Here is a 280587-nt window from a genome sequence, read left to right as displayed (position 1 = left end):
AAGTCAAGTCCGGGGTAGGTATCGAGCATGTCTGGTCGGGTCTCGGTGGCGTCTTGGGTGAGTTCTGATCAAGTCCAAGGCGGGTCCTAGTCAATTCTCAGGCGGGTCATAGTCAAGTCTCGGACGGATATTTTTATATGTTATTTTTTTCAAGTAGTGTGTATTAGTATTTTTATGTTGTGAATATAAAAAATATTTGTGATTTTCCGTGCGCGCGCCAAATGCCGGAAAATGTTTTCATCGTAAATATTTTCTCGTAAAATAACTTTCTTGAAAATATTTTACGACGGCCAAAACAAACAGAGCCTTAATCATTACTTTAAGATTGGTTCATTGCCCTCTCAACAACTTGGGATCCTCCGGCCTCCTAAGTTGTTTTAAGCCGTAACAAATGGGCCTTAAGTTTTCATGTCGATGTTGTGGCAAACGTACATAAAAAGTCCAAACCTCGTGATCTGAGGCTTAAATTGAACTTCCAGTCAATTCATCCGAGGCTTAAATTGTTCCATCCTTCTCTAACTCCTGACTTCTTTTTCTTTGACAAGAGGGAAAAAAATAAAATAAAGGAAGGGGAAGATCTTTGCCACTGGTTTCCAAAATTGATTCTCCGACTCGCCTCAACTGAATATTATGGGCTCTGAGTCCTCTGCCCATAAAAAAGAAAAAAAAAATAAATGAAGATATTGGAATTATATGTCACAGACATGAGACAACTATAATAACAAGGCCATTAGAATGATTCTGACACAGTTTTTGATTACATGGGAAGATTCTTGTCAGCCTAGCTGATTTTCTAGCTAAAACTGATAAATATCTTCATCCAACCAATCAACTTCATCACAACAAATTCTCAATCTAATTGAAAATCCTGACTTTGTATTAGAGTAGTGTCTTTCTACGGAGGATTTTCATAACTGCTATGATTGTTGAGTTTTATGAAGTTTTCTAAAGCTGCCTTACAATTTTAGTGTCTTACCAAATTGGAAAATTTAATGTTGAGTTTTATGAATTATGGTTCTTATTTATAGTGACAAATATATGTCTCATGATGAAGAATACTTGAGATTTTTTTGCTTATATGAGTTTTTTCAATACTTCAATGCTTTTGACTACTTTGCCCCTCCCTCCCCCCGCCACGGGACAAGTCGGTTTCCTTTGTCATTTAAGCTCTTCTTTTCGTCTTCCTTTTCAGTATGGGAGGAGGGCCACATCGTGAGAAATAAGTTTTTTTTTTTTTTTTTGAATTGAAGTGTTGATCGGTCAAAGTTCGCCTTTTCATTGACCAACTCGTCGAATTGCCATTTTTGATCTTACCGTTCACATCAATATTGAAGGAACACAAGCAAATCATAAAAGAGACGTCGTCGAACCGCCATTTTTGATCCTACCGTTCACATCACTATTAAAGGGATACAAACAAAATATAAAAAAGACGTCTAGTCAAGAACGAAGGAGCCGGTAGGGTCAGGGCCCTCAATTAGTTTGGAAAAAAAACTTTCAAGAGGATTTTGCAGGCGTTTGAGCGGTGGCCACTAGCCAATAATCAAATTAACCCTTATTTTGACTAACACCAAAGAATTTTCAAGAAGTACTCATTATTTCGATCACCCAAATCAATACGAGAGCTCCTCTGCCTTTCAGCCACTCGTTCTCTAGGCCAATTGAAGAGAGCTCCTCTGCTTAGATGACTTTGAAGAAACTAAAGTCAAGTTTTTCTAGAAGATTGGGTGAAGAGGTGGGGCCATGCTGAAGAAGGTGAAAACTTTTAGGATATCACTTGTGCTAATGCAAGAATTTAGAGGCAGATATGGTGGACATATTTATTTTTCTGATATGGCTCCGTTACTGTGTCTAGCATTACTCTTTACATGAAAATCAGACTGCCTCAAAGAAGCCTCACATTAAAAAAGTCATCTCCAAAAACCAAGTATTCTCTCATCTTTCTCTAACTCTTTCCATTTCATTCTCTTTCTCAAACAAATTTACTTACTTAAGCATTTGAAACACCTCGGTCCCTCAAAAACGGTTGGTTTTCCAGTGAATTTTTCTCTTGTTTTGTAGGAGCTATGTCGACCAATGCGGTTATGCGAAAATGTTGCACCAACTACTTCCAACTAAAAGTCTTTAGTCAAATTTTGACCATCCCAAATAATTCTAGATTCATGAGGGGGCCTCGTTTAGCAAATATAATAAGTAAAATTTTTCCAATAATAGTTTCTCCATTTTATGGTTGTAATTGAGTTGAGTCGAGCCAAGCAGAGCCAAGCTCGACAATCGACACGTTTGAACTTGACTCGTTGAAAGTGTATATATCTCGATTTGAGCTTCATACCCCATGTTCGAGCTTGACTTTTGTTTTTTTCTTCAAATTGTCTCGAGCTTAATTCAAACTTGGCAAGCATTTTCAAACAAACAAGCTTGAGCCCTTTTTTTTCAAACAAACAAACTTGGCAGGCATTTTAATTTTATTATTATTATTATTATTATTATTCCATGCGCTTTGTCTCTCCATTTTATGGGAACCCAAGCAAAGAGCAAGACTATAAGAGAATCGTACATCTTTGATATTGTTTTTCTTCTTCCCCATTTTATGAGAACCAAAATAGAGAACAAGACTGCAAGAGAGTAAAATAAAAAGAAAAACCTTTCAAAATCGTAGATATATGAGAAAAATGAAGTGTATTTCTTTTTCTTTCTTGTTTTTCTCATGACCCAAAACTTAGCACAAGAGCGATTGCAAGAAAGACTGAAAGAGGTTGATCAAAGAAGAGATAACGCAAACTAAAGGTCTAAGAAGATGAAGGGGAAAGAGAGGTTCACCGAAAAAAATCGCAATGCTAGTAGGATTTTAGGATAAAGAACTCAATAGTACTAGAGCTCAATGCAGACAGTTAAAAACCGTCCGCTAACCGCTAACCGCTTAACCGTATTAACCGTTAACCGCTTAACTGCTATAACCGCCGAGCGGTTAACGGTTATTGGGTTTACTAACTGTAACCGCTAACCGCCTTTTTATATAATATATTTTTATAATTATAATTATAAAAATATTTATACATATAGCATAATCACTTGATCATTAAATCACAATTTTTTTTTTAAAAATAATTAAATCACAATTTGAGTATTAATATATTATCACTATTATTTATATGATTATATCATATAATCACTTGATCATTAAATCACAATTTTTTAAAAAATAATTAAATCACAATTTGAGTATTAATATATTATCACTATAATTTATATGATTATATCATATGATCAATTGATCATTAAATCATTTTATTATATAATAACAAATTATACATATATAATATGATATAACTCATAAGTATACCAATTCATACTAATACAACAATTAAATATCTAGAGACTTATTTTCAATGTATGTTATAAAACTTATAAGTCTGTGTATGTTATAAGTCTATATAAGTCTACATATGCATATAAATAATATAAATGTATAATATCAATACTTAATCATATGATTTAATAACAATTCAAATACTTTATTCAATACTTTAAGTGAATCATATTATTAATGTACAATGATGATATGATTCCTATAATATCAAATTAAGTAATTGACATTGGATTAAACAATGACCAATGTGTTACTTATAAACACAATTTAAGTATTAATGTATTATCATTATATGTTGTGACAGTTGTCTGAATTATGAATTTTTTTTTTATATGTTGTGTTGATTTTTTTTTTTTTTTTTTTTAAAAAAAGTTAACCGGTTATAATTTAATATTTAAGGAAATTTTTTTTAAAGTACAAGTAAATGTAAATTTTGGGTCAAATATTTTTGATTTTTCAATATGGGCTCTTTTTATAGCAATTGGGCCCAAGAAGACACTAAAAATACCAAAAAAAAAAAAAAAAGAGGGTAAAAAAAAAAGCCAAAAAAGGCTAAAAAAACCCAAAAAAAGAAGCCAAAAAAGGCTTGAAAACCCCTAAAAAAAGCCAAAAAAATGCCCTAAAAGTCCAAAAAAAGCCCAATTTTGAAAAAAAGTTAATGGCCAGTTATCTATTTTACTAATCGCTAACCGTTAATCGCTAGGCGGTTAGTGGTTGCGGTTAGTGAAATCTACTAACCGCTAAGGCGGTTACGGTTAGCGGTTATTGCCAATAACCGCTAACCGTAACCGTAACCGCTTTGACACCCCTGCTCAATACTCACTTATAGAAGTTCTTTCTATCTATGTGAAACCGAGTTTTAGAAATGATCGTGAATTTGACTATTAATTTTTACAGTTTATTCATATTTCAATTAAATATTATAGGTGTAAGGCTTTACTTATTAATAATGATTTTAAATCCATATTTGATAAAAGTATTATAACATCATAATATCAATTAAATGACTAAATTTAATATTATTTTATCGGTTTAATTTTTTTTAGTAAATAGTGATTTGTCATTAAAATAATTAAATAACAACAAAACTACATAGGACACAACACATATCAGAACAATGAAGTGGCCTTCGTCATCCTCAATCAATATGTGGCGCCAAATCTTGAGGGTGAGAAAGAACGAGAGAGGCTGAGAGAGACAGAATAGGATCCAGTCCAGTTCATAAAGGATTGAAAAATATTTAATTCATGACTGCAATTTTTTTTTAGAAATTTTAGAGCCACAAATAAGATATCTGCTCTACCACAAAAGAAATAATAAAAAACAATATTTTAGATTAAAAAAAATAAAAAATAAATTAATAAAAAAATAAAGAGTGACTGGCCACCCCATCTTGGCCATATGGGGTGGTCCGGCTAAGGTGTCTAGCCACCCCAATGGCCGGCTAGGGGTGGTCGAACCACCCCCAAGGGCCATGTAGCCAAACCAGACAGGTGGTCTGGAGTGGCCGAAGCCAACCCCAGCCCCAATTGGGGTGGTTCGGCCACTCCCAATGGGGTGGCTAGTCACCTCTTAATTTTTTATAATTTTGTTTTACAATATTTTTAAAAAATATATATAATATATTTTTTTATATTAATAGGACAGATATCTTATTTATATCCTCAAAATTTATTTACTGAGATCCTGACTATTAACCAGAATGAATCCTATTCGATTGAGAGACAACAAGATAGAGAGCCTCAAAGAGTGCAGCGGGAGTGGAAGCCATTGCATTAAAATCGCATTCAATGTGTGTTGTTAAGAGCTAATGAGACAGGAAATAAAAGAGCATTTCGAGGCTTAGGGAGCCCAAGTAGGTAAGCCTCGGGCCCAAGAATCGTCTCTCAAAGCAAAGCGCCAACGCAAGAGAGCGCTGAATACTGTAGTGTTGAGACAGGCGCATCAATGGTAGCAGCAGAGCTACCCCTTCCAATCACGGAAAGCCAGAGAGAAAGATAAGAAAGAGATATAATATTCTCTTCATCCGACGAACTCTCCTCGTTTCGCCCAAACCCAAAAGCGCGAGCTGCCAAACACACACCCTCCCCCCCCCCCCCCCCCCCTACTCAGCCGGTCCTACCCCAGACCCAAAAAAGAGAAAAGAAAAGGACGTTGCCGGCATTTTTGTAAAGCATCCCACACCACCTGGAACCACTTGCTTCGTGCCCTAACCCCAATTTGCAAACCAAAAGTCACACACACGCACTCGGAGACACAGAATTTTTTTTAAAAAAAAACACACGACGAAAGCCAAACCAATCAGAACTCCCAATCAGTCGCCTCGCTCGCCCACACTTACCCCCCACTAATCTCTACAGTGATATCTGTCGCCCTCAATTGCGACTTTCCCACCACTCACATTTCTCTCTCTTACTCTTTCTCTTTCTTATATAAATTAGGGTTTTCGGCTATGAATCAAGTCGTTGCGGGCGCTAAAGACGTGGAGGACGAGCCTGCGCCAGCTCTGTCCGCTGAGGTTTCCAAGGGCGCGGAGTCGACCGAGCCGGCCGGTGTCGCCGAAGAAGAGGCCGTGGAGAAGCCCGACGATCCCATGGAGGAGGACTCGCCGTTGAGTCCCGCCACCGTGTTCTGCATACGGCTCAAGCAGGCCCGCTCCAATTTGCTTCACAAAATGAGCGTTCCCGAGCTTTGTCGCAATTTTAGGTAATTTCCACTGAGAATCGAGCTCTAATCAGCGAATTACGAATTTTTTTTTTCGTTAATTGGATTCTATCTGTGCTTGAATTCGTCACTGTGCTTTTGTATTGGTTAGTGTTTTTGATTATTATTTTCTTAACTTCGCTTCGAAACGTATATTACTTCCGAAGGTCAGAAATGGTTAACTAACTTGGGAATTCTAAGCGATTTGAGACGATTGAAAATGGAGAAGAAAGTGAATTGATATCCTGAAGAGACAGTTAGAATTGGTTTATGCTGACAGTGGAGAAGTCTGTGAATGTGTGTTATTCGTGGATTTCTATGGAACTGTTAAAATTTATTTAGGTTCTTTTCGTCTTGGTGCTACTTATGATATGTTCTAAGTCGCGGATTCTAATTGATAAAGTAATGAACTATATCGTGTCTTCTCTCTGAGGTCTATAATGCATGGCTTTGAATTCTTTCATCTATGCGTTACTAATAAGTTGAGAGAAGAAAGTATCAGTTAAATTTTGTGGAAATTGAACAAATTCCATGGGCAATTGTGTACTCTATTGTCATACAACTAAACTCAACTCAACTAATCTTTAATCCCAACTGAATTTGGTCAGTTCATTGGATCCTCGTCAACTAATCAGGGTTGGCCACATTTATTCTTTTTCGTCATTTTATCCTATCCAAAATCATATTCTTGGTTGCCTCCCTATTTGACATACTCATGGGCAAGTTGTCCTCTATTGTCATGACACCATCAAATTGTTTCTCTTAGGGGATGATAGTTATCGAGAAATTTCCCCTTTTTACATTTGTTATGTCATCTTAATCGGTGACTATCTTCTCTTATTTGGTTCGAATTTCTAATCTGTTAATGATACTATTAACAACTTCATTACAGATTAAACGCTAATTCTCTACTCTCTAGTCGTGAAGATTTATTGTCATTCTTACTACAGAGGATTGAAGCAAAGGTTTATTGCTTAATCTTTGCCTTTTGGGGCATGTCCTCCCATAATTATAACTTGCTTTGATCTAGAGTTTAGAGCTCAAAGGTTTGTGTTATTCCCAAAATTATTAAAAGTTGCATATAAACTAGTTAAATGGTATTAGGGGGAGAAAGGACAGATGAAGTAAATAATTGACTTCCTGACTAATTATTTATATCATCTTGTGCCACAGGTACAGCCAGTGGTCATTCTTACATAATAATATGTAGATAATTTCATAAGAATGTGTACTATTTCTATTTGTTCCAGATACCATGTGATATTATAGTTTGACAAGTAGTGAGATATGGCATTTGATTCTCATCTTATTTGGAGTCTCGTGGGTCATGCCTAGCAATATTGTTGAGCTACTTCAATGTTGGAAGACGCAAGGGTGGAGATAATCCAAAGAGTCCCTATGGAAAGTCATCACTACTTTAATAATGTGGAGCATTCAGAGAGAAAGAAATCGACATCTTTTTGACGACCGCGAATCTAATATGCTTCAACTAAAACCATCCTTGTGCCCTCTTAGATTGGGCTGTAACTTTTGTTCCTAATATCTCTTCCTCTAATCTTGTAGATCTTGTTGACTTTCTAGATTTTCCACCCCAATAGGGTGGTTGCATCTCTTGTATACTTTTCGTGTACGTGAGCTCTTCTTTCTAATTACTTATTATTTATAAAAAAATATTATAGTTTGACACGATGATTTTCTTGGTCTGAAATTCAAGAATTCTCTGTTTTGTCAGTTGACATGCTTGTCTTAAATAGAATAATTTAGTTTATTCATTTTATTGTGTGCATCTCACTATTTGTACCTTTTTAATTGTCAAGTGAAGTTTTTCTTTCATTTCAATAGTACTTCTGTTTGTTTTTCCAGTGGTGTAGCTTGGTGTGGGAAACTGAATGCTATAGCATGTGCATCAGAGACTTGTGCAAGAATTCCAAGGTTTGCATACTTTTTTCATTTTCTCGTGCTCTTTTAGGCTATTATTAAGAGAGAATGTGCTGGGATTCTTATGAAAATTTGAGTCTCCTATGGTATGATAAAATGGTTGAGAATCTGCACCAAATTTCCTTTTATGCTCAGGATAGATTTTGGAATTTCTAAGAAAAAGGGATTAGGAAAGAGCAAGTAAGCATGTTTTAAAAATTTTCTAGCATTTTCATTTACTCTTTCTTCCTTGTCTATTCTGAGATACAAATGAAGCATTGAGGGGAAATCTGTTATGAGAGTTAACTCCTTGCCTACCCCGTTTATTTATGTGTGACAAGAAGACTTGTGTGAAAATTGGACTCCCAATAGAAATATAATGCAGTGTTGCTGCCCATATCAGACTTCTTCTAAGTAGCCCTATTCCCTTGATAACATAATTGGTATCTGCTCATTGCTGCAAAGTTATACAAGTTGAGAGCTTGAGATGCAGTGCCTCAGGAAATCACAACTGCTCAATTTCCTAGAGCAACAGAACTTGAATTTGTAGCTCTATAGCTAGTCATTGCATGTAAATATGCATTTGTCCTGAAGTGTTGATTTGTTGCTGACTAGCTATTCTTTCTTATATTGAAGTTTTGGGACCCATGGAAAATCCCATTGAAGGAGAGCATTTTATTTTGTTGATCACTTGCCAGCTACTAACCATGTTTATAGCTTTCACCATTCTAGTTTCTGAAATTGCATACAACCATTTTCAGAAGAGGTGATGGGAGTTCTTTATTTTGGCATTAGTTCTCTCTCTCTCTCTCTCTCTCTCTCTCTCTCTCTCTCAAAAAAAAAAAATCTAAATGTAGTTTTATCTCTGAAATGAATGCAGCCCTCGTTTTTCTTATTTTTTATTCCTGATACTGCTTGTGAAAGTTGACTACTATATGATTTGAATTTTCCCGGTTTATATTTTGTTTTTGCAGTTCCAATGCAAACCCACCATTTTGGATTCCCATACATATTGTGATCCCAGAGCGACCAACTGAATGTGCAACATTCAATGTCACAGCTGGTATTTTGATGCAAATTACCACTTTTATTGTCTCAGTGCATTGTGACATTTTAGATTAGTTGATGTTGTTTTGATGTACAAACAATATCAGTCAGTTGTTTTTAGTGTTTTGCCTTTGAGGTAGGGAAACTACTTGCTAATATTGTTCCTTATAATTGTGCCGTGTCAAGTGGTTTTAGGCTTCATTTGTATCGGCGTAAAATAATTTTTGGAAAATATTTTTCATATTTTCCGGTGTTTGGTGTGACGGAAAATAATAGTTAACGACAAATATCTTCGGTTTGACCAAAAAAGCTTCTTTAAAAACTGTAAACCATTTTCCGAATTTAAACTTTTCAATCCCAAATCGCCGAACGACCGCCAGAACACTGTTGGACTTTGCCGGATCCCCACTAGGCCTCTGCTGGAACCTAGTTGGGCCATTGCAGTGACCCCATCGAGCCTCCACTAGGACTCTAGCGGGACCCCCCGGCCCTCATCGGGACACCACCCAGACCTCGTCGGGACACTGCACCTTGTTGTAACATTGCCGAAAATTTGCCGGGACTTGTTAGGACCCTGTTGTGACTGCCAGAACCCCACTGTGACACCGCTAGGCCCCCACAGTGCGGAAAACATTTTCTTGAAAAATGATTTTTCTGAAGACATTTTCCGACAAAAAATATTTTATGTCGAAGCAAACGGAGCCTTCATTTGACCTCTATTTTCTTATGAATCCTAAAATTGAGGAGAGTTAATGCTCTTAGATCACCAGTGAAAGGTCTCTGTTGAAGAAGGGAGGGGGGCATTTGAAGGCAAGAGTTGTTGCAAATGCTTCCACGAAAGCCGTATGAATAGAAGAAGAAAAAGTTGGAAATGTTAGACTTAAAAATTGAATTGCAAATAAACACCTTTTAATTATGTATTTGTCCTGGTGCAATTAATCTGAGTAAAGTTCTCCTACGTTATCAAAAAAAAAAAAAAAATTATGTATTTGCCCTAGATTTTGTTTAGTATAGTTTTTTTAACTATGTAGGATAATGAATAAAAACAAAGAAAGATTTTTGTATTGGTCTGATTTTGTCATTTATGATACATTGAGTACCTTTTGCAGATTCTCCTCGTGATTCTGTTCAGTTTATTGAATGGTCTCCCACTTCCTGCCCACGTGCCTTACTAATAGCTAATTTTCATGGGAGGACAACTATTAGGATTCAGCCTTCTCAAGTAAGCTAGACGACCGTATTACTTTCTCCAAATACTTTAGTAGATGCCTTTTTCTCCTGCCAATTAGTTTAATACCTTTTGTTTAGCTTCTTTTCCCTGCCTCTGTGTAGCTAGTAGCCTTTTGTTTATATAATGTTGCAGATTCTCATTCTTATATATGGTCTATTCATCAGGGGTCAGTTAATCTGGTTCGTGATGCTAGCTGTTGGCAGCTTGAGCATGAATGGCGACAGGATATTGCAGTTGTTACAAAGTGGCTATCAGGGGTGTCTCAGGTATGCACGGAATTGCTGTCTTCTGCTTATCTGATAAATTATTTGTGTATCTATTTATTACATATATCATGATTTGGTTTGGTGCTTTAATTGTAATGTTTTAGCTGTCCTGAGTCCTATTAGTTGCCATCAAGCTTTCAGCACATGGACAGAAATAATATCCGACAAATTTAATTGTTTCCATATAGAGTTGAGATATCTTAATTTTGTTTGATTAAATTTCGAAATAATTTATGACAAGGCATGAATTATTCTAAGCTATGATTTGTAGACATTTACACCAGTGTTGAGTGTTAGAATGGACATAGTGTCTGACCAGGGAATTCTGTAAAATTAAGATGTGAGGGGTGCAGTCAGACACATAAGAAGGTCTTTTACTATTATGAACTAGGAATTTCCTTGTAAATGTCTAGCAATGTAAATAAACAAAATGATAGTATTATTAGCCTATTCTCCTCTGTCCTAAAATGTTACATCCACAATCTGAAAAGTCTAGGGTTTGATAGAATAGAGTCAAATGCTTCTGCAACAATAGCAGCCAAACCAGAGGGAAGAATGGCAGTGGAGAAGAAGAAACAGCAGCAGTCTTAGTAACAGAGGAGAAGAACAAGAAGAAGCCAGCATCTATGATGGCAGAAAACAGTTTCTTCGTCAGTACTGTCTGTTTCCCCTGCTGATCTACTTCTTATTCTTAGAACTGATTTCAGTTCTTTTTCATTTTAATAATCAGGAAGTCTTTGGAAATAATGACCATTTCGACCCTTTCTAAATGTTGAGCCTTTCACTTTTGAGTATATTGCTATCCCTCCAAAATTTTTCTTTTCAAGAGCTTTCATCTGTTTCTTCATGACTTATTGTACTGCTTCAATCAAAAAGATATTTTGTAGACATTTTGATGGGCGTGTTCCCCTGTCTTCTACTGCATAGGGTGAAATCCTTTTTTCTAATGTGTAACCATATCATAACTTTTTGGCTTATGAGTAGGTTTGGGTAAGCTTTTCACATCACTGATAGATATTGTCTCGGATCCTAGTTCTTCTGTGTTCTAGCTTTTCCTTTATTGCTTGATTCTTGTACCTTAAGTACGTTTATTTATTTATTTTTATTTATTTATTTATTTATTTATTTATTTTTTATTGTTTTACTTGTGCTAAAAATCAGTACAGGTGGCTTTCCTCCAAAAGCAGTACGCCTACAACCTCAAAGTCGACTTTTGAGGAAAAGTTCCTTTCACAGCAGTCTCAAACTTCAGGTTTGTTTTTCTTTGCAATTTCTCTTTACAATGTGTTTATGACCCTGCCCTGTACAGCAGGAATTTTAATGTCTGATGAGCAATATTTCTAGGCGTGGGAAAGGCAAGGCCCACACATGTTGGCGTTTGAGGGTTTTGGGCTTTGATGTCTTGTGGGTGTTGGGTTTGCGGGTGTTTTGGGTTGGTTGGGTGGTGGGTATTCTTGCTGGTTTTTGGGTTTTGGGCTTGTGGGAGCCCATGTGTATACCGCCTATGTACTTAAAGGCACCTTACACTTCTTCAATAAAGTTATCCATTACTTATTTTTTTTAAAAAAGATTCATATGTAAATTGTAGGTGTTGGTTGTTTACCATATTTGGTAGCAAGCTTAAACTAGGTGATTGAGATCTTGGAAATCAAATAAACCAGATGATTACTGGATTAACTTTGTTCTTCAATAAACTGGAGTGCCTTTTTTGGCCGTTTTGGGTTATCTTGGGTGATGCCTGGTCGGGTTTTTGAGTTGCTAGCCTGTTGGTGGTCTGCAGGAAGAGGGGGGAGTGCTGCAGTTTGGAAGATGGTGCCTATTTGCTTTTTTTGGTGTCTTTGGAGAGAGAGAAATAATAGGTGCTTTGAGGATGTGGAGAGGTCTTTCGAGGACTTTTTATCCTATTGTTTCCATACTCTGTATCTTTGGACTGTAGCGTTTGTTTTCCCGATTTCGGTTAGCTATGATTAGGGGTGGGCAAATTAACCGTTACCGTTTAACCGGCCGTCTACCGGCTTCGACCGAACCGATATAAACCGTAGCCGATATGCTGATATCCTTATCGGTTAAAAAAAGTATACCGGAATTCGGTCCGGTCCGGTCCGGTCCGGTCCGGTTAAGCGGTTCTTATCGGTTAACCGATTTAACCGATAAGAAACTGGAATATATATATATATATATATATATATATATATTTTAAATTTTTAAGTCTAGTCCCAAAATGGCGTCGTTTAGTCTTTTAGAGAGGTTTCCAAATTCCCTCAAGTGACACAGGTTTCCAAATTTGTGTAATGGTGTTGCCCATGACTTATTTTCCTTTTGCTAGGTGACTTTAATTAGTTAATACTTTGTTTATTATTCATTAATGAATTTTATTTTAATTTGGGTTTGGGTAGGTTTGATGTTTTTTTTTTAAGTGATGGCATTTGATGGGATTTCTTTGCCTTTGGTAAAAGCATTTTTCATTAACTAGTTTTGCTAGTCTAATTAGCATTCATTATGTTAATTAGTCCATTTGCTTTGGAAAAATGTATTTTATAATATAAAAAAAAAAAAAAAAGTTGAAGTGGATCAATATAAAAAAGCTTCAATTTTTAGCCCAAAAAACAAATATTTGGGTCCCAACAACAAGTATTTGGTCTCTAAAATAACTCATTTTTAATAAGTTATTTTAGCCCAACAACAAGTATTTGGGCTCTCAAAAGTAAAAAAAACTCATTTTTGGTTTTTAGCCCAACAAAATAAATCAATATAAAGCTCTCGGTTAAATCGGTTAACCGGTTTAACCGGACCGTTTAACCGTGTACCGTTTTAACCGAAATTATCGGTTAAAATTCTTATTGGTTCGGTATCGGTTAATAAACCGTTTAACCGAAAATTATCAGTTAATAACCGATAATGTCCTTAACCGGACCGTTTTGACCGATACCCAGGCCTAGCTATGATGATTTCCTTGTACGTTTTTCCCTTTCTAGTTAGGTGTTCCTCCTTGTATACTTCCAGTATACTTAGGGGCGCCTTGCGCTTTTAATAAAACCAGCTACTTACTTATCAAAAAAAAACTTTGTTCTTCAATAGTAACTTATCAAAAATGAAAAAAAGAACTTTGTTCTTCAATAGTCCTGTGGATATAGTTTCTTAATGTTGAACTCAATTACATTAACTAGTGATGCATGAGATTTAATCCTAGATTGTTGAGAAGGATAAGTGCCCTTATCGTTGTTTTCCTGTTTTTCTGGTGGCAGTTTTTCATGTTTTCGTTATTTATTAATTTACTTATCAAAAAAAGTTTTTCATGCACAAACATAAAATATTATCTTTTGAAAGTTATATGTTGTAAGACTGTGATATAAAAGAAAATGAGTAAATTTAATGTTGCTTATAGAAGAAGTGAGAAATTTATTCCCGTGTATATGGGTTGCGCCCCTCTGCGCTCTTGTTATATAATACTTTTACTTATCAAAAAAAAAGAAGTGAGAAATTTATGTATCCATCCTTTTTCTTTATTACCACTATAATCTGATTCTTTAAAATTAATTGGTTGTCAAAATTATTGATATAATATAATATACAATCTTATATAGATACTACTGCCACTAGTACTATTTACTATGATAATGATGAATAATAATGTATTCCCAAACTTATTTGTTGTCTGCTTTTGTAAACAAATTCAGGTTATAAATCCAAACACCATCAAGAATGTTGTATCTGATGCAATCTTTGGTTTTTGTTTCAGCTCGGTGGCCCAACTTTCTTTGCGTCTGTTCTGTTTTCTCATCTGGTTCTGTTCAACTTCATTGGTCCCAGTGGCCTCCTAGTCAGAATGGTGCAGCGTCAAAGTGGTTTTGCACAAGCAAAGGACTTTTGGGTGCTGGACCTAGTGGGATCATGGCTGCTGATGCTATCATAACAGATAGTGGTGCCATGCATGTGGCAGGTGTTCCTATTGTGAACCCTTCCACTGTTGTTGTTTGGGAGGTCACTCCTGGACCTGGAAATGCATTTCAAGCAACTCCAAAGACAAGTTTGAGCAATGGGTTGCCGCCTTCACTTAATCCTCCCAGTTGGGCAGGTTTTGCCCCTTTGGCTGCATATTTATTTAGTTGGCAAGAATATTTAATATCTGAAGCAGCGCAAGGAAAAAGGACAGATCAAGATCTCAGCGACATTGTACCACTTCATTGCTCGCCAGTTTCAAACTTTTCTGCTTATGTGAGTCCTGAGGCTGCAGCTCAATCTGCAGCAACCACTACATGGGGTTCTGGGGTTACTGCAGTTGCCTTTGATCCAACCCGTGGTGGTTCTGTGATAGCTATTGTGATAGTTGAGGGTACTTTTATTATCCTGACTTGAAATTATTTATTTTCTAAATTCAATTTCATGCTGCTGCTGAAGTGGAGCAATTAGTTTGTTGATGATATTCAGTTTTAGTAATTTAAGCAATTGATGATGCAAACAGAGTTCGCTCTCTCTCTCTCTCTGTTGGCTCTTTTTTTTCCCCTTAGTAACTGTTGCCTGTAATTTACTCAGACATAATCTTGATCCATGCAAAGTATCACTGTTTTTTTCTTTCTTTTTCTCCCTCATTCCTGTAAAATGCACTAGTAAGTTTTGCATATGCATAAGGAAAGTTTTTCATGTGCAACGATACACTTCTGGCTTTCTGTCGATGTCTAGACTTCAGACATTGCTGAGCCTGATGCCTTATGTTCTCACTTTTCAGTTAACGGATTTAGTGGGTTTAAGAAATTGATCAATAACTAGTTTTGCATGTGCAGGACAGTACATGTCTCCTTATGATCCAGATGAGGGTCCTTCAATTACAGGATGGAGAGTGCAGCGCTGGGAATCATCTCTTAAGCCTGTTGTCCTCCATCAAATATTTGGAAATCCCACTTCTAGTTATGGTGGGCTGGCACCCATGCAAACAGTTTGGGTGTCCAAAGTGGATACAAGCATTCCACCAACAGATGATTTTAAATCTCACCAAGCAGCTCCAACAGGACCAGCTTCTGATGTAAGAAAGATATGTGATTTAGGTGTGGACAAGGGGAAAAAAGTCATTTTTGATCCATTTGATCTCCCAAGTGATGTTAGGACTCTTGCTCGAATTGTCTATTCTGCTCATGGTGGTGAGATTGCTATTGCTTTTCTGCGGGGTGGGGTCCATATATTTTCTGGTCCAAACTTTGCACCTGTTGATAAATACCAGATTAACGTTGGATCTGCAATTGCTGCTCCCGCTTTCTCTTCAACAAGCTGCTGTTCAGCTTCTGTTTGGCATGACACTAGCAAGGATCGTACTATGTTGAAGATAATTCGTGTTCTTCCTCCCGCTGTTCCAAGTAGTCAAGTGAAGGCCAACTCAGCAACCTGGGAGCGTGCAATTGCTGAGAGGTAATTTATGAAAGTACTTAGCGATATATTATCTGCAGGGAGTAACTTTGATAGTCCACATATCAGTGCTGATGGATATTTCCATGTCAATTGTCAGAGTTATTTCAATATTTTGTATTCTGATGCTAATTTCTGTTTGTCAGGGCAGATTTTGGTGGAGCCTTTTGGTTGGAGTTGATTGGTGGGATGCTGTTGGCTGTACACAGAGTGCTGCTGAGGATGGCATTGGTAAGAATATTTAAATTTTCTGCAGTATTATTGTGTGACTGATAAGAGCATAGTGCAAGAGAAATTAAAAAACAAATGCAATGTCATTATATGATACCTTCGTTTATGCATTTTCCGAGAGAATATCCATGTGTAATGATGGCAGCACCTCTTTTTGATGACACTGATTCTTGCTTTCTTTCAGTTTCTCTGAACAGTGTCATTGCAGTCTTGGATGCGGATTTTCATTCTCTTCCTTCTACACAGCACAGACAACAGTACGGTCCTGTACGTTTCTCTTGACTATTGCAATCTTAAAATCTATTTATTTTGTTTTTAGATATCATTAACACTTTTTTGTATGTGCTGACTTGATACTTACAATTATGAACATAGGAGTTGCTTGCTATTGTAGGTTCCTCTTACCTTTTTCCTATTCCAAAAATATAATTTTTCTGGATAGTTATGTGCCATCTCAGGGATTGTGGGTAATTAGAAACTTTGTATCTCATTTTGTGGTTCTTTCTTATCTTGTAATTGTGCTGTTCATTACTTCTCCAAATAGTGCTACCACAAAATAAAATAAAGGTACGAATAGTGTATAAATTATAGAAATTTGACAAGAAAATTATTTAATATGATCTAACATGATATGCTCCTCTAATTGCTATGCTACTTATGATGCATTGAGAGGTTATGATAAAGTCACAACAAAGTTTCTGCTGCAGCCGAATGATGTTCCAGTTCTCCAAATTGTATCTATTTGAGGAAGTCTCATAATAGCATTGAAATGACTTTTGATTTAAGTTCTGATAAAGTAACTTGCTTTAAAATTTATATAAAGAGTCCACATAGATGGCCTCCGTTTTTTCATCTTTGTAGCTGACATCCACCTGCCTAACTTGGTTTGGGATGATGCAGAGTCTAGACAGGATAAAATGCAGGTTGCTGGAAGGTACAAATGCTCAAGAAGTTAGGGCAATGGTTCTTGATATGCAAGCAAGGTTGTTGCTAGATATGCTAGGGAAAGGAATTGAATCAGCTTTGATAAATCCTTCGGCTCTAGTACCTGAGCCATGGCTTCAAACTGGTGCATTATCTGGCATTGATCCTGAAGCAATGGCTGTTGAACCAGCACTAGTTTTGAGCATTCAGGTTTCCTTTGGCTCTATTTTGACTTTTCATTTTCATGTGATGTCTTCAATCCTTTTTTTTTTTCTTTTTTTATCCTTTCTGTTTTTTATTTTCTTTTGGCTGTCAATCCTGTCAAAATTTTAAATGCTAAGATCAGCTGATGCCACTGATGGGTTCTTAGTTGTCCCATACATCCAGTAGCTGTAATGTAATGTGGTTATTTCTGTGCGGCATACAACGTATTTTCCTTTTTTTTATTCCTTAGTTGCTAAAGTGAATATATTTCAATAAATACTGCAGAATGTAGTATAATAGATTTGGGCTATGTCTAGGCTATCATAGCTGGAAAGTGAAACTTGAACAAACCAATTAATGTTAGCCAATTTTGGGCTTATAATTTAGCCTTAGCCTAAGAACTGTTATTGAGCTGGCCAGAGGTGTCCCTTTCCTCTGTCAGCTCATATGTTTCTTGATATGGTAGTTTTATTTTGTGCACTTTTCCTTTATTTTTGAGCTTTTTTTAATTGCTAGAATATAATGCAGGCTTACGTTGACGCCGTTCTTGATCTAGCTTCACATTTCATTACACGCTTAAGGCGCTATGCAAGTTTCTGTCGCACATTAGCCAGTCATGCTGTTACAGCTGGCACTGGAAGCAATCGCAATATGGTCACTAGTCCAACCCAAAGTTCTGCTACTCCTGCAACAAGTCAAGGTGAGTATGTGCTGATCTTCCCAAAATTTTGTATGTTGATTTAATCAGAGATGTCAAATTCTATAATGCCTACACAATAAAAATTGAGCACATGCTGATCAGTCACATCATTTTTGACCTACTTAAGAGGCAAGCAAGGTGTAGCTGCAGTAATATTTTTCTTTTTCACATGGTGATCATTGACATGCGTTTTGTGTTTAAGTCACCAGAAACAAGCAGCTCCTATGAATATAATTTTGTACCTCTTTCTCATTGATGTCAATGCTACATTTCTCTTAACACTAATGCCATATTGTCCAGAAGGTCAGACTGGTACTGCAAGCTCCACAGGAAGCACCCAAATGCAAGCTTGGGTACAAGGCGCTATAGCTAAGATCAGTAGCACAAACGATGGAGTGTCCAATTCCACTCCTAACCCTATAAGTGGTCCATCATCTTTCATGCCGATAAGCATTAACACAGGAACTTTTCCAGGAACCCCTGCGGTTAGGCTCATTGGGGATTGTCATTTCCTTCATCGATTATGCCAACTTTTGCTTTTCTGTTTTTTCTTTCGGCGAACACAACTTCCCCGCTTTCTCGGGGCTGCACAGAGAAATGCCGATACCAATATGCAAAAACCTCAGCCAGGTGCTCCTGGCAAGTTGGAGGAGATCAATTCTGTGTCTACGAAACCAACTTCAGCTGTGGCCAGGTCAGATGATGGTCAGGTAGCTCGAGCTAATCAACTCATAGCTGGGGCAAAAGGAATTGAAGACGGAACTGCTGGCCGGTCAAGACTAGGTTCTGGCAATGCTGGTCAAGGATACACTTTTGAAGAGGTGAAAGATGATTCTCTCCTATTACTTCAAACTCCACATAAAATGAAGCACCAAATAAATATTTTTCCCATATGGCAAAACTATTTTTTTTATTCATGAACTAAGAAAATTGTTTGGTTTCATGTTCAATAAGAGCATAAAAAATTTGACATGAAGAACTCTATTTATTGATGTCACGCAGGTGAGGGTCCTTTTCCTTATTCTTATGGATCTTTGTCGGCGAACAGCAAACCTGCCACATCCCTTGCCAGTTTCTCAGGTGGGGAGCAGCAACATCCAGGTGCGGCTCCATTACATTGATGGGAATTATACAGTACTTCCCGAGGTTGTAGAAGCGTCCCTTGGCCCACATATGCAGGTATCTACGTTTATGCTTTAATCTTCTAAAAGACGTACTGATTATAAAGGGAGCTAAATGAGATTCTCTATCACTAGTTATGAATGATCCTGCCAAAGATTAAACTGAATCCTCTATTGCTTTGAAAGCCTGCAATATAGTAAAGTAATAGTGACCCGTAAATAAAATAAACTGTTGTCTTCTCTCTATATGTGTTAGCCAGTGTCGCAAACTATTATACTGATGTAGCATGGTAGAGTTTGCTTTCTGGTAGAGTTGGAAGGGCTTTTGCTGAAGGTCTAATAAAATTACTTGTTTGGGCACTATGGGTTTTGACCTTACCTTTGTTCTGTCTCCGGTTCCTTTGAATTTTTTGAAATCCTAGAGTCATGCCTTCTGTTAACATTTGTTATTGCTACTCCTGAACTTTTGCCTCCTTTAATGGGCCGCGTAGAATATGCCCCGGCCTAGAGGTGCAGATGCTGCTGGTCTCTTACTCCGTGAGCTAGAACTCCACCCTCCTGCTGAAGAGTGGCACAGGCGGAATATGTACGGTGGGCCTTGGTCTGATCTAGATGATATGGGTCCTGTGGATGACTCTGCCAAGCTAAGTTCTGGAGACCCACTTGATTTCAACTCATTGGAAAATTGTGATGTTTATTGTGGTGCCCATAGCCTGTGGCCAAGGAAGCGCAGGATGTCTGAAAGAGATGCAGCTTTTGGCTTGAACACTTCTGTTGGCCTGGGAGGATATCTTGGTATAATGGGTTCTCGCAGAGATGTTGTTACTGCCGTGTGGAAGACTGGCCTTGAAGGTGTTTGGTTCAAGGTTTGATAATCGTCTTATTCAAATATTTGTTGGGTCTTAAAAAATTCAAATATTTCTTATTTGGGTAGTTAGTGTCATTTGCCTTAGGGTGGCTAGTTGATAAAAATCTGCAGACATTTTATATTATTTCGTAGCGTCATTTGGCTTAAGTTACTTGATAAAGATCTGCAGTCATTTGCCTTAAGTTACTTGATCTGCAGACATTTCATATATGTCGTACTGTATATGGATATCGACAGTACTATGGGTTCCATCTAGAAATTCCCTGCGTTAAAAATCTATTTGGTACCTTTTTTTCTTTGTCTAACTTATGGATTTCTTTAATTACCTTGACTGGACAGATCCTGTGGTGATCAGAAAAAAATGTTTATTTCAAGCGTTGTTTTCACTTTTCATCTATTTCTCTTCTGTAACACTTTGTTTGAAGTACCTGACACCTTGAGAAAATACTGAATGCCATCGGCTATGACTAGTGATAATTTACAGAGTTACTTAAGGATTTCTTGCTGTGAGTCTTATCATCTTTTCGTGTGTTTTGTTCCCCCTTGGGCCCCACACCCCTTTTCTACTCTCCTTCCTGTCAGTGAGTTTGCACATGCTTTTCCTTTTTAATCTAACTTTGTAATCTTGACTTCTTGGGATGCAGTGCATAAGATGCTTGCGGCAGACTTCAGCTTTTGCGTCACCAGGTACTTCCATTCCACCTAATCAACATGACCGGGAAACTTGGTGGATCAGCCGCTGGGCTTATGGCTGTCCAATGTGTGGTGGAACATGGGTTCGTGTTGTATAGATATGATTGCATCGACTGTTTTGTTCATAGGCGTGCTTATGCCCTCCCTGTTTATACGGGAACAAGCTCCATGGTGATAGATATGCATATATAGTAGTTGATAATTGGGAGTATACCAAATATGATGCTGACTGGACACTTAGAGAAGAGGTGTTGGTTAGGTGGATGGACTCATTCGAGAATATTTTCTTTCTCAGTAATCAACTTCACTTGGATCTCATGATAGTAGCCATCCTATTTCTCAGTTCGCTGAATTCTATTCATGCCAAAGCAATCTTCTGTAAGATATGCAATTTGGGTTTCAAGGTCAATTGTACCCCCACTATGCTTGTCTTCTCCCCTATTTTATGCAGCTATCCTGCTGCAGAGATTCTAGGACGGATCCCCCTCCTTGTTTGCCCAGTGACAGTACATATTGGCCCATCCCAAGGTGACTCTTCCACCCCTTAAAACATCAGATAAAATTTTACATATTGCAATCTTAAGGACTTGATTTTGCAATTTTTTTGTGGTAAATTTTATTTAAATGCTTAGGCTTTTGCCAATTCTCTTCTCTTTCCACTTGGCAGATTGTAAATCTTCTTGCCTCAACCTTGACGCATCTATTCTGTGTACGAAAACTATTTCTAGATGGAAAAAACATATTTTATCGTTGTCGCTGCTGCTGGCAAACTATTGACAATTTCTTGCGGGGGCAAAAAACTTTGCTCTTGATTGCTGTGAAAGAACGATCGGTTGCTTGAATCATACCAGCGTGCTTCTCTGCATCAGTTGGCAGATGCCTGATAGGTTTATTGTTTATCTTGTGTATTACGTTGACGAAGAGATTACGCAAAAGCTAGCAATTGTACTTTCTGTTACCGAAAAAACAATTACACCCTGTTACCGAAAAAACAATTACACCCTCGTAGATGATGACGTAATGTAAATCTTTTGAACTACAGAAATGTCAATTAGATAGAATCAGATGGCAATTTAAGGTTTGTTTGGTTTAACGGTTTCAAAACATTCTAATTGAAAAAATAGCAATTTTGAAATGCGGTTAATGAATAAGTGATTTTTTTCTGAAGTAGTTAACGTTGGGTAAGATTGTGGTTTGTTCTTTAAAATTATGCGTTTTTTACTTTTTGTGATTTTGTTTAAATGGGTTAAAGACGTGTGAAATCGTAGGGCTAAACGGGCTCTTGGTGGTTTTTCATATCCCCTCCTGATATGCAGACAAATATGTGCAACGTCTGCGAAGCATGTAGGCAAAAGAACCAAAAAACAAGCTGGCGGTAAGTAAGCTTTGTTGAGGTATTGTTAGAAGAGATTATGAATCGCAAAGCTCGTGGTACCTTTTTGTTTGAGTATTAGAGATGGTAGACTGGGACGAGCCATGTTTTTGTGGAGCTGCTGATTTTAGAACCCTATAAATTTGCTATTGAGAAAAACACAGAGTAATTTTATTTGCCTTCTATTCTCTTCCATTTTTTAAAGCCATATGTAGCGTAGTCTTTCAACTAACAAATTAATCTTTATACACAAAATGCTATAAAAATCACGATAAATAAACTTAACTCCAAAAGAATAAGAGGACGATAAGATTTATGAGAGGTGATCTATGGTGGTACTCATAGTTATATTAACAAAAGAACATAATGTGTTTGTCAAATCTTTTTTCCTTAAACACCATAGTTGATGTGGATTGATGTAAAAAAACATAAAAATGTTTAGTATAAAAAAATATTGTTTTGTAATAATTTTTTATTTAAATAATAGTAAAAAAAAAAAAAAAAAAGTGATACGATATAGAAAGTAAAAGAAGAAGTATAAAAAGTGAAAAAAAAAAAAAAAAAAAATTTGAATATTTTGATGTTGGTTTTATTGGAAAAAAGAAAGAAAGAAAGTAAATAGTGTTGCGGGGGAGGGAAAGAGTTTAACGAACGGTGCCAAAACCGAGATCCACTCTTCAATTTGTTCCTCGAAACTAGTTTTGTTCGTTCTTTGGTTCAATTGGACGAACTCTTCCACTCTAGAGAGCTAAATAATCGAACAGTCATCGCCCATTTCCATCTTTAGCGCACTCAGAGAGAGAGAGGGAGAGATGAGCAGCAGTCCAGGGACGCACTCGCTCGCGTTCAGGGTGATGCGGCTGTGCAGGCCGTCGTTCCACGTGGACCCTCCGCTCCGCCTGGACCCGGTTGATCTCATTGCGGGCGAGGATATCCTCGACGACCCCATCGCCGCCTCCCACCTCCCCCGCCTCATCGACTCCCACGTCGCCAACCCCGCCGACTCCTCGGATCTCAGCTACCGCTCCCGATTCCTCCTCCACGACCCCTCCGACCCCATGGGCCTCTCCGGCCTCCTCGTCCTCCCCCAATCCTTTGGGTCTCTCTCTCTTTCTCTCTCTCTCTCTCCCCTAATTAACTCATCGCTAATCACAATTATAACCCTCTAATTACTCTCTTAACAGCGCGATTTACTTGGGAGAGACGTTCTGTAGCTATATCAGCATCAACAACAGCTCCAATTTCGAAGCGAAGGAAATTATAATCAAGGTCAGTGTTTTTCACTTTTCATTCCTCGAACAAAGCTCTTCAATAACTGCACAATGAATGGTTCATCGCAGGCGGAAATGCAAACAGAGAGACAGAGAATCTTGCTTTTGGACACCTCGAAATCCCCCGTCGATACAATACGCGCGGGAGGGCGCTACGATTTCATCGTGGAACACGATGTGAAGGAACTTGGAGCTCACACGTAAGTCGTAATCTCACCCAGCGGTGTCTTTGTTTCAGTGAGTGCATGTGTTTATGCCTTCTGTGTTTGCTTCCCAATCTTTTAGGCTCGTCTGCACTGCGCTGTACAATGATGGTGATGGCGAGCGTAAATATCTTCCGCAGTTCTTCAAGTTCGTTGTTGCCAATCCGCTTTCTGTTAGGACAAAGGTATGCGAAATCCATTTCTTTTGTTTCATCGGCGGCCCAAAATGCTTGAGTTGATTCCAAATGGTGAATGTAATGTAATCATTTACTTATTATTCTAACAATAAGTGGGGTTCAATATGCAGAATTTTTTAAATTTAATTTGAAGTTAGGATCATTTACTGATATCATGATAAATTTCCAATTCTCGACGAAGTTTGAACCGATAGAAAATAGTGAATTTAGTCCTGGCTGGAGGTTCAAACTTTAGCAAAGATAACATCGTTTGGATATTATGTTGTCATAGTTAATACCAGGGGCACCGGGCATTGGTTGCTTCCTGGTATGTTATTCGGCATTTGTGTTTGAATGAGTTACATTATATTCTTTTGCAAAATGTAATATGGGTTAGTTTCTGTTTTGCAGGTTCGCGTTGTTAAGGTATGTTGAGGCTGACTGTTTGTTGAATGTAAGTTTGAGAAATCTTCCTGCTAGCCTTATAGAATTTTCAAAACTGAAGTAGGATTGCTTTTATGTGTCCACTAACTTCAAATAGAAGTACCACGTTAGGATAATTTACGAATGAAGTGATAGGAGTAAATGGCATCAACTCTAATACCTTACTGTTTGATCAGTCATCTTGCTACTCTTGTATTTAATTTCCTTCTTTTGTTTGGTTCTTATTAACTTATCTCTTTCTTTCATCTTTGGTACTTGAAACATTCTAGTGGGTTATGCCAATTTTGTGCTTCATTTTTCTGGGGTGGGGTTTCTTTCATCTTTGGTACTTGAAACATTCTAGTGGGTTATGCCAATTTTGTGCTTCATTTTTCTGGGGTGGGGGTGTTTTCTTATATATATAGACACACACACACACACACACACACACACACACACACATACATACATATACATAAGGGGTGGAAGCTATTGCCAACACCGTGTCTGGTTAGTTAAAAGTTGATCCAGTGAACAGCACCATCAGACGCCCACCCTTTGGATTTCTGTGATTTAACTATTTATAGACCTAAGGAAGCCACATTGGAAATGAGCTCATTATGTGCATTGTATTGCTACAAGTGTTACAAACTACATAGTGGAAATGCAGGTCAACTTAACCTCACCGATTCTTCATGTTTCTGGCTTCTCTGTGTTGATATTGAAATTCTGCCTTCTTCACAGCTTAAGTGATAATATCTCATCATGTGAGATTCTTTGTGCCTGTCATAAGTGATCAAGTTTGTGATATTCATTTGGGTGTTTGTCTGGGTCATTAGCCTCCCTATGATAGCTGCATCCTCTTTCTCAGGAAACTACATTTCTGGAAGCTTGCATTGAGAATCATACAAAATCAAACCTTTTTATGGACCAAGTTGAATTTGAGCCCACTCAGCATTGGAGCGCAACAATATTAAAAGCTAATGAGCATGAGTCAGACAACAATTCTAAGACTAGGTGTGTGGCAATTTTACTATTTTATAGAAAGATTTTTGACAGATGCTGCCTTGCTTATTCTCACAACAATTTTTTTTTGCCTTATTATTTTTTGGCATGTGTCTGTAAGCAGACTTCGAATTATGTAAACTAATTTTATCTCCCTGTATTTCTTAATTATTGATCATACACTAATTTATACTGACAGAGAGAAGACACCAGTCCTTATCAGATCTGGTGGAGGAATTCACAACTATCTTTATCAGTTGAAAGTGTCATCTCATGGTTCTGCACAAATGAAAGTTGAGGGTAGTAATATTCTTGGGAAACTTCAGATTACATGGCGTACAAATCTGGGGGAACCTGGTCGCCTACAGACACAGCAGATTCTGGGCACTGTAAGTGCTTTTTCTTCAATACATGGAAGCTTGAATATATTTGAAGACCTTACCTACTAACCTATCACTCATTAAGAGGAATATTTTCCACTATGTACTCTTTTTTGTATTTATTCCTATTTCTAACTATTCTTTTTATTTGAAAACAAATACTTTTTAATTTTTTTTATTTACGTATTCTGTTTTTTCTCCATTAGAAGTCTGTACTAGGAATTTAGGATCGAGAAGATGGCAGTGTTTTAGGTTCTTGTTGATGTAGAGATGGTCTCTCTTTTTCTTTTCTTTTTTAATCTTTTTATTCTTTTCCTCAGTGGGCATGTCACCATGTATTTATGACATGCATACACTGGGAATAGTAAAGTTGCAACTTTGAGGCATGCAGACAAACTCATGCTTATACATACACGTGTGTACAAACACAAACATATACAATTTTTACGTAAGCAAGTAACTGTTTCACTTATTCTTTGGACTGTTTCTTTGGCAGCCTGTCACACGCAGTGATATTGACTTGCATGTTGTGGAGGTTCCATCGATTATCAACTTGGAAAGACCCTTTTCGGTAATTATGATCATTTGTTACCCCTTTTCTGTGTCTCTCTTTATGCACAATCCGAGTGCAGTTTAACTGACAGAATTTAAAATGGCCATCTGAAGTTATTCACTCATTCTAGTGTTTGTTAGAATTGATTCTCCATCCTTTAGGTTGTCCTTTTCCTTTTCATTCTTCAATGGTTTGCCCCAAGTTTATTTTCAGACAATTAAATATCTAAAATTGTTTGGAAACTGAGTGATAATTGCTTCCTCTCTACAGCTACACTTGAAACTCACAAACCAGACAGAAAGAGAATTGGGACCTTTCGAAGTTTCTTTCCCGCAAAATGAGTTGCGTGAAGAGAAGGTTATTATGATTAATGGTCTCAAAACGATGGTAAAGCATTTAGACTATTAATATTATGTTTAAAGACATTTTAATTGACAGATGGTATGCTTATTGCTCAATTTATGATTTACCATTCTGGATTTTCTCTCTAGTGGGGAACACTCATTTTAGTATCCTAATGATTAGGTGCATAGTTGCTCAATTTGCTTGAAAAATCACTTTCCTCTATTTAACTTGGTATGAACCTTGACCTTGAGATTACGGTAGACCTTGGAAACTTTTTGTACTTTGGGCATAGTTGAGATGAGTTACATGGATTTGACTTGATGACATTCGCATAACTTTTATGCATGTCAGTTTCTTAATCCCTCTCTTCATGCTTATAATTTTTTTTTTTTCTTTTTTTTTTTGTAAGTTACAAAAATCTGGATTGTCTGTTTTTGATTTATGGATTTGATATTGGCGTACAGGTTTTACCTCAAGTTGCAGCGTTTAGTTACACAGACTTCCACCTGGTAAAGAGAAACTGACATGCTCCTTATATTCCAATTTAGCTTGAAACTATGGCTTCAATATACGCCTTCACTTTAAATTTTTGTATAATTTTCATGTAAAATAGTGTAATTGTGAAGATTTTATATATGGAACCATCTAGTAGAAATGATATTTGAATCCAATGGTATCTCCTCCCCCTAGAAGGGTGGAATCACAGGTTCAATCTTGTTTAGGTGCACATGTTTGTGCTATATTTTTATATATGCATTAACCATCTTGTATGTGTAATAAAGGCTCTTCGAGTGTGGATATTAGACTTTTGCAATAGTTACCAAATTATACTGACACAACTTAATTATATTCCATTCCCTACAGTATTAGCCTATCAAGTTACCAAAGGTGGCATAGAGAGTTAACTTGTTAGCTCCGTTACTCCACCATCCTGAAATTGAGTGAAAACCATTTGTAGTTTGCCATAATGACTAAGAAAGCCTCCCTATGGATCTGCTCCCAATCAGAGTTTACTTATATGACACTTGATAAGAATAGAAAGGAGGAATGATGTGCCTATTCAAAGGAATAAATAACTTGACATGCTATCAGACATGATAGTAGGTGCCACGCTCCTAAAACAGTCTTAGGCTCACAAATGTAAAGCCAACCACTTATTTCATACCAAGACTTCGGTCATTTGGACCTGTCAATACTATAAGCGGGTTCGCCATTGTTGGAAGGGTTGTTAGCTCACATAATACTTAAATGGGGTATTTGTATGTCAAACAATCTTTTGTGTAGAAATTACCTTGTTTGATTATAGTTTTTGGCTGGTCATTTGTGTTTTGTTTTAAATTTTTTGGGAGAGAGAGAGAGAGAATAGATTGTGGTTGCTTGTGCCCCATTCCGGTTTTCTGTTTTGACCATAATTAATTGGTGAAATGACTAGTGGTTGTGAGAGTAGATCATGTGATAGACTTGCCGAATTTTTGCTGGCCTACTTACTGCAATATAATTTTACTCATTGACAACCATATCATACTGTTGCTTTATGTCTCCGAAACTCTATAGTAAGGATGTTATCCTGAATAATATTCTCCTCTTTTGGTTATTTTATCTCTAGAGTATTTCCTTAAACCTGCCTTTGCTAATGCAGAACCTCATTGCTACTAAACTTGGAGTTCAGAGAATCACAGGCATTACAGTGTTTGACACAAGAGAGAAGAGATCTTATGAACCTTTCACAGACTTGGAGGTTAGTTAACAATTTTAGTTAGTTTTGTATTTTTCCGGCCACTAGAAGCTAGAAACACCTCGTCAACTATGTTATAAAGGGCTGTTGTGGCCAATGTTGGTCAGACTGTAAGGTCCATTGCTGGAGCCTTAAGCTTGTTTGCTTAAATGGCCCCAAAACGACTAATATTCTAAGAAGGAAGTTGAGCTATATTAGAGGCTTAAGCAGTTCACTTCTCATCCTCATTTATTTCTTAGTTTGGTGAATCAACTCGTTGGTTGTGGTTTAAATTTGTATTCAACTGGCTTGCCCTTTGAACTCTAAAATCCCGAGGTAAAATTTGTTGAATTACTCTTCTGATCTATGACCCTGACATGTTGCAGATTTTCGTGGATTTGGACTAATTTATTGGCTAGTTTTCTTCTGCTGAGCCCGATTTCTTTTCATACTACTTGAGGGGATTAATCCGTCTGTGGGTATATGATGTTATGATCTGCATCGTCAACGGGCTTCAATTATATCAAGCAGATCTGGACAAACAGAAAAACCCAAGTTCATCCAGTTTGATGACTGTTGACGCCAACCCTCCTCAGGCTGGGATGACTTGCTGTGGTATCACATGAATCTTTCCCTTCTCAGCAAGGACCAAAATCTGGTTATCAAAGTTTTTGGTAATTCAATTACTTTGAGATCATAGACAAAGTTGTATGATTGATTTGGAAAAAAATATACCTGCTGTCTTATTTTCTAGTTGTGAAGAAGCGAGTAACTTTCTTATGTTAACTTATGAAACTCAGGTGTACTGAAAAATAAATTTCTTATGAATCTCTGGTGTATTGATGAAATAAATTTCTGATCTATCTCATTGTTTCAAACTATATTCCTATGCATTTGCAGACTTCTCTAATGTCTAGGCATCCAAAATAATCAAATTCTGAATGAATCTTTTTTTAATTTTTTTCTTTAAATGCACAAAAACATTACACTAATAATATTGTGTTGGGTTGAATCATTCCGAGCAGAACTCCATTGCTCAAAGAGAAGGGGGCAAGGGTAATAAAAAAAAATTCTCAATTATAGAGAATTCCGGTCACAACTGGAGTCTATTAAAACAGATAAAACGTAATTATTACCATAACCCAAAATATTAATCGTAACTATGAATTATAAACAGAAAATGTCCACCCACAAATAAATTGGACCGAGCTTGTTTGCCAAAGCCATTTAGGGTCTGTTTAGGATTGCGTTTGAAGAGCTTAAAAGTGCTTTTAACACTCAAAAAGTCAATTTGAAGAATAAAGTATTCATTTGGTAAAAAAATTAATATATCTTTTAAGAGTTCAAAAAGCCTAAAAATAGCCAAAAAGTACTTTTGGCAAAAGCTTAAAAATGAAGCTTTTGTTAAAAAATTCTTTTTTACTTAAAGCTAGATTTTTCAAACGCAAACGCAATCACATACATGCTAGTCTTTTACTATAAATGCGTATGTGTATGTAAGGGCATAACCAAGTTGAAGTGTGGGGGCTTCAACCCACCAAAAAGTATTTTTTTTAGTTTCTTCCCCTACCTAAAATTATAGTTTCACCCCTATATGTAAGCTTACCAATTCTTTGATCTTCTCATTTATTTAAATTCATTTAGTTTGGTAAATGAAATGGCCACCGTCCCTTAAAAGCCTAACAAGAATGGTGTCCTAATCTGATCTCACAATAGATTAGGATACTTTCTTTTTTCTTTTTTTTTATCGGAAAAAAGAGGCGGATTAGAATTAGTGATCTTTATTTTATAAGGCATACTCTACAGTCAATTGAACTACCATTTAGAGACAAGATATTAAGATACTTTAATAGTATTTAGTTGCCCCAATTTTTGTCTTTCTCATTTAATTATTCATTTTGTTTATTTGAGATTTATATTCCTCTTAAAAGTTCATTGAATGAAGAACGAGAAAGAGAAAGAGAAAGAAAAATTGGCATATTGATTGTGACAATTATATAGATCTAGAGACCCTCTTGTTCGAAACTGCTTGAAGTGCCAATCCCATAATTTCACTTGTTTGAAACAGGTGGCCTTGCAATGCCATCCATTCAAGTGGACCAAGTAATAATAATACTTTAAAACAACATTATTTTATTTATATTTATATTTACAAGAACTGCACGTCAATTTAAACTCTCTAAAACCAGAAAAATTAACATAAAATCCAGCCTTTAGGGGGATGGGGGGGTTTCACATAATTGAGTTTAAGAATCTCGATTGAATGGTCAGGATTCTGAGCCCCATAGTGCCCAGTTGGCTTCGCTGCCAACACGTGGCATGCTGTTGATCTTCGATTGGACATCAACCTTGAAGTTGGCCCCACACATGACCCCCTCGCTATCAATCCTAGGCATTGCCTTCATTTTCTTCGTTGGATGCTCAAAGCTCTTCAATCCATGCTCACTGTGAAACATGCACCCTGCATTTGTATCCACCAAATCCAACCTCATCAGATTGGCCTCAAAACAAAACATAATTTACGACCAATTTGGTCATTCCATGGAAATTCTTACATCAACTGGAATAAATATATACATACCACTAGGGAATGGCGCAAATGATTTACCACAACTTGCTTTTACAACCTCCAACTTATCAGAAATTATCACAGAACCATCAGCTGAAATCCCCCAGAACAGCCTGATTTCTTCATTCCCACCCTGCACAACCAAATAACAAAGTGCAACCCGTTTAATTAAATAAGTGGTGTGAAAGTTATTCTATATAATCTTATTATATAAGCACGGCCTAAACCCGACACACAAAAACCAAAAACCCGTATTTATGAATCATTTTAGAGCTGAAAGAGTAATTAATAATTACCAGAGCAGCAAACACAGTTTTTGCATTGTCATCAAAGACCACAAAGCCAAAGCTGCCGTCCAGATCTTTGAGGACCTGATCGGCCGGGTATGGGCCACGGTCACGGAGAGTCCTGTAGGCCTCAATCACGAACATCGCCTCATTGGTGCCCTTTGATAGCCCATACTGCTTGATCAGATGGCACAGATTGTTTAAGCTCCCCCGGAAAATGCAGTATATTCCATCCACAGCACAGAACATACTGCAATATCAATTTATTTATTATATAATCTAAATCAGAACTAAAACCCAATATTATTTCTTTCTTTCTTAACTTATATATATATATATATATATATATTTCACGGAATGGGCAGAGAGAAGAAAATTACCTCTGATGAATGGAAAATGGTTTCTCTGGTGGGAGATAAGAAAAAGAGGTTCCATCTCCAAAGCTGATGGAGACAGCATTACCAGAATCATGAGAAACAAAATCCCTGAGAATCTCTTGTGAAAGCTTGGGCTTCACAGAGGATTTCAATGGCGCCGGGCTATTAAGCTCCTGCGGCGGCTGAACAAACCCTTTGTTGAATATCCCCAACATCTTCTTCTTCTCTTTTTGCTTTCAAAAAAACTTCCTCCACAACACAAATCAACAAACTTCAAGCAGATCTAAAACAGCTCGATGAAGAACAACGTTTGTGATGCATGGTTTTTTATAGGGAGTGAAATAGACAGGGAGAGCTGACGTGGCAATGTTATCCAAAACTCGCTAGATATTTGATAGATATTACATAGATGAGATACATTCGAGGTAAAGCGTAATTGTTGGGGGGATGGGGACGTGGCGACGTGGAAGAATGAAGCCAATCGGGTAGTGGGATTGAGACAGCAAGTGCCCAGATCTGATACGATGGTTGGTGGGAAGTAGGGGTCCTATTTTTGTCCACATGCATACGGTCGTACTAGATTTGGGAAAGTTCGAGGTTACGAGGGATCTTATCCACATCAAATCGCAGTGACATTGTTCCGAGTCAGCAGAATCATTTTGGGTTTGTTCGGTGAGGAAAAAAAAATTTAGTATAATAATTAGTAAAGAAAAGCGATAAAGTAGTATTAAAAAATATAAAAATTTTGTTTTGTAATGATTTTTTTTATTTGAATAATAATAAAAAGTAAATTATATGATATAAAGTGAATATTTTGATGTTGATTTTTTTGTAAAATGAAATAAATCGTATTTAGGAATGTCAGTGTTGTTTAACAAACAAGTCGATGACTTCCGCTCATCTCGTGCCTCATACTTGTTTATATATGTGGATAATAGTTGTCAAATTATTTTTTAAAGATTTTTTTTTTTTGGGGGGGTGTAGGAATTATGATTCACCTTTAAAAGTATTTTATATTTTGAAAAGTATTTTGAGTTTTCAATGAAAATTAAGGTTTATTTGAAAAAAAAAAATTAGAGTGCATTTTTTGTAATTTTGTTTTTTATTGTGATTTCAGATAAATGTAAAAAGAGTTTTAAGTTATTAGTTGAGAAGTGCTATTTGTCGTTATCATATGTGTAGGATACACACACCTTTACTTATGTGGATCCTATAAATTGAATGGGAGAACGACAGAAAAATGACGTTTAGACTTTCTCTTGTTAATACGTTGCATTTTTGTTTTTATTATTATTTTTTTTTCTATAGCTGCCCGTTGATTAAATCACATTGAAAAACCTATTAATCAATGCAAGGAAATAATATCCTGACATATTAAAATAATACATGATCTAATGAAGCAAAAATTGTGTTGTTAATCAGATCTCATGAGGGTTAAGCTTGTTGCATCCGAGTTTTCATATTTATATCCGTGAAAATCAGAAAAAAAACAAACAGAATAAATTAAATTGACTGTAAATAATTCACACACACACACACACACACACACACACACATATATATATATATATATATAGTAGAGAAAGTGAAAAGAGAGCTTCTTATTTTTGTATTCCCTCTTATTATATATTGTCTTCTTACGAATAAGACTGTTTTGAGGCCAACTTGGGCGGTTAGAATATGTAATAACTAATAAGAACTCTAGTGCTGGCCAATAGTACTCTTGCTCTTAATTTTTACTTTAGATTGTCAATTCTATTCAGGTAAAAAAGTACTTAAATTGTAGAAATATGTAAGAAAATGAAGAAAATAATGATAATAATAGAAGCAAGTTATATATATATATATATATATATATATATATATATATTTGAAGTAATTTGACTTTAGAGGCGTACGTCCATCATTCCAGAGCCTGGTAAAACTACATCTTTGTTGAACGAATTTTATTACATAATTGTATTATGTATTCTATTTATAGGGAAAATATGAGGTGAGGTAGTTAGGAAAGGTAATCAAATTTTAAAGATTTGATTAGAGAGAGACAATTATATAAATTCCTATGAGAAAAAATCTATCAAGGCTAATATGGGAATTTACATAATAATTCTAGAATAGGTTGGGCCAGACTTGATCAAGTCCAAATCTGATTATGAAAATGGATTACACATTTAGTAGGCTATGAATCAGCCTATGATGCGACAATAAAGTAATTCATAAAAGTTTATGGGAATAAATTATTCTAGTGCAATAACGTTATTGCCCAGGGAAATAATAACATAAAAAATTATAGTATTGCTATTCCCAATTTAAATTTATTTGTTTATTATTGTAGGAAAAAACCAGGCCACAAAATCCCTGTGCTCCAAGATCTCAGTTTTCAGTTGGATAGATTTTTTTGCCTATCCTAAATTTGGTACCTTTGTCAGCATTTTCATCAGAAGTGAATGTAATAATACAATTATGCCCATCAATTAAAAAATTTAGAGTCCAAGAAAAAGGGCTTTGTTGGCACATCCACTTTTTTTTTTTTTTTGGTACATCTAGTTAATAAAAGAGAAAATTACACTTTACCTCATGAATTATTCACCAATTTATACTTTTAACCTCAATGTTTAAAAAGTAACACTTTATCCACTCCTAAACTTTCAAATTATTGCAATTCGACCATTCTGACTATTTTTTTTTTTTTTTTTTTTTTCAAAATACCCCTATCCCAAATTAGAAAAATATAAAAAAAAATTAAAAGGTAGCCGGTCTGGAGTGGCCGAAGCCACCCTCAGGCCCAACTGGGGTGGCCAACTACCCCTTAATTTTTATTTTTATTTTTATTTTTTTTCAACTTGGGTTTGAGCATTTTGGAAAAAAAAAAAAAAAAAAAAAAATTCAGAATGGTCAAATTGCAACAATTTAGAAATTTGGAGAGGGTAAAATGTCACTTTTTAAACCTTGAAGTTAAAAGTGTAAATGGGTGAATACTTAGAGGTAAAATATATTTTCCCCTTAATTTTTTTTTTTAAAAAAAAGAGGAAATGTCATATTTGCTGATAATTACTACGGAATAAGGTTTTTTTTTTTTTTTTTTTAACTCTATTCGAGTCAAAAGTTAATTGACAAGACCAAAAAAGATATATATTTTTTCAAAAAAAATCATCCAAATTTCCTGAATGCAGTTGTTGGGGCAACAATTTTGCGTCACTTGTTAAGATGTCCTTTTTACCATTGAACTTGTCTTAATAACGCCTGCTAAAGTGTCCGCTACCATAAATGTTACTAAAGCAACTTTATAGATAAATTGAAAGAGATACACAGAAAATAACCAACTTCAGTGAAGGTGCTGATTGAGTGAGTATATATAGGCAAATCTGTATGACATAATTTGTATATATCATGTGTAGGTACAATTTACCAGGAAAGAGAAGAGGCAAAGCACCACTAATACAGGAAAGGCCTGATCCAGACAAGAAGCCGATATAAAAGCAAAAAAGTTAAATATGACATGCTGTCCATACAAAGAGTTAACAGGTACCTAAATGTGGTCAGGGCAACAGCAAACTACCGCACATTTTGATACTTAGGCTCCATAGTCTCTGGTTTTGAACTTATCTTCTGAATAATAAAAGGCATTCACTGCATTGCCTCCAAATTTCCTTCCATTCAGTGCATTCCTTGCATTCGCACAACCGATGATATCGGAATATTCCAGGAACACCTAAAAGTGAAACCATAAGGATCGTATGATAAAAGGTCATTCTAGTAAAAAAAACATTATTAGTAATCAGTTGAAAGAAGGAAACAGTCTAGTTAGGAGAATCTAGCGAAGAATTAACAGAAGATAGCTATTCCCCAATACAAGAATCAAATTCCCACAAGTCTGCTCATATATGTGCTTATTAGTTTCAAGAAGACCAAGATGTTATAAGACAAATATGCATTGCATTACTCAAACGAACCCCAGCCAACATGCATAATTTTCCCATGATGAGGATGTACAATTATGCAACAGCAACACAACAACACTGACAAGAGCCCTTTTTTTTTTGATATCGAGGAACCTCTACAAGGCAGGGCCTTTCGGACCCACCCCTGCAGAGTAAACCCCGGCCCCGTGCACCGCACCCTCGGAAGTTTCCCTACACGGAACAGGGTAAGTCACTGGCTATTCACCAAAGGGGTGTGGCCCCAAGGGGGAGGTAGCACCTGGTGGGTTTCGAACCTGAGACCACTGAGGAGCAAACTCAGAGCCCCAGGCTTTACTCCCTAACCACCAAGCCAACCCCTTGGGGTTAACACTGACAAGAGCCCTAATGTGGATATTTATGGTATTCCATCTATCTTTCTTCTCTCATCCTCCCACCGCATGTTGGTTGACATGTTGATTGCTTCCGGCATGCAATCAACAAAGCTTGTCACCGCTGATGTACCGTACCAACAATTAGAGATGTCCGATTTAGAAATATTTCACAGAGAAATATCTACTGAATTAATAGCACTACTACAATTCTTGATGCTCAAGGAGCAAACAGAAAATAAGCAAATCATATTTCTGACAACAGTACTAACACGTTTATAAAGCAAAGAAATGAAAATAAATATTTAACACAGTAAGGTCAGGCAGAAACCCAACAGCAAACTAAATACCTTTCCAACACCTGGGATCTGCTCTCCATTTTGATTTGGACGGGGAATAATGATGTCCACCAAAGTTCCTATCATTCCAAGGAAAAGAAAGTTTCTAGTTGTAACTTAATGGCAGTAGTAAAAACCGTGATCCGGAAATAAATACATCATTCTACCAAGGTTCCATTTGTCTTGCAACAGAATTAGAGCAGAAGTATATTTTTTGGTGGTAGGAATATAACAAGAATAGTATTGATATGGGTCATTCAATTGTGTGCTTCTGAACCTTGAGCCCCCAGCTCAGGTGGTAAATTGTGGTATAATTGAAAGAGGGAAAAAAAAAAAGGCATCCAATTCTGTTATATAAGTTACAATGTTTGTATCAATTGCTTGTCTTTTCTAAGTGATGATGCTTTTGTTGCTCGATTTCTCTAGTTACTCTAGCCTTGGGTCTAGAGATATCAATTCACAACTCTCTCACAAATTTATTCCTGGGTCAACTCAATTTTTTTTTTACAAATATTTACACACAAGTTTTTAACTAGAAACATAAGTCAGTTATTAGGAGATATGGATTCCGACACGCATACCAAATTTGCTGCATTCATCCTGCATGTCTTCTAATATTTCTTCGTACTCTTGATCATCGCTCAGTTGATCCACACTAATTGCCTTCATCATTAGTGGAAAAAATCAAGTACTTGCAAGTGAATAGTTAAAATCCACAACTGACAAAATCAATCAAACTTGTACAGCTAAAGATGAATGGTCTAACCAAAGTATATAAGCAGAACATGTCTGCATGTACTCCTTATAACTCTTGTGGAAGGATAGTAAATATTGGAAGCCAATAACACAGGAAATATAGCTGGTGATTATTGTTAAATCACCACTTATTCCAAAAGCTTAAACTGGTAGGAAATGATGAATTTAATCATTTAATTTATATTCCAACACCTCCCCTCACATGTGGGCCAAAACTCCCCCTTATAAGGTAAGCCCTAAAATGTGAAATTTATAATTAAAATGGGAGGTAAATGACGGAATCAAAGTTCGAATTCAAGACCTTTGCACTCATACAATGTTAAATCACCATTTATCCAAAAAACTTAAGCTGATAGGAATGTATGAATTCAATCATTTAACTTATATTACAACAATTATTTTATATTAAAAGTTGATACTACCTCAGTCAAGCATAAAACTTTAGTTGGAGTTTCTGCAATAGTTACAGGTGCCATCCCTGCTCCATGAAGATTCACATCACCAGCTAACAAAGCTATTTTCTATAAGACAAAACAATGAATAAGTCAAGAATTTAGATGAACGAGATTAAAATAAATAATCAGGGGGCAAACTAAAGTGAGCTTTACATGCATAGCTATATGCTGTTGTGCCTGTGCTAAGATCATTTCCTGCTCTGTTTTGGAGTGCCCCAAGCTGTAAAAATCCAATGCAACAAAGTTTATGGTAATTTTCATGGGCTCATAATCAAACATGCATATTGCAACTTATATATTTGATGGTTTAACACTCGAGTTAAAACCATAAAGCAAGATATGCACATCAATAATATATTTGGTAAATATTAAACAACACTTCACATATAGAACAGAAAACCTAATGCTTCTAGAATCAAAGAAACTTCTACTAGATGTATTGTCACTTCACTGTTGGAATAGAAGAATTTCATCAGGTTTCAGTCTTTTGAATCTCACTTAATTATATTTACATCCATGAAAATCAGACACAAAATAGAATAAACTGACTCTAAATAATTCATAATACAAATACCAGCAGAATATATACAGATTTAACAATAAAATACAATTTCTCAAACGCTGGAGAAAGTGCCAACTTCCCCAATAATTTTTTCCCACTCAATTTGATTTCTATAGATATTTCAACAAAAAAATAAAAAAGAACTTTTTACTGACACAATTTCTTACTGAACTTCCTGTTCAACTAGGCTGAAGAGCATTAAGAGGAAGTAAAACAAAGGAATTCTAATAAAATAAAACAATGACATTCACAGAAAAATGAACCCCACCCCTCTCCATCCCAAATATGAACAAAAGAAAAAAGGAAAAAGACTTGGTAAAGACTGTCAATTTCCTATAAATTTGTGGATCATTTGATTAAAGTACACCAACCTCGCAGCAGCACGCCTGACTGTTAGGATTTTATCCCCCATTTTCAAGCCACTAAGAGCAGCACAAGCAATGTCTGTCACTGCTGGATCCTGGAGTTCTTGTACATTAGCTGACCAGTTTTCAGAAGGAAGAACCCTCCACAATTATAAAGTCTCAGCATTCTAAGCCAAGATCTGGAGATTCTAAATGTTAACTTCATTCACCTGATAAACGCAGAAACCATATCCTTTAGAGTTTCCTGTGTCTTTATCCTTGACAAGATCGAATCCACGGAGAGGTCTGCAATAGGTCAAGTGTACAATTAGAACATGAAAATATAGTTGATCACACATGCGGTAGACCTATAAGTGGAATGGGGAAACGAAAATAATGAGGTTTCAACAAGAAAAATGCATAGATGGATAGTAATTTAAGCCCCATACCCAAATGTCTGTAGCAATTCCCTTATCTGTGTTTCAGTAAAGTAGTATGGTAGTCCACCTACGAAGATACGATCTGGTCCCTCTGCTCCACCAGTTAAACTGCAATCAGATCTGGAATTAGTACCCCGGAAGAATTAATCTCTTAAATTCAACATTCCAATTATTATTATTATACAGCCAACATACCCTGGTGTGAGCCCAACAGCAGATAAGTTAAGGTGAGGACTTGCTTGGCTAGGACCAAGTGCCGCAGCTAATGCAGGATTGTAGTCCGTAGGTCTTCGCACCCTCACAGCAACCCCCTTGTATGATCACAAGAAGCATGTCAAATGAGGAGAATATTAAATGTACCCTCATTTGAGTCAATACACAGTGCAGTTATATAACCACATACATGATAACTGGATTTTTTTAGTATATGTGCTTCTTATTTCATTCTCACCTCAATTCCTTTCATTTGCATTTACCACATTCACCCTTCCACTTATGAAAATCAAAAGAAAAATTTAGACAAAAGAGTTTCAGATTGGCATGCCTCAAATATAATCCCATCTAATGCCATTGCATTACTCGCTTCTTCAACAGTTCTCATCTCCACGAATGCAAACTTCTTCTCGTGATTAATGTAAACATTGACTACCGCATCACCTACAAGTTCAAACACTGGATTATGCACTACAATCAAATAAAACCAGTGAGAAATACATATGCACTAGAAAGTTTGATTACTGAATCATGGATGGCAAAGACAAGCATGTGGAACATGTTTATAGTAAAGTGACTACCTTGACCAGCAGAATTTCCACCAATTGCAGCCATGACATGGCTAAAGAAAGTTGCAATTGTCTGTTTCAAAAATACAAGGAGATCATTCTTCAAATTGATTCCAATAATACCATGAAAGGTAAGATGCATGATAGGTGACAAATGAGGGGAAAAAAAAAACATTTCTAGGTTAACTGCAACCATTAGGTCATGGTGTGCATCTAACAAGCTATCTTATAAATTAGCAACACCGCAGATCCTGGAAACATGGAAAATTAGCATTCTAGTTGTAGACACAAACATGTAGAGGAAAATACTATTAGACATAAATGGTTGTGTAATAAAGCTTTACACAGAAAGAGGGAAAAGAAAGAACAAGAAAATTCCAATGCTACATCACAATCAAGAGAGCCCATCTCCGTCATCTTTATTCTGTATGAGATGATAGTTTGTTTAAGAAATTCCATGACTTTTGAGTTGGATTTGCTCTGTGAAAAATGTCACACAATAACACAATATACCACTTACGTGGAAGGTCTCAAGGGAAACCACCCAATCTATGCATACAAGTGGATGGTACAGATAAAAACGGAACATCTCATTCCCCAAAATAGATATAATATCTTTCGCCCACTCATATAGTAATTTTTCTTTGTCTTTCAAGTGAATCTATTGGTCAAATATAAAATTTTGGTTCCAAGCACCACCTTTTATGGTTATATCTTTGGGGTCAATTTATAGCTCTGCAAATCAGCAGTTAAAAGATGTATGCAACATATAATACAAGTTTGTAGCATAAGAACGCAACACAAACATAAAGTAGAAGTCCAAACTTAATTGTAAAGTCACAAAATACTGAAGGGGAAAAAAAGGAACTGTAAAGGATCATGATACCATGCTTGATTAAAGAAATAAGAATTGAATGTACAAATGATAGCTAAAAAAAGTATAAAGAGGCCTGATATCATGTCAGGAATGCCAAGCAAGGGAAGCAGAAGCCTTGTTCATACTCAGGTAAGAGAACCAAGAAATAATAGCCAAAGAAACACCTGCTCATTAGCCATGGGGGGAAGCCCACCAACATATACCCGTCGTGCATGCCTTGTAGCCTGCAAGAAAGAAACGCAATGGAAAAAGTCCATGGAAATTCTTATAAACATACATCAAACCTGGAGGGGGGAGGGCATTACACATTTACCTGTTGGGTCATGGCTTGGGCTGGCATTAGGGAAAGACCTCCCAGCTGTAATAGATAGAAATATTTAATTAAGGCACACAAGGATAAAAATTGACAAACCAGCAGAAATCAAAAACTGATGCTAGGGGAGAACACCTACCTGTGTTGTCCCAAAAGGTAACATGTTCTGTATTATTCCTGGCACTGATTGAGAAACAACCGGTGGTTGAACTACATTATTGCCAGAAAAGAAGCACGTAAATACTGAAGAATGACTAATATAGCTGAAAGAATGAAATGTGTTGCAAGACAATTTTGAGAAGTAGCACAACTAAAAGCATATACTATCTATCTCATAATAAATAGGACAAGAAAAGAAACCTACCATATCCAAAATATACCATCAAACAATAAAGTAAGAAATGAAATCCCTCACTGCGGATTGTATGGAAATATTTGTAGATCTACCAAATGGCAACTGTTGCCGGTGGAAGGCGAACAAGATCCAGCTAATTGGTGCATTTGTTCTCCGTTGAACATAAGATCTATGGCAGTGACGTCGTGGGGTAGCACAGTGGGACATGTAGCCCAACATTGCCTTCTTACCCAAACCATTATCATGAAACACAAACACAAGACCACACACAACAGCCAAAGAACACAACAATGGTTCTCAGTTTCCATAGTTAACTATTATAAAATATTTAATAAAAGCCACAAACAACTCTAAACATACAGGCAAGTGCAGCAACTACTGCAAAATGAAAATCAGCAAGTTTCCCAATGAAGAGAACCTGGTGTACTCAGCTAGTCCATAGGAATTAGTATATGTAGTTAAGAATTAAGATACAAACCTGGAACAGCAGTGCCAGGCAGCATATTCGCAGCGGAAGGTGCCATGTCAAAACCACTTGTCCTTTTGCTGAAGGCATAAAGACAGTCAGCAAGACAATAATGGAGTGATACAGTTAGAAGAACAAAATTAAACAACAGCATTTTCCAAATTCTACGAAATTCAAAAACACAATACATTCAACTGAAAACTATAAAATAAGGGGAAAAGGTGACTAATCACAGCAGGAGAGAAGCAAAAATGCAAACAAGAACAATAAAACAAGATCAGCAAAACAAATAAGTTCTGCATGTAAAAGAACTTTTCATATGATGATACGAAATGGCTACAGGTTCTTTTCCAACATTTTTTTTTTTTTTTTTGATAAGTAGTTCTTTTCCAACATAAAAAGAAATCTCAATTTCAGAATACTGATGAAACAAAATTGCTAACAATTATGGACCCAATGCCTTCGTCACACTACATTTTTGTCTAATAGATACTCAATTGGAAGCCTCATAATTTTGCTCCCACTTGAAATTGTGTCACTAGCCTGGCTACAAAGAATTTGACAAACCAAGCTTTCTGCAACTCTAACAAAAAGCTTGTAATATGGGGACTAGGGCTGTGCAAAATAACCGCCGACCACTTGCCGACCGAGCACCGACCGACACCGCTTAACCGATGGCCGGTAGGTGGTAGACTTTTTCTATTTCTGACAAACTCAATTCGGTAGACGGAATAACATTTTCTAACCGAACCAACTTTACCGACCAACTTTTCCATTTCTTTGCTTACCGACATTACCAACTATCACCATAATCATGTCGGTAACGGAAAATAAAGTTGGCAGAATAAGTCGGTGAAAATTCTAACTTTACCGACCATGGCAGTGCGAAATGCGAAAATCCCATTTTCGTAACTGAATTATCCGACTCCCAGCCCTAATGGGGACTAAGCTCGGACAATTAATGAGCCTGAGATGCCAAGGATGGACTCACTTGCCATGAATTTCTTAGCTTCATTCCAGCACAAGGTTTAATAAATTCTAGTGCATAAACTGAAGGGACAACAATTTATACACTCATCCAGATATAAAACCATGGGTGGACATGCGGATGAACATAGAGGACAAAGGAGAGAGGGGGAGAATTACTAAATTAGTTAATGTACTTCCTGACTTTGAGAGTGTGCATGAACAGAGAATATCCACAATGAAGTTTATAAGGACAAAAGTCCCATTAGTATATTATAGAGAATTACAAAGGTTTTAGAATAAGTATGAGTGGGAAGAGAGTGATACAAATTTCAATGGAAAGAATGATTTCATTGGAGAGTGATACAAACTATGTAGTATAAACCAGAATTTCATAATCATTATAAACCACTCGACGGGATGTTTGAAACATGTGCAATATACTTGCAACATACAAAAGTGGTGATTTTGAACTTCTTAAATAAAAGAATTGCCCTTCCTCAATCAAAGAAGTTCCAGTGGGGACTGGCATGAAAAGAGAAGAACTAGACTCCTTTTTTTCTCTTCATCTTCTGGCTTGTTAGAAGAAACTAGACCTTTGAAGTAGGGGAAAAATCAAGTGAGAACCTGAGGAACTGCAATCCTTCTATATTGAACTGAGATCAACTGAGGGATAATTCGTCCTCCATAAGATACATCGGTTAATTCCAATTAGAAAGCGGCATTTAGAAAATAATTCGAGATGGATAGTAAAATCAACAGTTAATTGGAGAAAAACAGGCAGATAAATCAATTGAGAATCCAGAAGAATGTTTGCAAGTGTGAAAATCAAAGTGATTAATCAGTAACAGTTGACAATGCTGCATACCTTTCTGAATGAGAACGGGAACGAGAGTGTGATCTAGATTGGTTCCTAGATTCATCCCTAGAAGGGGAACGTGATCTATGTCTATGCCTCTTTTCTCTGTCTCGGTCATAATAATGGTGCCTACAAAAGGAAAATATAACATTTACAAATCAGAATGCATTACAAAATAAAAACATGTTTAACTCACTAACACAGGTCATTACATTTACATTTAATAAGTTCAAAAGAGCAATAGGGATCAGGAAAGGACCACAAGATACTATGGCTGATAAATCTTGTAGCCAATAGTACCAAGATACTCAGTATGTGAATAAAATCAGAGATAATATAATAACCTGTCACTATGGCTGCTTTGATGACGGCCATAATCATCATACTTGCCCCTTCCTTTATCATCTCTCACACTTCTATCCTTGTAGTTCCTTTGATAACGGTCTCCATCTTTTTCCCTATCCCGATTTCGATCTGTAGCCCTCAACCTCTCATGATCTGATCCACGTGAATTCTGCTGAGATATTTTCACCCCAGTCAGTCATTTGACCAACTTCCATAATAAAGGGTAACAAAACAAACAAAGACAGGGAGATATAGACAATGTACTGCCAACTAGAATATCATCATCACAAATCACAACAACAACAAAGCAAGAGTAGCAAAACTATAAGAATGTGAGAAGTCACCCATTTGGATATAAACCAACGTCCACGAACAACAAGCGGAAGTATTGATTGCATTAAAGCAGATTAAGCATCCCACAAAACAAGAATCATTAATCTTTGTTTTGCACACCATTTCATATGTGCTAAATCTTTGCTTATATGTACGAATTATAGATGTACAGCTTAGGTGACTTATGGTACCGTTTTGCTACAATCTGTCCTTAACCACATACACATACACATACACATACACACACACACACACACACACACATTCAACTATATTCAGCTTCAAGTCCTAATCTTTGGCTCCAATGGGAAAATTTCAACCCCCAAATCTTAGTTAATTGTCTCTCACAGACTCGGATTCTAAAATCAGCACATGTGCGCGCTCACATCATACACTCTCAGTGAAGTCGAAATCAAACATTCCCAACACGAATTTTCTATCGAAAAATTGTTCAAACAAAAATTATATCAAGCTATAGCGTTTCACAAAATCAAGCAATAAGATGCAGAGAAAACGAAGGGTTCGCAAGAAGAGGACCTTCTGATGCGAGTCGTTGGCATCGGACATTGTAGCTCAGAATTTCAAAACCCTAATGCTGAGTTTTGGCCTTCGCAACAGAGGAACCGAATCGCGAGACCGTTTTTGCTTGGCGGAAGAGAAATGATTATGGGCTTCCAACGAAGCTGGCCTAAGTAATTTGGGCTGGACATTTCAAAAGAGTGTCCTCCATATTTATGAATCTGCACATGCAACAAAAAAGTAAATACTTTTTATATATATTTTAAATTGAGTTCGAGAAAGTTCCTTCAATTCAGATAATAAAATTATTGTATTTTAAGCACGTGAGAAACACATGATATTTTAATACCATCAAAATAGATGAAAAAATTATATTAAAAAAACATGTGCTTCTCAGACAAAGATTTCGTTCATTTCACTCGAAATGGAGATGAGATATTTTCATCATCCTGATTTAATGTTATTGCATGTGTAAATGATATTACACTATTTACGTTTTTCGACTACTATACCAACATATTTATTAGGGGTGCTCAAACGGTCGCTTTTTTTATATGAGTTTTTTGGCTTTTTAAGTATTTTAGGCCTTAAATTGGCCTATTTTTTGGGCTTATTTTATGGAATTGGACTATTTTATGGGCTTATTTTAAGGGTTTAAAGCCAAAATGTTCCAAAAAATATGGAAAAAAAAAATGCTGTTTTTTGGGCTAGCCAATGTTTTGAATAAGACGTAGCCCAAAACATCGCATACCGAATTATATATTTCACATACAGTCATAAATACCTCAAATGCGGTTAGCAATTATAACTGCCTTGCTCTACCCCCTAAAACCGCTAATCGCAACCACCATAAGCGTTAGCAATTTTTAATAACCGCCTATCAAAGCGATTAGCGGTTAACGATTAGTGGTTATAAGCGGTTAGCGGGGCAGTTATAACCGCACCATTTGAGTAGCCCTAATATTTATCACGCGGCATCATTTATACCATTAAATCATGACACCATAAAATGGAGAAAATCTTATTCTACTTCTCACATGCTATTAAAAAGAATATGTATTTCTCACTTTTTTTTTTTTTTTGGTAAGATATGTATTTCTCACTTATTAAGTAGTATATGAGAATTTTATATATTGGGTTAGACACTAAGCAACACTATGACATTGCTTTAATATATTACTCAATTTAAAAGTATAAGTCTACGCATTTTCAGGTAGTTTGAACTTAATTATAGACTATTAGTATTGATGGACTAGCCAAATGCTTTTTTTAACCAAAATTTAGCTAGAATTCATAAAAATCACCCCACATTCTCTCCAAGAGCTACATTATTTTTTGAAATTGCTACCATTGCTAGATAAATGTAGCTAGTAACTATAGCAAAACCAAATAATTTTGTCCAACTATTTTATTCTCTCTCTAGTTGAGTCTCTCGGTCTCTCTACAACATGAGTATATCGGTGCAGCCGCAAGCGCACTAGTTATGAGCACAGCGAGATGATGACGAGCAAAGGGTTTGGTGGCGAGCTTCAAAAATACTATCTTTTGCGTGGTTCACAAAGGAGAAAAAGATTAGTGAAAATAATAATAATAATTAAAAAATGTTTAATAGAGTATAAAAAGATTTATAGAGCATGATGGTTTTAGCTAAAATCTACAAATCTGGCTAGTCTAAATACTAATGCTAAATACCAACTATTGATCATATTAATTTTTTTTTTTTATTTTTTATGTTCGACATTTTTAATTGTTATTCAATGTAAATTTTCACCAGTACAAACAAATTAATTTGTAATTTTCATGGGAGTGCTCTTTATTTTATACATGTGATTAACCAAATCATTATTTTGAAAGCAATGTTAAACAAGCAAACATATTATACGAAGTAATTACGTGCAAATGTATCAATTTGCATGAAAAGCTTTTGTAAAAAAAATTGGTAACCTTCTCATTTATAATTAAGCATGTTGCGATTGAAGTAATAGACTATTGAGACAAGAGTTACAATAACTTAACAAACAAATAACTCAAGACTGACAAGAGTTACAAATGATATATTAAGTTAACTTGATGTTAATGTAGAAATAGAAATGCTTGTAACGTTCATACTCTTTTTCTATAAATAGAGTATTGTACGCCATCAAATATATCAAGGAAATATGTAACCAAACAAATGTTTTAATGTGTGAACATAGGCCATAAGCCGAACCACCTTAATCTGTATATTTCTTTCTTGCTTTTTCTCTTTATATTTGTATATACTTTAACATAGACTACTACTAATTTACCAAAAAATGAAAAAGACTACTACATTTAATAAATACTTTGGCTACTTTGGCTTCTTGAGGGAGTTACCATTTGCTACTATCGCATTTACATTTACAATGAGTTCTCTATATTTTTATTTAAAATAGCTAACTAAAAGTTATTTCTTTTTATTTTAGTTAATAACGTACTTTTTAAATGCACTCTATATTTAATTATCCATTATTTATTTATTTATTTATTATTTCACTTTCCAAACATATACTTACTCTTTGAAAAGAAAGAGGGAAAGATAAATAAATAAAGAAAGAGAGTGAGAGAAAGAACAACATAAAATACTTATACATTCACATTTGGTAAAACATTGTAGCTCAAATAGTCAAATGCAAAATGCATTTGGTTTATGTACACATTTGTTAAGCTTTTAGTTAGTCATTTTACATACAACTCTAAGATGTATAAGCCACTCTGAGTGTTTTAAGCTGTTGACCGGCAACCCCACTCTTAACGCGACTTAAGATTTGAGATAAATATGCTAGAATATTAATTTAAGTGATTAAATTTGTTTTTATATATAAATTTAAGCTTCTGTGATAATTAATAATTTAGTATGAGATGCTCCATTTTTTTTTTTATCCATTTGCATCCACCTCTTTTGTAAATTATTCATTAGATTTGTGGAACGCACATCCAATGATTGAAACAAACAAAAAATATAATAAAAGCATTTCTTATTTAGAGCCGGGATTGGAGATATAGAGCTTTTAAATTAAAAAGAACTTTTGAACAAAAGTTTCATTTTTAAGCTTTTGCGAAAAGTACGTTTTGACAATTTTTAGACTTTTTGGACCTTAAAAACACTTTTAATTTTTTTTACCAACGAGTATTTTTTTCTTCTTCAAATAGACTTTTTGATTGTTAAAAGTACTTTTAAGCTCCTTAAAAGTAATTCCAAACATGCTCTTAGTATCTATAACTTTAATAGAGTCTTATAATTTACAAGCAATGGAGATAATTACTTTTTTTTTTGTTGATGCTTTGTAGATGGTGAGTTTGAAAATATAGACTGAAAATAATTTTAAGTGTTTTGGATTTTAAATTGTTTATTAATATTTTATTTTGAAAAAAAAAAAAAACAAAAAAGTATTTTTGAACAATTTTCAAAATTGGTGCATTCCACAACCATAACCCTACGTATGATCGAAGAGCCAATGGCCAAAAAGAGCCAAATCTGATCCTGAGCTGCGTCAGCACCAGCCCTTGTGGTGATCCATTACTATGCTTCTCACATTCCCGCATGGCAGACCAAAAAACTATTGCAGGAAAAAGGGATAAACAGATATTCGACACCGCGTCTACGCCGCGTTTGGTTAGACTCGAAAAGGCAACAAGTTGCGGGTAATAGTTCAGTGTCAGGACAAACGAGTCGTTATCAAACGCCAAATTAGTTTCTAGCGTACACGTAATTTACCTACTGTACGAGTACGACTATACCATAATCGTATACATTCCTAATTTTCTATCGATTTATCGAGGCAAAAATAAAATAAAATTATGAGTATAAGATTATATAAATTAATTTAATTAAATGAGTTAGACATCTTAATTATAATTAATTAATTTCGTGTTTAATTTGTGAGTTGTGTCAAAAATTATAAGTCATAAATTGTGCGTTTTGGATTTGTCAAGATATGAGTATAAGATTAAATAAATGAATTGAAACTTGACCCATTTAATTAAATAGGTAAAACTTCACGGTCCTAATTGTATTCACGTAACGGGAATAAAATTTAAGTTCTGAGGGGACCTAAACGTTTTAGATTTTAAGGAAACCTTAAAACCCTTTTTTTTTCAAACATAAGGTTTGTGATTAATTTTACGATTTCTACTTTATTGATTGAACGTCCTTAAATTAGCTAAGTCTCGTTAAGTAATTAAACTACAATTACTCAAAGATATTTATTAAACTATTCTACTCTAGAATAAGGTGAAGACAAGATAACTTCAAATACTTCAAGAGCTTCATAAGATACATGCTGGCAAATAATCTCTTTGTTGTAGAATTATACTCTTATAACACTAACGTACTAATTTTGTGTTGAATTCGTATTAAGTTTGCAAGTCGTGTAAAAAAGTTTTATGCCGGACATAAATATATGAATTTGCATTTGGCATATTATAAATAATTAGAGCACCTTGGACCCCTATAAGATCCGTTTGTTTCAATGTAAAATATTTTCCATATTTTTAAGTATTTAGTACAATCAAATTTTGTGGTCGCCTTTAAGAATTACAGTCGTCGCCACATCAACGCCAAAGTCACTTCTGAGAATGGGGAAGAATCTTGGAAATTAACTGGGTTTTATGGGCATCCGCAGGCAAGTAAAAGAAAGGAGGCTTGGAATCTGCTATGTCACTTAAAATCCTTTTCACCAAAGCCCTGGCTTTGCGTGGGAGATTTTAATGAAATAGTTGGAGAGTCCGAAAAAGTTGGAGGTTCAAGGCGAGCTCCAGGATTGATGGAGGACTTTAAAAAGTCCCTATCTTTCTGTGAGCTCTCAGACCTGGGGGCCCATGGCCCTTTCTTTACGTGGAATAACGGTCAAGAAGGGCAGTTTTTCATTCAAGAACGGTTGGATAGGGCTGTTGCTTCCTCGGAATGGTACACTTTATTTCCTGAAGCAGAAGTGACCATTGAAGCTTCTCTGACGTCAGACCATGCCCCTGTTATGGTGTTTCCAAAACGAAGTCCCAACAAGAGGAGCAAGAGAGTGAGCTTTAAGTACGAAGCCAAATGGGCGATGGAAGAGGAAAGCAAAAATATTATCAAGCGGGTCTGGAAACAAAAATCAGCCCCAGGAGATAAATGGGTTGGCCTAAACTATAAGCTGGAACGGTGCAAAGGCCAACTTTTGAGATGGAATCGTGGCAAGCAAGGAAGAATAGAAGAGGAAATCAAAGGCAAAATTGATAGAACTGTTGAGCTGCAGTCAGTAGAGGGTCTCCCAGAGGCAGTTTTGGTTCGTAATCTACAAGCTGAAATTCATTCACTTTTAGCCCAAGAGGAGCTTCAATGGAGACAGAGATCGAAGGAACTGTGGCTTAAAAATGGAGACAGAAACACACGGTACTTTCACGAAAGTGCAAAACAAAGGAGGAAGAGAAACACTATAGAAAGAATCCAAGATGCTGATGGCGTGTTGAGAACCAGTCCAGTCGAAGTGGAAGCCGCTTTTGTCAATTACTTCGATTCTCTATTCAGGTCAGAATATGGGGGAGCATGTGCTATAAATTTACAAGGAATAGAAGGAAAGGTGACAGCAGAGATGAATTCAGCGTTACTCAAGGAATTTTCCAGAGAAGAAATAAAAGTAGCTATAAATCAAATGTCACCCCTTAAAGCCCCCGGCCCGGATGGCTTGTCGGCGGGATTTTTCCTAGACAACTAGGAGACGGTGGGAGAGGAGGTTTGTCAAGCTGTACTTTATTCCTTAAATTCTGGATTTTGCAATGAGGATTTGAATTTTACTTATATTGCTTTAATTCCAAAAATTGCTCAACCATCTAGTGTATCGGAATTTCGCCCAATTAGTCTATGCAACGTTATATATAAGATCATGTCTAAGGTTCTAGCTAATAGACTTAAGACAATTTTGCCCCATATTATTTCCCCCTATCAGAGTGCTTTCATTCCTGGGAGACTCATAACAGATAATGTTCTTGCCGCTTATGAAACCCTTCACACCATGCATTCTCGGATGTACGGTAAAAAGGGTTATATGGCGGTGAAATTAGATATGAGCAAAGCCTATGATCGGGTGGAATAGAATTTTTTAGAGGATGTCATGAGGAGGATGGGGTTTGCGGATCAATGGGTGAATCTCATCATGATGTGTGTGCGTACGGTGAAGTATGCGGTGCTTGTAAATGGGAACCCGGTGGGTAGTATTTCCCCCTCAAGGGGGCTCCGTCAAGGGGACCCAATATCGCCTTATCTATTTTGATCTGTGCGGAGGCTCTCAGTTCTCTATTGATACAGGCAGATCGGGATGGTACTATGGAAGGAGTCCCCACTTCAAGGAGGACCTCGATTAAATCACATATTTTTCGCAGATGACAGTTTACTTTTTTGCAGGGCTAGTTTAGAGCATTGGAAAAGGCTATCTGATATATTGCAAATTTATGAGTCAGCCTCAAGCCAACGCTTCAACCGTTCCAAAACGGCCATATTCTTCAGCCACAACACATCTAGAGAAATAAAGGAGCAAATCTTGGCGGTTTCGGGACTACCCTCTTCACAGCGATATGACATTTATCTTGGATTGCCCGCTCTCATCGGAAAATCCCGGATTGGCGCTTTTCGAAATATAAAGGAGAGGGTATGGAGAAGGCTTCAAGATTGGAAATTAAAGTTTCTTTCCCAAGCAGGAAAAGAGATACTGTTGAAGGCTGTCATCTAGGCAATACCGACCTATAGTATGGGAGTCTTTCTTCTTCCCAAAGCACTTTGCTCAGAGATTAATTCTTTAATGCTTAAATTTTGGCGGGGCCACCACGCCAAGGATTCCGGGATTCCTTGGATGAGCTGGAGTCAGATGGGTTTTCCAAAAAGAAAGGGAGGTATGGGCTTTCGAGACCTACATTGTTTCAATTTGGCCCTTCTTGACAAATAGGTATGGCGTTTGTGGAAAATGGAAGATAATCTTACATCAAGAATTTTGAAGGCTAAATACTTCCCTGGTGTTTCAATTTTTGAGGCAGATTGGGAAATAAACCATCCTACGCTTGGCGAAGCATATCCAAAGCTAGAGAGTTGGTGTCGGAGGGCTATTGTGGAGAATTGGTAATGGAGAAAGTACTCCCATTTGGGGGGCAAAGTGGATTCCCTGTCCGTCCACTTATTGTGTGCAATCTCCCCAAAGGGTTTTGGCAGAAAATGCTGTGGTTAGAGATCTTATTGACTAAGACTCTTTGTGGTGGAATCAATCTCTTTTAGAGGAAATATTTAAGAGGGATGAAATTCAGGCCATCAATTCAATCCCTATTAGTGCAACCAATCAGCCGGATACTCAAATTTGGAGGGGAACCCCGCAAGGAATCTTTTCGGTTCGCAGCGCTTATCATTTGGCTAAAGAAATGGAGTCTCGTGGCCAAGCTAAAAGTTCTAAAAGGGAAGTAGAAAGTGATATTTGGGCAGGGATATGGAAGTCAGTACTTCCAAATGCAGTGAAGAATTTTATGTGGAGGGCCTGCCAAAATATACTACCCACAAAGGAAAATTTATGTAGGAGAAAGATATCAAAAGATTTTTGGTGTCCTATTTGCAACTTAGAAGTGGAGACCACAACCCACATTCTGTGGAGCTGCAATTCTGCCCAAGATGTCTGGGGAGTCAGTGATCATATATTCCAGAAGAAATGCAGTGTGGAAGGAGAATTCCGTGACTTGGCCAAATACTTCTTGCAAAGTAAGGTAGACAATGCATTTGAAACTTTTGCGCTGATAGCCAGGAATATCTGGTTTAGGCGTAATGAATGGATTCACGAGGGCCTCTTCACCCACCCAACTGATCTTGCAAGCCGCGCATCACATTCCCTGCAGGAGTTCAAAGAGGCGAACGTTAAAGATGGTTGTGGTGTATTGCGTGGTCAAGAACAAGGTTTGAAATAGGAAAAACCGATCGAGGGCTTTTACAAAGCCAATTGCGATGCTTCAGTGGACAGAATAAATGGGAGATTGGGTTTGGGTGTCATTATCAGAGATCACATGGGGACTGTAATAGCTGCACGGAGTATTACAAAAAGGGGATTTTTGGATCCCACATCAGCTGAAATTTTAGCCATGCATCAAGGAGCAATGTTGTGCAAGGAGTTGGGCTTACAAAAAGTTATAATGGAAGGAGATGCCCAAGTGGTTGTTACGGCTTTTCAGAATGAAGACAAGTTGGACTGTAGATGGGGTGACCTTATTGCAGATGTGCGTTCTACACTCCAATATGCTCAGAGTTGGAGTGTCAGCCATGTACGTAGGCAACGAAACGAAGCGGCACACAGTCTAGCTAAAACAGCTACCCACGATGTTATAGATAAAACTTGGATGATGTCCATTCCAGAGTGTATTTGTAACATTGTTTTGACAGAGCTTAGCCTCTAGTCTTGTTATCATTCTATAAGAAAATCTCATATTCTTTTGCAAAAAAATCAAATTTTGTGGTCAAACTAAAACCATTTTTGGTTGGCCAATAAAATTTTCTTTAATTTTCGTAAAGTAGTTTTCTTTTTTTAAAAAAAAAAAATCGTAAACCGTTTCTCGAGTTTGATCTTATTTTTACTACACGTGCTTTCTCGCATTTAATTCTTTGTTGTCGTCATGGTTCACCAGAATCTATCTTCGGCGCTACCGAAAACTACAATCGATCGCGTGGAGCTTGCAAAAATCCATCACTTAGTCGGCCTTTTTGGCCATCGTCAAAAGTTGTCGGCCATTATTCACTGTCGTTGATTTCCCGTATACGCCAAATGTTAAAAAAAAAAAAAAAATCTTAAAAATTAATTTCACTACAAACAAACCTCAGATGACCAATTTCATGCTTTTCTTACGTTGGTACTCATTGTGCACATTGACAATTTTTTGTTGATGGCTTGAGAAAACTCGAGTTGGGTGCAGAAAAAAAAGAAAAAGAAAAACACAATCACACTTCCTTGGTAAGGGCAAATAGATATATTGTTTTAGAGGCAATTTAGTATTTTTATTTTTATTTTAGTTTATCATTTTGTTAAAATTGGAAGTAGATTGTCATTGTTTTGGTAGTTTAAGAGATAAATTGTCGCAATTAATAGTTTAAATGGTAGATTGTCATTGAGATGATAGTTTGAGGGGGTTAAATAGACTTTACCCTAATATTTTTTTATTTTGAAAACATTTATCAAACGAAACACGTGAGTTAGTATTCATTAAATAATACGCACGTGCGACACATAGACATGTTACAATAGAAGAGTCTTGAACATTCCAGAGGTTCGAAATTCTAAATTTATATAAATATAAATAAATAAATGGAGAATCTCATTGAGGATTTTATCATTAAATAGAAATTAAGACGACGCGTTTATACCTTCTCATAGACCACAAAAGTCCTTTGTATTTACTTCAATCGTAAGGCATTACGCATGTGAGATATTTTATTGCAATTTCATTTTCAAGTGACGAGTATTTCGTGATAATTGTTGTACCGTAGAGAAATATGCAGCTGCTATTAGTCAGCAGCTTGCAAGTTGCAACACACGGCGGCTTAATAAATACATGGAGGCTTAAGAAAATAATGACAAAGAGATAAAATGAGATTTTTTATATAATAATAAGAAAAGCTCACTGCTTTTCCCTTCTCTTCTTCCTCGCACTATTTTTTTTTCTTCCTTTCTTTTTTATTTCCTCTCTCCCTCTCCCATCATCACCAACCTCCGCTCCACGCTTCCCCGCTTTCCTCTTCCACACGTGTAGCTCACGCGTCGTCGCCTGGCCCTTTTAGTCTCCGGTGGCAGATGTATGCTACCCTCTCTCTCCTTTCAATCTCTATAACATGTACGCTTCTTTTGGTTAATGGAGAATTTCAAATCCGACGTCTTTTATGTGCCCATCATTTGACACATTCAAATGACAAATATAAACAAGTTGATCGAATCAAGTACACGTGGCTTAAGATAAATCAAACGTTAACATAATAAATACTGTGGTTGTTCTTGGTGTTTTCCTCGATCAAGTGGCGCCAACCACATGAACGTCGTCAATAGTCAAGATTGTACCACGTAAATCGTCACGATCCACAGAAAAAAGCTCGTGCCCATTTCCTGTCCGGCTGTCCCACAATAATTTAAGTGGAAACTTTCGTCACTGACTAGGCTCTTGCTAAATTACATCCGTTGGCGTTATATCAATGAATGAAAGCAGTCAATTTTTTAAGAGAAATCTTAGGGTAATGATATAGTTTACGCATGTTGATGCACGCCAGGCGTAAATTCTTTTTTTATTATTATTTTATTATTTTAATTTTTTTTTAAAAAAGCACAAAAATTTATGCTTGGCGTGGATCACTGTTGATGCACGCCGGCTTAAACTATATCATTATCCGAAATCTTATAGCTCGATAAAAAATTATTTTTGGCCGATAAAGTTATAAGTAGCAAGAGGTTATAGGCCCCATTAATAGTTGTTGTGGCTCTATTCACAGATGTGCATATGACCTCTTATCACCTAAGACTTTTATTTACAAAAAAATAATATTTTTATTACACTATAGCATATTTATTTTTTAAAGCAAAATTTGGAGTAATTTTACAAGTCTATTTTGTGTCCCTCTTGAGTTTTTCCAAGAATGATGTGGCTATTAAAATCACCATTGGGCTTGTGATTGATCACTATTAAATTTTGATCAATAGTGATTTTAATAGTCACATCATTCTTGGAGAGATTCAAGAAAAATATAAGAAAGACTTCTAGAGTTACTCCAAAATTTGTGTTAATTAGTTTTAAGTAGCTTTTGATGGCAAACAGTGGCTTGATTTTGTCCGATTGGATTCAGATTTACATGTATCTTGAGAGAACTCTTATAAAATTTATAAGAATAACTTTAATTACACTGTAGTATGAATTTGGTGTTTTAACAAAATAATATAACTGTTCACACTAAATAATTTTATTTCTCTTAACAAAATGTTTAATAGATAAAATACTCATCGATAAAACCACCGATAAAACCATCAAGTCACTGTATTGCATCTCTGTTGGTTTTGGAGATTCCATTGTTGATGGCTTAAAGGTAGGTAGAAAGTTCAGTGGTAGGCAATGAGTATTGAGTTAGAACAAATAAAAAAAATCATATGATTAATTTAAATTAAAGATACAGGTTCTTATCTTTGTTGCGTTTGATATTTTTAACTGACATATCAAACTCTTATTGAAAACTGTAAAATAAAATTTTATATCATATATCTACCCAAATATATTTTAATTGGCATGCTTCTTATTCAGGCAGGTGAATCAACTCTCTCAAATATATTATTCATATTATTGAAAATCTTTATCCGATTTTATATTGAGCAACAAATGACATGGAGAAAATTGAGAATGGATTTTTCTTTTCTTTTCTCGCATATTCCTTTTTGTTTTTCTAATCTATTTTCTCGCATATTCATATTGGCAATGACAAGAAAGTGAGACACGAATGACGGACCTAGTCACCTAAAGTAGCAAGGGAAAAAACAAGACGTGATGGAAATGGTCAAACAAGTCGGCCGGCGGCTACTAAACTGCTGGGCTGTGTCTGGGGAAGGGCCGGACCCAACGATCTAAAGTCCCAATTTTTTTTTTTTTTTAAAAAAATTATTTTTAATGTTCTTATTTTTTACCTCACTTTAATCTCTTTTTATTATTATTTAAATAAAAAAATACTACAATTTTTTTTTTTTTCATATTTTTATACAAAACATTCTTACTCTTTTTTTTTTTTTTTTTTTTCTCTCATATCAATCAAATTTACTAGAATACCGTTTCATTCCATTTTTCCATTCTATTGCCAAACACAACCTAAAGTGCTATATATATATTCATGCAGAATTTTATTAATTTTGTCAATTTTAAATCACGCACGACGGCACCAACTCAATTGAAATGAGTTTTCACGGCGAGCGGCGACATGCAAAAGAGGATAAAGGGAGAAAGACGACGAAGTGGAAGAAGAAAGAAAACCTTTTGGGTTCAAACAAAAATGCACCGTTTTGGGTGTTATGCTTTCATTTTTTTTTTTTTTTTTTTTTTAAGACTACAATGATGACGGGTTATTTGCATTACGAGGTGAGTAATGATATATATCGCATTTTATTCTTCTTTTTATCTCTTTAAAACTGATGTAAATTTTAAAAGTAACGTCAACTTTTGAGATAAAATTATAATATAAAGGACTTACAAACTAACCCGGTGTGTCCATAGGTTAAAAAATGGACAGAACTTTGACAAAATGAACCAATGATAAAGATTGGAACCTTAAAGAGTAAATTTACAAAATAAAAACCTCGAGGAATGATTTGATAAAAAAATGATATCTCATAGTCTTGGACCTCTTAAGCATTTTTCTCAATCTATGAATACCACAAGAAATTAAAAAAAAAAAAATAAATCCTTTTACGAGAACAATTAACAATAAATTCAAACCATGTAATATATGAAAAAACGTTCAATTCAATTTTTTATATAGATTAAAATGTTGGCATGGATAAAAAAGTTTTAGGTTACTAGAGCATCTCCAGCAGTTGATGGCTATTTTTAGCTACTCAAAATCAACTTTTTTAGTTTAGCTACTACTTTTTTACAATGAACTCGAGCAAACTATCGATTTTACAGTCTCCTTTATTTAAATATTTCTTTTAATCTATTTTTTATTATAGATAGAGGAGAGAGGGAGAGGGAGAGGAAGAGGGAGAAGAGAGAAGAAAGAAAGAATAAAAAATGTTTAGAGTGTGCTACAGTGAACTATCATATGTAGCAAATTTTAGGAAAATTGTTATTTTAGAAGATCTATGAGCACTAAAATTGCTAAATTTAACTTAAAAGTTAGTTTAAAAACCCTGTTGTAAATGCTCTTAGAAGATTCTAAAAATGGGAAGGGGGGAGATAAATCGTCCGAGTGTAGAAAAACCTAAAAATACAAAAATCCTAAATTTATAAGAAAAACCTGAAAAAAAAAAATCAAAAGACAAGAAAATTTTATTACCACCTTAAATTATGACTTCTGCTTTAATATTATGGATAAATGCATTTTTCTCCCTGTGGTTTGTGGAATTGACAAATAGCTCCCTGAATTTTAGAAAGCGATTAATCACTCACAATCATTGGGGTTTAAAAAAAAAAAATTAATTCCCGTCGATAGAAAAGTTGGAAAAATTTCGCCATCAAGGTCCATGTGCAAAACTTGATTTTAACGGACTTGGACCAATGAAGGCATTTTCTGATTGTGGTTGAAGTTCGTTTAAACACTTGTGGTCACACTTTAAATTCCCATAACATCAGATTCACATTACAGCGACATAATATTCGGCAGCATATGCCTGCTTATTTATTTATCACATCCCAATCCATGATCCCATTTAGTTGAAGCTTGAAGTTGACGTTGAAAAGATTACAACATCAATAAGCACAATTCTACAATAATTTCATAAATGAAACACAAAGAAGAATGATCAAGTATTCTTTCAGAAGAAATGGGATTCAAAATGCATGAAAATTGAAACATAGAAGAGGGATACAATGAGTATTTATCTTTATATATATATATATATATATATATATATATATATATATATATGATACAAAATGATTATTGTAACACTTAAGTCCCACATTGAAAAGATGAATAATTTACATAAAATGTACGAATTATAAAAGAACTTATGAGAGTAAAAGTAAATCAGTAAATGATCGCACATTGGTTCCTTATTGGGTTCAATTGCAGCTTGACTAGTCATTTTCAAATGTGTTTATTTGGGATCGTTACAATTATAAGCACCCAATAACAAAATATCATTCTAGATTGTATTTCAAATCCGTTTTAGCAAATCAAAACTCACAATCAAAGGTGACCATGACGTATGGGCCGGAAAGATTTTTTCGAATTGGGGTCATATGTGTAGACGTGTCAATGCGCCACACCGATGCCCGCCACATAGGTAGTTTTCAGCCCATTCAATTCATGAGTTTGGTTGCTCCCATACTCTTTAAATGGGTGGAAGTGGGGTTTTGGCAATGAAGCACAAGGTGGTTGAGAATTGAGATACCCTTTTTCCCATGCCTTTGAGTTCCAATTTTGCTGACTTATGGTTGAGAATGTAGATCTGAAAGTTTGCTATTCGGTACCCACTTTTTTATTTATTTATTTTTTTCCCCCTCTAATCGGTTGAGATACCTTCTTTTTCATCCAAGGAGTTCCAATTTTGCTGACTTTTAGTTACAGAATGTAGACATGAATGAAAGTTTATCTATTCAATACTCACTTGAGTGGTCATTTGAAGATCAAATTTGCAAAGAAATATCTCATTTCAGGAAAAAGACAAATCTGAGCAGATAAACACATGTAATATTCACCCTAATTATTTCTATTTTAAAAGCCAACCTGCTATTAATCCTTTAAATTTCCCAGATTTTGAGCATCTTTACAAACCATGAGATAGAATTAGTTAGATGCAAATTGTTAGCCTAAGTTTGAATCCTTCATCTAACATTCATCAATGACAACATTCTCCACTGGAGCGTTTTTAGCTTTAAATAATAATACATACTTTAAACATGTCACATATTCCCCCCCCCTCCCTCTTTTTCTCTCATCCTCCTACTTTACAAATCACAATAAGATATATGGGACAATGTATGAGAACCATATGGTCCTAAAGATGTAATGGCAATTTTAAAAACTTTGATGATGAGAGAGAGACCATAGGAGGAAATAGAGCATTTTCTTTCTTTTTATTTATTTATATTTTTATATATAGGTTCTTTTATTAGAGGCTATTGACTATTGAATAATGAGTAATGATATTATTACTCTTTTACAACTTGCTGACACATTAGCATGCAAGTAAAATCACATTAATAAATAAATAAAAATTAATACCCTCCGATTTAGGGTTGACAATTTTTGACACGACCCGCTAACCCCACACGAACCTAACAGGAAATTAAAACATTAGGGTTGAAAAGTTTGACCGGTTTAATTAAATATGTCGAGTTCGAATTGACATATATAGTCTTATACACTTACCTCAACACGACTCAAACTCAACACATGACATAATAGTTGATAATTTTTGACATGACCCACAAACTCAATACAAAGTTAAATAATTTGATACATTTAATTAAATAAATAGTATTATAGTTAACCTATATAATTTTATACTCAAACATTACCTCTTCTCCAATCACATATTTTAAAAAACTGTTTGAACGTTCACTCCAACGAGTCACAATCCCCTATCACATCGGGGGGCCATTTGCATTATTGCAACCTATTCGCCGTCCCCACTAAAATCTAGACAGACCTTAAAAGCATCAGCAGAAGAAAGAGGAACCGATCGCTGGCGGAATTCCAGTTGAACACGGCAGTTCACAAATTACACGACCAAGCTGTAACACAAATACCGTACCGTACGGTCTGACCGTGTGAGTGACCGGCTATTAACGGTAACACCCGCCTATATATGTCCCGTTGCCAACTACAATTCCTCAATAACAGAAACATTTCCAGGCTGTACGCGCTCCCTCCGCCTTCGTATATTTTCGTCTCTCTCGCGCTCTCTCTCTCAATCTCTTTCTCTGAGCTGGTTGTTTGTGCATGGCAGTGAGCATATTGGCCCGGGAGGTATCAGACCTATGCCTTGGAAAGCCTGCACTTAGGTGCCTCTCTGTGTCAGCCACCGTCGCCGACGCCCTCTCGGCTCTGAAGAGGCTGGGGGAGAGCTATCTGAGCGTGTGGAGCTGCTGCCACAACGCGTCGTCGAGGACCAAGACCGCCGCCGGCCCCGATGATTGCCGATGCGTGGGAAAGGTTTGCATGGTGGACATAATCTGCTTCCTCTGCACCCCAGAGAACCTCGGCGCTCCTGCCGCCGCGCTTCAGTCGCCGGTTTCGGTTCTGATTCCCAAGACCTCTGCTGGGATCGTTAGGCATTTGGATCCCCACTCAAGGTTTGTTAATTGTTTCGAAATCAATTTCTCATCCTGATTTGTTTCGTTGTAATATCAATCTCTTTTGTCTTTTTACTATCCTTAGGTTGTCGTATTGTTCTCTCTAATTCTTCCTCTTATTTCTTCTTATTATTTATTTGTAAGTATCTTATATCTTATTCAATTGCCTTTTTCGCCCAACCCATATCCACAAAGATTAAATCTATTTTCTTAGAAAAAAACATGGCAAATGAAAGGAAAACGTTTGAATTAAAAAAAAAAAAAACCTCAAGATCCAAGTTTTATTTATTTATTTCTTTCTTTTCAAACAATTTATTTCTTTCTTCATCTAATTAGTCAAGGTTAAGAATATGTTTGGCATTGCATTTTTGGCATTTCAAATGTCGGATTTTAAATTAAATTAAAAATATATATGTTTAATTATGTATTTTATAAATTGAGTTGAAGAAAATCTGTCCAAGTTACAAGTTTGAAGATATGAAGATAAAAATCCTCAAGATTTTCTAAGAATAATAGTGAAAAAATTATTGTCTTCTATGTGGCTAATTGATTTTCCTTGCAATTGATTTTCAGCTTAGTGGAGGCAATAGATCTGATCCTCGAAGGAGCACAGAACCTTGTGATACCAATACCAAGGCAAAGCCGGAGCAGCACAAGTTCAAGAAAAAACCTCCTCCTCAAGGCGGCATCCTTCAACTCCACCCTCCACAACACCCGCGAGTACTGCTGGCTCACACATGAAGACTTGATCCGCTACCTCCTCAACTCCATTGCCATTTTCGCTCCCACCCCAATCAACCCCATCAACACCCTTAACGTCATCGACACCAAAAACATCCTCGCCATCCAATACGACGACCCTGCATTGCCTGCATTGCCCCTCATCTCTCAGTCCCTCGGCAGCCAAACCTCGGTTGCCATTGTCGACGTGGACGGCAAGTTGATCGGCGAGATCTCACCGTTCACGCTCAATTGTTGCGACGAGTCGTTTGCGGCTGCCATTGCGACACTCTCGGCAGGCGATCTAATGGCGTATATAGACTGCGGTGGTCCACCGGAGGACCTAGTGCAGCTGGTGAAAGATAGGTTGGAAGAGCGAAACTTGGGGGCGGCGTTGGAGCTAATGGAAGAGGAATCAATGATCACATCATTGTCATCATCATCAATGTGTTCATCTTCTTCGGACGAAGAGTTTGGGTCGGGGAGGAGCGGGAGGTTAGGCGGGTATTCAGCGAGGCTAGTGAGGAGATCAGAAGCAATTGTGTGTTATCCATGGAGCTCGTTGGTGGCAGTGATGATTCAGGCATTGGCGCATCGTGTTAGTTATGTGTGGGTTGTTGAAGAGGATGGGAGTTTGGTCGGAATTGTTACCTTTGCAGGCATGTTGAAAGTTTTCCGGGAACGTTTGAACTCAATATAGGATTATCCCAAGGATATCCCAGAAGAAGATGAGAACTCAGACTACATTACTGGACCATAAAGATAGCCAAAAATCTGAGTCAACAATGTTTTCAAGTAATCAAATACTTTGGAGTTTGAATATGGATGTGCTTTTATAATAATAATAATATGCTGACACTTAAAAACACAAATGGATGGGTCTACTGCATTGGCCCTTTTCAAATGTTTGGCTTTTAATTTGAGGAACTATACATGTACTGAAAAATGATTGGAAATTACAAATATTTACTAAAGTCTTCCAGCAAACTTTTCAGTTCTAAGCGACTACAATGTTTAGTAATTGTTGGCCCCATTTGCCAACAGCGCGGAACGGCACTGTAGCTGGAACGGTACTCTTCCAGTTACAGTACCATTCTTAGATGTGCAGCAAAAAGTGTACGCAGTTTTCAACTACAACTCAAATCATTCACATTTCACACACCCCAACAAGTAACTAAAATTATATATATATTTTTCTTTTAAAAGAAAAAAAGAAAGAAAAAGAAAAATATTAAAAAACTTCAAAAAAATAAAAAAACACCCCAGCCCAAAATGGTGTCGTTTTGGGCATTAAAATTATTATTATTATTTTTTTCTTAAAAAAAAAAAAAAACGCAAAAAGAGATCAGGGAGGCTGGAGCCATGGCCGGTATGGGGGTGGTTCGACCACCCCCATGGCCAAGGGGGTGGTCCGGCCACCCCCAAAAGGCCAAAAAAAAAAAAACTAGGGGGGGGCGGGGGGGGCGGGGGGATTTGGGGGTGGCCGGACCACCCCCAAGGGGCTAGGGTGGCCGAAACCACCCCAGCCCCTTGGGGTGGTTCGGCCACCCCCAAATGCACCCGATCCCATCCCCCGCCCTTTTTTTTTTTTTTTTTGCGCCTTTTGAGGGTGGCCGGACCACCTCCTTGGCCATGGGGATGGTTGGAGCCACCCCGATCTCTTTCTCCGTTTTTTTTTTTTTTTTAAGAAAAAAATAATAATAATAATTTTAATGCCCAAAACGACACCGTTTTGGGTTGGGGTTTTTTTTTTTTTTTTATAGTTTTTTAATATTTTCCATTATTTTTTAAAGAAAAAAATATATAGAATTTTAGGTTGTCATTGGTTACTTGTTGGAGTGTGTGAAGTATGAATGATTTAAGTTGTTATTAAAAACTACGTACATTTTTTGCTACACATCTGAGAATGGTATTGTAGCTGAAACAGTGCCGTTCTGCGCTGTTGGCAAACGGAGCCGTTATGATAATTGTTATATAATTAATTCAATTATTTAATAATTAACGTAAGTGTCATATAATCTATAGATTACAACATGCTAGATGTAACATGTACCAAAATAGAGATGTTTCCGGAAAACTCGATGATGATGTCCCGGAGACCTCAGGAGGAGGATTTGCCATTCAGGTTTATACACTTTGTGGCCGGTCATCATTTGGTCTTGTCATATTGTAGTTGTACAACTACAGAAGTCTTTTTAGCTTTACCCATCTTTCTTTTCTATCAGCAAAGACTTTTAGCTGGTACCAAGAAAATTGGGAATCCAACAATAAAAGGAAAAAAGTATTTGTACCTCCTTCGAACCACTGGTCCCCTCAAAACCACTAGTCCGTAGTAGTCCCCTCAAATTATGGAATGCCCATGTTCCCACGAATTACAAAAAAATTGGCAATTATCCTAAACCCTTAATAAACATAAAATTAATTAATTAATAAAAAATAAATTAAAAATAATTTTTTTTAAAAAAAAACACACATGATTAAGGGTGTTAATTTTTGACACCATTCCCGAATCTAACACGAACCCACTACAAAACTAGCGAGTTAAGATTTGACATAATTGAGTTTGGATCACAAGCGTGTTGACCAACTTGACCATTTTAATAAATGGGTCAATTACGGGTCAATCCACTTGATCCATGGGTGACCTGTTGGATCTTTTATAAAATCAATTTTTTTTATTTATTTTACCCCCCCCCCCCCCTCCCCCCCAAAAAAAAAGGGTCTAACAGATTGTATGTGGATCAACCTAACATGACCTATTTATCAAACGGGTTGTCGTCTCGTGTCATCCACTTATTTAAATGGTCATGTCATGATTTATCCTTAACAGTTTGACAGGTCAAGCAGGTTGAGCTGAACCTAATTTACCAAATCAAATTGCTAGCCCAACCTAGGATGGCTAAACCACCCCTAGGCAGTTCGGGGTGGCTAAACACCCATAAAATTTCTTTGAGGGTGGCTCAGCAACCCCCTATGAGTTTCAGGAATGGTCGAGCCACCTCCAAGCATTCTTTGTGGCGGCTTGGCTACCCCTAGACATCTAGGGTCTGAGGACGATTTTCGAACCACCTTATAAAAAAATAATTTTTAGTTTTTTTTTAGTTTTTTTTTTTTTCAATTTTATAGAGGTATTTTGGTCTTATTAAAAAAATTATAATTATTTTTATCTTTTTATTGGCCTTGGGGGGCATTGACAACTTTTTATAATATGGAGACAAATTGACGCAATCAATATTTTGAATAAACATTAACAATTGAATTGTAGTTCAAGGGGGATATGTGTACTTTTCCCAACAATAAATAAACCTAGACAAACCTTCTAACACAAACTAGAACTAACAATTTTTTATGACTCGCGAACTCAACACGAAATTAGCATATTAGGGTTGAAGAATCTGACTCGCTTAATTAAATGAATTAGGTTAAAATTGATAAGTATAATCTTATACTCATATCTTGACACAACCTGAACCCAACATACGACATTAGGGATAACAATTTTTGACACATCCTACAAACCCGAGATGAACCCGATACAAAATTAGAGAGTTAAGGTTAAAAAATCTAACCCTTTTAATTAAAGAGTCAAGTTAAAATTAACCCGAACTCAAACCTGGCACACAAACACAAATTGCTGACTCTAATGCAAACCGAAGATATTGACACTGAATTGTGCAGTAACATTGTATAGTATAGAATGCAAACAAAAGTTGTTGCGTGCCAATTAAGTTATGGACCTAACAATTCACCAGAGCGGTAGCTGGAATAAGCAGGCCCAAACAAGGATTTCCATTGGCCCAACTTTATTCCTGCTGTGTGTGATCAGTGATACAACAGCTTTGCGTTGACATACTTGTCTACCGTCACCGGTTAACTTGCAGAGATCGAAAAGCACTGGCTGGGAGAGAGAAAAATACGGGATGGATCATAGAGAAAAATCACTGACCAAGTGCGTAGATGGTGAGCAAGAGATGAAAGGATTTCTTTCTTATTATTACAACAATGTTATTCTTAATATTACGAAAGGATGGAAGAGGCTATCCATTATGCCTTTTGCACTCCAAAGGTGGAGAAGGGACAAAACTTGGGAAAAAAAAATAGTATAAACAAAGATGGATGCAGAGCAATTTGAGTTGATTGTTTTGTTATGAACTGACTAGAAGTACCTAAAACTAAGCTCAGACACACAAGTTGATAGGGCTTCTCTTACTTGGAGATTGCTGGAGTCCATGTGCAGTGCATCTTCATATAGCCTCTTGGCTTGTTGCAATAACTTCACCTTCTCTTTACTGTTACTTGGCCGTAAGCGAGATCTTTGCTGCAAAGCCACACCCCATTTGAACAAAGCTGCAATGCAAACATAAAAATCAGCTAGAATCTCATACTTGGTTGAAATAATGTCTTCGTTGTAAGTTGAAATGGCAAAATGAAGCTTTGTGCTTCTCTCTACTGAAGGGCTTCTATGTATTATACAGCAAGAGGGAATACTCTACGCTTTCACTCCAAATCTGATAACAGAAATATAAAAACGCAGCTAAGTGATAAGACACAACACCCAATCATTGAATTCTCGGATTTTTTGGCAACTTTCACTACACTGCCTCATTTGAAGCTCAAGGGGTTGCATAGTTGTTCTGACTGAATACAGTTGTTCATGCAAATGAGGTACACATTTTTGTCAATAGTCATGTAGTGCCCAATATTGCTCTATGACCATATATTCTTTCTGTTTTCAGTATTTTTCAGTCATCACACCAGATAGAATTTGTAATTGAACTACGTAGATTGCAGTTGCAATCATGAAATCACTGTTTTGACTGGTAAGGAAAAACATAGACATACCATCAGGTGCGTAAGTATTGCCTTTGGACATCATAGCATCAAATTTATCAATTGCAGCCAAGAACACTTCGTCAGCCTCAAAAGCAGCTTCCTGAAATTAGGGAATATTTACTTCAGAATTAAAAATTCAGCAACGTGCATTGCATTAATCAAATAGTTCAAATCAATTCAAAGTGGTTTCACTAGTAATCAAAAGGAAAAAATATAAAAAAGCCCCTCAAACTACCAGCCGTTTTCAATTTAGCCCCCTAATGTTTCAAAAATGATAAAGTAGCCCCCCAAACTACCAAATTATTGCATTTTGGCCACTCCGTTAGTCAAAACCGTCCGTTTGGACGGAAACTGCAAAACGATGTCATTTTGTTGGGGGGCTACTTTATCACTTTCTGAACATTATGGAGCTAAAATAAAAACGACTGGTAGTTTGGGGGGCTTTTTTATATTTTTCCTCAAAATTTATTTTTTTTCATAAAAGGGTATTATAGTAACTTACCCATAACAAAACGACGTTGTTTTGCAGTTTCCGTCCAAACTGACGGTTTTGACTAACGGAGTGGCCAAAATGCAATAGTTTGGTAATTTGAGGGGTTACTTTATCACTTTTAGAACATTAGGGGGCTAAATCGAAAATGGCTGGTAGTTTGGGGGGACTTTTTTATATTTTTCCCTAATCAAAATCAACCAAACACAATCATGATGAAACCTTATCTCAGGCTAGAAAATATATTCCTTTAATTTCCACGTCTAGTTCACCTAACTATAATGGAACCGCACAACTTAGAATTTTTATTGATGAAGAATGCTTACCGGTCCAATATCCGCAATTAATTGGGCGCGGAAAGAGAGCGCAATACCCCAATTGTATAGGGCCCTTACATCGCTCCCATCAATTGATAACGCCAGCCTATATTTTCTGCCTGCCTCCAGAAGAAGTTCTTCGCACTCTTCACACACATTAACAAGGACAGATGCAAGTTCATCTTTACTAGTGATGCGGGCATCTAATCCCTTGAGCATTCCGTTCCATTTCTCAATGGATAAGGGCTCACTTCCTGAAAGGAGAGTTCTCAACTCCCGACTAATCTTCAATTTCAATTCTCCATGAAGAAGATAGGTGTTGCCTAGTTGGCCCACAGCCAACAAACTCATGGGCTTCATAGCTATGGCTTTGGAGAGTAACTTGGCAGACCTGTACAATATGATTTCAGCACGCTCCACGTCACGTTTTCTCCTCATCAACTCCTTTGCTTGTTTCAAAAGGTCATTAGCTTCTGTAAGATACCTATCAAACACCACATCATCTGAAACCTTCGGAGATGAAGAGGAACCAACCTCACTCTCATGTGAAGACAGGTCATTAGCCATATGGGAATCATCTTCATGATTCATCTCCTCTTCTCTAAATTGAAAACTGTAAGACTTATCGTTGCTCTTCTCCCTATTGAGAGAAGTCTGGTAAGCTCCACTGGATTTCTTGAGCATCTGCTCTTGTACAAAGGAAGCTTCAGTTCCCATATGTTTCATCCTCACTCTAAACTCCTCAGAATTAAACAGTCTATCATGGGATTCCCACATCTCAGTTTTGTTATTACGGCCCGTCTTCACAGAGAAACTCTGGTTATTCATAAATCGCAAACTGTTACTCCGGTAACTATACTCTTCTCCGTCAATAAATCTTTTACCACTGCCATGCATCTCCCCTGAACTCATTTTCCCATTTTGTGAATCATTTATTGTCCGTCTACCTCCATCCTCATCAAAAGCAGACTTATTTGATGATTCTTGAGACACACTCAAATTCCCAGTTCCTTTACTATCAATAACTGAACTGAAATTACTCTCTTCAACTGCAGAAGTAGAAACATTTGCTCGAGTTTGATCATTTACTACACTCTCTACAGTTTCTCGCTTAATGTTATCTTTCACTTTATTAGGCTTGGAACCAACCAAATTCTCTCCAAACAAACTTCCAACAGATTGCAACAACTCAAACCCAATTTCACCCAGCTCTTTCTTTCTTCTACTTGGCCTCTGGTTCTCCACTAACACTACATTAGATTTCCCCACATTATCCATAGAAGCCTCGGCAAGGTTTCTTGCATTCAAAGCTGATAAACTAATTGATTCCATCTCATTTACATAATTTTCCAAATCACCTAGAGTAATTTCTTTATTATCAATAGCTTTTGCTATATCATTCTTTAAATTATTAACCTTAACATCAAACCCATCAAAAAAAGTCACTAAGTTCTTAAATTTCTCAGTATAAAACCATGAAATCTCTTCTTTTGCCCTTCTCTTACCTCCATTTACACCCACCTCACTGAAATTTCCTCCACGAACAAACCCAAACGAGAACCCGATAGCAAAAACCAAAATTGAAGCTGGAAACACAACAATCGAAGAAACCCTAACCCTAGAAATGGCCAGGGCACATACAAGCCCCAAAAGAAACACGAATATATGCTTTCCATCATCGGCTTTCAAAGAAACAAGAAAATCGCGAAACTGATCCGACTCACCAGTGCTCTCCGAGTCACCAACGAGTCTCAACTCGTCCCACCCGCCGTAACTCGCTGAGCCAGAAGCACAAGAGGCTCTCACAGAGCAAATTCTGTGGGGTTGGGGACTTTGAAGCCATTTCCTTCTGGACAAACGAAGAAGGTTTAGACTTTCCCCAGAAAATGGCGGAAAATCAAAGCGAAAAACCGAGGGCGAGAATTGAGGGTTCGAATAATTAGTGGGATTCACGAAAATTTGGGTTTTCATTGTGGGATGATGGATCGCCTATTGAAGACGAAGATGTTGTACGGACGAGCTATGTGCTTAGGCTGCGACTTGGGCAGTCGGGCGGGCTGGTCCTTGGCGCGACAACCTCGGAGCTCTTTTAACCCGAGCTTTTCAACCTCGGAGCCTATCTCAAATATGATACTTTATGGATTTTTTTATTAAAAAAACATAAAAGTTAATTCATTTAAATATAATTTTACAAAATAATTTTTAGTATTTAAAATCATTTATATTTTACCCTTTCAAAAACTTAAATAAATCTTAAAAAATATATATAATATTTTTATTCTTTTTTAATAATATCAAAATGGTAGAAAAGCATGATATTGAAATCCATCCATCGAACACAATACTTCAATGAAAATATTATATATATATATATATATATATACACACACACATATTAAAGTCAAATAGCCAAACAATAAAATAGGAATATAAATAAAATAAAATAAGAAAATAATCAGTAAAAGAATATCATTTTAAGGGATAAATAAAATTTCTTCAATTCCGTCTATTAAATTGGCATATGTCTTAAAAGCACGCGATTTTCATTTACATTTTTAAAAATACAAGTGAAAATTATATGCTCTACTAATCCAATTAAAAATGCATGTGAGAATTACATATGCTAAGAATAAAAGTTTAATAAAACCTAATTTAAAGAAAATTTTTGTCCATTTCAAGGGGTTTAACTTTGTCATATTCGGGCTAAGTCGAGGTGATAATGGATTAGGATCTTTTTCATTTCAAATTAATCTATTTTATTATCATAATTATTTAAAGTTTGTGCATCTAAGTGTTTACATAATAATAAATCATTTAAATTTTAGACGTGTTAATATTGAGAGGATTTCTATTGGGTTATAAGAATCTCAACCTCACTCAAATATAATTAAATTCCAGCTAGGAATTTTCAGCCTAATAAGCCCAAAGTCCGGGTTGGGCTGAGGTTTGGTTTCAGGGAGCTTGCCCATTATGGCAACCTTATTTACATGAAACAACTTCCCTCCACAACTACTCACAACAACAAAAACAACAAAAACTACCCACCTCAACTTCGGCAAAGTATACACCCATTACCCCATCATACATCATTTTTAAATCTTAATAAATCATAAGTTCAACATTGAGATGATAATTTTTATTATGAAAATCAAAATTAGCATTCGATTTGTGGGGTCATATCACTCATGGCCCCACAAATCTAATAATAATTTTGAAAAGTGTTGGAACAGTTTCTGAGATGGGTAATATAAACGATTCGAGAGATGATATCTGCAAAATCAGAAAATAGGATAAGAGCTTACCAGGTGTGTCGGGGAGGGATAGTTCTGATGCCTAAGCCAATCAATGTTTTTCACAGAGAGAGTAAGGGAATTCTTTCAAAAGTAATCCACCCAGATACCTAGTAAGAGCTTCCATTTTATAGGTTGTAAGTGACGGTTATCATTGAGTATGCCCCCTGAATTCTCGGCACCCACGTTCCCGAGGAATCTAGTGCGAATAATGCTAAAATCGTGGTCGTTGTGGGATCGGTCACGTTCATGTAGAACGTGGTTTGGCGCTTCAAGCTCGGCCACATTTACTTGGAACGTAGCCTTTATCCCTTGAATGGCCGATCATCTATCATATTCTTGTGGGCTTGTATAATTGTTTTAGTATGGGCCTTATCTTCATGGGCCCACAATAATTCTTAGTTTGGGGGCCTTTAATTGGTATTTGGCTGATTCATTACTCAACAAAAGTGTGAGAATGAGAGAAGAATCGGGAGATGATGTACAACACATCTTTTTTATTATTGTTAAATTTTTTTAGTAGATCTTGACATAAAGCAAATAGGAGTTACTAGTTCGATTCTTCCTTTACTTTTTCTTATGAGAACATGTAAATAATAATAATAATAATAATAATCTCTTCACTTATATAATTAGAGAAATTTATGAAATAATTAATGTGGTAGATAGATTTTTTTTTTGTTGTTGTTGTGTTTGTCCTTTGTTTCTTTGTTTATTACGGATAGGGATAGGAAGTGGGTCGGCACCTGCCTAGTATTATGAACCTACCCCATTCCACCTTTACCTGGTTTTCGGACCCACTAAGATTTTTTCCCACTTGTCCTTTACCCCCCACAAAACTCGAATCTTTTTTTATTACAAAATATACCTACCAATAATTACTACCCAGATTCATTGAACCCCCATATTCCACTTGCTTTTTTCTTTAATCTATTATTACGAAACTATAATGTACAGGTATAGCTATTAGTGTTCATGGAGTCATGGTTATTGGTTATGAATAAAAATAAAATATTTTTAATTTATTATATTAATTTAATGTGTTTTCAAGTGCGTAATTCTCACATTTTTTTTTTAATATAATTAATATAACATGTAAAAATTACATACATTTAAAAAATATACAAGAGAATCGCGTGCGATTCGAAGAAAAACTTTATCCCGCATGCTAAATGAATACGCCAATTAGCCTTTTGAACTCTTGATTCTTATGTAATGAAGACACCCTTTAAACACCCTTGACCAGATCAAGCTAATTAAATACTCTACAAGTTATATATGTGAGTTTTTTATTTTTTATTTTGTTAATGAGTAATTAAGCTTTTTCTACCCTTTCTTTAATTAATAAGAAACCTTTAATCATTAGTAGTTCCCCATAAAAAGTTTAGGTGTTGTCTGTTGTCTGTTGAGACAACAACATCATGCATTTATTTTCGTTTCTTTTTTGTAACAACTAACAATGATGCATGTACTTTCCTAAACAAATTTAAAGAAAGGGTAAGCTTTTTATCCGACGATTCCGCTTAATAATAATATATATGCTATAATTTAATCAATAGTTAATATTAAATTTTTTAAAATCTCTTTTTATTTTTTTTCTTTTATTAAAAACTTATAGAAATAAGTCAACTTTAAGATTTAATTTTGATCGTTGATTAAACTACAACATACGTACCGCAGGTATAGCTAGATCCTTTATCCTAATTGTATTGATGGAGCTTATATTAAATTCATATATATATATATATATATATATATATCTTAAAAAAAATGTACTAATTAAAAATATATATTTTAAGTTAATTTAATAAATTAAAGTTTAAAATGCGATAAATATTGAAATGTGTATACACAGGCAACAAAAAGTTTTGGATAACATAACCCACTATTATATTTTTGTTGAGAATTTCAAAGTATATCATTGCCTCGTACGATGTTATAACAGTGACAGATTTATCCTTAAAAAACTGAAAATGTCGGAAATGTTATAACAGTGACAGATTTATCCTTAAAAAATTGAAAATGTTGGAAATGCCGCTAGTCTTTGAGCTGTGTTTGGCAATAGAATGAAAAAAAAGTGTGGGACAAATTTTGATACGAGAGAAAAAAGTAATAATGTTTTGTGAAGAATAGTGAAATTTTTTATTTTATAGTGATTTTTTTATTTGAATAATAATAAAAAGTGATTGATGTGATGAAAAAAAGTAAGAATGTTGGAGTTGATTTTGAGAAAATTTCTTTTGATTTTTGGGTCCGGTCCGGTCCGGCCCTTTGCCAAACACAGCTAGATTTACAAACTTAAAGCTAATCTCCTTGGATCAAAGATTCATTGAAATTAATTAATTTCATTCTTTCATGTTTTTATATGAAATTAGGTGATTGGGGTGGTGATTTTTCTGGTTTTTTGTTATTTTACATGATCACATAAGAAAAAAATTTGAATTAATGATTTCTGTTTCATAAATTATGATCTCCAGCCGATTAAATTATCCCTAGGAGACGATGATTTCTTTGTTGATAACACTAATTGAGTCTGAATTTTTCAATACTGCTATTTGGTTTAATATGAGAATGAGCATAGAGTTTTTTTTTTTTTTTTTCTTTTCTTTTCTTTTTTTTTTTTTAAAAAAAAATTAATTAATTATTTTTAATGATAAAGGTCTTTGTCTGTCTTTCGTGTGTATTTTCAGATGTCACATTGTTTTACCCTTCCTTTACTTTTTCAATTCATTGAATCTCATAGAGTAGCCTGCAATGCATACTCAAGTAATCAATTGCAGAACCTTATGCTATCTTTGATTCTCATATCATCTCCAAAGCCAGGAACAAAGGGAAGCAATTAGCAAAGTTTTATTGGGATTTTTGTCTTTTTCTTAAGTGAAAAATGAAATTTGAATAATATCATTAGCCATATATGTGTTATCATTCCAAAATTATTAGTCATTTTGAAATTTTTAATAATCATTTATAAAGCTTAATCACACATAATAAGAAACTAATGTGAGATTTAATACTCATGGGTGTCTTTATAATCTGCTCATTTTAAGTGAGCTATTTATCTTCATAATGTGTGATTGAGGCGTTACAATCTCTAGTTTTTAAATTTTCAACATTCTCGTCAGGTCTGCATCATTCAGCTTCAATACCACATTATTAGATTGTTTTGATACGATTTGTAATTACTTAAAAAAAACGTTAACCATATATTCGTTATCATTAAAAAAGGACTGGTCAATTTTGAGTCTTACATAATCACTTGTTAAACTCAATTTTACTTAATAAGTAATTGATATGAGACTTAGCACCTTTTAAGTGTCTTATATAATGTGGAACTGAGAAAATCGAATCATTTATCCTTAACCAATCATAATAAAAGGCAATTGATGAGAATAATGCTCGAAATTGATGAATAAATTTTATAAAATGAAAGAAATTGACGAACAAATAAGAGAAATACACGAAGCAATTGATTGACTCCAAAATTTATGGCTAGGGTGAACTTTGGGTTGAAGGAGGCCTTAGGGTAAATTGTAGGGGTAAAGGTTCCAATTCACGACTTTTATTATGATTGCATGTTAAATCATTACTTATCGTGTGGTTGTATGTACATGTAGCACAACTTTATAAGTATTGACGTGACTACTTGTGCATGTGACAAATTTATCGTTACTTTTAAACGAGATATTAACGAAAGTAGTTTTATCCAAATATGTAAAAGCATAATGCTATATACTACACTGCATTATACTAAGTTGGTGTAGTACTGTCTATTAACATTTATTAAAAAAAAAAAAAAAGGTAAATATCTTATAAATCTTTGAGTCAACACACCAAAACAGAAAATTCTCTAAACTTTTTTTTTTCTTCGAATTTTTACCCTCTAGATCAATTGAAAAGGCAAATTAACTCATACCGTTACATTTCCCCCAAAATGTTTAACACCGGTTAGTCCCAACTAAACACACGATTTTGCCATGTCAGTATATTAAATTTTTATTAATTTAATTTAAAAATTAAATATAAAAAAAGAAAAAATTGAAGGTGGCCGTAACTCGCAAGTAATGTGAAAAGGTCTATATGGGAGCGGCCTGACCACAGCGAGCCGACCTACTCAAGCAAGTACATCACATGTAGACTCTCTCACAATACTAGCCAAAATTACAAACAATTATGACATGCAATTAAGGTGGATCATAATCTATTACAACTACCCAACTTTTTAAGGAATATGATAATATCGATTTCAAATGAAATGAAATTATTTATTTCATGATCATAATTTAAAATTGGTATGTTGACGGATCTTTTAAATATGAAATCATGTACATCATTAAATACAAAAACTTTGAATAATATCCATAAAATAAATACACACGAAGTCCATATGAAATGAACAGGATCCTTATCTACTATTTTGGTCTGAAAAAAAGAAGAAGAAGTAAATAATTTTAAAGCAATGAAATAAATGTGGGAGTGAGAAGTAGGAGGAACCGCATAAAAAAGCATTAAGGTTAAATACGGGAGAGGGGGTAAAGTCTAGTCATGGGATGTGTTGAAGTGCATCATCATTCATCACTCAAGGCTGCGTGGAGCGAAAGCCACCGAAGGAAAAGGAAAAAGTGGCAGACAGAAAGAGAGAGGGAGAGAGAGAGAGAGAGAGTGGATGGATGGATAAGGGCTTCACGGGCTCGCCTCGCATTCGTGCACTTCTTTGACGCTACAAATTTTTAATTCCTTTTCCTCGCGGCTCCACGACAGGCCTCCGCCTTCCACGTGTCCGCTTCCTTTCTCCGTCTTCGCTTTCAAGAACAGAATAGAAGGACCCCCCAAACACTGTAAGAGAAAGAGAAAGAAACTGACCCACTGAGCGTCTTGGAGAGCGAGAGCGAGAGAGAAAGGAAGTCTGGGTTTTTTTTTTCAGGGGCTGGAATTTGGGGGGTTTGGAGGGGTTTTGAGTGAAATTTTTTGGAGATGTACGTTGCTTCTTCCATGAGAAAGTCGTTCAAGGACTCTCTCAAAGTGCTTGAAGCTGATATTCAGCACGCTAATACTCTGTAAGTTTATGGGGTATCTCTGAATTTGGTTTCTGTGCTTTTCTTCTTTAGAAAGAAAAAAATAGTGTTTTCTTTTTCTTAATTTTTATTAATATGAATGCTTTAGGTGTCAAGTTTCCTCTTTTTCTTTTCTATGTTGTCTGGAATGTGAGGTTACCTTTCTTGGATTTTCTGGTTTTTAGCTTCTTATTTCATTTGTTGTCAGATTATGTTTTTCGGTGCTTTTCAGGTTTAATTTTTTTTCTCCCTGTTTTTCGGTTTTTAACCTCTAGTTAATAAACCTTGCATTTTAGTTTAAAATAATAATAAAAAAGCCTAAGTATTTTTTTGGTGGGTTTGAGTCTTAGAATTCAAACTCTCTCTCTGGCACACTCACTCGGAGTAGTAGTTAGTGTACTTTTGGTTTTCATCTCTGCAAATTTGGTTTTTTTCGCATGAGCTGGATTTTCGATTTTTTTTTTTTTCTCCTTTTTTTTCAAGTTTCCCTGTGTGTTAATCTAAAGCATATCTTACCCAAAATTTTCTTGTTACTGATTGTTTAAATTCTGATTATGATATGTTGGTCTCTTACTTGGGATTGCGTCTCAATACTTTTGAGTAGTATGATGATTTGAGACTTCTTTTGTAGTATTGACGCACTTTCCCTTTTCGCTCTTCCTCTCCCTCTCAATTTTTATGGTGGAGGGCGGGGAAGTTGTCAAATATTGGGGTACTTCTATGCATTTGGGCATAATCCTTGATAACTTGTGTCTCCGAGCCCACGTGCGCAGTGGTTCCACCTGACTGAGGAGCTGTCTCATTGATTTTTATGTGCTTAAATTATTATATGATCAATGGGGGGTCAGGTTGTCTATTGTTTTGTCCCCACTCGTACAATGTTTCAATAAGTTGCCGTTTTTATTGTTGTAATATGTTTTTGGGTCATAAATATGGAAATGTTATCTAGATAGTTCCATGCGTTCAAACAATAACTACTTTAATTTATCTAAAAATTGCTAGCTGAAGATGTTAACATGTTATTTGCAATTTGGGATGCTTGATATTTCTTTGTTTGTGACTTGTGTGTTCTATGAGTTTCTGTTGTACTTTATGAGGTTGCTAGCTTAATCTGACTGTCGCATTTTCATCTTTCAAATTCTTATCTTGCAATGCAAGATGCAGTGCGTCAGATTTACCAGGGGATTATGATGGTGCCTGCCTTCAGATGAGAATGTCATATAGTCCAGCAGCACACCTGTTCCTCTTTCTGGTCCAGTGGACAGACTGCCACCTTGCAGGAGCCCTTGGACTGTTGAGAATCCTAATTTACAAGGTTGTAATTGTGATCCTTAGATGAGATTTTTTGTCTTGGTTTCGATGTCCAATCATGGATATGACTGACCTCAGGGATTTCCCTTATGCTTTATAGGTTTATGTGGATGGCACGACCACCATGTCTACCCATGAGAGAAAAGCAAGTATAAGAGAGTTCTATGGTAATTTCCTAAGTACAGCATATTTGAAACTTCCGAAGGTGTGGTGCACAGGACCAGGGTTTACTCTGCAGGGGTGGGTCCAAAGGGCCCTGCCTTGGAGAGGTTCCCCGACATCAAAAAAAAAAAAAATTGGAATTTTGGTTTTGGAGTCATTAACTTGACTAGTTTATTCCCTATTATTTTACTGATGCCTAAATTCTTGTTCTGGCCAGCGGTTATTTATCCCTCTTTACTTCAACTTGAAAGAGGTGTTACCGATACGGAAGATAAAAAGCAGAAGGCAGTATGCATGGAGAGGTACCGAAGAAGAGATGACGATGAACATAGACATTGTTTGGATGTGGACAATGAAAGGGAGGAAGAATGTGGAATATGCATGGAACTGAATAGTAAGATTGTATTGCCCAACTGCAACCATGCCATGTGCTTGAAATGTTACCGCGAATGGTATTTCCAGCTCTCTATCTCTATCAAGCTACTTCTTCCTAAGTTCTTGAACTCAAAACAGTCTACCATTTAATTGATCTGGGTCTGGCATTCTTGTTTCTGATGTCTACTCAGTAGATAATATTCAGTACGTATGAATAAAGTTAATTAAGGATACATTACATGTTTCATGGTCTTTTAATTGTTTTACATCTAATACTCGATGATCGAATCCAGCGAAGAGCCCTTTTTTTCATTGATGGATTGGCCGCATTTGAGTGATATATTTGTGTCTCTAAATGTTTAAAAGAAAAACACAATAGAGAAATTTAACAAATGTTCAAATTCACGATCAAAAGTTAATTGTCGTGAAGTTTTCTTAACAACACTTTATCAGTTATAAGCAGAAGTCTGTATGATTGAGGCATACATACATGTGCATAGATACACATTATGAACCTAGGGCTGTGATTAGATTACTTTGCATAACGTTAATTTACTTGTCCATGAATATGAATATGCAGAAACATCTTTATTTTTTCTTCCCCTTTTCTTGGTGATGAATATGAACGTGCAGAATCATAAACATTATTTGAATTAGGAAAAGGTAGATGACAATGGGCCAATGACTATAATTCTAGTTTTAGATGTGTTAATTGTTGAATGATGTGGTCTGTGGGTTATCTTTTTGCAAATATGTATGGGAGCTTGAATGGTTTTTTGTTTCCTGATATTGAAAAGATTATTGCTGTGGCTTATGAATTTGGATGACTTGGGATGCCTGAAGTAAATCTCATTGAGGTTGTGTTGCATTTTTCGGCATTTCCTTTTGATATAATCAAGGGAATTTTAAGAGGGGGGGGGGGGGGGGGGTTGGTTGGGGTGTAATATACTCTTGATTCTGCGATGCTAGTTTTTCTTATCCTAAGTTGTCACTGTTTTCTGATATTTTAATGCACTGTGATTGTGTTGGAGTGTAAAACTTGGTAACATGTTATGGGCAATACTTTTGTTGGAACTTTGAACTCATATAAATTCTGTACCTTCTGTATCATACCCTGACTTCAAGCTTATTGATTATGGGAAGAACTGCCATTGATTATGGGAGTTGCTTGTTAAGTGTAAGTTTTGGTTCAATGGCCCATGAAAGATATGCCATCACGTGGGAATGAAAATGCTACTCTCTCAGTCCCAAGGTAGATGGGAGTTTGCAAATGGTATACATCTTATTGGAATAAAATAACATAACAATCTTCCTTAAAGGCCCTTAGGGGGGCCTAAGCAATGTGGTTCGAATTAATAAAAACATGTGGGTTCAAATTTAAAGTAATATGGAAAATTAAATGGATAAATGCTTTCACTTTTGAAAACTCTTATATCGTGGGACATCCCAAAAAGGAAAGTGTCCTATCTATTTTCGGACAGAGGGAGTATTAATTCATGTGGCATTGTGGACTGAATTTCATTGCTTGACAGTTCATTTTTCAATTGCTTCAAATGGTTGTACTGCGATTGCAATATTTATGCCTGCTTTTAGTAGTTTCCTCATGGTAGAGTTAATCAGTTGTGAACACCAAGCGGATTAGGTCTTTCCTATATGATATGTTAAGAAGGTGTCAGTGTCAAATCTCATTGAATTATGGAGTTTTCTCTTATGATTAGGTTTCATAACGTGCTGCTATTTGTACATATAGCACATAGGGAATGTAAAACTAACTGCCATGAGATTTTAGTGATTCTATGGTTGCTACTCTATTGGCTTAATTCCTTAATTTACTGGACTTCAGATTCAACCTGACAATATCTACTCCATCCCAAATAATAATTCACATTTCCCTATTTGGCTGTCTCAAAGGTTTGTTGCCAAAAAAGTCAATGGATCATCCTTACACCACAACCCTTGTCAGTTGGATTTATTACATTACAATGTATCTTTTTAATTTTGAGCGTAATAGTGGAAATCAATACATAGGATATCGGCAGGGAGCGTTTGAAAATTGGTTTCCTAAAATTTGTGCTATTAGAAGAGGGAATATGATTTAGGGAGAGAGGGAGTTTTGGGACTATCTGCGTGAAATTTGTGTTCCTCTGGAATTTTGTGAATTGTCAAGCTGCATGATCTGGATTTGAATTGAAAAGGAAATTAATATATGCAACTTTTGAAGGGCCCATCACATTTCAGTCGGTTGTTTGTTAGATTAGATAAAATGATTCTATGATCACTAGTGCTCCTGCATCTGAGCTTTAGGCTCTTTCTCTCATATACGTTTTTTTTTTTAATTAAAAAAAAAAATCCTATAATTGAAACACATTAGACTGGAAGAAACAAAGGGAACATCTTAATCATGTAGATAATGTTTGTTGGTGCTATGCCTCTGCATTTTATCATTGTTTTACTTGCAGGTTGCAATACATGTTTGTAAATTGTAATGTACTTCTTGGGTTTTCTAGCTATATGCCACTTTTGAGTCGGAGTTGTTTTTAGCAAGTATTTATTAAATTGCTGTACAATTGTTATACAACTGGGATGACATGGCACATCATCAAGTTGTATGGCAGTCGTATAGCAGTTTTCTAAATAGCATTACTCACTGCCATCATTCTAATTGTATGATAGTTATATAACAGTCTACTAAATAACATACTCTCATATTTGTTTTATAAGGTGTTTACTCTTAATACATAAGAGTAATGATCTGTTGTAACGAATTGCAGGCGAACAAGATCGCAGTCGTGCCCCTTTTGTCGTGACAGTCTTAAGAGAGTGAACTCCGGCGACCTCTGGGTATTCACTGACGGCAAGGACATAGTTGACATGGCTACAGTGATGAGGGAGAATCTTAGAAGGCTCTTCATGTATATAGATAAGTTACCTTTGATTGTTCCCGATACCCTTTTTGATACTTACGATTCTCACCTAAGGTGATTATTAGTACAGTCTAAACCCTAGCCCATGCCCACAGCGTATTATGGTCTCTATATGAGCACTTCTCTTTCCTCTTGGTTTACATAAAGACCGGAATTTATCGGCGATTTAGATCAGTTAAGAATTGCAGCGCTTTCTTCCCGCTTCTGATCATCAGAACCCAGCCTGAGTTATTATGGGGCTGGTGGGTGAAGTTGAGGTAGTCAATTTGAAGGGTTCATAAATTGTATCTAGCACATTTGTACATGCTTGTACAGCTTGCATGTTGCTTATAAAGAAGCTTTTCAAAATGTCTTTTCCTTTGTTCCTTGATATATATTATTACATGAAGTTTATGAGATTTCCTGTTGTATGCATAAATTGCTTTCTGAGTGTTGCAATGATGTTGGCCATCATCTGTAGCTTGGTTAATCTCATTTAGGTGGGCCTGATAGCGTGGGGTAGGATGAATGATTCTGTTTCTTTTCAAACTTTTTGTGAAGATTAATAAAAACTTTTGCCAGCTTCAGAGTGATTCGACCAATTATTTGAGTTACAATGTCCTTTTCAATCCATGTAGCATGTGAGATGTTTTCCTAGGAAGTTTCTTGAGGCGCAGAAAGAAAATTGGGCCAAATCAGTGGTCCAAAACCGCTTTCTCAAGACAAATGAGCACCAGATCAAGGGTTCTATTATTGAGTTCTATAAATGCCATACAACTGGATAACTAATGTGGTAACAAAAATTAGCCTTTGAATTAGCAATTAGATTATTGTCACGTCATCTAATTGTATGCTAGTTGTACATGAGTTAACTAAATATAATTACGCTTATAACATAAAGAATGGCTTTGGCCTTGCGATTTTATTACTAAACATCCATCTTTAAACAAAATTGAAAAAAGTGTTATGTACGAAAATTGAAAAAATCCGAAGTTTTTGCGTTGCGTGTTTTTAAAAGTACACAAATTTAAAGGTTGAATATTTTAAACGTTTTTATCAAATGCTTAATTGCATTACGTTAGCTACACAAAATTAGGTGATAAACAAACATTTATCTCATTTTTCCTTGAGAAAAGCCACATTACCTTTTGGTAAATTCAGCAGATTATGATGATTTGACTCCTCTAATCTATCACAGTTTCTGACCCCATAAATCATAATCATCAGAAAGGCCAGCCTAGCACCACACAAGCCCGCAGTAGCTTACTCAAAATAATAATAATAATAATAAAAAGTCTACGTAATAGTGAAATTAATTATTATTGCTTTAGAAAAAAAATTATTATAGCTTTTCTACTCCTATGTAGAATAATATTAATAGGGTATCTTCTTAAATGAAACTTTTCATCACAACCAGAATATTCTCTTTCTTGTGATTGTCTTCTTTTTGGACAAAGTCACTCCTACATTTATATTTTTATACTTTAGTGTTTGGTTTGACCTTTGAGCTTCTTTTTAAATTGCAAGATTACCGCCAGAGTTCATCGGACAATTGCAGGAAGTTGTCGAACCACGGCTAGAGTTCATAAGACCATAGCTTGAGGTCATTGGCCATTTTTCGCCGTTACGAGTCAAACACCCAAAAAATTCTTCGAGAAAAAATGATTTCGTTGAAAACATATTTTAACTTAAAACATTTTACTTCGAAACAAACAGAGTCCAAGTATTAAATTGTCTTAAAGCAAGCTTACATATATTTTTTAATATGATTAACAAAATATGTCAATTTAAAAATGCATATAAAAATTACTTATTTTAAAAGACAAATGTCAATTCCATAAATTTGAAGGAAAACTATATATATATACACACTACCATCCGTTTTGATAAGACCCCTAAATTTCAAAAACTCTCAATTTCATCTAATGAACTTTCAATTTGATACAATTGACTCCCTCCATTAATTTTTGCCGTTAAACCCTAACATAAACCACTAAAAAGACCAAATTACCCTTTAATTTTTTTTAAAAAAAATTTGAAATTTGAAATTAAGGGTAAATTTAGAATTTTATAAAAATTTCAGGGGGTGGTATAAAGGTCATTTCATCACTTTTAACATTCAAAAACTGACATAGAGGTAGATTGCATCAAATTGAAAGTTGAGGGGTGAAATTGAAAAATTTTAAAATTTGAAAAAAATTTTCAAATCGCGTGATAATTTAATTCATTTTTTTAAATTTCTCATATATATATATATATATAAGGGCGATAATAAACCTAACACCGGCGTGCATGAACAGTTCATGCACGCCATGCCTTTTTTTATTATTTTTATTATTTTTATAATATTAAAATATTATATATATACCAAAAAAAAAAAAAGCCTGGCGTGCATGTAATTTAATTCATGCACGTCAGCGTTGTCTTAATCACGGCTCTATATATAATGGGTGAAGATAAACACATGGCACGCGGGCCAATTTTTTTTAATATTAAAAAGTTAAAATAAAAAAAAAAAATTGGACTGGCGTGCTTAACACGCGAGCTTGCTGTGAATCACGACTCATAAAATTTTTTTGCACGCGGCGTGCACTGTCTTCATTTACCCCATATATAATAGTTCGAGAACAAACGAGTAGGCGGTGAAACTTAGGGAATAAGTTTAGACGTACAAAGAAAGAAGAAGAAACATTAACAGAACTCTAGTACAAAATAAAAACATAAACATTAAGAAAAACAAAAAGAAACCAGCTGTAGATCCGGCAAAGAGAACCAATATGGTCCATCCACTCTAATTTTGGTACTCACGGTCACAGCCTAACAGCTCATTTGCCTCCCTCGCTCACGTTCTGAAATCTGAATCAATCAACTTTGAAACAAGTCAATCGTCTCCCACAGACAACGAAGGAAAAGAAAAGAATGGGGAGAGGGGAAGAAGCGGAGGAAGGAGTAATGGCCACAGACTTCTTCTGGTCCTACACGGACGAGCCCCACGCCAGCAGGCGCCGCCAGATTCTCTCTCAGTACCCTCAGATCAAGAACCTCTTTGGCCCCGACCCCTGGGCTTTCCTCAAGGTCTGTCTCTATCGCTTTGTGCGTGTTTTCGATTTGGATATACAATGTGCGTGGTTGTGTAACGCTTGTTTATGTTTGGGTGCGGTTTTTCTTTGGGTTTTAGATCTGATGTAATGTGGGTTATGCCTTTTCATCGATTTGGCTCAATGTTTGTTCATGCCCGCTTTGTCTTTTCGGTTGATCTTTTTTTAAATACTCAAATTGGACTTCTGGGTTTTGTTACTTATGTGATTATATCAATGTTGCTCATCAGGGTTGCGATTATTTTAGAAGCATATTCTATGCTTTTATGCGATAATCTATTATTAGCGAATCATGGTACAGTTTTAGTCGATGTGTACGTAATGTTTGATGAAATTCCAGAATCAGCATTTGTTTGTGCGTGTGAATTTGGATTCGTTTTTCATTAACATCTGTTCTGAGTCGCTGAGTCACGCCATGGATTGCCAATATTGCTATTAGAAATTATAGTTTAGTTTGAGTCCCATTTACTGACATAAGCCAATGATTTCTGGATCCTAAAGCAGCTCAGTTGGATTTGATGATAAAACTTGAGGCATATTTTTGTCTCCAATGTTGTATTTTCAAGAGCATATCCAGTATTTCATCTTATCTGTAGAATATTGTATCAAGTCCATTCCCAGTTAGACATTTTAACCCCTCTTCTCTCTATGGTGTTGGGAAATATCTTTATCATCATAGAATCTGTTGAATGAATGTTGAACATGTTTGCTTGAGCAAATTTATAGTTGTTTGTCCTTGCTTATCAACTTATTTATAGAAGAATTTGAATGACATTAAAGTTTTGATCCCATTCTTTCATATGTAATTTTAGTGTACAACAAGCAATTTAGTGAGGCAGAGAGAATGTCTGTTATTTCTGATTAGATTGTTTAGTGTTTTTCTTTTAGAGCATGGAACTGTCTTTTTCCTATCTCTTGGTTTGCCATTTGAGAATGGAGTGTTCTGCAACAACATTTGTTCTTTTTTTTTTTTTTTTTTTTATACCAATTCTGAATCCACCAACATATGAAAATTTTTAAAGGGTTTCATGAGATCTCATAGTATAAGTGCTTGTCATGCTCATAGTTTGTATTTTCTTTTTCTTCTTGTAAGGAACAAAAGAGTTCATCTGATCTTTGCTTTACAAGACATTTTCTTATGCCCCCGCTTTCTCTCATTTGTTGCATTGAAAGTAGTTTGATGATTGTTCTTATAGTAGAAGTGGTGGTTAGGGTGATATGCATCTGAACAAGTAGCACTTTCGAATATATGAGTGATTTGGAAACTAGAAGCTTTTCTTTGTGTAGTTTGAAGAAGGATAAATTTCTATGCATGAGCTATGCTGGCTTAGAAATGGTGATATTATTCTGGTTTTAGAAACTCCAAAAGCCATTTTCCTTTGAACACACTCCTAATCCCAACGGGCTTGCAGCAAGAAACATGAAGTAGCGAAATTATCTGCAATCTTGTTGGAGATTAATTTGCTCTTACACATCGACTTTTTTTGCTGGAGATCATAACTGCTTCAACTTATATTGAAGGGGAACAGAAAATTATGTGAAAAACCACTTTGAAAGACAACACTGTTTTTTGTGAACCTATTTAATTTGGTGAACTACACAGTTTTTCTCCGTGATGATTGCTTCGAGGCGCAGAATTAGCTATGCTAGAGTGTGTGTTGAGCTGGATGCCGCAAAGAATCTGGTCAAGGAGTTTGATCTACTAGGTGATAATGGCCAGTGGCTAAGGGTGTATGCAGACTATGATTGGATTCCTTCCATGTGCAATTCTTGTAAGGTCTTTGGGCATTCTTCTTTTGCTTGCCCTAAGATGAGTAAGCCTTCTCTTTTGAGGGTCGTGGGCTTATCAAGGAAGAAACAAAGCTGATTATTTCTATAGTGGTGACCTTATATAGTGATTGTTCTGCTCTATAGAATATTGAGACTTACATGACCATATGAGCTATTGTTATTGAAATTTCTGTTTCATGTTCTTGTAATTGTGGTGTTGCAGGTAGCTTTGGCGGTTTTTCTTCAACTATGGACTGCCACCTTGCTCCAAAATGCTGGTTGGCTGAAGATACTAGCAACAGCCTACTTCTTTGGCTCTTTTCTCAACCACAACCTATTCTTAGCCATCCACGAGCTCAGCCACAATCTTGCCTTCTCGACTCCAGTCTACAACCGTTGGCTTGGGATTTTCGCTAACCTCCCAATTGGTGTACCCATGTCTGTCACCTTTCAAAAATATCACCTTGAGCATCACCGTTTCCAAGGAGTAGATGGCATTGATATGGACGTTCCAAGCCATGCTGAAGCCCTTGTTGTGACAAATATTGTTACCAAAAGCATATGGGTCATATTGCAGCTCTTCTTCTATGCGCTGCGGCCTCTATTTCTGAAACCAAAACCTCCTGGTTGTTGGGAGTTCATCAACTTATTTGTTCAGATAACCCTTGATGCAGCCATGGTTTACTTTTGGGGCTGGAAATCTTTTGCCTATTTGATCCTTTCTACATTCCTTGGGGGTGGTATGCACCCAATGGCTGGTCACTTCATTTCGGAACATTATGTGTTCAAGCCTGAACAGGAGACATATTCTTACTATGGCCCCCTGAATCTTATGACATGGAGTGTTGGGTACCACAACGAGCACCATGATTTCCCGAGAATTCCTGGGAGCAAGCTCCACAAGGTAAAGGAGATTGCGCCAGAGTATTATGAGGGTTTAGAGTCATATCAATCGTGGAGCCAGGTTATTTACATGTACATTATGGACAGAACAGTTGGGCCATTTAGCAGAATGAAGAGAAAGGCCAAGAAATCTGAATAGCTGTTTTCATTTTTACTACTTTTTCATTTTTTTTCTTTTTTTTTTGTTGTTGTTTTCTTTGCCAGAGTTGGTTTTGGTTACTACTTTTTTGTAATTTGATATAATTTATAGCATTTTTGAAGAGTGCTGTAGTTTTAGGCTGAACAGAGTTAGTCGTTTGTTCAATCATTGACAGTGCAGAAAGAACACATGTTGCTAAGGCGTGGGTTGTATTTATATTATTTTGTTAATCTCTGTCCCCCCCCTCCCATCTCTCTCTCTCTCTCTCACAGCCGGGTGAAGATAAATAGCACGAGCACACTGGCAATTTTTTTTTTTTTTTTTTTTTTTTGTATTAAAATATTAAAAAAAATGTTTTGCTGCCTGACGTGCTCTGAATCACGGCTCCTCACAGCCACATGCACCCCAAGCTTGATGAGATGTCATAGTACAAGTGCTTGATGCGACTAGGGCAGAGTTTTTTTTTTTTTTTTGGGTTAAATTTAAGGGTTTCATGAGATGTCATAGTACAAGTGCTTGCCATGCTTATAGTTTATATTTTCTTCTCCTCATAATGATCAAAAGAGTACAAATGATCTTTGCTTTACAAGACGGTGTCTTAGTCTCCTAAGAGCTTGATTATAATTGCGTTTGAAAAACACAACTTTTAAGTCAAAAAGTGTTGTTTTAGCAAACATTTTATTTTTAAGCTTTTCTTAAAAATATGTTTCGACAATTTTGAGAGTAAAAAAGTCAAAAAAAAAAAAAAAAAACTTTTAAAGTACTAAAAATATTTTTTAAACTCTATAATGCAATCTCAAATAGATCTTAAAACTTTCTGATTTGTTGCATTGAAAGTAGTTTGATGATTGTTCTTATTATAGATGTGGTGGGTAATTTGGAAACTAGAAGCATTTCTCCGTGTATTTCGAAGGGTAGATTTCTATGCACGAGTCTTCTGTGGTGCCTTTGAATCTGTAAAGAAAATTCAAAAGCCATTTTCTCCATCAAAAGTCTGGTTTTAGTATATTTGATATTTTACAACATTCTTTCCTTTGAACACCCTCCTAAGAATTCCCACGGGCTTGCAGCAAGAAGCAGTAAGTAATTAGCCGCAATGTATTGATACTACTTTGTTAATCTCTCTCGCCCTCTCCCTCTCTCTCTCTCTCTGAATTCTAATCAAAGAGCTCAATTTGAAAATTATGTCCACTGACCTCATCAACCATATCTAAGTACCAAAACCTCTTCAAGAGTAAATTTTTATTAGAAAGCAGGAAGGAAATATCTGAAAACAAATATAAGAACTACTAAACATATGAGACTGACAAAATAATTCTGCATATTATGTGAAAGGAAGATCATGTGCATAAATCAAAATCTTTACATACATACCCCAACTATCACAAAGAGCTATATTTTTTCAAGACTTTATAAAAATCCCAGTTGCAATAACCTTCGTCTTAAACTTCTATTTAATTCAAGCAACTATTTTCTCCTTTGTTAAGATTTGATTGCCATGTCTGATATTGTTACAGTGCTGTCAAATATTATAGATTGTCACACACCAGCCAAGTCTGCATAGAGTAGACTTCAAATCCCTCTTCCATTCCTTCAAACCCCATCTCAACACATCATCCCAGCATATAAGAATATCATCAAATAGACAAGTATGCAATATATCCTGTCCATATTCTTTTGCTAAAACCACATTGGAAGAATAGATGATCTCTACCTTCAATGCAATGACGACAGAAACAACAAAGCACATCTCCATGATATCCCCAATTTTGCATTCTCCCCTGTTCCAACACAATCTCTAACAGCAAGCCAAGTAATAGAAGAGTGACATCTTTGAACCTGAGTTTAAATTTAGGCATTGGATTTTATGAAAATAGGGGGAGTGCCGAAAAACATTGACCAACAGTTCCTAATGTGCTATGTCATTTTTTTATTATCAAATTTGACCTCTATTCAAAGAGCTCAATTTTGAAAATTATGTCCACAGACCCCATCAACCACATCTAAGTACCAAAACCTCTTCAAGAGTAAATTTTTATCAGAAAGCAAGAAGGAAATATATAAAATACTGATGTAGCGTAGGATTGAGATGGACAAGAAAAACAACAAGTAGAAGGGATAAATATTCCTAAGATTCTGAGACTGTCAACAAAATCAAAGAAATATTCTCCAAACAATAGATGTTATCTAAGGTTTGAAGGAAAATCATGAAGAAACTCAACTCTGAGTATTTTTATTAAAGAAAACCAAAACATAAACATAAACTGCGTTCTTAGGGCTATAAAACATGTACTTATAGACCCCCAAAACCTAAATCTAAAGGAAATATGAATTAAGATCGTATTTGTAAATCTACAAAGGGTGTCCGGACGGAACATACCCCCTGTCTGGATACGTAAACAAAATGTGCATAAAAAAACATAGAAGTGTCTGGACGGCTAGAGGCCCTATCCGGACGGTAATTCCAGAAACTCCAAGATCGCAACCCTGTCAGGATGGCTAGAGGCCTTGTCCGGACACCAATTCCAGAAACTCGGAATTACTCCTTGTGTCCGGATACGGATGTCATGTCGGGACATTGCGATCGTGTTTTGACTCCTTGGGGTCCCTTCACACTCATATCTGCCCTAGTCTTCCTGATGCGAACCTCAATTTACACGCTTTTCAGATCCAACAAACAATATTGGAATACTGACCCAAGAAAGCTAAAATTCAGATTTTTTGATAGAAAACCCTGACCCAACGTTTATAAATGAAACGCGAACCAAAGGTATAAAGTAACAACCCTCGACCCAATGATTATAACTGAATCACGAACCGAAGGTATAAAGTTTGAATGCCACAAGGAAGAATCCTTGATAAGTTCACAAGTTCTTTGAAAAACCAATAGAAGAAGCATGGCTGAAAATAAGACTACCTAGACCCTTGTTATGGAAAAGAAATTAAATTGGTTTCAACATTGGAAAGTAGATAAAAAAAAGGACTAAATAATAGAAGCCTAAAATTAAGACTGATTTGGTTTGAAATTAGAAGCTCCTCCATGTCAAAAATAGACTGAAATAGGCAAGGAAACCACGTCTAAGGAAGGTCTGAAATAGGTAAGTCAATCAGCCAATTAATTAGTATGTAATTGGAAAGTCAATCAGCCATAATCAACCATTAATCCACGCTATTGCTAAGGAAATTATGCCCAATTAAACAAGATCAGCCCCATCAATAGCTTGGATTAAATTTATTACGCATTCATCTTCCATTGAGCCAAGCTTGGAATACCCCATTTTAGAACCAGCCCAAATCTCTTGAATCAGCCCATTAAGTGCTTCTCTGATCTTCTTGGATCTTGCTCTAGTACTAGACCCAACTGGAACATGCAATGGATCCTTTAATGGTGCTTGTTGATTCTCATCACTACCTCATGAAGTCCCAAGCACTTTGATCTACATCAAATACAGACAAAATACTTCTGCATGATATATAAAAGGATGATCATGTGCATAGAACCCTTGTACTCCTGCTTCTTTAATCTTAAAATTCTCTCACTATTTGCTCCAAATGAGTATAAATAGTTGAGAAAAACATCATTTGACAAGAATGAGTAGAAAATATTGTCTCAGCACATCTATGCTGCTTGAAACACACTTGGAATTGATATAGAAAGATGGCCATTGTCAACAATTGTCCTACTCTTGAAATTCATTTCCTCCCTTGACAGAAACTAGGGTCTCCATGTAAGTAATCAACTGGAATGAGTATATGTCTCCATGAATTTGGACATCAGTCACTTCTTTGGAAGATGGGTCATACAAGTCCAGCTGTCCGTTATATTTTTGCAAGAACATGGTGTCGTTCTTCCAAAATCCTAAGGGTCATCTAATTCTTGCAAACGGTTTAATAGTGAAAAGCTTAATCCAGGAGTCCTTCACACCAACTTCAAGCAATAACCATATATCAAACCACATACGATAATCAACCACGATACCAACTGCCATAGCAATCGATTCCTTCAACAAGAAAAAGTGTTTATCACAATTATTCAAAACATTATCTGGCATTGGTGTTTTTAAGAATACCTCGTCGCTCATGTCAAATGACAAGACACCCTCCCAACTACAATTTGATGCCTCCCAAGAAGCCATCCCATTGATGTATGTGTTCAAGCCAACGATATAAAGCTCACTAGTACAACACAGGGGGCTATCACCTTTTCTCCAAGAATCGGCACTTAAGTTGTATACCTCACTTTGGATTACCCTTTCAGTGATTGAGTTAGTTGCTTCGTCATAGGGATTAAGAAGGTTGATTATCTTGTAGTCATTAGTACTTTTTATATGAAGCAGGCTCTAATACAATGTTAGGAACTATTTGAAACTAACAAACAGTCGGCCTACAATATATATCGAGCACTCACTAACAACAATAACAAGAACATTATGAGGATATCACTTCTTCCTCAAAAGCATATTCCTCTGCAGAAGAAAGATGGTATCTGTTAAACCCTAAAATTTTTTATGCAATTTCAACTAGCTGAACCATCTTGCATTACCTTTTACACTTGAAACATCTACAGTGATTTAAAAGATTACCAGCCCTTATCAACTTTAACTTCATATAGTTCATAACCAAAACTTTTGTTAGTAGAAAGCCTTTTCTTTTCTTTTTCTTTTTTAATGAAACTTCAAATTTTCATTGTATAATTCCTAAATAAATGCCAAGATTTATAAAAATGGGGGAAGTGCTAAAAGCACTGATCAACATGCCCTAATTGTGTTGTGTCATTTTTATCAAATCTGACCTGATCTAATCAGAAAGCTCAATTTGAAAATTATGTCCACAACCCTCATCAACCATATCTAAGTACCAAAACCTCTTCAAGAGTAAATTGCTATGAAATAGAAGGAAAGAAATATCAAAAAACAAACATAAGAAATACTAAACATATGGAAGAATGAAAAAATAATTCCACATGAAATGTAAAAGAAATATCATCTGCAGAACCCTTGTACTCCTTTGATCTCACAATTCTCTCACTATTGCTCCAAAAGAGTATAAATTTTTGAGAAAGACATCATTTGACAATAATAAGCAGAAAATATTATCACAACACATATATGCGGCTTGAAATACGCTTGGAGCAGATATAGAAAGATGGCCCTCAAGCATTGTCAACAACTGTTGGGCTTTTCAAATTCATTTCCTCCCATTAACAGAAACTAGGGTCTCCATGTAAGTAACCAATTCCAACAAGTATGTTTCTCCCTGAATTGAGAGATTTGTCATTTCTTTGGTTGAGGGGTCATACAAGACCATCTGTCCATCAAGATTTTCAAAGAACATGATGCCACTCTTCCAAAATCCTAATGGTCGGTCAATATAATCTGGAAACGGTCCAATAGAGAAAAGTCTAGTCCAGGAGTCTTTCACACCAACTTCAAGCAACAACCATATATAGAAAAGCCTCATGCCATCATCAAGCAAGATAGTAACTGCCATAGCAATCGATTCATTCAACAAGAAAAAGTGTCTCAAACTATCATTCAAAACTTCATCTGGCACCGGTGTTTTTAGGAATACCTCGTCGCTCATGTCAAATGACATGACACCCTCCCAACCAACAGATGCCGACCAAGAAACAATCCCATTGATGTATGTGTTCAAGCCACCGATATTAAGCTCACCAGTACAACACGGGGGGCTATCACATTTTCTCCAAGAATCGGCACTTAAGCTGTATACCTCACTTTGGATTATCCCTCCAATTCAGAATGATTTAGCCACGGCGTCGACGCCAAAGGGACTAAGAAGGTTGATTATCTTGTAGTCATTAGTTTTGGCATCAAAACCAAATTGGATAAAATCATTTGTGGTCTTATAGCCATCGGGGAGGAGGCGGGGCAGGTTTGATTTGGGGACAACCTTTGTTTCTCTAGTTGCAGGGTTCCATATAACAACTTCGAATTCATATGATGACTTAGCGTGGAGACAAACGAGACCATTGCAAGACCCCACAACACAAATATTATACTTATTGATGTTCCCAAAACCCGATGGATGTGCAGGTTATGTAAGGGATAATTGGAGTGTTTCATAAGAAATAGTGGATAAAACGATATCGTGGGGGGTGGTTATTTTGAACAAATTGAGGAGAAGGAGAGTTTTGCTGGTGTTGTTGTTGTGTAGGACGTGTTTTGTTATGAAGCTTTGGTGAGTAATAAGAGCGTACCAGGATTTTAAGACGCAATTGCATCGCAAGAGAGAGACCACCGGAAGCCATACCAGAATCTGGGCCACCAAGTCTGCAGGCAAATCCTTGGCCATCAATGGCGGCTTCTCCGATGCTTGGTTAGAGAGTAAAGTGAAATCCAAGGTGGGAATAGGGTTTATGAAGGATTGCTGAATGAAGGCCACGTGTTGCCGTCGACTATCCAATACTGTAGCATGGATCGTGGGTCATCTTGTTGGGCTACGACGAGATTGTTTTATTTACCCAGAAAATTGACGAATTTGACCCTTTAAAACTAGCACTATGAAGAGGACTAGTAGGTAATACTAATTATAAATGAAAATTTTATTGTCTATATTTTCTTTTATTTGGGCTATTGGGTATTGGATATCTTAAATCTCTTCTCATTTCAATTCAAGATTTGGATATGAGCAATGTCATTATTTGCATAAATGGGCAAACTTGCCAATTATATTTTGTAAATTATATGAGACTATTGAAAGAAATGTTTTCCCAAACATATCCTAAATATGACCAGCCGAAAATTGGATATATCCTAGTCCAAGCTTAATCTGGTTTAATTTACATTTTATTTTCTTATTATTATTTTTTTTTTTAACTCATTCTAATGTTTAATCAAAATCAACACATTTCATTTCCATACTGATATGTCACACCTGATAAATTACTACAAGAACGCCATCGAATCTACATTAAACCTGACACTGAAGTTGTAACTTCGACATAAAAGAAAACAATACAGTTATTGTTTGAAATCCCATTTTGTATTTGACAAAATCAAGATGAAAACAACTCCAAAAAGTCCAAACACAATGAAAGTTTCTTGCACCAAAAGTTGTTGGACCTTACATAAAAGATAACACATTTTAAGGATAGAAAGAGCCTAATAACATTTAGTATTCAATCCAACATCTAACCCCAAGGGGTTGGCCCAAGTGGTGGAAGCCTTAGTCTTAAGGTTTGCTCATTTCAAGGTCCAAGGTGTTTAACCTCATGGGTGCAATTGTGCAAACAATCTCTTGGGGCCACACCCCCTGGTGAAAAGCCAACGATTTAACCAATCCCATGTAGGGAAACTTACGAGGGTGCAGTGCATGGGACCGAAGTTTACTCTGCAGGGGTGGGTCCAAAAGGCCCTGCCTTGGAGAGGTTCCCCGACATAAAAAATAAAATAAAAAATAAAAAAATGTATTCAATCCAACATCTTTGAGTCTTGATAGACTTTCAATCCCATAATTGACCTATTATTAGTTCCCGTACGGTATAGTTCCATTTCCTTAACTTTGTCATTCTTCCGTGAGCTTCCAAATCTTAAATGTAAAAAAATGCTTTATCCATAAAGCTATACACTAATTAAAAAAGAATATTCAATTACTATTTTTGTTACGATTCCAAGTGTCTCACATGGCTTAAATATAATCTTAACTATGTGTATGTATGCTCTTATCGACCACAAAGCCGCAACCCATTTAATCCCATATTCGACGAACTATGTTTAATCTCGTACTCGACATGGAACTTGGCTTTGATATCAAATAATACAAACCTTAGATAGAATTCACTCACTCTTGAAACTGGCTTGTAAATAGAGGGCGTCCAAGAATTTATATACAGATGGTTAAAATTATATTTAAGCCATGTGGGTGACTTAGGATCGTAACATTTCCTTGTCATGCCAAAGAAAGAAAATGCAAGAGAAAGGATGAAACATTAATTTAGCTATCAAGGAAACAAACGGGAATCTACAATTTCCAATACAATGCAAGAAATTTTTGTACAACCTAGGATTCACATAATCAAGGCATCTTGCACAAAAAAAAAAAAAAAAAAAGACTTAATAAATATTTAACTTAAAAGCCACTCTTTCAAGGTTTTAAGAATCCTCTAAAATTAAAATCAAACTAAAAGAGGCTAACCTTCTACAAAGATGAGCTTAGCAGAATCCTTCACTACGAGTTGAGTGCCATAGAAGACTAGACATAAAAGTTTCTTATCTCCTGCAAGCATCTTTATATATATACATATATTTATGAGACAAACATTTTAATATTCAAAGATTTTAATCATCTTATCGTAACAAGTGTTAGCAAATAGGGTAATAACATCCCATTTACCTATTCCTTAGTGATTCCTGAAAATCCACTTACCTAAGGTCTTAAAGTGATGTTTTACCCAGGGGTGGTTTTTGAAACTTAACCAACTTATTGGCATGAGGACTTGAGAAGAAACCTTGAAAAAGTTTATGTGATTTCAACCAGCTGAACCACCTTTTAAGGCAACACACATTACCTATTACACTTAAACATGTATGGTGATTTAAAAGATTAACAACCCTTATCAACTTTGACTTCATACAGTTCACAACAAAAATTTTCTGTTAGTATAACTAGTCAGAAGCTTCTTCTTTTTTATTAATGAAATTTAAAATTTCCAATATATAACTCTAAATAAACCCCAACATTAATAAGCCAAGATACTTTTAGGCATTGGAATTTATGAAAAATTGGGAAGTGCTCAAAAACATTGACCAGCCTAAATGTGCTATGTCATTTTTTTTTTAATCACATCTGGCCTCTAATCAAAGAGCTCAATTTTGAAAACTATGTCCAATGACCCCATCAACCACATCTAAGTCCCAAAACCTCTTCAAGAGTAAATTGCTATGAAATAGAAGGAAAGAACTATCAAAAAACAAACACAAGAGATACTAAACATATGGAAGAATGAAAAAATAATTCCACATGAAGTGTAAAAGAAATATTATCTGCATAACCCTTGTACTCCTTTAATCTCAAAATTCTCTCACTATTGCTCCAAAAGAGTATAAAATTTTGAGAAAGACATCATTTGACAATAATAAGCAGAAAATATTATCACAACACATATATGCGGCTTGAAACACGCTTGGAGCAGATATAGAAATATGGCCCTCAAGCATTGTCAACAACTGTTCTGCTTTTCAAATTCATTTCCTCCCATTAAAAGAAACTAGGGTCTCCATGTAAGCAACCACTTGCAACGAGTATGTTTCTCCATGAATTGGGAGATTAGTCATTTCTTTGGTCGAGGGGTCATACAAGACCATCTGTCCGTCAAGAATTTCAAAGAGCACGGCATCATTCTTCCAAAATCCTAAAGGTTGGGGTTGTTTAAAATCTGTAAACGGTCCAATACTGAAAAGCTTAGTCCATGAGTCCTTAACACCAACTTCAAGTAACAACCATATATCATAGCAAATCTCCGACATTCCTTTATCCCAGTCAGGAAATACCAGAGCGATCGATTCATTCAACACGAAAATCTCTGTCCAATCTGAAAATAGATTCAACCGAACATCATTTGGCATCGGTGTTTCTAGGAATACCTCGTTGCTCATGTCAAATGACAAAAGATTCCCCCTATAATCACCATATGCTTCCAAAGAAGCCATCCCATTGGTGTATATATTCATACCTCTAACATAACTATAAACAGGAGATATAGAAAACGGGGGAGTATCAACTTTTCTCCAAGAATCGGCACTTAAGCTATATACCTCACTTTGGGCCATCTTTCCCCTTGAGTAAGGGTCATAGAGAGTAAGAAGATTGATTATCTTGTAGTCATTAGTTTTCGCATCAAAACCAAATCCGATTCCATCAATGCCGAGTTGATGGCCATCGGGGACGAAGCGGGGTAGGTTTGATTTGGGGACAACCTTTGTTTCTTTAGTTGCAGGGTTCCATAAAACAACACGCAATGCATAGTCATCGTGGAGACAAACAAGACCATTGCAAGAACCCAAGACAATAAACGGGGGAGGTAGAGGTTGTGAATGTAATACTTGGAGCGTTTCATAAGAAAGCGTCGATACAACATCATTTTTGGTGATTTCATCGCGCATTTTAACGAGGAGGAGGGTGTTGCTGTTCTTCTTGTTGTGTAGGATGTGTTTTGCTACGAATTTTTGATGAGTAATGAGAGCGTACCAGGATTTGCAGACGCATTTGCATCGCAATAGAGAGGCGACCGGAAGACACAGCAAAATCTCTGTCACCAAATCTTCAGGCAATTCCTTGGCCATCAACAGCAGCTTTTGGGGAAGTGGAAATGGAATTGGGGGTTTCTGAAGGATAGTTGCGCGTCTGTTGGTATTCCAAGTTTCTGAAGGATCGTGGGTTTTAGTTGTGTTTGTGTGTCAATGCCAGGCTTTTGACTTACCCCGAGTTAGGCCCTGCCCAATTCACAGCCGCAGCCCACAAGAATGCTCAACAAACTGTGCGAGTGTGCGACTCCCACGACTGAAATGTTCTGCAAATGCTAAACAATTATTGTGTTGAATTATTGTTTTTATATATATAAATATATATACACGTACTCGTTTTTGTTTTTGAATAAACATGGTTTAATTAATAGAGAAGGTAAAATTACTCTTCAATAGCTCATTCAATCCAACATCTTTGAGACTATTAATAGACTTTTCGTCCTTCCATAATTGACATAGAAAAAAAAAATTTATATATCCAAACTAGGTTGGAGGAAATTTCTTCAACCTATTCTATGAAAATGACAAGTGTCTTTTTTTCTAATAGCATGCGAGATGCACATGAGTTTTTAATATAATTTATTTCAATATTGTCCCTGCTATTAAAAAAACTTATAATTTTCACACGGTTAAAGGACATATGTCATTTTTTATAGATTAGGTTTGAAGAATTTTTTTCAATCCAGTTTGAAGGAAAACTCTATCCCTTCTTGCAGTAAATTTGTTGGAATAATTCATTAATTTACACGCTCAAAATGATTATTCTTTCATTATTTATTTGGTTCAAGTGTCCATATGTGGTACAGGGACTTTCAAATAAAAAAGTTGGAGCAAATAGCTTAATATTATTTTTACTTTTATCATCAAGTCTTGCCGTAAGAAATCGTTTGTTTGTAAGATTGGTATTCACATTTTTATGAAGAGCAATACTATATATTATCATTTTATTCATATATTATCTTTTTAAAGTTAATATGACGTTATCTCTCGTAACATTTGGTGTATAAAAATAATTTTTTTTTTAAGAGTCTCAGACCTCTTTTGGGGGATAAAAAGCGGATAAAATGAGAATATATAAAATTACTCTTTTTTATGAATCCTTAGCATGACAATGACACATGTTTCATAAGGCTACATTTAAATAATAAGAAAATCAATTTTAGTATTTTTTTTTTTTTTTTTTTTTTCTTTGGAGTATTAGACTCTATTTGTTTTGGCGTTCACGTAAGTCATTTTACAAGAAAATGTTTTACGATGAAAACATTTTCCGGCGTTTGGCGCGCGCACGGAAAATCACAAAAAAACTTATATTTTCATTTAATCATATTAACCTATAAAATGCAATTTTTATTCGCAACATAAAAAATACTAATATACAATAATTTAAAAAATCAGACTAAAAATTATGTGTAATTAAAATATATCAATATAGGTACTCTTAATTGAACATAATTCTGTTTTATTTGAATAAAATTCAAATATTAAAGTTGACCTTTTGGAAACCTATAACTGTTAAGAAAATGTTCTATTGACTTTGAAAGATTTGTTACTTGATGAAAACTTGAAATACACACACATATATATACATGTATGTCAAATTGTTTTCTCTGTCACAACAAATTGAAAAATATCTAAAGATTGCAACTAGACAGGAGTTACTGAAATAGTAATCGTGGTCATTTGGTAAAAGCCATTTGCTACTTAGAATAAATTATGGAATTCAAGGTTTAATCTCCTATCAGCTAGATCACCGAGTAAAATTGTTATCCTAATTGCAACCCCTCATTTACAGATCAATTGACTGCAACAAGAGAGAGATTTTCAGATGCAAGTCAATGTGTAGAAATAGATATGGGTGTACAACTATCTGATATGGTGGTGATCAAATGCAGAAATGCCTACTGAATGGAAGCTAGCTTGATCTTCTAATGATGACAAATTTGGGCACAATGATGCTGGTTGTCCCAAGAAGGGGAACTGTTAGATAGAAAAGGATACCTAAAGGAACCATCCAAGCGATAGAAGATAACAATGGAACTTTAGATGGAAAAAAAAGGTAGAGAAACTTAGGCAGCAGAACTCAGAAAGGCTTAGAGGACAGGTTAGGAGAAAAATTATTATATTTCTCACACAACCATTTATAAGAGGGATTGATCTATTTCACACAACCAAGTCTTATTTAATCTCTGTAAAACAAAGTACTAAATTAGACTTGGATTTAGACTTGTTCCTCTAATTATCTAACTAATTATCTAACAACACTAGCACCGGATTGTAGAAGACAATATTCACTTGGTCTCTGTTTTCTGGGTGTAGAAGACAATGTTGTCTTCCTTAACAGTTTATTCTGCAATGCATTGGCTCAGCAGATTCTTTGGTGACAGTAGAATAATGTTTAGTTATAGGCATATAGCTTCATCACTCTTCTTTTCCTTTTTTCATCTTTCTTTAACTTTCTTTTTTTTTTGATAAGTAACAAATCTGTCTTTCTTTAACTTTCATATACACAAACAGGTTGAACATAGGTAAAAGTACTTAAAGACAAACAAAAATGACTTCCTTAATTCAAATCCACAGGCACAATTATACTTAAAGCACGTACAGATAGCAGGAATTCAATATATATATATATATATCAAGTGAGAGACCCAAATCTTGAATCTTTACCTCCAAGAGAAGCACCTCAAACTGCCCACAGACAAGGATACAGGAAAACTCACAGCTTAGAGAAAACCCGTAAATCCAAAATCGTATCTAAAGCTAAAAAAACCAACCCAGTTAAATTCTCCAAGCAATCTCCAAAGTTTACAATGGTAACCAAATAAAAATCTTCAAAATATTTCCCATATCAGTCCAAGCAAAGAAGACAAGCAAATCAACAAAGAATACAAAGCGGAAACATGTAAAACAAGCACCACAAATCCAAAAACCACACAAAAACTCACGCCAAATCCCCACAAACCTCACACACTAGTTTTGATTTTTCACCATGGAGGCCAAGCAAACACCAAACAACCCATCTCAACATAGTACAATTATTTTCCAATCCAACCCAACAGGCCCAAAAAAGGTAACAGAGCACAATAATTTTTCAATCCAACCCAACAGGTCAAGAAAAAGTACCTTAGATGCACGCCGAAAGATAGATCTTGAGATGCAGTCTTTGAGAAGGTGAAGAGAGACGAGAGAGAGAGAAGCTCTGGATCTATGCTAGCTGAGAAAGAGAAGATAAGAGCATGGCCTGAAGATGGGGATCGGACGAGTTAACGAGCTTGAAAGAGAAACTTGTGAGATAGAGGAAATGCGTGAGAAAAGTGGAGAGGCAAGTGTCGGGCTGAGCATGAGGGGGCTAGGGAAATTGGTTTACGATTTTTAAAACAGTAAACCATTTTCCCAAAATTAATGAAGGATTTTCAGTCAAAGGGAAAGGATTTTTCGTTGACTATTACTTTACGTCGCGCTAAACACCCGAAAATATGAAAAATATTTGCTGTAAATCATTTTATGGTGAAACAAACGGAGCCTTAGTTTTTTCATCTCCATCGGAGTATTAGTTGAATTTATTTCCAAAAAAAACCATCAAACGTCAAAGTTTTCCACTCATTTCTCAATGCTTTTAGAAGCTTAAACTGATGTAAATTAAGTAATTCATCTCTCTCTTCCATGACATACCCAGAAGCTTTTACTTCTCTCTGTTCCAAATTCATTCTACAACCAAGCAGAAACAGGGAGAGAAGTGAAAGAGATGGCAAGAAACGGATGGATTAATGCCGATTTTGGAAGTGGGAAGTAACACAAGGAAAAGGCATGCTGGGAAACAGAGTATTATTCCAGAGTTTGAAGAGAAAGAAAAAAATAAAACATCATGTGTAAGTTCAAGAAACTTCCACCAAAAAGAGGAAGAAAGTTACAAGTTGCATGCAAATGCAATGATGGAATATACCAGAAAAGAATATAATAAATTCCAACAAAATACCTTATATAGTAGAAAATGAGATACAATCAATTCTAATGGTCTCATGGTCACACTGATATTAGTAAAACAGGATCTTAATCCATGCCTGCTGATGTCCAACACTGATAAAATGCCAGCCAATGAACTATAGGTTTCTTCAACCAAGGAGTAATTCGGAGATTGACGATTATTTCAATAAGCAACAAGGCAAATTAGGTGTAGGAGAACAAATATATCATAATAGGGTAATAACATCCCATTTACCTATTCCTTAGTGATTCCAGAAAATCCACATACCTATGGTCTTAAAGTGATAAACAGTGTTTTACCTAGGGGTGGTTTTTGAAACTTAGCCAACTTATTGGCATGAGGACTTGAGAATAAACCTTGAAAAAGTTTATGTGATTTCAACCAGCTGAACCACGTATTACGGCAACATGCATTACCTATTACACTTAAAACATCTATAGTGATTTAAAAGATTAACAACCCTTATCAACTTTTACTTCATACAGTTCACAACATAAAATTTCTATTAGTAGAACTAGTCAGAAGCTTTTTTTTTCTAAATTTATTTTTTAATGAAATTTAAAATTTCCAATATATGACTCTAAATAAACCCCATTATTAATAAGCCAAGATACTTTTAGGCATTGGAATTTATGAAAATTGGGGAAGTACTCAAAAACATTGACCAGCCCTAATGTGCTATGACATTTTTTTATCACATCTGACCTCTAATCAAAGAGCTCAAGTTTGAAAACTATGTCCAATGACCCCATCAACCATATCTAAGTGCCAAAACCTCTTCAAGAGTAAATTGCTATGAAATAGAAGGAAAGAAATATCAAAAAACAAACACAAGAAATACTAAACATATGGAAGAATGAAAAAATAATTCCACATGAAATGTAAAAGAAATATCATCAGCAGAACCCTTGTACTCCTTTAATCTCAAAATTCTCTCACTATTGCTCCAAAAAAGTATAAATTTTTGAGAAAGGCATCATTTGACAATAATAAGCAGAAAATATTATCATAACACATATATGCGGCTTGAAACACGCTTGGAGCAGATATAGAAAGATGGCCCTCAAGCATTGTCAACAACTGTTCTGCTTTTCAAATTCATTTCCTCCCATTAACAGAAACTAGAGTCTCCATGTAAGTAACCAATTGCGACACGTCTGTTTCTCCCTGAATTGGGAGATTTGTCATTTCTTTGGTTGAGGGGTCATACAAGACCATCTATCCGTCAAGATTTTCAAAGAACATGATGCCACTCTTCCAGAATCCTAATGGTCGCTCAATATAATCTGGAAACGGTCCAATAGAGAAAAGTCTAGTCCAGGAGTCCTTCACACCAACTTCAAGCAATAACCATATATCAAACCACATAAGATAATCAACCACGATACCAACTGCCATAGCAATCGATTCCTTCAACAAGAAAAAGTGTCTATTACAATTATTCAAAACATCATCTGGCACTGGTGTTTTTAGGAATACCTCGTCGCTCATGTCAAATGACAAGACACCCTCCCAACCAACAGATGCCGACCAAGAAGCCATCCCATTGATGTATGTGTTCAAGCCATCGATCTTAAGCTCACCAGTACAACACAGGGGGCTATCACATGTTCTCCAAGAATCGGCACTTAAGCTGTATACCTCACTTTGGATAATCCCTCCACTTCGGAATGATCTAGCCGCGACGTCGACGTCAAAGGGCCTAATAAGGTTGATTATCTTGTAGTCATTAGTTTTGGCATCAAAACCAAATTGGAAAGAATCAATTATGGTCTTATAGCCAGCGGGGAGGAGGCGGGGCAGGTTTGATTTGGGGACAACCTTCGTTTCTCTAGTTGCAGGATTCCATATAACAACTTCGAATTCAGATGATGAAGCGTGGAGACAAACGAGACCATTGCAAGAACCCGCAACACTAATCATACCCTTCTTGATGTTCCAAAAACTCCATGGATGTGCAGGTTGTGTAAGGGATAATTGGAGTGTTTCATAAGAAATAGTGGATAAAACGAAATCTAGGGTGGTAAAATTGAACGTATTGAGGAGAAGGAGAGTGTTGCTGCTGTTGTTGTTGTGTAGGAGGTGTTTTCTTATGAAGCTTTGGTGAGTAATAAGAGCGTACCAGGATTTGGAGACGCACTTGCATCTTAAGAGAGAGACCACCGGAAGCCATACCAGAATCTGGGCCACCAAGTCTGCAGGCAAATCCTTGGCCATCAATGGCGACTTCTCTGTTGCTTGGTTAGAGAGCAAATGTCTGAAAGAGTTTCTTTTGGGAAAGTAAAGTGAAATCCTAGATTGGGGTAGGGTTTATGAAGCATTTTTGTTGAATGAAGGCCACGTGTTGCCGTCGACTATTCAATTTTATCGCGGTTTTCCATCTTCAAGAATGCTGTAGCAAGCATGGATAGTGGGTCATCTTGTTGGGCTACGACGAGATTGTTTTATTTACCCAGAAAATTGACGAATTTGACCCTTTAAAACTATCACTATGAAGAGGACTCGTAGGTAATACTAATTATAAATGAAAATTTTATTGTCTTTATCTTCTTTTATTTGGGCTATTGGGATTTGGAAATCTTAAAATCTCTTCACATTTCAATTCAAGATTTGGATATCTTTATTTGTAAGGGCAATGTCTATATTTTCTAGTAAAGTTTTACTCAACACGACTACTTCACTTGCTTAATCTAGTTTAATTTACATGTTCTTTGCTTTATTTATCTTTTTCCCTTTTTAACTCTTTTTTTTTTTTTTTTGGAACAATATTTTTTTAACTCATTCTAATGTTTAATCAAAATCAACACATTTCATTTCCATACCGATATGTCACACCTAGTAAATTACTACAAGAACACCATTGAATCTACATTAAACCTCGACATAAAAAGAAAACAATACAGTTGTTTGAAATCTCATTTTGCATTTGACAAAATCAAGATGAAAACAGCTCCAAAAAGTCCACACATAATGAAAGTTTCAAGCACCAAAAGTTGATGGACATTAAATAAAAGATAACACATTTTAAGGATAGAGAGAGCCTAATAACATTTAGTATTCAATACAACATCTTTGAGATTCATGATAGACTTTGCAATCCCATAATTGACCTATTATTAGTTCCCGTACGGTTCCCTTCCCTTAACTTTGTCATTCTTCCACGAGCTTCCAAATCTCAAATTAAAAATAAAATGCTTTATCCATAAATGCATTTTTTAAATTGATTTTTTTTTTTTCCAAAAGGGTATTTTAGTAACCTAACCTTGTCAAAACAACGTAATATTAAATTTTGCATCCTATTTGACGGTAATGACTAATAGAGTAGCCAAATTGTAACTGGTTGGTAGTTTATGGGGCTACTTTATCACTTTTTGAACATTAAGGGGCTAAAATGAAAATGACAAGTAGTTTGGAGGGCTAAATTATATTTTTCTCAATATTTAATTACTATTTTTGTTACGATTTCAAGTGTCTCACATGATTTAAGTACAATCTTAACTAAGTGTATATATACTCTTGTCGACCACAAAGCCGAAACCCATTTAATCCGATATTCGACGAACTACGTTTAATCTCATACTCGACATGGAGCTTGGCTTTGATATTAAATAATGCAAACCTTAGATAGAACGAACTTATTCTTGAAAACTAGCTTGTAAATAGAAGGTGTCCAAGAGTCTATATACAAATGGTTAAAATTATACTTAAGCCATGTGGGTGACTTAGGATTGTAATATTTATTTCTGTCATACCAAAGAAAGAAAATGCAAGAGAAAGGATGAAACATTAATTTAGCTATCAAGAAAACAAACAGGAATCTACAATTTCCACCACAATGCAAGAGATTTTTGTACAACCTAGGATTCACATAATAAAGGCCTCTTGCACAGAAAAAAACAAACAAGAATGACTTAATACATATCTTAAAAGTCACACTTTCAAGATTTTAAGAATCCTCTAAAACTGACATCAAACTGACAGAGGCTAACATTCTACAAAGATGAGCTTAGCAGAATCCTTTTTTAAGTTTAGCATATAGAAGTTTTTATATTATTTCACATACTTTCAGGCAAGATAATCCAAACTGTTATGCCAACCTAGAAAGAAAAATCATAAAGCATCACTCAGAATGCTAGAATCATATCTATAATATCTAAATAACCTCTGGCAAGCTTGTAATGGAAATTAAATGTTCACCAACCAAAAAGAAAATGCTCCAGAATCCAGGACTCTTAGAAACCTTTTGCCTTTTAACCTGGAAACCCATTGTTTCTAGCTTCTATTGATCAGCAGCACATTGCATGCAAAGATTTAAATCATCTTATAGTAACAAGGGTTAGCAAATATTGTATAACATCCCATTTACCTATTCCTTAGCGTTTCCTGAAAATCCACATACCTAAGGTCTTAAAGTGATAAACAGTGTTTTACCCAAGAGTGATTTTTGAAACTTAGCCAAATTATTGGCATGAGGACTTGAGAAGAAACCTTGAAAAAGTTTATGTGATTTCAACCAGTTGAACCACCTTTTACGGCAACACACATTACCTATTACACTTAAAACATCTATAGTGATTTAAAAGATTAACAACTCTTATCAACTTTTACTTCAAACAGTTCACAACCAAAATTTTCTGTTAGTAGAAGGTAGCCAGAAGCTTTTTTCTTTTTTAATGAAATTTAAAATTTCCAATATATAACTCTAAATAAATGCCATCATTAATAAGCCAAGATACTTTTAGGCATTGGATTTTATGAAAATTGGGGAAGTGCTCAAAAACATTGACCAGGCCTAATGCTATGTCATTTTTTTAATCACATCTGACCTCTAATCAAAGAGCTCAATTTTGAAAACTATGTCCAATGACCCCATCAACCACATCTACGTACCAAAACCTCTTCAAGAGTAAATTGCTATGAAATAGAAGGAAAGAAATATCAAAAAATAAACATAAACATACGGAAGAATGAAAACAAAATTCCACATGAAATGTAAAAGAAATATCATCTGCAGAATCCTTGTACTCCTTTAATCTCAAAATTCTCTCACTATTACTCCAAAAGAGTATAAATTTTTGAGAAAGACATCATTTGACAATCATAAGCAGCAAATATTATCACAACACATACGCTGCTTGAAACACGTTTGGAGCAGATATAGAAAGATTGCCCTCAAGCATTGTCAACAACTGTTCTGCTTTTCAAATTCATTTCCTCCCGTTAACAGAAACTAGGGTCTCCATGTAAGTAACCAATTGCAACGAGTATGTTTCTCCATGAATTGGGAGATTAGTCATTTCTTTGGTTGAGGGGTCATACAAGACCATTTGTCTGTCAAGATTTTCAAAGAGCACGGCGTCATTCTTCCAAAATCCTAAAGGTCGGGGTTGTTTAAAATCTGTAAACGGTCCAATACTGAAAAGCTTAGTCCATGAGTCCTTAACACCAACTTCAAGTAACAACCATATATCATAGCAAATCTCCGACATTCCTTTATCCCAGACGAGAACTACGAGAGCGATCGATTCATTCAACACGAAAATATCTGTCCAATCTGAAAATTCATCCAAGAAAACATCATCTGCCTTCGGTGTTTTTAGGAATACCTCGTTGCTCATGTCAAATGACAAAAGATTCCCCCTATTATCACCATATGCCTCCAAAGAAGCCATCCCATTGGTGTATGTATTCATACCTCTAACAGAGCTATAAACAGGAGATATAGAAAACGGGGGAGTATCAACTTTTCTCCAAGAATCGGCATTTAAGCTATATACCTCACTTTGGGCCATCTTTCCCCTTGAGTGAGATTCATAGATAGTAAGAAGATTGATTATCTTGTAGTCATTAGTTTTCGCATCGAAACCAAATCCGATACCATCAACGCCGAGTTTATGGAAAGCGGAGACGAACTGGGGTAGGTTTGATTTGGGGACAACCTTTGTTTCTTTAGTTGCAGGGTTCCATAAAACAACACGCAATGCATAGTCATCGTGGAGACAAACAAGACCATTGCAAGAACCCAAGACAAGAAACGGGGGAGGTAGAGGTTGTGAATCTAATACTTAGAGCGTTTCATAAGAAAGCGTCGATACAACATCAAAAATTTCATCGCGCATTTTAACGAGGAGGAGGGTGTTGCTGTTCTTCTTGTTGTGTTGGATGTGTTTTGTTACGAAGTTTTGGTGAGTAATGAGAGCGTACCAGGATTTGCAGACGCATTTGCATCGCAATAGAGAGACGACCGGAAGCCATAGCAGAATCTCTGTCACCAAATCTTCAGGCAATTCCTTGGCCATCAACAGCGGCTTTTGGGGAAGTGGAAATGGAATTGGGGGTTTCTGAAGGATGGTTGCGTCTGTTGGTTTTCCACGTTTCTGAAGGATGGATCCGAATTGGGGGTTTCTGAAGATGGTTGCGCGTCTGTTGGATTTCCACGTTTCTGAAGGATCGTGGGTTTCAGTTATGTTTGTGGGTCAATGCCAGGCTTTTGACTAGGCCCGAGTTAGGCCCAGCCCAATTCACAGCCTCAGCCCACAAGAGTGCTGAAACAAGCTGTGCGACTCCCACGACTGAAATGTTCTGCAAATGCTAAAAACAATAATTGTGTTGAATTATTGTTTATATATATATAAATATATATGCACGTACTCGTTTTTGTTTTTGAATAAACACGGTTTAATTAATAGAGAGAAAGCTGCCTAATAACATTCAGTATTCATGGTCAAATGAATAAGTAAAATTACTCTTCAAGAACTCATTCAAACCAACACCTTTGAGAGTATTACTAGACTTTGCACTCCCACAATTGACCTATATATGTATATATATTTCCTGAGGCATTGTTTGAGCCTATAAAAAGACTAGTGGAGGTGACACATAATCTAGATGTGTAGTGTCAATAGAGCCTCTCTTTTGTTGCATATACACCTCTTAATCGAGAATGCCATAAAGATAAGCATCGGATATATCAAGTTGTCAAATATTCCAATTAAAACATACATCAAGAGCAAAAACCTAATGCACTGTGGCTGGTTTGATGATGGGGTTATAGAGATTTTGACTGTGTAATATGTAACTAGCTACGAGGATGTAACACAAATCCTCATCATCAAATGAGATGCCTGCTTCTCTTCTTGCAGTGAATTTGTTGGAATAATTCATTGATTTACATGCTCAAAATGATTATTCTTTCATCTCTCCTTCCCTGACATACCCAAAAGCTTTTACATCTCTCTCTCTCTTCCAAATTCATTCTACGAACAAGCTGAAACAGGGAGAGAAGTGAAAGAGATGGCAAGAAACGGATGGATTAATGCCGACTTTGGAAGCGGGAAGTAACACAAGGAAAAGGCATGATGGGAAATAGAGTATTATTCCAAAGTTCGAAGAAAAAGAAAATAATAAAACATCATGTGTAAGTTCAAGAAACTTCCACCGAAAGAGGAAGAAAGTTACAAGTTGCATTCAAATGCTTGTGGTAGTAGATGCGTGAACCAGATGCTACTTTGAAGGGGCTCTATTGGCTCACACCTTTGTGGGGTTGTGGTGACGGGCTCGCCTTCCCAGGCAGTAGCTATGGCTCAAACCGGACATTTCACAGCGGGTGGGAACCCCGATGGTATCGCCCAAGGGGGAAAACTACACTGGTCGTCCCTTCCCATATTTTTAATTAGAAAAAAAAAAAAATGCAATGATGGAATATACCAGAAAATAATATAATAAATTCCAACAAAATACCTTATATTAGGGCTGTAATCGAGCCGAGCGAGCCGGGCTTGGGGTGTGCCGAACTCGGCTCGTTTATGTTGTTTAGTAAACGAGTCGAGTCGAGTTTGAGCCGGGCTTTAAATCCTCTGTCCGAACTTGACTCGTTAGGCCCAACACCTAACTCGGCTTGAGTTGGCGAGCCTAAGCGAGCTCGAGCCAAGCTCGGTTAAAAGCTTGTCGAGCCTTAAGCGGGTAGCACAAAACAGTGAATGAAACCCAGCACAAAACGGTATCGTTTTGGGCATTAAATTTTTTTTTTAAAAAAAAAAAAGGAAAAAAAAAAAAAAAAGCTAAGAAAAAGTGGGGTGGTTCCGGCCACCCCTTGGCCAAAATGGAGTGGCCGGACCACTCCATACCGGCCGTAAGGGGTGGCCAAAACCACCACCAGGCCCTTGGGGGTGGTTCGGCCACCCCCAAAAGCCCAAAACCGTGAATGGTTTTTTTTTTTTTTTTTTTTTGGCTTTTAAGGGTAGCCGGACCACTCTCTTGGCCAATGGGGGTGGTCGAACCACCCCCAGACCAGCCATGGGGGTGGCTCGACTTTTTTTTTGTTAAATAATTTTAATGCCCAAAATGACGTCTTTTTGGACTGAGTGAGTGTTGTAATTTTAGGGTCTAAAACGGTATAATTTTAGCATAAGAGTATAATGGGCATAAAAAATAAAACCGTTTGAGTTGGAGGATTTCTCCGCTGAATCTCTACAGCAAGAAATCATGGGGCGTGCTAAGCAAGCGAAACAGGTTCACGTCTTTTTTATGCTCTTAAAATGCTGCAGTTCCCCCCGTAAAAAAAAAAAAAAAAAATTGCTGCACTTCCGTTAATACGGCAAGTCGTCCAGTTCAAAATTTAAATTCAGGAACGGCAAGTCGTTGGTCCACCGCCTTTAGCTAAGGCGGTGGACCTAAGTCGGTGGCGCTGGCTTCTATATAAGGGCAATGGCTTCAAGAGGGAGTGAAACAGAGAGTGAAGAGGAGTGAAACAGAGAGTGAAGAGGGTGAATGATGATGATGATGCCGGTGGGATTTCGTTTTGAGCCCACTGATGAAGAGCTGGTAGGCTTCTATTTGTTGAACAAGGTAAGGGGAGAAGATATAGGTTGGGATGGCATCGGAGAGTTTGATATTTATGGTGAAAAGGATCCCTGGCAATTCTGTGGTGATCAGGAGAAGCTTTACGTTTTTACAAGGCTAAAACAACTCAGCAAAAATCGAGTGGCACGAACAGCGGGTTGCGGTGTTTGGCATGAGAATTCTGTCGACAAGATCTACGATGGTCAGGGTGATGTTATTGGGGTCAGGAAACTCTTCTCCTTCAAGGTGAAGAAACAGAAATCCAACTGGTTAATGCACGAGTTCTCATTAGTTGGGGAGGGAGAACGGGAACGGACGACTGACTGGGTCCTGTGCACCATCCAAAAGAAAGAATCACGACCAAGAGTTGGCGTTAAAAGATGCTTTCAAGATCAGTCTTCTCCCACCGACATCTCTGTTCAAACTCCATCTCCATTGCGAAATTCCATTAATACAGAAGAAGAAGAAGAAAAAGAAGTACTGCTACTTGAGGACGGATCCCAGCAGAGAAAGAAGATGCGCTGCTGCGATGTCGAATGTCAAGCCACTGGGGGGCCATCATCAGAATGTCCATCTGAATTTGGAACGCCTGAGTCTGAATTGGAAACCCGTCTACCAGCTAGTGATAACTCTGACCCTGAGTTGAGTGTTTCATATGAATATTTGGAAACCTTGATGAGCTGTCAACTAGCCAGTAATGATGACTCTACGTCTGAGTTTTATGCTTCATACGGTTATCTGCCGCCACCGCCTTCCCCTGTGGGTGGACATCTGCCGCTTGATGCATGGGTGGATTCTTGGGATCCTGAGTTTGCTACTTTACTTTCCTAGCACCATGTGAATGATCAAAACAGAGAACCAAAACTCTGTTTTACTGTTGGTGTCTGTTAAGATAGGAAAACATTGTAAATTTTTTTTTGTTTTTTTTTTTGTTCAATTTTGTTGGAGCACATTGGTGTACTTGTTCCTTAATTTTGTTATGGGATATCCAATTTGTCAACTTTGCTCGAAATATCTCTTCTCTTAATTTTTGTATAAAGAATGTCTTCTAACACAAATAACATGTCGTTTACACAAATAACACAAATATCTCTTCTCTTGATTTGTTATAAGTTAAAAATCGATGGGATTTCTATGGCAGTGGCTCCAATTGGTTCAAAGTTGATTATTGAGAACTTTGAGGTGCCCTAATCCCAATAGATTCCGTGTTAAAATATGCCTATCAAATGGAAAAATGTTGATTTATAACATTTACATTTACCAAATAAGGTTCTGGCTGATAATAATGATAGAAAATTACTTGTTGCTGCTTGCAAATTGTAAGAATGTTGAGTTGTTATGACTAAACAATTGGCAACTCTATTCTGGTTTGCTTATCTGTGTATGGTTTTTCTGGTTTACTTCTAGTCCAGACAATTTCTTGTACTTGCTCTTCTTCAGGTGTTCTTCATGTGAGATTTCGTGTGTTGGAAGTGAGTAGACTAAGTTGTTTTTATCATCCAATTGTGCTTCTCCTCGTGAATTTTAATGCAAGCTTGATTCCAATGAGCTCTAGCAGAAATGGCATTCTCCTCCCTCCATAAGAGTGGGATGGAGCTGAGGTTATAGGTTGAACACTCACTACATGTGTATGTAAATTATCAATAATAGTTTAAAAAAAGAAAACATCATCATGCAAGCTTGATGTTAATTATATATATGCTATGCCAAGTTGCTTTGACATGGTAAATTTATTGTTTCACCTTGGAATCACAAACAATATATAAGAATATTCTTTCCTATAATGCTGATTAAACATTTTTGCATCTATCAACGCGAAAGCATTCGATTAAGATCTGACTTGTCAATTTAATTAGTACTAAATTTTTACATTTTTGCCGGCATTATGAATTATATTCTAACTCAGAGGACACATTATGTTTGTAACTATACATAAAATTGCTAAGCAAATAGCGCACTATTCTTATGCATTTTGAAACTTATTTCTATTTGGGAGATGCAATCCACCTTAATCTAAATTCTAAAATCACCTTGTACTTTTACTTGTTTGCACTTTTGCAAATTCAACAAACAATCAATCAGTTGAGTCTGAAGAACCCAATTATTTGAATTTGAAAATCTTACTCCAAAACCTGTATTGGATTCCAAATTTCATGTCCTGTGCAGTTGAGATTATTTGTTCTATTCTAAGAGACTGTTTAAGATTGCACTATTTTTGTTGGAGTGTTCATTTTTACACTCCATTGGCAAGTCTTTGAATAATCAGACATAGTTTTGGTTGTTGTTCTTTTTTATTGTCATCATTTGTGGCCATTACTACCCACAGGTGACTATTCTGACTAAACCAACGCTTATGTTTTCAATTTTTTTTTTCAACCCCAAAAATTTATGTGATTTGCTCATGTATTGTTTGGTTCAAGTTGTTGTAAGGGTGATTAGATTCCATTATGGTAGCCTGACTTTTTCAGTAAATCCTTATGGTGGCATGAACTCATCTTTTTTTGGTTTCCTTTCTCTTGGTGGCATTCTTCTTTAAGGAAAATGAGTGGACAAAAAGGTCAATCATAAGTGATACTTCAGTGCATAGTGCTGCACAGATGGTGGAAGTAAAGAAGGTAAAATAGGATCAATTAACCAAATTATTTGTTGTTTGTCTCAAGAAATTGATTCTAGTAAAGATAGCTCTAAATACCAAGTGTTTCTGCAGCAATGAACTTGAATTCTACTTTGTAGTTTTAAGAGTAAGAATTTTGCTTTCTCTTTAGTAGCTAAGCTCATTTGGTTGATTCATAGGCCTGAAAAAATGGTTCATTGAAATAAAAGTAGTATTTGAAACTTACATTGTTTGATGGCATGTTTTGTGGCCTTCTAATCTGCCATATATCTTCCTCAATAATCAAAATATATGGGCACTGTAATGGTGCTCCCTTTCACTTTCAACATGAAAGCTGCCTTTTTATTTTCATTAGGATATTTTTCATCTAATCTGCCATATATCTTCCTCAATAATCAAAATTGAACGTCACCAACTATATACTAATCGAATTGTAAATGGTATCTACTCCATCTTTGACCCAGTAAAAATGGGTAGGTTTGAAAATGCATGGCCACATTCAAACAAGAGTGCCTATATATTACTTGTTATATTCGCAAGTCTCCTCCACAAGGCAATTAACGTGGGGTTGGAGGTCATGAGACGCTTCCTCCATGGGTTTCTTCTGCTTGCTACGCTGTTCCTTGCATGGAGCTTGTTCGTCACTGGTAAGAGGAGCACCTTTTTTCTATCTAAATTTTGTTATATTGTTTGACATGCATATATGTATAGGCTATTGCTTCACATTTTGTGTTGTTTACTTGTTTATTTGTCATCTTTTAACACTTGTTTTTTTCTTGTATGAAACTGTTTGTGGACCTTATATAGTAGAAAATGAGATGCAATCAATTCTAATTTCACCAATTTCATTGTCAAATGAAAATCCCTTTTTCTTTCTTTTTTCAACGTTTTGTACATAAGAACTGCCACACAAAAAGGTCCCATGGTCACACTGATTTTAGTAAAACAGTATCATCATTCATGTCTGCTAATGTCCATCAATGATAAAATGCCAGCCAATGAACAATAGGTTTCTTCAACCAAGGAGTAATTCAGAGATTGACGATTATTTCAGTGAGCAACAAGGCAAATTAGGTGTAGGAGAACAAATATATCATAAGAAAGAATGTAAAAATATATCTAAGAAAGATATATAAAGAGTGGAGCAGGTAAAAATTAAAATAAACACCCAATCCACACTACAGAACAAGTTGATTGAAGTAGTACTTAGCCTCATGGGATCAGAAACTTGGGCCTCCATACATAAATAAACAAAGCTCAACTTGAATTAAATGATCAATAGCAATCAAGCCCAAAATTTTATGGTAATATGCCGCTAAATGCCAACAGATGATTTGAATACAATGAACCAAGTGATGAGAAATTTTTCACTAAACCAAAACCAACAACTGGTAAACTATGATAGTGATGCTAAATTTAGATTCTCTGATTCCCAGGATAACAAAACCCTCGGAAAGAATGAACTCTGGAATGTTACAAACCTGGGATTGACATTTTCAATGCAGACAATAAGATTAATCTAGCATACGGGGGATGAGTTCGTTGACTAAATTTAAGATAACATTATAATTATTTATCAATAACATCTTTTTGTTTTGTATCCCTCTAGGTATTTAAGGAAATACAATCATTGCAGAGGGGCTTTTACACGACTTAGGAACAAATCAAGTACAGTTTTGAAACTGAGTCCTAGAAAATTTGTGAGTACAAAATCTGATTTCAAACGACTGCATTGTTTTCTTCACATTCAAGTTTTCATGAAACTAGCAAAAAAATTTGAAGCACCCTTCAGTTACAAAACAACACATGGATATTTAAAGAAACCCCTCAAAAGTGGAAACAGATTTCCAATTGTCCTGAAATATGGAGAAAATAATTAATTAACTACATTTGTTTACAATTACTTTATACACCCTTAAATCATGGACATGAAACAACAATCTTGGGAGTTTGGCAGCAAGAACTTTGAAATGAAAGACATTCGAGTGTACACAACAAATATTTGTAAAAAGAATTTTATGTAAATAACTTAACTGCCTGAGCTATACCACCTCTGTAAATTCCTCAATCAATTGGATCAAATCCACAAAACAACAAATGCATTGTCAGAAAGCTCAACCACCACAAACGGGGGGAACCATAATGGAATATGTCCAGACGAAATAGCCACAAACCCTTGTATGTTTAAGCAATCAAGATGAAAAGAGCTCCAAAAGTCCAAACGCAATGAAAGTTTCCTGCAACAAAAGTTGTTGCCCTAGACTTCACATAAAAGATAACACATTTAAAGGATAGAGAGAAAGCCTAAAACATTCTGTATTCATTGCCAAAGAATGTGTAGAAGTAAGTACTCTTCAAGAGTTTACCAAAAAAAAAAAGTACTCTTCAAGAGTTCATTCAATCCAACATTATTAGTTCATGGTTTCCTTCCCTTAACTTTGCCATTCTTCCACGAGCTTCCAAATCTTATATGTAAAAAAATGTTTTATCCACAAGCACATTGTATACAAAGTTATTATTCAATATATAACTCTAAATAAATGCAATCATTAATAAGCCAAGATATTGTTAGGCATTGGATTTTATGAAATTAAGTTAAGTATTAAAAAAATTGACCAACAGGCCCTAATGTGCTATGTCATTTTTTTTTTTTTTTTTTTTTATCAAATCTGATCTCTAATCTAAGAGCTCAAATTTGAAAATTATGTACGCTAACCCATGAAATAGTGCGAAAGAAATAGAATATATATAAGAAATACTAAACAGATGGGACAGTGATAAAATAATTCCACATGATATGTAAAAAAAACATATGTGTTCTTTATTAATCTTAAAATTCTCTCACCATTGCTCCCAAAGAGGTACGAGTTAAAATATTTGAGAAATACATCATTTGACAAGAATAAGCTCAGCACATGTATGCTGCCTGAAACACACTTGGAAGAGATATAGAAAGATGGCTCTTAAAATTAATTTCCTCCCTTGATAGAAATTAGGGTCTCCATGTAAGTAACCGAGCAGCTATAGCTAGGAATTGGGAGATTAGTCCTTTCTTTGGTAAAGGGGTTGTACAAGGCAAATCTGTAATTTGTTGTGCAGAACATGGCGTCGTTCTTCCAAAATCTTAAGGGTCCTCCCCAAGTTAAGGGTCGTTCAATTCCTGTAATTGGTCCAATAGTGAAAAGCCTAGTCCAGGAGTCCTTAACACCAACATCAAGCAACAACCATATATCACAGCACATCTCCAACAATTCTTTATCCCCACTCCAAAATGCCATAGCAATCGATTCATTCAACACAAAAAAGTTTTTCCAACCAGGACTATTCAAAACATCATCAACATCAACTGGCAGCGGCGTTTTTAGAAATACCTCGCCGCTCATGTCAAATGACAAAACCCCCTTCCAAACATCAAAACATGCCTCCCAAGAAGCCATCCCATTGGTGTATGTATCAATAGCCCTAACATTAATTAAATCTGGGCGGCTATCAACTTTTCTCCAAGAATCGCTACTTAAGCTATATACCTCACTTAATCTATAACGGGGGGCATTGCCTTCATAATAGTAACTTTCGTTGGGATCAAAGAGACTAAAAAATTTTATTATCTTGTAGTCACTAGTTTTGGCATCAAAACCAAATCCGATACCAGACTTGATACGATAATCATTGGAGAAGCGGGACAGGCTTGAATTGGGAACAACCTTTGTTTCTTTAGTTGCAGGGTTCCATATGAAAACATTCAATGCATTGTAATCGCTGAGACAAACAAGACCATCGCAAGAACCCACGAAGTTTCTGACCTCAGTAAACGGTAGAGGTAGAGGTTGTGTAAGGGATACTTGGAGTGTTTCATAAGAAAGCGTTGATACAACTGTATCTCTGGTAGTTTGCCAGAGAAAGAGGAGGGTGTTGCTGTTCTTGTTGTGTAGGAGGTGTTCTCTGATGAAGTTTTGGTGAGTAATGAGAGCGTACCAGGATTTGCAGACGCATTTGAATCGCAAGAGAGAGACGACTGGAAGGCATAGTAGAATCTCTGTCACCAATTCTTCAGGCAATTCGTTGGCCATCAACATCGGAGGAGGGATACTTAGCAGCCGGCAGGGTTTAGGGTTTTGGTTTCTACAAAAGAGGATGCGTTGTCTTTGTAAATTTCTTCCTCTCTCGCTGTTTGATTAAATTTTTCGTTTGGGCTTGGGCTTCAATGCAGGCTTTTGAGTTGGCAGGAGTCAAGCCCATCACTCTGTGACTCCCATCGAGTCATCGACCCATGATTGAAATGTTCTGCCAAATGCTAAACAATAATTGTGTTGAATTACTGTTTCTCAGAAAAACACATATTCTGAAGGTTACTTTATTGCCTATTCTGTAAAATGATGATTTGTATATAAAAAACACTTGAAGATGCCCATTCCAGAACAAGAAAATAACATTGTAATTTGGATTTAATCTTGATAAAATAATAAATCAATGAGAAGTTCGTTTGATAAGTTTGGTAGACAACTTTGAGGGGAAAGTTCACATACCCTCTTCAAAGTACCACCTAATTAACAATGTCTCCAAAACTATCAAAAAAAATTGTCAATGTCCCTCAATGATGAAAATACCCCTAATAAAATAAAATAAAAAATAAACCATTTTTTTTAAAAAAAATTATTGGAGTATTTTGTTTTTTTTGAAAAAAAAATAAAAAATTATGGTCACTTTTGTCTTTTTGCTGGCCTGGAGAGGACATTGTCAATTGTTTGGTAATTTAAGGAGATATTGTCACAATTGGATACTGGTTTGAGGGGGGTATGTGTTGAGAAATAATCTCACATTGCCTGTGGATAAGACTTTGGGCATGTTTATAAGGAATGAACAATTCTCTCTTATTGAACCTATTTTATGAAATGAATTAAACCCACGAATTTGTTTATGGTATTAGAGCCTACCACAGGACAAATGGAGCCCACACTACTTACCTTGTGACAAGGACCAAGAAAAATACTGACTTGTACGTGAGGGAAGGTGTTGAAAAATAATCTCACATTGATAAGTTAAGCCCACAAATTTCTTCAATATGTAGACTTTTCCCTTACTTTTATAAAAGAAAGAAAAAAAATATTACTAATGCTAACATCTCACAAGGGTAGAGTGCTATTTTTGTAGCTAAAGCTCTTCGATCTTATATTTAAGAAGGTTAATACATACCATAATTCAGTAACATATATCGCTCAAAAGAAAGGTTTTCCCTGCAGTAAAGTTCCCATAATATTGTATAAGAAGGAAAATATACAAAATCCAACAGTGAAACAATGACCCAACTTGTAATTGTTACATATATGTAGTCACATCCACTAAATCATAAGCTCTAGCTTTCTGTTTCATCACTTCCACCTAAACATCAATACCATCAAACTCAGAACTCATGTTTGAGAAATTTGACATTGCTCTCTTCACTTGTTTGCTTGAGAAGAAATCAAATGGGGAAAAAAGGAAAGAAAAGAAAAGAAAATCATAATTCTTCACTGAGAAAACTGAAAAAGAAAAAAGAAAAAAGTAAGCTATTAATGGATTATGGAAGTTGTGAATGGAAACTTACATTCCAGGTGTTATTATTGGTGGCAAAGCGATGGTCAGATATGACATTAACATATGATGGTGTCTGAGCTTTATTATTTATGAGCGGAAGCCTCTCAAAGCATAATCCTCCTCACTATCATAATTGTAATAGAATCCGTGATTTAGCCTAAGAGTTCTTAAAGCCACAACCAATAAAATTGAAAGTCCCTGCATATACAATCTATTAAAAAATTTCTTCACATATTGCAGTAGAATTTAGATTTTTAAGACTGAGATCAAAGAGCCCACTAGGCATTATGTTCACTCTTTATATTAATAAGCCAAGATATTGTTAGGCATTGGATTTTATGAAAATAAGTAAAGTATTAAAAAAATTGACCAACAGGCCCAAATGTGCTATGTCAATTTTTTTTTTTTACTCATATCTGACCTCTAATCAAAGAGCTCAATTTTGAAAATTATTTCCGCTAACCCATGAAATAGTGCGAAAGAAATAGAATATATATAAGAAATACTAAACAGATGGGACAGTGATAAAATAATTCCACATGATATGTAAAAAAAACATATGTGTTCTTTATTAATCTTAAAATTCTCTCACTATTGCTCCCAAAGAGGTACGAGTTAAAATATTTGAGAAATACATCATTTGACAAGAATAAGCTCAGCACATGTATGCTGCCTGAAACACACTTGGAAGAGATATAGAAAGATGGCCCTCAAGCATTGACATTGTCAACAACTATCATGCTCTTAAAATTCATTTCCTCCCTTGACAGAAACTAGGGTCTCCATGTAAGTAATCGAGCAGCTATAGCTCTGAATTGGGAGATTAGTCCTTTCTTTGGTAAAGGGGTTGTACAAGACCAATCCGTCATTTGTTCTGCAGAACATGGCGTCATTCTTCCAAAATGTTACGAGTCCTCCCAATCGCCAAAATGGTAAGGGTAGTTCAATTCCTGTAATTGGTCCAACAGTGAAAAGCCTAGTCCAGGAGTCTTTAACACCAACTTCAAGCAACAACCATATATCCCAGCAAAGCCCCAACCATTCTTCCTTCAAACTCCGAAACGCCATAGCAATCGATTCACTCAACACAAAAAAGTTTTTTCTCCAACCAGCACTATTCAAAACATCATCCGGCAGCGGTGTTTTTAGAAATACCTCGCCGCTCATGTCAAATGACAAAACCCCCTCCCAATCATCATCAAAATCAAATGCCTCCCAAGAAGCCATCCCATTGATGTATGTATCAATAGCTTTAACATTAATTAAACCTGGGCGGCTATCAACTTTTCTCCAAGAATCGACACTTAAGCTATATACCTCACTTAATTTATGACCGGGGACATGGCTTTCATAATAGTCAAAACCAAAGAGACTAAAAAATTTTATTATCTTGTAGTCACTAGTTTTGGCATCAAAACCAAATCCGATACCAGACTTGATACGATAATCATTGGAGAAGCGGGACAGGCTTGAATTGGGGACAACCTTTGTTTCTTTAGTTGCAGGGTTCCATATGACAACATTCAATGCACTGTAATCGCAGAGACAAACAAGACCATCGCAAGAACCCACGAAGTTACTGACCTCAGTAAACGGTAGAGGTAGAGGTTGTGTAAAGGATACTTGGAGTGTTTCATAAGAAAGCGTGGACACAACTATATCTCTGGTAGTTTCGTCTTGCAAGAGAAAGAGGCGGGTGTTGTTGTTCTTGTTGTGTAGGAGGTGTTTTCTGATGAAGTTTTGGTGAGTAATGAGAGCGTACCAGGATTTGCAGACGCAATTGAATCGCAAGAGAGAGACGACGGGAAGGTATAGCAGAATCTCTGTCACCAATTCTTCAGGCAATTCGTTGGCCATCAACATCGGAGGAGGGATACTTTGCAGCCGGCAGGGTTTAGGGTTTTTGTTTCAGCAAAAGAGGATGCGTTGTCTTTATAAAAGAGGATACTTAGAGCATTCCCAGCAGACTCCCTATAAGGGGGTCTGTTCCCTATGTTTAGGGAATATGTCCAAAAAATCGTAAAAAACGTCCCACAACAGATTCCCTATATGGTTCCCTAAACCATCAGATGCTACAGTAGAACCCAATGTATTGGGTTCCACTGTAGCGTTCCTTTGCCTTTTTATAATCATAAAAAAAAAAAACTCTCTCTCCTCTCACATCTTTTCACGCCCACTATTTTTTTCCGTTCATCTTCTCCGCCCTCTTCTGCATTTCATCTCGACACAAAGCAAATCTCCATCTTCAATACTCCATCTTCACTCTCACAGCCACTCAAAAGATTTACACCCAAAATTAAACAACAAATAAACGAACCAGCCTTCTTCCGGCGAGATGAAAAAACGAAAAAAGGTGCAGAGAGGGAAATAGATGCAGCAAAAACCCAGACCGATCAAGACCCAACAGAAACCCAAAAACCCAGACCGATCAAACCAAACTTCAAGGCTCTCATATATGCTGGCAGAGAGGGAAATAGGTGCTGCGGCTGGAAGGGAAAGAAAGGAAAGAAGAAGATGGAGATGAGATGAGAGGAGAGAGAGAAATCATATATGCTCACCAGACTTCACCATTCAAGGAGATCAAGAGAGTGAGGCAGAGAGTGAGATGGAGATGAGGCAGAGAGGGAAGTTGGTGCTGCTGGAAGGGAAAGAAAGGAAAGAAGAAGACGGAGATGAGATGAGATGAGAGAGAGAAAGAAAGGTTAAATTAAATGAATAAAATATAAAAAAGGTAAAATAAAAATAATAATATTTTAATGGTATAAGGAAGCATTAAGGGAAGCTATTGGGGTGCAAATTGATATAGGGAAGCAAAAAGTAGTTTAGATCCTTAAACTTAGGGAATATGACCGGGTAGCTGCTGGGAATGCTCTTAGTTGATTAGCAGCTGGCAGGGTTTGTACTTTGAGAGTGACTTATATGGGGAAGTTGCACAAAGGGTGAGTTTTGTGCAATCAATTAGAAGGTGACACTTAAGCAAAATTTATCAAACTTAAATTTTTTTAAAAAAGCCTAACTACACCAGATTATAAATAAAAATTAATTATAAAAAAAATAAATAAATAAATAAAAAAACACAGAATTGAAGGGGTGGCCAATCTTTGGGTGGCCGGCCGCCACCCCCAAGCCATGGGGATGGCCGCGCGGCCACTCCCATGGGCAGGGGGTGGCGGCCAGCCACCCCAGATCTGGATTTGGGGTGGCTGGCCGCCACCCCTAGGCCTAGGGGTGGCCGCGCGGCCACTCTCATGGCCTATGGCGTGGCCAACCAGTCACCCCTTCAATTTTGTTTTGTTTTTTTAATAAAAAAATTAATTTTTTATTTTATTAGAGTGTAATCTGGTGTAGTTGAGTTTTTGTTTTAAGTATAAGTCTAATAAAATTGGCTGATGTGTCAACTTTTTATTGGTGGCACAAAATATATATACTTGTTTTCGTTTTAATACTGTAAAAAAGGAAAAAAAAAAAATCTATAATTACGAAGGTTACTTTATTGCCTATTTTGTAAAATGATGGTTTGCATATAAAAAAATAAAAATAAAAATAAAAAATAAAAAAATAAAATTGAACAAGCCTATTTCAGAACAAGAAAATGACATTGTAATTTGAATTTGATCTCGATGAAATAATAAATCAATGAGAAGTTCGTTTGATAAGCTTGGAAGATTACATTTAGAAGAAAGTTCACATATCCCCTTCAAACTATCTCCTAATTGATAATATTTTCCCAATAACAAAAATATCCTATATAAAATAAAATAAACAATAAACCAATTTTTTTTTTTTTAGTTTATTGGAGTATTTTGTTTTATTGAAAAAAAATTATGGCTACTTATCTTTTTGCTGGCCTTGGGAGACATTGTCAATTATTTCGTAGTTTAGGAGAGTATTATCGCAATTGAAAGTTTGGGAGGACATTGCCAATTTGGTAGTAGTTCTAACATCTCACAAGGGTTGAGTGCTATTTTTTGTAGCTAAAGCTCTTTATAGTTGTATTTAAGAAGGTTAATACAGACCATAATATTGTCTCAGAAGAAAAATATACAAAATCCAACAGTGAAAACAATGACCCAACTTGTAAATTGTTGCATATATGTAGTCACAAACACTAAATCATAAGCTCTAGCTTTCATCACTTCCACCTAAACATCAAACCCATCAAACTCAGAACTCATGTATGAGAAATTTGACACTGCTGGCTGCCCATGATATGAGGTGGCAAAACACAAAAATGCACCATATCCTATGGACATTAAAAAACTAAAACAAAACTAAAACTGGGTGTAGAAGGGGTTTCCGAGGATTTGAACACACAAGTACTTTTTATATGAAGCAAGCTCTAATACATTGTTAGAAACTATGTAAAACTCAGCAATTAGTGAGCCTACAATATATATCGAGCACTCACTAACAACAATAACAAGAACATTATGATTTTCTGCTAAATGCAATGGAGGATCTCACGTCTTCCTCAAAAGCATATTCATCTGCTGAAGAAAGATGATGTATGTTAAACCTTGAAAATGTTTATGCACTTTCAACCAGTTGAACCATCTTGCATTACCTTTTACACTTGAAACATCTAGAGTGATTTAAAAGATTACCAGCCCTTATCAGCTTTGACTTCATACAGTTCATAACCAAAACTTTTGTTAGTAGAAAGCCTTTTCTTTTCTTTTTCTTTTTTAATGAAACTTTCATTGTATAATTCCTAAATAAATGCAAAGATACTTTTAGGCATTGGATTTTATACAAATAGGGGAAGTACCAAAAGCATTGACCAACAGGCCCTAATGTGTTGTGTCATTTTTATCAAATCTAACTTGATCTAATCAAATAGCTCAATTGAAAATTATGTCCACTGACCTCATCAACCATATCTAAGTACCAAATCCTCGGTGTCTTATGCACCTAGTTTCCTAAGAGCCTGTTTGAAATTGCATTTGAGAAATACGGCTTTTAAGTTAAAAAAATGTTTTTTTTGGCAAAACTTCATTTTTAAACTTTTGTCAAGTGAGTTTTGGTAATTTTAAGAGTAAAAAAAAAAAAAAAAAAAAAAACTTTTGAAATTTTTTATCAAACAAGCTAGCTTTTGTTTGGCACGACTTTTTAAGTATTAAAAGTACTTTTTAAACTCTATAACACAATCTCAAACAGGACTTAAAGCTTTTTTATTTGTCGCATTGAAAGTAGTTTGATGATTGTTCTTATTATAGTAGATGTAATTTGGAAACTAGAAGCTTTTCATTTTGTATTTCAAAGGGTAAATTTCTTTGCATGAGTCTTCAGTGGTGCCTTTGAATCTGTAAAGAAAATTCAAAAGCCATTTTCTCCATCAAAAGTCTGGTTTTAGTATATATATATATATATTTTCTAGATAAATAGAAAAAATGGCTATAGGGGAGGATCTTTCTCATTCTTGATCCGAATGGAAGAGAGAATGGGAAATCTGGTTTTAGTATATTTGAAATTTTATAACATTCTTTCCTTTGAACACCCTCCTAATAATCCCCACGGGCTTGCAACAAGAAGCATTAAGTAATTAGCCGCAATGTATTGATACTACTTTGTTAATCTCTCTCGCCCTCTCTCTCTCTCTCTCTCTCTCTGTGAATTCTAATCAAAGAGCTATATAAGAATATCATGAACCAGACAAGTATGCAATATATCCTGTTAACATTCTTTTGCTAAAACCACGTTGGAAGAATAGATGATCTCATGATCTCTACCTTCAATGCAGTGACGTAAGAAACAACAAAGCACATCTCCATGATTTCCCCAATTTTGCATTCTCTCCCCTGTCCCAACACAATCTCTAACAGCAAGCCAAGTAATAGAAGAGTGACATCTTTGAACCTGAGTTTAAATTCTTTGGACTCATGAATGCAAAATGATTAACGTGTTTTTGCATTTTGACATAATCAGGTGATCCTGCTAAACGATTAACACAATGGAGGATATTTCTTATGCCTTAAAAGCATATAAACTTCTGTTAGTAGAACAAGATAGAAAGCCTTTTCCTTTTCTTTTTTTTTTTTTTTTTTTTTTTTGAATAAAACTTCAAATTTTCAATTTATAATTCTAAATAAATGCCACCATTAATAAGCCAAGATACTTTTAGGCATTGGATTTTATGAAAATAGGGGGAGTACCGAAAAACATTGACCAACAGTTCCTAATGTGCAATGTCATTTTTTTTTATATAAAAAAAATAATAATAATAAAATTTGACCTCTATTCAAAAAGCTCAATTTTGAAAATTATGTCCACGGACCTCATCAACCACATCCAAGTACCAAAACCTCTTCAAGAGTAAATTTTTATCATAAAGCAGAAAGGAGATATATGAAATACTAAACATATGGGACTGACAAAATAATTCTGCATGATATATATATATATAAAAAAAAAAGATCATGTGCATAGAATTGATATAGATAGAAAGATGGCCATTGTCAACAACTGTTCTGCTTTTCAAATTCATTTCCTCCCATTAACAGAAACTAGGGTCTCCATGTAAGTAACCAATTGCAACGAGTATGTTTCTCCATGAATTGGGAGATTAGTCATTTCTTTGGTTGAGGGGTCATACAAGACCATTTGTCCGTCAAGATTTTCAAAGAGCACGGCGTCATTCTTCCAAAATCCTAAAGGTCGGGGTTGTTTAAAATCTGTAAACGGTCCAATACTGAAAAGCTTAGTCCATGAGTCCTTAACACCAACTTCAAGTAACAACCATATATCATAGCAAATCTCCGACATTCCTTTATCCCAGACGAGAACTATGAGAGCGATCGATTCATTCAACACGAAAATATCTGTCCAATCTGAAAATTCATCCAAGAAAACATCATCTCGCTTCAGTGTTTTTAGGAACACCTCGTTGCTCATGTCAAATGACAAAAGATTCCCCCTATTATCACCATATGCCTCCAAAGAAGCCATCCCATTGGTGTATGTATTCATACCTCTAACAGAGCTATAAACAGGAGATATAGAAAACGGGGGAGTATCAACTTTTCTCCAAGAATCGGCATTTAAGCTATATACCTCACTTTGGGCCATCTTTCCCCCTTGAGTGAGATTCATAGATAGTAAGAAGATTGATTATCTTGTAGTCATTAGTTTTCGCATCGAAACCAAATCCGATACCATCAACGCCGAGTTTATGGAAAGCGGAGACGAACTGGGGTAGGTTTGATTTGGGGACAACCTTTGTTTCTTTAGTTGCAGGGTTCCATAAAACAACACGCAATGCATAGTCATCGTGGAGACAAACAAGACCATTGCAAGAACCCAAGACAAGAAACGGGGGAGGTAGAGGTTGTGAATCTAATACTTGGAGCGTTTCATAAGAAAGCGTCGATACAACATCAAAAATTTCATCGCGCATTTTAACGAGGAGGAGGGTGTTGCTGTTCTTCTTGTTGTGTTGGATGTGTTTTGTTACGAAGTTTTGGTGAGTAATGAGAGCGTACCAGGATTTGCAGACGCATTTGCATCGCAATAGAGAGACGACCGGAAGCCATAGCAGAATCTCTGTCACCAAATCTTCAGGCAATTCCTTGGCCATCAACAGCGGCTTTTGGGGAAGTGGAAATGGAATTGGGGGTTTCTGAAGTATGGTTGCGTGACTTGCGTCTGTCGGTTTTCCACGTTTCTGAAGGATGGATCCGAATTGGGGGTTTCTGAAGATGGTTGCGCGTCTGTTGGATTTCCACGTTTCTGAAGGATCGTGGGTTTCAGTTATGTTTGTGGGTCAATGCAAGGCTTTCGACTAGGCCTGAGTTAGGCCCAGCCCAATTAACAGCCTCAGCCCACAAGAGTGCCCAACAAACTGTGCGACTCCCACGACTGACATGTTCTGCAAATGCTAAACAATAATTGTGTTGAATTATTGTTTTTATATATAAAAATATATATACACGTACTCGTTTTTGTTTTTGAATAAACATGGTTTAATTAATAGAGAGAAAGCTGCCTAATAACATTCAGTATGCATAGTCAAATGAATAAGTAAAATTACTCTTCAAGAGCTCATTCAATCCAACATCTTTGAGAGTATTAATAGACTTTTTGCACTCCCATAATTGACCTATATATATATATTTCCTGAGGCATTGTTTGAGCCTATAAAAAGACTTGTGGAGGTGACACACAATCTAGATGTGTAGTGTCAATAGAGCCTCTCTTTTGTTGCATATACACCTCTTAATCAAGAATGCCATAAAGATAAGCATCGGATATATCAAGTTGTCAAATATACCAATTAAAACATACATTAAGAGCAAAAACCTAATGCACTGTGGCTGGTTTGACGATGGGGTTATAGAGATTTTGACTGTGTAATATGTGACTAGCTACGAGGATGTAACACAAATCCTCATCATCAAATGAGATGCCTGCTTCTCTTCTTGCAGTGAATTTGTTGGAATAATTCATTGATTTACATGCTCAAAATGATTATTCTTTCATCTCTCCTTCCCTGACATACCCAGAAGCTTTTACATCTCTCTCTCCCTTCCAAATTCATTCTACGAACCAGCTGAAATAGGGAGAGAAGTGAAAGAGATGGCAAGAAACGGATGGATTAATGCCGACTTTGGAAGCGGGAAGTAACACAAGGAAAAGGCATGATGGGAAACAGAGTATTATTCCAAAGTTCGAAGAAAAAGAAAATAATAAAACATCATGTGTAAGTTCAAGAAACTTCCACCGAAAGAGGAAGAAAGTTACAAGTTGCATTCAAATGCTTGCGGTAGTAGATGCGTGAACCAGATGCTATTTTGAAGGAGCTCTACTGGCTCACACCTTTGTGGGGTTGTGGTAACGGGCTCGCCTTCCCAGGCAGTAGCTATGGCTCAAACCGGACATTCCACAGCGGGTGGGAACCCCGATGGTAACGTCCAAGGGGGAAAACTACACTGGTCGCCCCTTCCCACCTTTTTAATTAGAAAAAAAAAAAAAATGCAATGATGGAATATACCAGAAAATAATATAATAAATTCCAACAAAATACCTTATATTAGGGCTGTAATCGAGCCGAGCGAGCCGGGCTTGGGGTGTGCCGAACTCGGCTCGTTTATGTTGTTTAGTAAACGAGTCGAGTCGAGTTCGAGCCGGGCTTTAAATCCACTGTCCGAACTTGACTCGTTAGGCCCAACACCTAACTCGGCTCAAGTTGGCGAGCCTAAGCAAGCTCGAGCCAAGCTCGGTTAAAAGCTTGTCGAGCTTTAAGCGGGCAGCACAAAACAGTGAATGAAACCCAGCACAAAACGGTGTCGTTTTGGGCATTAAATTTTTATTTTTATTTTATTTTTTTTCTTTAAAAAAAAAAGGGAAAAAAAAAAAAAAAAAAGCTAAGAAAAATTGGGGTGGTTCCGGCCACCCCTTGGCCAAAATGGGGTGGCCGGACCACTCCATACCGGCCGTAAGGGGTGGCCAAAACCACCACCAGGCCCTTGGGGGTGGTTCGGCCACCCCCAAAAGCCCAAAACGGTGAATGGGTTTTTTTTTTTTTTTTTTTTGGCTTTTGGCTTTTAGGGGTAGCCGGACCACTCTCTTGGCCAATGGGGGTGGTCGAACCACCCCCAGACCAGCCATGGGGGTGGCCCAACTTTTTTTTTGTTAAATAATTTTAATGCCCAAAACGACGTTTCTTTGGACTGAGTGAGTGTTGTAGTTTTAGGGTCTAAAACGGTATAATTTTAACATAAGAGTATAATGGGCATAAAAAATAAAACCGTTTGAGTTGGAGGATTTCTCCGCTGAATCTCTACAGCAAGAAATCATGGGGCGTGCTAAGCAAGCGAAACAGGTTCGCGTCTTTTTTATGCTCTTAAAATGCTGCAGTTCCCCCCCCTAAAAAAAAAAAAAAATTGCTACACTTCCGTTAATACGGCAAGTCGTCCAGTTCAAAATTTAAATTCAGGAACGGCAAGTCGTTGGTCCACCGCCTTTAGCTAAGGCGGTGGACCTAAGTCGGTGGCGCTGGCTTCTATATAAGGGCAATGGCTTCAAGAGGGAGTGAAACAGAGAGTGAAGAGGGAGTGAAACAGAAAGTGAAGAGGGTGAATGATGATGATGATGCCGGTGGGATTTCGTTTTGAGCCCACTGATGAAGAGCTGGTAGGCTTCTATTTGTTGAACAAGGTAAGGGGAGAAGATATAGGTTGGGATGGCATCGGAGAGTTTGATATTTATGGTGAAAAGGATCCCTGGCAATTCTGTGGTGATCAGGAGAAGCTTTACGTTTTTACAAGGCTAAAACAACTCAGCAAAAATCGAGTGGCACGAACAGCGGGTTGCGGTGTTTGGCATGAGAATTCTGTCGACAAAATCTACGATGGTCAGGGTGATGTTATTGGGGTCAGGAAACTCTTCTCCTTCAAGGTGAAGAAACAGAAATCCAACTGGTTAATGCACGAGTTCTCATTAGTTGGGGAGGGAGAACGAGAACGGACGACTGACTGGGTCCTGTGCACCATCCAAAAGAAAGAATCACGATCAAGAGTTGGCGTTAAAAGATGCTTTCAAGATCAGTCTTCTCCCACCGTCATCTCTGTTCAAACTCCATCTCCATTGCGAAATTCCATTAATACAGAAGAAGAAGAAGAAAAAGAAGTACTGCTACTTGAGGACGGATCCCAGCAGAGAAAGAAGATGCGCTGCTGCGATGTCGAATGTCAAGCCACTGGGGGGCCATCATCAGAATGTCCATCTGAATTTGGAACGCCTGAGTCTGAATTGGAAACCCGTCTACCAGCTAGTAATAACTCTGACCCTGAGTTGAGTGTTTCATATGAATATTTGGAAACCTTGATGAGCTGTCAACTAGCCAGTAATGATGACTCTGCGTCTGAGTTTTATGCTTCATACGGTTATCTGCCGCCACCGCCTTCCCCAGTGGGTGGACATCTGCCGCTTGATGCATGGGTGGATTCTTGGGATCCTGAGTTTGCTACTTTACTTTCCTAGCACCATGTGAATGATCAAAACAGAGAACCAAAACTCTGTTTTACTGTTGGTGTCTGTTAAGATAGGAAAACATTGTAAATTTTTTTTGTGTTTTTTTTTTTGTTCAATTTTGTTGGAGCACATTGGTGTACTTGTTCCTTAATTTTGTTATGGGATATCCAATTTGTCAACTTTGCTCGAAATATCTCTTCTCTTAATTTTTGTTATAAAGAATGTCTTCTAACACAAATAACATGTCGTTTACACAAATAACACAAATATCTCTTCTCTTGATTTGTTATAAGTTAAAAATAGATGGGATTTCTATGGCAGTGGTTCCAATTGGTTCAAAGTTGATTATTGAGAACTTTGAGGTGCCCTAATCCCAATAGATTCCGTGTTAAAATATGCCTATCAAATGGAAAAATGTTGATTTATAACATCTACATTTACCAAATAAGGTTCTGGCTGATAATAATGATAGAAAATTACTTGTTGCTGCTTGCAAATTGTAAGAATGTTGAGTTGTTATGACTAAACAATTGGCAACTCTATTCTGGTTTGCTTATCTGTGTATGGTTTTTCTGGTTTACTTCTAGTCCAGACAATTTGTTGTACTTAGTCTTCTTCTAGTGTTCTTCATGTGAGATTTCGTGTGTTGGAAGTGAGTCGACTAATTTGTTTTTAGGGAAAAATATAAAAAAGCCCCCCAAACTACCAGTCGTTTTTTATTTAGCTCCCTAATGTTTCAAAAGTGATAAAGTAGCTCCCAAACTACCAAACTATTGTATTTTGGCCACTCCGTTAGTCAAAACCGTCAGTTTGGACGGAAACTACAAAACGACGTCGTTTTGTTATGGGTAAGTTACTACAATGCCCTTTTATGAAAAAAAAAAAATTTGGAAAAAATATACAAAAGCCCTCCAAACTACCAGCCGTTTTCATTTTAGCCCTCTAATATTCAGAAAGTGATAAAGTAGCCTCCCAACAAAATGACGTCATTTTGCAGTTTCCGTCCAAACTGACGATTTTGACTAATGGAGTGGCCAAAATTCAATAGTTTGGTAGTTTTGGGGGCTACTTTATCACTTTTGAAACATTAGGGGGCTAAATCGAAAACGGCTGGTAGTTTGGGGGACTTTTTTTTTTTTTTTTCCTTGTTTTTATCATCCAATTGTGCTTCTCCTCGTGAATTTTAATGCAAGCTTGATTCCAATGAGCTCTAGCAGAAATGGCATTCTCCTCCCTCCATAAGAGTGGGATGGAGCTGAGGTTATAGGTTGAACACTCACTACATGTGTATGTAAATTATCAATAATAGTTTAAAAAAAGAAAACATCATCATTCAAGCTTGATGTTAATTATATATATGCTATGCCAAGTTGCTTTGACATGGTAAATTTACTGTTTCACCTTGGAATCACAAACAATATATAAGAATATTCTTTCCCATAATGCTGATTAAACATTGCTGCATCTATCAACGCAGAAGCATGCGATTAAGATCTGACTTGTCAATTTAATTAGTACTAAATTTCTGCATTTTTGCCGGCATTATGAATTATATTCTAACTCAGAGGACACGTTATGTTTGTAACTATACATAAAATTGCTAAGCAAGTAGCGCACTATTCTTATGCATTTTGAACCTTATTTCTATTTGGGAGATGCAATCCACCTTAATCTAAATTCTAAAATCACCTTGTACTTTTACTTGTTTGCATTTTTGCAAATTCAACAAACAATCAATCAGTTGAGTCTGAAGAACCCAATTATTTGAATTTGAAAATCTTACTCCAAAACCTGTATTGGATTCCAAATTTCATGTCCTGTGCAGTTGAGATTATTTGTTCTATTCTAAGAGACTGTTTAAGATTGCACTATTTTTGTTGGAGTGTTCACTTTTACACTCCATTGGCAACTCTCTGAATAATCAGACATAGTTTTGGTTGTTCTTTTTTATTGTCATCATTTGTGGCCATTACTACCCACAGGTGACTTTTCTGACTAAACCAACGCTTATGTTTTCAATTTTTTTTTTCAACTCCAAAACTTTATGTGATTTGCTCATGTATTGTTTGGTTCAAGTTGTTGTAAGGGTGATTAGATTCCATTATGGTAGCCTGACTTTTTCAGTAAATCCTTATGGTGGCATGAACTCATCTTTTTTTGGTTTCCTTTCTCTTGGTAGCATTCTTATTTAAGGAAAATGAGTGGACAAAAAGGTCATTCATAAGTGATACTTCAGTGCATAGTGCTGCACAGATGGTGGAAGTAAAGAAGGTAAAATAGGATCAATTAACCAAATTATTTGTTGTTTGTCTCAAGAAATTGATTCTAGTAAAGATAGCTCTAAATACCAAGTGTTTCTGCAGCAATGAACTTGAATTCTACTTTGTAGTTTTAAGAGTAAGAATTTTGCTTTCTCTTTAGTAGCTAAGCTCATTTGGTTGATTCATAGGCCTGAAAAAATGGTTCATTGAAATAAAAGTAGTATTTGAAACTTACATTGTTTGATGACATGTTTTGTGGCCTTCTAATCTGCCATATATCTTCCTCAATAATCAAAATATATGGGCACTGTAATGGTGCTCCCTTTCACTTTCAACATGAAAGCTGCCTTTTTATTTTCATTAGGATATTTTTCATCTAATCTGCCATATATCTTCCTCAATAATCAAAATTGAACGTCACCAACTATATACTAATCGAATTGTAAATGGTATCTACTCCATCTTTGACCCAGTAAAAATGGGTAGGTTTGAAAATTCATGGCAACATTCAACCAAGAGTGCCTATATATTACTTGTTATATTCGCAAGTCTCCTCCACAAGGCAATTACGTGGGGTTGGAGGTCAAGAGACGCTCCCTCCATGGGTTTCTTCTGCTTGCTACCCTGTTCCTTGCATGGAGCTTGTTCGTCACTGGTAAGAGGAGCACCTTTTTTCTATCTAAATTTTGTTATATTGTTTGACATGCATATATGTATAGGCTATTGCTTCACATTTTGTGTTGTTTACTTGTTTATTTGTCATCTTCTAACACTTGTTTTTTTCTTGTATGAAACTGTTTGTGGACCTTATATAGTAGAAAATGAGATGCAATCAATTCTAATTTCACCAATTTCATTGTCAAATGAAAATCCCTTTTTCTTTCTTTTTTCAACGTTTTGTACATAAGAACTGCCACACAAAAAGGTCCCATGGTCACACTGATTTTAGTAAAACAGTATCATCATTCATGTCTGCTAATGTCCATCAATGATCAAATGCCAGCCAATGAACAATAGGTTTCTTCAACCAAGGAGTAATTCAGAGATTGACGATTATTTCAATGAGCAACAAGGCAAATTAGGTGTAGGAGAACAAATATATCATAAGAAAGAATGTAAAAATATATCTAAGAAAGATATATAAAGAGTGGAGCAGGTAAAAATTAAAATAAACACCCAATCCACACTACAGAACAAGTTGATTGAAGTAGTACTTAGCCTCATGGGAACAGAAACTTGGGCCTCCATACATAAATAAACAAAGCTCAACTTGAATTAAATGATCGATAGCAATCAAGCCCAAAATTTTATGGTAATATGCCGCTAAATGCCAACAGATGATTTGAATACAATGAACCAAGTGATGAGAAATTTTTCACTAAACCAAAACCAACAACTGCTAAACTATGATAGTGATGCTAAATTTAGATTCTCTGATTCCCAGGATAACAAAACCCTCGGAAAGAATGAACTCTGGAATGTTACAAACCTGGGATTGACATTTTCAATGCAGACAATAAGATTAATCTAGCATACGGGGGATGAGTTCATTGACTAAATTTAAGATAACATTATAATTATTTATCAATAACATCTTTTTGTTTTGTATCCCTCTAGGTATTGAAGGAAATACAATCATTGCAGAGGGGCTTTTACACGACTTAAGAACAAATCAAGTACAGTTTTGAAACTGAGTCCTAGTAAATTTGTGAGTACAAAATCTGATTTCAAACGAGTGCATTGTTTTCTTCACATTCGAGTTTTCATGAAACTAGCAAAAAAATTTGAAGCACCCTTCAGTTACAAAACAACACATGGATATTTAAAGAAACCCCTCAAAAGTGGAAACAAATTTCCAATTGTCCTGAAATATGGAGAAAATAATTAATTAACTACATTTGTTTACAATTACTTTATACACCCTTAAATCATGGACATGAAACAACAATCTTGGGAGTTTGGCAGCAAGAACTTTGAAATGAAAGACATTCGCGTGTACACAACAAATATTTGTAAAAAGAATTTTATGTAAATAACTTAACTGCCTGAGCTATACCACCTCTGTAAATTCCTCAATCAATTGGATCAAATCCACAAAACAACAAATGCATTGTCAGAAAGCTCAACCACCACAAACGGGGGGAACCATAATGGAATATGTCCAGACGAAATAGCCACAAACCCTCGTATGTTTAAGCAATCAAGATGAAAAGAGCTCCAAAAGTCCAAACGCAATGAAAGTTTCCTGCAACAAAAGTTGTTGCCCTAGACTTCACATAAAAGATAACACATTTAAAGGATAGAGAGAAAGCCTAAAACATTCTGTATTCATTGCCAAAGAATGTGTAGAAGTAAGTACTCTTCAAGAGTTTACCAAAAAAAAAAAGTACTCTTCAAGAGTTCATTCAATCCAACATTATTAGTTCATGGTTTCCTTCCCTTAACTTTGCCATTCTTCCACGAGCTTCCAAATCTTATATGTAAAAAAATGTTTTATCCACAAGCACATTGTATACAAAGTTATTATTCAATATATAACTCTAAATAAATGCAATCATTAATAAGCCAAGATATTGTTAGGCATTGGATTTTATGAAATTAAGTTAAGTATTAAAAAAATTGACCAACAGGCCCTAATGTGCTATGTCATTTTTTTTTTTTTTTTTTTTTTATCAAATCTGATCTCTAATCTAAGAGCTCAAATTTGAAAATTATGTACGCTAACCCATGAAATAGTGCGAAAGAAATAGAATATATATAAGAAATACTAAACAGATGGGACAGTGATAAAATAATTCCACATGATATGTAAAAAAAACATATGTGTTCTTTATTAATCTTAAAATTCTCTCACCATTGCTCCCAAAGAGGTACGAGTTAAAATATTTGAGAAATACATCATTTGACAAGAATAAGCTCAGCACATGTATGCTGCCTGAAACACACTTGGAAGAGATATAGAAAGATGGCTCTTAAAATTAATTTCCTCCCTTGATAGAAATTAGGGTCTCCATGTAAGTAACCGAGCAGCTATAGCTAGGAATTGGGAGATTAGTCCTTTCTTTGGTAAAGGGGTTGTACAAGGCAAATCTGTAATTTGTTGTGCAGAACATGGCGTCATTATTCCAAAATCTTAAGGGTCCTCCCCAAGTTAAGGGTCGTTCAATTCCTGTAATTGGTCCAATAGTGAAAAGCCTAGTCCAGGAGTCCTTAACACCAACATCAAGCAACAACCATATATCACAGCACATCTCCAACAATTCTTTATCCCCACTCCAAAATGCCATAGCAATCGATTCATTCAACACAAAAAAGTTTTTCCAACCAGGACTATTCAAAACATCATCAACATCAACTGGCAGCGGCGTTTTTAGAAATACCTCGCCGCTCATGTCAAATGACAAAACCCCCTTCCAAACATCAAAACATGCCTCCCAAGAAGCCATCCCATTGGTGTATGTATCAATAGCCCTAACATTAATTAAATCTGGGCGGCTATCAACTTTTCTCCAAGAATCGCTACTTAAGCTATATACCTCACTTAATCTATAACGGGGGGCATTGCCTTCATAATAGTAACTTTCGTTGGGATCAAAGAGACTAAAAAATTTTATTATCTTGTAGTCACTAGTTTTGGCATCAAAACCAAATCCGATACCAGACTTGATACGATAATCATTGGAGAATCGGGACAGGCTTGAATTGGGAACAACCTTTGTTTCTTTAGTTGCAGGGTTCCATATGAAAACATTCAATGCATTGTAATCGCTGAGACAAACAAGACCATCGCAAGAACCCACGAAGTTTCTGACCTCAGTAAACGGTAGACGTAGAGGTTGTGTAAGGGATACTTGGAGTGTTTCATAAGAAAGCGTTGATACAACTGTATCTCTGGTAGTTTGCCAGAGAAAGAGGAGGGTGTTGCTGTTCTTGTTGTGTAGGAGGTGTTCTCTGATGAAGTTTTGGTGAGTAATGAGAGCGTACCAGGATTTGCAGACGCATTTGAATCGCAAGAGAGAGACGACTGGAAGGCATAGTAGAATCTCTGTCACCAATTCTTCAGGCAATTCGTTGGCCATCAACATCGGAGGAGGGATACTTAGCAGCCGGCAGGGTTTAGGGTTTTGGTTTCTACAAAAGAGGATGCGTTGTCTTTGTAAATTTCTTCCTCTCTCGCTGTTTGATTAAATTTTTCGTTTGGGCTTGGGCTTCAATGCAGGCTTTTGAGTTGGCAGGAGTCAAGCCCATCACTCTGTGACTCCCATCGAGTCATCGACCCATGATTGAAATGTTCTGCCAAATGCTAAACAATAATTGTGTTGAATTACTGTTTCTCAGAAAAACACATATTCTGAAGGTTACTTTATTGCCTATTCTGTAAAATGATGATTTGTATATAAAAAACACTTGAAGATGCCCATTCCAGAACAAGAAAATAACATTGTAATTTGGATTTAATCTTGATAAAATAATAAATCAATGAGAAGTTCGTTTGATAAGTTTGGTAGACAACTTTTAGGGGAAAGTTCACATACCCTCTTCAAAGTACCACCTAATTAACAATGTCTCCAAAACTATCAAAAAAAATTGTCAATGTCCCTCAATGATGAAAATACCCCTAATAAAATAAAATAAAAAATAAACCATTTTTAAAAAAAAAAATTATTGGAGTATTTTGTTTTTTTTGAAAAAAAAATAAAAAATTATGGTCACTTTTGTCTTTTTGCTGGCCTGGAGAGGACATTGTCAATTGTTTGGTAATTTAAGGAGATATTGTCACAATTGGATACTGGTTTGAGGGGGGTATGTGTTGAGAAATAATCTCACATTGCCTGTGGATAAGACTTTGGGCATGTTTATAAGGAATGAACAATTCTCTCTTATTGAACCTATTTTATGAAATGAATTAAACCCACGAATTTGTTTATGGTATTAGAGCCTACCACAGGACAAATGGAGCCCACACTACTTACCTTGTGACAAGGACCAAGAAAAATACTGACTTGTACGTGAGGGAAGGTGTTGAAAAATAATCTCACATTGATAAGTTAAGCCCACAAATTTCTTCAATATGTAGACTTTTCCCTTACTTTTATAAAAGAAAGAAAAAAAATATTACTAATGCTAACATCTCACAAGGGTAGAGTGCTATTTTTGTAGCTAAAGCTCTTCGATCTTATATTTAAGAAGGTTAATACATACCATAATTCAGTAACATATATCGCTCAAAAGAAAGGTTTTCCCTGCAGTAAAGTTCCCATAATATTGTATAAGAAGGAAAATATACAAAATCCAACAGTGAAACAATGACCCAACTTGTAATTGTTACATATATGTAGTCACATCCACTAAATCATAAGCTCTAGCTTTCTGTTTCATCACTTCCACCTAAACATCAATACCATCAAACTCAGAACTCATGTTTGAGAAATTTGACATTGCTCTCTTCACTTGTTTGCTTGAGAAGAAATCAAATGGGGAAAAAAGGAAAGAAAAGAAAAGAAAATCATAATTCTTCACTGAGAAAACTGAAAAAGAAAAAAGAAAAAAGTAAGCTATTAATGGATTATGGAAGTTGTGAATGGAAACTTACATTCCAGGTGTTATTATTGGTGGCAAAGCGATGGTCAGATATGACATTAACATATGATGGTGTCTGAGCTTTATTATTTATGAGCGGAAGCCTCTCAAAGCATAATCCTCCTCACTATCATAATTGTAATAGAATCCGTGATTTAGCCTAAGAGTTCTTAAAGCCACAACCAATAAAATTGAAAGTCCCTGCATATACAATCTATTAAAAAATTTCTTCACATATTGCAGTAGAATTTAGATTTTTAAGACTGAGATCAAAGAGCCCACTAGGCATTATGTTCACTCTTTATATTAATAAGCCAAGATATTGTTAGGCATTGGATTTTATGAAAATAAGTAAAGTATTAAAAAAATTGACCAACAGGCCCAAATGTGCTATGTCAATTTTTTTTTTTTACTCATATCTGACCTCTAATCAAAGAGCTCAATTTTGAAAATTATTTCCGCTAACCCATGAAATAGTGCGAAAGAAATAGAATATATATAAGAAATACTAAACAGATGGGACAGTGATAAAATAATTCCACATGATATGTAAAAAAAACATATGTGTTCTTTATTAATCTTAAAATTCTCTCACTATTGCTCCCAAAGAGGTACGAGTTAAAATATTTGAGAAATACATCATTTGACAAGAATAAGCTCAGCACATGTATGCTGCCTGAAACACACTTGGAAGAGATATAGAAAGATGGCCCTCAAGCATTGACATTGTCAACAACTATCATGCTCTTAAAATTCATTTCCTCCCTTGACAGAAACTAGGGTCTCCATGTAAGTAATCGAGCAGCTATAGCTCTGAATTGGGAGATTAGTCCTTTCTTTGGTAAAGGGGTTGTACAAGACCAATCCGTCATTTGTTCTGCAGAACATGGCGTCATTCTTCCAAAATGTTACGAGTCCTCCCAATCGCCAAAATGGTAAGGGTAGTTCAATTCCTGTAATTGGTCCAACAGTGAAAAGCCTAGTCCAGGAGTCTTTAACACCAACTTCAAGCAACAACCATATATCCCAGCAAAGCCCCAACCATTCTTCCTTCAAACTCCGAAACGCCATAGCAATCGATTCACTCAACACAAAAAAGTTTTTTCTCCAACCAGCACTATTCAAAACATCATCCGGCAGCGGTGTTTTTAGAAATACCTCGCCGCTCATGTCAAATGACAAAACCCCCTCCCAATCATCATCAAAATCAAATGCCTCCCAAGAAGCCATCCCATTGATGTATGTATCAATAGCTTTAACATTAATTAAACCTGGGCGGCTATCAACTTTTCTCCAAGAATCGACACTTAAGCTATATACCTCACTTAATTTATGACCGGGGACATGGCTTTCATAATAGTCAAAACCAAAGAGACTAAAAAATTTTATTATCTTGTAGTCACTAGTTTTGGCATCAAAACCAAATCCGATACCAGACTTGATACGATAATCATTGGAGAAGCGGGACAGGCTTGAATTGGGGACAACCTTTGTTTCTTTAGTTGCAGGGTTCCATATGACAACATTCAATGCACTGTAATCGCAGAGACAAACAAGACCATCGCAAGAACCCACGAAGTTACTGACCTCAGTAAACGGTAGAGGTAGAGGTTGTGTAAAGGATACTTGGAGTGTTTCATAAGAAAGCGTGGACACAACTATATCTCTGGTAGTTTCGTCTTGCAAGAGAAAGAGGCGGGTGTTGTTGTTCTTGTTGTGTAGGAGGTGTTTTCTGATGAAGTTTTGGTGAGTAATGAGAGCGTACCAGGATTTGCAGACGCAATTGAATCGCAAGAGAGAGACGACGGGAAGGTATAGCAGAATCTCTGTCACCAATTCTTCAGGCAATTCGTTGGCCATCAACATCGGAGGAGGGATACTTTGCAGCCGGCAGGGTTTAGGGTTTTTGTTTCAGCAAAAGAGGATGCGTTGTCTTTATAAAAGAGGATACTTAGTTGATTAGCAGCTGGCAGGGTTTGTACTTTGAGAGTGACTTATATGGGGAAGTTGCACAAAGGGTGAGTTTTGTGCAATCAATTAGAAGGTGACACTTAAGCAAAATTTATCAAACTTAAATTTTTTTAAAAAAGCCTAACTACACCAGATTATAAATAAAAATTAATTATAAAAAAAAAAAATAAATAAATAAAAAAACACAGAATTGAAGGGGTGGCCAATCTTTGGGTGGCCGGCCGCCACCCCCAAGCCATGGGGATGGCCGCGCGGCCACTCCCATGGGCAGGGGGTGGCGGCCAGCCACCCCAGATCTGGATTTGGGGTGGCTGGCCGCCACCCCTAGGCCTAGGGGTGGCCGCGCGGCCACTCTCATGGCCTATGGCGTGGCCAACCAGTCACCCCTTCAATTTTGTTTTGTTTTTTTAATAAAAAAATTAATTTTTTATTTTATTAGAGTGTAATCTGGTGTAGTTGAGTTTTTGTTTTAAGTATAAGTCTAATAAAATTGGCTGATGTGTCAACTTTTTATTGGTGGCACAAAATATATATACTTGTTTTCGTTTTAATACTGTAAAAAAGGAAAAAAAAAAAATCTATAATTACGAAGGTTACTTTATTGCCTATTTTGTAAAATGATGGTTTGCATATAAAAAAATAAAAATAAAAATAAAAAATAAAAAAATAAAATTGAACAAGCCTATTTCAGAACAAGAAAATGACATTGTAATTTGAATTTGATCTCGATGAAATAATAAATCAATGAGAAGTTCGTTTGATAAGCTTGGAAGATTACATTTAGAAGAAAGTTCACATATCCCCTTCAAACTATCTCCTAATTGATAATATTTTCCCAATAACAAAAATATCCTATATAAAATAAAATAAACAATAAACCAATTTTTTTTTTTTTAGTTTATTGGAGTATTTTGTTTTATTGAAAAAAAATTATGGCTACTTATCTTTTTGCTGGCCTTGGGAGACATTGTCAATTATTTCGTAGTTTAGGAGAGTATTATCGCAATTGAAAGTTTGGGAGGACATTGCCAATTTGGTAGTAGTTCTAACATCTCACAAGGGTTGAGTGCTATTTTTTGTAGCTAAAGCTCTTTATAGTTGTATTTAAGAAGGTTAATACAGACCATAATATTGTCTCAGAAGAAAAATATACAAAATCCAACAGTGAAAACAATGACCCAACTTGTAAATTGTTGCATATATGTAGTCACAAACACTAAATCATAAGCTCTAGCTTTCATCACTTCCACCTAAACATCAAACCCATCAAACTCAGAACTCATGTATGAGAAATTTGACACTGCTGGCTGCCCATGATATGAGGTGGCAAAACACAAAAATGCACCATATCCTATGGACATTAAAAAACTAAAACAAAACTAAAACTGGGTGTAGAAGGGGTTTCCGAGGATTTGAACACACAAGTACTTTTTATATGAAGCAAGCTCTAATACATTGTTAGAAACTATGTAAAACTCAGCAATTAGTGAGCCTACAATATATATCGAGCACTCACTAACAACAATAACAAGAACATTATGATTTTCTGCTAAATGCAATGGAGGATCTCACGTCTTCCTCAAAAGCATATTCATCTGCTGAAGAAAGATGATGTATGTTAAACCTTGAAAATGTTTATGCACTTTCAACCAGTTGAACCATCTTGCATTACCTTTTACACTTGAAACATCTAGAGTGATTTAAAAGATTACCAGCCCTTATCAGCTTTGACTTCATACAGTTCATAACCAAAACTTTTGTTAGTAGAAAGCCTTTTCTTTTCTTTTTCTTTTTTAATGAAACTTTCATTGTATAATTCCTAAATAAATGCAAAGATACTTTTAGGCATTGGATTTTATACAAATAGGGGAAGTACCAAAAGCATTGACCAACAGGCCCTAATGTGTTGTGTCATTTTTATCAAATCTAACTTGATCTAATCAAATAGCTCAATTGAAAATTATGTCCACTGACCTCATCAACCATATCTAAGTACCAAATCCTCGGTGTCTTATGCACCTAGTTTCCTAAGAGCCTGTTTGAAATTGCATTTGAGAAATACGGCTTTTAAGTTAAAAAAATGTTTTTTTTGGCAAAACTTCATTTTTAAACTTTTGTCAAGTGAGTTTTGGTAATTTTAAGAGTAAAAAAAAAAAAAAAAAAAAAAACTTTTGAAATTTTTTATCAAACAAGCTAGCTTTTGTTTGGCACGACTTTTTAAGTATTAAAAGTACTTTTTAAACTCTATAACACAATCTCAAACAGGACTTAAAGCTTTTTTATTTGTCGCATTGAAAGTAGTTTGATGATTGTTCTTATTATAGTAGATGTAATTTGGAAACTAGAAGCTTTTCATTTTGTATTTCAAAGGGTAAATTTCTTTGCATGAGTCTTCAGTGGTGCCTTTGAATCTGTAAAGAAAATTCAAAAGCCATTTTCTCCATCAAAAGTCTGGTTTTAGTATATATATATATATATTTTCTAGATAAATAGAAAAAATGGCTATAGGGGAGGATCTTTCTCATTCTTGATCCGAATGGAAGAGAGAATGGGAAATCTGGTTTTAGTATATTTGAAATTTTATAACATTCTTTCCTTTGAACACCCTCCTAATAATCCCCACGGGCTTGCAACAAGAAGCATTAAGTAATTAGCCGCAATGTATTGATACTACTTTGTTAATCTCTCTCGCCCTCTCTCTCTCTCTCTCTCTCTCTGTGAATTCTAATCAAAGAGCTATATAAGAATATCATGAACCAGACAAGTATGCAATATATCCTGTTAACATTCTTTTGCTAAAACCACGTTGGAAGAATAGATGATCTCATGATCTCTACCTTCAATGCAGTGACGTAAGAAACAACAAAGCACATCTCCATGATTTCCCCAATTTTGCATTCTCTCCCCTGTCCCAACACAATCTCTAACAGCAAGCCAAGTAATAGAAGAGTGACATCTTTGAACCTGAGTTTAAATTCTTTGGACTCATGAATGCAAAATGATTAACGTGTTTTTGCATTTTGACATAATCAGGTGATCCTGCTAAACGATTAACACAATGGAGGATATTTCTTATGCCTTAAAAGCATATAAACTTCTGTTAGTAGAACAAGATAGAAAGCCTTTTCCTTTTCTTTTTTTTTTTTTTTTTTTTTTTGAATAAAACTTCAAATTTTCAATTTATAATTCTAAATAAATGCCACCATTAATAAGCCAAGATACTTTTAGGCATTGGATTTTATGAAAATAGGGGGAGTACCGAAAAACATTGACCAACAGTTCCTAATGTGCAATGTCATTTTTTTTTATATAAAAAAAATAATAATAATAAAATTTGACCTCTATTCAAAAAGCTCAATTTTGAAAATTATGTCCACGGACCTCATCAACCACATCCAAGTACCAAAACCTCTTCAAGAGTAAATTTTTATCATAAAGCAGAAAGGAGATATATGAAATACTAAACATATGGGACTGACAAAATAATTCTGCATGATATATATATATATATAAAAAAAAAAGATCATGTGCATAGAATTGATATAGATAGAAAGATGGCCATTGTCAACAACTGTTCTGCTTTTCAAATTCATTTCCTCCCATTAACAGAAACTAGGGTCTCCATGTAAGTAACCAATTGCAACGAGTATGTTTCTCCATGAATTGGGAGATTAGTCATTTCTTTGGTTGAGGGGTCATACAAGACCATTTGTCCGTCAAGATTTTCAAAGAGCACGGCGTCATTCTTCCAAAATCCTAAAGGTCGGGGTTGTTTAAAATCTGTAAACGGTCCAATACTGAAAAGCTTAGTCCATGAGTCCTTAACACCAACTTCAAGTAACAACCATATATCATAGCAAATCTCCGACATTCCTTTATCCCAGACGAGAACTATGAGAGCGATCGATTCATTCAACACGAAAATATCTGTCCAATCTGAAAATTCATCCAAGAAAACATCATCTGGCTTCGGTGTTTTTAGGAACACCTCGTTGCTCATGTCAAATGACAAAAGATTCCCCCTATTATCACCATATGCCTCCAAAGAAGCCATCCCATTGGTGTATGTATTCATACCTCTAACAGAGCTATAAACAGGAGATATAGAAAACGGGGGAGTATCAACTTTTCTCCAAGAATCGGCATTTAAGCTATATACCTCACTTTGGGCCATCTTTCCCCCTTGAGTGAGATTCATAGATAGTAAGAAGATTGATTATCTTGTAGTCATTAGTTTTCGCATCGAAACCAAATCCGATACCATCAACGCCGAGTTTATGGAAAGCGGAGACGAACTGGGGTAGGTTTGATTTGGGGACAACCTTTGTTTCTTTAGTTGCAGGGTTCCATAAAACAACACGCAATGCATAGTCATCGTGGAGACAAACAAGACCATTGCAAGAACCCAAGACAAGAAACGGGGGAGGTAGAGGTTGTGAATCTAATACTTGGAGCGTTTCATAAGAAAGCGTCGATACAACATCAAAAATTTCATCGCGCATTTTAACGAGGAGGAGGGTGTTGCTGTTCTTCTTGTTGTGTTGGATGTGTTTTGTTACGAAGTTTTGGTGAGTAATGAGAGCGTACCAGGATTTGCAGACGCATTTGCATCGCAATAGAGAGACGACCGGAAGCCATAGCAGAATCTCTGTCACCAAATCTTCAGGCAATTCCTTGGCCATCAACAGCGGCTTTTGGGGAAGTGGAAATGGAATTGGGGGTTTCTGAAGGATGGTTGCGTCTGTTGGTTTTCCACGTTTCTGAAGGATGGATCCGAATTGGGGGTTTCTCAAGATGGTTGCGCGTCTGTTGGGTTTCCACGTTTCTGAAGGATCGTGGGTTTCAGTTATGTTTGTGGGTCAATGCCAGGCTTTTGACTAGGCCCGAGTTAGGCCCAGCCCAATTCACAGCCTCAGCCCACAAGAGTGCTGAACAAACTGTGCGACACCCACGACTGAAATGTTCTGCAAATGCTAAAAACAATAATTGTGTTGAATTATTGTTTTTATATATATAAATATATATGCACGTACTCGTTTTTGTTTTTGAATAAACACGGTTTAATTAATAGAGAGAAAGCTGCCTAATAACATTCAGTATTCATGGTCAAATGAATAAGTAAAATTACTCTTCAAGAACTCATTCAATCCAACATCTTTGAGAGTATTAATAGACTTTGCACTCCCATAATTGACCTATATATATATATATATATATATATATATATATATATATATATTTCCTGAGGCATTGTTTGAGCCTATAAAAAGACTTGTGGAGGTGACACATAACCTAGATGTGTAGTGTCAATAGAGCCTCTCTTTTGTTGCATATACACCTCTTAATCAAGAATGCCATAAAGATAAGCATAGGATATATCAAGTTGTCAAATATTCCAATTAAAACATACATTAAGAGCAAAAACCTAATGCACTGTGGCTGGTTTGATGATGGGGTTATAGAGATTTTGACTGTGTAATATGTGACTAGCTACGAGGATGCAACACAAATCCTCATCATCAAATGAGATGCCTGCTTCTCTTCTTGCAGTGAATTTGTTGGAATAATTCATTGATTTACATGCTCAAAATGATTATTCTTTCATCTCTCCTTCCCTGACATACCCAGAAGCTTTTACATCTCTCTCTCTCTTCCAAATTCATTCTACGAACAAGTTGAAACAGGGAGAGAAGTGAAAGAGATGGCAAGAAACGGATGGATTAATGCCGACTTTGGAAGCGAGAAGTAACACAAGGAAAAGGCATGATGGGAAACAGAGTATTATTCCAAAGTTCGAAGAGAAAGAAAATAATAAAACATCATGTGTAAGTTCAAGAAACTTCCACCGAAAGAGGAAGAAAGTTACAAGTTGCATTCAAATGCAATGATGGAATATACCGGAAAAGAATATAATAAATTCCAACAAAATACCTTATATTAGGGCTGTAATCGAGCCAAGCGAGCTGGCCTTGGGGTGTGCCGCACTCGGCTCGTTTATGTTGTTTAGTAAACGAGTCAAGTCGAGTTCGAGCCGAGCTTCAAATCCACTGTCCAAACTTGACTCGTTAGGCCCAACACCTAACTTGGCTTGGCTCGAGTTGGCGAGCCTAAGCGAGCTCGAGCCAAGCTCAATTAAAAGCTTGTCGAGCCTTAAGCGGGCAGCACAAAACTGTGAATGAAACCCAGCACAAAACTGTGTCGTTTTGGGCATTAAAATTGTTATTTTTTTTCTTAAAAAAAAAAAGCGAAGAAAAATCGGGGTGGTTTCAGCCACCCCTTGGCCAAAATGGGGTGGCCGGACCACTCCATACCGGCCATAAGGGGTGGCCAAAACCACCCCCAGGCCCTTGGGGGTGGTCCGGCCACCCCCAAAAGCCCAAAACCGTGAATGAGTTTTTTTTTTTTTTTTTTCTCTCTCTCTCTCTCTCTCTCTCTCTCTCTTTTTGGGCTTTTGGAGGTAGCCGAACCACTCTCTTAGCCAATAGAGGTGGTTGAACCAACCCCAGACCAGCCATGGGGGTGGCTCTAGCCACCCCAACTTTTTTTTTGTTAAATAATTTTAATGCTCAAAACGACGTCGTTTTGGGCTGAGTGAGTATTGTAGTTTTAGGATCTAAAACAGTATAATTTTAACATAAGAGTATAATGAGCATAAAAAATAAAACCGTTTGAGTTGGAGGATTTCTCCGCTGAATCTCTACAGCAAGAAATCATGGGGCGTGCTAAGCAAGCGAAACAGGTTCGCGTCTTTTTTATGCTCTTAAAATGCTGCAGTTCCCCCCCCTAAAAAAAAAAAAAAAATTGATACAGTTCCGTTAATACGGCAAGTCGTCCAGTTCAAAATTTAAATTCAGGAACGGCAAGTCGTTGGTCCACCGCCTTTAGCTAAGGCGGTGGACCTAAGTCGGTGGCGCTGGCTTCTATATAAGGGCAATGGCTTCAAGAGGGAGTGAAACAGAGAGTGAAGAGGGTGAATGATGATGATGATGCCTGTGGGATTTCGTTTTGAGCCCACTGATGAAGAGCTGGTAGGCTTCTATTTGTTGAACAAGGTAAGGGGAGAAGATATAGGTTGGGATGGCATCAGAGAGTTTGATATTTATGGTGAAAAGGATCCCTGGCAATTCTGTGGTGATCAGGAGAAGCTTTACGTTTTTACAAGGCTAAAACAACTCAGCAAAAATCGAGTGGCACGAACAGCGGGTTGCGGTGTTTGGCATGAGAATTCTGTCGACAAAATCTACGATGGTCAGGGTGATGTTATTGGGGTCAGGAAACTCTTCTGCTTCAAGGTGAAGAAACAGAAATCCAACTGGTTAATGCACGAGTTCTCATTAGTTGGGGAGGGAGAACGAGAACGGACGACTGACTGGGTCCTGTGCACCATCCAAAAGAAAGAATCACGATCAAGCGTTGGCGTTAAAAGATGCTTTCAAGATCAGTCTTCTCCCACCGTCATCTCTGTTCAAACTCCATCTCCATTGCGAAATTCCATTAATACAGAAGAAGAAGAAGAAAAAGAAGTACTGCTACTTGAGGACGGATCCCAGCAGAGAAAGAAGATGCGCTGCTGCGATGTCGAATGTCAAGCCACTGGGGGGCCATCATCAGAATGTCCATCTGAATTTGGAACGCCTGAGTCTGAATTGGAAACCCGTCTACCAGCTAGTGATAACTCTGACCCTGAGTTGAGTGTTTCATATGAATATTTGGAAACCTTGATGAGCTGTCAACTAGCCAGTAATGATGACTCTGAGTCTGAGTTTTATGCTTCATACGGTTATCTGCCGCCACCGCCTTCCCCAGTGGGTGGACATCTGCCGCTTGATGCATGGGTGGATTCTTGGGATCCTGAGTTTGCTACTTTACTTTCCTAGTACCATGTGAATGATCAAAACAGAGAACCAAAACTCTGTTTCACTGTTGGTGTCTGTTAAGATAGGAAAACATTGTAATTTTTTTTTTTTTTGTTCAATTTTGTTGGAGCACATTGGTGTACTTGTTCCTTAATTTTGTTATGGGATATCCAATTTGTCAACTTTGCTCGAAATATCTCTTCTCTTAATTTTTGTTATAAAGAATGTCTTCTAACACAAATAACATGTCGTTTACACAAATAACACAAATATCTCTTCTCTTGATTTGTTATAAGTTAAAAATAGATGGGATTTCTATGGCAGTGGCTCCAATTGGTTCAAAGTTGATTATTGAGAACTTTGAGGTGCCCTAATCCCAATAGATTCCGTGTTAAAATATGCCTATCAAATGGAAAAATGTTGATTTATAACATTTACATTTACCAAATAAGGTTCTGGCTGATAATAATGATAGAAAATTACTTGTTGCTGCTTGCAAATTGTAAGAATGTTGAGTTGTTATGACTAAACAATTGGCAACTCTATTCTGGTTTGCTTATCTGTGTATGGTTTTTCTGGTTTACTTCTAGTCCAGACAATTTCTTGTACTTGGTCTTCTTCAGGTGTTCTTCATGTGAGATTTCGTGTGTTGGAAGTGAGTAGACTAAGTTGTTTTTATCATCCAATTGTGCTTCTCCTCGTGAATTTTAATGCAAGCTTGATTCCAATGAGCTCTAGCAGAAATGGCATTCTCCTCCCTCCATAAGAGTGGGATGGAGCTGAGGTTATAGGTTGAACACTCACTACATGTGTACGTAAATTATCAATACTAGTTTTAAAAAAGAAAACATCATCATGCAAGCTTGATGTTAATTATATATATGCTATGCCAAGTTGCTTTGACATGGTAAATTTACTGTTTCACCTTGGAATCACAAACAATATATAAGAATATTCTTTCCTATAATGCTGATTAAACATTTCTGCATCTATCAACGCGAAAGCATTCGATTAAGATCTGACTTGTCAATTTAATTAGTACTAAATTTCTACATTTTTGCCGGCATTATGAATTATATTCTAACTCAGAGGACACATTATGTTTGTAACTATACATAAAATTGCTAAGCAAATAGCGCACTATTCTTATGCATTTTGAACCTTATTTTTATTTGGGAGATGCAATCCACCTTAATCTAAATTCTAAAATCACCTTGTACTTTTACTTGTTTGCACTTTTGCAAATTCAACAAACAATCAATCAGTTGAGTCTGAAGAACCCAATTATTTGAATTTGAAAATTTTACTCCAAAACCTGTATTGGATTCCAAATTTCATGTCCTGTGCAATTGAGATTATTTGTTCTATTCTAAGAGACTGTTTAAGATTGCACTATTTTTGTTGGAGTGTTCATTTTTACACTCCATTGGCAAGTCTTTGAATAATCAGACATAGTTTTGGTTGTTGTTCTTTTTTATTGTCATCATTTGTGGCCATTACTACCCACAGGTGACTATTCTGACTAAACCAACGCTTATGTTTTCAATTTTTTTTTTCAACCCCAAAAATTTATGTGATTTGCTCATGTATTGTTTGGTTCAAGTTGTTGTAAGGGTGATTAGATTCCATTATGGTAGCCTGACTTTTTCAGTAAATCCTTATGGTGGCATGAACTCATCTTTTTTTGGTTTCCTTTCTCTTGGTGGCATTCTTCTTTAAGGAAAATGAGTGGACAAAAAGGTCAATCATAAGTGATACTTCAGTGCATAGTGCTGCACAGATGGTGGAAGTAAAGAAGGTAAAATAGGATCAATTAACCAAATTATTTGTTGTTTGTCTCAAGAAATTGATTCTAGTAAAGATAGCTCTAAATACCAAGTGTTTCTGCAGCAATGAACTTGAATTCTACTTTGTAGTTTTAAGAGTAAGAATTTTGCTTTCTCTTTAGTAGCTAAGCTCATTTGGTTGATTCATAGGCCTGAAAAAATGGTTCATTGAAATAAAAGTAGTATTTGAAACTTACATTGTTTGATGGCATGTTTTGTGGCCTTCTAATCTGCCATATATCTTCCTCAATAATCAAAATATATGGGCACTGTAATGGTGCTCCCTTTCCCTTTCAACATGAAAGCTGCCTTTTTATTTTCATTAGGATATTTTTCATCTAATCTGCCATATATCTTCCTCAATAATCAAAATTGAACGTCACCAACTATATACTAATCGAATTGTAAATGGTATCTACTCCATCTTTGACCCAGTAAAAATGGGTAGGTTTGAAAATGCATGGCCACATTCAAACAAGAGTGCCTATATATTACTTGTTATATTCGCAAGTCTCCTCCACAAGGCAATTAACGTGGGGTTGGAGGTCATGAGACGCTTCCTCCATGGGTTTCTTCTGCTTGCTACCCTGTTCCTTGCATGGAGCTTGTTCGTCACTGGTAAGAGGAGCACCTTTTTTCTATCTAAATTTTGTTATATTGTTTGACATGCATATATGTATAGGCTATTGCTTCACATTTTGTGTTGTTTACTTGTTTATTTGTCATCTTTTAACACTTGTTTTTTTCTTGTATGAAACTGTTTGTGGACCTTATATAGTAGAAAATGAGATGCAATCAATTCTAATTTCACCAATTTCATTGTCAAATGAATATCCCTTTTTCTTTCTTTTTTCAACGTTTTGTACATAAGAACTGCCACACAAAAAGGTCCCATGGTCACACTGATTTTAGTAAAACAGTATCATCATTCATGTCTGCTAATGTCCATCAATGATAAAATGCCAGCCAATGAACAATAGGTTTCTTCAACCAAGGAGTAATTCAGAGATTGACGATTATTTCAATGAGCAACAAGGCAAATTAGGTGTAGGAGAACAAATTTATCATAAGAAAGAATGTAAAAATATATCTAAGAAAGATATATAAAGAGTGGAGCAGGTAAAAATTAAAATAAACACCCAATCCACACTACAGAACAAGTTGATTGAAGTAGTACTTAGCCTCATGGGAACAGAAACTTGGGCCTCCATACATAAATAAACAAAGCTCAACTTGAATTAAATGATCGATAGCAATCAAGCCCAAAATTTTATGGTAATATGCCGCTAAATGCCAACAGATGATTTGAATACAATGAACCAAGTGAAGAGAAATTTTTCACTAAACCAAAACCAACAACTGGTAAACTATGATAGTGATGCTAAATTTAGATTCTATGATTCCCAGGATAACAAAACCCTCGGAAAGAATGAACTCTGGAATGTTACAAACCTGGGATTGACATTTTCAATGCAGACAATAAGATAAATCTAGCATACGGGGGGATGAGTTCATTGACTAAATTTAAGATAACATTATAATTATTTATCAATAACATCTTTTTGTTTTGTATCCCTCTGGGTATTTAAGGAAATACAATCATTGCAGAGGGGCTTTTACACGACTTAGGAACAAATCAAGTACAGTTTTGAAACTGAGTCCTAGTAAATTTGTGAGTACAAAATCTGATTTCAAACGACTGCATTGTTTTCTTCACATTCGAGTTTTCATGAAACCAGCAAAAAAATTTGAAGCACCCTTCAGTTACAAAACAACACATGGATATTTAAAGAAACCCCTCAAAAGTGGAAACAGATTTCCAATTGTCCTGAAATATGGAGAAAATAATTAATTAACTACATTTGTTTACAATTACTTTATACACCCTTAAATCATGGACATGAAACAACAATCTTGGGAGTTTGGCAGCAAGAACTTTGAAATGAAAGACATTCGAGTGTACACAACAAATATTTGTAAAAAGAATTTTATGTAAATAACTGAACTGCCTGAGCTATACCACCTCTGTAAATTCCTCAATCAATTGGATCAAATCCACAAAACAACAAATGCATTGTCAGAAAGCTCAACCACCACAAACGGGGGGAACCAAAATGGAATATGTCCAGACGAAATAGCCACAAACCCTTGTATGTTTAAGCAATCAAGATGAAAAGAACTCCAAAAGTCCGAACGCAATGAAAGTTTCCTGCAACAAAAGTTGTTGCCCTAGACTTCACATAAAAGATAACACATTTAAAGGATAGAGAGAAAGCCTAAAACAATCTGTATTCATTGCCAAAGAATGTGTAGAAGTAAGTACTCTTCAAGAGTTTACAAAAAAAAGAAGTACTCTTCAAGAGTTCATTCAATCCAACATTATTAGTTCATGGTTTCCTTCCCTTAACTTTGTCATTCTTCCACGAGCTTCCAAATCTTATATGTAAAAAAATGTTTTATCCACAAGCACATTGTATACAAAGTTATTATTCAATATATAACTCTAAATAAATGCAATCATTAATAATCCAAGATATTGTTAGGCATTGGATTTTATGAAATTAAGTTTAGTACTAAAAAAATTGACCAACAGGCCCTAATGTGCTATGTCATTTTTTTTTTTTTTATCAAATCTGATCTCTAATCTAAGAGCTCAAATTTGAAAATTATGTACGCTAACCCATGAAATAGTGCGAAAGAAATAGAATATATATAAGAAATACTAAACAGATGGGACAGTGATAAAATAATTCCACATGATATGTAAAAAAAACATTTGTGTTCTTTATTAATCTTAAAATTCTCTCACTATTGCTCCCAAAGAGGTACGAGTTAAAATATTTGAGAAATACATCATTTGACAAGAATAAGCTCAGCACATGTATGCTGCCTGAAACACACTTGGAAGAGATATAGAAAGATGGCCCTCAAGCATTGACAACAACTATCATGCTCTTAAAATTCATTTCTTCCCTTGACAGAAACTAGGGTCTCCATGTAAGTAATCGGGCAGCTATAGCTCTGAATTGGGAGATTAGTCCTTTCTTTGGTAAAGGGGTTGTACAAGATCAATCTGTCATTTGTTCTGCAGAATATGGCGTCATTCTTCCAAAATGTTAAGGGTCCTTCAATTTGCCAAAATGTTAAGGGTCCTTCAATTTGCCAAAATGGTAAGGGTAGTTCAATTCCTGTAATTGGTCCAACAGTGAAAAGCTTAGTCCAGGAGTCTTTAACACCAACTTCAAGCAACAACCATATATCACAGCAAATCTCCAACCATTCTTCATTCCCACTTGAAAATACCATAGCAATCGATTCATTCAACACAAAAAAGTTTCTCCAATCACCACTATTCAAAACATCATCTGGCAGCGGCGTTTTTAGAAATACCTCGCCGCTCATGTCAAATGACAAAACCCCCTCCCAATTATCATCAAAATCAAATGCCTCCCAAGAAGCCATCCCATTGATGTATGTATCAATAGCGTTAACATCAAATAAACCTGGGCGGCTATCAACTTTTCTCCAAGAATCGACACTTAAGCTATATACCTCACTTAATCTATAACAGGGGACATGGCCTTCATAATCATAATTGTCACTTTCGTTGGGATCAAAGAGACTAAAAAATTTTATTATCTTGTAGTCACTAGTTTTGGCATCAAAACCAAATCCGATACCAGACATGATGTGATAATCATCGGAGAAGCGGGACATGCTTGAATTGGGGACAACCTTTGTTTCTTTAGTTGCAGGGTTCCATATGACAACATTCAATGCATCGTAATCGCAGAGGCAAACAAGACCATCGCAAGAACCCACGAAATAAGTGACCTCAGTAAATGGTAGAGGTAGAGGTTGTGTAAGGGATACTTGGAGGGTTTCATAAGAAAGCGTGGATGCAACTATATCTCTGGTAGTTTCGTCTTGCCAGAGAAAGAGGCGGGTGTTGTTGTTCTTGTTGTGTAGGAGGTGTTTTCTGATGAAGTTTTGGTGAGTAATGAGAGCGTACCAGGATTTGCAGGCGCAATTGAATCGCAAGAGAGACACAACGGGAAGGCATAGCAAAATCTCTGTCACCAAGTCTTCAGGCAATTCGTTGGCCATCAACATCGGAGGAGGGATACTTTGCAGCCGGCAGGGTTTATACTTTATACTCACTGTTTGTCTACTTTTTCGTCTGGGCTTGGGCTTCAATGCCAAGCTTTTGAGTTGGCAGGAGTCAGGCCCAGTACTCTGTGACTCCCACCGTCCCATGACTCAAATGTTCTGCCAAATACCAGCTAAACAATAATTTTGTTTAATTATTGTTTATTAGAAAAGCGCACACATATACATATAAAATATATATACTTGTGTCTTCAAGGGGTAGTTCAATCGACTATGAACCACGCTTTATGAAGTAGAGGTCATTAGTTTGAATCTCCCCTCTCATTTCCCTTGTGTGGACATATATATATATATACTCGTTTTTGTTTTAATAAGAAAATGACATTGTAATTTGGATTTGATCTCAATGAAATAATAAATCAATGAGAAGTTCGTTTGATAAGTTTGGAAGATTACATTTTGGAGAAAGTTCACATGTCCCATTCAAACTATCACTTAATTGACAATGTTCCCCCAATAATAAAAATATTCGATATAAAATAAAATAAAAACGATAAACCAATTTTTTTTTTTAGTTTATTGGAGTATTTTGTTTAATTGAAAAAAATTTATGGCTACTTGTCTTTTTGCTAGTCTTGGGGGACATTGTCAATTGAGTAGTAGTTCTAACATCTCGCAAGGATAAAGTGTTATTTTTTGTAGCTATTTAAGAAGGTTAATACATACCATAATTCAGTAACATATATTGCTCAAAAGAAAGATTTTTCTACAGTAAGCTTCCCGTAATATTGTCCCAGAAGAAAAATATACAAAATCCAACAGTGAAAACAATGACCCAACTTGTAATTGTTGCATATATGCAGTCACAAACATTAAATCATAAGCTCTAGCTTTCATCACTTCCACCTAAACATCAAACCCATCAAACTCAGAACTCATGTATGAGAAATTTGACACTGCTGGCTGCCCATGATATGAGGTGGTAAAACACAAAAATGCACCATATCCTATGGACATTAAAAAAAAAAACAAAAAACAAAAAACAAAAACAAAACTAGGTGTAGAAGGGGTTTCCGAGGATTTGAACACAGAAGTACTTTTTATATGAAGCAGGCTCTAATACATTGTTAGGAACTATTTAAAACTCAGCAATTAGTGAGCCTGCAATATATATCGAGCACTCACTAACAACAATAACAAGAACATTATGATTTTCTGCTAAATGCAATGGGCTGAAGAAAGATGATATATGTTAAACCCTGAAAATGCTTATGCAATTTCAACCAGCTGAACCATCTTGCATTACCTTTTACACTTGAAACATCTAGAGTGATTTAAAAAATTACCAGCGCTTATCAACTTTGACTTCATATAATTCATAACCAAAACTTTTGTTAGTAGAAAGCCTTTTCTTTTCTTTTTCTTTTTTAATGAAACTTCAAATTTTCATTGTATAATTCCTAAATAAATGCAAAGATACTTTCAGGCATTGGATTTTATACAAGTAGGGGAAGTACTAAAAGCATTGACCAACAGGCCCTAATGTGTTGTGTCATTTTTATCAAACCTAACATGATCTAATCAAATAGCTCAATTGAAAATTATGTCCACTGACCTCATCAACCATATCTAAGTACCAAATCCTCTTCAAGAGTAAGATGGTGTCTTATGCGCCTAGTCTCCTAAGAGCTTGTTTGGAATTGCATATGAAAAATAAGGCTTTTAAGTTAAAAAAAGGTTTTTTTGGCAATACTTTATTTTTAAGCTTTTGTCAAGTGCGTCTTAGTAATTTTGAGAGTAAAAAAAGTCAAAAAAAAAAAAAAACTTTTGAAATTTTTTATCAAACAAGCTGGCTTTTGTTTGGCACGACTTTTTAAGTACTAAAAGTACTTTTTAAGCTTTTTAACACAATCTCAAACAGGATCTAAAGCTTTCTTATTTGTCTCATTGAAAGTAGTTTGATGATTATTCTTATTATAGTAGATGTAATTTGGAAACTAGAAGCTTTTCTTTTTGTATTTCAAGGGGTAAATTTCTTTGCATGCGTCTTCTGTGGTGCCTTTGAATCTGTAAAGAAAATTCAAAAGGCATTTTCTCCATCAAAAGTCTGGTTTTAGTATATATATATATTTTCTAGATAAATAGGAAAAATGGTTACAGATGAGGATCTTTCCCATTCTTGATCCGAATGGAAGAGAGAATGGGAGATCTAGTTTTAGTATATTTGAAATTTTATAACATTCTTTCCTTTGAACACCCTCCTAATAATCCCCACGGCCTTGCAACAAGAAGCATTAAGTAATTAGCCGCAATGTATTGATACTACTTTGTTAATCTCTCTCGCCCTCTCTCTCTCTCTCTGAATTCTAATCAAAGAGCTATATAAGAATATCATGAACCAGACAAGTATGCAATATATCCTGTTCCTGTCCACATTCTTTTGCTAAAACCACGTTGGAAGAATAGATGATCTCTCTCTACCTTCAATGCAGTGACGACAGAAACAACTAAGCACATCTCCATGATTTCCCCAATTCTGCATTCTCTCCCCTGTTCCAACACAATCTCTAACAGCAAGCCAAGTAATAGAAGAGTGACATCTTTGAACCTGAGTTTAAATTCTTTGGACTCATGAATGTAAAACGATTAACGTGTTTTTGCATTTTGACATAATCAGGTGATCCTGCTAAACGATTAACACAATGGAGGATATTTCTTATGCCTTCAAAGCATATAAACTTCTGTTAGTAGAACAAGATAGAAAGCCTTTTCCTTTTCTTTTTTTTTTTTTTGAATAAAACTTCAAATTTTCAATATATAATTCTAAATAAATGCCACCATTAATAAGCCAAGATACTTTTAGGCATTGGATTTTATGAAAATAGGGGGAGTACCGAAAAACATTGACCAACAGTTCCTAATGTGCTATGTCATTTAAAAAAAAAAATCAAATTTGACCTCTATTCAAATAGCTCAATTTTGAAAATTATGTCCACAGAACTCATCAACCACATCCAAGTACCAAAACCTCTTCAAGAGTAAATTTTTAACATAAAGCAGAAAGGAGATATATGAAATACTAAACATATGGGACTGACAAAATAATCGGGACTGACAAAATAATTCTGCATGATATATATAAAAAAAAGATCATGTGCAAAGAATTGATATAGATAGAAAGATGGCCATTGTCAACAACTGTCCTGCTCTTGAAATTCATTTCCTCCCTTGACAGAAACTAGGGTCTCCATGTAAGTAATCAATTACAACGAGTATATGTCTGCATGAATTTGGAGATCAGTCATTTCTTTGGTAGAGGGGTCATACAAGACCAGCTGTCCGTTATATTTTTGCAAGAACATGGTGTCGTTCTTCCAAAATCCTAAGGGTCGATCAATTCTTGTAAACGGTCCAATAGTGAAAAGCTTAGTCCAAGAGTCCTTCACACCAACTTCAAGCAACAACCATTCGTAGATACTAACTGCCATAGCAATCGATTCATTCAACCAGAAGAAGTATCTCCAATTATAATATATAACATCATCTGGCAGCGGTGTTTTTAGGAATACCTCGTCGCTCATGTGAAATGTCAAAACACCCTCCCAATCATCAAGAGATGCCTCCCAAGAAGCCATCCCATTGATGTATGAATCTATACCTCTCAAATCAGCACGAATAACACACGGGGGGCTATCAACTTCTCTCCAAGAATTGGCACTTAAGCTACATAGCTCACTTTGGAATGAGTTAGGATCATAGAGACTAAGAAGGTTGCTTATCTTGTACTCATTAGTTTTGGCATCAAAACCAAATCCTATAACTTCATATCTGCTGCAATGGCCAGAGGATAAGCGGGGCAGATTTGATTTGGGGACAACCTTTGTTTCCTTAGTTGCAAAGTTCCATATAACAACATTGAATTCATAGTATGAATTATTGTGGAGACAAACGAGACCATTGCAAGAACCCACAACACACATCTCCTTGTCGATCCCTAAAAATGGTGGAGGTGCACGTTGTGTAAGGGATACTTGAAGTGTTTCATAAGAAAGCGTGGATATAACATAACTGTTGGTGGTTCTATTGAACATTTTAAGGAGAAGGTGGGTGTTGTTGTTCTTCTTGTTGTGTAGGAGGTGTTTTCTTATGAAGTATTGGTGTGTAATGAGAGCGTACCAGGATTTGCAGATGCATTTGAAATGCAAGAGAGAGACCACTGGAAGCCATTGCAGAATCTGCGTCACCAAGTCTTCAGGCAATTCCTTGGCCATCAACTTCAGATTTCTCTGTTGCTTTGTTTAGAGAGTAAGCACAAATGTCTAAAAGGGTTTTTGGGAAAGCAATCGAGTTATGCTGCATGTAGAAGTGGAATACGTTTCTGAAGGATTGCTGAATGCAGGCCACGTGTTGTAGCTCTTCAATGTATTGATACTACTTTGTTAATCTCTCTTCCTCTCTCTCTCTCTCTCTCTCAATTCTAATCAAAGAGCTCAATTTGAAAATTATGTCCACTGACCTCATCAACCATATCTAAGTACCAAAACCTCTTCAAGAGTAAATTTTTATAAGAAAGCAGGAAGGAAATATCAGAAAACAAATATAAGAAATACTAAACATATGGGACTGACAAAATAATTCTGCATATTATGTAAAAGGAAGATCATGTGCAGAATCCTTGTACTCCTGCTTCTTCGATCTTAAAATTCTCTCACTATTTGCTCCGAAGGAGTATAAAAAGTTGAGAAAAACATCATTTGACAAGAATAAGCAGAAAATATTGTCTCAGCACATCCATGCTGCTTGAAACACACTTGGAACTGAAATAAAAAGATGGCCATTGTCAACAATCGTCCTGCTCTTCAAATTCATTTCCTCTCTGGACAGAAACTAGGCTTTCCTTGTAAGTAACTAACCGCCTCAAGCCTCCACGAATTTGGAGATCAACCATTTGATTGGTAAAGGGGTTATAGAAGAAAAGTTGGTTAGACTTTGTCAAGAACATGGTGCTACTCTTCCAAAATCCTAATGGTCCGTCAATATATTCTGAAAACGGTCCAATAGTGAAAAGCTTAGTCCAGGAGTCCTTCACACCAACTTCAAGCAACCGCCATATATCAAAGCAGATACAATAATCAACCAGGGTAGTAACTGCCATAGCAATCGATTCCTTGAACAAGAAAAAGCTTCTCTTACAATTACCCAAACCATTTTTTGATAAGTTACAATTATCCAAAACATCATCTGGCAGCGGTGTTTTTAGGAATACCTCGTCGCTCATGTCAAATGACAAGACACCATCCCAACTACGATTTGATGCCGCCCAAGAAGCCATCCCATTGATGTATGTGTTCAAGCCAACGGTATAAAGCTCACCGGAACAACACAGGGGGCTATCACCTTTTCTCCAAGAATCGGCACTTAAGCTGTATACCTCACTTTGGATTATCCTTTCAGTGAATGAGTTAGCTAACATATCATAGGGAGTAAGAAGGTTGATTATCTTGTAGTCATTAGTTTTGGCATCAAAACCAAATTCGATAGAATCAATTATGGTCTTATAGCCAGCGGGGAGGAGGCGGGGCAGGTTTGATTTGGGGACAACCTTTGTTTCTCTAGTTGCAGGATTCCATATAACAACTTCGAATTCATCTAATGACCTAGCGTAGAGACAAACGAGACCATTGCAAGAACCCACAACATAAATATTACCCTTCTTGATATTCCCAAAACCCGATGGATGTGCAGGTTGTGTAAGGGATAATTGGAGTGTTTCATAAGAAAGGGTGGATAAAACGAAATTTTGGGTGGTTTTATTGAACATATTGAGGAGAATGAGAGTGTTGCTGCTGTTGTTGTGTAGGAGGTGTTTTCTTATGAAGCTTTGGTGAGTAATAAGAGCGTACCAGGATTTGGAGACGCACTTGCATCGCAAGAGAGAGACCACCGGAAGCCATACCAGAATCTGGGCCACCAAGTCTGCGGGCAAATCCTTGGCCATCAATAATGGCGGCTTCTCTGTTGCTTGGTTAGAGAGTAAATGTCTGAAAGAGTTTTTTTTTGGTAAAGTGAAATCCAAGGTGGGGATAGGGTTTATGAAGGATTGCTGAATGAAGGCCACGTGTTGCCGTCGACTATTCAATTTTATCGTGGTTTTCCATATTCATAGTGATAGTCCACACCTCGCATTGTGAGTGCCTATACATCAATCCAGCTGCCTCGGTACCCAGTAGGTGGTCTTTTTTTTTTTTTTACATGGCCACGCAAAGAAAGGAGGAAGGAAATTCGAAGTAGTAACTTCCGCTTCATTAGACGTGATTTACAGCCGATTGAACTATCCATTGGAGATCAGTACCCCAGTAGTTATTGATATGAACCCGGACCCAAATTCAAAAAGTGTCCCAACAATTTAGAATTTTGCCACAATAATAATTAATAAATAACCAAGCATATGACCTTTTAGAAATTTTGTCTTTAAAATTATTTTCAAGAATATTTACTTAGAAATTTAATCCTGATTGTTCTTTTGTTATTTGTTGCAGGCCACATCTGGGTTGGGTGCGGCCACTGCTTATGCTCTTTCAAAGCAAGGTTTCTGCGTTGTTCTTGGTACACCCCAAAGTTTGACACTTTAAATGGGTGCCCGAAACATATCTTCTGTTTTTTTATGTTTTGACACTGTAAACTCATTGTCATACCTAAAGGCTATGATACTAGCAACATCATGTAGACTCACAGCTGAAGGCTATGATCAGTGAATTTCTTTACTCGTGACCCTTTTTTTTTAATGGAATTTGGTTATTATCCTGAAACAAATTTTCATTGTTCATGATAAACCCAACCCATCCACGCAGAACATATTCCACCAAGTTGTATGAGTTTAAGCTTGCTGTTGATTTGTATAATTTGATCAAACTTGCGTAAGTTCCTTGGTGACCTTGCACCTCTAAATCTAACAGTACCATGCTCAGTTAAACTTGAACCTCATGGAGAGACACACAAGATTGTCTACCACTTCTCACAAACAGCCCTGTTCCTTCTCGGATCGTGAATGTGTCATCATTTACGCATCGATCTGGTAAATTGGTTCTTGGTTATGCATGTCAACCATTTTTCAGTGAATAGTCAGTGGTGATTTTGGTCTTTACCCAAACTATCTTCATTTTTGGGAAGAGCCTGCACACCTGTAATTGCTTTCTGTGTTCTACTTGCTCAACATTGACTTTGTGCCAACACAATAACTTTGGCACTGACTAGGAAATTTCTGTTTATTTGTGATGGATAGAATCTGCCTTCATGGCGGGCTAAGTTGAAAAGGGGGAGAAACAAAAGCTAAAGAAAGAGAATTGTAAATGAATGTTGGTCCCCAAAAAGCCATCAGGCTTAGGTTGTAAAGTTTCATCGATATAGTGGACCAGTGTATGTGCTAACACGCTGACATCTGACTGTTGTGCGGCCTGAAAACGGAAAAAGAAAAAGTGCACATTGATTAGATCCATCATGCTAAGATATCCGCATGATGATTGATTTGTTTAGTATGTTATAGGTTCTGAAGTATTCCACCTAGTTGAATGGCTTTATCAACATGAGTATATAGTTAGAAAAGTGGAAAGCCATACTTGCATCTACTAACAGACTACTGACAAAATTCACTTACTCTTTGTTCTTCAGTTTTTAATATGCAGGTTGACAAGGAAACTGTTTCTGGGAAGTGCTTTATAAGATCAAAACAATATCCATATGCTCGTATTTATGAAAATTTCTAATGTAAGATGTAATTGCTCCATTAGGTTAGGTATATCAGATTACCTTTTATCTCAATCCTAACAAGTAGCATGTCATTTTCTGTTGTAGTATGCCTACTGCTGTTCTCCTATCATGAGCTTCACCGACAGCTTGATTTGATGGAAAAATCTCATCAGGTCTCTGTCATGTATGTGATTACAAACTTCTTCTTCATTCTTTTCAATCTTTTGGGGCTTTGAACATATAATTAATTACCTATTGAATATGTTATTATCACTAAACTTCCTTGAGTGTAATAATCTGAATGCATCTTTGACCTTTTCTGGGCTTCATGCATTAAAACTCACGGGTTTCTTTCTAAATTTGTCTTATAGACACAACTTTTTGTCTGTCATTCTCTTACCATGCACAATTTTTTTCCTTTTCAAGGAAACCTTTAATCATCTGCCATATTTAATAATTTCTAGCTTTACTCAAATGCTGTTATCCATTATGCTTCATCAAGATCTTCTTATTAACAGTTATTTCTGCTTCTTGTTTGTTTCTGATTTTGTTTGATTTGAAGTGCTGTGGATCCTGGAACAGTAGAAACCAAAATTATGCGGGAAGTGCCTTCATGCCTTCCCTGTGTAGCGTTTATAGTATTGAAACTTCTGGGCCCCTTGCAATCACCTGAAAAAGGCATCAACTTTATTCCATTAGTATGTACATGAGAGATCTAAAATAAGATTGGTGGATGAGTGGCTGGTCGAGCCCTTATGATATATGCTTGAAGATTTCAATTTTCCTGCATGTTCCCTTGAGTCGGTTTAGTCCGAGAGTTACTATAAACTCTCAATTGAATGCAGACATTATTTTAATCTGCTGAGAATGAGGACTCTTTTGAGTTGGGTATGGTTCTCCATTTCTCCTTGCATGTGTTAGAAACACTTTGCTGAACTTGGATTTTGGTGTACTTTTGTTCACTAGTTGAAGAAAGAAATCTAAATAATGTATTCCGTGTCAATTTGCTGATTACTGAGTTAATAAGTTTGTTTCTGTTTCAGGGCAAATCTGGAGTATACTTTTTTGGTGAAAAGGGTAGAACTCTCAACTCTTCTGCACTGTCGCGCAACACCAAACTTGCACAGAAACTTTGGAACACTTCATGTGATCTGTTTTTGCAGTCACGGCTTTTTGTTAAGGAAACTTCCACTTGAGGATTGGATTGTGATAGGGAGGGATTCTCGGATTCTTTTCGTCAACTCTGAAAGAACAGAGAAAGATTATGCATCTGAAATGGTGGCAGTTAGTTTGTACTAAGCGGGTTGACTGCCGGCTCCTTGAGATGTGTTATCACTTCTTGCGTCATGGATGTTTTGGTAAATGAAGATCTGTAATTGGAACTTGTTTACATTTAAGCCTTTGTGAAAGTCTTGAGAGCTTTTCAGGAATCATATGGTTCTTTAAAGCAAGGCTGACAGAAGAAATGTGCAGCACAGCAATGGAAGCCCACTTGAGTAACATGTGCTCCACCTTACGAGTAATGAATGAAGGGTTTCTCTCTTGTTTCGAGTTGTACCCTATGCGAGCCCGTGGCGTGGTGATAGTGTTAAGAGGCCGACACCCGAAGTAGAAGAATGATAAGCAGTGACGAGCGGAGTCGGAAGAACTCGGGAGCATAGGAGAGTAGAGTATAGAACATGTCTTTTCAAGGAAAGAAAACAAGAAAAAAGCCTTTATGTCTATGCATCAATATTCATTAAGGGTGAATTAATTTGGGTGTCCGACCGTGAATTTGATTAAATTCTATTAACATACGAATCGAATCCATCATCTTCAATGGAGCCATGAAAAATGAAACCATCACTATAATGGATCAGATAATAAGTAATTTCTGTTTCATGATGGTCATGATTCTTGAATCCCCAAGTCAAAATTTCCGATTTGCTCGTTGATAGTATAGACATGTGATTGGAGCCATCAAATTTCATGGGGCCAAGGGCAACCAAATGAGCCCCAAGTGTGTGTTCCGATTTCAACTCTTTTCAATGTGTGACCTACATGCACTAGTAGCAAAAGGTCCTATACGATCTTTTTTATGCTTTTGTTTTGCTTACAAATTTTTCCTAAGCAAATTGTTTAGCATATGTCTAGTCCTATAATGTCCTCTAACGCATCTATTGATGGTCACGTTCATTTACCGATACAAATAATGAAATAGAACGTATCATACTTATGGAATTGTACGTATATGATAGATTATAAGCGTGCACTAGATGTGATGATTTCTATATATCTTGAAGTAGAATTATTTTTACAAATATTTGTCGTGTACACTCGAATGTCTTTCATTTCAAAGTTCTTGCTGCCAAACTCCCAAGATTGTTGTGGTGTATAAAGTAATTGTAAACAAATGTAGTTAATTAATTATTTTCTCCATATTTCAGGACAATTGGAAATCTGTTTCCACTTTCAAAACTGTACTTGATTTGTTCCCATTATGAACATCCAAGAGAATAAAATACACATCAACAAAATAAATGACATATAAATATAATAGAATAATGTTATCTATGTTCTTTCATGCGCAATTGGTCTTTTCCTTTATTTCTTTTATAGTAGAACTAGGCAGAAGCTTTTTTTTTTTTTTTTTTTTTTAAATGAAATTTAAAATTTCCAATATATAACTCTAAATAAACGCCATCATTAATAAGCCAAGATACTTTTAGGCATTAGAATTTGTGAAAATTGGGGAAGTGCTAAAAAACATTAACCAGCCCTAATGTGTTATGTCATTTTTTTTTTTTTGGAAAACTTCACTAAGGACTCCCAAACTTCCATCCGTTTTGAAATACCTTCCTGAACTTCAAAATCTCTCAATTTAGTCTCCTGAACTTTCAATGGCTTTCAATTTGGACCCTCCGTCAGATTTTAAATGTCACATGACGTTTATACCCCTGACTTTTGTATAAAATTATAACTTCTAAAACGTTTTTTTATTTAAAAAAAAAAAAATCAAAAATCAGGGATATTTTGATCTTTTTAAAAATTTTTAACTACTAAAATTAACGGAATGGTCCAAATTGAAAGCAATTAAAAGTTCAGGGGACTAAATTGAGAGATTTTGAAGTTCAGGGGGTATTTCAAAATGGGTGAAAGTTTGAGAGTCCTTAGTGAAGTTTCCCCCCCCCTTTTTTATTTTTTTTTATCACATCTGACCTCTAATCAAAGAGCTCAATTTTGAAAACTATGTCCAATGACCCCATCAACCACATCTAAGTACCAAAACCTCTTCAAGAGTAAATTGCTAGATGGAAAGAAATATCAAAAAACAAACATAAGAAATACTAAACATATGGAAGAATGAAAAAAATAATTCCACAAGAAATGTAAAAGACATATCATCTGCAGAACCCTTGTACTCCTTTAATCTCAAAACTCTCTCTTTATTGCTCCAAAAGAGTATAAATTTTTAAGAAAGACATCATTTGACAATAATAAGCAGAAAATATTATCACAACACATGTATGCGGCTTGAAACATGCTTGGAGCAGATATAGAAGATGGCCCTCTAGCATTGTCAACAACTGTTCTGCTTTTCAAATTCATTTCCTCCCATTAACGGAAACTAGGGTCTCCTTGTAAGTAACCAATTGCGACAAGAATTTTTCTCCCGGAATTTGGAGATTAGTCATTTCTTTGGTTGAGGGGTCATACAAGACCATCTGTCCGTTATAACTTGTAAAGAGCACGGCGTCGTTCGTCCAAAATCCTGAAGGTTGGGGTTGCATAATATCTGTGATTGGTCCAACAGTGAAAAGCCTAGTCCAGGAGTCCTTAACACCAACTTCAAGCAACAACCATATATCACAGCAAATCTCCAACCATTCTTTATCCCTGCTCCAAAATGCAACAGCAATCGATTCATTCAACACAAAAAAGTTTCTCCAAGCACTACCATCCCAAACACGCTTTGGCGGCTGCGTTTTTAGGAATACCTCGCTGCTCATGTCAAATGACAAAACCCCCTCCCAATGATCATCAAAATCAAATGCCTCCCAAGAAGCCATCCCATTGATGTATGTATCAATAGGTGTAACATCAATTAAACCTGGGCGGCTATCAACTTTTCTCCAAGAATTGGCACTTAAGCTATATACCTCACTAAATCTATAACAGGGGACATGGCCATCAGAATCACTTTCGTAGGAATCAAAGAGACTAAAAAATTTTATTATCTTGTAGTCACTAGTTTTGGCATCAAACCAAACCCGATACCAGACTTGATGCGATACTTGTAAGAGAAGCGGGACAGTCTTGAATTGGGGACAACCTTTGTTTCCTTAGTTGCAGGGCTCCATATGACAACATTCAATGCATCGTAATCGCAGAGACAAACAAGACCATCGCAAGAACCCACGAAAGAAGTGACCTCAGTAAACGGTAGAGGTAGAGGTTGTGTAAGGGTTGCTGGGAGTGTTTCATAAGAAATCGTGGATACAACTTTATCTTTGGTAGTTTTGTCGCGCCAGAGGAGGAGGAGGGTGTTGTTGTTCTTGTTGTGTAGGAGGTGTTTTCTGATGAAGTTTTGGTGAGTAATGAGAGCGTACCACGACTTGCAGACGCAATTGAATCGCAAGAGAGAGACGACAGGAAGGCATAGTAGGATCTCTGGCACCAATTCTTCAGGCACTTCGTTGGCCATCAACATCGGAAGAGGGTTACTTAGCAGTCGGCAGGGTTTAGGGTTTTAGTTTCGACAAAAGAGGATGCGTTGTCTTTATGAATTTCTTCCTCTCTCTCGCTGTTTATCTACTTTTTTGTATGGGCTTAGGCTTCAATGCCAGGCTTTTGAGTTGGCAGGAGTCAAGCCCAGTACTCTGCGACTCCCAGCTTCCCACGACCGACTGAAATGTTTGCTAGATATACTCCTTTTTTTTATATACTGTAAATTTTTTTTTAAAAAAAAAACTATGATTATGAAGGATACTTTATTGCCTATTATGTAAAATGATGGTTTGTATATAAAAAAAAGTTGAAGAAGACCATTCCGGAACAAGAAAACAACAAGATTTGATCTCGATGAAATAATAAATCAATGAGAAGTTCCTTTGATAAGTTTGGTAGATTACATTTAAGAAAAAATTTACATGCCCCTTAAACTATCATCTAATTGACAATGTCCCTCAAAACTACTAAAAATTGACATTGTTCCCCAATGACAAAAATACCCTTAATAAAATAAAATAACCATTTTTTTAATTTATTGGAGTACTTTGTTTTATTGAGAAAAAAAAAAAAAAATTATGGTCACTTTTGTCTTTTGGCTGGCCTTAGGGAACATTGTCAATTATTTGATAGTTTAAAGAGATATTGTCATAATTAGATAGTAGTTTGAGGGGATACTTTTATAACAGAAAGAAAAGATTATTACTAATGGTAACATCTCACTTGGGTAGAGAGCTATTTTTGTAGCTAAAGCTCTTCAATGTTATATTTAAGAAGGTTAATACATACCATAATTCGGTAATATATATTGCTCAAAAGAAAGGTTTTCCTATAGTAAAGTTCCCATAATATTGTATCCGAAGGAAAATATACAAAATCCAACAATGAAAACAATGACCCAACTTGTAATTGTAACATACATGCAGAGTCGCAGACACTAAATCATAAGCTCTAGCTTTCATCATTTCCACCTAAACATCAAACCCATAAATCTCAGAACTCATGTTTGAGGAATTTGACATTGCACTCTTCACTTGTTTGCCTGAGAAGAAATCAAATGGGAAAAAAAAGAAAAGAAAAGAAAAGAAAATCATAATTCTTCACTGAGAAAATTGAAAAAAAGAAAAAGAAAAAAGTATGCTATCAATGGATTATGGAAGTTGAGAATGGAAACTTACATTCCAGGTCTTATTATTGGTGGCAAAGTGTGTGTCAGATATGACATTAATATATGGTGGTGTCTGAGCTTTATTATTTATGAATAGAAGCCTCTCGGAAGCATAATCCCTCCTCACTATCATAATTGTAATAAAATTCGTGGTTTGGCCCAAAAGAGTTCTTAGAGCCACAGCCAATAAAATTGAAAGTCCCTACATATACAATCTACTAAAAAATTTCTTCACATATTGTAGTAGAATTTTAGATTTTTAAGACTTAGATCAAAGAGCCCACTAGCCATTATGTTCACTCTTTATATATATATATATATATATATATATATATATATATATCTTTTTTCTAATAAAAAATTTGCATTTATTTTATTTTCCTTTACATTAAGAAAAACTGAAATAATTTATATTTTCTTTCTTCACAAACATGCTAGACTCAAAATTACCTGTGCCAAGGTGATCAACAAGCCTATCCATTTGCAAATATCAAAGTTTGACTCTACAAAATCTTCGAAATGATGATCACCATATACTATGTTGATTTTAAGGCTAGCAATATTGAGGACATGAGCCTGAGAGTGGGGACACATGTTCTAAAATTTGTGCCTAGCTTGAGCTGTGTGCAGTAAATACGCCATGGATAAAACTGTTTTATGTTCTTGAAAAAAAGCAGAAGACACATGTAGTATGGTGGTCTAAAATCTAATTTCATTAAAAAAAAAAAAAAAAGGTTAAAAAAGAGGTTTTTTTTCCTAATTAAAAAGGCAAGCGGGACAGATCAACTGTAGCTATTCTACCTGGGCATAACTACCTGAACTTGACCATAGTAGTACTTGCCTGCTGGGAGTCGTACAAGAGAGGCCTAGACGGTGAGAACTACAGGTACTCTCCCAAGTTCAATTGGGCCATAGTCTAACATAGGCTCATTAAGGCATCAATGAAACTCAAAGCAGCTAATACTAATATGATTGAATATTCCTATTTTGATAGTCAAACTCTCACCCTAATACATTCCCAATCATTTTGAAAATTTTCTTAAAACCACCGAACCACCACTACTAATAATTTAAAAGCTCACTTTTGAATCATAAGAAATGCTCCTATCATTTACACAGCGATATGAAATTGAGAAGGATACACATGAAAGGCAATAACCATGTGCACAATCGGCAGAAATATGACCTAGGAAAGTTATCACACACAAGGTAACACCACTCCCAAGAAAAGTGTATATGAAGCTGCAATTTCAAGAGGAATCAAACTTCAAACTAAATATCAGTAACAAGTAAAACAGAGAAGTTTTCAATGGTCAAAATGTATTGAACAAATAAGCTTTCCTAAAAGTCATTAATTTTTTTTTTTTTTTTTTTTTTAGGGAAAATCAATATGATCTCATTAATAATAGTCAAGAGTATAAAAGCTTTTACAATCACAGAACATACAATTCTGTAAGATCATAGCCAAAGCTAAAAGATTACATGTCAAAAAATCGAAAACATAACAGATCTTACAATGAAAAACCAATATATGGCGTCAAACATCCGCTATCCTAGCCCGATCTTCAGATTATAGAACAGATCTGCTAACGCAGACTCCTTCTGGGAGCACAGGAAGCCATTTCCCATGTATGAGCAAAATACTCACACCCAAACCATTCCCCTCTCGACCCGAAAGCCAAAAGCATTATTCACGTCCTCAGCCCAACAGCTAGGACCATAAAATAAAAACAACAACAAAACAAAAAACCCCCACAAGCAACAGTAGAGAAGCACGGCATCGTAGACATCCCTTCGGAAGACACGCCTTGGTTGAAGAAAATGATCAGATCTAAGGTTGAAGAGACTAGATCTGGATCTAGATCTAGATCTACAATTTAGATTTAAAGCAACCCGTCAGAAACGGAGACTAGTAGAACCTACAGAGAAGACGCCGAGTACTGCTACCATGAAAGGGGAGGAGGAAATATCTAGATTTAGATCTTCCCTCCTCTTGAAGTTTTTCTTAGTGTTGTTTAGATGAAAAGAGAGAGATGAATTCTAGAGAAAAGTCATTAATTTTACCAAAATATTGATCAGCATTTGTATCAACTTCTTGATTTAATATCATCCTTATGGGGGTAAAACAGAAAGTGAAGCTTCAAGGAGCAAGCTGAATGAGCTGTGTTCTTCTTGTAAGGTATATTATCATAAACAAAAAGGTACATTTTTTCTTCCAAAAACATAGTTAAAGGAAACAATATAATAGAATTTTACTAAGGATAAAACCCCACTTCAGGTGGGAGTTAAATACTCTACCACTAACAGTTACCTAAACTCCCATGATAACATGTCTAACATTACTACAACTTCTCTCACACACGTCCCACACTACAACATGTAACTAAACTAACTCCTATTGTAAGACAACACCACTAACTCCATGCCTGCCCCCATTTACCAAGCCACGTTGCCGCATCATGGGTAATTAACATACATACGTGGCCCATCAAAATACTAAACATATGGGACTGACAAAATAATTCTGCATGTTATGTAAAAGGAAGATCATGTGCATAATCCTTGTACTCCTGCTTCTTCAATCTTAAAATTCTCTCACTATTTGCTCCAAATGAGTATAAATAGTTGAGAAAAACATCATTTGACAAGAACAAGCAGAAAATATTGTCTAAGCACATCCATGCTGCTTGAAACACACTTGGAACTGATATAAAAAAATGGCCATTGTGTCAACAATCGTCCTGCTCTTTAAATTTCATTTCCTCTCTTGACAGAAACTAGGCTTTCAATGTAAGTAACCAACTGCATCAATTTGGTTCCATGAATTTGGAGATCAACCATTTGTTTGGTAAAGGGGCTATACAAGAAAAGTCTGCGAGACTTTGCCAAGAACATGGTGCCACTCTTCCACAATCCTAATGGTCGGCCAATATATTCTGAAAACGGTCCAATAGTGAAAAGCTTAGTCCAGGAGTCCTTCACACCAACTTCAAGCAACCGCCATATATCAAAGCACATACCACCTTTATAGCGCCCCAGAATTTTCAAAGTTATTTAAATAAATTATTTTGATGATAATGTTATTTTAATATCAATTTTAGCCAATGATTTTTGAGAAATTTATGATGTTTCAGAGAGTGATAATTAGATAATGGTAATTGGTGAAATAATAGGGTAGTAAATGGTAAGAAGAATTGTATTGGTAGGTAGAATAGTAAAGGAATGTAGAATAGTCAATGGTAGGTATAATAGTATCGGTATAAGGAGAGTAGAATTGTAAATGGAATGTAAAATAGTCAATGGTAGGTATAATAGGGTTAGTAGGTGAAATAGTAAAATGAGGGTATAATTGTAAATGGAATGTAGAATAGTCAAAGGTAGGTATAATAGTATGGGTAGGTGGAATAGTAAAATGGGGTAAAATTGTAAATTGAAGGTAGAATAGTATTTGGTTTTTCCTATAAATAGAGCTCTTCTCCTTCACAAATTTCACCACTCTCCTCCCTTCTCTTACGCATATTCTTCCTTCTTCCGCTTTCTACTCGGTCTTTCTTCTTTCTGAGAGTGTTTACTCAGAGCAGAGAGAGAAAGGGCGAGACAAAGCGCTGCAAGAAAGAAAGAACATGAGAGATAGCGGACTTGAGAAATTAGTTTCAAAAGATATAATACATTGTAGCGCCCCAGAATTTTCGAAGTTATTTAAATAGATTATTTTGATAATGATGTTATTTTAATATCAATTTTAGCCAATGATTTTTGGAAAATTTATGGTGTTTCAGAGAGTGATAATTAGAGAATGGTAATTGGTGAAATAATAGGATAGTAAATGGTAAGAAGAATTGTATTGGTAGGTAGAATAGTAAAAGAAGGTAGAATAGTCAATGGAAGGTATAATAGTATCAGAATAAGGAGGGTAGAATTGTAAATGGAATGTAGAATAGTCAATGGTAAGTATAATAGGGTTAGTAGGTGAAATAGTAAAATGAGGGTATAATTGTAAATAGAAGGTAGATTAGTCAATGGTAGGAATAATAGTATTGGTATAAGGAGGGTAGAATTGTAAATGGAATGTAGAATAGTCAAAGGTAGGTATAATAGTATGGGTAGGTGGAATAGTAAAATGAGGGTAGAATTTTAAATTGAAGGTAGAATAGTATTTGGTTTTTCTTATAAATAGAGCTCTTTCCCTTCATAAATTTCAACACTCCCCTCCCTTCTCTTACACATATTCTTCATTTTTCCGCTTGCTACTCTGTCTTTCTTCTTTCTGAGAGTGTTTACTCGGAGCAGAGAGAGAAAGGGTGAGTAGACACTCTCAGAAAGAAGAAAGACCGAGTAGTCTCGCCCTTTCTCTCTCTGCTCTGAGTCAACACTCTCAGAAAGAAGAAAGACTGAGTAGAAAGTAGAAGAAGTAAGAATATGTGTAAGAGAAGGGAGGGGAGTAGTGAAATTTGTGAAGAGGAAGAACTTTATTTGTAGGAAAAGCCAAATACTATTCTACCTTCAATTTACAATTCTACCCTCATTTTACTATTCCACCTACCCATACTATTATTCCTACCTTTGACTATTCTACATTCTATTTACAATTATACCCTCCTTATATCAATACTATTATTTTTACCATTGACTATTCTACCTTCCATTTACAATTATACCCTCATTTTACTATTCCACCTACTAACACTATTATACCTATCATTGACTATTCTACATTCTATTTACAACTCTACCCTCCTTATACCAATATTATTATACCTACCATTGACTATTCTACATTCCTTTACTATTCTACCTACCAATACAATTCTTCTTATCATTTACTATTCTATTATTTCACCAATTACCATTCTCTAATTATCATTTTCTCAAACACTATAAATTTCCCAAAAATCATTGGATAAAATTGATATTAAAATAACATTATCATCAAAATAATCTATTTAAATAACTTTGAAAATTTTAGGACGCTACAACCTTCAACTGTTATAGTAACTGTCATAGCTATCGATTCCTTCAACAAGAAAAAGTGACTCCAACGATCATTCAAAACATCATCTGGCACCGGTGTTTTTAGGAATACCTCGTCGCTCATTTCAAATGACAAGACACCCTCCCAACCACGAACAGATACCTCCCAAGAAGCCATGCCATTGATGTATGTGTTCAAACCACCGATATAAAGCTCACCAGTACAGCACAGGGGGCTATCACCTTTTCTCCAAGAATCGGCACTTCAGCTATATACCTCACTTCGATTATCCTTTCACAAGTTTCATTGAAAGAGTTAGCTACTTCGTCATAGGGAGTAAGAAGGTTGATTATCTTGTAGTCATTAGTTTTGGCATCAAAACCAAATTCGATAGAATCAATTATGGTCTGATACCAATAGGGTGGGAGGCGGGGCAGGTTTGATTTGGGGACAACCTTTGTTTCTCTAGTTGCAGGATTCCATATAACAACTTCGAATTCATATAATGACATAGTGTGTAGACAAACGAGACCATTGCAAGAACCCACAAAACAAATATTACCCTTCTTGATGTTCCCAAAACCCGACGGATGTGCAGGTTGTGTAGGGGATAATTGGAGTGTTTCATAAGAAAGCGTGGATAAAACGAAATCTTGGGTGGTTTTATTGAACAAATTGAGGAGAAGGAGAGTTTCGCTGCTGCTGTTGTTGTTGTTGTTGTGTAGGAGGTGTTTTCTTATGAAGCTTTGGTGAGTAATAAGAGTGTACCAGGATTTGGAGACGCACTTGCATCGCAAGAGAGAGACCACCGGAAGCCATACCAGAATCTGGGCCACCAAGTCTGCAGGCAAATCCTTGGCCATCAATGGCGGCTTCCCTGTTGCTTTTTTAGAGAGCAACTGTCTGAAAAGAGTTTCTTTTGGGAAAGTGAAATTCAAGGTGGGGAGACGGTTTATGAAGGGAAGGATTGCTGAATGAAGGCCACGTGAATGTTGCCCTTGACGGTGGACTATTCAATTTTACCGTGGTTTTCCATCTTCTAGAATACTGTAGCATGGATCGTGGGTCGTCGGCTTTGAGTTGAGGGGATCATCATCATCATCATCTATTTACCCAGAATATTGACGAATTTGACCCATTAAAACTATCACCATGAAGAGGACTCGTAGGTAGTAATAGTTATAAATGAAAATTTTATTGTCTATATTTCATTTATTTGGGCTATTGGGATTTGGATATCTTAAATCTCTTCTCATTTCAATTTAAGATTTGGACATCTTTATTGTAAGGGCAATGTCATTATTTGCATAAATAGGCAAACTTGCCAATTATATTTTGTAACTTATATAAACTCCAAGGGGTTGGCCTAAGTGGTGGAGGCCTTGGTCTTGAGATATCATCCCCTTCAAGGTCCAAGGTTCAACACCTCATAGGTACAAACAATCATTTGGTGCCACACCCCCTCGTGAAAAGTCAGCGGTTTAACCAGTTCTGTGTAGGAAAACTTCCAAGGGTGCGGTGTACGAGACCAAGTTTACTTTGTAGTGGTGAATCCGAAGGACCCTGCCTTGGAGAGGTATATATATATATATATATTGTGATAGAAATTTTTTCCCAAATATATCCTAAATATGATCAGCAGAAAATTGGATACATCCTAGTCCAATTTTACTCAACACGACTACTTCACTTATTTAATCTGGTTCAATTTACATTTTATTTGCTTTATTTATTTTTTATTTTTTATTTTTTATTTTTTATTTTTAACTCATTCTAATGTTTAATCAAAATCAACACATTTCATTTTCATACCGACATGTCACACCGGATAAATTACAAGAACATGGAAAACCGTCGAATCTACATTAAACCTCGACATAAAAGAAAACAATACAGTAGTTTGAAATCCCATTTTGTATTTGACAAAATCAAGATAAAAACAGCTCCAAAAAGTCCAAACACAATGAAAGTTTCCTGCACCAAAAGTTGCTGGACACGTAAAAGATAACACATTTCAAGGATAGAGCCTAATAACATTTAGCATTCAATCCAACATCTTTGAGAGTCTTGATAGACTTTGCAATCCCATAATTGACCTATTATTAGTTCCCGTACGGTTCCCCTCCCCTTAACTTTGTCATTCTTCCACAAGCTTCCAAATCTTAAATGTAAAAATGCTTTATCCATAAAGCTATACACTAATTAAAAAGAATATTTAATTACTATTTTTGTTATGATTGCAAGTGTCTCACATGGCTTAAGAACAATATTAACTACGTGTATATATGCTCTTGTCGACCACAAAGCTGCAATCCATTTAATCCCATATTTGACAAACTAGGTTTAATCTCATACTCAACATAGAACTTGCCTTTGATATCAAATAATACAAATCTTAGATAGAGCTTACTCTTGAAAACTGACTTGCAAATGGAGGGTGCCCAAAGGTTTATATACAAATCATTAAAATTATACTTAAGCCATGTGAGTGACTTAGGATTGTAACATTTTCCTGTCATACCAAAGAAAAAAAAAACGCAAGAGAAAGAATGAAACATTAATTTAGCTATCAAGAAGACAGACAGGATCCTACAATTTCCACAACAATGCAAGAAATTTTTGTACAACCTAGGATTCACATAATCAAGGCATCTTGCACAGAAAAAACAAACAAGAACGACTTAATAAATATATAACTTAAAAGTCGCTCTTTCAAGATTTTAAGAATCCTCTAAAACTAACATCAAACTGAAAGATGCTAACATTCTATAAAGATGAGCTTAGCAGTTAGCAGAATCCTTTTTTAAATTTAGCATAAGTTGTTATTTTATTTCACCTACTTCTTTCAGGCAAGATAATCCAAACTGTTATTAGTATGCCAACCTAGAAAGAAAAATCATAAAGCATTACTCAGAATGCTAGAATCATATCTATAATATCTAAATAACCTCTGACAAGCTTGTAATGGAAATTAAATTTTCACCAACCAAAAAGAAAATGCTCCAGCCTCCAGGACTATTAGAAACCTTTTGCCTTTTATCCTTGAAACCCATTGTTTCTAGCTTCTATTGATCAGCAGCACATTGTATGCAAATTTATTATTCACTACGTGTTGAGTGCCATAGAAGACTAGACATAAAAGTTTCTTATCTCCAGCAAGCATCTTTAACGTGCTATGTAATTTTTTTTTATCACATCCGACCTCTAATCAGAGAGGGCAATTTTGAAAACTATGTCCAATGAACCCCATCAACCACATCTAAGTACCAAATCCTCTTCCAGAGTAAATTACTATGAAATAGAAGGAATGAAATATCAAAAAACAAACATAAGAAATACTAAACATATGGAAGAATGAAAAAATAATTCCAAATGAAATGTAAAAGAAATATCATCTGCAGAACCCTTGTACTCCTTTAATCTCAAAATTCTTTTCACTATTGCTCCATATAAATTTTTGAGAAAGACGGCAGAAAATATTATCACAACACATATATGCGGCTTGAAACACGCTTGGAGCAGATATAGAAAGATGGCCCTCAAGCATTGTCAACAACTGTTGTGCTTTTCAAATTCATTTCCTTCCAAAATCCTAAAGGTCGGGGTTGTTTAAAATCTGTAAACGGTCCAATACTGAAAAGCTTAGTTCATGAGTCCTTAACACCAACTTCAAGCAACAACCATATATCATAGAAAATCTCCAACAATTCCCTGCTCCAAAATGCCACAACAATCGATTCATTCAACACAAAAACACAAAAACGTTTCTCCAACCACGACCATTCAAAACATCATCTGGCAGCGGTGTTTTAAGAAATACCTCGCCGCTCATGGCAAATGACAAAACCCCCTCCCAATCATCATCAAATGCCTCCCAAGAAGCCATCTCATTGATGTATGTATCCATAGCTCTAATATCAATTAAACCTGGGCGGCTATCAACTTTTCTCCAAGAATCGGCACTTAAGCTATATACCTCACTTATTGTATAACAGGGGACATGGCCTTCATAATAATCACTTTCGTTGGAATCAAAGAGACTAAAAAACTTAATTATCAAGTAGTCACTAGTTTTGGCATCAAAACCAAATCCGATACCAGACTTGATGTGATAATCATAGGAGAAGCGGGACAGGCTTGATTTGGGTACAACCTTTGTTTCTTTAGTTGCAGGGTTCCATATGACAACATTCAATGCATCGTCATCGCTGAGACAAACAATACCATCGCAAGAACCCACGATAGAAGTGACCTCAGTAAACCGTAGAGGTAGAGGTTGTGTAAGGGATAATTGGAGTGTTTCACAAGAAAGCGAGGATACAGCATCATCTTCGGAAGTTTCGTCTTCCCAGAGAAGGAGTAGGGTGCTGTTGTTCTTATTGTGTAGAAGGTGTTTTCTGATGAAGTTTTGGTGAGTAATGAGAGCGTACCAGGATTTGCAGACGCAATTAAATCGCAAGAGAGAGACGACGGGAAGGTATAGCAGGATCTCTGTCACCAATTCTTCAGGCAATTCGTTGGCCATCAACATTGGAGGAGGGTTAGGTTTAGGGTTTTAGTTTCGACAAAAGAGGATGCGTTGTCGTTATAAATTTCTTCCTCTCTCGCTGTTTGTCTACTTTTTCGTCTGGGCTTGGGCCTCAATGCCAGGCTTTTGAGTTGGCAGGAGTCAGGCCCAGAACTCTGTGACTCCCATCGACCCACGACTGAAATGTTCTGCCAAATGCTAAACAATAATTGTGTTGAATTATTGTTTCTTAGAAAAACACACACACATATTCTGAAGGATACTTTATTGCCTATTCTGTAAAATGATGATTTGTATATAAAAAAAAATTGAAGAAGCCCATTTCGGAACAAGAAAATGACATCGTAATTTAGATTTGATCTCGATGAAATAATAAATCAAAGAGAAGTTCGTTTGATAAGTTTGATAGATCACTTTTAGGGGAAAGTTCACATGCTCCTTTTAAATTAGCATCTAATTGACAATATCCCCCAAAACTATCAAAAATTGACCATGTCCCTCAATGATGAAAATACCCTTTTAATAAAATAAAATAAAAAATAAACAATTTTTTTTTAATTTATTGGAGTATTTTGTTTTATTGAAAAAAAACTTTGTCACTTTTGTATTTTTGTTGGCCTTGGGGAGGTCATTGTCAATTGTTTGGTAGTTTAAGGAGATATTGTCACAATTTGGTAGTAGTTTGAAGGGGTATATAGAGTTTTCCCTTACATTTATAAAAGAAAGAAAGAAAAGAATATTATTAATGCGAACATTTCACAAGGGTAGAGTGCTATTTTTGTAACTAAAGCTCTTCAATGTTATATTTAAGAGGTTAATACATACCATAATTCAGTAACATATATTGCTCAAAAGAAAGGTTTTTCCTGCAGTAAGCTTCCCATAATATTGTATCAGAAGGAAAATATACAAAATCCAACAGTAAAAACAATGACCCAACTTGTAATTGTTACATATATGCATGCAGTCATAGACACTAAATTATAAGCTCTAGCTTTCATCATTTCCACCTTAACATCAAACCCATCAATCTCAAAACTCATGTTCGAGAAATTTGACATTGCTCTCTTCACTTGTTTGCCTGAGAAGAAATCAAATGGGAAAAAAAGAAAAGAAAAAAAAAAGTCATAATTCTTCAATGAGAAAACTGAAAAAAGAAAAAAGTAAGCTATCAATGGATTATGAAAGTTGAGAATGGAAACTTACATTCCAGGTGTTATTATTGGTGGCAAAGCGAGGGTCAGATATGACATTAACATATGGTGGTGGTTGAGCTTTATTATTTATGAGCGGAAGCCTTTCAGGAGCATAATCCTCATCACTATCATAATTGTAATAGAATCCATGGTTTGGCCCAAGAGTTCTTAGAGCCACAGCCAATAAAATTGAAAGTCCCTGCATATACAGTCTATATATTAAAATTTTCTTCAAATATTGCAGTAGAATTTTAGATTTTTAAGACTTAGATCAAAGAGCCCACCAGCCATTATTATTTAAATATTTATCCTTTTTCTAATAAAAATTTTGCATTTATTTTATTTTCCTTTACATTAAGAAAAACTGAAATAATTTATATTTTCTTGCTTCACAAACATGCTAGACTCAAAAGTACCTGTGCCAAGGTGATCAACAACCCTATCCATTTGCAAATATCAAAGTTTGACTTTACAAAATCTTCGAAATCATGGAACCTCCCAGTTGGATCCTCAGGTAAATCCTGACATAGTGTGCCATAGCAGTTCAAGATAACAAACAATTAACATGTTAATATTGAAAACAGAAAATGGAAAGAAAGTAGGAAATCAAACAAGACAACATCACCTTTTCCCAGTCAGAATTTAGGAGTATATCTGCAGTCATTGCAGCCTCCAATAGCAGAAGCGAAATGATGATCACCATATACTATGTTGATTTTAAGGCTAGCAATATTGAGGACATAAGCCTGAGATTGGGGACACATGTTTCAAAATTTGTGCCTAGCTTCAGTTGTGTGCAGTTAATACACCATGGATAAACCGTTTTATGTTCTTGAAAAAATGCAGAAGACACGTCACACATGTAGTATGGTGTTCTAAAATCTGATTTCATTAAAAAAAAATGGTTAAAAAAGATTTTTTATTTTATTTTTTCTAATTAAAAAGGCAGGTAGAAGAAACCAATTGTAACTATTCTATCTGGACATAACTACTTGGGTGTGACCATAGTAGCACATGCCTGCTGAGAGTCGCACGAAAGAAGCTTAGACGGTGAGAACCGCAGATACTCCTTCAAGTTCGACTGAGCCATAGCCTAACACAGACTCATTAAGGCATTAATGAAACTCAAAGCAGCTAATACTAATAAGATTGAAGATTCTCATTTTGAAAGTCAAACTCTCACCCTAGTCATTCCCAATCATTTTGAGAATTTCCTTGAGACCACTAAACCACCGCTACTAATAATTTAAAAGCCCACTTTTGAATCATAAGACGTGCTGATCCTATCATTTACACAACGATATGAAATTGAGAAGGATACACATGAAAGGCAATAACCATGTGCACAATCGGCAGAAATATGACCTAGGAAAGTTATCACACACAAGGTAACACCACTCCCAAGAAAAGTGTATATGAACCTGCAATTTCAAGAGGAATCATACTTCAAACTAAATATCAGTAACAAGTAAAACAGAGAAGCTTTCAATGGTCAAAATGTATTGAACAAATAAGCTTTCCTAAAAGTCATTAATGTTACCAAAATATTGATCAGCATTTGTATCAACTTCTTGATTTAATATCAACCTTATGGGGGTAAAACTGATAGTGAAGCTTCAAGGAGCAAGCTGAGTGAGCTGTGTTCTTCTTATAAGGTATATTATCATAAACAAAAAGGTATATTTTTCTTTCTCCCAACTGGGTTCGAGAAATTTCCTTTAATCCGGTCTATTAAACTGACATGTTCAAAATGAACGTATTAGGCAACAACGTGGCACTTGTTTTACTTGAATGGTAGTTAATGAGGCAAAGACAAAGAAAAGCAAGAGCTCTGGAGTCACAAGGATCTTACCATAGACCGTTAGAATCAGCATCAACATCTGATGGCCCATCCAGGCCTCTCTGCCAAACTCTGATCATCCACAGACTATACAGAATCATTGCAATCCCAACCATGCCCATAACGGAATTTACACCTTTCAGCATTGAGCGCAGGCAGGTCTTTGCAATTCTTCCCATTGTGGCAATTTTACAGACACTTGGCGAATGTGAGAAACCCAGTGTTACAAATTTACAATCACACCTCGCACTTCAGAAGCTTAGCCTATTCAAAAAAAGAAAAGAAAAAGCTGACAAAGACAAGTTGTTTGTTTGTTGGTCAATTAATATCCAAGCAATTCCACATGACAAATGGGTTAAGATATGTCTCGTTTGGCAACAGTTTTGAAAACACTTTTCTAGAAAGTAGGAGATATGCATGGTGAAATGTTGTTTCTTTAATAAACTTTGGTGCCCAAAAGCGTAGAAATGACGAGGCATGAGGGGAGATAGGAAATTTCTTAGAAGCTGTCTGTGTGTCTTTTTACTGTTTGGCCTCATAAGCTTCCCATGCTGGGGATTGGACTATCGACATCACAATCTTTTGTCTTCTGCTGGAAAGAAATTTCGCTTCTTTTTACTTTGGTCGGGCAGGAAAGAATTCGAAGTTGTTAGTTGAAGTGATAGTTGTTTCTAGAATTTCTAACAACGTCGTTGCTGTTGTGTAGCGTTTATAGTATGTAATGTTGGAGTTTTAAATAAGAAGTTCGTTGCTGTGGTGTAGTGGTTATCACGTTAGTCTTACACACTAAAGGTCTCCAGTTCGATCCTGGGCAGCAACAGTATTTTTTTTTTTTTCCCTCATGTATACCCTTTTTCATAAGGCATTTTATCATGTATAATTCCTCAAATCTTAACCATTTTTTTTTTTTTTAAATTAAAAAATGATAAATATTGAGTTGGTAAAATGATAAAAGGAAAAAAAATTATAGACGGTATTTTGGCTGCTATTATTCTTCTCGAAGTTATTGATATTATCCTTGATGATTGATCTTGACTGCACAATGCTAAATTTCATATGTTTTCCTTCACTCCTTTTTCTCTTTTTTCTTTTTTCCTTTTTTTTTTTTTTTTTTTTTTTGTACATAAAGTAGGTTTTATTAAAGATATATTACAATTTTTATTATAACTCCTTATCAATAAATTGATGTTGCAATTCACGCTTCAGCTATAATTAAATTTAATTATTTAGTGATTGACTTGTTACATGTCACCTGAACATACAAACTGACCTGGCATTCCACATTAGCTACAACCAAATCTACTTGTTTAATAACTGACACATTAAATACCGTGTGAAATTATAACATCCGTCAGTTTATGAAAAATTTATAATAAAAGTTATAGTATCTCTAACGACACCATTTCTAAACTCCCACAATTTGAAAATGTTTTTATCCCAAAATTGCTCTTTCATTTTTCATTTCCTTTGTCACGATTAAAAACTTAACATGTTCCCGTCACCTATCAATTGCGGTGACCGGGAACAACAAAAGTACTTGGGCCAAAAACTACATAAAAATGATTAATCAAATAACAAAAGGCCTGGATAAAAATATAATCTCAATAAATTATGAACCCAAAACAAAAAAAAAAAAATCACAATTAACTTCCTTTATTTAGTCTAAAACAAATCATGCTTATTTTCATTAAACAGGAAATTGAACTCGCATGATCTGCAATACAAACCTGTTCTTTTCATCACAAGTAGCAAATTCTGTTGTTTACATTGCTCACAAAAACATTTAAGCGCTGGAGAATGTTTGTACTTGGAACTCTATTTGGTCCAACTCTTCCCGAATGCAACATTTTCCAGCTTCTGATTGCAGTGTAGAATCAACCTTCCATTTTCTTGATAATGTTTTCTAGAATATTTTCCATGATGCATGACTTCAGTTACAGCTTTATTAGCAAATATGATAATCTGAATCGAGCATAAATCGACTGAAAAGGAAGAATCTGATTAATGCCAGCCCCAAAATGTACACAACAAACCTCACAGCATGTAGGGTTGCATGTTGTACTGCCTAAAATATATTGTTCGCCATTAATTCCATTAGGACCAATAAAACAATATCTGTGGGGGTAGACATATTAACCGGTTATCGATTACCGAATTTAACCGAACCGATAGTAACCGTAATCGATAATTATCGGTCAGTAATTGGTTAAAAATTTTATACCGATAAGCTTATCAGTCGGTTAATAATTTTTTATCGAAAAACCGATAAGTTTTTTAATTTTTAATTTTTTATAATTTTATATTTATATTTATTTATATTTTTTTAAAAAAAAAAAATGCTTCAATAAGCTATTTTAGCCAAAAATATACTAAAAAATAACTAATTTTTAATAAGCTATTTTAGGCTTTAGCCCAACAAAACATATTTGGGCCTCCAAAACAATTAATTTTTGGCCCAATTAACAACTAGTTAAAAGCCCAATAAAAAGCCCACAAAAGCCCAAACCGACTTAACCGACCGGTTAACCCATTACCGATATGACCGATAATTTTCGGTTAACATTTTTTATCAGTCGGTAATCGGTTAGGATTTGACTATCGCTATCGGTTAACTGGCCGATAAGCTCATTAACCAAACCGATATGACCGATACCCAGCCCTAAATATCTGGCCTACTACTTTTGACGACGCAAATGCTCTCGCATATGCATGTGTATTTCTGCCTTGACAACTAGACGCATGGTTTTCGAATCCTCCCACAGCAATCCGTTCCATTCCCGTGCGTAGTCACAAGCAGCCTCGAACACGTCCTGCCAGACAAAGGAAACAATCAGATACAATCATGAGAATATGAAGTCAAACATATCACTCCAACATACTGAATTGTTAGTACCCTAGAAGGAAATTCATCATAATAATGTGCAGGAGTCATCTCAACCCTGTTCAGATCTGATTCCCACAGCCTAATCTGTCACAGAAGAGAGTTCATTTTAAAACATCAGAAAACAAAGGGAAACATGACAATTTTTATTACCAAATATCTAAGCAATTTCAAGAACTTTGTTGTTGGGTAAAAGAGTATGGCCAAATCAGCGGCATGGCAACATAAAATCACATAAACTGAACAACAATAAAGGAGCTACAATATAATTTATGATAAATACAAATATAATATAGAGGAACTGAAACCTGATCCGTGACATTTTCGGGTATAGATGGCATTCTCTCTGCTACACGAGGATGGGAATTCTGCTGAAGAAAAGTAATAATCTGCAAAAAATTGTTTAGGAGTTAAGTGAAGCAAAATACCTTCCAGGAGGACAAAACAAAAGGGAGTGGGAGACAATAGCATTTTAGACTTCCAATCCAAATGCCACAATGCAGTAACCCTTTTTACCCATAAGAATACCAAGTTAAAGTGAGTGCATGTCAAGAAAGGGAGGACTGTATGTGTTTGTGTTGTCCATGTGCCAACCAGTGATTTACTTATTAAAACAAAATCGAACCCATCGTATCTATTCCATGGCGGTAAAAACTACTACCAGACCATGACAACAACATTATGAGCATGTCAACAAGAGTATCTGATTATAGCTATACCAATATTGAGCATGGGACTCCAAATCTCTAATGACTTAATTTGGACTTATTATTATGATGATTCAACCTAATACCTTTCAATCCATTAGTAAAGTCACAATCCTGGATAACCACATGTTTATTAGAGCTAGTCAGCAGGGCAATTAAGAGAGCCTGAGGAACTCACTCACCCAGGCATGATAGTTTCAGAGACTTGCCCAAGGGACTCATGAATAGCATGCAAAATAGCACTTCAAATAACAGTTATTACCAGCAAGATTCCAAACAAAATTCGACAAAAAGAAAGAAGTGACACCCAATTTGCTCAACGTGTTCCAATATTTGCTCATGTTCACCAAGGTGAAATGGTAGATTCCTATTCCCACAAGCAGTAAGATCCCAACATGCAAAACTTGGATCAACCAATTTGCAGCCTCCCCAACAAAAAAGTTAAATTGGACTCAATTAAAAGGTTCTTGCGGATTTGGATTAACTTGTTCAGCATGAAACAAACACAAATAATTTTATTGTAAGCCAAAAGTCATATTAGCGAGGTAAATAGGGACATCGACCTAGATAGGCTCAAGTGGCTTAAAATAATCCATGTAGCCATTTCCAATTAGTGAGGATTAAGGTTTACTTGAGTTCAGTTCAGTTGAGTTCTAAAGTAGAAGGTATTGGAGTAGACTAATCTATACTTGCCTGCTCTGCTGCAATACCATTTTCAAAAGCATTATACAAACTTTCTTTTGTGATTGCTCCCACTATAAGATTTGGAAGTTGATACTCTATCCTGCATATATAAGCACAGCATTTTTCATCTCAGAGATAATTTTAAAATATGAAAATACCACCTGGCTTGTCACACCAAGCAGGATAGTATAAAGATAGAGAGCACCCTGTCGTAAGCAGAGGAAGTCTACTGTCTAAGTATGAATTCAATGAAAGTATCACAAAGGAGAAATAATTTATTATTTTCAAATATAAATGAATAGCCATATTATGTGATTAAATTGTAATCATTTACACTCTTTATCAACATTAAGGTATGCTTTTGAGAAGGAATAACTTCTCATAGCCAAAAAAAAAAAAACCTCTTATTTAGTGTAGCATATAGAAAATTGACTTTAATGACCAAACCGCTGTTTCAAAGTAGCTCAATTTTAACCTTCAGAATAACCCTATTCAACTTCAAATGAGAAGCAAGTGGTAACCTGCTTTTCAAAGAATCACTTCAACCAAAATTATATCAAGCAATTGGTTGGCGTACCTTGAGAAAAGACGTAGAATTTCACAGTGTAACTTTGAAGTTGAGTATGCATACAACCTAAAATTTGTTTCCACAACCACAAATCCCTGGGAAAAAGAGAAAGAAGCAAGAGATGAGATATGTAATTACAAATTTGTAGTCACTACATATCCATAGTTCTTTACTGGAAAAATATATTAAAAAAAAGGAAGACAAAGGCAAAGAAGTGAGATGAACAGGGAAAAAAGAAAGAAAATCAAGTCACGACATATCAACTCGAAGGTTTATGACAGACACAAAAGATCATAGGGAGAAATTATAACAGTCATAAGATAAAGCACTTGGTTCTCATTTTATTTGGAGTCTCGTGGGCCATGCCGGGCAATATTCTTGAGTTACTTCAGTGTTGGAAGATGCAAGGGTAGAGACTGTAACAACCCAAAGAAAAGCGATAGCCACATCTACATTGTCACCTCAAAAGGACTAGTCAATTTGGAACGTCCCTATAATTTCTTATAAAGTCCAATTTCACCTAAAAACTAGGCACTATGAGACTTAACACTCATCACTATCTTTATAAACCACACTCTATGTGGGCTACTTTTTATCTTCCCAATATGAGAGCGGGATGTTACAAACTCCCCCTTTTAAACTCCTAACGTCCTCGTTAGGGTCAAGTCATGCAATGCTCTAATATCACAGGGCCTGGTATTACAACCTAGCTCTGATACCATTTGTAACGACCCAGGGAAAAGCATTAGCCACATCTGCACTCTCACCCCAAAAGGGCTAGTCAATTTGGAGCTTCCTAAAATTCCTTATATGGGACTTTGCACTCATAATTATCTTTATAAACCATCCACTCTATGTGAGCTACTTCTCATCTTCCCAATATAGAAAGTCATCCCTACTTCACTTATATGGAGCATTTGGAGAGAAATAGACGCCTTTTCGAGGACTACAAGTCTAATGTGGTGCAATTAAAAGCTTCTTTCTTGAGTTTCCTTTTAGAGTGAGCTGTTACTTTTGTTCCTAATTTCTCGTTCTCTAGTCTTGTAGATTTTGTTAACTTTTTAGATTTTGAAAACCAATAGGGTGGTCGCTTCTCTTGTATAATTTTCGTGTACGCAAGCTTTTATTCTTCAATAAATCATTATTCATCAAAAAATAATATAACTTCAACAAATTTAATTCATCCTACCAATGACAGTTTTCAGGACTGTTGATAACAAAGCAGCTAAAAATCCAAAAGAGGTCAAGTAGTGAGGAAGATAAGTAGTAAAACAAAGCAGCCATATAAATGCGAGAGCCAACACCCTGCAATTTATAATAATTACCAATTATCTAGTTCTTGCAAATACTACATATTAAAATTAAGCTCCAATTCAGTTTTCGCTGATACAAAAAAAATTTTGATAAGTAGAGCATTTGGTAAGAAAAGGAAAAAGAATGTCAACAAAAATCTCAAACAGTTTTCGCTGATACAAATTACCAATACTATAGAGACAAAAAAAGCCTAGGAACTGAAGGTAACTACTAATGGTACCAACAATAAAAGCTAGGAAGAGATTCAAAGATCCTAATTGTTAGCTGGGAACATTCACATCCTGTGTTAATAGAGATATAGCAACTGTGGTCAGATATCTATTCCTGCCTTCAACAAGTTAGCAGCATCATTTGTGGTTTTAAAAGTACAAAAGAACTAATGAGCAGAAACAAGCAGTTCTTCTGAGGCTCCATCTAAAATAGAGCAACACTTGGGCTACTCTGGAAGCTAGTGAGCCAAGCCACCAAGAACATGTGCAGACAGACTATTACAGAGACCAAGCCAGCAAGAGTATAGAGGCACTGATTACATTACCTTTTGGCACAAATCGGAATTATAAACCAATTATAAGCACTGAAAGAGTAATTGTTTATTGCCTTCCATTCAGGAGTAAGGCTATATACTAGGTGACAGTGATATCACAAACACACAAGAATGATGATAGGAATCAAATGCAACCAGACAAAAAGAGAAAAATCAACTGCAGACAGGGAAAAAAAAAAAAAAAAAAAAAAGAAAAGAAAAAAGCTAGACATATTCAATGAACAGTAATTCGTGACTTAAAAAAAAACATACTTGTTTCCGTGATGATGAATCTGTTAAGCACACTGAAAGATTGGTAGCTAATTTAGTAGGTATAAACCAACTCTCTTTCCTGCCCTGAACATATGCCACCAAAAGAAGATAAAATCAAACTTCTAGCAAACCGATACTTGAATTATTATTTGAGGGATCACTACCACATTCTACACCAAAAATAGCAGAAACTAGAATATAACTAGAATACCTGCTGAAGTTTAACCAATCCCAAGTCTGTGAGGTCCTTGATCAAACTCTTCTGAATCTCCGTCAATGTGTTACTATTATATGCCTAACAAATAAAGAAGTCAGTAACATCATGCCAACGTGAGATCTGCAATAACCAAGAAACTCCCTAGAAAGCAAGCAGACAGGTCTCACATATACTAGAAGGATTCATTTCCCACCCCCCCCCCCCCCCCTAACTGGTAAATCCGTGACCTCACCCTCCACCCTTTTTTTTTTTTTTATCTTAGTAGATGTTATTTGGTCCAAATACCATTGTCAAAAAGATCCAAGATTAGTTAACGCAACATGTAAAAAAGGTATATCTAATACCTTTCCTGTGACATGAAAACTAAGCTCTAGTAAGAATGAAATCAAATCAGCTGGGTCCACATCTCGCTCCTGGAACAAAATTAGAAATCCAGATTTAAATTGAATGACAGGTATTATGAAGAACAAAGCTGAAGTTGCACTGCCCTACTGAGTTAAAGTAATAATAAGAGAATAATAGTTCTAATAACCATCAAAGTTCGACAATGATCATTAAGCATCATATGTGTTTTAAAAGGAAAGCAGATCTAAATAATGATTTGAAAATATTGATAAAATTTCAGTGTAGAGGAAACACTTATTTTTAGAGATGGGGGAACTACCAAAGGAATCTCACTATCCCATACCTCAGAATTAGAGATGTATTCTCTGATGATGTACCAAAGTTGTGCATTTGTGTCCATCAACTGTAATTTTCAGAGATCAAAAATAACTTCAAGTAAAACACATCACAAGAAGTGCAAGCAGCTCATCATTCATATGATGCATACCAAGAACTGGAAACCACTTTCAGTTAATCGTGGAGCTTCTTTCTCCCTGTAAAAATGCACATACACATCAAAAACCAGACATGAGATACAGTAAACTCATAAATACACAAGAAAGTGAGGCATATATATCATTGAGAGAAATTATGCTAATACAAGAAAGAAGGACCTTTGACTCAAAAGGCCTCGCTGGAAAATTTTCATCATAGAAGAGCTGATATTTGATGGCCTTTCAGCTTGCGCCGAGTTTATAAGTTGGAGCAAGAAACACTAATTTAACACAATAGCAAGTCAAAAGAGAGAGTAGCATTAATCAAGAAACTAAACAATAAGTAGTTGCAATAGTGATATAAATTCCAATCACACAGAATAACATGGTAAGTAAGAGCCAGACAGTTTTTCTAAATACACGTATGAATAAACAGAAAATGGGAACATATAGATGAACTTCGCACCTCCCATTGTTCAAGGGCATAAACCTCAAGATCCTCCAAGCTTGGGAGCCTCACAGTTATGTCAGAAGGCATTGGTTCCCTTGGTAAAACTTCGCTGGCATATCAAATGATAAGGTCATATCCAAAATAAAGTTGTCGTGAACATTGTATTAAGCCAACCACCGTTGACTGCCGGATCATATTTTAAATTTTTTAATGTCATTACAAAAATGAGATAATAGGCATTCAAGTTATGCTTATTCAGTAAATCTAACAATCTAAGCAATCTGATGTCATAAATCAAATACATTCATTATCAAACATGGCAGCATATGATAAGTACAAGCAAAAAAAAGTAATGCATGTTATATTTTACCAAGTGGGCTAGCAACTAGACATCCATGATTGTAATTTGTATTTTTTGGTGGAGAGGATTGGAGCAAAAACGGAGAAAATAAACTCTACATACTGCAGCTTTTTCAAAATTTTCCCTGAGTTGGATCCTTTAGAACACTATATTGGAACTAATAAAGATCAAGTAACCTCTACATGAGTCACATATAGAATACATGAAACAGGGTAGATTTATCCCATTTTCTTTTATTATTAGATTCCCAACGACCCATACCTCACAGAATAATCCCCAAGGGCAAGAAACACATTCATCTAAGCTAACTGAAAAAAACTAAAACAAAAACAAAAAGATTATCCGAATCTCAACTCACCCAAGTGTTAAAAGCTTTTGAAGGTTTGTCTGGAATGTTGGATTAATTCTGTAAGTTGTTTCCCTTCTCCTGCCAGCAAAACATCAAGTTCATTGTAAAGGCTGAGAGAATAAGGTTGGATCAAAACTACATTACAATAATTTGAACATGAATATTAGAATGATAATAGTGAAAGAACGTCATCTCAAAGAACATATATAAATTCTACGGCACGTATATCAAAAATAAAAACATACAAATCTAGGCATTTTGGAACTTCCACAATATGCAACCAGTATCGAAATGTAAATTTAGTTCTTAAAAAAAAAATGAACGTGGAGAACTTTCATGGATACACATATATTAAAGTCTGACCAAATTTGATGCATTTCCATGCAGCCTAGATTAAAATTCCAGAATATCAGGGCAGCCGAGATTAAAACTCCAGAATATCAGGAAAAGGCTCCAAATCTGGGCATGTTTCCCACAAAACAAGCATTGTGATCAGAGGAGCAAGGGCATGGATGTCCTGTCAAACTAAGTCAAACTCCAAAGATCTAACAGCTTTGTTGCAAGCTCCAAACGTGCTTTCATAGTGCAGAAAATAATTCCCTCCTAAAAGGCAACATGTCCCAATAGATTCATGCCTCGTTTCTATGGTCCACAATGACAAGACATTCAAGAGTTCATCTTATCAACATAAAATATACAGGAGCGCTTTGGTCATACTGCAGTGAAAAAAAGAATAAAGAACAAAATTTTCTTGAAACAGTTTATCTCCTCAGCAATCTTACTCTTTTATGTTTAATCTTTCAAAGAAGCAAAAGGACACCTTATATGGTCAACGAATTCTTAAATCTTCAGAAGAACACAAGAAGTATTATGTAAAGAAAATCCATTTACCTGTCAGCAGTTTCAGTGAATATCCGTAACTGAATCAACCTATCAATCGCGACTCTATGCTTTGAGGACCCATCTGGAAGCACCCACTCCTCCATAGACTTGGCTGTTATTGGAACATCAATGTACAACATCTGTATAACATACTTCTTGGCCAGAGGTGGCAGAGACCTGAGTACCCAAAAAACAAAAACCACAAATTCGATCAATATCTCAGAGAACTAACCATTTGACATTAACTACAATAAACTCTTCAAAACTTCCACTGCGAGTATGTAAATCAACGAGACGCAGAAAATTTTCAACATATTGGATCCACTATCTACAAACATCTAAAAAACATAAAACACCCAAGTATATAAAGAATATACTGACAATATATTGGCGATAAAGCAAATATCACTAATGAAAACATTAACCACAATTACTGCATACCAAAAATTGATCTTCGAGCAATTTATAGCCACACAAAAAATTCTGGAAAGGAAATAAACTTCAATTATATAACTCCACGCAATCTCACTCTGAAGCAGTCCATCATTGTTGCTGAAGAAGCACATAGTGTGAATTTTTTTTTTTTTTTTTCAATTCAATATGAGAAACTGATAGTTTTGTCTATATTAGGGGAAAAAGAGTGAAATAGGAGCAGTGTAAGAGTAGAATGAAAGAGAGGAGGAGGACCTGAGAATGGCTTCGCAGATGAAAGCGTTCTCGTAGAGCTTGTCGAGCTTCATGGCGGGCAAGGAGGCCACCATGTCCATGAAATTCTTCGCGATTATCTTCACCTGAGGCATTCTCAGACCAATTCCTTTTTCCCTTTTTTCTTTTTTGCCTGATTCGACTCTGAATTTTAGTGTTCTTCGGCTTGAGATTTGAAACCGCAAAATGTCTCTGAAATTTTCTGGGTAGCAACGTCGTTTTAGGACTGCGGTCTGTTGCGCCTCTACGATCAGCGTTAGAATAAAGCCAAAGGGTTAAATACTAAATAGCCTGGGATTTCGTTACATTTTTTTTTTTTTTTTTTTTTAAGGTTTGATTTTTATAATAAAAAGTCTTTGTGATTTTGATAATAAAGTAAATTAATCTTTTGTTAGTTAACTATTAGTTGACTTAACGAAAATCTCATAAAAACCAATCAAATATTGACACGTAACACTTACTTAATTTTTTTATTTTTTTTAATTAAAAAAATGTTTAAAAAAAGAAAAAAATTGGGGGTGGCTCTTGGCCATTTGGGGGTGGCTGAAGCTAAGGGGGTGGCCAAAACCACCTCCAATGGTGGTTGAGGGTGGTTTCGGCTACCCCCAAATGTCCAAGGGGGTGGCTCCCCCAATTTTTTTTTCTCTTTTTTTTTGTTGTTTTTTTTTTTTGAAAAAAAATATATACATTTTTTTAATTTAAAAATAATAATAATTAGATACCACGTGTCAACATTTAATTGGTTCACGTGGACTTCCGTTAAGTCAACTAATGGTCAACTGACAAAATGACTAATTTGGTCTATTATCAAAACTACAAAAACCTCCTGTAATAAAAATCAAACTCTAAAAGATAAAAAATAAAGCAACAAAATCCCTTGGGGTATTTATAATTTAACCCTAAAGCCAATTGGAAATGGGAGGTAATTGTTGTTGGCAATCCTATGTTGCATAAAGTTGGTTTTCAAAAGTAAATAGTTTGACAACCCGTTTTACCCCTTTTTTTTATGTTTTTTACCTTTTGGGTAAAAAGAAAAGCCATGCTATATATTAGCCTCCATCTCAATTTTCAAAATCATCATTAAATTCTAAATTTTATTATAAATTTCCTACAAACTAACGTAATATATTATAAATTTGAATATCAAGTCCATAATGAGATAGTTGATAGCTTAGGAAAACCATGCAACTCACTTTTATTATTCCAGCAACACAATTCACCTGTCAAATTTTTTTGTTGTATAATTATTTTACTAATATTGTGTCACTTGACACTCATGTAAACTGTCCACCTAAAGCATTTTTCCCAAAATATATATACCGTGCACCAAATTAATTAGTCATGTTTACTTAACCATAAGAGAATAACTTTTATAAGGTCTTGACATAAATTAAGACTTTTGTGCCCTCCAATAAGGGCTTGACAAATTAGCGTGGAACACCTCCAGTAAGAGTCTAGGTAGATGAATAAGAAAAGCTCATGAAAGGCTTTTACTGATTGATGAATAAAAATCTGGTATTTTTGCTTATTTTTGTTAAGGTGTTTCGCATTGATTTGTCAAGCCCTTATTGGAGGGCACAAGATCTTAATTTGTGCCAAGACCTTATAGAAATTATTCTCCAACCATAAACATGCCAAGTTATTCTCCAAAGTTAACATAGTTGTAGACTAGAACATATGATAGTGATGCTATAGAGACAGATTACACACTGCCATGGCTTGTCGCGGAATTTCATAAATTACTTTAAATATTCATAGGATAAATATTATGGTCTAAATAGAGAATAGGGTGTTATAATATTAATTTAATGATTAAATTTTTAATTATTTAATTAATATTACAACAAAATTAACCTTTTTTTTATATATATTCCAAGGGAGAATAAAAGAGTGGACCTGTTATCCGCATCATTTTAAGCTATGAGCTTTAACTCTAGAAAATAAATTCAGCATACAATGATGAAGTTTTAAATAAGAGCTTTGCGTCCTCAAGGAATAACTCAATCGGCTGTGGACCATGCCTAATGAAGCGGAAGTTACTAGTTCGAATCTCCCCTCCCCCTTCCCTTGTGTGGACATGTCAAAAAAAAAAAAAACCAGGGCTTTACAAAAAAATCCCAGTAGTTAAATATCTCAAATGCAATCCTCCAATATCAGCATTAAGCACTGCAATTATGTTAAAAGTAGGATTAATCTGGCACACAATCACAATCCTGTGAGCAATAAGAGTGCAATGTCTATTGTGCAAAATGCATTAACTTACCAAAGAAAAAGCTTCAAACTTTGGCTAAACTCTGTATACTTTCTTATTGAAGTTAAAGGAGATACATTCTGAAGTTCCATAATATGAAACTCGCAAAAAAATGTGTCACTGACTTCTCTGTCCTCATCGACATTGAACAGGAACCAAAAAAGTACACCAAGGCATGCTATCAGAAAATGAAAAGGAAAGAGTACTTAGCTGCTATGTGAGTTTAAACTCGTAGAACCCAACGAAGGACAAAAGATGGATAAAAAACATGACCTTCTGTCAACAAAAAAGGGTCTATGATGGAACTAACGCGTCGTTAGTGTATACTTTTGTCAGTAATCTACGTTTTGTCTCTCACTATGCTGAAGTGCAAGGTACGTCTTCAACAGTCACACTGGGATCAACAGGTTTTTGGGTCGGCTTTGGGGTCGGGGGAGGCTTAGGTGGCCTGTTCGGACGAACTTTGTCAACTGTCTCTGAGAGAATATCAAACTGCAGCATACAAATAAAATTGAGTCAATGCAATTTAAAAAGGTATTGCCCCTATTTTATATGAAAATTTTGCAAATAACCGCATCTAATTTATAGGAAAAATTGCAAAATAGTGCACCGAAAATGATTCTCCAGTAATGGCCAGAAATTTGGGAAACTAAACTAACAAACAAAAAGCCCAGTGATACATAGCTACATGCATGTATATATTAATACATATATTTCTTTCCTACCCAGAATTGATATAATGTGCACTATACGAGTTCTCAAACTTATCGGATCATATAGACTGGCCAATTTATTGTGCATCTCTTGCACTTGTGGAGATGGTTATGTGAGAAAAAGAGAAAATGGCAACAAGGCAGGAGGGGAAGTGGGAGAAGGGGAAGAAAAGCTGTTTAATTTCCAAACAAATATTTGCAACCGAGCTTCCTGCAAGAAAGAAATTACTGTATCAAGGTCATCAAGTTGACATCATAACTGCTAAGACCATAAAGCCCATTAACTATGCAAAGGACAATAAGGGCATGTTTGGGTGTGCGTTTGAGGGGCTTAAAAGTGCTTTTAACACTCAAAAAGTCCGTTTAAAGAAAAAGTACCCGTTTGGTTAAAAAAAAAAAAATTGAAAGCGCTTTTAAGGGTCCAAAAAATCTAAAAATAGTCAAAACGCACTTTTGATAAAAGCTTAAAAATAAAGTTTTTGTCAAAAAAAAAAATTTTAACTTAAAAACTCTATTTTTCAAACGCAATCCCAAACAGGGTCTAAGCAGAAAAGTACTTGAATGACATTCCATAAGAAAGAATTACAAACGCTAAGGAAACCAAAAAAAAAAAAAAAATTGCAAACAGTTTAAAGATCCTCCAATTTCAAAGATGCATTTCATAGTTACTAAATCATCCTACCATGATTAAGACACAAATGTAAACATGATGCGGTGCCAATTTCAAACAAGCATAAGGAATTTCACGCAACTAGAGAGACAACCATCTAAAGCTTAATAAAGAACTGTGTTTATAATCTTCTTCCAAATAATTTTTCATTAAAACCAAAAGCTAACTTGTTTAGAGCAAACTAACCTTGTAACCACAGCCAGATACACAAGCATGGAAACATTCCTGTATACAGAAACAATCAATACTCAATGAATTGGAAAGATAAGCACAGTCAACAGTGTCCCTGCTATTTACTTCCAAGTTATGCATTTCCATAATTTTAAAACTACTAGAATGTTAGAAGAGCATAGATTACAACAACAAAGTTTAACCAGATATATCCTATATCCTTAATAGTGTGTAAAACACCTCCAGAACTACATCATCATCATCATCATTATTATTATTATTATCATCCACCAGTATGCGTATCATTTACAAATAAAAAGTACTATTATCGTGAAATCTTAATACTGGCTTTCTCCTTCAAATCCAGAGACCAGGAATTCAAGCATCAAATAGAATGTCTTGAATCAGCAAGGAAAGCAATTCAATCTGTTGGATATGCTTTATCAAGAAGAGCACCAATTCCAGTAGGTTCATAAAGCCATCTTTTCTGACAAGCCCTTGTGTAAACTGTGGCTGTTAAAGAGCTGTAATTAAGTGTAGTTGTCACATGTTCTAAGACAAAGGTAACCCACAAAGTAAATGGCATCTGAATTTATGGTTTTGGAGCAAGGAAGCAAGACGCAGAGTGGACAGGTTACTTTGGTCAAGGTGAACAGGAAAGTTTTCTTACAAGTTGGGATGGGTTTAAAATCAATTTTAGGGGAGGAAAAAAAAAAGAAAAAAAAAAGCATCCCCAATATGCAATTTAACTCTTTCAACTGTCCTTTGAGTGACATCACAAATCTCCACCAAGTCACTCCAAATCTATAATCAATTGCACAAAGCACCATGGCACTTCAATTTACATAAATTTGCTCAAATCCTCTCCCCCAGGCCCTCAAATTACTTTCATTTGGAACTAGCAAGTGTACAAGACCAAAAGTTGCGAAGGACCTGTTGTGTCTAAAAGTTCTGAACTTCAGATTATGGCAGCGATCTAGTACACCTGACCATATTATTCAAACTTTTATGCAAAGTGTCTGTCGTTACCACTCTATATTATACTATTTATATTTACGATAACCATACTATATTGTAGAGCTCTACTCCCCTTCCTCAAAGCCAATCAATTACTTTCATATTGCAAATTTAACCAAACAGTGACGTCATTGTCCATCATCTTCCTCTGTAACAATAAAAACTTCTTCAAACTGAATCCGCATTACATGCTTCATTTTGATTGAAATATAAAATTACAAACAAACTAGTAAGAGTACATTAATTAACCAAAGAGGATGAATGTCTTTGTTCACCGGGAAGCTTAATGTGAAGGCTTTAACCATAACAGCAACATAAACATCAAAATAAATGGTGGTATTCAGTGTCATGAAAAAAGGAAAGAAAATGTGGAAGAACCACGGGTGAAAAGAAAGTACCTCTGAGTAGCCCGAAGCTCCAGGAGAACGGTCAATGTAAGCACTCCACTGGTGGTCCTTCAATACAGGGTCCTTATAGCATATCTCATTGCACTGCTCCAAGCCTGGAAATGCAATTATCTTATGAAATGAAGCTTATAAACAACTATAAGAAAATCGACTCCCTGCTCCCATGAATTAGTATGCACTTCCTTTAGTTTCGGAAAAATTACTCTTCAAACCAAATATTTATTACATATAAAGGTTCAATGCATGGCTCAATCATTCAGTTAAAAAATGGCCGAGCCAAAGTGATCTAAGGGTGAGTTTTAAAGACATCATAATAAGACACAACTTATTCACATGCTAGTGGCTTTGTAGCCCAATGGTTCTCCCTTTAAATGGGGGAATTCCAGTGCTCAACACCATCAAATATGTAGGAAAATTCTGGAATTTGGAGGAGGATTAAACACATAGTGTAGCCGTAAAACCTGAACCAGCTACATGACTAATTGATCAGCCAGTAGCTCACTAATGCCCCAAACCCCCTCCTAAAGAAAAAAAGATTGGCCTGGCCCATTATTGTGCATTGCATCAATAAGTTAACACATCATAATAACTTTCTGATAAAAAAATTCCTTTGTAGTATTTATTTCCTAATTTAATTTAACTATTGAAATACATGGAGCCAAGTTGCCAAACATAACACAGTATTCATCCGGCTCAACTACAACACCGATACCCTAAAAGATTTCAATCAAGCTCTAAGAATTTGATGCATAAAAAGCTTGGAAACAATGAAAGTGTATAGCAATGATATGCTGATCAGTTCAAGAAAATTGCAAACTAAAAAAATTTAAATCTGACTTGAAAATGACAGCGAGCAGAATGCAAATGTTCATTCAAAATGCTTTTAAAAGCCAAATTGTCACAAACAAGGAAAGTAAAACTTACATTCTTCCCATGTTTCTCCATCAGCATCACACCCCTTTTTGCAGAATACTCGCCCTAAAGAACCCATGTTGGACCCAATCAGTAATTTCAGATTTTAAAAGAGTAATAATTATTGTCAAAACAATTTCAAGAACAAAGACTTCAAAGCGAATACTACTTGAAAAGCAACCCTAAACCTGATTGAAGGTTTAATAGAAAAGTTTTAAAGAATCTTGCATGAAGCAAAACCTCTGATGCACAGCCCCATCTTAAAAAAGTTTGAATTAATTGTTGATTACTAATCAGGCATAAATAACCAGCTTTTTCAGTATAATGGAACCGCTGAAAATATCAATATAATATAAAAACTACTTACTAATTCTATAAGTGTAATGAAAACCCAATGGATTGGAAACGATTAGCACAAGTAAAGCACTTTAGAATTTCCTCAAAACAAGCATTGGTAGAGAAAAATAACAATTTAACCTAGCAAAGATTGGCCTATGTTCCCGAGGGCTCACCCCCAACTAACAGTCAACGAAAATTTTCTGGGGAAAAATTATTCTGCTCAGAGATATATGGGAGTCAACAAAATTACACAAATAATAAAGAAGCACGTTTAAACCAAATATAAGACACATTAACCGATAAGATTCATAGAATTAGAGATCAATGTTGAAAGAAATAAGGAGATAGAAGTGAGAAAGTGTTACATGGGATCTGCGTGAGCATTGCGTACTTGCTCGTGCACTGGTTTCCGCAAGGCGACGCCCACTGCTGCGGTATCATTTTGCTATGAGTCTGTGTGAGTAACCGTTTGTTCTCTTTCTCTAACCAGAAGGCAAGAGAAAGAAGATAATGGAGCAGTGCAAGAGATGGGCGTGGTTTGTAGGAGACGAAAGCGATGCTTCAGGCATTTATTTGCTCCAACTAACCGGTCAATGGGACTTTTCATTACATGCCATGGACTGAGACTTTTGAGTATGGTCCAGACCGCTTCACTGGTTCGGTATGCCCCGGCGAGTTTGGTGGGGGGAGATTTTGTAAGAAACCCCACCAAACTTTAATAATGACAATTGATCCCCTCAAAATACTAGACACTTTCAATTGTGTCTCTTTCGTCATCAACTTTCTATTACTTTTGACAAAAATAAATCACACGGCACACACTCTACTCAAAAGCCCCTCTACAAGCCTTCATTTTGGCGTCTTAAGCCTTTTGCTAATAGCTCTAATCAACACTCTAGATGTGTTGCATGTGGAAAAATATATGTGCAAGTTCATGACTTAATAAGTAAAACGTTAATTGGAAAAATAAGCATGAATAATGTACGTTGTGGAAACGTTTTGAGTTTTGAATAAATTATGTTGATGATTGTCATGTCTGTAGTAATTACGCCATCAAGGAGAAACCGGTAAGGGTGAAAAAGCGGTTGCGAACCGTAATCGCCTAAGTGGTTATTAAATTTCATTAATCCTATCTGCTAGGCGGTTAGCGATAAGCGGTTAGTAAACATATAACCGCCCGCTATAACCACTTCTTTTAAAGTTGTGCCTTTGGGCCAATTTTTAGTTTTGGGCTTCTTTTTTATATATATACCACATTGGGTTAGATTGCTCCAAAATGAGCCCATATTGAAAATTCTAAAATATTTGACCCCAAAATTTACATTAATTTACATCTGCTTGAACTTTTTTTTAAAAAAAAAAAAAAAAAAAAAAGAAAAAGAAAAAAAGAAGATAATATGATTATATATATTATAATAATAATACATTAATACTTCAATTGTGGTTATAAGTAACACATTGTTTAATCCAATGTCAATTACTTAATTTGATATTATATGAATCACATTATCATTGTACATGAATAATATGATTAACTTGATTAAGTATTTGAATTATCATTGAATCATATGATTAAGTATTGATCTTATACATTTATATTATTCAATATATATATATATATATATATATATATATATATATATATATATATATGTGTGTGTGTATAATTATAATTTATAACATATACGAACTTATAAGTTTATAATATTATACATTGGAACTAAGTCTCTAGGCACTTAATTATTGTATTAGTATGAACTTGTATGCTTATGACTAATGTCATATTATATATATATATATATATATATATATATATATATATATATATATAATTTGTTATTATATAATCATATGATTTAACGGTCAATTGATCATGTTATAAGTATAATAATAATAATAATAATAATAATAATATAATAAAGGCGGCTAGCAGTTTTAAAAATTTCAATAGCCGCTAACTGTCTAGCGGTTAGTGATTTTTAACTAATCGCTTTTAAAGCGGTTAGGACGGTCAGTGGCTAGTGGGCAGTTAATAACCGCCTGCCTTTTTACCCCTAGAAGCCGGCATGATTTTTTGTCTTTAACTGCTATCCATATCCTCAACTCTCTTACACGGAGGCATGCACACCCCGTAGAACATCTAGTATAACCTCACTCGCTCTATCTTCTATCATTTCCTCTGTTCCTTCATTATGCTTTTTGTTGAAAAATAATCTCACATTACTTGTGGACAAGACCTTGAGCATGTTTATAAGGAGTGAGCAACAATCTCTTATTGAACCAGTTTTATGTGATGAGTTAGGCCCGCGAATTTCTTCATAGTATCAGAGCCTACCACAAGATGAATGGGGTCCACACTACTTACTTCGTAACAAAGACAAAAAAAAATACTGTCCTGCACATGAAGAATGGTGTTGAAGGCATTTTTATAAGGCGTGGACAACCATTTCTTATTGAACCAATTTTATAAAATGAGTTAGGCTCATGAATTTATTGACTTTCTTTTCCTTAAAAAACAAACAACACAAACAAATGGGCCAAAACACAAGCAAGAGTACAAGTAATCCTGATTACTGATTGCCAAATTCACTGGAGTAGCCAAATGGCCCAAATCTAATACATGTGACTTGACAATCCAATGGGCAATTGCTCTGTGATAATCATATGGGCTGGTTGACTTTCAGCTAGCGAAAGAGTCGTTTTAAGCCCAAGCCCAAACCCAAGCCGAAGTTGGCATTAACATTTAACACGCAGAACATTGATATGGGCTATTGGGATTTTTTTTTTTTAAAACGTAATACTAAGGAAATTAGGTAGGAGGAGAAATGATATAGAGCTTAATATAAGAAAATAGTTTATAAGCGAAAAGATTGGTACTTAGAATCATTCATCTAAGCCCAATTTTTTTTTTTTTTCTTCTAAAAGAATACCAAAGAAATTTCTCAAGTGAAAAAATGACACTAGAGTTGAATAAGAAACGCAAAAGTACTCTAAACAGATAATTAACTAAATGAGAGAGGACCCGTCTCCTACTCCTTGGCCATGTGGGACAAGCCCATTTTTTTTCTACATAGTACCTATTAGAGATAATGTGTGTTGTCCCACATTGCCTAAGTGAAGAGAAGCTTTAGCCATTGACTTGTATAAAAGCCTCATTCTCTTGTCCCACATTGCTAAGATACAAGGAGCTCCTCTTCCTTTAGCTTCTATATAATGAAGCTCTTATGTACAATCAAATCATTTAATAAAATAAGATGTAGCTTATAGGACTTTAGTGTATGGATGTAGGTATATTGTCGAAACACCTTAATCATTGTGTTTCTATCTCTTTTATATTTTATATTATTTTGCATTTATATATTTGTCATATTATAAATTCTATTTCAAAGAAATTGGGCAAGAGAAAAATGTCACCAAATCTTAGTAGGAGATAATAGTCTATATAACACCTCTTGTGGATGATATATTTGTAATATTTTCTCTTTTTCTTCTTGGGCCGTGACCAAGATTTCTAGGAAGGTTAATCTTCAGGCACACTTCGTTATCAAATGTGTTACTTTTCATTATTGTTATGAAAGTATTATCATTTCTCTTTCTTTTATTTCCTCTTTAAAAATCAAGAGCGGGTGACTCGCCTTGACCGTTCCCCTTGTTTCTAGTTGTATCCCCCCCCCCCCCCCCCCTTCCCCCTTTTTCAGTTTATTTGAACAGGAGAATATCTAGCTATTCTCCAGTTCATTTAATTCCTATTTAAAAAATGCAAAAAAAAAAAAAATCCCTTAAATATAATTAATTGAATAAATAATCTGAAGATTATCTTATTCCATATAAATTGGCCATTAGTATTGAATTTAAACATTAAAAAATTAAAAATGTGGTTTCAAGGGCACTTTCTTGCTAGCACCACTTCTCCAATCTCCATACCATGTCGGCCACAAGAACCAACTTGCACGTGCGTGCTCAAATCCCATGTTTTTTTTTAAATCAAGGCACCCAATTTTGCTCCCAGCCCAAATCTCTATAAACAAACGGGAATCTATTTCATTGTAAATGTAGATTCCAAACATAAAGTCACATGTATTATATATATATATATATGTTATGATCCCATGTTGTTATATGTCCAAATAATTTTTACAACTCAACTAATTTTTCAAGAAATATGAAACATTTCTAAACCCATTGTTATGTGTTTTAGTCGAAAATCAAACTAAATCATGCTAGTGGTGTCACCCAGTACGTAGCACTGGCCGCATGTCGCATTGGCATGCAATACAAATTTACCGAGCAACGTCAAAAAAGAAAAAACCGATACACCATAGAAGTATGCAAAATCCATCTTATAGAAAGTTAAGGGAAAATTATTGTTTATCCTCTTAAAGTTGATAACGTTTTTCAATTCGAATACTAAAGTTTTAATTTTTGCAATTTACACCCCCAAAGTTCCAAATTTTTGCAATTTGATCAATTGTATCCAAAACTTCTCATATTGCCCATAATTTTTATTTATTTTTATTTTTTATAAAAAATTATGGCCACCCCTTTGGCCATTTTTGTAGCCCCAAATTTATTTATTTTTTCATAAAAAAAAAAAAATTAGGGGCAATATGGAAATTTTGAGATAATATTAGTCGAATTGAAAAAAATTGAAACTTTGTGAGGGTGAATTGTAAAAATTAAAACTTTGGTGTTCGAATTGAAAAACTCTGTCAACTTTGATGGGTAAACTGTAATTTTCCCGAAAGTTAAAAACACATGTGAAGAGATTTGTTCCAAAAATGATTCAAATTGACCTAAAAATTTAAAATAGTCTAAACAGGATGTGAAGGGGCTGTAAATATTGGACTAATTGTGCATATTAAATTATTAATGCCAATAAGTCTTGGTCAACAAAAATATTATTGAGTTTGAATTATTGTTTGGGAGAAATTATGGGAGTATTTAATGCATCATGCTCAACAAGTCACACTTGCAGCAGAGTCCTTTGCTGAATTTCAAAAAGTCTATTTTAAAATGCTGGAACAATAATATTTAATTAAAATATAGGTGAATAACAAAAATATTATTTGAACTTTTTAGTCTCTAATATTATATTAAATTGTAGCTCATCCTAAAAGTTTATGCCGATAAAAAATAATAAATTTAATAATTAATATTTTAACTAATTATATTCGAGATTGTTGGGAATAAATCCAGCCTACTCAAAGCAATTTCATTGGAATAAGATGCTAAATGAATAACAACTATATCCATCGAACCCCCTTTAAAGAGGGATATGTATCCTATATTGGAAACCAAATATCTTGGATACTCAAGTTAACCACATAAACCTGAGCATCAATAGCGAAACCGGTTACATAAAACGCTTTAAAAGGAACACAACGCACCAGGCAAAGGGAATTGGGGGCTTCTCAAAAACCCTAGTTGATTATTATATTCTCACTCCAAATAAGAATGTTAATTTAAGACCGATAGATTAAAAGTCTTACTAGTTTGCAGGTAACCCATCACTGGTCAAACCAAACCAAAATCTACATCTACATGTTACATAAAACCCTTTAAAAGGGACACAACACATCAGGCAAAGGGAATTGGGGGCCTCTCAAAAACCTTATTTGATTGTTATATTCTCACTCCAAATAAGAATGTTAATTTAAGATCGATGGATTAAAAGTCTTACTAATTTGCAGGTACCCCATCACTGATCAAACCATACCAAAATCTAAATCTACATAGATATTATAATGAGAAATATTATGGGTTAATAATTGACTCTATATATTTAATGATTAATTTATTGTATTTATAAGAAAATATGAGCCAAATATAAGAAACTTATTAATCCATAACATTTCTCTATTATAATATCATATCAGTTGGAGTAAATCATATCTCTAATTCGAAAATAAAACTAAATCATTTTGGGGTAAAAGTTTAAAATCCAAAATTGAACCATTACAATTTGACAGCAAAGCACTCTATCTCTCTCTTCCCTTTTAACACACCATTCAGTGCATTATGAATATTCATGTAGTGGTTTTTGTTTGATTCAGATTCCAATCGTGTCCTACCAACCAATCATATTGCAATAGATTACTTGCCAACAAGATTAATAATTTAAATGGGTTTGAATTTTACGTAAATTCCATGATTTTTTTTTATATATTTTAAAGTAGAAAACCTTATCATTTACCAATATAAAGCACTAGACTAATATAGTGCTGTCTGAGTCGGTCAGTCTGACTGTACATTTTTTTTGTCTCTGTTGTGTGCTCTTTTTCAATTTGGGTGGGTTTCACTGATTGGCATTAGGCAGGGCCCTCAACGAATCCATGTGATCTGGCCTTGTTCCATTCCTTGACAAGTGAAGTGACTTTTTTTTTTTTTTTTTTTTTTTTTTAATTTTTTTATTTATTTTTAAAAGCAGACCCACGGCCATGCTTGTGGGTTTTTTTTTTATTTTTTATTTTTTTTCTTGGTTTATTTATTTATTAATTTTTTTTTGCATATTGGGTTCGAATTTGCTTTTCATGTTAAGATATAAGTATAAGACTATAATTTTGAAGGAGTAATTTAATCAGGTGTGAACCATACCCCATGAAGTAGAGGTCATTAGTTCGAATTTCGCTTCTTCCTTCCCGAACATGTCAAAAAAAAAAAAAAAGTATAAGACTATATAGATCAACTATAACTCGAACTATTTAATTAAACATATTAGACCAGTCAACCATAACCAATTAATTTTATATTAGATTTATGTCAAATTTGTGGGTCTTATAAAAAATTGTCAGCTCTACTATCACGTGTCAAGTTAAGTGTATGAATATAAGATTATAAGGTCAATTATAATCGGTTTTATTCAATTAAACAGATCAAATTTCTCTATTATAACTCGCTAATATTTGATTGGTGATGAAATTGGCAGGTCAAGTAAAAAAACAAAAATTGAAAATTAAAATGAAAAAGATTAGAGGACCTTAGTAAGGGTGGCTGAAAAGAAAGATGTGCACAGACAAATCAGAGGTTCCAGTAGTGGCTGAAAAGAACCAGACGGTCGGATAACACCAACAAGGCCATGAGGAGCCGAAGCCAAAGAGTCGTGTATGCAAATACTTCATGCCCAGTGCTGTAGCTATGTCATTGGCCGGCGATCGACGTTAACTATCTCCGTCCCCCGCGGGTGACGTAAATATTTGACTTTTGGAAATTCACAAAACCTCGTCGACGCCTCGTCTCTGTGACTCTGTGTGAGAGAGAGAGAAAAATGGCGTCTGTGCTGCTATGGAGGGTGTTACCTCTGTTGGCACTGCTCGCTTCTTTTTTGTTCTTCTTCTACGTCCAGAACTCTTCCAAGGTCTGGCTATATTGCTTCTTGTGCGAAAATGGATTTGAGTTTTGTTTTGTAGGTGTTGGGATTTGTTAATCTCAAATAAGCAAAGCCATTTCACCCAAAAAAAAAAAAAATTTGAAAACCCAAAAAGTTGTAAACTTGTAATAATCTGGGATTTAAGCAGCGGTTTTTCATTTACTATTTTCAGAAAAACAGAGGAGCATTTTTGAGTACTTTTTAATTATTCACGTGAATGCTATGCTGATTGAATTTGACATTTGATGTCAGTTGTCTCACAAGGAGTGCAGCCTTCTTCCTCACCAGAGTTATTGGATAACCAGCAAGCGCATTGTGACACCACAAGGTGTCATTTCTGGTGCAGGTTTGTTTACTTCTTAATTGATCCCCCACGGAGAAAAAAAACAGAGGATTGTGGATTATAGAATATAAGAACCTTGTTATAATCTACTTGTTTAGCATTTGGGATTGCGATTTCGCAGCAAAAAGTGTAATTTTAAACCAAATCGCTGTGGTTTAGGAGTGCATTTTTAAAGTGCACGATTTGACTGCGTTTTAAAAAATCGTTATTTTTAAATCACACATTGTGAAATTGCAAACCAAACGGACCCTAATTTATTGTTGTTATTGTAAGGCTATATGTTGAATCATTCTACAAATATTGTTATGATTATCATTTTACAGCTTAATTAATGTATTTTTGTAATGAAATGCATAAATGGGCAGTGGAAATAAGGGGAGGGAAGATTGCATCCATTGTTAAAGAAGAGGATGGGCGTGGCAATTCCAAGGTGGGGCATATAGTTGATTATGGAGAGGCTGTTGTCATGCCTGGCCTGATTGACGTGTAAGCAAATTCCTGCATTGGTTTTTAAGTATAAAAAGATAACTTTATTTTAACAAAATATATAAGATATTCATTTTGATTTTGTTCATGGCAGGCATGCACATCTTGATGATCCTGGAAGAGCAGAATGGGAAGGATTTCCTTCAGGGACTAAGGCAGCTGCTGCAGGTGTGGCAATCTCCCTCATTAAATTTGTGTTTCAAAGGTCCTGTGGACATAAATTTTTTAATTGATTATTTCTGCTGAATTTACTGGTTTTCCAAAATAGCCCTGTTGACATCTAATATCACAATTTGATTTTTATTTGTGTATTAAATGTCAAATAATTCTCATGCAGTACCAGAAGTTCTGACTCATGTGTGTTGATCTCTTTTGTTCCACACCCAAATAATTTGGTGTCACTGTGTTTCTACAGGTGGTATAACAACATTGGTTGACATGCCTCTAAATAATTTTCCTTCAACTGTGTCTCAAGAGACTTTGAAACTCAAGGTATGAACAGATGAGCTTTCTATATTGTAGTAATGCATCCGTTTCGTTTCATTTAAAAATGAACTTATGCATTTTAATGTGGTAGTAACTAGTTGCAGATAATTTCAACTAACTACTGGGGCTTTTTTTATTTATTTTTTTAATTTTGTCTTTTAATGCTTCTGCTTGATAGATTGAAGCTGCAGAGGAGAGAATTTATGTTGATATTGGTATGCTCCTGAAACTATTCCTTAGCCTAATGATAATTCCTGGACTATTGTCTATTAACTATACCACCAACAGGTTTCTGGGGAGGTTTAGTTCCTGAAAATGCATTCAACTCAAGTATTCTTGAGGGTCTCCTAAATGCTGGTGTTCTTGGTTTGAAGGTAACTATTTCCAAAGTGTTGTCAGTTGTCACCGATCATTCTTAGTTTATCAATTCACTTCATTGATGCATTAACAACCCACAAACTCGAAAACTGTTTAGCGTACATAAAAGATCACTGTCAGTTGTTCCAAGCCACAAAAAACGTGCAAAACTATTATGCTCAGTTTTTCTTTTCCTCTCTATTTCAAGACATGCAAAAGGTTGGATAATGCTTTCTTAGATCAAGAACTAGAAGAGAAGAATTGCATTATATTTTAATGATGTGATCTGAGTTTCAAACCTCGACAGCCATCTCTGCCACCATGACCACACTCCACCTCCATATTGGCACTTATGTTGTTCAACCAGTGCTCCTTTTCATGGAATTTCATGCATAAGTGTAATTGCTAGAGCTGTATATGTTTCTTCCATGGCAATTAATAACATGGTTGGCATCTCCTTCACATGCTTACACTTGAGAACTGTGGAAATGACTAAGACTACTCTGTTGATAATATTTCCAAATTGGAACAACAGAACCTCCAATTCCTTGTTTCTTCTGATTCTTAATTTTCCAAAAATGACTTTTGCATGATATGGCTAGTTTGGCTGTCATGGGGGATTGTCATGCCTAAAGCTTGATTGTATCACTTCTCTCTTTCTTTAATCAGTTTGTTGACTAAATCAATCATTCTAAGATAGATGATGTGGTGCTGTCTAGCTAAGGACTGTAACTCAAGATCCAGCATCAATTCACAGAGCCTAAGTTCCAGGGGTTTAGTTCCAATTTCTATATGAAGTATAGCTTTGTGGCAATAGTACCAACCATTTATTGATCCTTTGGAACTTTCTATTTGGCCAACTTGTAAAAATGGTTCCCCGGCTAAAATTGGAACATTGTGGTAATATCTATCATGTAGGTTTCTAATTCCATTATCATCATTCAATTTTGATAATACAAGTTATTATATGATGAAATATGACAGCACTAGTATGCATATAGTCTCTAGACCATCATGACTCAAAACTTTTCTTTGTCTGATAGGTGTAGTATTGGGCATTACCTGATAAAGTTTTCTATGTTTTTTGTAGTCTTTTATGTGTCCTTCGGGGATTAATGATTTTCCTATGACAAATGCCAGTCATATTAAGGTATGTTTTAGTCCAAATGTTCATATTAATAATCTATCTGGCTGACATATTTATTTACAGTTACAGTTAATGACTTTTTGGTTCATTATAGTGCTGCATATCCAAAATTTTTAATTTGTACCCCCCCCCCCCCCCCTCTTTCGCTTCCAATTAAATAATTTCATTTATGTTGCATGAATAATAATCTAGGTTGCCTTTATTGCAATAGAAATCATGCTTTCATATAATGCCTTTTTGCAGAAATGATTTCAGGGGTTCTTTTACTAAATTGAGTCTCTATCTCTTACAATACTTATGTATTTTAGTATACTTGCATAAGATATGCAATTATTTGTTCCTCAGGAGGGACTGTCTATACTTGCAAAATACAGAAGACCACTACTTGTACATGCAGAGATTCAACAAGAATCTGAAAGCCACCTGGAACTTAAAGATGGTAGCCATGATCCTCGTTCTTACTCAACCTATCTTCAGACTAGGCCACCTTCATGGTAAGATATTGCTTATGACTTTGTGAACAAATAAGCAAGCTTTTCAGCTATTGCTTGATTTATACTTGATCCCCTCAAGATGAAACAATTTTTTGAAATAAAATACTTTCTGATTAAAATACATACTGGTTTGGCCAATCACCCATTCAGACCTACCCTGTGATTTAATTTACATGCATTCGGCATCAACCTGGTGGATGCATCTCGAGGATCGGCATCATGGATCATGTTAGAAAATCCCCGCACATACATATTGTATTAGCCATGATGATTCACAAATATAAACCATAGATACATATTTTCACAATGGAACTCTAGTTTTGACCACCTTTTGAAATTGGAGAAGTACTTTCTAAAATTTTTCATGCCCTTCAAAACTGAGAAAAGTTGGTAACTTTATTTTCCCCTAGAAGTGATCAGAAAGTGGTTCCTCTAGCATTTCAGGAGAAAATCTTCTGTATTTGGCTTGATTCTATCAATGCCATTTTACATGATTTGCGATATTCTTTTTTATTTCAAATCAGGGAGGAGGCAGCTATTAGGGAGCTTGTAACTCTGACAAAGGAAACAAGGACCGGTGGCCTTGCAGAAGGAGCTCAACTTCACATTGTTCACTTGTCTGATTCAAGTTCTTCCTTAGATCTTATTAAGGTACTCTTTTATGTGCATATAGCTCCAGTGGGGCATAATAATTTATAATAATGAAGAAGCAAATTCTCATTGACCTTCTTCTTATGCATCAACTTTTGCATAGACTTACCACACATCAATGACTTCTCAATATACATGCTTTTAGTGTAAATACATATTCTAGGTAATTAATTAATATATACATTTTTGGTATAGTGAAGACCGTTTATTCTTCTTATTGCAATACATTGTATGTTCAAAGTCTTTGAGACTGCTGTTCTCTCCTCACCTCAAATTACTTCAGTGGATCCTTAATTTTATCTGAGGTTGGGGACATGCCATTCACCCCTGCCAATCCTTAGCTAACTCTACTTTTCCCATGCAAAGAAAATTACTGTAAATGCTTTTTGCTTTTGACTGAGAATGCTAGTATTTTGTTACAGGAAGCAAAAAGTAGTGGCGATAGCATAACTGTTGAAACATGCCCCCATTATTTGGCTTTCTCAGCAGAAGAGATTCAGGATGGAGATACTCGATTTAAGTGTTCTCCACCTATTCGTGATGCAGCCAATAACAAAAAACTGTGGAAAGCTTTGTTGGTATTTTCTATTCTGTGATGCTGTTATATTCCATAGCTTTGCTCTACACCATCAATTGGTTCTACTTAGTTTACATCTATTTTCAGGAAGGACATATTGAAATGTTGAGTTCTGATCATTCTCCGACGTTGCCAGAACTCAAGATGCTTGATGATGGTAATTTTTTGAAGGCCTGGGGTGGCATATCATCTTTGCAGGTTGGTGTGTTTATGTTTAGGATCAATGATAATTCATTATATTCCTTGGTACCTAGTACTGTGAAACTTGATTGAAAATATTATTAATTAGTTGCCATTATTTATATAGAACATTCTTAAAGTTGTAGTTATCTTAAATGCTCAGCAAGCTCGTCATGCAACTGATTTAGTCCAGTATCTAGCTGGATTTGTTGGCTGAGGTTTCATGTTAGTGAGAATTGGACCTCATTCTCTTGCTCTATGTGCTTGCTTGCTTTTTACTGGCAAAAGCTACTACTTATAATTGAGGAACCTTGTCATTATTGATTATAAATTACATGCAAAACTGTTTTTTCTGTTTCATGAAAAAAAATTTACTGGATTGAAATAAAGAATAACAACAAAATAACAGAGACATGAGAATTAACTGCGTAGATATATGTATGTGTAAATGTATGTACATATGATTTTGTTTGGGTGTGTGTGTGTATTTCCCAGCAGCCATAATAAAGAATAACAACAAAATAGAAAGACTTGATTCTCGTGATGCACATATTTATATATGCATCTCTCTCTGTGTGTGTATATTCTCAAGCCAAACTAAGCATAGCACAGACTAATTCATTAGAATTGTGAGGGTGAATATATGGGAAATGGTATAATCAGAAATGTATGCGCCACTTTCTTGGTTCAATTGTTTGATAGTCTGCTCACACGTTGCTTTTTGCAATCGATTGGAGAACTAACTGGCATTCTTTTGCGAGCATCTACAGTTTGTTCTTCCTGTGACGTGGTCATATGGCCGGAAATATGGGATAACTTTGGAACAATTAGCTTTATGGTGGAGTGAGAGGCCTGCCAAATTTGCCGGACAAGAACTAAAGGTGATATGGTTATTTGTTTCCTATCATGCACTCTGCTCCAGATTCAAACATGCAATCTAAATATGTAGAAATATCTGAAGTAAAACTGCTTTGTTCTTAGCCTTTGCCATGCAACATGAATGATAAAAAGAGCTACCATGGAGAAGTCATAAAATCTTGCGATGGTGTTCAATTCATTGTCACTATAAAGCGAAATTTGTTGCTCAAAGCTGTCATATACTATCTTACCATATCTTAAAGTGGCATTGATAAGCTCAAAACAGTGGCCTATTAAAATAAGTATGTGCATATGAATTGGTTCCAGGGATCATTTTGTATTATTTCCTAACAATTACTTGCTGCATCATGTCATGTGAATTTTGATTCTATCATGCAGGGTGCAATTGCTGTCGGAAACCATGCCGATATTGTCATATGGGAACCAGATGTGGAGTTTGAACTCAATGATGACTATCCTGTATACCTTAAGCATCCTGTATGTCTTCCTTAGTCTAATTCCTCTTTTGTTACTCAACTTCACTTGTTTTGAGTCGTGTCTTGCATTTTTACATGGGTTTTGCCTTACCAAATGTTTAACTTCTAAACTTTCACTCAAGTTGTTGTTGTGAACTTGATCCATGTTGTTGAAGTCTTCTCATCTAAACCATTATGGCAAGAAAAAAGTTTAATTAAGAGGGAGAAGGAGAGGCAAAAATTGGAACAAAAAGTATCATTTGATTCGACGATCCCCCAACAAAGAAATAAGTAAAGTTTCATGATCCATTGAGAAATGGGAAACTCATGGAAAGTTACAATCCCCACCGCACACCTGTTGATAGGGTTTTCAACCCATTAGGAGTACCTTCATGAATGAATGTAGGACAAGTATTTGAATGCTCACTCAAGTTAGCACGAGATCTGCTAGGTAGACATTATCGAATAGCACCATTTGACGAGAGATGTGAACAAGAGGCTTCAAGAAAACTAATGTTTTCTGAATTATATGAAACCAGTAAGCAAACAGCGAATCCATGGGTATTTGAACCCGAGTATATGGATAAAAGCAGAATATTTGATGGAAGAACAGATGATCCTTTTGAACAACATGTTATAATCGGAAAACCTTATATTTTGAAATTAATTCATCAAGTTGATGATAAAATACATGTTGTGAACCTGATCCATATTGTTGAAGTCTTCCCATTTTAGTATTTAATTTTTTTATTTTTTATTAGACAAGTATGTTGAAGTCACTAATATGTGCTCCCTTGTCCTTTGTATAGAGTATTTCAGCCTACATGGGAACAAAACTATCTGGAAGGGTGTTGGCAACTTTTGTAAGAGGGAACCTTGTCTACAAAGAGGGGAAGCATGCTCCTGCCGCCTGTGGTGTTCCAATCCTCGCAAAGTAAACGGTCTCGGTCTGTTTGGTAAAAAATTTCAAAAACAGTTTTTGCTTTTCAAATGCCAAAACTCTTCTTAAATATCAATTATTCAAATAGATTTTTACTCTACCACTAACACAGTTTTCAAAACAAAGCACACCTTTTTTTTTTTAAAAAAAGACAAAATACTTTTCACAGAACACTTCTAAAAGAGTAACTAAACACATTTACATTTTTTATTATCAGTAACTATTATAACTGATTTTAACATCCAATGGTTTGCCATTTTTCATTTCTTTCTTCTAGTATTGATTTTTGGACATTCCCTGCAGACTCTTGCCCATTGACTAGCATGGTTTCAGTTGAAGGTGGACCAGTTATGGCTGGGGCAATGTCAGAGTCTCAGAGATACAATTCACCACCAGCATTTGTTCCAGTCAGCAATTTTGGTCCAATGAAAACCCGAGGTTTTACACTGTTCGTAATAGCGTTGATTTCAGCTTCAGGCTTGGATGTGCATAGTTTGTTGCTTACCAAGAAGGTTTATGAAATTACATGTACATTTATGGTTGGATGTAATGAACTCACTATTGCTGTAAAGTAGATTTATTATTTTTTTTTTTTTTGTGTGAGCGCGTGTCAACTTTCGAGAGTACCAAAACATTTGAAGCTTGTTTTTCAGAATTGGGATTTGTTGCAATTCATTGACCGAACTACGGTCTGCCCAACATTTGCATGAGAGAGGAGCACCTGAGACTTGTTCGGGCAGGTGGACCTCATCGGGCCCTCTCTCAATTGCTTGTTTAGATTGACTGCAATTTGGACAGGCAATTGCAGGGAGTCCCGCTCCTATTTCTCTATAAGAAGTTTATTTGTCTAGCATAAGCTCCTTATTGACTAATAGCAACAATTTAAGTTAATTTTATACACAAACAAATGTGACTATGGCATTGATTATAAAAAAAAAAAAAAAAATGTGACTATGGCACTAAAGATGCTGTTTCAAACATTAATAAGCTGGCTAGCACAATTCTTAATCTGGTGGGATTAAGTAATTAGATGCTGCTTGGTGTACATGGCCAAATTGAAATCTAAGCGACTCACTTGTGTTATATCCTAAAAAGTAATGTTATATACCATACCAATATTCTACATTTATTTCACTATGTTGATATGGCTAGTGTAATAGTCAATAGATTAACCATTGTTAATATATATATATCAGCCATGTAACGATTTATGAAAATTGTTGGTTATATATGTGCTATCACTTTATAAGGACTAATCAATTTGACATTTTGTTATAATCACTTATAAATCTCAGTTTTCACTTAATAAGGAACTAGTGTAGGACTTGTTCATTAGTGCCTTTGTAATCCACTCACTCTATATGGACTATTTATCTTCCTAATATGGAACTTAGATGTATAATCTCCCTCCGTCAATCACTAACATCCTCATTAAGGTCGCGTCATACAGTGTTTTAATACCATATGGTTATACTAAGTTGTTTTAATATCATTTGTAACGATAAAGGAAATGGTTAGCCACATTTTCTCTATCATTTTAAAATGATTAATCACTTATAAAACCCTGTCTCACCCTTAGCGTTTTTATAATACAAATTCAAATCACATGTTAGTAATTTTCGCATAAAAAATTGATACTGGTAAAACATTTTCACAGCCGACGTTTTCTGTTACAAAACGACAGCGGTTCTTTTGCCTCCACAATTCAAATGGATAAGATTCGAAAGCCCATGCAAAGCCATCTCTGTCGGAGACGGAGATGATACGAGCTAACTCACAGAGTCAACTCGTTCTCTCGCTTAAACACCTCCAATGCAACTCACCAACCTCCTCAGCTCCATTAGAAAACCCCCAATTCTCTTCCCCAAAGCACTCCTCAAACCCCCCAACTCGGCCGAGTCAAACTCACACCGACTCACCCTCTCGCGGACACTCCAATCCAAGACCCTGAAAACCCTAGAATGGCCCTTGGTATGCAAGCAACTCTCCTCCTTCACATCGACCCCCATGGGGTTCTCCGCCATCCAAAAGGCCCAAATCCCCTTGGGCCGAACCAGGGAGGAGAGCGAGCAGCTTCTGGATCAGACTGCCGCGGCAGTGGAAGCATCGGAGACGATGGATTCTCGCACGTTGGATTTATCGGGGATCGAGGACGTCTCGGAGATTGTGGATTCGGCTGTTTCCGGTGAGTTGCTCACGATTTCGGAGCTCTGCGCGATGCGGCGCACGCTGCGGGCGGCCAAGGCATTGATCGAGAAGCTAGAGCAATTGGCTGCGAACGTAGATTGCCCTGAAAGGTACTTTGTTGTTATTATTACGAGTATTATTGTTGTTGTTGGTTAGTTTCGTTGTTTGAATTGATCTTTTGCTTTGGTATTTTATTAGAGAAATAGAAAGCATAAGAAATGGCGATTAGAGAAATTATCCTAGAATTGAAACTTAATTTGGTGAAAGTGAATTTATGAGAAATTTTGTGAAGAGAATTACAAACGTGAGGAGGCTAGGCAAGCGATATGAGCTTGATGAGAAGTGGAGGAAGTGGTGAGGGAGGTGGCCTTTAGGTGGAGATTATTAGGGAAGGCATTGACGTTTGTTATGCACAGGATTTTAAACAAACATTCAAAAAGGAAATAGAGAAAGCAGAAAAAATGCAAGACGCCTATGGTTCAGTTTAAAAGCGCATTTCTTTTTTAAAAAATGGTACATGATTTTGGATTTTCTTGGTTCTGTTTTACTACATTGTTCAAGACAATAGAGTTGAAATTTTTTTTTTCAAAAATAGGTGTCTCAAGGCTTTGAAGGCTGCTTCTGTGTGCGATCAAGTTTATCTAATACATTCCTGTATAGTTTGTACTTATTGCTTGACACAGTCTGAAGAGGAGCATTTATCATATGGTAATGGATTCTTCTGTCACATTAAGGGTCTCAGAATAAAAATTCATTTCTAAGGTACTGTCACATATGGAGTGCTGTGCTTGCATTTCCTACTCTTTTGCATAACTAAACGTAGAAGCTGCCTTCGTGAACTTTCAATGTTGTAAAAAAGAAATGGAATTTATCTTTCGAACTGTATTTAAACAGGTACTTGCCCCTGCTTCAAATACTTAAGAACTGCAATTTCCAAGTGGAGTTAGAGCGTAAAATAGGATTTTGCATAGATTGCAATCTGTTAAAAATCCTTGATAGGGCTAGTGAAGAATTGGAGATGATCAGGTTAGAAAGGAAGAGGAACATGGAAAGTCTGGATTCTCTGTTGAAGGGAGTCTCATCTCAGATTTTTCAGGCTGGGGCAATCGACAGACCTCTCATAACCAAGCGACGGTCTAGGATGTGTGTGGGTATTAGGGCGTCCCACCGATACTTACTTCCAGATGGTGTAATATTAAATGTTAGTAGTTCTGGTGCAACATACTTTATGGAACCCAAAGAGGCAGTGGAGTTGAATAACATGGAAGTGTGGCTTTCAAACTCTGAGAAAGCTGAAGAGAGAGCAATTTTGAGCTTGCTTACATCTGAAGTAGTGGAATCAAAAATAGAGATCAAGTATTTGTTGGATAGAATTTTAGAAGTTGACCTTGCTTTTGCAAGAGCTGCCTATGCTCGGTGGATGAATGGTGTCTGTCCAATTTTCACTTCAGGGGGGGAGGCCTTAAATTCTAATGAAGCAGATTATGCTTTATCAGTAGATATTGATGGTATACAACATCCTCTGCTCCTTGAGCCCTCTCTGAGAAGTTTTTCAGATGTCTTGACATCCAGCTCTGGCAATGCAATTCAGTTGGGTGATGGAGATGGTGCAATGACTTCTGGAAGTTTGTCAGAAGGTGTATCTAATTTTCCTGTGCCAATAGACATTAAAATTGAATGTGGAAAGAGAGTGGTTGTAATATCAGGACCAAATACAGGTGGGAAAACTGCTTCGATGAAAACATTGGGCCTGGCATCTCTTATGTCGAAGGCTGGCATGTTTTTGCCTGCTAAGAACTGCCCAAGGCTTCCATGGTTCAATCTTGTTCTAACTGATATTGGAGATAACCAGGTAATTGTTACCTTGTTTTTGGGAGAAATTCTCAGTTCATTTAGTTGTTCTTGTTTAGTCTAACTATTGTTTTTTATTCTAGTCTCTGGAACAAAATCTCTCTACTTTTAGTGGCCACATAACGCGGATCTGTAACATGATGGAGGTGGCCTCAAAAGAATCACTTGTCCTCATTGATGAAATTGGTAGTGGAACTGATCCTTCAGAAGGTGTGGCCCTTTCTACCAGCATCTTGCAGTATCTCAAAAACCATGTTAACTTGGCTGTTGTGACCACTCATTATGCGGATTTGAGTCTCCTCAAAGAAAAGGATAGTCAATTCGAGAATGCAGCCATGGAATTTTCACTAGAAACCTTACAACCTACTTATCAGATCCTCTGGGGAAGTACTGGTGATTCAAACGCGTTAAGTATTGCTAAATCAATTGGTTTTGATCTAAATATAATTGCACGTGCACAACAGTGGGTGGGGAGGTTAAAGCCAGAAAATCAGCAAGAGCGGAAAGGTTTGTTATATCAGTCACTAGTACAGGAAAGAAACAGATTGGAAACTCAGGCCAGAAGAGCTGCATCTCTTCATGTGGAAGTTATGGATCTGTATCATGAGGTATTTTTAGAAGTTCTAATCTGCCAGAAAGTGCATAAATTTCTCAATTGCCCTTTCTTTTCCACATGCATCATAGGGTCGAGATTAATGTTTTGAAGTGCAACCTAGTCCTAGCTGAGGATTTGAGCACTGAATATAGGAATCATATCTTTTATTGGGTGCACCTTTGTTGTACTGTATATGTTTGCGGAGTTTTAACACATAATGTAGCTGTCCTATTGGTACTTGGCTTAGCTCTGATGGTTCATGCTTGGGCCATTGTAGGCATAACCCGTATCTGCATGCTGGAATTGAACCTGTGACCAAGTTTTCATTTAGGTAATTCTTATGGTTGTCAAATATTCTGTATGTTCCTGTTTGGTTGAGAGTTAATTTAAGTAGGGTGCTAAATTAAATTGAAGAGAAACTAGGATGACATAATTTGATTGTGAATGCTGCCAAATTTCTTGAAATTTGTAGAACTGAGGCTATTTTATCCCTTTATAATTCATTTTTAAAATTTGAAAGCAGCAATCTAAACCTTGGATGGAAACTATGTGGAATTTGGCAAGGTTAGAGCACGCATTAAAATTCAAACATAATTTTTTATATGAAGCTAAATCACAGCAACTTGGATTTGTAATGATTTGCCACTCTTGAATTAATTATATGATAGTTGATTGATTATCTTTTCCTTTGTTTTTTTTTTCCCTTCCTGTCAATGAGTGAAGATCCAAGATGAGGCAGAAGATCTTGATATGCGCAAGACAGCTCTTAGGGCAAGGGAAACCCAACGGGTCCAACAAGAATTGAAGACTGTGAAATCTCAGTTGGAAACTGTGATACAGGAGTTTGAAAACCGACTTAGAACTGCCGATGCTGATCAATTTAATTCGTTGATTAAGAAATCAGAATCAGAGATTGCATCTGTTGTTAAAGCTCACTGTCCTCGTGATGCTTTCTCTGTCAGGGAAGCAGGTGCCAAATCATATACACCACAAATTGGAGAGCAAGTCCATGTGAAGGGACTGGGAGGTAAGTTAGCTACTGTAGTTGAAGCACCTGAGGGTGATGAAACTGTCCTAGTACAACATGGTAAAATGAAGGTCCGTTTAAAGAAAAGCAACATCATATCTATTGCAAGTAACGAAAGAAGTGCAACTAGTTCTGCCCCGCGTCTGAAACGGCAGGTATGTACTGCAATGCTTTCCAGAGGTTAGCTACTCTGGTGTGTGTGACAGTTGTTTAGTGAATTAGTCATCTTAAATCCAACAATCATGAATATGATCCCGTTGTAAAATACTGTAGGGTCGGCGGAGCAACGAGCTCCAGTATCGGCCAAAAGCCGAAAAAGATGAGGAGGTTCCTTATGGTCCAGTGGTGCAAACATCAAAGAACACAGTGGATTTACGTGGTATGCGAGTAGAACAAGCTTCTCACCAACTCGACATGGCCATCTCTGCAAGCGGGCAGTATTCGGTTCTCTTTGTGATACATGGGATGGGCACTGGGGCTGTTAAGGAGCGTGCAATTGAGATGTTAAACAATCATCCACGAGTAGCCAAGTATGAGCAGGAAAGTCCATTGAATTATGGTTGTACAGTTGCTTATATCAAGTGAAACCTTACTGGCTTGGTCCAATGATGTATATATATACATGGGTTAAACCAATTTACAATCGGCAATCTTATTTCATTAATTATACTGTCCCAACTTCTTCCAATTCTCTACTTTTTTTGCCTCCATAACCTTCATGAACTCTTTTCTTCTTGCATTAATGCCAAAAAGATCACGAGAACATGGGTTTAGTCGGTATGGATTGAGATCTCCTATAATTATGGGGTGTCCGAATTGCATGTTGGGATGTCCGAATTGCACGACTTTACAAAGAGAAGGTGCGAGACTCACTAGTCTTGAAAATGTAAATTTGGGCACCCTAATTCTACGGAATCCTCATTCAATCAACATCTAGGTATTGGAAAGAAAGATTTAACAAAAGAAAAAAAAAAAAAATAAATAAAGGATCATAAGTATATATATACCTATATCTTTCTGATTTCTTGAATATTTCAGTCATTTTACTATTGCTTGAGAAGCGTTATTCGATTTGTCTTTATCTGTTCTTTTCTGAATATTTGAATGTTGTCTTCAATAGACACCTCAAGCAAAAAACCAACACTTTTGGCACCATCCCTGCATGTAACACATTACACGTATCACCCAACATACCTTTTATAGCTGCCACATGCATACTCTCAGCTATTTACAACAATCTTGTAAGCTTGCAAACTCTGAATCGGAAGGGAAAAAATAAAAAAATAAATAAAGATAAGCATCTGGTAAGCTCAGCAATATTTGGTTTACCAGAATTCTTGCCTGAAAATGTTGGTTGTTTTTGAAAAAGCAGTAGGAAAACCACCGGAGGAGCTGAAGCTTCCTTCAACGGGGTTAGAAAATATGAAATCCCGGCAAGAAATAGGGGAGATTATCCGGTCGTTTTGGCCGGAGTCTATGGTGTACAGTCTTCGAAATGGGAATTTTATGGCTTTGTCACATGAAAATGAAAGTCCATCACAACCCAGGTATTACAAATTAAATCTTATTACTAGTGCATGCCTTTATATTTTTTTCGTTTCCAATGTCTTATAAGCTCCAATTGCACCATATAAGAAGTGAATTTAGATTAATCCTTCACATACACTAATATTTTCGTACGACAGTGTCGTGACAGTGAAAATCAGCCATTGCATTTTCCTTTTACAATCTTTGCAGATCCAAATGCTGATCTTTACCGTCATGTCATTCTAATTATATGGTAACATTATTTCTCATAAAATGCTCTGAAACTTCATTTAGAAAGAAGCATAAATGAAGTGAAGTGCACTAAACTGTCTCATTGGTATCTTTAATTAGGTCTACCGTAGTCACAGACGATATCTTCTGCATTTTCATTGGGGCTTTAGAGAACACTAGTGAACTCAGACGACACTATGGCCTTTCAAGACAAGCTACAGAAGCCATGGTTGTGGTTGAAGCTTATAAGGTACTAAGAGATCGAGCACCCTACCCACCTGATCAAGTCATCAAAGATCTTGAAGGAAAATTTGCATTCGTTCTCTTTGATGCTACATCTCAAACACTCTTTTTAGCCAGGGTGAGTTCAATTAGCCTACAATACCTTGCTCTTTATTCAACATTCTTTTTCTCGGACGTTGTCACGTCGGTTAAATCACAACTTATCTTAAAAACTTTAAATGTAAGGAAAAGAATATTGAGGATCCGTTTGGCACTGCGATTTCGTAAACCCAAAGTGCGATTTTGTTTGAAATTGCAAAAAATGTGTTTGGTAGTGTGTTTTTAGATCACGTGATTTTAAGGGGTGAACTGCGATTTAAAGGCCTAACTATAATAATTATTGCTACTATTGATAGGACAGGGAAGGATGCGTAGAACTCCAATGGGGAATGGGTGGTGATGGGTCCTTGGTCTGCTCCAATGATCCCAACATTATAAGAGAGACATGTGGCAAATCCTGTGCACCTTTTCCTCCAGGTAATTAGTTTAGCTCACTCGATCTTCTTCTCCTGGGTATTATGTTAAATCATCACTATTAAAAAACATAAAAACGTACTTCCAAGATCTTTGACCGGTTGTTTCACATTAGTTTCTGTTGTTACGATACTTTTACATTCAATTACTTGTGGAATCAACGCTTATCCTAAAATCTTATTCCAATAAGAAATAATATGTTATTTGACCTATTTTAATATGCTGAAATGGTATAAAATACTAATAGGGTGCATTTTCAAGAATGGAAGTGGGCTTATGAGCTTTGATCATCCACTTCACAAGGTAATAGCAATTGCTCGTGAAGACGACAATGGACACATTTGTGGAGTTATCTTCCAGGTGGACTTGTACACACGGCTTCCTAGCATTCCACGTACTGGAAGTGCAGCAAATTGGGCAGATCCTACTGTCGTTGAGACAGACTAAAAAGATCTTAAGATTTTTGCATGCTGCTAATTAATGAACATTATCCAACTCTGCTGTAATAATTACTTGATATATTCTGCAAATACGTGTTAATTAGAGTTGTAAAAGCCTTTCTGTAAGCTGTTTGCTAGAAACATGTCGTTTATGTTAATTATTGTTGGCTTTTTTTTTTTATTTTTTTTTTTATTTTTTATTTTTTTATCTTTTTTCTAATTGATTCAATGTAATCATGTGTTATAATCCTAAGTGTAATATATAGTTTAAGTGCAATATTAATTATGTGTATATATAGCTCTTGGACAGCTTCTCCCGGCAAGCATATGTTTTTAAGGGTGAGTTTTGCCTAAAGCTTGTATCAATGTATCATTTGATATCAAGGCTACCACGTGGCACCACGTTGAGTATCGAATCAATATCCAGCTAGTCGAGTATGAGATCGAATAGGTTGTGGCTTTGTAGTTGAGTTATGAAGGGGGTGACCTATATATAGGCTGAATTAGAATGTCTCAGTATTAGGTATGAGTACTGATTGCTTAGAAAAAAAAAAAAAAAAAAGCTTAGATAATATATGAGCACTGATAGGTAAATGGAGCCACAAAAAAAAAAAAAAAAAAGGATTATTATATATTGATCGAGTCAATATTTGATAGAGTGAGCCGTCATGAATATCGGTTGCAGAGCATGGCGGTATGTTATAATCATAAGTGTCTCACATGACTTATAAGTATAATCTTTAATCTTAATCATGTGTATATATATAAGCTCTTGGTTTTCAGAGAATTACATATCATTAAAACTAAGTTTAAAGGTTTTATTCAGGTATAAACTGCACATATTTAGCATAGCTTATTCGATATTAATCCTAACCCCAGGGATGTTCTTCAATCAAATAGCCCCAGGCCCACCTACAGGGATATTGGGGCAATGGAATCTCTAATGTGCTCGTCATCCCAGCCATTGCTTCCATCTGTGGAGCTCTTTAGGCCACTACGGTCCTCAATATCACCATTGCTAGTCTTGTGGTTACCATAATCACATTTACATGGTGCACAATGGTCGACACATGTAGTGCTACTATCTGTACCAGCACTAATACTTCCACTAATGCCAAAAGTTGGAATCGAGAACCACGGGGTCGAGCCCGAACCGCCACCGCCTTGGCCACTGCCAGAGATGGAACCGCTTACTCCGCCTCCAATACCGATTCCAGGACCTGAATTAACTCCGATGCTGCCTTGGCCTTCGATGCCACGGCCGTTTCCTGACGACCATATTCCTCCTAATTGGATGCCAATGCCTGCCTTTTCAGCTGCTTCATCCTTGGCAGTGATCAGGAGGCCTCTATGAGCACTACAAAGTCCCCCACATAGAAAAACTAAGTAGGCTATATAAGCACATCTTCGTAGTAGTAGTGCCATCTTTGTGGATTTCAATATTGCCTCCCCCCTTAGCTCCTGTAGGCTTGAATGCTTGATATATATAGTGATGAGGGGCTGCGTGGGTATGAGAAGTTTGTTTTGAAAGAACATGCATTGCGTAAATATTGGAGTTGGTTGTGGAAGAGGGAAGGCAAGAAAGTGATCAAACCATTGCAATTTTGTTGAGGGAATTAGGTATCATGGTGCTTGCATGACCAAAGAATCCATTAGTGTTGTGAATTAGATGTTGTTGTGCCACTTTATATGAATTTTGAGCAATTTAAAAGAAAAGGGCTACGGGACTTGCCTATCTTGGGTAAGTGGGCTCGCCCCACGACTTACTCTCTTAAGCCGTTTAAATTTCACGGGAATTTAATTAGTGTAATTGTAGTGAATTCTCGTCCGTTTGACTTGTTTGAATAAGAATTTCACAACTTCTCATGTTTTTTCCCGCAATTAATGCTTTCTTCTCAGAATATTTAATTATGCGATTAAATTATTAATAATTTTTTTTAATCAATTTAAACATTTGAGATAAGTGATAGTTTAATAGAGTATTAAAGTTGAGGTTCTAAGTTTGAATCCCAGTACCACATTTCAATTAAATATTTAATGTACTGAGTCTTAGAGTCACATCTTTTTGATTATTTTTTCATGTGCTTCATGCGCTCTCACACAAGTACCGTGCGCACACGTGAAACTTTTCGCCTGTCTTTCGACACTCTTCTTACTGCCTCCATATTTACTTACAAAACTTTTACAAGTTATACGTGAAATTATTAATAAATAGACTTTTACAAGAAATATTTCTTCAAAAAGTCCTGATTTTATTTTGGAAAAAAAAGAAAAGAAAAAAGAAAAGGAAATAGACTTTATGGGTGGTTGACCACCCCTAATTGGCACCAAGGGTGGTTGCACCACCCATGCTTCTGGTTGGACCATGAAAAAGATTATTGTTTTTTAGAAATAATAATAAAAGCCGAATTGTTTATTGAGAAAGAAATTTCAGAAGAATAACTATTCAATTCTTGGACCTATTCATGTCTAGCAAAACCCTAGTAGTGTTGGTCAGGAGGTTTTGGATCTTCATTTATACTTCGGCCCCTAGATGAGAAATTATGACTTCGTCCCTGATTAGGGTGTTAATTTAAATCGTGAAGGGAAACCGCAAGACGGGGAGGGAGGATGTTGGAATGCTTCCATCCAAGGTGACCCATTTGGCAAGGCTATACAAGCCCTACTTGGTGTTGTGATGGAAATCAAAATATGAGAATCTTCTTCCACAATGATATTATTAGGACCACGGATGCGGATACCTTGTTATTCTCTACCCAATGAGAAGAGACATGAATGAGTATATTATGGACCATCTTTTTATCTTCTTAAAGCTGATGTAGCTTTCAAAATCATCATTAGATCAAAATTCAAGTATAATTCATCTAAAATTTAATGGTAATTTTAAAAGTCACATCAACTTTAGGAGGATAAAAAGATAGTCCATAGCATTACTCGACAGGAATAATAACGAAAAAATATTGAGAGCATAGTTTTTTGCCAGTACAGATAACTTTACCGGCTGGTGAGCTCTCTATTTGGGTAGATCTCTCCTGCTCGGACAAGAGAGCCTCTTTCATGTACTCCTACCTAAAGAGGAGAGCGGAAACAAAAGACTGAAAGAGGGATCCCTGTTATATGAGATTCCACAATAACAACTTGTCCCATGCTTTCAGTGATTCCCTAATTTCTTACTAATTTCTCACGTCTATGATATTTCTTTATCTAAGCCTTTCGGTTCTCGCATGTTTCTTTTTCAGATGCCCGATGAGTGTAGCTTCTGATGGTTTTCAAATTTTCAATTCCTTTCTTTGCTTGGGTGCTTTGGTTTTCTTCCACAGATTAGTATTGTAATATTCCAAAGACAGAATCAGGTCAAAGAATTCATGTACTACGTACTCCTAAGGTTGTACGTACTGATGATGTCAGGAATAATGAGAGGGTTTGGAGATGAAAGAGTACTGATGAAGGAGTATCCAACTTTTGCGCAAAGAAAGCTGGTATATATCTTTGTATTCGCTTGTCTCTCATAGGGCAATTTATCATGCCTTAGCTCGATAAGCCGCTTCCAACCTAACGTTCAAAAGCATTTTCGTTTGGTCTCCCTTTTTGCCTTCCATTCGGATCAAGAGCAGAAAAGACCCCTTTTGTAACATTTCTCCAATTAGCTTAGAAAAAAAAAAGCATATATATATTGGCCAGCCTTGTGTCTCTCAAGTGCTCACTCATGAAAAGGATAAGGAGAAAGATAGCTAACCATTTAAAATTTGCTTAAATGAATAATGTTTATAATAAATATTTTTTCTTTTATCTTTTCTTCTTTAATCAATTTTTCACTTTGTTGATACAGTTGACCACAAGCCAAGGATCCAATAGAAGATGCCTATAAGAGCATATGTGGACCAACTCATGTCGAGTGACAATTATTGTTCTATCGACCTAATTGGAGTAATTCTAGAAATTCATTTTGTGTTACTCTTATCTCTTAAAAAATGAAGTACCTTTTAAAATTACTATTTTAAGAAAATGTAATAATGATCAATCATAAGTCCAATAATGATTTTAAGAATTATATTATTCTTGAAGTAGGGCCATCAGATCCTCTCTCATTCCTTTGCCCAATTTTAAAGAGTAGTGGAAAAAGCCGAGATCCCCTAAAAGTCCAAGCTGACCACCTCCGAATAGGTAGCCACCACCTTCCTCATCCTTGGAATTGCATTTCAATCCTACTCGAACTGGTGTATTTTATTATAATGGAGTAATGCTAAAAAATACACTTTTATTTGATTATCATCTTATCTTGTTGATATAGTAGTTTTAATTGGACATTTAATTTAATTTAATTTTTTTTCTAAAAAAAAACATCCAATTCAAAAGTATCAACACATTCCTATTAGCAAAACAAAACAGTAAAATTATAATTTCAAACATTATTCTTTCAAATTATGCCTTTTAACTGCATTGAATGATAGCGAAATCACCCTTAATAGGATCCTCTCTGGTCCATAATAGAATGGAGAATATCCCGTTCATAGTTGGAATTTCTTCTTATAAATCATATAGTCACAAATAGAACACATGCACAACTACAAAAAAAATAATAATAAAAAAGCAATATTTCAAATTAAAAAAATAAATAATAAATAATAAAAAAATAAGGGGTGGCCATCTTGGCCATAGGGGGTGGCCAGACCACCCCATTTTAGTTGGGGTGGCTCTAATGGCCGGTCAAGGGTGGTTGGACCACCCCATGGCCCTTGGGGGTGGCCGGCCACCCCCAAGAGGCCAAACGATTTTATTTTATTTTTTATTTTATTTATTTATTTGTTTTTAAATATGGCCCTTCGGCCAACCCCAGTCTTAACTGGGGTGGTCTGGCCACCCTCTTAATTTTTTATAATATTTTTAATATATATATATATATATATATATATATATATATATATATATATATACACTGTGACAGATATCTTATTTATGGTCTCAAATCTCATTAAAGAGATCTTGACCATTAACTGAATATTCTCTAGTCCAAAATGAACTAGAGTAAATCTTGTTCCTCGGCCTTTTCCCTCCCTTCTCAAAATAGGATACTTTTCATTTCATTTAAGCCCAAAAAAAAAAAAAAAAAGTAATATTTAGACAAAATTATTCTTGAGACAATTTTATCGCCAATCATTGAAATTGAGACCAATTTTGTCACCAGTCATTGAAATGGAGGGGATAATTCTAACAGCCCACGCAGTGAAGCCTATTACATTGTGAAACAGTGAAACTTATAGAAGAAGTAGTTAGTAGCTTGCGAGACTTATAGAAGAAGTAGCGTGGGAGACAAGAATCACTAAAATCTGATTGCCAACTAGAGGCGCCAAAAGCTTCTCCCTCTAATTTATTGTGTCTATTATTTTACTGTTTCGTTCCAGACAAAACAAAAAAAAAAAAAAAAAAAAAAAAAACTCATTTTCCCCCCTTTAAATATCGCAAACTTCATGACCCTCACATTTCTTCCAACGCTCTCGGTTCCAGTAAGTGCCTTCAACTCCCTCTCATTTAGCTGAGCTCTGTTTGTGAGTTTGAGTTCTGATTATATAAGAAACACTTACGGATTTGAGTAGTAAAAGCAAAAAGATTTTTGAAATTCATCGAGGAAACTCCGACTGCAATACATTTTTTGTGCAACCAAACGCGGTAGGTTTATCATTTGGTTCGATTCGATTCCGATAGGAGTGCGATCGATAGGTTGATTGATTAGCTCGTACGCTGATTTCGTTGATGTTTTCGCTGCATTCTAATTTTGATTGTACAGTGGCTATTGGGTGAGAATGATGGTTTGGTTTTGAATCGGTTTGGTTTCTATTTTGTTTGATTCGTTTGGTCAAACTCTGTTATATATGCAGAAATATATTTGATATTCAATTTTTTTTTTTTGTTTAATTGTTTTTCTCTTTTCTCCTCAGTTGTTCTTGCTGAACAATTTGATTATTTGATAGTACGATTCATTTGCTCGATGCTTGATTATTCAAATGAGGCGCGATAAGCAATGATTTGTGATTTTGAAAGCTTTTCTTCTCGGTGTTTTTTATTCTGATTAGTTACATTGTTGTTATGCTTTTGCTGTTTTGCACAATTTTGATGCATTTTGTTCTGCTGATTACCTAGAATTCTTTCTTTCTGATAATATTCCATTATTTGAAAAAAAAAAAAGAAAAAGAAAAGAAGACTTTTTGTGAAAATTTTGGTGTTGAAGATTATATAAAACTTTCTTTAAGGTGCCTCCCATATTATCACCTGTTTATTTCTCACTTATTTAAAAGTGAAAGGTGTATTTGCATACCAAAGTGAGAGGTCAATGTTTTATCTGTATTTTTAGGTAGTTAGCTTTGCGTTAAGTTAATTTTCTAGTAAGATCTACTTCTTCAAACCTCTCAATAATGGTTTGAATTGTATAATGTTGATTAAATTGTTTCTGTGCATCTTTTGTGCTGTAAGGTTTACCTGGAATGGAAGCGTCTGGCTCAAATGTACCAAAGTGTGACGAAGAAGAGAAAGCATTGAAGGGTTTGCTCGATGCATTTAGTACTACATTTTCTCTTGATGAAATAGCTTCTGCTTATTGCAAGGCAGGCCGTAATGCAGATTTGGCTGCTGAGGTTCTGTTTGACATGCAGGGTAGTACCCCTACATCTGCTACTTATGCGTCTAATGGTGAGGCAAAGGGTGAAGAATCTTTGGAATCTTCCTCTGGTAACTTTTCTGAGAAGTTGGGTCAAGCAAGTGGAAACTCTAGAGCTTCAAAGCCAAAGAGCCGATCAGTTTCCGGAGGTACTGTTTCAAGCATTCTTGGGGAAGATTATATCAGGTCCACCCCATCAGCAAATGGGTCTTGTAAGGTGAGCAAACCAATCAGTAAGGTCTGGAGAGTGGCATCGAGGTCTGAGCTTTCGGAAGTTGAAGTTAAGTCAGGTTCTCCAAAGGATGCTCGAATGCACCAGGACATGGAAGATTTGGCTGCTGAGGATCTGTTTGACATGCAGGGTAGTAACTCTACATCTGTTACTTGTGTGTCTAATGGTGAGGCAAAGGGTGAAGAATCTTTGGAATCTTCCTGTGGTAACTTTTCTGAGAAGTTGGGTCAAGCAAGTGGAAATTCTAGAGCTTCAAAGCCAAAAAGTTCAGTTTCCGGAGGTAGTGTTTCAAGCATTCTTGGTAAAGATTATATCAGGTCCATCCCATCAGCAAATGGGCCTTGTAATGTGAGCAAACCAATCAGAAAGGTCTGGAGAGTGGTACAGATGTCTGAGCTTTCGGAAGTTGAAGCTAAGTCAGGTGCTCCGAAGGATGAACCAATGCGCCAGGACATGGCAGATCTTCTTTTCAGAATGCTTGGAGATGGGTTCAAGCTGGATAGGGATTTGATTCTACAAGTTCTTGGTAAACCATTCATTACATCAAATTATACTGATGTTAATTTGATAGATTGATGTTCATACTGTGTCTTTGTGTGGCCACTAATCAGGCTTCATATTCAATATGCAGATTATTGTGGATATGATATGCAAGAGGTATGCATAATATACTGTTTATACTGTTTTCACTTAAGAAATGTCCTTGTCTTATCAAAAAAATAATTGTATGATGCAAAATCTCAATTGTTATTTATTAGAGTGAACTTTATCCTGCTTCTGGAGGTCTTTATAAAGTTGGTTAACACTAATTTGCTCAGTCCATTTCAATGAAAAATTGAGGGAAAAATGCAAAATTAGTCCATATGGTTTACCTGATTTACAATTAGCTGCCTATTATATCAAAACAACTTCAGAGGTCCCTAAGGTATGCCAAAAAAATAATTTAGCCCATACAGTCAAATTTTGTCCACTAATTTAACAAATTCTATTAGTGTGACATTGACTTAAATAGAACAAGTGTTACAATTTTATTAGCTTTAACGTTTCGTGCTATCATAAACTGTTAAGTCAGTAAACAGAATTTGATTGTAAGGAGTAAATTGTTTTTTTTGGCATACCTCAAGGAATTCTTTTTTTTTTTGAGCCTGCCATTTCGAACAATCGAACATGACCAATAATATTTTTTTTAGATAAAAACTTCTTCTATTCATTCATCAAAAGATAAGACAAACTAGAGCCCTAAAGCTCTAAATTGAAAGAGCACAATGCTCTAGAGTAACAATATCATAAATACAAAGTGGAACTTCTTCCTTCCATATCTGCTCGACATCGTGCTTCCCAGCTTCTTTGGCCAACAAATGTGCCCCCATATTGGCCTCTCGTTTTACATGACCAACAAACCAACTCCTCATATTGTTGAGAACAACTCTTGCATCCCCCACTATGTGACCATAAGAACTCCATTGAATACTAGAATCTTTAATGGCATTTACCACAAGAAGTGAATCGCCTTCAAGCTCAATATCCTGTAAACCCAAATCCCTACAAAATTCTGTTGCCATTAAAGCACCCATAGCTTCTGCCACCACCGGTTCTTGCTGCGACTGTATTTTTCGGCTAAGAGCCGCATAAACTCCACCCAAATGATCCCTCACCAAAACTCCAACACCAATGGTCTTCAATCTGGAATTCTAAGTTCATTTTAATATCAGAAGGAGTTAATTGCAACTCAAGTGAACTACATAAACTAATTTTGCATTTTTCCCAAACATTGAAGTTAAAATATGTCTTGTTTGAATTTTTACTTCTGTTGATACTATTCACAATTTACAGATAGTTGAACTGAACAGACTAGTTAAACCAGATGATCCAAGCTCTATGGTAAACCCATTCAGCCAATGATGCTTATGCCTTTCAATGAGGATTTTTTAATAATATACTTGTAAGCCTTCTATACAGACAGAGACCCAGGCCATAGATGATCTTTATGGATTCTCAGGCATGAATAAACAAGAGAGACTAGTAGTTTAATGAACACGAAAGAGGGAGCTTGTTAAGAATGGCACAAGTATCCCTTGAAGAAGAGCATTACTTGTGACTTAATGTCAAATGAAAAGAGTGCATTAAGAAAAGCTCTCTGCACTAAAAGCGATATGCTATATAACCTTGAAAGACATCTATTTACCTTTTGAAGTGAATATATTTTCAGAGGAAAATAAATATAGTTTCTTTAATGCTGTACATGTCATTTTCTTATCTGCATAGCATTGTTATGGTATTTTTAAGATAAAAAGCATCTCTAAGCTACAATTTTCTTTTTTTCCCTTCAACCATTCAGTGCATGGATAAACTACTTGATTTATCAGGGGTGACTTTAGACAAAAGGAACAATTTTGTTGGTGAATCTACCGAAAAGGTTAGTATGATTACCAATTATTTTAGATCCCAGATGCCATTAAGTGTATATAATCATTCTGAAAGTGTCAGAGTGCTTTAATGATCTAATATAATCTTTTATAAGAAACTGGCAGTTCTGTTTTCTGTTATGCAAATAAGCTTATGAATTCAGAGGCATGAGATATTTATATTGGGTGATCAGGCCTTATATGAAAACGAAAAAGTCTGAAATCAATTTGATTATACACTTTCTATAATTTGCCAGTGGAAACATTATTTTCAGTGTGATTAATATTTAGCATTTTATTTTGATTTATGCATTCACTGTGATTATTTACTCGGCACAGATTGGAAATTCTTCATATTTTCTCATTGTATTGATCCTGTATTGTAAATGCTTCTTTCCTCTCCATATCATCCCGGAACAAGAACGGAAAAGATGATAATTGTTATATTTATATCAGATAAAGGATTTCTGCATGTGAATAGGAAGGAACAATAACTACTTTCCAATATAAATTGGAAGTTTTCTTTAACTGAAATTTGTCTTCTGTAAACCTTTGGTTGGACATCAAGTAACTATAACTCTGGTTGGAATATATAGGTTTATAATTTGGTTAGATGAGATATCATTTGGGTTATGCAGTGGAGGCTATTTATCTCCTTCGTTGTTTGAGGATCAGTGGAAAGAGACATTCAGTCCTTACTTTGGGGAGCATGTGTTCATTTTCTGATATTCTAGGTAATTGTAAAGAGGGCAACTACTACATTCATTGAGCATGAGTTTTTAAGAAAAATGGTGGAGTCATCAACTGCCAGGTTGCTTTTTATTTTTTATTTTTGAATTGTTGGTGTCATTAGGTGAACGTTTTGTCTGCCCTAGTTGTTGCAGGGACTAGTTTTATGATTTATCCTGTAAAAGATGCATTTCCTTCCTTCTTTTTCTTTGTATACAATTAGTCTAGCTTGGGTTTTCCCTCAGCTGGAGTGTGGGTTGATAGGCCTTAAATTCAATGCTTGCCTTCATGTAAAATAATATTCTGCATTTGCTATTTTGTCTTGGCATTTGATATATATCTATATCTTCTTTGAGTTCATCTTACAGTTTACAGATATGGGTTCAAAAGTTGAAGTACTTTCACATGAAAGAAAGCTGCAATACATAAATCATCCTGGAAGGTTTGATTGTTTCCTTTATATCTTTTTTGTTTTTTTTTTGGTAAAGTCCACATACTCCTCTCAAACTACCACCCAATTGACAATGTCTCCCCAAAACTTTTAATTATGACAATGTCCCCTTCAAACTACCAAAACATTGTCAATGTTCCCTCAAGGCTAGCAATAAGACAAAAATGTCTCTATAGATTTCTCAAGAAGACAAAAATATCCCTATAAATTAAATATAAAAAAACAAATTGATTTTAAAAAAAAAACGAAAAATTTTAATTTAAAAATAATATTTATAAAAAAAAAACAATTTTTTTAAACAAAATTTTTTTTTAAAAAAAAAAAAACTATTTTTTTTTATTTAGTTTTAAAAAACAAAAAATTTCATTTTATTAAGCGAAAATTTTATTTTTTTAAACGTAAATTTTTATTTAAATAAAATTATAAAACAAAAATAAAATAAAAAAACGAAAATTTTCAATTTTTATAAAAATAAAAAAAATCGAAATTTTTAAAAATTATTTCTTATAAAATTGATTTTAAAAAAGAAAAAATTGGCCAAGTTTGGATTTTTTTCTTTTTTTGTTAGTTTTAGTATTTTTGTTTATATTTTACTAAGGGTAATTTCGTCACTGGGGGGAACATTGACAATTTTTGGTAGTTTGGAGGGGACATTGTCAATTGAGTGGTAGTTTGAGGGGGTTACGTAGACCTTTCCCCCTTTTTTTTTTTTTGGGGGGGGGGGGGGGGGGGGGGGGGAGGAATTTGCACATTCTCTTCTAGGTCTTTCTTAATCTCTGTTTTCATTCATACAGCAATGGACATGGTGTAGAGCCATTTGTAGAACTCAAAGAGAAAAATGATCTCCAGAAGGAAGTTTTGGTTGCCTTATTTAATGCTCCTGAGAGTCGTAATGAGTTTCCTAGAAGAACAAAGGCGGTGAAGAGACGTGCAGCACTTGAGCAAGTGGTGGATGAAACTTCAATGGACTTTAACATAGATCAAAATGAAACTGTGATGTACTTACAGAAAGATAATGAGGATGGTATGTACTCTGTGTATTCTGGAAACCTGATTTGCCTAGCATTTTTCCCTATAGAGCTTGTAGAAGGTATGGAATGTTTAGAAAAAGATGCATTAGAAACTAAGGGAGCTGATGCTCTACCTGTTTACAGACTTGCATAATCGTTCACTTTGGCCTTTGGTTGGTATGTTCTTGCCTGATATTAATTGCGAGCTTCTTTAATTATTTGATGGCCTGTTACTGTTGATTCAGATTTAGATGTGGAACCGAGTTGTAGTGATTCACCTAGTTGTTGCTTCCTGTAGATTTTTATTTTGCATGAGCTCCGATTAGAAGATCCTTGCGGATTTATAGGATCTCTTGACTAATGCAAAAATAATTGCGGGCTGATCCTTCTATGTTAACGGAGGTGTCACTGACTATTAAAAAAGAAAAAGAAAAAAGAAAAAATGAAGGGTACACTAGGGTGTCATAATTGGGGTTGCACAGCTTTTCCATGGCCTAGAATCATTACCTTGCAGATGAGGGGATTAATAAACTGACCTCCTCTGTGGCCTTAGAAATTTAGTTTTTATATTTTTATTTTTTTTAGGCTTTGTTGCTATAGTTAGATCATATATCATATATACATTTGGTAAAGCTAGGTGATCTTGTGCTGAATCATTTGTCATGTCTCTTTAAGAATAAAGGTCTAATCACTAGTTTATATGTTTTTACTTGGGGAAAGTGGTGGCATCAGTTTGTTTGGAGAAGTGATGTATTGCTCTCAAGGTTTTGTTTAGTGGCCATAAAAACAGGTCTATTCCTGTCATATGGGCAGATAATTAATTTTGAGTAAATCTATATGTGGATAACTGTTATTATTTGTTTAGATGTTCCATGGTGTAGTTGGTCCTCCAATTTATGTTTACTTTGTCTTCTCCAAGTTCAATTTTCAATTGTTTCTTATTGCAGATGAGGATGAAGGGGATGGTTATCAGGTTCTTCGTAGAGCTTGGAAGGAGTATCGGGGCACCATGAAAGAATATATTCAAGCTGTAGGTCATCCTTATATTTTCCTCTTTTAGTGCTGTCAATCTATTTTTAGACACTATGAAGGATATTATTTCCTTGCCAGGCTGTTGATGCAATTTCTAAGAGGGATCACGTACGAGCAGAAAAACTTCTACAACAGGTATGGTTCCCATCTTATTAACTATAGAGTATTAGTGGTTGGATGAGACTTGAAGCACTAGTGTTTGATTTGGGTATTGTTCCCATCTTAACCATAGAGTATTGGTGGTTGGATGAGACTTGAAGCACTAGTGTTTGATTTGTCTTGGTTCATCCAGTCTGTTTTGGCTTAAACACAGTTGCAAATTGATCTAATTGTACACTGCTCTTCGTTGTGGCTCATATTTAACCATTCTGTTACATGAAGATGTGTTTAGATTTCTGTCTTGTATCTGCACTCAAAAATAAGAGTTCTAAATAGGTTCTCATGTGGTATAATGCCCTTATTAGAACAATTTTAATGAATTTTTATTGTGAATGCTATGCGAATGACAGGCATATTTTTTTGGCAAAAAGGCTCGTGAAGCAGATGAAGAATCCAATAGAATAAATTTAGAATCTAGGTGATTTCCTTTCCTTTTCCTTTTTCATCTTATATATATATATATATATATATATATATATATATATATATATTTTGTTTGGATGGAGGTTGCATAAAGGATTCATAGGTTTGTGATTTTGTTTTGTTTGTTCATTTTCAGAAATGTGGAGGCAGAAGATGAAATGCTGCTCGACTTGCATGACCTTGGTGCCAAGGAGGCGGTGCGTCTTCTGAAATGTCATCTTTCTTCACTCTGGGGAATCCCGTGTAAGTCGCCGTTCTTGCATTCATAATTTGCTATTCAATTGTTATACAGTAAGTGAAATAATTTGCATAATCTTTCCCTTCAGCACTCAAGCACCTTAAGGTCATCATTGAGACAAATGATGAAGATATTACCAAAGGATCTCGTAGAAAACTGGTAAGATTGGTCGATTGTTTTAATCTTAGTTGATCTTTTGTGAGATAGTGCTTCTCCAGTTAATAACTTTAGGAGGCTAATCGAATGATGTGAAAAGCAAGTTTTTATATCTGAGAAATTCAAGTAGCTGTTCAGAAATTATATTTGAATGGTTTTTTATAGAATGGAATATAATTCACATTTGAGAATGATGATTGATTTGTCTAGGCTAGAGTTTTCCTATGCAATACCTAGAAAAAGCGTTAGCCACATCTACGCTATAACTCCAAAAAGACTAATCAATTTGGAGCTTCTGTAGAATCACTTATGAAGTCCAATTTCATCTAGCAAGAAACTATTATGGGACTTCACACCAGTTAGTGCCTTTATAATCTATTTAATGTGGGACTGTGTTGTTACAATCTCTTATTTTTAAATCTCCAACGTCCTGGTTAGGGTCACGTCATACAGTGCTTCAGTTCGACACAACGTTATTCGGTTGTTATTATACCATTTATAACAACTCAAGAAAAGCGATAGCACAAATAACTAAGCTAATTTGGAATTTTCTTAGAATCACTTATAAAGCTCAGTCTCACCTAGTTAGGAACCAATGTGGGACTTAGTATCTATGATTTGTCTTGCATTTTTTTTCTTTCAAAATAGTCATCCAAATTTGAGAAGCATTTTGATTTTCCTTTTAGAAGAACTGTTGTTTATTGTTTGTTTATTTTATTTTTCTTATTCATGGCCTTCGTTCTTTCATTGTAAGATTTGCTGACTACATTCGGTTTGGCTAGGTTGTTAAGCTATTGGAGAAGGAATCCATTAAATGGACTGAAGAAGGAAATGCTGGAACAATACTAATCCGCATGGACAATATCAACAAAAAACGTTTGAGTTTTGTCAAAAAATAATGCGGATCATAGAGGTAAAATTATCAATTATTGAACCACTATAAGTAATATAAAGGTCATTACAAAAAATTTAAATTTGGTACAGTTTGAAGGCTTTAAGAGTTTTTTTGGTGATTAGGTCATAATTTGTATCAAAACTTAGCATATTTTTGGCTTCCTATTGTATTTAAACTAAATGAGTTGAATTTGAAGAAGCGAAGGAATTGAATAACCGAGTGCATACATTCTTTAGAAAACTTATGAAGGGTGAAGCGTGAAAGTGGAAGGGGCAATAAACAATGAGGAGCAGAAATTTTGAGATGTAATGACCTTGTTTCAATGTAATATGTAGCGTGTTTTTCTTTGGGTTTTTAGTATATCATTTCGTTTTCCTGTTTTTTCTCTGTATTCTTAGATTTATAATTTATAATTATCATATTCTAAATTAAGAGAATAGAAAATTTGCAAATGTTAATGTTTTATGTCTTCACACACTTTAGCAGTTGAATTTGTTTGAATGAGGAATCTTAATGCTCGGAGAATGCAATAGATAGCGTTGTGATATGTGGCACAACCATACAACATGATCTCTAGTTGATCGGAGAAAATTATTTTAACTCAGTCTATTAAACTGACATGTATCTATAACAATTAAAAATACATGTGAGAAATACATGCAGGTCGAAGGAATTTCTTCCGGTTGTTCAATTTGAATGAAAACTGTATTCTTAATAATTTCTTGTCGAAATGAGCAATGAATAAAGATGAGAAGAATCATGATGACCATTTGACATGTAAATATGTCATTGGTTAAATTTGCCCTCCTGCTCTTTCTTCTTATATTCCTAATAATTTCTTATCGAAATGAGCAATGAATAAGGATGAGAAGAATCACGATGACCATTTGGCGTGTAAATTTGTCGCTAGTTAAATTTGCACTCTTCTTTCTTGTTCATGAATAACCTTCAATTTTTTAAAGTCCTTCCAAGTTACAGCTATTATTGAATGAGTTTTCACTTTTCACCTTTTGGATTAAGGAGTCCTTTAACGTTCAACATGAACTCTCTATGAGGCAGGCAGCAAAACAAACTCTTCACCATGGACGAATGACGATGCAATTCGCATGAAACAGAGACATATATGTAGGCCACGTGAAGAATCCAGGTTTCTTGTTTGACATCGTATGGATATGATTTGCTACCAAAGAGTAGTAAAAAGCTATGAATAAATCCAACGGTAGCAACTGGCAAGGGCAATCAAGCCGCCGGTTTTCCAGCCATGATGTGGAAACGTCGTTTAGGCCCGTTTTATGGCAAACGTTTCTGACCCGAAAATACACATTGTATATAACAAATTCTAAATCATTTAAATAAAATAAAATAAAAACCCTTAAAAGATATGCATAACCAGCACGTGTGAGATGTTAAACACGTTTATGCGGGACCCACAAGAAGAGTCATGGATGCTAACCGATGCTTATAATTAGTGTCACATGGCCTCCACAATTTCTGAGATAAAAAGTGGAACATACGCTCGCGCTGTATCTACTATCTTCTAGGGTTTTGGGACACCAAAGTCTCTCCTCCAGCATCAAAGGCTCTCTCTCTCTCTCTCTCTTTCTCTCTCTCTCTCTCTCTGTGCTTAACTTCGGAATATTTGGGACGAATGGGTGGGTCAGTGAAGGATGTGCAATCAAAGGCGGAGCTGGATAGCTTGCTGGGGAGTGGCGCACCGGTGATCCTACACTTTTGGGCCTCGTGGTGCGAGGCTTCCAAGCACATGGACCAGGTCTTCTCCCACCTCTCCACCGATTTCCCGCACGCCCACTTCCTCCGGGTCCGTTTCTTTCTTTCACTTGGCTTTCAATATGTTTCTCTGTGATATTTCTAGTCGTTCATTCGTTTCCTATTGTTCTCCTTTTTTTTTTTTTTTTTTTTAGTCTGAGTTTTTGGGCTAAAATTTTATAGGTTGAAGCTGAAGAGCAACCAGAGATATCCGAGGCTTATTCGATATCTGCGGTGCCTTACTTCGTTCTCTTCAAGGTTTGTTTAATGGGCACTTCCTTTTTTGTTTTTTGTGTTTTTTTTTGGGTTTATATTGGTATTGGGTATGCTTTGTGGTTATCTCTATAAGATCACACTAATAATTGGTAAAACAGCCCCAATAAAATCATTGGGGTGTGGCTTTCATTTATAGACAATTATCGCGTAACAGTATATCTAAACTTTACATTTGAATTTGAAAGTAAAAACAGAAATTCGAATTACAGCAGAAGACTAACAACGTGAATACTTGTTCAACATGGTTATGTGTTATCCTTTGAATTTGTTTTATCCATAACTGCAGCATCTTTTGATTTGATTTTATCTTTATCTTGATTTGCCACAATAATCTCCACCTGAATCTTTGCAACTACTGTATGTGAGAGTTCTTTTTTCTGTGTGGATGGTTTGGTACTACTCTATTGGTGTATATTCATTAGTAGGTGGGCATTTGTCAATATATAGGGTTCGTTTGATAAAACTTTAGAGTGTTTTGAGTCTTTTTGTGTGTTTATTTGTTTGTTATTGCTCTTGTTCTTTTGCTAAAAATTAAAAAGCTGTCCTAAATGCATTGCCAAACATGCCCTATAGTGTTTGTATTCCAATAGCAGGAACAAATTTTTAAATTTAATAGATCATACTAGCAGTTTATAGGTTTTAGATGGGTTGAAATTAGATAATTTCCGAATGTGAAATTGGATAGTTGAAGTTTTATGTCACCTCACAGTTAGTTTGAGTGAATACCCACAACAGCATCATCTGAGGAAGAGGAAATGTAGAGTTATGACATGATCTTGGTGGTAATATTTGATATTATAGAAGCTTAATGTCATTATAGAGTCAAAGTTTTATGTTACCTCATTGTTAATTTGAGTGAATACCGACAAGACAAGATGTCATCATCTGAGGAAGAGGGAATTTTGGTTTATGACATGAACTTGGCATTAATATTAGATGGGGTTAATAACTTTTTTGGTACCTGAGCTTGCACTTTTTTTTTTTTTTCTCCCTTAAGTTTTAAAACCGTACAAATCTAGTACCCAACCTATGAGAAAAGACAGAATTAGACCTCTGTCAGTTCAGTCAACAAAATTAGCACGTGTCACTCCCATAATACACCATGTGGCGTACAAAATAAAATAATAAAATAATAATTAAAAATAATAAAATTACTTATAAAAAAATAATAAAAAATAAAATAAAATTTGGGGGTGGCTCCCTTGGCCATTCGAGCCACCCCCTTGGAGCCAAGGCCACCCCCATCTGGCCGGAATTTTATTATATATTTTTTTTAACTATTATTTTTAATTGTTTATGCCATGTGGCGTATTATGGGAGTGACACGTGCTAATTTCGTTGATTGAACTGACAGAGGTATTGATTCTGTCTTTTCTCATAGGTTGGGTACTAGATTTGTAGGGTTTTAAAACTCAGGGAGGAAAAGATAAAAAAATGCAAATTCAGGTACCAAAAAAGTTATTAACCCTATTAGATATTATAGAAGTTTCATGCCATTCCTTTTGTAGAGTGACTACCTGTTACAAATTGAGTTTTATGAGATTGGGGAGGAGATTTTAGAAAGTGAGATGTTGTGATACAATGCAGAACTGATGTTCTAATGGAGATTTATGAGGGGTTTAGATACTACTAAGTTGATTTGCAATTCTCAGGGAATGCTTGAACTGACCATGAAAACTAAATGTTTCTGCTGTGTGGCATGTTATTGTAAAATATCATAACTATTTATCCATGACTATTAACGGTCAGATTTTTATAGCACGTCCAAACATGCTGTCCCCCTCTTTGATTTGTATTGAACTGTTTCATGTTCCCTTTCCTGTTTAGTTTTTTTTTTTTCTATTGTTTCTTGTTCTTTTCGTTTTTTGGAAAGGGGGTGTTATGTGAAGGATTATATCTTAAGGTTTGATATTCTACTGTTTGTAACAACCCCATGTATTTATTTATTTATCTTTAAGTATTATAAGAAACCACTGCATCTTTATACTTGGCCAATCTTTCCCCCTCCGTCAAATACTATTCCTTGTGGTTAATCTTTGTTAGTTATTGAAAATCACTTTCTTTCTCAGGATGGTAAGGCTGTTGATACATTGGAGGGTGCAGATCCATCTAGTTTGGCCAATAAGGTTGCTAAAGTTGCTGGTTCAGTTAACCCTGGGGAACCTGCTGCTCCTGCCAGCCTTGGGATGGCTGCAGGACCTACCATTCTTGAAACAGTCCAAGAGTTCGCTAAAGAAAATGGCTCTTCCAAAGTGGAAAACCAAGTGAAACCTGGCCTTGGTGATGCACTGAAAAAGCGTCTGCAGCAGCTCATTGACTCTCACCCAATTATGCTATTCATGAAAGGAAACCCTGGAGAGCCAAAGTGTGGGTTTAGCCAAAAAGTTGTTGAAATTTTGAACAAGGAAAAAGTTAAATTTGGAAGCTTTGATATCCTAGCTGACAGTGAGGTTCGTGAAGGGTTGAAAAAGTTTTCTAACTGGCCAACCTATCCACAGATCTATTGCAAAGGAGATCTTCTTGGTGGGTGCGATATAGTTATTGCAATGCACGAGAGTGGTGAATTACAAGAAATTTTCAGGGATCATGGGATTGACACAAATGCTTCTAATGAGATAAAAGTGAGTGAACCTGGAACTGGAAAGGGTGGCATCTCTGAATCTTCTGGTCTAAGTTCTACCTTGACCTCTCGAATTGAAAGCCTGATCAATTCAAGCCCAGTTGTGCTGTTTATGAAGGGAAAACCAGATGAACCTAAGTGTGGTTTCAGCCGTAAGGTAGTTGAAATCCTTGGACAAGAAAAGGTGGTTTTTGAGAGTTTTGATATCCTTTCTGATGAAGATGTCCGTCAAGGGCTCAAAGTTTATTCGAACTGGTCTAGTTACCCCCAACTATATATTAAGGGTGAACTTGTTGGCGGATCAGACATTGTATTGGAAATGCAGAAAAGTGGGGAACTGAAGAAGATGTTAGCTGAGAAAGGTGTTGTTCAGGAGGAGACTCTTGAAGATCGATTGCAGAAGTTGATCAGTTCTTCAGCAGTGATGGTCTTCATAAAGGGTACCCCAGATGCTCCCAGATGTGGTTTCAGTTCCAAAGTTGTAAATGCCCTACGCGAGGAGGGTGTAAATTTTGGGTCCTTTGATATATTAGGTGATGAGGAAGTGAGGCAGGGGCTAAAGACCTTCTCAAACTGGCCTACTTTTCCTCAGCTTTACTACAAAGGTGAGCTAGTAGGAGGCTGTGACATAGTACTGGAGCTGCGAAGCAATGGAGAGCTGAAATCTACTCTATCTGAGTAGGATTTGGTGTGATTTTGTAAAATAATGCGGGAGCGTCAGAAGCGTCTGTTGACATCATACTTGTATTGAAAGTTTGCTTTTATATGCGTTATGATTTATGTTCTGATACTCGTGAAATGGGTTTTGGGTTTGATACTTCTCTCGTCTGCAAAACTCTCCATTATTTGTGACAGATCTAAGCTATATATTGTGAAGATTTAGAGTTGTCTGCAGAAATCTTTTTTCTTTTTTCAAATATGAATATCGAAATCCTAACTTAAGAGGGGAACCATTACATTAGCATACTATATAATTTACTTGTGTGATTAATTTACAATGGAGGATTGAATGCTTAAATTGCATGGTCAGTAAGGTATTAAAAGAGAGAATTCTTGGATTAGAAATTCTCTTTTTCGCTTTTCCCGCTCGTTCAGATTCCAAAGTCTAGATGGGCCTGTTTGTGAGCCTTGTGAGTAAACAAACAGAGCAGGCCTTTTACTGCCTGTAACGTGTCAATGTCATTGTACATAGCAAATTCGCTCTCTCTGGTGTGATGATTCAGCACATTCAGTCCCCTCTATTATGAGGAGAGGTCACCCCTTAGAGGGCCGTCTCTTTTTTTTTCTTTCTTTTTTTTATTTTTTTTTTTTTATTTGCGAGTAAAGTTGTAGTTTTACAGTAGGCTAAGCCATCATCTATACCACGTGTTAATTGACAATTGGTTATGATGTAGATTAAAACTCAAACAAAAACAAAGGATCTGCGGACAACCCCTAAAAACAACAAAAAGGCCTAACAACTAGATGATTATAAAAAAAAAAAAAAACTAGAGAGGAAAGCCAACACAAACAAAGGCCTACAAAAAGGCAAAAGAATGAGCTCCACTAAAAATTACATTAGAAAAGCCCCAAGATCCAGCCAAACTCTATTAGTAATTTAGTATGAAAATCAAGAACACCTTGCAAAGTGTTGACTTTCTTTTCTGAAACAACCTAACAATTCTCTCACACCATATAGTATACGCAGTAGATCCCAATATATATATATATATATATATATATATATATATAGTATACGCAGTTGCAACTAGCATAAACTTGACCACAAGGGATAGTAAAAACTTTCCTCTAAAATCAGAAAAGTTGAAATCAAAACAGGACTCAACTTAATTTACATACTGCAGGGTTGAACTTGAATATGATACTTTCTACAGAGCAGAAAATCATGCGCATAAAAATCTTAATAACTTAAAAGATTTTCTGTTTCAGATTCCTTCAATTTGCAGCAATGCAGTTTACAATTTGATACTTAAACTTTTCGAAGATTCTGACCTCAGTTGAGCAATAAACCGCCTTGCAAAAGCAAAATTAGGCGTTATGTTCCACCAGAAGTAAAAAAATTCAGGTCTGCTTCATGCCAAGAATTTTCTCTGTTTCAATGTCTTCATCTATGTCATCAATTTTCATGCGATGCAAAAGTTCATGCACTTCCTTTCCACCTCTTATATGTGCCTTGATCAAAGCATGATACATCTGCCTATTCAATGGGATGACAGTCCTCAGCGTGCTCACAAAAGCTTCTGCATCTCCAACATTGCCTTTATCACCAAGCCAAGACAGTAAGCGTTTAATCACCTTAGGGTTGGGCTTCCATCCTTTATTCTCAACATGTAGAGAGAAGGCTACTTTCAAACATTCCAGAGCTTTCTCCATCTCACCCTTATGCAGGTATCCAGCTGCCACTATGCTCCAACTGTTAGGAGTGGTAGCCTTTCCTTTCTCCATCAAGTCTCCAAGCATTGCTTCTGCTTTCTCATGTAAACCCTTTTCAGAATACCCAACAATGACAGTATTTGGGACTCGAAAATCATAACAGTTCCCAGATGATTCCCACTCCTTCATTACTTTCTCAGCTTCTTCAAGCTCACCAAGCCTCACCAGAGACTCCAGCATTCCGATAAAATCCCTGTTTATGCATCTGTTACAAGCACTCTTCTCCAGACCCCATAATCTCAAGACCTCGTCCTTCTTCCCTAGCTTTGCATAAAGTGAAATGAGATGGTTGTAGGCAAGTCCATCTTTCTCATCCAGCTTCTCTTCCAATTTCTTCAGAGCGTCAATCGCCTTATGGGGTAGGCCAGCTTTTATGTAGAAATTGGCGACAACTGAATATGTGTTCCAATCCATGACAATATGAGGTTGGCACTCCATCTCTTTTAAAATTCTTTCCATTCCCTTAAGATCAGATCTCACACCATATGAATTGATACATATTCTGTAGCTGAAGTTGTCAGGGGAAACATTATTCTCCTTCATCTCCGTTAGTACATCAGGAACCTTCTCATGCTGGCCAACATTTGTGTATAGACACATCATGTCATTGTAATTGAGAGCTGATGAAGCAAAACCCATCTCCTTCATTTTCTGCATATGTGAGAGGGACTTCTCAGTTTGGCACTGTCGAACATAGCAATTCAGGAGAGCACCATACGTCTTCTCAGTCTTATCTTGGTCCTTCAAGTTATTGAAATAACTCTCTGCAGAAAGAAATCCTTGAACCCTGCCAATGAGATCCAACTGCACCGCGTGTTCAATAGGTGAAAATATACATATACCCTTTTTATTCATCCACTCAGAAACCTGCACCACAAAGTAGGCGAAGATTACAGACAAATTCGTTAATGACCAAATTTTTTTCTTGATTAATACTACAAGCATATAAAGGGAAAGAACCCTAGCAAAATCATTGAGCATACACAAAGTCCTTCGGACCTTCACGATCTTCCTCTGCTTTGATGTTAAACAAAAATCACTAAACACAATCAATTAATCACTTTACACAAACAAATAGATAAACACCTTTAAACTTGAAATCTATATCTTATAGTAAATTATTAATTCCTTGGTCCCCTATACACGCTTACCCTCCATTTGTTTAGGGGAAAAAAGGAAATTTAATTCTTACTTCCATTTGTCATATACACTTGCATCAGCCTCAGAGGGGTAAAGGGTTTAATTTTCTCGACCATTAACTAAACTTTCTAACACCAAAAAATTCACTTCATTTCCCCACATTTTCTGAGTAACCAAACAGAGACAAAACCAGAACCACTCACCCAATTAAATATATTAAAAAAGAAGAAGCAATTGCAAACCTCTAGGGCCTGAGTGAACCTCTTGCGCTTGCGAAGATCTTTAACAATGCGACGAAGCTCGGCGACACCGACCTTATTTCCATTCTGGAGCCAATCATCGAGCTCCGGTACCACGCTTGTGCCGGGGTCGCCCAACGGACTGATTCGCGAGTACAGGCTCGGCCTTTTGGTCCTACTCGTGTAGTACAATCTGCTAGCAATCGCATTTCGGATTATGGTTTTCGTGAAGAGCTTTCGATCCATTTGCTTTAAGGTTTTTAGACACGCACAGAGGAGAGTGGATCTGGGAGTGTTTTGGGTCTAGGGTTTAAGGTTTTGAATATATGGCGTGGCAGGTTGTGCTAGTTGACTACTGTTACAAATATCATCGTAAATTACGATGAGCATCACTATTAATCTCTTTAAATTTGATTTTTCTTTAACAAGCTTTCTATTTTATTTAAAATTTAACTTTGATCAATAAGGCTCTTTAAATATTAAGTGACAGTTGTTTCTAAGAGGTAGTTCAACCGACTTGGACCACGCTTATTGAAGCGGAGGTCACTAGTTCGAATCTCCCTCCCCCTCTTGTGCGGACATGTCAAAAAAATAAAAAATAAAAAAATACTAAGTGCCAGTTTCTAATGGGTAGCTCAATCGATAGTAAACTACGCCTTATAAAGCGGAGTTCATTAGTTTGAATCATCTCTCCTCTTCCCTTGTGTCGACATGTCAAAAACAAAAAAAATACCAAGTGCCAAGAGTGAAAGGTATTTGGCTTTTTAATCTTATATATTCACTTTCCTTCTCTCTCTCTCATCTACCAAGAAATAAAATAAATAATAATATTTAACTAAAGTAGAGAAATATGTAGAGAGTTTGATATTTAGTTCATTTTAAAAGTGACGGTTCAAATTTTTTAAAAAAGTAAGTTTTTATCTTCAAATTTAACTTTTATTTGAAGAGCTCAATACGAATGCTCTTACAGTCTATATAAGCTATTTTCAAAACTAACTTCCACGTTGAATATAAAATTGAATAGATTGCAATTTTTTGGTCGAGTCAATGACTAAAAGATTTATGAGTTTGATTAGAATATTTTAGTAAGCTAAATGTTAAGTGTTTTTTTTTTATATTGTCACTTTCTATTTTACTTTTTAAGAAAATAATATTCACCTAAGATTAGGAAAACACTATAAAGCACTTAGCATTTCTCTTTTGTTAATATTTATAGATATAGTATTAAGTCATTGGATAATGGTAAATGAATATAAGTCACCTAAAGAAAAAGAGTTACAATCGGAAGCATGTGATATATTACGATCTTAAATGTCCCACATAACCTTTTTCTTTTTTTCTTTTTTTCTTTTTTTGACATATCCACACAAGGAATGGGAAAGGAGGGAGGAAGATTCAAATTAATAATCTCCGTTTCATAAGGCATAATCCCCACCCAATTGAAATATCCCTTAGAACAATATCTCACATAACTTATGTACAATGTTAATAGTAGGTATTCAAGCTCTTAAATATATGATGAACCATACATGAAGTTTGTACCATTGAGTCCAAACTAGAATTTGGGCTTTTTGAGGTTTGGGCTCAAAGATGAGCTTGTGTCGACCATGTTGTATGATGGTACTCATACCCTCTAAATGTAAGTCCATGTCGATTTGTTTAATCGATTCAATTATTTTGGTTTCCTCACATCCAAATCCTTAATATTTTTTTATTTTTTTTATTTTTCTAATTAATGAGGAAGAGGGGGAATTAAATCCTTAATATTTTTCTATTTTTTTTTATTTTCTTAAAGTATTAATTAAATAAAATTTTAATTTTTTGAAACAAGTGATCTAAAATTATGAATTTGAATTTTTTTATATATATTTTAATTAAATATTTCTTGTATTTAATCTCATTTATTAATAAACACGTGAAAAAAAAATTAAAGTATTAATTAAATTCATAACTTTCTATTAGCTTAATTTCTCTCCTTCAAATTGAAACAAGATTTCTTCCTAAAATGAAGAAAATAAAATCGTGAACTCCTTGTCTATATCAAGTAGAATTTCATGTGTTTTTATGAACACTGAACAACTTATAGTATGGTAAGAAATTATATATATCCACGTGATTTGCTTGACTACATCCATCAAGATAAATATATGATTTGTAGCACTATAGAAGTATATACTTTTTGCTGGATGTGACAGGGCCGGTTTGGAATTGTGTTTAAAAAACAAAGCTTTTAAGTCAAAAAGAACTTTTGGCAAAAGTCAAAAATGTATTTTAGCTATTTTTAAACTTTTTGGACTCTTAGAAGCGCTTTTAATTTTTTTATCAAACGAATACTTTTTTCTTCAAATGAACTTTTTAAATGTTAAAAGCATTTTTAAGCTCCTTAAACGCAATCTCAAACAGGCTTTAGTACTACAAGTAATTAAAAAAAAAAAAACAAAAACAAAACAAAACGTTCCAAAAGAGCAGCTGAAATAGGTTTTTCAAAGTCATGGTCTACTAAATAAAATAACCGTTATAAGGTTATTAGTTAATTAATACTTTTTTTTATTAAAATAGTCTGTTTTATAGAATTTAACCCGAAGGTTCAAGTTCTTGCTGAGCAAATACAATATGCTGGATGCACAAAGGACTTTTTCTCAGTACAGACTTATTCTAAAGACTATCTAAGAGCTAGTTTCACTAACAATGAGCTGCTTCATTCGCCTCCGCCCATACGTGACCAATAACTCAACTCTGTAAGTTGTTGAGATTATATATATTTGATTTTTTTTTTTTTTTTTTTTTCTTGTTTTGACATGTCCGCACAAAAAAGGAAGGGAGATTCGAACAAGTAACCTTTGATTCATTAGGCGTGATCCTAACTGATTAAACTACCTTTTGGGGCAATTTTCACTTTCTAACATATAAGAAACTAAAAAAAAAAAAAAAAAAAAAAAATTCACGACCAAGGCTCCAATAAATAGAAAATAATTATAATTGATTTTTCAGGAAAGTCTTCTAACTTTGCTGCGGTCGTGTTCGTCTCCCATGTAGTGAGCAAGGCAATCTAACAACTTCATTTCAAGTGCCTTGTACTGCGCTATTTGCATCTGCAATTCCGCCTTCTCTTTCCTTAGATTCTTGTTCTCCTTTAGGAGAAGCACACGATTACTGTCCTCCTCCATCCCACCACTCATCACCATCATCGTGCTCTGATCTGATGATCTCTGATCTTGATCAGACGCCTTCAGGTACGCCGGAAACACACTCGGCTCGCACTTCTTCCTGCTTATCTCCACCAGCATATTCCTGTACCCCTTCTTGAACTTCTCGTGCTTGAATTCCCATATTTTTGATGATGTTTTCTTGAATCCCTGCAGGTTTGAACAAGAAACGTGATTTTAGTTATAACTTCTTTTTTTCTTTGACCTTTAGAGAAGAACAGAGTTTTCTCACGAATTGGGTCGGAGGAATTTTCTTTAATCTAGTCTATAAAAATATGTTTTCTTTGAACATGTGACAAACACATATTTTTTTAATAACAAAAATAAATTTTATTAAAAACTCACGTGCACATCACATATTATTAAAAAAATAAATATATATTAATTTTATAGACTAAATTAAAAAAAATTCTAACAACGAAACTATATCCTTAAAAGAATATCTGGGTTGACTTTAGTGCAAGCTTTCCCTTTCTTATCTTTACCAGGCCAGCTGCCAGCAGGATGGTTTTGACTGGTTCTCTGGAAAAACTAGCATTATTTTGACTCCAATATTATTTGTTTTCCCTACTTCATTAATTATGACCAACTTGGTTGAATATGTTGATTCCCGACATCATCGACTTGAATCCAAGATATCTTTGAAAAATGGGGCTTTGAACAGCTGAAAAATGCATGCATATCACATCTTTTTTTCTTTATCTTTCTTAATTCTGGCCATATACTTTAATTGATTCTCATTCAAATACTACGAATTAAGGTACGTGCTACGACCATTCAACTTTCATATTGATTAACTACAAAAAAGAAAAGTAAAAGAAAATGATATTAATTGCAAGATATTCTCCTATATCTAACCTAGAGGGATATACTTATATACGGATTCGAATCTCCTGAAATTCTCTAAAATTGAAAGATCTTAGCCGTCCAATATTATTTAAGAGTCTACAATAAGCCACATGCAAAACAAAATAATAATAAAATATGCGATGGCCGACCACTTCCATGACCCTTGGAGTGGCCAGCCACCCCATGCTCAACTGAGGTTGCCGGCCACCCCATTTATTTTATTATTAGTAGAACACAAGGCTTGTTGTAAACTCTTGAATAACATTGGACGACCAAAATCTTCCAATTTCAGAAACCAAAATTTCAGGGATCCGGATCCCATATATACCTTTTCTAAAGAAAGCAAATTAACCTATTAAAAGCATATGTAGATACCATTACGCTAAACGATCGATGGCTGATTTACTTTGATATCCAAGAGGATTTGGATTATTGTTCTTAAATTTGAGCCCCAATTGGTTGTATTGAGCGGTAAGTCACTTGGAGCTAAGATTCGACCTCCGAAAGCTTGAATTTTACTCGACCCGTGTGAAGAGGGCGTATGTGGAGAAGTCCCGGATACCCGGTTATAAAAAAAAAAAATTGACATGCATTCTTAATCTGGTGTGGGAGAGAGAGAGAGAGAGAGAGAGAGAATGCTCACATAAGTATTAAGCTGGCGAATGAAGCTGGAGAAGTTGTTGTGCTTGAAATATTTAGGCAACAAGAGCTCGGAGAACTCGGCAGGAGACCATACAACAAACCCAGTTCCCTCTCCATTCCATGACACAATTCTCTTGCCATCTCCATCTCTATCATCCGCTGCAGCTCCTTCTTCCAACAAATCATAAGTCTTCGATAAAAATGGAGCCGGGCAGCGCGCCCTCGGAGACTGGCTCGAACTCTTGCTTGTGTTGGTGCTGCCGCCCTGCAGCTGGTTGATCAGCTCCAACCCATTTCTAGCCATGCTTGAGTTTTATTAATGGTGCCCAAAACATTTCTTGGTTCCGCACCCTCTTGCTTCTTATACTGCGCGCTCTCTTGGAAAGTAGTAGGCGCCGTGTGGAAGGTTGACCGATTGTTTCTTCTTCTTTTGTCTTACCCATTCTTATTATTATTATTTTTTTTTTCTTTCTTTCTTTCGTGCGCATGCAACTTTTCTTTTTCGATGGAGAAGGGCAAATTTTTAGAGAAATTTCGGCGACATTTTTTATATTTGAAATCTTAGCAAAAGATTGACATGTGATGTGACAGGTGTTTCTTGCCCAAAGCCAAGGAATGGAACTACGGAAGTTTCGTGATATTAGCGTCAGGAAGTGACAAGTGGAACTTTAGCACTTAATTAAAAGAAGGATTGTAGAAATTTCTTTCCACTTGGCCTATAATATTGTTACGACGCTTTTTTTTTTTTTTTTTTTCAAAAAAAACAGTTAAATTTCATTTATTGATAAGCGAGCATCATAAAGTTTAAATAACAAAAAACAAAGTTCAGAAGCAACCATTGTCAAAACTACAAGGTTACAAGTGTCAAAAATAACGTATTACATTCTAAACTCAAACAAAATCCGCTAACCTATTTCAAATTAAACAGTGAATCTGCGCCAAACAGACTCAAATCAATGCATAGGTAGCTCTTATTTCTTGGCTCTTATTCCTAGGCATTGAGGGCAGAGAACCCCAAACCAAAACTCATCTTCCTCAACACAAAAGTCAGGATAATATTCACATCCACAACCCAAAGGTCTGGACCAAATCAACTACTCTGAAGGGCATCAGGCGGGCAGATCGAGAGAGAGGACCAAGCATTATTACAAGCAAAAACAAAACCGATACATGGAAACAAAACAAAACAGAAAGAACATAAAAAGGAAAGCCAATCGCGCGCTTGCCGGAAATCGACAATGAAATGGGGCGTTGGAAGCTCATTGCTATGGGGGGCGCGAGAAAAAAGGCCGAGCAGAGGACGGTGGGCGGTGGAGCAAGCGTAAAGGAAATCGGCGGTACACTCAAACGAAGGGGAAAGTTTGAGTGAAACCCCATGAGCATTACCCACAAAGAGTACCTAATTAAACAAGCAGAAACAACAAAAGCAAAAGCAAAAAAAAACACAAACTCTAGCAAAAAAAAACAAGAAAAATGAGAGAATACAAGAAAATAAAACAAGAAACCCAAAACAAAAACCACGTCGGGGAGGAAGGTTGCCGGGGGAAAATGGCCGGAACGCGAAGAACCCGAACGAAGCCAAAGAGGACAAGCAGAGGGGCGAGCAACCAAGGGCGGACCCAGGCTTTCGTCCCCACAAAATTTTACAAATTTTCATAAATTTCCTTCAAATATACCAATTTTATAAATTTTTTCCTACAAAAATCATATATTTGTCCCCCCAAAATATTATTTGTGTCCATTTTAATTATTATTTTTTAGTTTTGCCCCCAAAAAAAAAAAAATTACTTGTGTCCCCTTTTAAATTTTTTAATTTATTATTATTATCATTATTATTATTATTATGCCCCCTCTTTCAACATAAAAACACCTAAAATACCCAATTCATTTAGTTTCCCTCTATATTCTAGTTCACTTCTAATCAAAAACTTAATTTGATTTTGGACCCTCATTGAATATGTGAAAGAAAAAGTTACACAGTTTTAGTTCTTTGAGTGGCTTCTAACCAGCAGTCAATTTTTTGAGTGGTTATTTTGAGTCATTTAGGTTTATAATATTTGTTTTGACATCACAAGTTAAATGGTTTTATAATTTATAATTGCAAAATTTTTTTTTTCTTAAGCTGTTAATTTGCTAGTTGTTTATACTAATGTGTATTTGCAATGACATGAGATTAAATGTAAGACTTCTATGCTTTATTTTATATAAACACGCACAAACACATATAAAAAAATTATATGTATCTATGTGATTTTGTATCTATATAAGTCGGTCCATCTATCCAACCAAAAAAAAAAAAAATTCGTCCCCCCACACTACAAATCCTAGTTCCACCCCTGCGAGCAACGACGTGGGTTCAGCAAGGACAGAAGATCGGGCTAAGAACGGCCGATCCAGAAGCCTAGAGCAAAAAACGAGGACTAAAGGAGGGGACAGAGGCGAAAAAAAAGGGAAAGGAAAAATTGCCTAAAGAGTTAGGGACATCAGGTAAATAGGCTAATTCGCTAAGAGAAAGAGGACGATGGAATGGGAGGGGAGGGGGGAGGCAAAAGAGGGAGAGGGGAGGAGGGCCGGAGGGGGAGAACAAAGGTTCTCCCCCTCTGACGGCGCTCTCTGCTAGAGTTTGCTAGAGATGAAACTCTAGCAGAGAGGGGAGGGGGAAATGCCGTCTTTTTTTTTTTTTTTTTTTTAATTCTCCAATGCCTAGCTACTTCATTTTAGTCATTCTCTTCCTTTCTCCCTTCGTTTACTTGTTATGGGTATCTTAAGAAACACATAAATTTTTAAGGGGTAATTTCACTTATCCTCATGAAGTTACGCGCTTTTTGCAAACACCCCCTCAATGTTTAAAGTCTCTCACTTTAATGCATCAAACTTTGATTTCCTTCCACTTTTCTTATTCCGTTTGGATTTTCTGTAAAATTCTAACATAAAGGTGTGAAATTACTAAAATACCCTTACTAAAATTACTCGTTTCACCGTTTAATTTAACTGCAATATGTAACGAAATGGGAAAAATGGAAGGAAATTAAAGTTCGATACACCAAAGTGAGAGACTTTGAACATTAGAGGGGGGGCGGGGTGCAAAAGACGCGTAACTTCATGGGGGTAAGTGAAATTACCCCAATTTTTAAATATATAAATTTGGGGTAACTTCACTTTATACCCCTAAATTACCACGCGATTTAACAAGCTCCTCCAAACTTCAAAACCTCTCAATTTGAACTCATAAACTCTCAATCGCAGTCAATTTGAATCCCCTCCGTCAAATTTAGCTGTTAACTTATAACGGAAATACCTAAAAAGACCAAAATATCTCAGATTTTCGTTTTTATTTATTTATTTTTAATTTAGAATTAAGGGTAAATTTAAAATTTTATTAAAAAAAAAAAAAGTCAGGGGTATAAACGTCATTGTCTCACTTTTAACGTTTAAAATCTGACGAAGAGGTTCAAATTGACTGCAATTGAAAGTTCAGGGGTTCAAATTGAGAGGCTTTGAAGTTTGAGGGAACTTGTCAAATTGTGTGGTAATTCAGAGGTTTAAAGTGAAGTTACCCTTATAAAATTCTCATAAATGGGGTAGGAGGAATTTCTTTAACCTAATTCTTTAAAGTTTTATAGGCTGGGTTGAAAAAATTACTCAAATTCAATTTTGAAGAAAATTTATGTCCGTTCAAAATGCATAGTAGAATAGTGATATGAGAATGCATGTTGTTAGTGGTACTATAGTTTTTATTATAAATTTCTTTGTAAACCGGTGTGACAGCTGTCCATGATTGATAAAAGTGATTTAGCAAAAAAATTGGCTTATCAATTTAATTACTTAATGTCGTTTTTTAAATATATACTATTATGAACTATAAAATTATAATAAAAGCTGCAATATCCTAAACATTTTTCTTATTTATATCGAAGAAGCGGAAAGAGTAATGTTAAATGTTATTTCCACGCTTTTTTTTTAATGTATTTTTAAAATTGATATGACTTTAAAATTACTATTAAATTTTTGATTTAATGATAATTTAAAAAATCACATTAATTTTTTTATTTTTAAAATACAATTCAAACATTAGAAGAACATTTAGAATTAGTCAATGTGAAAACCCAAACTCAAACGTAAGAATGAAGCAAGTGTACACAATTAAACCATTTCTTTTTCAAATTCTTAGTTTACTGCATATATAATATTATCAGAGCAAGTATAATACATAATAAAGTTTCTTTGTATATATTATTAAAATTGTATTATATGTCTTTATTTGCCAATATTGTCATAGTAGTCAGATAAGATGGATGGAATGGGATGGGGGTAGGTTTAGGTTTGAAATCTCACTATCATCAACTAAAGAAATAATTAATATTAAAAATATTTCAAAAAATAAAATTGCCACGGGGTTTGGGTGCATTGATTTTGATCCACTCCGCTGTCATCCAATCGCTCGCCCGACAAGTTCAACAAAAGAGTAGAAAAATATTCGGGAATGAAGGGCCGCGTACTCTGACCCAGTTTTGGAAAAGTCTCGCGAAAACTCTCGCGTCCGCTTAATAGAATTTTTATTGTCTCCGACCCGTGACGGAATTATCCATTTCTTGACATTCTTGTTAATTAGAGCTTATTTATGTTGCGTTTAAAAATATATTTTTTGTCTGTAAAAATAAGTTTGAAAGAATTTTTCTTTTTTTAAAAAAAAAAACATCTATTTTTTTTCTTTCTAAAATACGGTTTTGGGTTTCCTTAGAGCAAAAACACAAAAATTAAAATTACTTTTTAAATTTTGAGAAAATTACACTTTACCCTCTAAAGTTTGGGCCGATTTTCAATTCGATCTCAAAATTTTCAATTTTTGCAATGTTTCCCCCAAACTTTGAAATTTTTTCAATTTGACAAATTTTATTCTAAAATTCTCATATTGCCCATAATTTTTTTTTTAAAAAAATAAAATAAAATTTGAGGGTGCAAAAATGGCCAAATGGCCAAAGGGGTGGCCAAATTTTTTTTAAAATTTTTATAAAAAATAAAAAAAAAATTAGGGGCAATATGGAAATATTTGGATAAAATTGGTCGAATTACAAAAATTTAAAAGTTTGGAGGGTGTATTGCAAAAATTGAAACACTAAAGGTCGAATTGAAATCGCCTCAAACTTTAGAGGGTAAAGTGTACTTTTCCCTTGAATTTTTTACCAAATTGACTTATTTTGTTTTGCAAAGTACTAAAAATACTTTTTTAATTACTTAACGCAATTTCAAATAGACTTTTAGACACTAAGAGTGATGATGATGCTCATCTCATGCAATAATGGAAGTGAACGGGCACAACTCATTTTACTGTTCAAAATGAATTTTATTCATTTTTTTTGCCTTTACAAATGCGGATTCAATGACTAATTTTCATGGTCATATCATCAAGTTATATAACAATTGTATAACAATTTATTGAATAATATTACTTTATAATTTATATGTTTATGACATTATAAATAAAATATTAAAAGTAAAAAAGAATCTTATAGTTTTCAATAAAGAGGATCTTTTTTTCAATATCTTTTAACCAATAATTAAAGGTAGCACCAAGACTAAAGCAACCATAAAAAAAGTAGATGGTGGGCTTTGATTAAATGAATGTGGCTGTTAATTGGTCGGTCGTATAAATAAGCGGTATCAGTACACGTGAAGAAGAAACATAGTGTAGAATTTTCCAGAGTTGTCATCATTTGACTGTTCAAGTGGTTAGGTGGTTACCATTGCCATTAGCATAAAGATGGCAAAGCCAGGTCTCCTGCTTTTTTAATTTAGGAGTGGTAAAATGGGTTGGCGGGTCAACTCGAATACGACCCAATTGACCCGTCACTTAATTAGCCTCAATCCCGGATACGGCTCGTTTAAATAAATGGTTGAAAATCGAAAATACGGACACAACAAATAACCGAGTAATCTGATACGACCCGTTTAACTTACAAGAAGCAGCGACCCATTTGACCCGACATGACCGACACGTTTGAAGGAAAAGTGATGTAATAATAATACCATTGACATTCCATAGAATTCACAAATTAAAATGTGATAAAAACATAATAGGTTTAATTGTTACCAAATTGGCATTCAATAAAAACATTCACAAATATAAGCAATTTTCAACTCCATCATAGCAAATAACAAATTTCAAACTATAAAATTTACATAGAAAATGATTTGGAAATTGCTTCTAATTAATGGGTTTAATTGTCCATTCAAATAACAACTCCATTTCTTGGAATTAAACCCATAACACCAAATCACTTACCAAGTAAGGTAAGATCATAATACGAAGAGGGAGAAAGGCAGTAACTTACGTTAGGCTTTAAGTTGGGTTTTTTTTTTTTAAAAAAAAAAAATTATTATTATTTTTTTTAACGGGTTAGGCAGGTCACCACGCGGGGTGAAGCGAGTTGACCCGCCAAAAACGAAAATAAACAGGTTGGTTCAATTATGACCCAAACCCATTTAGATCAAACTCAAACCTTGTAACTTCGTATCAGGTACGCGGGTTGTGTCAAAATTGTCCGCCCTACTTTTTATCCACATTTCACTTTCCTTTTTTTTTTTTTCTTTTTTTTTAAGCTGAAAAATGTTGTATATTCAAACTCTCCTTCAATACTAAATTTACCCATATAACAAATAACGAATTAAAATTTTTATAATTAAAAATTAAGGTTTTTGTCTTGTGACAAGAAAAGGAAATTGTCTAATTTTTTGTGAACAACTTAAATACATCTCTACTCACAAAATAATAATAATAAAACACATCTCTTGTTCACACTACATATCTTGCTGTCATAATAACATATTTGTTCATAATTTTGCAAATTATATACAAAATCAAAAGGGCACTATTTCCATCTAAACCCAAACTTGTCACTTTAACATCGATTGATATAAGGATTGGTACGGTTGAGACGGTCAATGATCAATAATTGGTTGGGCTTCATTTATTCGTGGTACTGTTACTTTATCGTGGACGCTGATAGTGTTTTTGGCTATGACTTTATGATAATTCTAATGTCTCGATGTATCCCTGGCTATCGTTTTAGACTTGGAATGTATTATATGTTATTGATGGCATAATTGATTTGCTTAGTTTGTGATCCTACTATTATTATACTAATGTTCTTAAGTTATGTAATGACGTTTTAAGGATACTATGGTTTAGTAGCTTCTCTGGTTATTGTTTGTTTGGATTTAGTTTTGTCTATTGTGGTTGTGAAACAAAAATAAAAGATTTACCTTTCTGCTGCTTTAGTTATCGGATGGTAGAGGAGTTTGTGGTAACTCTTCTAATCATTTACATGATAAATGAGTATTGGGATGCTACTAATGGCATTTCAAAGCTATTTACTCGTTAAATATTTTGGGGGCGTCACAATTAATATATAAGGGATGTGATTGGAAAATTTCATTTTGTATAATGTTTTATTTCTATTTATAGTATTATTATTCTATTAGCTTGGCCCCCCTAAATGTAAAATATGAAATAGGATTCTTTTCATTTCAAGTTAAATGAAAATGAATTATTTTATGTTAATATTTTATTTTGTTAGATCTAATAGTGTACATAGTGTCATGTCATTTAAAAAATTTAAACAACGTGACAATATATTCACTATATGACAATATATACACCATTAGATTTGTAATATAATATTAACTATGAAATGGTGTGAAAATGGGGAATCTTAATTCATAAAATCGTGGGTTTACACATGCATCTAGCAAAAAGTATATATATACTTCTATAGTGCTACATATAATATTTTAATCTCATAATGCTAATGTGACAGTCTCAACCAATCATTGAATTTTTATTTTTATTTCAATCAAAGAATGATCCAAGGGTCGATAGGGATTATCACGTCAGCATTATAGGATATGGTCGATAGGGATTGACTTAGAGATTTTCGCACTTGTCTAATTGATACAAGATGGTAAAGTGTGGTGATTTTTCTTAAACAAAATGATGCAGTTTATACAAACAAGAATTGGCATAATTGGCTAGTTTCATTTCTAATGCGTCACCAGAGCCAAACCCCATGCATATTTCCCATTTTTTGCTTCCAAAATGAAATGCTTATTTGATAAGTGACATCACAAAAACTCTTTTGCTTAATTTAGACACTAAAATAATGTAATTATAATAACAATTACATCTAAATCATTTCTTAATTAATTAAAACTCCTTAAACATTACATTCCCTATAAAGCAACTCACAACTCTCCAAAATTTCTTCATTCCATTTCCCTCTCAATTTCACAAATACACACACACACACAAACCATATGGCTAGCAAAAATGTGTTTATCTCACTGGTGCTGATCCCATGCCTCTTGGCAAATGCAACTGGAACGAGGGACCTTGTCGTCAAGTCGGAATCCAACGCCCCGGCGACGGCCGAAACTAGCGGCAATGGAGGTCTATTCAATTGCTTTGTTGCACTGATGGGGTTTCAATTCTGCTCAAATGATATTTTTCTTATTCCATTGAGAGGCCATGCAAATCTCAACCCCATCTGCCGTCATGCCATCACCACCATCGCAAATAAGTGCTGGCCTTTCATGCTTGCTTCCCTTGGTTTTGATGCCAAGCAGGGGAAGAACGTGCTGCAAAGTTGCTGTGAAGCAGTAGTGAGTAGGGCTTCGGTTGCTGATTCACTGCCAAAACATCAACCGCTCCAACTATTTTCAGATGATGAAGTAGAAGAGACCGTCTATATATAAAGAAAGTAATGCTGCTCTTCACACTCATTTTATATTGACTGATGTGGCGTGTTTTTAAGTATTTTTTTTTTAAAATACGTCATGCCAATTGTTGTGAAATATGTGTAATAAATGAGTATGAAGAGTAATATTACTCGTCTATATATGACTCTGGGTGAAGAATTGTTATTTTGCTTTCGCAAATGCCATAAAGCTTTTCATTGTTTTTTTTTTTTTTTTTTTTTTTTTTTTTTTTAAAGAAAATAATAATAATAATACTGCAATTGTAGTGCCGACCAATAATAGTGGATAATAAATGGATTTTGTTAGAGAAATCTTGTAAATCTATTAAGCCAGTTTAATTTAAGAAACTCCGGGAAGACAATATTCATGTCAAAGTGTCTTTTAGATGCCTTTCAAAGTGTCTTTTAGATGCCTTTCAAAGTGTCTTGATGTACTTTCTATAATAAATAATTATAAAATTCCTAGCAATAAAATATAAATTACGCAACCATGCTTTGGGCATTCAAAATTGCACAAGGAAATTTCTACGAAATAGAACATTAATGCAAATCCTAAGGAAACGTCTCTACCTTATTGCATGGGACTGATTCTTAGAATCGTGCATTAAAATAAATCCATGTCTTGCACTAGAATTTCAATGTAAGAGTTATATAAATTTCAGTCTCAGGCAATACCAACAAGGTTGCTGTGGTGTAGTGGTTATCACGTCAGTCTTACACACTGAAGGTCCCCAGTTCGATCCTGGGCAGTAACAATTTTTCTTTTTCCCTACCCTTCCGACCAAAAAGTAAACATTGAAGGAGTTGATGAACTACAAAACTGTTTTTTGTTTGTTTTTTTTTTTTAAGGAGGAGGCAAACAACCAATTGTTTATTCTTTGGTGAGAGTATTACTCCTCTTCTCTATGAAGACTTCAAATGGATATAAAAGCAGTAATATTCTATTCTCACATGTCCAATTTGCCTACAAAAACAGAAGGAAATTCAAAATTTACTTCTTGGGGGTCATGGGGCTAAAGCACACTCAAAACTATTTATGGTTGTCCAAGACTATATGAATTTGCTTTACCGGTCTGTCCGCAAAGACTTCTAGATCTCGTGTAGATTCAAATGCAATGTCCACTAAACGTCCACGAGCACCTCTCTCGTTGGACATTGTAGTGATGCTCCTTTACAGCAGCTCCAGTTCAATCATTATTAATTTTATCCTTCCTACAGTGACTACTAAGTTTTATTGCAATCACAACATTCATCTTCCAATAATCCCTCCATTAATGTTAGACTATCTAAAAAACGGCATCTTTTTTTGGATTGTGTGCCAATAAATTATTAGGTTGAACCATTTATTTGGTTCATCTCTAGATGTTATTAAGTTTTCTTTCGGACCGTGATGTTTGTACAGGTAACGGAGGTCAATGTTGGAGTGCCCTACCCCCCTTATTTTATATTGTCTTTTTTTTTTTTTTCTTTTATTCTTTTTTTGAAGTGAATATTGTCTTTTCTGTCCTTTTATTAATGCAATCTTACTTTTTTATTTAAAGAAATAAATAAATTGATGCGCCTCAAAGTGTAGCGGGCTATTTGTAGTCACTATAGGCTTAGCCGCTTAACATGGAATTTTCGGATGGCCCCTTTTCATGAGGAGTTTGGGCTTCATCCAAAGCCCAGTATTCATAAATCTTGATTGTTTTATGTGGACCTGCCCCGTAATAATTGTTTTATGTGCACCCATTTAATCAATAAAGTTGTATTTGCTCCACACACACAAAAAAAAAAAAAAAAAAATCAATCAAGTATTTTTATGTCACACGTCACACCAAAGATTGGAACTTAATCTTATTTAATTCATTCCAAATTTCCAATGGACTTTGTTTCCCACCTTTTTTTATTTTTTAATTTTTTAAAAAATCTTCCTTTCATCTTGGTGTTTAGGGGTGTTAAGTGAGTGAAGTCCAGGCAAGCGAGCTCGGGCCCGGCTCATATAAGCTCGGTTCGTGTTCTTGTTCGTGCTCAACTCGATTATTAAATTAGGCGTTTCATGAATACAAATACTTGCTCGAGTATTAAACGAAGCAAGTTCAGCTCGACTCGTGAGCAACTCGTATAAGGCTTAACTCAGCTCGATTTATTTTGAGCTCGAGCTCGATTTTTTGACTCGTCCTTGAGCTTGGCTCAAACTTGAGTAAAATTTAAATAAGCTCATCCCAAATAAAGAAAACTCACTCAAGTTTGATTTGTTTACACCCTTCCTGGTGTTGCAACATTTATATAACTATCAGAACCACGCATTAAAGTAGCTTTCATGGAATACAAGTTGTGCTCAACCACATCACAGCTCAACCACACCTTTTTTGTGATGGGCCTTAAGCCACTATTATCTTGGCCCCTTTTTATTTCTTTCTTTTCTCCTCCTCTAAATAAAAAATAATAAAAAAACCTCATTTAAATTAGGAGGAATAATTAATTTAAAAAAGAAATAGAGAAAACTCCACAACCCCATAGCTCGAGTGGCTAAAGCCTAAAGGCGGATAAGTGGGTCGGTTTCAATCTGGAAGAATCCAAAAGGGCGTTTTCAAGCTTCCAATCATTAGTTATATAGCATGCAAGTAGCCGAATAGGATCCTCCATGGGAATATTTTATGATTTAAATTTTATTTTATTATTTTTAATGGTCTATATCACACTATTTATAAATTTTATAGAAGGTGAGAATGTATTCTCGGAACAACGAATTAGGATTCTCTTGAGTTCAAATCAACTAAAAAATATTTAGTTAGTTATATTTAAAGAGAAGAACGCCTACTATTAGGTTCATCCTGATAACACTCATTTTGCAACCTCCAATTACTATGTGACACATCATCAATTTAAGAAAAATACAAAAAATAAAAGTGAGAACAATCACACCAAATCAAATCAAATCAAATCAAAAAATAAAAATAAAAATAAAACCTGTAGCCGGTAAGACCCAGCTACCCACAGCCACAGGTCTAGCCGGCGGTGAACGCCTCAAATCCCGCCGGCTGTGACCCGCCTCAAAACCCGTTTTTAATATCTCAAAACCCGTTTCTAATGCTCCAAAATCAATTTCTAATGCCTCAAAGCCCACTTCTAATGCTCCAAAACTCGTTTCTTATGCCTTAAAACTCATTTCTAACGCCTCAAAACTCGTTTTTGGATTCAAAACTAAAGCCTAGAGGTAAAAGGTTAACTCTTTAGGAATTTTATCATCCTAAAATTTAGTTTATTTTGGTCCAACTTATTTTTGTGCACTTTTTATGTTTTTGTTTATGTGTCGGTTAATGATTGGGGGCTGTAAAAGAGGTGTTATTGGGATGGTTCTGACAAAAGGTTTTCTCTTTAAAGAGTACTTTTATCCCTTTAAAAAGTGAAATGACAAAAACACTTATCCAATATAACTAACTCTACGCTCTCCATTTCAAATAAACTAGAATAATACCATTAAATTTGTATAATTTAAATTAGACCATAAATCCCTCAAGATTTTATTTAGATTTTACTCAAAATAAAGAGAAAAGAATACTTATCCGCAAATAGCACTGAAGTTCACATTCACCTCAGCTCACTTTTTGGCAAGCACAACTGTACAAATGGTGGCTCCATTTGTTATTATTTTTTTTAAAAAAAAAATGATGTGACATATATATATAATTTTGTGTGCATTTTATATTTATTAAGATTTTTATTTTGAATAATAATAATAATAATAATAATAATAAGTAATTATGGACGATCGGTGGAGCTAAAGCCATGGCAGTGGCATCACTAGCATGTACCACATCGCCATAGAATCTAAATAAATAATGGGCTCACGACGGGAAAGCAAATTGTGAAAGTTCTTCCGAAGAAAATTCATAGAATTTCTTCAAAAAAAAAAAAAAAAAATTCATAGAGAATGACGGTTGTCGGGTTGTGTATGACGGTCGAATGAAAACCGGACATGTCACCAAACCATTTTTCTGGCACCAAATTGATGAAGCACGCGTGATAATAATATTCAGCAGGTCGGTGTTGGGGAGCAGGAGTCAATGGGTCAATCATGTGCTTAGGATAAAACAAATTATCTTTCCGCGTGTCTTTAAGTTTTAACTTTTCCACAACTCATCCTGTTCTTTTGGCCATTTGGGTGGAGTGGTTTATTGTAGATCCTTATAATCCAATTTTGTGATATTTTTTTAATCATATAAAGTGCAACAATGCAATGCTTTTGTAGTTACTATGGGGCACCCCCACTAGGGAGAATGGTAAATGAAATATTAGCCAAACAATAGGAAATACAAAGGCAATTGTGAGAGTCTCTTAGCTATTCGAATATGGTTTGGGGAATTTGGACAAGTGAATTCAATCGGGAGCCTCTCATAATTGCGAGAGATTACATGTAATTTGAATAAATTGCATGAGATCCCGAGTCGGCAAGGTATTCATCACCACGAGTTTTAAAAATTCGGGTTTCAAGGGTTTTTTGTCGTTGAAAAGTAAAAGCCCCCGTATGAAATGATTTGTAAAAAAGTTGTGTGTCAAATATGTGATGTAAAAATGAGGGGGGAAAAGGTCAAGCAATTTTGGTGAGATAAATGGGACTGTAATCAAACCGTTGGCCCATAATTCACTTTTATTTGTTATAGAATTTTCAATGATATTGTTTGAATTGGTTTGCCTCTAAGATTAGGACGTCATTTAGATTTCTACCCGTAAGATTCGCTGGAGATTTTTTATTGCCAAAATTATGTAATGACTATGATGTTTTATATAAGATTATATTTCTTACTAGTGTTCTCGTGTTTTATAAAAGTGAGTTTGTGTGATGTAGGACAGCTTGTTAGGCCCTAAGTGAGCGGCCCTCAGTCGAGACCTTCAGTACCGACAATAGGACACTAGAATCGTAACAAACGGGCATTAAGTAATTGCTTTATGATGTGCCGACATGGTTGGTTCTTGTAGATCATAAAATATATTATTAATATATTAGTGAATCAAATCTTTTGATGTCATCCAATAAGGAAATATTCAACTAATTGATTCGGAAGATTTCCAATTAGCTAATCACTTCCAATAATTTTCTTAATTTCCTTTAGAATATTCCCGTCTTTATATCGTAAGAGAAGTGTTACAGATTCTTTCCTCGTTCTTGTCATATCCTTCCACTTTTTAAAACAACCACTTTTCTTATTTTGTTTTATTTTCATTCTTAGAAGAGTTTAACTTAGTGTTTCATTATAAATTGGGTACAATTGTATTGGAATAATCAGTTTTGTCATCAATAATATTTCTCTATCAACTATTACGTATGCATTGATTGTATATGTATTAAGAACACAGTTTCTCTTTTATGTCTATCGATTTCGCTACGTCATTGTGGGGTTTTAAAAACTAAAGGCAAACAAAAAGATAAGCTACTTTATGCTGAATTATAAAGTAAAAGTAGTCATGTCAATGCGAGTATTATATCTATCTAAATTTGTCAAGGCGTTACAGTCTGCATCACTTATCAACAGAGTCAACATTACCTAGTTGAAACTCTTGTAGATAAAAGAGGGTTATGTTTGGTGGTAATGGTGTGTTTGCATAATGATTCCCTCTCTCTCTTTTTTAGTTAGTTGAAGCCATCATAATATGTAGTGAAGTGGATGCAAAAGCTTCTTAGCCCTATTGCATAGGTTTCCTCATCTTTAGTAGTAATGGATTCCCTTCACGACCCACTCACCAAAAGTTTATGATTTGTGATGCTTTGATAATTAAAAAATCTCAATCATGATCGCATGCAATACTGCAAAGCTTGTCTGGCAAGCAACTTGTATTGCCCTTTATATAAGGGATAATGTTCCCTTTAAATGGGGGTAGAAAGAAATTTATTTCAATTCAGCCTGTTAAATTCAGAAAATTCTCTTGAACTTTTACTCATTTTGATGTTATCTCTAAAGTTTAAAAACTCTCAACTAGGATCTTTTGTTAAATTTTTTCAAATTTTCCAAAATACCACTTTTTTTAAATAAGAATTTAAAAATATTGCAAAGATGTTTTTTCTTTTATAAAAAGTAAATAAATAAAAGCTTGAATATTTTTTTTTTCCGAATAAAAAATGGGTATTTTGAAAATTTTGATCAAATTTAACAAAAAATCTTAACGGAAATGAGTAATTGAAAGTTCAATACCTTTAATTGAGGATTTTTGAACTTCAAGTGAATACTTTTAAATCGTGTAAAAATTTAAAAAGTTTTGTGAAGTTTTCTCTTAAATTAAACTGACATGTGTCTTTAGAACATGTCAATAATATATAAAGTTGTAAGTAATGGCCCATACAGAGTGACATTTTGTGCCCGTGACTGGGGGTGGCATTAGGATTTTAGATGTAGACAACATTTTGAGGAGCCCCAAGCCTCTAGCCAGTTTCGCCCCTCCACGTGACGTTAAGGTCGATAAAAAATTGATATTATAATACATCCAACCTAACCATGTCCATCAAAATCAAACTTGTGATTGGTGATGTGTGGGCCGGCCATTGAAGAATCTTGAAGCATGATCACATGCATTAAATGGTGGAAGACTTAACTAGCAACTTGTGTTATATTAAAATCATCACAAACAATTGTATAAAGCATGAAGGATTTGACAAATGCGGTATGCTACACTAATGGTAGGCTATGGGCCATGGCCCATATGGGAGTGACATTTTTTGTCCATGAATGTGGTCTAACGTGCCGTGCCTGTGACACTAAGGCCTGGAAGTCAAGGTAGAGCCAAAAATGGAGTAAATATATATAGTTTTTGATTCATACTTTTTGAGTTAAGTTTATTTTGATTATCGTTGAGATTGTGTTTAAAAAATAGAGTTTTGAAGTTAAAATAAATTTTTTAGCAAAAGTTTCATTGCGTTTTGACAATTTTTAGACTTTGTAGACCCTTAAAAGTGCTTTCAATTTTTTCTACCAAACATATACTTTCTTTTTTTTTTTTGTCAAACGGACCTTTGAAATGTTAAACGCACTTTTAGGCCCCTAAAAGGCATACCCAAACAAACCCTTAGAGCCTATTTGAGATTGTGTTTGAGAAATAGAGTTTTTAAATCAAAAATAGCTTTTGGGTAAAAGTTTCATTTTTAAGCTTTTGCCAAAAGTAAGTTTTAACCATTTTTAGGCTTTTTAGACCCTTAAAAGTGCTTTTAATTTTTTTACTAAACGAATATTTTTTTTCTTCAAACGAATTTTTTGAGTGTTAAAAGTACTTTTAAGCCCATCAAACGCAATCCCAAACAGACCCTTAGTCTTACGAGAATTGGGTTAATGATGTGTAATAAATAACTTCATGTGAAAGAAAATTTGTGGTTTAATTTGTTCAAACAGGTGTTCAGACAGCCCAAATAGATACACAAACTCCGGCCCCGAGCAAAATGGGATGCGGATTGGTGTGCAATTTGCAATTGAGAATAAATATTTTGAGTTTAAACTTTTAACTCCCAAAACTATCTAAAGGCCAAGGGATGTGTGAGAGAGGCCATGCCTCTTATATATATATATTTTCACAGGAAGTTTTAGAATCTTATTCAGGTCAATGAGAGCAATTCAAGGAATGGAGGAAATTTCCTCCTTCCTAATAATACCATATTAAATATCTCATTCAAGTTAAGTATTTAATACATTGGACCCTACTTATTAAGAAATTCAATAATTTGTTTGTTAATGTATTTTTTATTTTTAGTTTGAAAAAATGTCCTCACTATATCCTACGTGAATAATTTATTGAACACATAACGGGATAATTTGTTAAGTTCATAAATGAAACTTAGACCTTTAGATTCGTAGAGAGAATCTAGACTTAAATAGAGATTACAATTGGTATTGATAAAGTTCTACTGAAATGGATATTAAGTTGCAATAAATACCTACTACTACATTGCTACATATTAGCTAAAAGACTCTTACTCTAACTTAAATAGATAATTATCACTACCACGAAATATCCAACATTTATTTCCACATTACTTTCGTAACTTCACTGGTAAGTTAATGTTGTGAAATAAAAGTGTAGTTTGTAGTATTAGTCACCGTAACGAGGAACACAAAACAAGTTTGGAGAGTAAATTAACGAATTGAGTTTTTTTTTTTTTTTTTTTTAATTTAAATAAAGGGAAAGGGGAAAAGAAGGATTGCAAAGGAAGGTCTTTACCATTCCTGATATAAATAAAAAAAAAAAAAGAAAAAAAAAAGAAAAAGAGAGGATATGAAAATACTATCAAACACAAGGTTGAAAACGACCCATCTAACAACATAGTGTGCTTCAAAATTGACACACCTTAAAATCTTTATAGCTTTCTATGTCGGGATGAAAAACAGCTGGTCTTTGATATCAACCTTTGAATTGAATAATATTATATGTATAACTTTTATCTTATTTTATCTATGAAAGTGATGTGATTTTTGCAAACAGAGAAATAAAATAAAATAAAAATTCTAAATATAGAGCAAATGCTTTAAAGTTTGAACTAACGAAAGGGTGAACTAAAATAAAATTTTTTTTTTTTTTGGCATTAAAATATTTAAAAAAAAAAATTCTTCACGGAACACGCCTTGTACTCTTGAATCACGGCTCCAAAAGCCACATGTGCTATGATGGCATATGATATGACAACCTCCTCCATCGAACATGCATTGATGCGTGGCATGCATCATTGACTACATTAGGTATGGAAATTGGTGCCTTTGCCTTTACAGCTGTACCACACCACTACTCCATCCCATTTTGTGACCTTTTTCTTTTGCCATTTTCTTTAAACAATTTCAAAACATGATAAGCTTCGGTGACTGTGAAGTGTCTAGCAATTTGGTTCAAAGGTTTAAGATGGATGGATACTCTTCGGGTTGAAAGATTCCGCTGCTTTTTTGAATCCGACGTTTAAGGTCGCTCATTCTATCCGATTTAATGATAATTTATTTTTTTGAAAAAATATAAAAAGGCCTTTCAAATTATTGGCCGTTTGTAATATAGTTTCTCAATATTTAAAATGTATTAAAATAGTTCCTTAAACTATCAAAATGTATCAGAAATGTCACTTATTTTTTTATATTCATATAATACTCTTATTTCTTTTAACAAATAAAATTATAAAATAATTGTAAAAAAAAAAAACTCAAACAATTTTTTAAAAATACAAGAAAACCAATGGGTGAATAAAAAAAAGTTTTTTTTGGAATAAATAATAAATAATTAGTCACTGTAGTTTGCATAAATTACAAATTGTAAATTACTTTATGTCGTATTAAAGTAAAATCAAAGGTACAGTTCTTGAAATATTCCCAAAAAAAAAAAAAAAAAAAAAAAGTATTAAAGTAGCCCATCAAACTACCAAATTGATTTTACTTTAATACGACATGAAGCAATTTGTAATTTAAGCCAACTACAATGACTAATTATTTATTTTTTATTTCAAAACTTTTTTTTTTTTATTCGCCCATCGGGTTTTTTTTTTTTACAATAATTTTATTATTTTATTTGTTAAAAGAGGGGGTATGATAGGAATATAAAAAAATAAGTGGTCATTTTGATGCATTTTGGTAGTTTGGGAGCTACTTTAGTACCTTTTGAAACATTAGAGAGCTATATTGCAAACAGCTGATAGTTTGAGAGACTTTTTTATATTTTTCCTCTTTTTTTTTTTTTTCGGAAGCTCTACTTATATGTTAATATTCGATAACTTACACTATATTCATACATTTTAATACTATTTATAGGCAATTCTCTTCTTAACCCGAATATGTGATGTGGTGTCGACTTTGATACCAATTGTTAAAAGCGAACCATTGACCCAAAAATCTTCTTAATCCGAACATACATTCAATGTGGTGTTTACTTTAATACCAATTGTTAGAAGCTGAATTATGGACTCAAAAATCCTAAAATTGTTGGATACTGATTTAGTAAAATTGTAACATTACCTTCATTAGTATGACTATCATAGAATTCAAAGTAATGTTTAAAAAAAAAAAAAAAAAACTCGTATATATCTTCTTCGTGAATTTCCAAAATTGATATAACTTTTAAAATTATTATTAAATCAAAAAATTCAATAATTAGTTATCACAAATTCAATGGTAATATTTAAAATCGCACCAATTTTAAGAGTGCACAAGAAAAACACGAGTCTTCCTTTTTAACATTCCTTTATAATTCAAATTTGCAAGTGGGACCTAGTTGGCTTAGAATTTCTTAAGAGAGACCTTCTTATCTCCTACTTTAGCAAAAGCAACGCTAATCTTCAAACAGGTAAGAGCAGCACAGTTGATAACAGACTCGAAAGAATCCCCCAATACACCTAAAAGTACCAATCACAATCACAATTTCTTGAATAGATCATAGAAAGGATCTAAGAGGCTAGTGGCAAGGGGAGGAATCATGTGGAGAATTGTTTTAGGGTAACACATGGCAATTTTATACGAAGCTCGCAAACTCGACATAAATTCAATATAAAATTAGTGAATTATGACCGAGGATGAGTTATTTAATTAAATGGGTCAAGCTATAGTTGACCTATACAATATACTCATATCTCGACACGACCCAAACCAAACACACGACATAAAGACTAGCAATTTTTTATATGACCTGCAAACACGATACAAATTCAACACAAAATTAACAAATTTGGGTTAAGGGTTTCACATCTTAACACGACCCAAATCAACACGAAAATGAACGAAAATAAATTGCCAGCTCTACTTGGAGATTGTCAAGGTCAATATCCAGGTAACAAGCACAAGTTGGCAGAAACAGAGTACTGCTTTGATATTTTTGTTGCGTGGTCAAAGACAAACCCACCCAACTAAAATAAAATGCTTTGTATCTTATAAAATAAAATGTCACGCATAATCCGCCATTATAATAGATGCTTCATATGCGACCTTCAAAGTAGTTAGAACAATGAAAACGACTTGGATCAATGTATCTAATGCCGGTTAGAAAGAAGGTGGATCTTCAAATTGGACCAGAGTTTAGTATTTCATCTCGAATGTTCAAACACGTGAAAGATGAAAACATCTCAAATATTACTAAATATGTAATAGTATTCTATCCATGTTCATGAAGCTTTTAAGTGCATACTCTTTACAAGGTATAAAAAACAGCGGGGGAGAGAAACCTACACTGCGTTCAGAAGACCATAAGGCACAGAAGAAAGCAACAGAAAAGAAAAATTGAAATTCTGTTCAGCGATTTGTCTGCTTGCATCTCCTGCCTTCTCAACCTAGGGCTACTACTACCCATTAGGTGATATGAGTTTGGATATGCATACAAGCTTGCCGAGTTCCCAAACACCCTCGCATAAACCATCTCCCCAAACATGCCAACCACCGGGTGGTGGAAACCGGTCGTAGTCCCTCCAAGATTAAGCCATGGAGGTGTCGAATCCTCTTCATGACTGCCATATAGGTTAGGGTTGTAATTTTGATTCTGATACGGATTACGATATGGAAGCTGTTGACCAGTGTTAGAAGTAGTAGATAACAGAGTTTGGGCACCACATGCAGCTGGTCTAGGAGGTATGACCATATCCCGATGGGATTGCTTGCCTGAAACTTCAGATTCATTTAGGGTTTGGCCCCGGCCATAGAGCGGGACCATGGTGGTGTGAGATATGTCAGCCTTACAAACTGGGCACTGCGGATGCTCATCCGAGGCAAGGGAAGCACTCTGTACGTGAAGCCATTTGTAGATGCAAGGCCAGCAGTAGAGGTGGCCGCAGAGGGTGACCACCGGCTCATGTGCAAAGTCTAAGCAAATGTTGCAGTCAAAGCAATCATTGGAATTTTCTGACTCTGTTGCTATACCTTGGATAGATTTCCACTCCCGAGCGAAGTAGTGATCTAAAGCCATGGACCTGTTCTCAGAACCTTTTTTGCCACCAATAATCCTTCGACTCTGTGACAGACAAGAGGAACAGAACCAGTTTAGTGCTCAGAATTCCCAGTATCTGAACTATGTTTGGAATTTAAACATCAACCTCGAGACCGAACAGAATGAGAAACAAACTACTGATTGGATGACGATGATAAGTAATAAGAATAGAAGACGATAAGTAATAAGAATAGTCGACTAGAAAAATATCACTTGTACTCGAGAGCATCTCCTGGTCAATGGCCCCATCATGGGACTTTATTAGCTGGAGCTTGGGAAAAAAACAAATGCACCCAACAGAAAAGGCCGGCAACATGGGACCTTCATTATGCTAAAGAAGAAAAAACCTATCCTATCAATCCAATAAATACTGCAAGAAACTTGAAAGTAACCAAAACTCTAATCAGATAAAGCAACAGAGACGAAATTACAATAATTAAAAGTTATGCACTTGCTGCAGATGATACATGTGACTGGTTTTATAAATTTCTTTATTTTGGCTTTGCTAAGTCATTAAAGATTCTGTTTCTCACTATTCCTCTTTAACAACTCCACGTTCCATTTTGTCTATCTTACGCCGACTGGGAAGTGACAACAAATGGTTGATCAACCAACATATTGATAAAATATGCAATATGAGAACATATGAAAACTAATCTAAATCCAGCCCCTTAAAAGTATTTAGCAAGCCTTCCAGATCATATTTACGTAAGTTTGTGTTCTTTTATGAAAATCAATCATTCATCTAAAAAAAACAGACTAATAGAAACTGGAAATAGTAACAATGAGAAAACTTTAAAATCCTAGTTAGATATGCATGAAATAACTCGTGCACCACCAATAACCCACCAAAAACAACAACCAGCTCATCAAAAGGGGAATCTACTAAAATTTATGCAATTGATAAAACAAAATAAAATAATTAAATGTTATTTGTAAACTCCATGTACAATTGAGAGGTTTATTCCAAAAGGTAAACTCGCAACGACACCAGAATAATGAAGAAAAGTTGGAGAAGCACAAATTTAAAAGTGAGCTAACCAAGCAATCCACCCAATCTTTTAGCGATATATCGATATTTAATTTAGTTCTTTCTCAAATAAAACAAAGAAACTGAAATCATCCCGATCCTGATCGCCAACTCTATGTTTGGCCTGAGAACTCTATATTGCCCAATCATGTATCAAAATTGATAAGAATAAAGGGATTAATGGCCATGGTATTGGAAACACTAGAACGCAGGAAGTATATGATTTGTATGAACTAGAAGAAAAACACCAACAGATCTAGCCCATCCAAGGAAGCAAACTTTTTATTTGATAAGAGAGAGATAGAGAAAAGAAAGTCTTCCACTTCAAAATAAAGCTAAATGTTTACTTACTTTGGATGGATTCAAGACCCCTCTGGCTATGGACTTGAAAGGACAAATTTAGAGCTCAACCAGATGTTTATGGAACAAAGAATAGCTAAATCCCAGGCCTATATAACCCCCAACACAGCTAAAAATGCAAATCAATTCAAAGCCAACACGCGTTTTTAACCAAATTCTTGCAAATATATCAGGAATCAAGGTTCATTTTAATAACCCAAAAAAGAATCAAGGTCGATTTCAATTTAATTTTGAAAAAAAGAAAAAAGAAGAGAAAAGTCACCCTCTCAGCTGAAAACCAATCCACAGATTTTGTGTAATTCTTTCACAAAGTCATATTGAGTTCTCGCTGTTAACGATCCCAAACTCATATGCATATCTGATTCTCTCATTTTTACAAAAACAAAACAAAAATGAAACATTCAAATGCCTATAATCACTGGCCCTTTAAATAAAAAGGGGGCAAAACTCGTAACCGTTACCGCTCCGTTTGGTTATTGAGGAAACAAAGACGGAAATCGGAGGAATTCCTTAAGCAAAGAAGCGACTTCCAAGAAACTTTCCTCCGTTTTGCCCCATTCTTCCCAAGAAACAGAACAACCCTACATTCCTATGAAAATAGAACCCCAGACAAGGCTAAAATCGCAAACAAAAACACAAGATCCAAAAAAATCAACCAAAAACATAAATTTATTTCTCCAAAAGACAGAAACGACACGAAATGAAGGAAGGGAAGGGATAGATACACGTACCGAAAAAGAAGTGATAAGGAATCAGAGGCAGTGTGCTTTGTTTGGATCTGCCAGAGAGGGACAGATAGCTTCCGATAAGCTTCAATGGGATTCAGATAGAGAGTGAGAGAGAGAGAGAGAGAGAGAGAGAGATTTAGGCGTTTCGATAGAGAATGGATGAGCGCGTCTTTCGTGCGGATTTTATAGACGAACCTCTCCTCTACGTGATGTCGTGATGCAACATAAAGGTGCAACCCTTGCCTTATTCCGTGTCTCTGTCCACTGCTGACGTGCCGTTCCTTCCCGTAACTATTTAATTTAGTGTATTTTTGGTTTCACGCTTTGAAAAGAAAATAGTAATTTAAAATACGGTTCATAACAAGCTTTTTTTTTTTTTTTTTTTTTTTTTGTTAAATACCAAATATCCTTTTATGGTTTTGTTTCTTTATTTTTTTTCTTTTTAGGTTTTGATTTTTATTACAGGTCTCTCTGTCCCTCTAATTTTGATAATTGACCAAATTAATTATAGTTAACTTAACGAAAGTCCACGTGGATCAATTAAATATTAACACGTGGCACCTAATTAAATTTTTTTAAAAGAAAAAAAAAATTAGGGGTAGCTCTTAGTGCTCAAGGGGGTGGCCGAAACCAACCCCAGTGGGTACTAGGGGTAGCTGAGCCACCCCCATGGAGCCTAGGGGGTGGCCAAAACCACCCCCAACCACCATTGGGGGTGGGCGAAGCCCCTTGGAGCCCGAGCCACCCCCATCCAACCAGATGGGGATGGCCAGGCCAACCCCCATGGCCAAACCATCCCCAATTTTTTTTACTTTTTTTTTTTAAAAAAAAAAATACATTTAAAAAAAAAATTAAAATTTTTTTTAAAAATTAAGCATGTGCCACGTGTCAACATTTGATTAGTCCACGTAAACTTCCGTTAAGTCAACTGACGGAATGACTAATTTGGTCTATTATCAAAATCACATAGAACTCCTGTGATAAAAATCAAACCCTAGGGAGGAGAAAATAAAGAAATGAAACCCCAAGGGATATTTAGTATTTAATCCTTTTTTTAAGAGGGCTGCTAGACATCCCAAGGGATTCTTCTCAAAATCCATCTCAAATGATGTGGCAAGCACTATTTTGTGTGGGAGTGGGAGACAAAGGAGAGATAATGAAAAATTTTAAAGCAAAAAAATGATTGCCACATCATTTGAGAAGCATTTTGGGAAGAATCCATTGAGATGTCTAGCATTATCCTTTTTTTAAAAAAAAAATGTAATTGTTCCGTTTGTTTCGACATAAAATATTTTCCTTTGCCTCTTACAAAATATCACAATATATATATATATATATATATATATATATATATATATATATATATATATATATATATGAAAATGTCCTGACGAACCCCTGGCGGTGACCTAGTTGGCTCCCGGAGTCCTGATCAGGTCCAAGTGGAGTCCCAACTAGGTCCTAACTAAGTTCTGGCAGTGTCCTAATCAGGTCCCGGTTGGGTTTCAGTCGAGTCTCGTGCAGGTCCAGTCGAGTCCTAGTGGGGTCTCATGCAGGTCTCGGCGGGTCCCGAGTGGGTCTCAGCAAGGTCACGCTCGAGTTCTGGCAGGTCTTGGTCGAGTCCCGGAGAGGACTTGGCTAGGTTACCAACTTGAAAATGAAATGCTTAAACTCGAAAAATGGTTTACGGTTCTCAAAAATAGAAACCATTTTTCTAAAATTAAAAAAAAAAATTTTAAAAAAAAAATCGGTCAAGCGGAAAACATTTTCTGTTAACTTTTATTTTACATAGCACAAAACACCAAAAAATACGAAATTTTTTTTTCATAAATCATTTTACATCGAAACAAAACAGAAAGTATTTGGTAAAATTCTTGTTCAAGCTTTAAAATAGTATATCTAAAAACACACCATATAACGCCCCGACTTTCAAAACAAGCGGAAAGTAAAAAATGTATGATTTTCTACATGACACTACTACACCATATAACTCATGCAGCGAAAATTATCATTTATGTAATTATAATCACATTTATATAATTATAAACTTATATTGTTACTACACATTAAAACCTGTCATCTATTATATAACTTCAAAAGTAGCAACTAACTAATTATAGAAAGTTAACCCTTCATAAGGTGAGGCTTCCTAAATAGCCTCATGGATAAAGGTCCAAATATGTGTAAAATTACTCTAATTTCACGAGTGGATATGTGAGTCCATAGCTCAGCAAGTATAATCCAACCAAGTACCAAAATAAAAGAGAAAATAAAAGAAAAGAAAAATAAAATGATAGTATATATATAATCTTATCAAATTGCATGAATAGTGATTTATATAACACCGGCGTGCATGAATAGTGTGCACACCGGTGTTATAATTTTTTTTTTTTTACTGTTTAAATATTATTTTAATTATATTTTATAATATTATAACACCGGCGCTGTTCATGCACACCGGTATTATATAAATCACTACTCCAAATTGCATAGTTTCAACAATCACATCATAAATATTATAATATAATGTCGATTGATTATCTTATAATATTTTGTTTGTAATGCCTTTTTAAGTACTAAAAACACTTTAAAACAATCACAAACAAGCTATTCTTTGGATATAGAACTACAACAACTTTACTGTTTGAATTGCAAGTAATTTAGGTCGCAATATGAGAGAGCATCTTCCTGATCCACTTAGCTAAATAGATTTCGTATAAGTTGCCTATCTACTCATGTAAAAGTGAGTTAATAAATACTATCTCACATTTTTCGGAAATAAAGATGTTGAATATATAATAATAACAATAATAATAAAATATGAAGAAAAAAAAAAAAGGAAAAATGGAGAGAAATGTATAGATTATGTCTTGTATATTCACTATACGAAATAATATTGGATAATTTTTTATTTATAAAGAGACAATCAGTAATGAAAAAAAAAAAATTTAAAGTAAACCTAAACTAATTAAAAAAAGAGTATAAGCCTTACAAGAAAATATAATAAAAGAGAATAAAAATATTATTACATAAAGGAAAATAACTTATTAAGAAAAATATAGATAAATCTAATTTAAAAAATAAATGAAAAGTCTTATTTTGATTGATTATTTAATTTATTTTTTAAGCCTGAGTTTTCAGAATTCCAATCATGAAAAGGAAGGTGTGTCCAAAAGTCCGTGATTCTTAATTAACAATCTTAAAAGAGAAAAAGAAAGAGAAAAAGAAAGGGTATTGGCCAATCGAATCCGGGATTCGTTCCACGTAGGGCCAAAATACGTGCTTGGCACAACAAAAACAGTTCATTAATAATAATAATACTAAAGGCCACGATTTTTTTTTTAATTTTTTTTTAATTTTTTAATTTTTTTTTTATGTTCACACAAGAGAAAGGGTAAAGAGATTCGAACTAATGACATCGTTTCATTAAGCTTAGTTTACAACTGATTAAACTACCTTTTAAAAACACTAAAGGCCACTATTAGCCTCACATGTTCTAATTATTTGAACCCGAATTTGGTTCCCTCAAAAGATCCAAAGCAATTTTAATTTTTTAATCTTAACCCCAGTCAAATTATGCAGTACATATTATAAAATTGGCCCATAAGAATTATATAATATAAATTGTGTCCTTTTCCTCCTCTTCGAATTCTTCCACTCTGCTCCAAAAAAATTCCTGTGTAATATAATAGTAGGGGTGGCAATTTATGTACAAGGGTCGAGCTCACCGTTCGGATCATGACCAAGCATGTGTATAAAATTAGAAGAATGTTAAGTGTTCTCTTGGTTATGCATGAATATTATTTTTTTAAAAGAGCAAAAAGTAAATTGGACCTTATTTCTCTCATTCAATCATTTGGTTTTTAGAAAATAGAGAAAATTACAGTTTACCCCTTCAAAGTTGACAGTGTTTTTTAATTTGAACACTAAAATTTTAATTTATGTAATCCACCCCCCCAAAGTTCCAAATTTTTGTAATTTGACCAATTGTATCCAAAACTTCCTATATTGCCCCTAATTTTTTTTTTTAAAAAAAAAAATTCAGGTTGGCCGTAGCCACCCCTTTGGCCATCTGGCCATTTTTGCACCCCCAAATTTGTTTTTTTTTTTTTTTTCATAAAAAATAAAAATTAGGGATAGTATGAAAATTTTGTGATAATATTGGCCGAATTGAAAAAAAATTGGAACTTTGTGGGGGTGGATTGCAAAAATTGAAACTTTGGCGTTCGAATTGAAAAACACTGTCAACTTTGGAGGGGTAAACTGTAATTTTTCCTAAAAAATAATATCCCCTATGACCAGGCGAACACCTATTATTTATCATAAAATTATATAGGTCAACCATAACCCAACTCATTTAATTAAACAGGTCACACCCTCAATCCTAGCCCTCTAATTTTGTATTGGGTTCGTGTCGGGTTTGTGGGTTATGTCAAAAATTGCTTGCTATTATGTCGTGTGTCGAGTTCGAGCCGCGTCGAAGTATGAATATAAGATTATATAAGTCAATCCTAATCGAATTCATTTAATTAAACGATTTAGACTTCTCAACCCTAACCTTTTAATTTTATGTTGAATTTATGATAGATTTACAAGTCGTTTTAAAAATTTAAGGAAAAAATTCACTTTACCTTCCTGAAGTTTCAGGTGTTTTTCAATTTGAACCCCAAAGTTTAAAAGTTGGCAATGTACTCCCTTAATGTTTCAAAAATTTTCAATTTAAACCTTCTGTTACTAATTTCCGTCAAATTGGACAGAAATCGAAATTACGTAATTACCCGCAGGCTTTTTTTTAAAAAAAAAATTTATGTCCAATTTAACGGAAATTAGTAACATAAAATTTAAATTGAAATTGAAATTTTTTTAAATATTAGATGGTACATTACTAATTTTTAAACTTTAAAATTCAAATTGAAAAATTACTAAAATTTCCGGGGTAAACTAGATTTTTCCAAAATTTAAATATTTGTGCTATTCTAGAAGGATGTATTGCTGGCAGGCTCAATACAAATAAAAGAAAATAAAAGGGAAAGTGGAAAAGTCTAATATTAAGGTGTTTCCGTTTTCCATGAGGAAGACATGTGGTCCTCTCTTATCAGCGTCGGATCCAACTTTTCTGATTCCAGGACCCGTAAGAAGCTAAAAGCTTGGCAATGGGGTTGGTGGGCAATGCAATTGGTGACACGTTCTATTCCAAGTAACAGCTTTGATTTCAGATTTCTGTAATATGTTGTTGGGATTGTTTTAGTAGTTTATTATTAGAATCGTTAGCGATTTGAATAATAAATATTAGAAAATTTTAATAGGTTTACGGTAGGCTACTTGAAACATGCTATGCACGCAAGTTCTAGAAGAGTTTTCTCCTATTTATTATTCGAAGAGCAATAAAATAATAAAGATCCATATAAAAGAACATATGGTCAAGATAATAATAATAATAAAAAAAAAAAAAAAAAAAAAGGAGGAAAACTTCACTTTAGATCTCTAAATTACCGAGTGTTTTAACAAAATTTTCAAATTTTAAAACCTTTCAATTTAAACCTCTAAACTTTTAATTGCAGTCAATTTGAACTCCCTCCGTCAGATTTTAAACATTAAATGATGTTTATACCCCATACTTTTTTTTATAAAATTTCAACTTTACCTTTAATTCCAAAACTTTTTTTTTTTTTTTTTTTTTAAAAAAAAAGGTTCAAATTGAAAGGTTTTAAAGTTTGGAGAGCTTATCAAAACATGCGGTAATTCAGAGGTTTAAAGTGAAGTTTACTAAAAAAAAAAAAAAAAAAAAAAAAAGAAGAAGCAAAAGAACATAGACCACTGGTTTTTATTTTTGTCATTAATTAGTAGTAACATATTACTTTAAAAAAGAAAAAATAACTTCATAACTGCACAAATTGCTATCTGTTTCGATATTATGGCATATATGACTCCATTTTAACACTCAAACCATTCAATAAGTCATGATTGTTTTAGGACAGTTAGTTTTTTTTTTTTTTGGTATTAAAAAAAATAAATAAATAAAAATTGGACGGGTTGGATGAATTTTTTATTTTTAGTTGATTAAATTTATATATTTTTTGAAGAGTACGTAATTTTCACAAATATTTTAAAAACGCATGTGATTCGTTAATTATATTAAAAATACATGTAGAAATCACATACTCTAAAGATAGATATAAACTTTTTTTTTTTTTTTGACATGTCCGCGTAAGAGGGGGGAGGGGGATTCGAACTAGTGACCTCCGCTTCATAAAGTGTGGTTCCAGCCGATTGAACTACCTCTTGGGGACAAATATAAACTTATTTTATGGCTTCTAACAGTATACATAGTGTCAACTTGTCGTATTATTTAAAAAAATTAAGTGGCATAAAATATATTTATTTATTTATTTGATATGTCCGCACAAGAGAGAGAAGATGATTTAAACTAGTGACCTCCGTTTCATTAGGTATGGTCCCAGTCGATTGAACTACTTCTTAAGGACATAAAATATATTTATTAGCACAAAGAGAAAGTCAGAAACGCCCAAAAAGAAAAAGAGGAGGGAATAGGCTGAATAGCCCTACACATCAAAATTCAAAACTATTTGAATTTTCAACAAGTTACAAGCAGCTTTTTCCAATAACGTGCGGAAGAGTGGAGAACAATGGTGCCTAGAGTTTCATAGGCGGACCACATATTGACTCTCGAGATGAATATGATGGCTGTGGCATCATAGATTCATGGGGCATTACATCATTTACACCCAATTAGTCAAGGTTTCTTATTTATCAATGGAAACGCAATACAAATTTTGAGTAGAATTTATTATTAAAAATTAGCTTGCAAAGGGAAGGTAATGGCAGGTCATAGAGTACTCTATCGACATTGACTTAATAGAGTACTCCCACCGTGACTTGAACCCGGGATGTGATGTTTGGCTCTGATACCAAATGATACAAACTTTAAATAAAATTCATCCTTAAAAATTGGCTTGCAAGTGGGTGTTCAAGAACTTATATACATATGGTTAAAATTGATTTAACCCATGTGAGATGATCATAATATAATGTAAATTTGATCGAAAATATAACTTCATTTATGTTGGATCGATCCCTTGACAAGCTCATCTGAAAATCAATTAGTGTTTAATGAGATAAGCCTTTTATGATAAGATGTGAATAGTTTTTTTTTTTTTTTTTTTTTTTTAAATGATGATTTTGACGGAAGATAAAAAAAAATTTGCTCAATCAGATGTGAATACTATTAAGTAACGGTCGTTCTGGTCAGTCCATAAGCTAAATATAGTCGTTGAACCTTTACATTTATGATTTACCCGTTGGCTAATGTTGAGAATATGTAATTGCGTGCACCTCAGGACGGTGAATAGGATTCAATAGGAATGATTGGCATATATATAATTGAGAGCTCGTGAGGGACACGTTTTCTTTATGGCATGTGAAAATGACACGTCACTTTTTAATTTGATTTTTTTCTTTTTTTTTAATGGCACCTGAAAATGACATGTCACTTTAAATTTCTTTTTTTTTTTAATGGCACGTGAAAATGACACGTCACTTTTTAGAGGAAGGATTGTAAGAGCTTTTACAAACGAATTTGTAAAATATTTTATCTTTAAAAATTTTAAAAAAATTTATTTTATCCGGAAATAAAAATATGAATAAACCCAGTGCTTGTAGATGATTCATTCATTTTAAGAAGCTATGGCTTTAAATATATTGTTGACTTTTCAAAATAGCCCCTCAACGAAGTGAAAAGTACGGTTTTATCTCATGTTCAATTCATTTTTAATTGATAATGTAAATAAAGAGTAAATAAAAGTCTTACTTGCGTAGTTGCGTACCTTTTTTTTTTTTTTTTTTTTTTTTTTTTTTTTTAAGGAGTCTAACTTACATAGAAAAGCAATGATGGGACTTTTCTCTTCAATTAATTGGATCCGGATCCCTTCTCATTAAGGGATTAATGGGAGATTCTTCATTTGTCCATTTGAATAGTTCGTTTTGATCAAATACTCTACAAAATACCATGTGTCCCACTATAATTAAATAATAAAATATTATTTAATTTTTAAAAAGAAAATAATAATAAATTAAAAAAAAAATTATAAAATAATATGGGTGGCCACAAGGGGTGGCATTGGCCATTCCCAAAGACCAATTGGGGGTGGCCGAAGCCAATTTTTTGGGATTGGCCCTAGGAGGTGGCCGAACCACCCCCTGGGGCCCTAGGGGGTGGCATCGGCCACCTCCAAAGACTGGTTGGGGGTGGCCGAAGCCACCCCCTAGTGCCCCAAGGGGTGGTTTGGCCACCCCCAATCGACCTTTGAAGTCACTCCCATGGCTGAAATGTGTTTTCTTTTTAAAAATTAAATGATATTTTATTATTAAATTTATAGTGGGACACGTGGCATTTTATAGTGCGTTGGATCAAAATGAACAATCCAGATAGACAATTAGAGAATCTCCAATTATCCCCTCAATTGGAGGGGATTCGATCCCAATTAAATGAGTGTAAAAACAAATTACTTTTCTCTTTCAATTTATGAAGGCATAACTTTTTTGATTTTTAATTCATTTTCAATTAGTTTTGACAACCTTTTATGCTGTGTAGCTCAACTTGTAGCTTGTTAGTTGTTTATGTTATAATGTGTACACCGATCTTATTCCCATTTTGGCAACAAAATATAAGGTGGATTTCTTATAAATAATTTAGTTATATGAAAAGGAAAATTATTGAAAATTTCAATTCAAATTCGATGCTTAATAACTTTAGTTCTCAAAAAGAGTGTAAGATGCAATTTAAGAAACGTGTTTTTGTTTTTGTTTTTGTTTTTTTTTTTTTTGTACTAATGCCTACATATTATCTTATTAATATATCAAGGAAAAATTACAGTTTACCCCCCTAAAGTTGACAATGTTTTTCAATTCGAACACCAAAGTTTTAATTTTTGCAATCCACCCCCCAAAGTTCTAAATTTTTGCGATTCGACCAATTGTACCCAAAACTTTCAATATTGCCCATAATTTTTATTTTTAATAAAAAAAATTTTAAAAAAATTCGGGCGGCCATTTGGCCATCTTTGCAGACCCAAATTTATTTATTTTTTCATAAAAAATAAAAATTATGGGCAATATGAGAATTTTGGGATAATATTGGTCGAATTGAAAAAAAAAAATGGAACTTTGTAGGGGTGGATTGCAAAAATTGAAGCTTAAGTGTTCGAATTGAAAAACGCTGTCAACTTTATGAGGGTAAACTGTAATTTTCCCATATATCAATCTTGATACATATTTATGAAGTTTACCAAATATATTTTTTGTTGCACACATTGTCTTATAAAATAGTTCATATATATATATATATATAAGTTAAAAAAACTTTGGCCCCTCCAAAGATTAAGAACCTGTTTGAGATTGCGTTTGAAAAATATAAGTAAAAAAAAAAAGCTTTTGGGCAAAAGTTTCATTATTAAGCTTTTGCCAAAAATGTGTTTTTGACATTTTAGGCTTTTTGGATCCTTAAAAGCGCTTTTAATTTTTTTTTTTACCAAACGAATATATATTTTTTTTAAATGGACTTTTTGAGTGTTAAAAACACTTTTAGATCCCTCAAACGCAATCTCAAGCAAACCCGTGGCTCATTTTCTAAAATTATGAAAATACCTCAATTGATTCTTTTGAAAGTTATGACTATAAAATTTATATTATCTATTTAATTTGAAAATGGAGAGAATCATAATCTTTGGTGGGTAAAGAATGATACAAGAAAGTTATTATGATATCATGATAAATTTGAAATAAAGTAAAGGAAAGAAATACGTTGAAGAATATTTTGGAGAGAAAGTAAAAAAAGAGAGATCTGAGAAAAAATATTCCAGTTTAGCTATGCAATTTATATACGAGTTTACATAGATTTTAAATTTATTTAAGATCTCTTGCCATTTTTTCCCTCACATAAATAACAAAAAAAATATGAAAAATACTATTATACCATTCCCATTAAAAAACTTAAAAAAAAAAAACAAACAACTTTTCCAATTGATCATTATTAGTTTTTACTTGAACGAACAGAATCCATCTGTAAAATGTCCACAAAGGTACTACAGAAGATTCACTTGTATATGTTGTGGAGATGAGTGGAGACAGTATATTTGTTTTCATTGGTTAATTTTAAGTTTATGTGCTAATTTCATTTAGTAATACAAGTGATTATTCATAATTATCATAGTGTAATGATGGTTGAATATGAATAAAAGGCAAAGTAATTTTGACTATGCGGTATCTGCTGTACTTTTCACTACCGCATAAAAGTCGGATCCATCAATATCATAGAGAATTCTAAGTTTAAATGAGTGGGTAGAAACAAGTTTACAAGGTAAAAAGGATGACAAAACTCTAATCAACTTTCCAAATTCATAATTATATATTTTTGACTTGCTTGCATCAAACTCAACCCCCACAAAGCGGTGGGAGAAGGTTCTTCTCCATTTTAAATGGAGTCAGTCCTTTATTTTATAAGGGTAAAATTATTACCAAAAAAAATAAAATGACAATTTTACCCTTATTAAAGTAAAGAACAAATCTAATTCGGTTTGTCCAATATTTTATGATGTGGGCATGACACATGCGATCATTTACATGTAGTCCATTATCTTTCAATTCAATTCATTAATTTCATATCTTTAGAAAAGTATGTGATTTTCACATGTAATTTTAAAATTTTTCTCATATTATGTTAATAGTATTAAAAATATATGTGAGAATTACATACTCTAAAAAGAATGTAGTTTAACAAGAGTGTTAATTGCACGTATATGTTATGCCTCTTCAACAATTAAAATAATCTTTGATATTTCAAGGTTAGAATTCCTTTCAATTTTTTTTGTTTTTTTAGCAAAATAATTAGAAAAATGGGAAAATTATAGTTTACCCATTCCAAAGTTGACAGCGTTTTTCAATTCAAACACCAAAGTTTTAATTTTTGCAATTCACCCCACAAAGTTCCAATTTTTTTTGAAATCGACCAATGTTATCTCAAAATTCCAATATTGCCCATAATTTTTATTTTATATATATATATATATAAAAACAAATTTGGGGTGCAAAAATTGCCAATGGCCAAAGGGGGCGGCAAATTTTTTTTAAAAAAGAAAAAATTATGGGCAATATGAAAAGTTTTGGATACAATTGGTCAAATTATAAAAATTTAGAACTTTGGGGGGGGGGGGTGAATTGCAAAAATTTAAACTTTGGTATTCAAAGTGAAAAACGCTGTCAATTTTGGGGAGTAAATTGTAATTTTTCCTAGAAAAATTGCCCTGAAAAATTAAAAAATGAAATTTGCAAAAAAGAAAAAGAAAAAGAAAAAAGTATTCGCTCTAAAATTTGAACTTGAAAGAATTTTATTTGAGCGCGCGCCACAAGAAACCGTCTCGCTTTCATTCTGTTTCAGTGTTTCGCAAACTAAGCGATTCAAAGAGCTTCACATTTCCAAAACCTCACCTCCAGAGCCTCAAAATTCAGGAATGTCCACGACCAAAGCAAAAAGCGCCAGGAAGCAAGGTTCCGAGTCCGAGCTCGCCAGATCGGCCAAGAAGAACCGAGTCGAGGAGGAGTTCGATTTCGATCTCGATCTCTCCAAGTTAGTTTACCACGAATAATGATAGTCCTCTTTTGGTTTTTGTGTGTTTTTGATAGAGATCTAGGTTGAATTTTTGTTGCAAAAAAAATGGTGGAATCGCAGTGATATCAAAGGCCTTATGTCGGCGCTGCACCAGATCAGAGATAAGGCTCAGAAGGACGGCCAGAAGAAGAACGAAGAGACTATCGCCAGGTAACACGAATTGTTTGGCTCATTATCGGAATCGATTATATATTGTTACTTGACTATCCGAAATTTCTGAATTCACAATTTACTCGAAGCTGTAATTTGTGTGCATTTTGTACGAATTTTTCTCATTGATAATCAGAAACTTTCATAGCATTCATATGATTCCAATCGATGAAATTGCTAGCACTGAAACGTTTCATGGAAACTTGATTTTTAACGACATATACTATCGCGATCATGTTTCTCTCAGCCTAGACAGTCTCCATTTGAAAGTACTTGAAGGATTTCATGATCCGATGCTATTCCGATCTGATATTTTCATCCGTAGAAGTATAGTTTTTGTTCGGTTTGTTTAAATCCAGAATTGTGAAAGTACAACGTTCTTAGATGAAGTTGCAAATTGCATTTAACTTGCTCAAAGTCTACTTGTTCTTACTAAACAGATCAAATCTGATTGGTTTTAAACTCTCTGCAATGTTATTGTTGCAATTCTGATTTAGAGATTTCCTAATCAGCTCATACTTTC

General features: G+C 35.4%; 35 protein-coding genes, 2 non-coding genes and 8 pseudogenes across 50 annotated transcripts in view; 20 read left to right on the top strand and 25 right to left on the bottom strand.

The window, feature by feature from the left end:
• The first annotated feature begins 5472 nt into the window (after nucleotides 1-5472).
• Nucleotides 5473-21754, top strand: SFR6 (sensitive to freezing 6). 4 transcript variants are annotated; one of them, XR_009438904.2, is made up of 17 exons: nucleotides 5473-6076; nucleotides 7937-8005; nucleotides 8965-9053; nucleotides 10147-10259; nucleotides 10433-10534; nucleotides 11696-11786; nucleotides 14274-14867; nucleotides 15316-15934; nucleotides 16083-16162; nucleotides 16347-16429; nucleotides 17063-17296; nucleotides 17819-17990; nucleotides 18294-18811; nucleotides 18993-19169; nucleotides 19603-19977; nucleotides 20624-21200; nucleotides 21340-21754. XR_009438904.2 is itself a non-coding variant. In XM_059579654.2 (16 exons), exons 1-16 carry the CDS (start codon nucleotides 5823-5825, stop codon nucleotides 20768-20770), a joined length of 3720 nt encoding a protein of 1239 aa, XP_059435637.1. In that variant the 5' UTR covers nucleotides 5474-5822; the 3' UTR covers nucleotides 20771-21331. The 4 variants fall into 4 exon arrangements, 1 of the variants encoding a protein (XP_059435637.1); XR_009438903.2 differs by having other exon boundaries at nucleotides 5474-6076; nucleotides 18291-18811; XM_059579654.2 differs by lacking the exon at nucleotides 21340-21754 and having other exon boundaries at nucleotides 5474-6076; nucleotides 18291-18811; nucleotides 20624-21331.
• A 924-nt stretch (nucleotides 21755-22678) lies between these two features.
• On the top strand, nucleotides 22679-28979 carry LOC132171290 (trafficking protein particle complex subunit-like protein). 2 transcript variants are annotated; one of them, XM_059582573.2, is made up of 12 exons: nucleotides 22679-23143; nucleotides 23229-23313; nucleotides 23385-23515; nucleotides 23601-23703; nucleotides 24106-24120; nucleotides 24989-25134; nucleotides 25322-25511; nucleotides 25999-26073; nucleotides 26326-26442; nucleotides 26865-26909; nucleotides 28040-28138; nucleotides 28501-28979. In XM_059582573.2, exons 1-12 carry the CDS (start codon nucleotides 22857-22859, stop codon nucleotides 28519-28521), a joined length of 1314 nt encoding a protein of 437 aa, XP_059438556.2. In that variant the 5' UTR covers nucleotides 22679-22856; the 3' UTR covers nucleotides 28522-28979. The 2 variants fall into 2 exon arrangements, with proteins under 2 accessions (XP_059438556.2, XP_059438557.2); XM_059582574.2 differs by lacking the exon at nucleotides 26865-26909.
• A 1245-nt stretch (nucleotides 28980-30224) lies between these two features.
• Nucleotides 30225-31663, bottom strand: LOC132171334 (stem-specific protein TSJT1). Its single transcript, XM_059582625.2, has 4 exons — nucleotides 31351-31663; nucleotides 30980-31220; nucleotides 30696-30816; nucleotides 30225-30575 (listed from the first exon to the last, which is right to left on the bottom strand). The coding sequence occupies exons 1-4, from the start codon at nucleotides 31560-31562 to the stop codon at nucleotides 30382-30384; spliced, it is 768 nt and encodes a 255-aa protein (XP_059438608.2). The 5' UTR covers nucleotides 31563-31663; the 3' UTR covers nucleotides 30225-30381.
• Nucleotides 31664-34663: 3000 nt separating this feature from the next.
• Nucleotides 34664-44515, bottom strand: LOC132168892 (splicing factor U2af large subunit A). 3 transcript variants are annotated; one of them, XM_059579974.2, is made up of 18 exons: nucleotides 44367-44515; nucleotides 43496-43668; nucleotides 43161-43280; nucleotides 41339-41406; nucleotides 40645-40715; nucleotides 40506-40550; nucleotides 40357-40416; nucleotides 39328-39388; nucleotides 39078-39190; nucleotides 38729-38844; nucleotides 38543-38641; nucleotides 38324-38399; nucleotides 38121-38209; nucleotides 37341-37407; nucleotides 37155-37253; nucleotides 36558-36639; nucleotides 35989-36056; nucleotides 34664-35059 (listed from the first exon to the last, which is right to left on the bottom strand). In XM_059579974.2, exons 1-18 carry the CDS (start codon nucleotides 44394-44396, stop codon nucleotides 34922-34924), a joined length of 1575 nt encoding a protein of 524 aa, XP_059435957.1. In that variant the 5' UTR covers nucleotides 44397-44515; the 3' UTR covers nucleotides 34664-34921. The 3 variants fall into 3 exon arrangements, with proteins under 3 accessions (XP_059435957.1, XP_059435960.1, XP_059435958.1); XM_059579977.2 differs by having other exon boundaries at nucleotides 40645-40688; XM_059579975.2 differs by having other exon boundaries at nucleotides 43496-43665; nucleotides 44367-44514.
• A 3395-nt stretch (nucleotides 44516-47910) lies between these two features.
• LOC148589883 (uncharacterized) lies at nucleotides 47911-50062 on the top strand. The gene is made up of 2 exons (XM_088515533.1): nucleotides 47911-47982; nucleotides 48866-50062. Exons 1-2 carry the CDS (start codon nucleotides 47911-47913, stop codon nucleotides 50060-50062), a joined length of 1269 nt encoding a protein of 422 aa, XP_088371659.1.
• A 478-nt stretch (nucleotides 50063-50540) lies between these two features.
• LOC148589882 (uncharacterized) lies at nucleotides 50541-52283 on the top strand. The gene is made up of 4 exons (XM_088515531.1): nucleotides 50541-50665; nucleotides 50749-50992; nucleotides 51287-51425; nucleotides 51610-52283. The coding sequence occupies exons 1-4, from the start codon at nucleotides 50541-50543 to the stop codon at nucleotides 52281-52283; spliced, it is 1182 nt and encodes a 393-aa protein (XP_088371657.1).
• A 7595-nt stretch (nucleotides 52284-59878) lies between these two features.
• On the top strand, nucleotides 59879-61886 carry LOC132170426 (CBS domain-containing protein CBSX5). Its single transcript, XM_059581413.2, has 2 exons — nucleotides 59879-60344; nucleotides 60918-61886. Exons 1-2 carry the CDS (start codon nucleotides 59992-59994, stop codon nucleotides 61762-61764), a joined length of 1200 nt encoding a protein of 399 aa, XP_059437396.2. The 5' UTR covers nucleotides 59879-59991; the 3' UTR covers nucleotides 61765-61886.
• A 3145-nt stretch (nucleotides 61887-65031) lies between these two features.
• On the bottom strand, nucleotides 65032-68759 carry LOC132173041 (uncharacterized). The gene is made up of 3 exons (XM_059584599.2): nucleotides 66714-68759; nucleotides 65907-65997; nucleotides 65032-65411 (listed from the first exon to the last, which is right to left on the bottom strand). Exons 1-3 carry the CDS (start codon nucleotides 68673-68675, stop codon nucleotides 65221-65223), a joined length of 2244 nt encoding a protein of 747 aa, XP_059440582.2. The 5' UTR covers nucleotides 68676-68759; the 3' UTR covers nucleotides 65032-65220.
• A 5908-nt stretch (nucleotides 68760-74667) lies between these two features.
• LOC132173070 (E3 ubiquitin-protein ligase AIRP2) lies at nucleotides 74668-80213 on the top strand. Of its 2 annotated transcripts, none has more exons than XM_059584639.2 (5): nucleotides 74668-75048; nucleotides 76204-76360; nucleotides 76457-76523; nucleotides 76736-76970; nucleotides 79665-80213. In XM_059584639.2, the coding sequence occupies exons 1-5, from the start codon at nucleotides 74966-74968 to the stop codon at nucleotides 79873-79875; spliced, it is 753 nt and encodes a 250-aa protein (XP_059440622.1). In that variant the 5' UTR covers nucleotides 74668-74965; the 3' UTR covers nucleotides 79876-80213. The 2 variants fall into 2 exon arrangements, with proteins under 2 accessions (XP_059440622.1, XP_059440623.1); XM_059584640.2 differs by having other exon boundaries at nucleotides 74670-75048; nucleotides 76210-76360.
• Nucleotides 80214-82462: 2249 nt separating this feature from the next.
• DES-1-LIKE (fatty acid desaturase family protein) lies at nucleotides 82463-85936 on the top strand. Its single transcript, XM_059581816.2, has 2 exons — nucleotides 82463-82871; nucleotides 84888-85936. The coding sequence occupies exons 1-2, from the start codon at nucleotides 82716-82718 to the stop codon at nucleotides 85704-85706; spliced, it is 975 nt and encodes a 324-aa protein (XP_059437799.2). The 5' UTR covers nucleotides 82463-82715; the 3' UTR covers nucleotides 85707-85936.
• A 4714-nt stretch (nucleotides 85937-90650) lies between these two features.
• On the bottom strand, nucleotides 90651-92184 carry LOC148589881 (F-box/kelch-repeat protein At3g23880-like; annotated as a pseudogene).
• A 2541-nt stretch (nucleotides 92185-94725) lies between these two features.
• On the bottom strand, nucleotides 94726-96116 carry LOC132173068 (F-box/kelch-repeat protein At3g23880-like; annotated as a pseudogene).
• Nucleotides 96117-100813: 4697 nt separating this feature from the next.
• Nucleotides 100814-102638, bottom strand: LOC132169872 (F-box/kelch-repeat protein At3g06240-like; annotated as a pseudogene).
• Nucleotides 102639-104965: 2327 nt separating this feature from the next.
• Nucleotides 104966-106376, bottom strand: LOC148589880 (F-box/kelch-repeat protein At3g23880-like; annotated as a pseudogene).
• A 2358-nt stretch (nucleotides 106377-108734) lies between these two features.
• On the top strand, nucleotides 108735-109628 carry LOC148589879 (protein ATAF2-like). The gene has a single exon (XM_088515528.1). It carries the CDS (start codon nucleotides 108735-108737, stop codon nucleotides 109626-109628), a length of 894 nt encoding a protein of 297 aa, XP_088371654.1.
• A 4581-nt stretch (nucleotides 109629-114209) lies between these two features.
• On the bottom strand, nucleotides 114210-115544 carry LOC132171736 (F-box/kelch-repeat protein At3g23880). The gene has a single exon (XM_059583127.2). It carries the CDS (start codon nucleotides 115485-115487, stop codon nucleotides 114381-114383), a length of 1107 nt encoding a protein of 368 aa, XP_059439110.2. The 5' UTR covers nucleotides 115488-115544; the 3' UTR covers nucleotides 114210-114380.
• Nucleotides 115545-117532: 1988 nt separating this feature from the next.
• Nucleotides 117533-118877, bottom strand: LOC132169868 (F-box/kelch-repeat protein At3g23880-like). The gene has a single exon (XM_059580818.2). It carries the CDS (start codon nucleotides 118846-118848, stop codon nucleotides 117730-117732), a length of 1119 nt encoding a protein of 372 aa, XP_059436801.2. The 5' UTR covers nucleotides 118849-118877; the 3' UTR covers nucleotides 117533-117729.
• A 4489-nt stretch (nucleotides 118878-123366) lies between these two features.
• On the bottom strand, nucleotides 123367-124610 carry LOC148589878 (F-box/kelch-repeat protein At3g23880-like; annotated as a pseudogene).
• Nucleotides 124611-127068: 2458 nt separating this feature from the next.
• LOC148589877 (NAC domain-containing protein 72-like) lies at nucleotides 127069-127962 on the top strand. The gene has a single exon (XM_088515526.1). It carries the CDS (start codon nucleotides 127069-127071, stop codon nucleotides 127960-127962), a length of 894 nt encoding a protein of 297 aa, XP_088371652.1.
• A 5059-nt stretch (nucleotides 127963-133021) lies between these two features.
• LOC148589876 (F-box/kelch-repeat protein At3g23880-like) lies at nucleotides 133022-134356 on the bottom strand. Its single transcript, XM_088512143.1, has one exon. It carries the CDS (start codon nucleotides 134297-134299, stop codon nucleotides 133193-133195), a length of 1107 nt encoding a protein of 368 aa, XP_088368269.1. The 5' UTR covers nucleotides 134300-134356; the 3' UTR covers nucleotides 133022-133192.
• Nucleotides 134357-136344: 1988 nt separating this feature from the next.
• On the bottom strand, nucleotides 136345-137816 carry LOC148589875 (F-box/kelch-repeat protein At3g23880-like). Its single transcript, XM_088512281.1, has one exon. It carries the CDS (start codon nucleotides 137658-137660, stop codon nucleotides 136542-136544), a length of 1119 nt encoding a protein of 372 aa, XP_088368407.1. The 5' UTR covers nucleotides 137661-137816; the 3' UTR covers nucleotides 136345-136541.
• A 3513-nt stretch (nucleotides 137817-141329) lies between these two features.
• LOC132171630 (F-box/kelch-repeat protein At3g23880) lies at nucleotides 141330-142535 on the bottom strand. The gene is given in 3 exon segments (XM_059583002.2): nucleotides 141330-141365; nucleotides 141367-141952; nucleotides 141954-142535. Coding segments are annotated over 3 exon segments (1116 nt in total). The 5' UTR covers nucleotides 142448-142535.
• A 2213-nt stretch (nucleotides 142536-144748) lies between these two features.
• On the top strand, nucleotides 144749-145642 carry LOC132169869 (protein ATAF2-like). The gene has a single exon (XM_059580819.2). The coding sequence runs from the start codon at nucleotides 144749-144751 to the stop codon at nucleotides 145640-145642; it is 894 nt and encodes a 297-aa protein (XP_059436802.2).
• Nucleotides 145643-150211: 4569 nt separating this feature from the next.
• Nucleotides 150212-151560, bottom strand: LOC132169867 (F-box/kelch-repeat protein At3g23880-like). Its single transcript, XM_059580817.2, has one exon. It carries the CDS (start codon nucleotides 151558-151560, stop codon nucleotides 150403-150405), a length of 1158 nt encoding a protein of 385 aa, XP_059436800.2. The 3' UTR covers nucleotides 150212-150402.
• A 3185-nt stretch (nucleotides 151561-154745) lies between these two features.
• On the bottom strand, nucleotides 154746-155835 carry LOC132169865 (F-box/kelch-repeat protein At3g23880-like). The gene has a single exon (XM_059580816.2). The coding sequence runs from the start codon at nucleotides 155826-155828 to the stop codon at nucleotides 154821-154823; it is 1008 nt and encodes a 335-aa protein (XP_059436799.2). The 5' UTR covers nucleotides 155829-155835; the 3' UTR covers nucleotides 154746-154820.
• Nucleotides 155836-156340: 505 nt separating this feature from the next.
• On the bottom strand, nucleotides 156341-157601 carry LOC132169864 (F-box/kelch-repeat protein At3g23880). Its single transcript, XM_088518082.1, has 2 exons — nucleotides 156824-157601; nucleotides 156341-156724 (listed from the first exon to the last, which is right to left on the bottom strand). Exons 1-2 carry the CDS (start codon nucleotides 157553-157555, stop codon nucleotides 156398-156400), a joined length of 1059 nt encoding a protein of 352 aa, XP_088374208.1. The 5' UTR covers nucleotides 157556-157601; the 3' UTR covers nucleotides 156341-156397.
• Nucleotides 157561-160499, top strand: LOC132169863 (uncharacterized; annotated as a pseudogene).
• Nucleotides 160500-162792: 2293 nt separating this feature from the next.
• LOC132169861 (F-box/kelch-repeat protein At3g23880-like) lies at nucleotides 162793-164037 on the bottom strand (annotated as a pseudogene).
• A 3870-nt stretch (nucleotides 164038-167907) lies between these two features.
• On the bottom strand, nucleotides 167908-171024 carry LOC132169859 (F-box/kelch-repeat protein At3g23880-like; annotated as a pseudogene).
• A 2282-nt stretch (nucleotides 171025-173306) lies between these two features.
• LOC132172057 (putative F-box protein At3g10430) lies at nucleotides 173307-174765 on the bottom strand. Its single transcript, XM_059583490.2, has one exon. It carries the CDS (start codon nucleotides 174679-174681, stop codon nucleotides 173893-173895), a length of 789 nt encoding a protein of 262 aa, XP_059439473.1. The 5' UTR covers nucleotides 174682-174765; the 3' UTR covers nucleotides 173307-173892.
• A 707-nt stretch (nucleotides 174766-175472) lies between these two features.
• LOC132168704 (tetraspanin-19) lies at nucleotides 175473-178345 on the bottom strand. The gene is made up of 6 exons (XM_059579727.2): nucleotides 177727-178345; nucleotides 177196-177295; nucleotides 176500-176580; nucleotides 176291-176395; nucleotides 175885-176073; nucleotides 175473-175759 (listed from the first exon to the last, which is right to left on the bottom strand). Exons 1-6 carry the CDS (start codon nucleotides 177891-177893, stop codon nucleotides 175748-175750), a joined length of 654 nt encoding a protein of 217 aa, XP_059435710.2. The 5' UTR covers nucleotides 177894-178345; the 3' UTR covers nucleotides 175473-175747.
• Nucleotides 178346-178461: 116 nt separating this feature from the next.
• Nucleotides 178462-178534, top strand: TRNAV-UAC (transfer RNA valine (anticodon UAC)). The gene has a single exon. It is a non-coding gene; the product is annotated as a tRNA-Val (tRNA).
• An 807-nt stretch (nucleotides 178535-179341) lies between these two features.
• On the bottom strand, nucleotides 179342-188693 carry LOC132169858 (general transcription and DNA repair factor IIH subunit TFB2). 2 transcript variants are annotated; one of them, XM_088517331.1, is made up of 16 exons: nucleotides 188618-188693; nucleotides 188430-188543; nucleotides 187752-187919; nucleotides 186870-186938; nucleotides 186166-186259; nucleotides 185880-185980; nucleotides 185714-185759; nucleotides 185570-185629; nucleotides 185226-185294; nucleotides 184876-184959; nucleotides 184665-184748; nucleotides 182564-182649; nucleotides 181996-182086; nucleotides 180904-180984; nucleotides 180608-180682; nucleotides 179342-180524 (listed from the first exon to the last, which is right to left on the bottom strand). In XM_088517331.1, the coding sequence occupies exons 2-16, from the start codon at nucleotides 188540-188542 to the stop codon at nucleotides 180390-180392; spliced, it is 1356 nt and encodes a 451-aa protein (XP_088373457.1). In that variant the 5' UTR covers nucleotide 188543; nucleotides 188618-188693; the 3' UTR covers nucleotides 179342-180389. The 2 variants fall into 2 exon arrangements, with proteins under 2 accessions (XP_088373457.1, XP_088373454.1); XM_088517328.1 differs by having other exon boundaries at nucleotides 188430-188684.
• A 1661-nt stretch (nucleotides 188694-190354) lies between these two features.
• Nucleotides 190355-195607, bottom strand: LOC132171112 (defensin-like protein). Of its 2 annotated transcripts, XR_015912983.1 has the most exons (6): nucleotides 195293-195607; nucleotides 194601-194654; nucleotides 193668-193771; nucleotides 192268-192306; nucleotides 190711-191190; nucleotides 190355-190513 (listed from the first exon to the last, which is right to left on the bottom strand). XR_015912983.1 is itself a non-coding variant. In XM_059582337.2 (5 exons), the coding sequence occupies exons 1-5, from the start codon at nucleotides 195366-195368 to the stop codon at nucleotides 191056-191058; spliced, it is 408 nt and encodes a 135-aa protein (XP_059438320.1). In that variant the 5' UTR covers nucleotides 195369-195607; the 3' UTR covers nucleotides 190659-191055. The 2 variants fall into 2 exon arrangements, 1 of the variants encoding a protein (XP_059438320.1); XM_059582337.2 differs by lacking the exon at nucleotides 190355-190513 and having other exon boundaries at nucleotides 190659-191190.
• A 6333-nt stretch (nucleotides 195608-201940) lies between these two features.
• Nucleotides 201941-209659, top strand: LOC132168703 (allantoinase). Its single transcript, XM_059579726.2, has 16 exons — nucleotides 201941-202281; nucleotides 202546-202639; nucleotides 203002-203122; nucleotides 203217-203290; nucleotides 203538-203614; nucleotides 203787-203823; nucleotides 203897-203982; nucleotides 205056-205115; nucleotides 205458-205606; nucleotides 206131-206257; nucleotides 206680-206835; nucleotides 206922-207032; nucleotides 207785-207895; nucleotides 208272-208370; nucleotides 209158-209304; nucleotides 209592-209659. The coding sequence occupies exons 1-15, from the start codon at nucleotides 202192-202194 to the stop codon at nucleotides 209284-209286; spliced, it is 1521 nt and encodes a 506-aa protein (XP_059435709.2). The 5' UTR covers nucleotides 201941-202191; the 3' UTR covers nucleotides 209287-209304; nucleotides 209592-209659.
• Nucleotides 209660-211012: 1353 nt separating this feature from the next.
• LOC132169116 (DNA mismatch repair protein MutS, type 2) lies at nucleotides 211013-215621 on the top strand. The gene is made up of 5 exons (XM_088515043.1): nucleotides 211013-211585; nucleotides 212370-213327; nucleotides 213410-213934; nucleotides 214645-215103; nucleotides 215222-215621. The coding sequence occupies exons 1-5, from the start codon at nucleotides 211101-211103 to the stop codon at nucleotides 215531-215533; spliced, it is 2739 nt and encodes a 912-aa protein (XP_088371169.1). The 5' UTR covers nucleotides 211013-211100; the 3' UTR covers nucleotides 215534-215621.
• A 582-nt stretch (nucleotides 215622-216203) lies between these two features.
• LOC132169115 (stem-specific protein TSJT1) lies at nucleotides 216204-218082 on the top strand. Of its 2 annotated transcripts, none has more exons than XM_059580199.2 (4): nucleotides 216204-216495; nucleotides 216827-217067; nucleotides 217345-217465; nucleotides 217710-218082. In XM_059580199.2, exons 1-4 carry the CDS (start codon nucleotides 216296-216298, stop codon nucleotides 217907-217909), a joined length of 762 nt encoding a protein of 253 aa, XP_059436182.1. In that variant the 5' UTR covers nucleotides 216204-216295; the 3' UTR covers nucleotides 217910-218082. The 2 variants fall into 2 exon arrangements, with proteins under 2 accessions (XP_059436182.1, XP_088368421.1); XM_088512295.1 differs by having other exon boundaries at nucleotides 217724-217826.
• Nucleotides 218083-223336: 5254 nt separating this feature from the next.
• LOC132169113 (putative nuclear RNA export factor SDE5) lies at nucleotides 223337-232637 on the top strand. 2 transcript variants are annotated; one of them, XM_059580197.1, is made up of 12 exons: nucleotides 223337-223406; nucleotides 224371-225312; nucleotides 225418-225443; nucleotides 227125-227202; nucleotides 228289-228362; nucleotides 229166-229395; nucleotides 230329-230411; nucleotides 230492-230548; nucleotides 230923-230990; nucleotides 231132-231238; nucleotides 231322-231392; nucleotides 232172-232637. In XM_059580197.1, exons 2-12 carry the CDS (start codon nucleotides 224382-224384, stop codon nucleotides 232286-232288), a joined length of 1842 nt encoding a protein of 613 aa, XP_059436180.1. In that variant the 5' UTR covers nucleotides 223337-223406; nucleotides 224371-224381; the 3' UTR covers nucleotides 232289-232637. The 2 variants fall into 2 exon arrangements, with proteins under 2 accessions (XP_059436180.1, XP_059436179.1); XM_059580196.1 differs by lacking the exon at nucleotides 223337-223406 and adding an exon at nucleotides 223444-223569.
• Nucleotides 232638-233770: 1133 nt separating this feature from the next.
• On the top strand, nucleotides 233771-237834 carry GRXS17 (thioredoxin family protein). Its single transcript, XM_059580198.2, has 3 exons — nucleotides 233771-234103; nucleotides 234235-234309; nucleotides 236397-237834. Exons 1-3 carry the CDS (start codon nucleotides 233933-233935, stop codon nucleotides 237627-237629), a joined length of 1479 nt encoding a protein of 492 aa, XP_059436181.1. The 5' UTR covers nucleotides 233771-233932; the 3' UTR covers nucleotides 237630-237834.
• An 876-nt stretch (nucleotides 237835-238710) lies between these two features.
• LOC132171263 (Tetratricopeptide repeat (TPR)-like superfamily protein) lies at nucleotides 238711-241106 on the bottom strand. Its single transcript, XM_059582538.2, has 2 exons — nucleotides 240763-241106; nucleotides 238711-240247 (listed from the first exon to the last, which is right to left on the bottom strand). The coding sequence occupies exons 1-2, from the start codon at nucleotides 241003-241005 to the stop codon at nucleotides 239009-239011; spliced, it is 1482 nt and encodes a 493-aa protein (XP_059438521.2). The 5' UTR covers nucleotides 241006-241106; the 3' UTR covers nucleotides 238711-239008.
• A 2577-nt stretch (nucleotides 241107-243683) lies between these two features.
• LOC132172641 (heat stress transcription factor A-2c) lies at nucleotides 243684-245787 on the bottom strand. The gene is made up of 2 exons (XM_059584175.1): nucleotides 245458-245787; nucleotides 243684-244115 (listed from the first exon to the last, which is right to left on the bottom strand). Exons 1-2 carry the CDS (start codon nucleotides 245758-245760, stop codon nucleotides 243747-243749), a joined length of 672 nt encoding a protein of 223 aa, XP_059440158.1. The 5' UTR covers nucleotides 245761-245787; the 3' UTR covers nucleotides 243684-243746.
• A 7982-nt stretch (nucleotides 245788-253769) lies between these two features.
• Nucleotides 253770-254207, top strand: LOC132169856 (egg cell-secreted protein 1.4-like). Its single transcript, XM_059580807.2, has one exon. The coding sequence runs from the start codon at nucleotides 253770-253772 to the stop codon at nucleotides 254205-254207; it is 438 nt and encodes a 145-aa protein (XP_059436790.2).
• A 684-nt stretch (nucleotides 254208-254891) lies between these two features.
• On the top strand, nucleotides 254892-254964 carry TRNAV-UAC (transfer RNA valine (anticodon UAC)). Its single transcript has one exon. It is a non-coding gene; the product is annotated as a tRNA-Val (tRNA).
• Nucleotides 254965-265247: 10283 nt separating this feature from the next.
• Nucleotides 265248-268393, bottom strand: LOC132171462 (E3 ubiquitin-protein ligase RMA1H1). Of its 3 annotated transcripts, none has more exons than XM_059582778.2 (2): nucleotides 268235-268393; nucleotides 265248-266137 (listed from the first exon to the last, which is right to left on the bottom strand). In XM_059582778.2, exon 2 carries the CDS (start codon nucleotides 266090-266092, stop codon nucleotides 265370-265372), a length of 723 nt encoding a protein of 240 aa, XP_059438761.1. In that variant the 5' UTR covers nucleotides 266093-266137; nucleotides 268235-268393; the 3' UTR covers nucleotides 265248-265369. The 3 variants fall into 3 exon arrangements, with proteins under 3 accessions (XP_059438761.1, XP_059438762.1, XP_059438765.1); XM_059582779.2 differs by lacking the exon at nucleotides 268235-268393 and adding an exon at nucleotides 267965-268177; XM_059582782.2 differs by lacking the exon at nucleotides 268235-268393 and adding an exon at nucleotides 267766-267950.
• Nucleotides 268394-279680: 11287 nt separating this feature from the next.
• The window catches only part of LOC132172910 (DNA ligase-like protein), a 2453-nt gene continuing 1546 nt past the window's right edge, over nucleotides 279681-280587 (top strand). The window contains exons 1-2 of the mRNA XM_059584471.2: nucleotides 279681-279872; nucleotides 279975-280064. Coding sequence (XP_059440454.1) covers nucleotides 279757-279872; nucleotides 279975-280064 — 206 coding nt within the window. The 5' untranslated portion in view covers nucleotides 279681-279756. The remainder of the gene's footprint in view (nucleotides 279873-279974; nucleotides 280065-280587) is intronic.

Source organism: Corylus avellana, chromosome 1 (genome assembly GCF_965113065.1).
Source record: "Corylus avellana chromosome 1, dhCorAvel1.hap1.2, whole genome shotgun sequence".
In the NCBI taxonomy this organism is placed as follows: domain Eukaryota; kingdom Viridiplantae; phylum Streptophyta; class Magnoliopsida; order Fagales; family Betulaceae; genus Corylus; species Corylus avellana.
This window is presented reverse-complemented; position numbering and strand designations above follow the sequence as displayed.

What these genes read in the sequence shown, in the direction of transcription:
- SFR6 (XM_059579654.2), top strand. Translation starts at nt 5,823, where the DNA reads ATGAATCAAGTCGTTGCGGGCGCTAAAGACGTGGAGGACGAGCCTGCG. An exon ending in GGCTATCAGGGGTGTCTCAG is followed by an intron (nt 10,535 to 11,695) that starts GTATGCACGGAA and finishes GCTAAAAATCAG; the next exon opens with TACAGGTGGCTTTCCTCCAA. An exon ending in AGCTATTGTGATAGTTGAGG is followed by an intron (nt 14,868 to 15,315) that starts GTACTTTTATTA and finishes TTGCATGTGCAG; the next exon opens with GACAGTACATGTCTCCTTAT.
- LOC132171290 (XM_059582573.2), top strand. Translation starts at nt 22,857, where the DNA reads ATGAGCAGCAGTCCAGGGACGCACTCGCTCGCGTTCAGGGTGATGCGG. An exon ending in GTCCTCCCCCAATCCTTTGG is followed by an intron (nt 23,144 to 23,228) that starts GTCTCTCTCTCT and finishes CTCTCTTAACAG; the next exon opens with CGCGATTTACTTGGGAGAGA. An exon ending in CGAAGGAAATTATAATCAAG is followed by an intron (nt 23,314 to 23,384) that starts GTCAGTGTTTTT and finishes GGTTCATCGCAG; the next exon opens with GCGGAAATGCAAACAGAGAG.
- LOC132171334 (XM_059582625.2), bottom strand. Translation starts at nt 31,562, where the DNA reads ATGTTGGGGATATTCAACAAAGGGTTTGTTCAGCCGCCGCAGGAGCTT. An exon ending in CCATTTTCCATTCATCAGAG is followed by an intron (nt 31,221 to 31,350) that starts GTAATTTTCTTC and finishes TTGATATTGCAG; the next exon opens with TATGTTCTGTGCTGTGGATG. An exon ending in AAACTGTGTTTGCTGCTCTG is followed by an intron (nt 30,817 to 30,979) that starts GTAATTATTAAT and finishes TTGGTTGTGCAG; the next exon opens with GGTGGGAATGAAGAAATCAG.
- LOC132168892 (XM_059579974.2), bottom strand. Translation starts at nt 44,396, where the DNA reads ATGTCCGATGCCAACGACTCGCATCAGAAG. An exon ending in CAAAGCAGCCATAGTGACAG is followed by an intron (nt 43,281 to 43,495) that starts GTTATTATATTA and finishes TTCCTTTTGTAG; the next exon opens with GCACCATTATTATGACCGAG. An exon ending in CCCCCATGGCTAATGAGCAG is followed by an intron (nt 39,389 to 40,356) that starts GTGTTTCTTTGG and finishes TTTTTGAAACAG; the next exon opens with ACAATTGCAACTTTCTTTAG.
- LOC148589883 (XM_088515533.1), top strand. Translation starts at nt 47,911, where the DNA reads ATGGCAGACCAAAAAACTATTGCAGGAAAAAGGGATAAACAGATATTC. An exon ending in CCGCGTCTACGCCGCGTTTG is followed by an intron (nt 47,983 to 48,865) that starts GTTAGACTCGAA and finishes CATATTTTTAAG; the next exon opens with TATTTAGTACAATCAAATTT.
- LOC148589882 (XM_088515531.1), top strand. Translation starts at nt 50,541, where the DNA reads ATGGGAACCCGGTGGGTAGTATTTCCCCCTCAAGGGGGCTCCGTCAAG. An exon ending in GATACAGGCAGATCGGGATG is followed by an intron (nt 50,666 to 50,748) that starts GTACTATGGAAG and finishes ACTTTTTTGCAG; the next exon opens with GGCTAGTTTAGAGCATTGGA. An exon ending in TTCGAAATATAAAGGAGAGG is followed by an intron (nt 50,993 to 51,286) that starts GTATGGAGAAGG and finishes CTTGACAAATAG; the next exon opens with GTATGGCGTTTGTGGAAAAT.
- LOC132170426 (XM_059581413.2), top strand. Translation starts at nt 59,992, where the DNA reads ATGGCAGTGAGCATATTGGCCCGGGAGGTATCAGACCTATGCCTTGGA. An exon ending in CATTTGGATCCCCACTCAAG is followed by an intron (nt 60,345 to 60,917) that starts GTTTGTTAATTG and finishes ATTGATTTTCAG; the next exon opens with CTTAGTGGAGGCAATAGATC.
- LOC132173041 (XM_059584599.2), bottom strand. Translation starts at nt 68,675, where the DNA reads ATGAAAACCCAAATTTTCGTGAATCCCACTAATTATTCGAACCCTCAA. An exon ending in TAATTGCGGATATTGGACCG is followed by an intron (nt 65,998 to 66,713) that starts GTAAGCATTCTT and finishes CCCTAATTTCAG; the next exon opens with GAAGCTGCTTTTGAGGCTGA. An exon ending in CAATACTTACGCACCTGATG is followed by an intron (nt 65,412 to 65,906) that starts GTATGTCTATGT and finishes TTTGCATTGCAG; the next exon opens with CTTTGTTCAAATGGGGTGTG.
- LOC132173070 (XM_059584639.2), top strand. Translation starts at nt 74,966, where the DNA reads ATGTACGTTGCTTCTTCCATGAGAAAGTCGTTCAAGGACTCTCTCAAA. An exon ending in ATTCAGCACGCTAATACTCT is followed by an intron (nt 75,049 to 76,203) that starts GTAAGTTTATGG and finishes TTGCAATGCAAG; the next exon opens with ATGCAGTGCGTCAGATTTAC. An exon ending in TGAGAATCCTAATTTACAAG is followed by an intron (nt 76,361 to 76,456) that starts GTTGTAATTGTG and finishes TATGCTTTATAG; the next exon opens with GTTTATGTGGATGGCACGAC.
- DES-1-LIKE (XM_059581816.2), top strand. Translation starts at nt 82,716, where the DNA reads ATGGGGAGAGGGGAAGAAGCGGAGGAAGGAGTAATGGCCACAGACTTC. An exon ending in ACCCCTGGGCTTTCCTCAAG is followed by an intron (nt 82,872 to 84,887) that starts GTCTGTCTCTAT and finishes GTGGTGTTGCAG; the next exon opens with GTAGCTTTGGCGGTTTTTCT.
- LOC148589879 (XM_088515528.1), top strand. Translation starts at nt 108,735, where the DNA reads ATGATGCCGGTGGGATTTCGTTTTGAGCCCACTGATGAAGAGCTGGTA.
- LOC132171736 (XM_059583127.2), bottom strand. Translation starts at nt 115,487, where the DNA reads ATGTTGATGGCCAACGAATTGCCTGAAGAATTGGTGACAGAGATTCTA.
- LOC132169868 (XM_059580818.2), bottom strand. Translation starts at nt 118,848, where the DNA reads ATGTTGATGGCCAACGAATTGCCTGAAGAATTGGTGACAGAGATTCTG.
- LOC148589877 (XM_088515526.1), top strand. Translation starts at nt 127,069, where the DNA reads ATGATGCCGGTGGGATTTCGTTTTGAGCCCACTGATGAAGAGCTGGTA.
- LOC148589876 (XM_088512143.1), bottom strand. Translation starts at nt 134,299, where the DNA reads ATGTTGATGGCCAACGAATTGCCTGAAGAATTGGTGACAGAGATTCTA.
- LOC148589875 (XM_088512281.1), bottom strand. Translation starts at nt 137,660, where the DNA reads ATGTTGATGGCCAACGAATTGCCTGAAGAATTGGTGACAGAGATTCTG.
- LOC132169869 (XM_059580819.2), top strand. Translation starts at nt 144,749, where the DNA reads ATGATGCCTGTGGGATTTCGTTTTGAGCCCACTGATGAAGAGCTGGTA.
- LOC132169867 (XM_059580817.2), bottom strand. Translation starts at nt 151,560, where the DNA reads ATGTTGATGGCCAACGAATTGCCTGAAGACTTGGTGACAGAGATTTTG.
- LOC132169865 (XM_059580816.2), bottom strand. Translation starts at nt 155,828, where the DNA reads ATGGCCAAGGAATTGCCTGAAGACTTGGTGACGCAGATTCTGCAATGG.
- LOC132169864 (XM_088518082.1), bottom strand. Translation starts at nt 157,555, where the DNA reads ATGGCCAAGGATTTGCCCGCAGACTTGGTGGCCCAGATTCTGGTATGG. An exon ending in CATTTGACATGAGCGACGAG is followed by an intron (nt 156,725 to 156,823) that starts GTATTCCTAAAA and finishes TTCTTGTTCAAG; the next exon opens with GAATCGATTGCTATGGCAGT.
- LOC132172057 (XM_059583490.2), bottom strand. Translation starts at nt 174,681, where the DNA reads ATGTTGATGGCCAACGAATTGCCTGAAGAATTGGTGACAGAGATCCTG.
- LOC132168704 (XM_059579727.2), bottom strand. Translation starts at nt 177,893, where the DNA reads ATGGGAAGAATTGCAAAGACCTGCCTGCGCTCAATGCTGAAAGGTGTA. An exon ending in GCTGATTCTAACGGTCTATG is followed by an intron (nt 177,296 to 177,726) that starts GTAAGATCCTTG and finishes TTGAAATTGCAG; the next exon opens with GTTCATATACACTTTTCTTG. An exon ending in ATGGTTATTGCCTTTCATGT is followed by an intron (nt 176,581 to 177,195) that starts GTATCCTTCTCA and finishes AAATCAACATAG; the next exon opens with TATATGGTGATCATCATTTC.
- LOC132169858 (XM_088517331.1), bottom strand. Translation starts at nt 188,542, where the DNA reads ATGCCTCAGGTGAAGATAATCGCGAAGAATTTCATGGACATGGTGGCC. An exon ending in TTCACTGAAACTGCTGACAG is followed by an intron (nt 186,939 to 187,751) that starts GTAAATGGATTT and finishes TTTTGCTGGCAG; the next exon opens with GAGAAGGGAAACAACTTACA. An exon ending in CCGAAAATGTCACGGATCAG is followed by an intron (nt 180,683 to 180,903) that starts GTTTCAGTTCCT and finishes CTTCTGTGACAG; the next exon opens with ATTAGGCTGTGGGAATCAGA.
- LOC132171112 (XM_059582337.2), bottom strand. Translation starts at nt 195,368, where the DNA reads ATGATACCGCAGCAGTGGGCGTCGCCTTGCGGAAACCAGTGCACGAGC. An exon ending in AATGCTCACGCAGATCCCAT is followed by an intron (nt 194,655 to 195,292) that starts GTAACACTTTCT and finishes TGGGTTCTTTAG; the next exon opens with GGCGAGTATTCTGCAAAAAG. An exon ending in TGGAGAAACATGGGAAGAAT is followed by an intron (nt 193,772 to 194,600) that starts GTAAGTTTTACT and finishes TTGCATTTCCAG; the next exon opens with GCTTGGAGCAGTGCAATGAG.
- LOC132168703 (XM_059579726.2), top strand. Translation starts at nt 202,192, where the DNA reads ATGGCGTCTGTGCTGCTATGGAGGGTGTTACCTCTGTTGGCACTGCTC. An exon ending in ACGTCCAGAACTCTTCCAAG is followed by an intron (nt 202,282 to 202,545) that starts GTCTGGCTATAT and finishes ATTTGATGTCAG; the next exon opens with TTGTCTCACAAGGAGTGCAG. An exon ending in TTGCCGGACAAGAACTAAAG is followed by an intron (nt 207,896 to 208,271) that starts GTGATATGGTTA and finishes TCTATCATGCAG; the next exon opens with GGTGCAATTGCTGTCGGAAA.
- LOC132169116 (XM_088515043.1), top strand. Translation starts at nt 211,101, where the DNA reads ATGCAACTCACCAACCTCCTCAGCTCCATTAGAAAACCCCCAATTCTC. An exon ending in CTGATATTGGAGATAACCAG is followed by an intron (nt 213,328 to 213,409) that starts GTAATTGTTACC and finishes TTTTTATTCTAG; the next exon opens with TCTCTGGAACAAAATCTCTC. An exon ending in CCCCGCGTCTGAAACGGCAG is followed by an intron (nt 215,104 to 215,221) that starts GTATGTACTGCA and finishes AAAATACTGTAG; the next exon opens with GGTCGGCGGAGCAACGAGCT.
- LOC132169115 (XM_059580199.2), top strand. Translation starts at nt 216,296, where the DNA reads ATGTTGGTTGTTTTTGAAAAAGCAGTAGGAAAACCACCGGAGGAGCTG. An exon ending in GAAAGTCCATCACAACCCAG is followed by an intron (nt 216,496 to 216,826) that starts GTATTACAAATT and finishes ATCTTTAATTAG; the next exon opens with GTCTACCGTAGTCACAGACG. An exon ending in CTGTGCACCTTTTCCTCCAG is followed by an intron (nt 217,466 to 217,709) that starts GTAATTAGTTTA and finishes AAATACTAATAG; the next exon opens with GGTGCATTTTCAAGAATGGA.
- LOC132169113 (XM_059580197.1), top strand. Translation starts at nt 224,382, where the DNA reads ATGGAAGCGTCTGGCTCAAATGTACCAAAGTGTGACGAAGAAGAGAAA. An exon ending in GTGGATATGATATGCAAGAG is followed by an intron (nt 225,444 to 227,124) that starts GTATGCATAATA and finishes TCAACCATTCAG; the next exon opens with TGCATGGATAAACTACTTGA. An exon ending in TACATAAATCATCCTGGAAG is followed by an intron (nt 228,363 to 229,165) that starts GTTTGATTGTTT and finishes TCATTCATACAG; the next exon opens with CAATGGACATGGTGTAGAGC.
- GRXS17 (XM_059580198.2), top strand. Translation starts at nt 233,933, where the DNA reads ATGGGTGGGTCAGTGAAGGATGTGCAATCAAAGGCGGAGCTGGATAGC. An exon ending in CGCACGCCCACTTCCTCCGG is followed by an intron (nt 234,104 to 234,234) that starts GTCCGTTTCTTT and finishes AAAATTTTATAG; the next exon opens with GTTGAAGCTGAAGAGCAACC. An exon ending in CTTACTTCGTTCTCTTCAAG is followed by an intron (nt 234,310 to 236,396) that starts GTTTGTTTAATG and finishes TTTCTTTCTCAG; the next exon opens with GATGGTAAGGCTGTTGATAC.
- LOC132171263 (XM_059582538.2), bottom strand. Translation starts at nt 241,005, where the DNA reads ATGGATCGAAAGCTCTTCACGAAAACCATAATCCGAAATGCGATTGCT. An exon ending in GGTTCACTCAGGCCCTAGAG is followed by an intron (nt 240,248 to 240,762) that starts GTTTGCAATTGC and finishes TTTGTGGTGCAG; the next exon opens with GTTTCTGAGTGGATGAATAA.
- LOC132172641 (XM_059584175.1), bottom strand. Translation starts at nt 245,760, where the DNA reads ATGGCTAGAAATGGGTTGGAGCTGATCAACCAGCTGCAGGGCGGCAGC. An exon ending in TTCGCCAGCTTAATACTTAT is followed by an intron (nt 244,116 to 245,457) that starts GTGAGCATTCTC and finishes TCAAACCTGCAG; the next exon opens with GGATTCAAGAAAACATCATC.
- LOC132169856 (XM_059580807.2), top strand. Translation starts at nt 253,770, where the DNA reads ATGGCTAGCAAAAATGTGTTTATCTCACTGGTGCTGATCCCATGCCTC.
- LOC132171462 (XM_059582778.2), bottom strand. Translation starts at nt 266,092, where the DNA reads ATGGCTTTAGATCACTACTTCGCTCGGGAGTGGAAATCTATCCAAGGT.